Source organism: Streptopelia decaocto (genome assembly GCF_964273445.1).
Source record: "Streptopelia decaocto genome assembly, chromosome: 3".
Lineage (NCBI taxonomy): Eukaryota > Metazoa > Chordata > Aves > Columbiformes > Columbidae > Streptopelia > Streptopelia decaocto.
The window spans coordinates 58,481,386-58,769,743 of NC_138656.1; the positions used below are offsets into that span (position 1 = coordinate 58,481,386).

Here is a 288,358-nt window from a genome sequence, read left to right on the forward strand (position 1 = left end):
TGCTGCCTAACCAGAGCTGGGGTGGGGGTTGAGGGTGGGGAGTGGTTTGCATGACCATTTTAAGGCCTAGTCTACCTAAAACCTATTTTAGCTCTGGTTCCAAATGCATTTTGCTAACTTGCAAGAGGTGTTATCTTGACTGCTTCAAGTCTTGCTTCAGTGTTACCACCACCTCTAGGCTATACCAATGAAATGGTGAAGAAGCCATACATGGGTCAAGGTCCAGCTAGGCTGCTGGAGGTGCATCCTTCTGACCTGCCCTCCCTGGAGAGCTCAGCCTGGGCCTGTCCCACGCTGAGTTGTTGCAAACAAACATGTACAAGGCTCCTCTGAGAGCTCTTTGGGTTGCACTCAGCATGGGAAACCACAGTATTTCAGCCCCTGTCCTCCAGTGCCCCTGTAAAGCTTTGCAAATGCTGGTTTCCCATGCTCAGCCTCCTTTCTTGACTAACCTCACTGTCAAAATCTGTTGATAGCAGCTCAGTGATCTGTGTAGTGTTGTCAGAATCTGCAGAATGCCCATCTCACCCTGTAACTTATGTAATGCTAGAAAATGACCACATCTGAGCAACAAGAGGTTTACAGCCAGACTGCGATGCAAGCTGGCATGTCTGCTTTCCTGGGAAGTGAGCACTAGTTGCAGGGAGCACAGAGACAGGGTGGGGAACTCACCCTGGCTCCTGCCTTGTGCAGAGCTGTGGTTGTGTAAGTTCACCAAGAGGCAATGTTCCAGTAATGCAGCTGTGCGGTGACTGAACTTGTGCAACACCAACACCACAAGTGCTTTGGAGAAGTGATAGTGTAAAGATGTCTGTCATGCTGGTCTTGTGCCCCGCTCTGTACACCAAGTCCTGACTGTTCTTGGGCCTTCCCTCCCACTGCTCCTTCTTCACATGGCCAGGGCAACCATGCCTATGGGCTCTCTCTGAAAACAAGTAGGAGAGGCTAAACCAAGTCTTGTCCTGCCATGCTTTCCCCACCCCATCTGCCTCAGACCACCTCTCTCCCCCTAGCTCAGTGCCAGCTTGGTGCTGGTGCAGGTGTGGGGGAGAGGGACATGCCAGTGAGACTCCTGAGACAAGCACAGATAAGGAGATTCAATCTGTTTCAGAATTTTTTCCTTTGAAGGTCTTGTCAGAGTTTCAGATGAGACATTTTAATTTCAACATGGCACCATTTTCCAATGGAGCATCTTTCTGATCAGTCTTGCCCCATGACAGAGCAGCCTTGGGGGCAGTTGTACACCTGAGTGTGCAGCTGAGTTGTTCTGCACCTTGCTTAAGCTGACCTGGTAATACGTGCCACAGGGAAAGGGCATGTGGAATACAGGACCCAGCTGACAGCAGATCTCTCCCTATGCTTTTGAGGGGAAAAATAGTAGGGCGGTATAAGCCTGCATGCCACTGTCAACAGCAGGCTGCTGTGTTTTGGTTTTCCTTTTTCCCTTCCTGGACAATTATGCATACAGTGAATTTCTGAGTCACAGGATGGCAGCCCAGCAGATCAAATAATTTCCCCAGTACTGGAATAAGCTAGTGTGCAAGCCTGAAATGGTGAGCTGGCCCTGTTTGCTCAGCTGACAGCAGTGTAGCAGTTGCTAATTCCATTGCATCCCCTCAGAGCAAAAAAAGAAGAAAGGTAGCAACCAGCAAGAGAAAATACAGAGAGGCTCTTTCCCCTCAATATGCCCAAATGCAGGCAGACATCTCTCTTCCCTCACTTCCCCGAGCACAGAGTGCTTGCTTTTTTGGATGATGTAACAGATTGCTAAATAATAGACAAACCTGAAATGAACTCTCCTACTTATCTCTGTGCTGGTGCTTACACGTGGAAGAATCTTTCATTTTTCACTTGATTTTACCAGCTCTACAACTAGCAAAATGCCACTGCCCTCTGCTGGAAAAGCACGAGCAGTAGTGCCAGGCAAGTGCAAAAGAAAACCAGAGTGGAATTTTATAAATACATAATATTATTGCATTTACTGCACTTGGAACTGGAGTGTTGTGAAATGCAGCACAACATGGACAGCAGGAGCCCTCTACTTGTCAGCCAGAGCGGGATGGTGGGCTCCTGGGATGGAGAAAACCTGCCAGTGGAAGAAAACATCAGACCAGAGCTATCAGCATTTGCTTTCTCCTGCACTTCACATATGGAATACAGTCATTTTTTTTTTTGAGAACTCTTTTCTATCTAAAACTATGTTTTTTGAGAACTCTTATTAGAATAGTCTGGATACAAAATGCCCAGTTTAAGCTGGGTAAGTTGGTAGATGCTAAAGATTCAAGCTGGCATTTATTTTGTAGGGTGGGTAACTCAACACTCCTAGAAAAGACTGTGTCATTCAAATTGCTGTCAGATGGCTGTGGTTATATAATCCATATGGACAACACCACAATGTACACTTTTCATGAGTACTAAATCCGGGTTTAAACTAGGAGCAATGGCAGCATTGGCTTTGAGTAATGAGATGTATCTGAGGAAGGTCTGTCTTCCCAGAAAAGGTTTCAGTGAGATTTATTTAGCTGTTTCTGGTGTGGCACTTGAATCTTATCAGACTGATTTCTCATCGTGGGAGGCATTAGGTTCTTCCTGAACTACAGAGATATTACTGCTAGGCTAACCTCCAAGAATGGAAATACTGGAATTACTGCTTTGAAGAACCATCTTTAGCTTAAAGCTGGAGGGTCAAAAATATTAGTTTTATTGACAGGTGCACAAATAGCCAGGGCAGTGTGTTCCACCTACTCCAATGGCCTGGCTCCATCACTGCTCAGGGTGATATATCCTGGGGAAGCAGCAAGGAAACACATGGAAAGTGTAAAAGGATGCAGAGCAGGCCTTGCCAACTACCCTTTCCCTTCTTTCCCTTTCAGTTTCCTTTTTTCTTTTTTTTTTCCCTTTTCCCTTTCCCTAGCACTGCAGCAAATGATTGTCCTGGGGATGGGAGTGCTACGGTGGGGTCAGGAGATCTGAAAATTAAATTGACTGAGTGGCAAAAGATCGACTAAGCAGAGGGTGAAGGGGAAAGTGTCCTTTGTGCAGCATCAGATGCAGCAACGCACAGGAAACAGCTACTTCACAGACCAGTTTCCACGACTAGTTTCCCTAACGTTAAGTTCTAAGCCCTTTGCCTAATTTGCTGACCTATATGTGGGTTTAGGTCTTTATATATAGTAACAACTTTTTATAATGGCTCCATGAATGACATCCTGATGCCCTGTAACTCAGTAGCTGTTCTTGTGGTTATATAGATGTGTCTGGTTATAGATCAGCCTTTTGAAAGTAAAAAAAAAAAGTGGCATTTTATGTAACTCAATGGGTTACAGTAGGAAGCTGTTAACAGTACAGGATTAAAATAAAATTGTTCTTGATATTTTAAGAGTGACGAAACAAGGAAAAAAAATAAATCCACCCCCAAAGGCTGCAAATCACGCCTGACAAGTTTGGCATCTGCCAAGATCCTACTTGGAAAAAAAACCTGTGCTCCTTTCCTTAGAGGGTCCTCCCACACCATTCAAGACATAAAGCTCAAGGGTAGTGTTTACTGTCCACAGGCACACTCAGCATCCTCATTAATAAATGCCACTTATAGGGGTTTTTTTATTGCTTTCTAAAAAATATTAACGCTAAATCTTCATACACTGCGCATTTTCTATGATCAGACTTAAATATGGGGGAGGAGATCTGACACATTTCAGCAGGTTCCCATGTTCTTTGAAGGTGAACAGTTAAAGGTAAGCCACTAGTGTTTTACCTTTATTGTTTATACATTAGTGTGTATTAATCAAGTTATTGGCTGACTAAAATATTTCAACATTGATCAGTCAAACTATGATTACAAGTTAAATCAAGTTATTGATAATGAGGGACTACATTCAGCTGAAAAGAAAACATATGAATAGCAATACTTCCTGAGTTTTAGATTATTCATTTGTATTACTTCTAAAAGATCACCTCAGCATATTGTCTGTTGCCTTGATTTTTCCTTTCATTTCTGTGACATGACTGCTACCATAAATAAATGAACTTGTGTAACCTTCAGATCGTTCACTGGATGTGGCACCGAGTAAGTCACAAAAGGGAAAAGAATATTCTGCAAAATGTGTTCCTCTGAGGAGGCAGAGCTAGTCTGGCACATTTATTTCCAACATTTTGGCTAGGCATGTACCTGTCTCACACACTTAATAAACACAAGATTATTTTCCAGAATTCCACTGAGTAATTTTTGCCATTAAACACTAAAAAGGAGAAAAAAAAATCAACCATTCACTATTAAAAGACTTTAATTATTTGGAACACTAACATCAAGACTGTTTACTTGAAAATGTTTCTTTCCACTTTAGTCCATCTTCAAACCTGTTATACTATATTCCACTGACTAGCATTACAAATTACGCTGACATATTTCCTCATACTTGTAAAAGATAGAACTACAGTAAATTGTTTCACAAGGTCTTCGGAAAAAAAGGTATAAGAAACAATTCTTTTCCTCTTCCCTGATTAAGCAGAAGCTTAAAGTAACAAGAACAGTCATTATATAGCTAAGTATACTTGACACATTTAACCTCACAAATAAATAAATATATACAAGGGAGGTTACAGCATGTCAACTACAAAGTAGAAGCTTTACATTGTAGAATTGACAGCATTCAAGAGCATCTAACTGACACAGACAGTTTAAGATTACTACATGGTAGTAAAAAAAGAGAAAAAAAAATCTTAATTCAGCAAAAATTCAGGTAGCTGTCCATTAAACTGATTGGTTACAGCTCAGCTTCAGTCAGGATACTGTGTTTGCTTTTTATTTATATTTTACTAATCTATTATGTTTTATCGATTCCTCATTTTTTCAGGAATGTTTGGTTTTTCTTATCTTCACTTCTGAACATCTTAATCAGGTAGAAATCTCACAGTAAGCTGCTATATGAACACTATTATCTACAGTAGTTAAGCAAGTGGGATGATAAAATGTAAGTTCAGTAAATGCTTGTACATAATCTCTCCCTAAATTATTTCCCTTCTTAAAGATATCTGATAACACTCATCCCTGTTAACAATTACATTTTAAATGAATCAAGTTGACTTTATTCATACCACCATGTAAGTAAGTCTTTGCAGTTACAAGACCGAGGTTTCGTTAAGTTATGTGTAGCGACGGCAGTGTTTCTGGACAGAATACTGTCAGTCCATCCTCCTCCCGCCTGGTGTTTCCAGCCAGGGAAAATATGCCATTTGTGCGGTCACAGCATTAAAGACTCTCTGCATGCAAAAGCATGTGCAAAGAGCAGAGAAAGGCACAAATCCACATCCCTAATCACTGAACATCCACCTGCTTGGCAACTGAAAATCTCACAGCGTGACTTTCTGGTCACCTTCAGAATAAAATTAATTTGGCTAAGACTATTTTGGTAAAAAAAAAAAAAACAAACAAACCCACAACAAAATTTCTGTTAGGAGACATTATCCTCTGAAAACATAATTTGAAAATACTATTGATGTTTTGGTCCATGCTTCAGCAACATATAGAGTTACAATTTTTATAAAACTTGTCATGAGGTGAGAGGTGCATTGTGGGGAGACATGCACTTTTGGCAGTCATGGCCACATGCTAACCTGTCACACATTTGTAAAGACTGAAACAAGTAAGCATTTTATGCTCTTGTCTCTTTGCACACAGACACTCCTCCCCCCAGCCCCCTTAGTGTTGTTATGCATACAGTATAGCAATGCAAAATTCCCTAATGTTGCCTGAACACTGTTTAAACTCTGTGCTTCCAACAACCTCAATCAAGTCACTGAACTGGGGGGCAGGAGAGGGATACTGATAACGTTACGTGACCGGAAAGAATTTATTTGTTTGTTTGTTTATTACTGGTAAAAGTACTCCAGGTTATCCTAATGTTGCAATGCCACCTGATGGAGGTGTCCATACACACAGTATGTCTGAAGTACAAAGCCTGACAAATGAACCCATGTGCTTACAAAGAGTTAATCTTTAGCACAGTTCATTGTTTTTGGATTTTCTGTGGTACACATTGTGGTTTCCTCTGTAATAGTTTACTGTGTGCATTACTATAAAAATGGGTGGAGAGAGATCTACCTATATATTTATATATCTATATATAGTTGAATGTATTTCAATTTATTTAGTGAAAAAGAACATTAAACATAGGATCACATACGTTGGCATAGACATTGTGTAACAAGTGTCGTGATGGGAGATGCCACATTTCATACATACCTATGAATAAATGTTGACAAATGACTTTGTGTAAACTTTGGATTTACCTGTGTACTCACTCTGCACCAATGTGAGTGAATCATATGCACGATGGTACATTTCCATATATAAAATTTGCAGTTACTCACAACTTGCGCACCCTTCTCAGCCAGCACCTCTATGTAGTAAGTGTTTCTCTATGTACTTTGATACAAAATAGCCTGAATTTAGAGCACATAGTGTTTTGGTAAGCAAGATTTGCATGGTTAGGTCTATTTAGTCAAAAATGGTTTAAAATAACCCTTTAACATTGGTTTAGGGTTTTATTCACTTATGAATAAAGAACGGACAGCTCTAGACAGTCAAGAAGCAAGAATCGCACAAGTGTTGTAGTGAAAATCCATATTCTTCAAAAGAAAAAGACCATCAGCAAACTGTTCAATAAGAGCTTGCCTGTATTGGGTGACATGTCTGCTATTTTCTCCAGGAGTCAAGACTTGCTTCTGTTTGGAATGTATAATTTAAGAGTTAGGTGTGTGGCTCTTCAGTCTTAAAAAATATTTACACAGGATTACAATTAGCTGTCCGGACATCATGTTGGCTGGCACACATTTGAAAACAGCTCAATACCATGGTGGAAAATTGTCTTTCTCCACAACAGTAAAAAGACAGAGAATTGGTCCTTGAGTGGAAGCTGTTACCAGGAGAACATTATAAACTGGGAAAAAAAGTAAATAGGTCACATTCTATGATATCCAGTATTCTCAGTTCCAGGCAGACTTTTGTCATCTGTTGGTTCAAAAAATTCAGAAGTCCAGTTAGAACTTTGTGCTGTGACTAAATGTGTCAGACATGATGATATTTTTATAGAAATTTTCGGAGTGAGGATTGCAGTATCCCTTGACTTTGTCAATAACCTGGTGGACAGGGATGATTGATGTCTGTTCTCCATCTTCTTGGGCAAATTTTGAAGATGGCTTGTCAAGAAAAACATTCTCTAGGAAAAGGAAAATCAACAACAAGAAGTTAAGGTTTCTTAAGCAAACTAATATTTTAAGAGGCATGTCACTCCCACATAGATATGCCTTCAATTGCCTCTACTGCTGAATGAAATTGCTGACCTAAAAGCCAACAAACAATTTTTTGGCTTGGCATTGCTGCTTCTAAATTCTTTTCAGACACCTGGTTTTGTGGGCAGACCTCTCAGGTCTCTCTTGAAATTATCCCCCTACTATTTTGCCTAAAGTGTAACTGACTCCTATGAGCCTTTATATATTAATTTACTGTTGATGCTTTGAATCTTACAAATTAAAACCATTTTGACAGCACTGGAAAAAGGGTGACCTCCATAACATCTGGTAAATAACATACCCACATGATAAAGCAGCAGAAAGTGACAGTAAATTGATTTAATTATTTAAACAGTGAAGATTTTAAGCTATGCACAGAAATTATGTATTCTGTGCAGAACGCAGCAGAAGATGACTTGCGTCTTAAATCAGATAACCAGAGCTGAAAGTGGCCTAAACTTTGTGCTTGCCTAGAATCACTTAGTCTTCTCCATCATGCGGAAGGTACAGAACGAACAACTGTGGGGAGGAAAAGATGCACAAAACTCGCATCCCTCCAGAGTTCGTGTATTATAAGCCACGAGTGCAGCTGAAAGGAAAACAGGAGCAAGGCAAATTCCCAGCCGGGCTGGTTCAGCCTGCTTCAGGGGCTGACGGTATTGCTGTTCGGAGAACGGCCAGTAGGTAGAGCTCACAGAGCGAGCTATGAGCAGGAAGGAGCCTGTGCCTCATCTGCTCCAGTACGTTGTCCCAAAGAGCTTTCTTATCTCTTCCACTGCAGTGAATACAGCTGTAATTAATTCTCTTAACCTAAGCAAGGTCTGGGCCATCAGCAGCTGACCATAAAATGGGAGTAACCTGTGAAGCAATGGTTTCTACATGTGACATTTTCGATTGCTGCTTACAAGACCTTGGTGAAATCACCTTAAAAAATTCCTTGGTAAAGGATCATTTAAGAAATTAGCATATTACTGAAACTATTATTTCATGCCTTTTTTTTTCTTACAGAAATAAATTAATTACAAATAAACAGAAAAGTAACCCACCCCTGCAGAAGTCATAATATCAAGCCATAGATGAGTATAAAGTGTTACAAAGGAGAAATGGATTGCAGAGTGAGGAATCAAAACAGTTTTACTCATGAAAAAAAGAAACAAGCATGTTTAGGCATATCAGGATGATTTTTTAAAAGCACGCAAGAATGTCCATGAATTGTAGCAAATAACTCCATGTTCGACAGTAAACTGCTGAGTTATGTGTGCCTTTCAAATGTTTTGACTAGCTAATGGTACTGTCTTTTGAAGTCTTTCTACATACTGAGTATCTTATTACAATGATGAGAAGTTAATTGTCTGTCTTTAGGTAAAGTTTTTGGAATTCCTTTCAGACACGTACACTTTTTTTCACAAGGCATCATTAAATTGTTAAATACCAGTTATTTTACCAGTGATTTTACCAGTTATTTCCTCATGAAATTTGCATGCGCAGGCTTTTGAAATGTAAGGCTTTTGAAAGCAGTGGGGCCTTTTTTTTTTAGCTCAATGGGCTTCACACCCAATTACAGGGTTAAAATCCCATATCAGTGAAGCAAATAGGAGCTGTATGCCTAAATTCTCTGCAGAAATAATCTTAAATTCTAACTCATAGTAGACTATAATATGGTATTTATGTAGTATCTATAAAAAGTTTGTGTCAGTCTCATAGAGACAGCAGTGCCACAAGATGCCAAAGTGATTTATTTTGTCCACCCGGTAGGGTTCACTCAATATTCGTATCCCAGTAGGTGCATTCTGCATTCAACCAGCAGTTGAATTAGGCTTTCAGGCATATATAGTTTGTCATTCACACATATTTTGGGTGTGACTGGATATGAAAAAAACAATGGCTATAAGACTAATTCCATAATGGCCATAGTACACATAGAAATACAATATCTTAAAATTGCTGTAATAACTTTTAAAAATATTTAAAGTTTTTACAAGACTCAATCAGATTGGTTTTACTTTTTGATGTATGTTTTGTGTATGCGTACTTCAACCTATTCTTCTTCCCCCAAACTACTGTAACGCAGGCATTAATGTCAGGACATGGTCTGTTTTCTAAAATGCTATCTTCCAAATGCTCCATGCCCCATGCAGAGTTCAGACACCCAGAGCTGGAAGCACACTTATTTTTGATTTAGTATCAGTGGCACAAGATGTAATAGTGAGAAATAAGCAAAGTTTCTGATTAGCAAAGTTCTTTGTGTCAATGAGGACATCATGCAAGTGGCATCCCTCCACCCTGTACAACCCATGCATTCAGCAAAAGCAATTCTCACTTTACCTGTAATGCTCCACCACTGATGAGGAAAGGGCCTTAGAAGACATTATCTATACCACAAACACATGAATGCTTGTGTCAATTCCAGGGAGCACATTATAATTATATTAACAAGAGCTGCCAAGACATGTAGCTATCACATTATTTGACTGTAATTTAGCTAAAACATCAAACTGAGAAGTTTAGCGGTATTAAATACCAGAATCTTAGTGTTATTTTTTGTTATTTTAACACATGAGATCATACGCCAGTATTAAAAAACCTAACTTTAGTAAAAATTCCTTTGGATTATCACAAGTAACTGTGTTTTTTTCAGATGTCAAAACAAAACTTATTAAAATATTTAAAATATAGAGAAAACTGTGATATTCCCTTAATGTCCAATAAATATCACATGACAAGCTATGATTACATTCCCAACTATAATCCCTTCTAGTAAATAATTTATACATGGGACAGTTCACCACTTTTGAAAAAAGTACATGAGCATGTTCCTAACTGCAAGGTTCTTCTAACTTACTTTTTATCTGGAACTGGTTTATTGTTTTGCTTCAAGACTGCATTACAAAACCTCCAGCACTAAGTCTCTTTAATTGTCAGACTGAGAAAAAGCCCAGAGTCCCACAAAACATCTAAGTATATGTTGATTGTTAATCCCAATGCCAACGGTCTAAAGGTTGATCTGCCACAAGTACAAATGGGAATTTTAATATCTAAACCATTGCTTCTAACTAATATTTTAAAGCAAGAAAATACACCTTTGGGTTAAATATGTCTGCAGATTTTATTTCTGCTATGTTTTGGAAGAAGATTCTGTGATGTTATGTGACTTCATACAGGACAAAAACATGGGTTCACAAAAACCCAGTAACAAAAAAAATCGGAACTATTTAAGTGATTTTCTGAAATATTATCTGAAACATAAGCAAACAGACTTGCAAATCATTCCAGCCCCTCTCTTCTTGAGCTCCTTTAATGTGTTATTAAAAAAAGGACATTTTCATGGCATGAGTGGAATACAGGTGGGCCCTTTTACTACATCACCACTGACATCTAAATAAATAAGCAGTGGATATGGCTTGCTATTCGTAGAAGGGAAGGACAATGCGTATCTGGGGAAGACAGTACCCATTTCCAAGTAGCCTCCACTTGTCACTTTACCCATAAATGTGTTGCAGTGAAATGGAAGCAGTTTGACCAAGTGAATCAACTAGGATTCAGAAGACTTGATGCCTACTTCCAGCTGTTCTGCTAGCCTTTATGTTAACTTGGGTGATGAGTGTCCTACCTCTGTGCTTAGGCTACTCTTGGGTTTACAATGGGCTAATAAGACTTACCTTCTTTTAGCCAAAGAGGTGAAAGTGCTATAGAAAAAGGAAGGTTTGCTTTTGTCACACCTACTTTGTTTAGTGTGGGAACATACTCAGATCAGAACTATATATTGGATGTATTGTATATTAGGTTAAGATTCTTATTAAACAGGAACATATATTTTGAAAAGAGTGAAAATACATGAATTGGTGACATTTTCTCATATTAACTTTTAGGTAGAAATTCCTACTGTACATTTAACATGAAACTACATATTTACAGATGCACTGTGTTACAGGGCAAGAACTCACCTGTATGGCTGTTTCGTTTACAATATGTATTTGTTGTAGATTTTGATTTGGAAGTTAAGTAGGTTGAATTGGAGCCGATGGAACTAGAGGATAAGGATTTTCCAAGATTATCAGAACTCTTCTTTATAATATTGGTTGCTGTTTTGCTCCAATCTAAAAATGATTGAAAAGTTTTACATAAATAATTACCATCAGTAATAAATGCAAAGTTTATTCAATTATTAACATTTCTAGTATCAGATGCATTTCTTAACATTACTTATTGCAGCCTATCATTTTCCTGTCAGGTAGCCACTTTGGTTCTTAAGAAATACAAGAATGATTCCAACTTGATTTACTTTGTTATTAACTACATTAGTTCAAATTGGTAGCTCTAACATGCTAAATATCCTTTTGTTGGATGTTAGAACTGTAAGTAAGAGCCAGCTTTCCAGTATGCAGGAGAGCAGCGAAGATCTGCAGTGGTATAAAGATGCCAAAGTTTCATCACCTGAACAGAGAAATCTGAAGGGATGGACAGGAAAGGGATGAATAGGAGCATTTACAGAGCTTTTATTGTCTGAGCGCATGATCTGATAAGGTAGATACTAAATACTAGTGGATTTGCACTTGATATAGGGATTAACATATTGGTGCACTATTAATAACAATGAATATTAATGGGTATTTAATAGTTTACATTTGAAGAGTTTTGTACGAACCATTAAAACAACAGGATCATATACTGGAATGACTTCCAAAATTAAATAAAATAACTAATGCCAATAAAATTATTGAGGAAAACTGACACTGAAAAACTCATCATGTGTCTCAATGCTAGTAGCATAAATGCATCTTAACTACTTCTGTATCATATACTTGTAGGCTGGTACAGATAGTTTCACACTTTAGTCTCGTTGCCGTATTTCACCATCCTGTAATTAAATTCACAAAAGAGAAGTCCAACCCAAAGACACATGGGCCATGCTAGCCTTGATTTAAGTCAAAGCAAATATTTTATCCTAAATAATTGCTATAGGGTATAGTTTACTATTTATCTGATCTGCAGTGTTGCAAGGCTTTGACTTGCTTGTTACTTTGCTCTATCATAGCATACCCTAAACTACACTTAAATCAGATAGATATGTAAGTTCATATTTGGCATATATTTCACTGTTCTACCTGAAAACTGTATTAGGTTCATGGAGAATAAAACCAGCTGGTGGTGATGGACTGGTTAATGCTAGGCGTAATGACAGCACATTAACTATAACACTGAAGTACTCAAATCCTTCAGGTTTTTATTTCTATCATACCCGCAAGCCGCCCAACAGCAGCATAAAAATCTGGAAATAATTTGAGCCATCTGATTTTTCCAGTTCAGGAGTTACAGCATTGAACCACATGGAAAATGAACATATGAAACGATCTGGATGCCTGATCAGAATGAATACACTTTTCCTAATTTGTATTAACTCTTTGAAATCATGAATCAGGTTTTCTTACTACAAAGTGAAAGCATAAATGTTTCATAGCGTACAGCGAGAATGCATTCCCTAAACAAAACAGAGCAAGACAAAGCAAAATTCTTGATGGCAAAGCAGTTACTTAAAACCTTGAAACAAACCTTAGAGGCCTTGCAGCACTGCTTTTATCTGGCATAGACTGGCCTAACTCACTATGCAATGAGCTGATGCCACCTTACATCAACTTTAGATTTCAACCCTGCTCGTTGAGCAAGAACCATATGAGCAAGAATTATATAGTCCAAAATCATTACGTCATAAAGCAAACCAAGATCTAGTTGCCTAAATGCAGGAATCTAATGCCATCTGAGATGGCCAAAGGTAAAGGCGATTATAAACAAAGTGTCCTCAGTGTTATAACTCAAAGCATCCAAACCAACTGTTCTCCTTCTGAGAGTCACAGGTAAAGATGAACTTCGATACTGTAACCCAATCAGGCTTCAGCTAAAGGAATTTATTATGTTTTGAGTCTCTAATGGTCTCTCTGAATTATATGGTGAAAGACAGAACAGTTTGAAAAGACAAAGATCAAGGCAAAAGTATTTCTACCTGCCTTTTAAGATTTGCTCCTACATCAACCTAACAGTCTACACAATTCAGTCAACATACTGGCCTACATAAAGGGCCTTCCAAAACCATGCTCGTAACACTGCAAAATTTATCAACTGCCTTCAATGGAAGACTGAAAGAGAAGACTTGAGAACTTTTATGAAGTGATATCCGAAAAGTCCCTTGGCAATTTGTTAGTACTGAAGTTAAGCGACAGCGTATGATTAATATATTTTTCCACATCTCTGGCTTACATTGTGTTATATTAAAAATAACATAACAAACTGTTCGCCTGGACTTCTATGGACTACGGTATCTAAGGACAGAAGTTATGAATTGCTTTTACCTGAATTGTCTGCCAGTCGGAATCTGCCACAACAGAGATGTCTTCTCCATTGTTTCTGCACATTTTCTTTCATAGCACAATGGAATACAAATATAAATAAACCTGTGACGAAAGCAAATGAACAACAAATGAAACACGTATTTGTAAATACACAAACAGATTAACTATAATCTGCTAACAAAAGACTATGAAGTACAAGCAAAGGAAAAACATCTTAAAGTTTTCTTATTGTCATCTATGCCTCATTTAAGAAGTATGGACATGAATCAAAGCTTTCGCATCATCTAGCTGCTATATGAGTGTCTGAGATATCAGAAGAGAGAGAACCAGATCCCTTTTATTGATACTGTTGATTTAGATTCAGCTCAGTGTGGATCTTCTAATTATTTTTTTTTCAGTCTTAAAGGAAAACAATTAAGAGGTTTTGTCTTAGAACTAAATGAATATTTTGCACCCAAGAGAACTGCAAGAGCCAGATTGCAAAGTAAATACAGACACAACTATATTAGCAAGAACATATTTTATCTCCTCCTGTTCCACTTCTACAGAACTGTGGGCTATATTCTTTTAAAACCAGATGTCTTGTAATTGGCACTAAAGAGTCCCTTGAAAAAGCAACTTGGATTTATGTGCATCACATGCATGTACTTGAAATGATTATGAAAATGGTAAGAATATGTTCGCAAGTACTAATTAGCTGTCCAGCTACTTATTTCTGAAGAAAATTACCTGGTTTGTGCATACAAATGCAATAAATGTGTTTAAGAATGTTTTTGTAGAGTCCATATTTCTCATGCAATTGTATAATTTTTATTTTCAAGACAAAAGATAAGCATCTATCATGTGGAAAAGAAGGTCTTTATGGGGCATATGGTAGGATTTCATCATTCTACAGAGATACTTTGGAGCTAAATATAGGAACTGGAAATCTCATATGCTCCTGGCACTTCCCAGGCAGGCACCAGCTGTGGAATCTTCCATCATTCTCTGGCTTGGCCTGTTCTTGTTTTACTCTTTTTCACTGGGAGAGAGCCAACCTGGGGCTGAACACCTGATGGCAAAATGTTACTGCCAAATCCCTCATGATTATATCTTAAACATGAATAAACGTTACGTAATGTGGGCAAACAGGGCTAAGTGCCATCCTGTAAGACTGTTCTTTATGATCATAATGAATAGCTCCGTGTACTAATGCCTACTATGTCTCAGCTGGTGAAACACAATGGCAGGGTATAGCTTGGAAAAAAATGCTCTGAAGCATAAAATTATCCTTTCCCCTCCAAAGTGCTGAGGTCAACTCTTGCATGAATGTTTGCCTTTGAATTGGACTTGCATTTGCTTGTAGCCATGAGGCCAGGATAAGACCACTGAGATCAGTTAAATTTAGGTAAAGGTTGTGCCATGGAACACATTTTTTGCAATTTTTTTCAAGAGATCATGGAAAAAAGAAAGAAATAATACACAATTTGAGAAAGGCAAACATACCTTAATGCATCCCATATGCAAGCTCTGTTGTATTATGTTACTGTGTTTGTATTTAGTAAAATATTTGTGTGTTATTTGTTTTAAGCACCAAGTAATTCCAATGCAATCACTGGCAGCTCTTACAGACTTAGAGATATGCAGTTGTTTGTGGCCCAAAGTACTTCTTAAGACTTTTACACTGCTACAAACATCCTAAATTGATACTTAATTAAATTGTGATGAATGTTAGGAACACCCTGAATGGTTAAAAGGAAAATATGTATGTCTATAGTAATACAAACCAAATGTACTGCATTAAGCACTTTGCCTTTGCCCTATCTGGGCTTGGTCTCTGAATTTTTTTCTCTGTATTTCATTATTCATTAAGTTTACAATGTGCTTTAGTAATACAGCTTTGGTTTTGTTTCCCAGAGCCAAATCAGACCCTAGGCTTGGCTCTAGCTTGGCTCTGACTTGAAAGTGTTTGGCTTGCCCAGGCATATATATAAATGAGCAGCCAAAAAAGAGATGTTCCCAGAGTTTTTACTCTGAGCATCAAAGAGAGAAAAATAATTTCCTATGTAGATGAAATAGCGAAGCACAGTAACACTAGTAGTTGCTGCAATTAACTTTTTCACTGCCAGTGCACAGAAAACTAGGTTGATGGAGGCTGCAGGTATAGCTTAAAATACTAGCGCAGTTTTCAAAAACTTGAGAGAATAAACATATTTACTGTGGGCTCAATAATTAAGCTCATGCTAATACTGATGAAAGACTTGCCATGCTGAACTATTTTTTGCCGCTAGGAAATGCTTTCTGATACAAATCCTAAATTTTTTTTCTTTGTTCCATTCCATTCCCTTACTACTTTGTGTGCACTGCACCAGTTATTTGTGATTATAAATATTCTCTTCCTTGTTTATTTAGCTTCATCTGGCTCTTTTGGACACAGCAATAAGCATTTTCAGATATAGGATTGTTATATAACTTCCTGTGCTTGATATGATGTGCCTGAACATATACTGTGTCATCATTGCTACCACAATCGAGGAAAAGTTCATCACTCTTCTTTTTGCATTTACTGCCCAGGTTTTTTAGTTTCGTCTTCTGACTTAAGTGCTTTCCAAATATTCATTTGCCATTGAACACTGCTATTATCCCACAGAGACTTGAGCAGTGGTGGTCAACCTTGTGTGTACTCTGCACATACAAGCTTAATTGATTGTACTGGAAATTCTGGTTACTGAGAACTTGTTGAATTTGATCCTTGGCATGCTTTTCAGAGCTTTAATCCTTTTTCATGTTTTTCCCATACTTCTAATCTCTCTAGGCCCTTCTGATTTTTTAACACAGACACAATGCTGCAAATACTTCATTATGCTGCTAGGGGAGTATCAGAATCTGTCATTTGGAGAAAAAGACTAAATAAGAACACCACATCCAAACATTTTTTGCCATTTTGCCTAGCATTTTAGGTTGAAACTGACCCAAACCAAAATCCACAACATTATTCCCTTTCCACGAAAACTCAATAAATCTTTTAGTGCAGTAAATACCTCTCAACTGTAACAGATAAAATCCACACAGTGTAACATTAAGTACTTTTTCCATAAGGGAAATATACTATGCCGACTCTGGGAAAATTTATTTTTTATCTCAATATTTGTGTGGCATAACACCTGCCCCTCCTGTGTCCTTCTTGGCTTTTTCTTTTTGTTATGTTTTCAGTTGTTCTTTATTAGCGAGTAGAGCAAGCGGAGGTGGAGATTCTTACGTCATTTGGTACACACGCAAATTTTAGCTCTGAGCTGAAATTCTTTTAAATGTTGGCTATGTAATTCTGTAATTTATAACCATTCGATTACAATTTACAGCATTTTTCAGAAGGATGAACTACACTGGAAAAGTAAAAGATTCAAAAACTTCAGTAAAGGAAACAAAAATTAACTATAACAGTCACTGGAATTTCCTTAAAGAACCAAAGAATATCCCATATCTCTCCACAATGCAACAGGACTGAATTTTTTTAATGAGCTTCTCATTCCTTAATAAAACAATTATGAGCTTTACAGATTCCCTACAGGAATAAACTAAGGAAAGAGGCTTCCTAGATTTGTTATAATCAGTGAAAGGAAATACTGAAGGCCATACAGGATCTATCTCAACAGAGATCACTACAGATTGCTAGCTAGGAATAGCACTGTTTATAATACAGCCCATTTTATGGAAAAGACCTTGAAACATTAATTAATTTAACTAAGATATTCAACCCATATGTAGTTGGTATCATTATTCTACATAAGGACAAATTAATGATGGTTTAGTATCAAGTAAATATCCAGAGAGTTTGGATCTGAGTTCCCTAGTCAAATCACTGGACACAATATGTCCCAGAACAGCTACAGCTTGAATATCACAAAACAGAAATTCAGCTTACCTTGCAATGAATTGAAAATTGAGAAGAGGTAAAGGAAAGCAAGAGTTAAGGGACCCCAGGCAAAAAAGGCAAAGCCCCACGTCATGCCCAGGAGGAAGGTCAGGCTGACCACACTACGGAGGTTCCTCAGGATCTCTTCCTTCAGGCTCCGATTAGTTCTTTTCCCATTCCTGCCACAGATCTGCACCATCACCACAATAAACATGGCAACATTCATCAGAAACATGATTCCAAAGTAGCCGGCACAAGTCACATAAAAGACAATATCATTCTTGATCCAGCAGCTGTAAAAAAATACAAAAATATCAAGATTTTTTTGATAGTGCAAATGATACTCCAATTATTTATAAGACTACAAGGAAAATCAGTGTATGTCTGATACAACTGATGCAGAGCTATACTTTAAAATGAAACATTTTCTGTTTGTAAATAGCACAGTGGCAACTTAAGTGACTATGGCCCATAGTATTATGATTTCAGAAATCTAATGGTTGTACCTCATTTTAGGTAAAACTAATTAAAAAGGAAATCTGACCTCCCCAAGCTGTGGGAACTGCAATCCCATCATGGAAAGTTTAGACTCAGTATGAGTAGCTTCACCACTTTCATCTGTGTGAAGCACAGGACACTTTAGTAACAGAATGGGCCAACTTGGATCTCCAGTGCCAAAATCTCAAGTTTCTGTCTCTTGAGCTAAAGAAGAACTCATACATCTGAGGAGAAGCAGCAGGATGGAGAGTTCTTTGAGGTAGCCATTTGACAGTCAGACATGTGAGAGATTTAGCTTATTCCTCTAGCAGCAAATGGCCAGACTGCTTAGCATGTTACTTTAAAAAAAATATAGAATTACATTTTTATTTATCATTATGAAGCTTTGCCAGGAATGGAACAGAAGATGAGGTAACAGTCATATAAAAATTTTGGCATCTGGAGATCAAGAGAAGAACATAGAAAGCTATTGAACAACATTGACAAAAGGCTGTTTTGTTTACAAAGGAGACTATTTTTATACTACTTCTTTCTTTGCTCTTACCTAAAAGCTATTGCTTTCATTTAAGATAAACCAAGACAGATATTTTTATTTTATTTTCATGACAAAACATATCAATTATTTTTTTTTGCTAGAAAAATGTTTGTGCCTGGCATTGCTTAATGCAGATTTCCTTCCCATTTTCTTATAGCCTTTTTCATGCTTCGGATTCATACAATTTAGATTATTTTGCCCACTTTGCTTGTTTAGTGTACCTCTAAGTTTTTCAAAGCAAACTGACTGATGCTAATTTTTCGGATTGTAAATGCTAAATTGTAAGACATTAAAAGAACTACTCACAAGTCGTCTCCTCCTTGCCCGTTAGCATCTTTGCCATATAAATCTTTGCCATAAACATTAATTGCATTTGTATTAGCACTTGCTAAAACAATTGCTATCACCAGAGCTGGCAAACCTGTAACACAGGGAAGCTTGCAGGTTACTTTCAGATCTCCTACACATTCAAAATCACCACGCAAAGCTGGATTATTGATGTCTCCATCCCTATTGCTTTAGTACAGAGTATGTTGAGGTAGTTCGATGTCAGAAGAATTGCACAGAGAATTAGCAGGAAACAATGTTTTAAAAAGTACCAATGTATAAATCTTTCAAAGTACTTAATGGGTATCAATGAATAAGCCTCATAAAGTTCTGTAAGGTAGAAAATGTTATTTTAGCACATAATATGGAAACTAAAGTAAAATAAACTCCCTTAGTACCCAACGTTAAATTTGCAGTTGCACCCAGGCTCTCATAATATAGTGAACAGAAGATTAACAAACTATTACGAAAACGAGATTTAATGGAGGGATGGTATTGGGATGTTTTTCAGGGATTTTTTTTCAGAGATACTAATGTCACTTGATTAGCCTGGGGAACATGAACTTGAACCTGTAATTTCTCAACTGCTTCTCTCAACTGTAAAAGTATTCTCTTTTTCCACAGCATTATATATCCTTAAATTGTGCCCACCCAAAAATAAAGCAAACTTTATATTTTTTAATAACAAGGTAAAGGGAATATTTTGGTAAAATTAACAACTGTGCAGAAGAGAACTCTGTGCAGAGTGGTGCAGCAACACACAAAAGAAACATGTTTCCTGACATGGCTTATTTACATGTCTTATCCTTGCTATGACAAAATAGATTCAAAGGGGAAGAGGTTAATTTGCTTTTCCGACCACTCAGTCCTTGTCCTCTGCTGAGGTTGCCAAAGAGGATGCTAGTTGCCGATGGAAAGACATCAATTATCAGCTGGACTGAGGTCAGTGCTCTAGCCATGAGGTTAATGGTTTTGTATTGTGTTGTATTATTTCAAACACAATATGTGCATTCAGGCAGAAGGCACAGATTCCTGATATAGAAAAAAATGAAGAATAAAAGCCTTGCAGCCTGAGCCTCGCAGTTATTTTTCTATTTTACATTTTTCCATTTCAGTCCTGCACTGTACACTGCTTAAGGCAGGATCTCTCTGTGGTTTAAACACCATGTTGAAGCTCAGGAAATTTTGGTTGTTTCTGATTCTGCCATAGGCTTTGTACTTGTTAGCAAGAAACTTTAAGCTGGATTGAAAGCTTTTTGAAAGTCAATGCAAAGATCCCCATAGGCTTTGTATTAACTTCAAGTTTCTGAATTCACTGTGTGCCACTGTTCTCCATCTCTGCTATGGCACTAACATTTCCCTTCTCCCATTCTGGCCTCTCTGGAAAGTAAGACCAGTTTATCTGGTTACTCTGCTTCTCCTCGGGCTGTGAGCTGCTCCGGACAGAGAGCACCAGTTCTGGTGTGTTTGCACAGAACTGCAGAGGGGAGCCTGGGGGCAGAGAGGGCCGCTGCACGCCAGCACGGCCGCAGGGCGGGGGGAAAGGAATGCCGGACTCGTTTTGATTCTGCTCTGCATTTGTAAAAGAGAGTTTTTATACAGAATAATTTCAAATACATGCTATGTAAACACTGCATCTACTGAACTCACCCCAGCCAATGATGCAAAACTTCAGTATGTATCGCCGTATATAGGTGTTGAACACTTTCACTAGAGCAATGTACATATGAACAGCTTCTAGTCCCATCCACGTAAAGGTGGCCAGAAGAAAAAAGTGCAGAAGTGCAGCTACTGCTATGCAGAGGCCATCTATGTCAAACGATGCAATCCAACCATCAAGCAAGAAGATCAGGTTAAGGAAGAGCAGGGCTGTGCTCAAATTCATCAGGATTTTGGATGGATAATCTCGTCGCAACTTCCTATCAGAAGAAATACAGGTGCACATGATTAATTAGCTTCAATCACCCAAGCTGCATACAGCAACTGGGTTTACTGGTTTACAGAGTAAATAAAAGCACAGGGATCTCCTCCTAGCTGTAAGCTCTTGTGGCAATAAGGCATAGTGACATGTACTTTTGTGCGATATCACTGAACGTTTCCGCTGTATGCAGTGGAGAAAAACTACCACTTATTTGGGTCCTTATTGAGCTAATTAACTGCCACAGTATTTTAGCAATTGATCTATTATTAAAAAACTTTCAAATGAAATATAATACGATGTGGTTTGTAGTTTAAATGGAAATTGAAGATAACAAAAATAAAACTTTCAAAACACAGCCTGCCAGAAACTCATCTCTTAACGTTTTAAATGTTGAACTTTGCTTAATTTTTCAGAATATATTGTCCAGTACATGCTTGTTGTTTTCTGCATTTTTTTGGGGGGGAGGGTGGTTTGTTTGTTGTTGTTGTGGTGCATTGTTTTGTTTGTTTGTTTGTTTTTGTTTGGTTTGGGTTATTTTGGTGGGGTTTTGTTTGGTTGTTTTTTTTAACAAGATCTTAGGAAGACTGAATTTTCTTTTTTAACTGATACCCATATAAATGTATGAACTGAGGAGCAAGTGAACTTTGGCTATCTTTGACCAGAACATTTTACCATAAGTAATACAATAGGAGTGCAATAGTTAGAGATGTTTGGAACTTGAAAATCCTCTTCCTGCCTCACAACAAACTATCCTTCTTGAGCAGCTACTCCGTCCTGTCCTGCTACAGGCAGAATGGTTTCTTTGTGTTGTTATGACTTCATTTTCTCTTTTCACTGTCCACAGAACTGTATCAGTTCAAAATTTTTGCATTCTCTTCTGTCACTTTCACATTTCTGTAGGACTGCTGTTAAAGTTGTTGTAACACTTCACATCAATTTTATTTCTCTTCCCATTTCCTCCTCAAGAGCGTTAGAATGTAATTTTTCTAGTTGGAAATTTCTTTTTACTTTTTTTTCTTTTGTTTATTTAGGACCTGCTCACAGAGGCAAGTTTTGTTTTGTTTTTAAAAAAAGCCTGGTTGTGGATTTTAAAATAATGTATATCTGTTCAGGATCTAGAGGGTACTGTACTCTCAAAGAGACACATTATCCTTGTTAACTGACCTGAGCAGCACAACACAGTGGAAATCGGAGGAAAGCGTCTGAACTTATATCCCCTTGAAAGAAATTTCCACTTACAACATTGTGATGATTTTACAGTTTGTTTTGTTTAGTTTTGTTTTTTGAAACACTATTTCCTTTCCCAGACAAATAAGCCGTGCCAACCATATTACTAATTTATTTTATTCATTACACGAAGGTACTTCCTTTGTGATTTTTTTCATAGAACTAATACTTACTCAAATGCAATATATGTCAGAAGAGTTGCAGCTGAAAATATAGCAGATATTCCACAGCCAATGTAAGTGATAAAGGTGAGGACCCTGGTATTCTGTGGGTCTATTTGTGTAGCTGTTCTCTGAAGGTCCTATGTGAGAGAGGAGGAGGAGGCATCAGTTTTAGCAAACACCTTTTCCAGGAGCACAACACTATTTCTTGGTAATTAGTCAAGTAAAACTCAAAAGCACTTTGGCAATACTACTATAACCCTGACTTCAGGGTTCATGTTTACTGAGTATACTTAGTCTTTAGTTGTTACACCTCTCACTTCCTTCCCATAGCTCTTGAAAACATTGTGCTTAAAGTATTACAACTGCTGGGATCAGCAGAAAGACGGAGCCTGATACTGATCCTTATAACTCATTACCAGCCACTTGAATGTCCTTCTCTGGAAAAATTTCCCCTTTTCTAAATTTTTAGTTTGGTTGCTCATAGAATACTCTCTTTAAGAAGATATTTATGTTGAATGTGCATTGAAAATGTAACTTAGAAGTATTCATAGTGAAATGTGCAACATTCTGGGGACTTTCTGACATCACTTCTCATTATTAAAAGATCATAGAAGTCGATGTAGCAAATCATCTATGGGTGAAACCAAGGGCAAGAGATTGCTTTTTGGTTTTATGGTCTGTTTTGACATGCAAACTACAGTTAAAAATAGAACTGGTCAGAAAAATAGTGACCAAGACAACATTTTAAAAAAATTGGAAACAAAGCAGGAACATTCTGAGGATTTTTTTTCCAGTTTTCTGTCCAACTGTAATTGCCACATAGTATCGTCTGAGAATAAATGCCAGTGTTATTTCCTTTTTTAAGGACAAGAAAAAAACTAGAATGTTTGGATCTATATCACTGTGGAGTAAATGTGAGCAAATACTGACATATAATGGTGTCCATTCTACAGCCAGTGTCACTGTTGTCCCTAGCAAAATTATCCAGCAAAAAGAAACCACAAAAACACTACAAAACACTCTATTCATAGGGAAAAGAGAGCATGGTATGCAGCTTTTTACACCCTGTCCCAACTTTATATGACAATTTGTTAATATATGTATATAAGGAGAGTGTTACTTTAAAAGAATTTAATATATAAATTAAAGTTGCAAAAGATTATTCAAATGGAAAAGCAATTAGAAGGGCCAAAACTGTGTAAAAAATCTATTGGAATGCAGCCCAAACTCAAAGAACTTCTGCCTTATTTCCTACTGTCACAAAAGCATTCGGGGAAGAGAAGGGACTCATTGAATATATCCTAAAGAAAGCCTTTTTTTCCTCCCTTTGACGATGAAAAGTGAAACAAGACCACAATTTAGCTTGCAAAAAGACAAAAAGCTTGTGGCTTTTTCATCTGAGTATGACGTGAAGCCAGCAGCTCTACTAAGAAGGCTCTAGAAGGCCAAAGCTGAAAAAAGTCAGTGCATGTGGCTCCCTTGTGTGGCTACGTCCCATGTGTCACTGCAAGAAGTGAAATCAAACCCCAAATACTTCCTCTAGGAGCATTGTTGGGATCAGGAGCAAATGCCATTTCTGCAAGTATGTTTTAGAGGCCAAAAATGTTAATTTCAGATGGAAAGAAAAGTTTTAGCCCATTACGGTGCATAAAAACTCACTAAACGTTAAGAAAAGATGGCAGTATTCCAACCTTTTCATGTTGGGACTTTTTCTCTCTAAACCACTTCACATGTGGAAATTGCTGGAGGCATCTGAGTGCTAGAGGAGTTATGCTCCTGAGGCTGAAGTGCTCTGTATGGATCCCTCTCATCTCTCTGGTAGGCTCTGCTCTACCTATATCAGCCACCCAGTTTGGAGACTTTGCTTAAGGCTCTAATAGTGTGACATGTTTCATACCAGGCTTCAGTGGGCAGATTTGTTTCCAAGAGAATGCTTTATTGCAAGGCATGCCTGAAGCTGATTAAAGCCATTTATAAGAAAACAGCAAGTATTGGTTTACACCTTCTGCAAAAGAAGGTGTAGCTTTACACTTTTTGACATTAGACAAATATAAATCTTGTCAGATTTGAAACCTAGATTTGCAAGGGGAAATTTAGCCCCTTGAATCTCAGGATGAATGGAAATAATTGTGCTCCTTTCACTTTTCATCCTCATCAGCAGTTTTACTGACTGTAGGACATTTTTCTTTCCCTGACTGTTTTCCCTAACAAAATAAGTCTCTATTTTTTTTTTCCAGAAAATGGCATCTCAACTTTTTCTCCTCTTTTTTTTTTTTTTTCTGCAAACAACTTCCCACTTTCCTGATCTTGAAATTTCAAATCTACCTAGACTTGTTTCTCATTCATTTCTCTCTTGTTACACCCTCCTGTCTCAGCTGCATGTCATTTTTGTCAGATTATATTGTTAAGGGAAATGACAGGGACCCTCTGCACCTTAGGACTCATTAAGATCAATTTTGTCTGTTTTGCTAGTGGAAGTGTTACTGCTGGGCCTTGATTTTACAATCCCTGACCCTCTTTTTGACCGAACTGTGTCCTGGCTTTGAAGTTTGATGTTATAATATGCTATTCGTATTTTGGTATCGCTCAGAAGTCTCAACCCCAGGTGTTCTGCAGTACAATATTTTCAAAATTTAGAATACTCTTAAGGGCATATTTTACTTTTTGTTTTATAATATTAAGCCATTTAAAAATAATAATAATTTTAATAATATACTTTCATTACTAACTGTATTCACTACCTTATTCCTGAATCCTTATCATCACTAACAATTTTGTTATGAAAAGATAACTTTATGACAATAAGGGGGAAAACGATGTATTATTATTAAAAATACTGTGCACAACGAATAACCCAAGTAATAAAAATGAGAGTTGTCTTGACCCAAGACAAAAACTGCATTGGAGTCGCTAGGAAAGATAACTTAGTGAACGGTGACTGTGCCTACCATTAGGACCCCAAAGTGGGTGAGGTGGTTGCACAAGCAAATAGTCTCATTTTCATTGGACTCTGCATCCACTTGGCAGCCCATAGGGTTCCAGCCACCATTGCCACCTGTGGAAATTAAATGAGAGAAACCATAATTTTCAACAAACTCATGTCACCATCTCTTATAACACATTTCTCACTTTGTCTTGTGCAAACGCAGATGTGCTTTCTCAAATTGAATGAGTGACCATAAAATCAATCAGGAAAGATGCAAATGCCAGATTTCCTCATTTCTGCAGACAGTCACACCAGATGAGTGTCCCAGTAATGGCCTACTGAGCAGAAACAATGTATGGAGATCTATAATAAAGCTAGGAATTTTTTTGTGTAAGGAGAGATGAATAAGACCTACTATGTGGATCACGCGTTTAGACACAACTTAGTTTTCCCAAACAATACGATTGTTTTAGACTCCTTTTTACCACACCAGTGTGATGCCTGGACCTGTCTCCCTCCCACCCATATATCCCCAGGCATATGAAAGTGTTTATGGCCCAGGAGCAGAAGGTCCTGCCCTTCCTCTCTACAGCATGTAATGCAGGTGGTCAGATTGGATAATCCCTATTATCCTTTGTGGCCTTAAGAAAAACATGAAGTAAACTGTCCCCTACTCACCCCACCTGAAAAGGTGACTGAAAAATAAGTAGGAACATTTTAATTCTAAAAATTAAATGTTAAAAAGCAAAATTGGTATTTCTGATTACCTCTCTTCTCTTTTTTTCTCCCCTGCTAAAACACGAACTAATTTTGTGAAATAGTTCATATTCTCTGAACTCTTAAAGGCATTTTTGCATGACTCCAGGCCAAGTCCAGCAAATTATCTACAAGCCCTATAACTTTACCTCAAATTCAAAACACAGTCTCTCAGGAGACTCTGAAGATATTGCAAAACCACTTAAAACTCTCCCCTACTCAAGCAGACACTGAGAATATTTTCCTCTCTGTGTGTTTCTCCTTTGATGTGTTTCTTAAGTTTAGCTTCTTAACCAGATTTTTTTCCCACTCTTTTTTTATCCTTCTGCATTGTCCTCAGTTCTTCAGAATTTTCTGCTTTCAAGCACAACTTTGAGTAGCAAATTTTATTTCTTGCAAGACCCTTCATACAAAACTCCTCCACCCCAAATTCTACTGATAAGGGCATATACTTCTTCACTCTGTTTCATCATAAGGAAGAGTAACATCTCAGTAGTGATTTCTAAAATAGAAAGATCTGGAAAGGCATCCCAGAGAATGGCTTTGTCTATGCAAAGGGCAAAGAGCCTGAGCATAACAATGCACACAGGTTAGGCAGTAGCAATGAAGAATGGGCTACAATGCTGCCTTGTTAATGTGTGTCTTCACACAGGACCTCATCGTTTACAAGGTGCATGAGGTTTGTGTAATGTAGTTCCTAACCTGACACAGAAGATAAAACAGCTTAAAATTTGTAACAGGTACAATCTCACAGTTAAATAACCCAACATTTTTAAAATTACCAGTTGAAGTATGGCTAAGAACCATTAATGTATCTGAGTAGCATTACTATGTAATGCGCACATACACACAGATCAGTGAAAAATTGCTATCAGATACAGAAAAGTAGAGAAAATTAATCTACAAATTTCAAATATTAAACAAATTTACTTTTAAAAAGAATACTTAACATCCGTTGTTACAAATAACTGTACTAACCAGCAGAAATTATACTGTCTAAAGACTTCATCTAATTCTGCAAGGATTAAGAAACAAAGAAGTGAAAAGGGTCAAGACTGTGAGTGGTTTTAAAACTTAGACACCTTTATTCCCCACATAAAAGAAATCACCGTATTTTAAAACTTACCATTTTTGTTCATATCCCAGAAGACACAGGTAGGCTTAGGATCTTCCTAAGAACACATGCAAAAGTAGACTTTTTACACCTCTTCAGACATAAATCTCATCAACATATACATTTACAACAGATGTTTTACTACATATATTTTCATTTAATGTGCTGAAGACTAAATATCACTTGGATTGTTGAAATTTTGTCTGGTGTCAAGTTAGAACTTATTTTGCTAGAAACACAGATCTACCCAGATTATAAAATCTAGAGCACTGTTCCTCTTCACTGTTCCTTTTCCACATCCTCAGAATAATGAAATTTTATTGTCTCATTAAAGTTATCAGTGAGTATGATATCTTTAGAGTCTAAATGCTTTTTGCTTTTCGCCTCCTTAGGACTTGTCAGTGAATCCTCTATGTAACTGGCCTTGAAAATGTGCAAGAGCCTGCTGAGGGAGGTTTTTTTGCCTGACCTTAAAATAATAATTATAATGAAATGCAAGGTAAAGTTAATCAAACTGTGGAAATTACAAACCAGGTTCTCATTACCTAAACAACTTACCTAGGTATTGCATTTCAACATCTTCTTTCTTAACTTCTCTAGTGCTATTGTCTCTTTTGGAGTAGCCACTGGACAACACATCTGAGTCAAGCTCACACGTTTTTTAACTGAAACCGTATGTGCCAAAAGGTTGCGTGTGGTCTATATTTCCCTAAATTAATTGTAGCCATCTTTTAACAATGTGGTTCTGTCCCTTCTTCCTTTGCTGAAAACCACATAACAACATAACTTGGGGAACTATGAACAAAGCCATTTACGTTTGATCAAAGAATATAAATCATTCTGAGGTGCAGTGTAATACATTGTGTCACTGGTCATGAACATGGTCATGAACAGAAGTTATGCCTACAGTTATTGGCACAGAAATTGCCTCTGAGTGGCAGAATCAGTAGTCTTTCAGATAAATGTTATTAACAGAACATGAATGGAGTAGGAATGTGAGAGGATGGGAGAGATTATTTGTTATTGCTTTTTGCTTATTTGATTTTGTTATAGAGTTTTTATTTCCATTTGAGTTTACATTCCTACTCAAAATCCATCTAAATCAATCAGGCTATATACTCAGCCTTTACCATATACAGGGTATTTCAAAAAGATGGACCCAGTTTCAAAGCAGTGTGATTTCAAATTGAGTCCATCCTTTTGAAACACCTGTATAGTCTGCATTCCTGTTCCTCTGACTAATCAGTCTTGACTTACCTGAATTTTGGTATGCCTAATTGTAACCTTCACATAATCCTGAAGATCCTGAATGGTTGTGTTTCCAATACTGCATGCCACCACAAAACTGGTCAAATTGGCAGGATTTTCTGGATCCTTTGAAAGATTCAGAAAAATATAATAAATTCTGACACAGCACATAACATAAAAACCAGAGAACACAGTTTCATTTTTTGCAGTGTGCCAGAATAAATAAGTTGTCAGCATTTCTACACTTTTTATCATGCAATATAAGAACATTATGTTTATAAAATCAAATTATGGGTTTGCCTCATTTTTCCTAGAATCATAAACATCTATAGGCACAATTACAGAGAGAGGTTAGAGGGCATAAATTCCCCTTTTAATCATTATGTCTGATGCCAACAAAATTACAACTCAAACAATGTGGCAGATAACAACCCATGATATGATTAGCTCATTTCCCTAAACAAGAACGAACTAGCTAGCTTTCTTATCTTATTGTCAACTCTATCCTTTTTAGTAGATGCAAAGTTTATTGGAGAATAACCTGTTTTCTTTGTGTAGTTGCTAAATTAACCTCTATCTTACAATGAATCACTAAGAAGTAGTAAATTCAAAGCAATGTTACATACTGTAGGAGATAATATTTTTTACAAGGTCTTATTTGATGGGAATTTAAGTAGAAGACTGATGTTATCACTGAGCAATGCCATTTCTAACCTGCAATTAAAAAGTACCAGGTTGAGAATTTTCCAAAGTTTTCCTTGGAAATCAATGATTTATTAAAATACACATGCTTTGGAAATACTACGTTCTTTTGATGAACTTCCAGTGAAACCTGCATAGTTAGATGCCTGGTTGGCCTTATGGGAAGCTTGCTCACTGTCTGCAGTAGATCTTAGGTCAAATGAAGTATATTGCCTCTCACATTCCCTCCAAAAACCTCGGCTGCCAACTCCTAAAACCACCCTAATTCCTCAGTCTAGGGGTTTTGTTAGCCTGACAAGATGTCAGGTATCAGCTCAGCACTGGACTCATGAAATCCCACCAGTCATGACAGACAGAACAGTTTCAGTTATTAAGAACACATTATCCTGAGAAGAATATTTCATTTCTTGAGAAGCACATCCAAGACTTTTCAAACACAATATTTCAGATTAGACTGCAGCTTTGTGACATAATTTCTGAAAAAAAATAAAAATTGCAAAGGAACTAAAATGCAGTTTTCTAGACAGCTCTTGAGCATTCAAACAAGATAAAACTGCTTGGCTACCACCCAAATTTCAACATCTGACAAAGTCTATGAAAGTCTTTGGACAGATTTCTATGGGTTTCAGTGGATTCTGTCTCTAGCAGATAACAAATACTAGAAATAAATATCAGATGGTCTCTTTAGGGAAGGCAATGTAATATATTCTTACTTGTCCTTAGAAAGAAATATAAATAATGTGTGCATTAAAGTAAAATACAGTTAACTGCTTATTTAGCTATGAGGCTCAGCTAAAGTTAGATGTAAGCTTTTAGCCAATAAAATGTACAGAGGTACAAAGTAAAGCAATGCTGAGACAAGAGTCAATGACAGAAATCTGGTCTACTCTAGACAATCATTACATTATCTATCATATTTGCACATTGTTTTCAAGGCCTCAGAACTTCTGAGGATGATCCTTTCAATTTAACTTTAGACACAAAAAATTAAGATGTCTAGAACAGACGTAGCCATTCTAGGGATTCTTAACATGGTCAATGACAGGAAACAGGCACATCCAGGATATAATCCCTCTTACCTATTCTATACATCTAGGCTGAATACAGGTTGCCTAAAAATAAGTGTCCATTTTAGAGGCTTTAAGGTATCCTGCCCAGTCTCCAGCTGCTACTGCATAAGATCTCACATCTCTTACAGGTTCATTGTCACATCTGTCAGCCAGTACTACGTTTCTACCTTGAGGTGTCTCAAATTGCACTATGCTCTTCTGTCTGGGGAAGTGACGCCTACTCCTGCCCTGGGATGAGATGTGTCACATTGCAATGGTGTCTGCTCTTTTCCATAGACTGCCTTCGAAGGCAATTCATGGACAAGAGTTTGGGCATAGGTGTGCACATCGAACACATCTGCCTTTGGTGAAATTAATCTCACACTGAATAGCTTACATCAATTTTTCATAAAGTCTTCTAAGTAATGTCAAGATCAGATCTTAATGAATGACAAGATAAAACTTACCAGCATTCTCTCAGTTGCAATTTAAAAAGTTGCAGTGCAGCAAAGTATGATGCCTCATTGTTATGTTGAATGCTTGTAAGAAATACAGCTAACAGCATTGCAATTTTTTTAACTGCAATTTTTTTAATTGCAATTGGAATAAATGTATGTATGAAATACTTTTATACTAATCAATAAAGTTATTTGGTTTGAGATGACATAAGGACAAATTCATTTTTAGGCTTTATTTATTTTAGAAGTACTTTACTTTTAGACTTACTAAGATGTGAGTTTTACACATTTTTAATTAATTGTGTTGAATATGTCGCCCATGAATAGTTTGAAAAAACACCAAAAAGTGGAAGAAATGTTAGTTGCTAAGTTAGATGGAAATTTTCCTGTTTTTTTGCTTCTCAGTGGCGTAGTAGAAACACATTCTAGCACCATTAAAGGACACATTCTGACTTCATATGATTTTATACAATTACAACAAACCTACATCTGTGTCCTTCTGGTTTCTTTATTAAATATATTCATCCTGTTTTTCTCAAAAGCAGGCTTAAAATTAATACTATTTTAAATAGTTAAAGATACTTTGGGGTGTATTTCAGAAGGCAACTAAGGGTCATGTGTATTTTCTTGTCTAGATTATCTGAAGAATCTGGATACACTGCCAATAAAAACGGTAATATAGGGACAATACAATACCACAGAGCTCTGCGGATGCACAAGAGCCAAAGGTCACCTGAAATACTAATGGGAAAACATACTCAAGTTTTCTGAGGCTTAGTCTACAGTTCACTATGAAACAATATTTCCTTCTTAATGAACTCATTTTTTTTTTCAAAATAGTAATGGTTTTGGTTGTTTTTTCAAGCTGCAAACTCTTCCTAATTTTTTTGGCAAGTCTACATGCATCCCTTTAGTTTTCAGGTACAAGTATTGTTATCCGTATTAATAATTCCATATTAAAATACGGTGTGCTTATAAGAACACATATATGAAAATAAGAATAGTATGCATAAAACCATTTTTTCTCTTGCTCATGACCATCGGCCCAGAGTTTCCAACTGAATATAAGCAGTCAGCTGGATATGAGTGCCAACCAAGTTTTTTAAGGAAAAGAAAAGGAAAGAGTACTTGGCAGTGCTACAGGCCAAATTCCTTTTTGATAGAAGAGCTGGCTGCACTGAAATTCAAGGACCTACATTAATGCATTTTAACAGAAGTTACACCGTTTAAGAGGCCTTGACACTGATTATAAGCAGCTAGGATCCAGCTTTCAATAGATTAGCCTGAGAAAAAAGTTTATCTTCCAGGTGCCAGGAATTTGCAGTCAAATCACTGACTTTAATTCAACTTGGGCACTTCAGCTATTTTGTCACTCTGAATATAACACTGTCTCCAGTGCCTATATCTACTATCACCTTCTTATTCCTATAACTTAGGAGATGCTGTAAAACAAAACTTTTAGCAGCTGCCTTTGAGTCATCCTAACTGAAATGACTTCAAGTACTTTAAAGTTTACCTGAAAAAGACCATTTTTATTGAAGAAAGTAAATTGAGCCCTGGATATAACTTCAAACTCGTCTTGACTCAAATTCTTCAGTAAACTTGGTGGCAGAACAACAGAAGCATAGGCATTTGTCTGATCCTTGTCAAAATCTATCTGTTTAAAAAAAAAATAACAGAAGAAAATGTTCAAACAAAACCCACCCCATCTGTTGTCTACAACTGGTTTCACACCCTTACACAAAAATATCTAAGCATGGAATTAGAACCAATCAACACTAATATGACCTGTACCTATGTAAGAGTTAATGAAATAAATAAATTACAAAAAGGATTGCAAGGTTTTCCCAACCTTCCATCATGAGATCAGCCTTCTCCTTCAAAAAGGTATTAGATAAAACAAACAAACACACAAACTCCACTGCTATAATAACGATTTGGAAATAATGAGATGGCAATAATTTGCAGTCATAATAACTTTCAGTAACCTTCAAGACATTTTTCCTCATACCTAACAATGTTGAGAAATGAAAAATATGCTCTGAATCCTTCTTTCTTGTATTATTCATCTTGATATGCACATCTGGTTTAATTATCTTATGAGCTTTTCTAGCTTCTTTGTTACAGAAGGGAGATTTAAAAATAATGATTAGTGTCAACTTTCTACATTTACCGTGCTATGTTGCACAAAAAAAAGGCACTTTCTACCCTCATTATAAGCTTAATATAGTCTGGCAACATGTCAGACAGCTGAAAGCTCTCTTATAGCACAGGGATGTAACAAGTGAGCAGGAAATAAATGAGGATGCAAAGTTGCATTTCATTAGCTACAGGCAGCAATTCTATGACTGCATGCTCTCCCCGAATAGCATACTCAAGGTGTGCCACCCTGCCAATGAAACCGAGGGGAGCAAGGCATCTTGCAGTGGCTCTATAGTAAAAGTGTCAGAGAATTTTACTGTGAGATAAGGAAACTCACACTCTTGACTTCTCCTGAGGCAACTTGGTCATGTACTTATGCCTCTCATGACCAGTTGTGTGATAATAAAAGCACCATTAGCTAATAGAAAGTTGTTAAAAGCCACAGGCTGCTGATAATTTTATTTAACTTCTAAATTTGGAAACTAGTAAAAAGTGTTTCATAGATATCTCCCGATGGGGCTAAATGCAGTTGAATAAAAGGTTTTCAAAGGATAATCCTGCCATATTAAACAGAAAGTGTGTTTGTTTTAAAGATGTCCCATTAGGTATTGTCAGCAAATAGAGTGGAAGAGGCTTCTATAAAGAAGTATGGATATATTACAGGAACAATTTAATAATATGAATCACCAAAACCTAACTTAGTCAAAGGTTTGGCAAGAAACATAAAGACACAGGGGACTGAAATAGAATCTTTCCAAATTGCCATGGATACATTTGCTTGATTTCTACTTTAATAAAAAAAAAATGAAATAAAATCTGGAAACATTCTGACATACAGCTTGAAGAGTTTAATGCTCCCTGATGAGCCTGGGATAGATCATCACATCACTGGTGAAAAACCTGGGCTTTCACAAGGGAATCTCCCTCCAGCAGGGATAGCAAGTATCATTCCTGATAGGCATGGAAAATATAAAAGGCGACCGCAGCTGCTGCAGACTTTTCTGGTAGGAAGGATGCTAAGAATTCTCATTCAGCCATTGGAAATGTAAGCGTCTGAGAACAAACTCATGTTCCAATAGGAACATTATAATTTGACAAAGTTTGGATTTTATGATTATTTAGACAGTGCTGTAACAAATGATTCCAGAGCAAGAAAATTCCTGGATGTCCTCAAGCCACAGATGGTAATTCTTTTTATACATGCGAACATCCCAAACCTGACTTCAGAATTTTTCCTTTCCTCTTTTCATAAATACGGGATGAAATCTGGCAGAGAAACATTCCTTTGATAACCATCAAAGAACAATCAGCTGTTGAGGTTCATTAAGAAGAGAGCTAAAAGCACTTAGGTGCCATAAGATGCAGAGAGGCATGTAGTGAAATTTTAAAAGTCTAGATACCTTATTGCTACTGATTTCAACAGAACCTTTGAAATATCCCAAAAGGTGCTCATGTGCACCTCAAATGTTATTTCATAGCTTTTAGATGTCTGAGCCTTTCTTTTTATGAAAAAGGAAGAAAAAATATTTTTGAGATGATGACAAATGTCTTAACTATAGCAGCCTGTCTAGATACGGTAGCACTGGAGACCATTCTGTGTTTTGAATTATCTGTGTTTCTTTTAATTTTGATGTCTAGGCTGGTCAAGCTCCACAAGCATGCCTTGAACAGCCTCAAACATCCCAAATGGCACAAGCCTATCAACCTGCGTGTGGAAAACTGTTATCAGCCTTAGGTCACTGTTAGCAATAGGTGAATAAACTCTACTGGAAGGTTGAACACCTATTGTATTGTCAGAAATTTACATGTAGACATGTAGACATGAGGTGTCTTATTTTAAAGCTGAAATGCTTTAACGGATGGTTAGCTAGTGGGTAATGGGTAATAGAGCAGACTGTTACAGATTACTTTCCCTTTTCATTATTAAAAAGAAAAAAACTGAAAAGGATAAAGTCTGTCCTGGATTTGTAAGCAAATTACTTTTCATCCATATGGAACATATGAGTTTATCTGGGTTTCCTGTCACTCAAGGAGATACTACATTACTCTGTTTGGGCGATTGCATTAAAAAAGAAATATAAAGGAGGGGGAGAACTGGGAGTTGGAAGTGGCTTTATAGAAACCAGAGTAAACACACTGGGAACAACAGGCACATTTCATGTATGCTTGCTCCATACCTGGAAATCAGATGCATTATTCTGTGGACTGACACTGAAAGAACCACCTTTGAATGAAGTTGAGTTTACAGAAGACACTCCAAGTGCGAGGTTTCGTGTGGAAATACTCATGGATGGTCCGGTGAACTGGATCTTTAAAGCCAAGGTATCGATAGTTTTTAGAGCTCTAAAAACAGAAATAAGATTATTCTAAAAAATGAATACAGAGAAAAAACCCACTCTGCTCCGAATGCTCTCTACACTTGAGATGATCCTCTTATTTTTTACTATGTTTCTATCACCCATCTGTGTATTCACAAGGAGACGGGCAGGCTGTAAATTTATGTATCTCTGTGGAAAACAGAAGCTCTTGATTGACAGAACTAACTACATATTGCTGCTTTTGAAATAATCTTCCAACAATACTTAAATCTATGCTGTGTCATATATCAGGAGACTTCTTTTCCATCCAAATACTTTGTCATGCACATTAATTTTAGTACAAGAAGGAAAATTTGTATACCTTATTTGGAAAATTCTTTTTGATGGAAATCAGGAAAGTTTGAATTGTTTGTCTATATATGGAAAGACGGATCCTTCCAACCGTGCAGGTTTTCTCTAAAGCTTGTCTGAAATGCAGAAATACTTACTCTGAAGATGATGCTGCCAATACACTGTCTGAACTGGTTAGAATATTGGAAAAAATTGTCACCACAGTAGAACCCAGAGATTCATCAATTTCTTCATCGTTCACAATTTTTTTGAGCTTCTGCACAACATCATTTACTTTGTCTGAGGTTAGCTGCTGACCTTCACCAGTGAGATTCAGAAGCTGATTGGCTATATCAGCTGCATTTTCTGTAAGTGTATACATGAAACGAAGTAAAAAGAGAAAATAATGCATATCAGTTCTGAAGTAACTCAGAAATACAAATATTTATCCTCATTGTTGAAATCTAGAGCACATTCTGTGGTACTCCTTTCTTTTTCACTGGGAAAACCAGTTTCACTATTGAAGTGAAACAAATGCATCCAAAGTCACTATTACAGGCAAAATATTCACTCTTTCAAGTTTTGGGGAGAAAGTCTGACCCCATTGTAAATGTTTTGGTTCCTTCAGAGAATTGCACTGTTAATCAGAGGGTTGGCAAGCACAACAAACAAACAAATTTCATGAGAAAAATCTTCCTGGTAAGTAAAGTTTGATAGTGTGTCTTATGGCAAAACATTAGTGTAAATCTCTTGTTAAAATGTAAGTTTGATACCAGCTGGATAGAAAACTAGTTTAAGTACTAATGTTTTACAGCATCAAAATATTTGAGATTTATTAGAATTCAGAAGTAAGGTTTTGAAAGATCAGCCTTCTTTATTCTGCAATTGGCTGGGTCTTTTTAATGTTGTGTTTTATAGTACAGCTTTTGCCACATTTACAGTAGAATATTCATTTTATATGTAACAATGTTTTCATATAGCCTGGCTGCACATACTCAATCATCTAAGTCAGGTAGTCATGTTCCCTAGGACCCATCTGTCAGTGAAGAAAGAAAAAGAGGCTTCTCCAAGAAAGCAATTCAGAACAGGAGCTTACTGTAGGTGCTTGGAATTACTTATGAGAGTATCATTCTCCTCACTAGCTCTGGCAGTAAAAAACAGGAGCCATAAAACAGTTGTCTATTTATTTTAGCACTCCTTTAAGGCCAGAATGACATCAAGAGGTATTTTGCAAACTGAGAATAAATCTGAAAATGTCTGATCATAACCCAGTGAAGAGAGTGGTAGTCTTTCCACTGGCACCTTATAGGCATTTGCAACATTTAAAAATTTGTCCTAACCTGAATATCATATTGAGGCAAGATACAAACTGCTTCTATTCTTGTTTAAATTACATGAAGAGCTTCATTTATTTCACTAATCTGTATCCAGACCTTTTCTTGGGTAGGCTGAGTTCAACTTGGTCCACTTCCCCAGAATATTAATATTTACTTTGCACTATTTTTTTAGAAAGATTTTAAACAATTTAGCATAAAGGAGGAAGATATTCTTCCTTAGTATAACTTTCTTACAGTAAGCAGCAACCAAAGTCTACAAAACTATTCCTTTAGCCAAAGACCAATATCAATATACTCACCTGTGCAATTTCTAAGATCAGGCTGGCCCCAGTATGATGTATAATTATGCAGAGCCAAATAGCTAAAGAGGAAAAATTACAAAATTTACATGAAATACGATAGCAAAATTATGTAAATTATTCTTTTGTAACTGTTAACAGTGGTCCACTCTTCTCAGTTCCCAACCTTCCTAGCAACATGGGCCCTAGTGAAATGAAATATGTATGCTTGACAGTGGAAATACGTGATCAGTAAAGTAATAGTGCCAAGAGAAACCCCAGTTCTGATTTTATAAACATCAGTGGAAATTCTGGCCTTGTATTTCAGGAGACTCAAATGTTGACACAAACAGTTATGGCCTATCAGATGCTGCTTCTATAATATCCCTTTGATATAAACTGCTTTGATCAAGTCAATAGCTGGCATAATACCCCTCTGAAGAACATGCACAGGAGCTATGTGGATATATAACGTTATGTCACCCATGAAAACTAGGGTAGGTCACCATCAGATCCAGGTACAAGCTGAGGGGCAGATATAAAGATTTTTTTTTTTCAAAATGCTTTTTTTAGGAAGCGTTACTATAGCAAAATACCCAGATACGTGTTCAAAATTAAATACACTTTTTGCCTCAGTTTTCTTCAAACAAAATCATGTTATCATAGTATGACAGAGGCAGGATAGATAACGGGAAAAAATTATCCTTCCACTCAGGACATGATAGAATAAAGTTATTCCTTAGTTGATCAGCTTTATATAACAGTACACTAGCAGGTAACCTTCTGTTGTGCAGTGCACAGGACTAGAAGAGACCATTAGAAGAGCTGCTGCTTCTCTCAAAACACATCCCACCTGTGCTCCATATTGGTAAAGGCTGGTGCAGGCAGACAAGGAAAGCATAGCACAGTGCAGAACACAGTAGCATTTTTTATGAGAAATTCTGTACATGCACAATCAATGACATTGTGTAGACCACAAATGAACAATAAAGATAAGAAACACTGGGGCAGCAAAGGCCAGAAGCCTTAATTTTTAATGATTCTGAGGCTCTGACACTAAAACAATTTGACTTCTGCACTACTCTACAACAAAAGTTGGTCAATCAGAATCCAGCAACTCTTGTACAAGATTAAGAGACTGAGGAAGTGAGCTAGTTAAACATAATGCTGGTTGCTTTCCTGTTTGGCACAGAACCTCAAAGCTGATTCATATCCATGTTGCCATATTGTTTTCAAAAAGTAAGAGATCTGGTCTTCTCAGAACATGTTCCAGATACAATGTGGGCGGATGAGACTACCATATTGTGTTTAATGGTGATCACCCCAAATACTGAAAAATGAATTTATATTCCATCATAGCCGTGTTCAAGGCACTTAAAGGAGATCAAAGCCATATTCTTTAGGTAATATATCAAAGGAAGTAGTAATATTCTCACTTTGAAAAAAAGAAATAGAAATACAATGTATAAATCTTTTGTAGATGTTCACAAAGAAAGGCTACATTAATGAAAATGCATCCTAAACCTTAAAAACACAAGTTCAAATCTTTAAGCAAAAGATTATCCCCACCTTTAATTATGACTAACTAATGGCAAAATACTTGTCTTACAGGATTTCTTTTACTTTCCCTTAACAAGATGAGAGGTTCTGTATTAAATCAAATACACATCTCCAGAAAATTTTGTTGAGAATTTCTTATACAAGTAAGATAGTAGTAGCGGAGTGGTAACAAATGTGAAACTTATGTTTTGGTAACATAAACATCCTGACTTGAAGAAAGTAGTTTCATTCTGTAAGAAGGTGGTATTTTTATAGTCACTTTGAACATATATTAATTGTGGGATTTCATATGTCTTACAGAAGTGGTGAGTTCGGTTTTTTTTCTTACCAATTAAGTACATAATCTTACTGCACACACATAATCTCTCACAGCATAGATATCATCTTCCTGAAACACAATACCAGGCAATGGCAACCATTATGGAGGATGCAGTTTAATTATGTAACCAGAAAGCTGCCACTGAAGCTCTCAGCTTCTCAGCTTCTCAGATTTTTAAACACCCACCAGGTTCTTGATGCAGTCTGAACCGAGCTCCCATGACATAATGTGAAGTTGGTCACAGTTGGTCTGGTATCTGGCCAAAAATAATTTGGAGGGTTTTCTTCAGCTAAACATTTTTCTGTAAAAATAAAAATATATAAGTGTTGACACTAAGTTCCTTCATCTGATCCTCTTCCATTTCTTGTCCTTAGCATACCAACCAGTCTACAGCATAAATCTGTCTTCAGATGAAATGCTTGCTTGTTATCTATAGAGTAGTGCCAATGGAGGGGTGCCCAGCAGGGTACAACACATACTGCTGCTGCTCAGGAGAGAGGATTGACTGCACACGCTGCACCCACTAGCACTGCACCAGCACCCACCTCCTCCCTCCCAAAGGAAGGGCAGTCTCTGGAAGAAGTTGAATGGGAAAAAACGAGAGATAAAAGGAGATTGATTAAGGGTGGCAGTTGGCAGAGGCACAAACAACAGGGTTGAGGAGTGGCCATGAGGGGCCTTGGAGGTCCAAAATGTCTTGTTATAGCTCTGGCTGTAAATCACATTTCTTTATCCTCAAACTACCAGAAGAGCTGTCAGGGTCTGTTCCAGCTTCTTTGAACCAGACAGCACAACACCGACTAAAGCAATCTGGACAACTGTGTTTGTGTTAGAAAAGATATCTTGAGCACAGCTCCCTGGTATTAGTGCAACAATGAGGCTTAATGGGACAATTAAAAATTTGAAACAGTTATACTGTTCAGAAATGTGTGATTATTATTTAACACAGACGATGCTTATTTATGGACAAACAAACAATATCTATTATGTAACAAAGCTGAAAACTACTTACCCACTGGATCAACATCCACACTATGAAGACGATATCCTCCTTCCATGGTCCCATTATTACTTATGAGCTTCTGTCGGATTTCTTCCTCTTCCAAATTGATGTTATTGGTAGCATTATAAACCAGAAGAGCCAAAACCCCAAAACTGCGAGGAAAATTATCCAAGTGTTTGAGTCAGAACAGCAGAGGCCAGATGTGTGGAAATAAAAATATATGACAAACTCTGGTTTTCTGAATATGGAACAGTGTCACCAAGATAATGTTGTCCATTATCTGTAAATTATATATATATAGGACCATGACAAGAAAGTATGGTTGGGAAATTTCATCCTCTAGTTCCAATTGAAGAAGCATCTCATCAAAAGAGCTAAGGAATGTTTTCAGAGGATTTAGATTTTTAAAAAGATATTAAAAGAAGAAAGCAAAAAGTTGTGAGTTCTAAATGGACCCTAATTAAATAAAAAAAATCTGTTTGCTGATGGCTTAGGAACTTAAGAGCTGATTCATCACACCTTACAAAACTTGTCAGGATGGGACAAGTTATCCTCCAGAGGATCTATCTCTCCACTGACTACAGAGGAAAACTAGAAGATTAACAAAGAACAGATGCCTGGCATTTAAATGCCTAAATTTTGATGGAGTGAAAAACACCCTGACACACTTCTGAGACTTCTAGTCCTCATTAGGAAAGTCTAGTTTCTCAGATGAATAATTCAAGTTTGAGAAGTAATAGCTGTTTTGTACTGTAGCCCACTGCTACTTTCTTGGGCATAAAAAGTAGTTCAAAGAGCCCAAGTTTCTTTCCTGCGAGAGAAATAAAACAGTCCCCACCCTTGTCCAAAAACATAGCTTTTCTGGAAGAGAAATAATTAACAGAAAAGCACTTCTAACAGGACACAGCAAAGCAGCCCAGAGTGGAAGGCTCAAAAATTTCCCCCCGGGGCACAGAAAACACATGTTGGAGAAGATAATATGTCGGTACCCAAGAGCATTGCTTGGCTCTGGCTAGTAGGAGCTGATGCCATTGAAGAATGGAACATTGGATCTCTATGGGAGCCAAAATGTGGAAAAAAGGAAAAAGCAAGCCTGCTTTGGGCTGTCTTCATCTTCGCCTTGCCCTTGGATACCCAGTAGCGTGAATAAAGACAGACCTTCCCAGTGTGTGAGCAGTTCCTGGCAGCCTGGGAAGCAGCAGCACACATGGAGGGAACAGGGCGCACACAGAACAAAGCTGCTTTCACCGGCGGCCCCCAGAGCAAGGAAACAGCAGCGAGATCTTGTGGTTCACTTGTAGAAGAGTAGGAGAAAAATATCTTTAGGGCTGCTGTGTAAGGGCTAGTAGGGTTTTCAGGCACCCCTTCCTAGACAGACTAGGGCTTCATTTCCAAAAATCTTCCAGAAAGACATCCCCATGATGACAGCTCAGAGTTGTGCTTTCCAGAGATGCCTACTTTGGTACAATATAAATCTACAGTTTAGTGTACAGATGTTGCTCCTAGATGCTAGATTTAACCCTTTTTCTGTCAGACATCATTCTGAAAACTTAATAACTCCAAACATTAATTCTAATTACTCTTGTTAGTGAAATGTCATTAAAAGTGCTGGCATTACAAAACAACCCCTCAGTCTAGGAAAAAAATAAAAAAAGAAAAGCCCAAACCTCATAAAGAAATCATGAATGTGAACTAAATACTCCACACGTTTCACTGTTGCAGATGTAAAGAAATAAGTAAAAAAATATACACTGTCCCTGGTTGTTCATGGGTTTTTTTTGGTTGTTATTGTGGGGTGGTTGGTTGGTTGGTTGGTTGGTTTTGTTTTGTTTGTGCGTGCATGGTGTTGTGTTTTTTGTTGTTTTGTTTGTTGTGGTGGTTTGTTTGTTTGTTTTTTTTTGTTTTTTTTTGGGGGGGGTGTGTTTGGTTTTTTTGGTTATTGTTTTTGTTAAGCACCAGTATACTTTTATTTTTTCTTTTCATATATGCTGTTTTACTGGTAACATATTGCTGGAAAATAAGATAAAAATGTGACTGTCTGCTGGTTTGGCTTGTTTATTCCCCAATGGATGTATTTTAGTATTTTAGCACAGAAATTGCAGCTCTCCCTGGTCAGGTCACTCCTCCCCTGCTCCCAGAGATACTGAGTTACTCCTAACACTCCTTTGGTCTCCCTGGAGTGTTTAACACATGGCAATAGACTCAGTAGGGTAGATGTGCGTTAGTAGTCTTTTGCTTTATACTGCGGATATATTACGAGGCACAAATTTATTAGAGCATTTATTTTTAGCAGAGGCATGGAAATTGCCTATGAGATTGCCAATTCCTTCAGCCCTCCAGTACTTCAGCCCCAAAGTCTCCTGGCACTTAACCATCTTTCCTAAAAGATCCTGGCTTCACTCATCTATTCCCTTTACTTCAGAGGAGGAAAACTTAATACACTGATGCCACTCCCTACCTCAGCACTTTGGCTGCAAAACAGAAGTCGTAAGTGAACAGTCACCGCTACAACTATGTTGCCTGTTGCAGGACTCCCAACTAACCAAAATTATATTTAGTACCCATAACTGTGCAGAGGGATAATGGCAAGAAAACAGAAGGGATAATGATAGATGAGGTAGAACTGGTTATGGTTATCTCGAACAATTACAGAGAAAATATTGATTATGAAGCACTGATAAAAATAATCTGTTAAACCACTTTGTTACTTGTTTTCTGCGAAACTTGTAGAGCACAAGTTATGTATACTGTGTAATAAGAGCCTGTTCCATATTATGATGAAAACAATTTCTATAAACTTTTCAGGATGACTCATGCTATCTTCCCAAAGTAAATAAATACCTTTTAACTTGACAGGTGACGCAATATGAAGCTGAGTGCTTCCTTCCACTTTTGAACACACACAGATCCCACAAGGAAAACATTTTAACGGTAAAGAACAAAATCCTTGGACTCAGATAAATGGCGACACTGCCATGCACCGCTTCTGTGACTGGATTTGCTACATCCAACCTTACATCTTTTATTGTATGCCATATAAAAGCTGATAGATTCTTGCAGCAGTCATCAATTACAACTGGCACATCACCTAGAATAACCTGTACTGCTAATATCACTGCTGTCAACACAAAATAATGGACTGTGGTATAGATAAACACAGTGGTGACAGCTATGCCTCTCTTTATTTTTGACTGAAATAGTGACACCTGGAGCAAGCAGGAAAGCAGGGAAAGATGGATGTCTATCCCACTTTGTCCTGGTCTGTTAGGCTAAGCTGGCTCAGAGAGAGGAGTTTACAAAGCTGCGTCCTCATCAGAGGCCCAGGCAGCAGTGGGGGTGCCTGCCCTGCCATGGCGCGTCCCACAAAGACGGCTTTCTTCTCCGGCAGTGTGACTCAGAGCTATTCCAGGACAGTGTGCCTACACACGGGCTGTGGTCTCGCTGCTACGCGATGCGAGGAGCCTGAAGGAAGGATTAACAAACCATGTGAACCATGCAGCACAGACTGTCTCATACCTGAAGATATCTGGTTGATAGCAACCAATGCATATTTTTCCTCTTGCTTCAGTTGTACTAGGCAGGCTGAATTAATGCTGAATTATTGTGTTCATCAAACTTTAACAAATTACATTTTTAAAGAATCTAAGCATTCACAGAATCTAAATTTCCACTAAAAGTCACTGGGAATTCCTAACTATCCTGGGATATTTAAATAAGTTCTAAGATGTCAGCATTACATTCTTTACCTATCTTGCTGTTATGTTGGATTTGAAGATAAGCAGCTATCACTCAATACTGGCAGTATGGGTAAGACCACACAGTCACCTGTAAACACTATTAACTTCTTCACGTTAACTGGACAGACAGAAAAAGAGCTGACTATTGCATAAGTCACTCAGCGAAGACATAATACAAACAGCAGACAGGTTAGAAAATATGCAGAGAAAGAAAGAGATACAAATGTAGAAGGAAATTGAAAGCATTCTACAATGGCATCTGAGATGTGGATAAACATTTACTTGAGGTGATTTTGACTGTGATACCATTAAAAAGTTCAGAACAGACAGCAAAAAAATAGGACTGGGCATAATAGACACAGTCAAATCAATACCAAGGATGAAGAGGTTCCTTTCTCAGCAGAAAGTGGTGTTATAGAAACAAAATAAAATCTGATACTTCAGGACACAAAACTAAAAATTGCAGCTACCTTTTTGGACTACTAAAAATAAAAGCATGCTAAGCCTTCCTTGTAAGTTAATGGCCATCGTATTAGAAGAGTGCTGCAGGCAGCATTGTAATGCCTCTGTGTCCCTGGGCCTTGCTTCTTCTTGCAGATCTGGTGTGGGAATACAAACAACTGTGGCTTTTCAACAGAAAGCACTTGTAATATGCAATGACTTGGTATGAAGACTATTCTTTATTAGGGAATGTAGCAGAAAGGCAAAACAGAAAGGGCTGGAATCCCTCTCATTTCAACAGCTGGTCTTTGCTGAAACAAATTTTGGTTATGCTATGTTCCTAACAAGGAAAACCTGACTGCCCAGTTCCTAAAAATGATCTCTGACAATGTTAAACCTAGACTAAATCCAGTTAAAGTCAGTGGCAAGACAGAGGAAGTCATTGGAAGCTGGATCAAGAGCAGGCAGCGTCAGCAGGAGACTAAGAAAGGATCACCCTTCAGTCACTTGGGAAGAATTCCCAAATTCCACCATCTGGGATGAAGGCTTTCTCTACAGGTCATGGACACAAGATGCCACCAGGGCACTGTGGAGAAACCTGTGGATTTCTGCTTGGCCCTTTTTGGTCAGTTTTCCAAGTGGAAATACTACACATAACATATGCGGGGTGGTATTTTAAAATGTTTCTCAGCGCTGGTCAAAGCTGTCCCTTGCTGCCTTTGGTAACATTGAATCTGAAGTTAGGGGGAGTAGAGGCAGACCAGTTCCAAGTTGTTCCTAAAGCCTCACTTCATTTATAACAATGGCATTATTATTTAATAATGAATAGTTTGAAGTAATCTACGAAGAATGCAAAAGCCTAATGCTTTGCCCATTTTTCTTTACTTGGTAAAGATACTTAGGGCTATAAAAGCAAAAAATTATGCTGCTTTGATGTTGCTAACTTCTGTCTGAAACTATTACACAATCTAATTAGTTTAAGTTTTATCCAAGTGCATTAAACTTTCCATTAAGCAGCACAGAATCCAAGAACACAGCATGCAGAAGCCTGAATCTGCCTCACTGATACTGGTGGCAAAACTCCCCCAGACTTCAGAAAAGCAGGATTGGGCATGGGCCTCTCTGATTTCCTGCTTTCCTCTCTATTTTCATTCCTGGAAGAAGGCATTTCTGTTTAAGTTTAGTGGTCTTTAGACAGATTGCTACCACTGTGTTTTTTAACTTGGATGAGTTGTCTAACAGTACTAACATTAATGTTGTTTTACATAGCAGAAGCAACTGAGCACAGGAAATAGGCCAAAATTGTGACAATCAAAGTACTAGGAGCTGGAGTAAGCATAATCTTATTTGTATGTTGAGTGGAGAAAAGGTTACAAATTAATTTGAGCTTGAATTCTCAAAATTGCTTACCAAAAAAAGAAAAAAAAGAAAAAAAAGAAAGACTTAGCAGGGGAGCTAAGCTGTTTAATAAAAACCAGTTCCCTTACTGAGGCAGCCCTACAAGACCTAGGAACAGTAGGACCCTTCTGAGAAAAGCAGCAGTAGTCACAGAAAGTTATGACAACAGTAGTGTCATAAAAAGCAAAGAATAAATGAAAGAAATACACACATTCATGATTTATCTACATAAAGAACACAAGTTGTCTTCACTTTCAAGGGTTTGCACAAAATAATGGAGGACAAAGAAACAGCTATATCCATAGCCCATTCTGAACTACTGTCTACTTTATTTTGAACAGCTGCTCTCATTAAGAGATGGAAACAGCATGACCAGAGGAAAAAATTAAACACAGGCATGAAGTCAAGTATAGCTGTGATAAAATTATGTCTATTAAAACAGTTAATATTCTACCAAAGTATTATCTTGAGATACTGCTGTCATCCAGAGATCTCATGTTATTAAAGGTGCTGATAATAATATGCACTTTTGGACTTGGCACTCTATTTGTCTCTCATCACCATACACATAAACACATAATAAGCACAGTGTATTGAGGATTTCTCCAGCTCATAAGGCACAGCAATGAAAGAATAACAATCCACTTTCATATTTTTGTTTTGCTCTTCTCCAGAATGCAGTACAGTTTAAAATATTTATTTGGAAAACACCTATTTTTACCGTGCCAAAAAAAGCCAGCTTCCTACCTCCCACTTCCAGCTTCTATTTCTTCTCTGAATCATTCTATCTCTAGCGATTCTTCCTCTTTCATTTGCAAGAAGACTAGGTGGGGAGACTGATTACAGAAGTTCCTTGATAAGGTAGCAGGGTGGTAAATAAGGGTTGAAGCAAGGCAAAATGTATAGAAAAAGTGGAGAAAGGTTGTGGGGTTTGTGTTTTGTTTGTCTGTTTGTTTTTTAACTGCTATATAAAATACTAATCCAAAAGGTAGTTAGAAAAGATACAGTCTCAATAAGAATATGAATTCATGCAAAGAGAAGGAAAACTTCTCAAAAAGCATTTTAAAGAATAATGATAGTGTCTTAAAAATAAGAAGGCTATAATCTTGTGGAAAATTCAGAAAATACAGATAAGGTTTAGAGAGTTAGACTGGTAAAAGTTAGACTTCTGTAAAAGATAAAGTTAAGACCATGATACTTATGGATTAGGTCTTCACTGTAGAGTGAAATTCTGTTCAGTTGAACAAGAAGGCAAAAAAACAAGAAGGCAAAAAGAAATACCTAAAAACTATGGGAAATAGTGGAATGTATAAAACTGCAAGAGACTTATTCTTGATTATCCAAAATTGAGAAATAATTATTCACAGAAATAATTTACAGGAATATTTAATTAATAGAAACTGTATGAAATCACACTTTGAGCAAGTTACAAACAAGCACTCAGCCACAACATTTCAGTGAACCACGTGAGTAGGTGAGAAATTAACACTACTTCCATCAGGGATTGAAAACTTCCAACCTGTAACGTGTTAATTTTTTGTACCCCAAAATGTTATTCTCGTATCTTCTAGGATTTCCTTAGAAATCTACCCAGAACAAATCCAAGAAAGTGGAAAACCTAACGAAGTATCTGGAAAGCAACGATCAGGAAGTAGCAGGGGGAAAAAAAAAAAGTTTACTCTCTGGATTTCCAGAAATTCAACAGATTTCTTTCTTTCAAAAATCTGGAAACAGCTGTGTGAACATCAGACAACTGGAAACTGGGTGACTAAACCCACGAACACTGATGACTACTGAGAAGCAAATCCTTCTTTTAGAAGGGAAGCAATGTACGGCGACAGACATATACTAAGAAGACCTAAAGCTGGGAGAACATCAAATTTTCTGAATTTTTTCTACTGTAAGAGGTAAATGATGTGTGAAATATATGCAAGACACAAAAAATACACAAAAACAGCAAAAAAAATCCTGTGTATATATACGTGTACATATACTTCTATATATGTATTTGTGTATAAAAAGAGTAATTTTCATTTGTCAGTCACGTCTCATGTAGCTCAATTAAATTGTTAATTATCCCTATGTTGCCCCAGCTGGGTTTCTAGGTTGGGTAGAATCTTGATTTCTCTTTTTTCTTTTTTTTTCTCCTTTCTAAGAAAACATGCACAGCGCAATAACCGTGATTATTTGGAGAACACTAACATTTTTTGTGACATGATTAGCATTTATCCTAAGTTATTTAGAATCATAACAAAATGCCATTTGGCTTTGACATAAAATCCACTAGAGCCCATGAGAAGACTAGTTTCTCATTAGGCCAGGCCTCCCTTGTAAAACTTCGTGACATATTATAAATATGCAATTCCATTGACTCTGAAATTACATATGATGAACAAAGTAAATAGGAATAGGGTTGCTTCCCCATAACAGTGACACAGTATTAGAAGTAATTTAGTGCTATATTCACTGTATGTCAGAAAGCGAGGAAGGGAAAGGAAAGGGAAAGGAAAGGGAAAGGGAAAGGGAAAGGGAAAGGGAAAGGGGAAGGGGAAGGGGAAGGGGAAGGGGAAGGGGAAGGGGAAGGGGAAGGGGAAGGGGAAGGGGAAGGGGAAGGGGAAGGGAAAGGAAAGGAAAGGAAAGGAAAGGAAAGGAAAGGAAAGGAAAGGAAAGGAAAGGAAAGGAAAGGAAAGGAAAGGAAAGGAAAGGAAAGGAAAGGAAAGGAAAGGAAAGGAAAGGAAAGGAAAGGAAAGGAAAGGAAAGGAAAGGAAAGGAAAGGAAAGGAAAGGAAAGGAAAGGAAAGGAAAGGAAAGGAAAGGAAAGGAGGAGGAATTACTAGAATAATTTCTCCCTCTTCACCTCCTTTTTTATAAAGAAACGAAGTCCAGAGGACAGGATGGTGGGAAAGTGAGATGAGAAGAAATAAGGTGTTCGTTCTAGGGGAGAACAGATGCTGACAAGCTGGGCTACTAGCCTGGTAAAAGATGTAGCAATAAAGATGGGGAAAGTTTTACATTCCTTAGCAGTCTTGTACTGTTAGTAAGACCTGAGGCAAGGTCTCCACTTAAAAGGTTTTGCTGGCGTAAGTGTATCATTTAGAAGTGTGAAAAAAAAATCCCACCCACATCACTACACCCTACTGTAAATGTAGGTCAAGCAGCAAAATAGCCCATTCAGAGACTGGATTTATCCTACACCAGTTAAATGGTTTTGCCAATAAAAGCTGTCTTTCTGCTGTGGGTGTGTGGGAAGGAGATAGAGCCTTTTACAAATCTTTCATGTCTAGGTAAACTCAGTAGAACACTGGAAGCATCAGTAACTACTTCCTCATGGTAAATTGTGAATCCTGGGCTATCTCGGTACTTAAAAAGTCCGTGTGTCATCATTGCAGTTCTCAAGAGTCAGCAGTTAAAGTCCTTTCCTACGAACTCTTGCCTACACTGCAAACGGAAACATCCCATACCCACTTGTTCCCCCTTCCTCACATGACTACTCACATTTTGGTTTCCTCTCCTTAACTTGGTCCTAAGGTTCATTCCCTCCCCATACGTCCACAGAAATCAGGCTGCTGCTTTCAAAGAAATCCTGTGAGACCAGATTTTCAGGGGGTGTAACCCACCCAAATTTCTTTGGCTGCCTTTGAGGCTGTCCCAACTCCAGTGCCTTTGAGCCCAGCAGAAGTCAGGAAATGAGAGCATATGGTAAATAGTTTAACTCACACTAGTTTGGCTCTCAATTCTACCATGAGTTTCCAGTGTTTTGCATCTAGTAAGGTGTTTGTTAAATGAAAAGGCTCTGGTTCAAGAGAATAAATGCAGTGACAGTGGGTAGATGCCAGCGTACCAAAGCTTGTTGTTAACGTAAGCTGGGTGTGACATACCACATACGTATGATACGGCTATTCAGTTTTGTGACAGATGAAACCTTAGCTCTGAAAGAAATGATCTGTTGAGGATTAAGGCTAAGTAGATTTAAACCAAAACAAACATGATAACCAGTATTAGGTTTCTGAGCACATCAGAGCACTCAGCTCGACAGCAGTCATATATTTACAGACTGGCAGCATATGCTCAATAACAAACAATGAATCCAATAACAATAAAGACTGTTGTAAAGCCACTTGTAATAGCAGCCATTGCCTCTATCAAGAAAATGTCTTTAAAAATGTCACCTTTTAATACTTCTTTTTTCTCTTGCTCTTTCTTTTATGGAGCCAGGGTGGACGCTATAAAAGAAATAAACATTAATTAGGGTGGATTGATTCTCAAAAGGAACATACCATAAATTTCTTCTCCCTTCATTTACCTGATATTGACCACATACACAGTGTAATTCCAGTTCTGGAAAGTACGGTTTAGCTGAAAAACAGGAAGACATTGATCATATGAATGGTGAGATGTTAATGGGGCTCTTTGTTGCTTAAAAAAGAGTTAGAATTTCACCCTTCTCTCTCTTGAGAAGTCCCTTTCAGTTTTTCAAAGCAAAGAGAACACTCTGATATCAGTGAGGTGATTGTTATATTAGATGTACAACTGGTAGTGAGAGATGTGGGCTTTTTTACTGATGGAAGGAAATCTCTACAGGGTCATGACACAGTGAATAGGTGAGTGCACAGGATGCTGAACTTTTCCATTTCTCAGAAACGCTTTGATTAGAAAAGATTTACTGATAAAACTACAGGGTCACTTTTCACCTATAAGTCTACAACCTTATGATGATCTTTTTCCAGACCTTTGTACCATTTACTCTGAGTGGGAAATGGCTGCTCAGTTTTCCCCCAGGAGACATTTTTGCATACTCTGCTAGGGCCAAGTGAGACCTTTTGGGATTCTTTGGCTCAGGCACCCGTGTAGTTCTGCTGGTTACTGCTTCTAAGAGAACAGCCTTGGCAGGTGAGAATGGCTGTATTTCTGGTTTGTAGATGACTATAGGTGGCTTCTCTGCCTTAGCTTCTGAAAGCTGAAAGCCTCCAGGTTTACTTAAAGTAAAATACAGAATAATTGCCATATATTTATGGCATCATATTTTCATGTAAGTAGCTGGTATAAAGACTAATTACAGATTGTGTGAGTGTCCCTATATGAACTATCAAACAGGACAGAGAATATATGTATGCAGGCAGAAGCATTCAGAGGCAGGAACTTCAAGAATTCTTCATCCAGAGGGCTCGGGAAGGAGAGCTTATGTCTGCTAAAATCGGCTGAAAAGCCAGGGCTACTAGAAACCCAAACAACTGACCTGTGGCAGAAGACTTCTGAAGTAGAGAATATTAGGGTAAATTGGAAAAGTGTATTGTCTCACACAAATGAACACTGCCTGGGTTTTTTTGTTATTTCTATTACAATATAACTTCAAAACCATGTTAGTGTTTGGGGAGAAAACATTCACTCTGTATAGTGATGTTGGAACTTGGACATGATTCTCTTTCAGTGGACAATTCTGGGTTCTCCACACTTTCCAAAATCTCAGTTAGTATCTCTATTTCTTAAGAAGCTGACTTGTATAGTGGAGACATTTCAAAATTTTACCTACGGTGCCTAATAACCCCAGCTAGATAGGACTCCATTACTGCACAAATCAATAACAGAAAGATCTTCAGAGAACACATATTAATATAAGCATTTATTTGGTATTCTTTCTTTTGGTTCCTTTTCATATTGATATATCAACGGGGCAGATTCATACATGCAATCACGCAGGAAAGAAAACGTAACTTACCCATTCTGCAACCACATCCTGTACTTTCACTTCTGCGTTGGAGTTGGAACTAAAGACAGTTATACTTATCCTGTAGAACAGCCCACCTGTCCATTAAAAACAGCATTACAATGTTAGAAACTGAGCATTTTTACCTTTTTAATACTGAGACTTTAGTTTAATGATGAATATAAAGACTGGGTTGAACCCCAGCTAGAAGAACACTTCAAGCTCTTGCTAGCGTTATACAAGGTTGGAGTGAACAAGCCCTGTGGGCTTGGGCCCATGCTCACTAGTCCTGTTGAATTAGATAATAATTCCCCCCCAATCCATACATTTCAAGTGTAGCACGCAAACTCACAAACAACATATATAAAAATAGTATTTTGCATATACCTTTAATGTGGTATGTAAAAGCAAGATCATGAAAGTGTAATGAATTTAAAAATAATCATGATTCCTGAAGTCGGTAATTATTACTCTCGGTCACATTGTTATAATCCAGAATTCAACCACAGCAGATTAGATTTAAAACTTTGGGAGAGCAGATAAGGCTCATCAGTTGAAAGTAACCAGATAACTGAGGACAGAATTAGCTGGGAGAAGGGATTTCCAGCTCTTCTTTTCACAGCATGGTCTTTACTCTCAGGCCTGGTGATAGCCAGGTAGTAGAAGAACCCACATTAGCTTTACAAAACTGGCAGCTGAACAAACCATCTTTCAGTCACAAAACGTGTAACACTTGGCTTTGAGCAATTTTATATTCAGTAAAATTGTTTGGAAATGGCACTGAGTAAATATAAATTCTCTTAAGCTCATGAGTTGGTAGGCAGCGTTACAAAATTTCACATCTAATAAATAATATCAAATAATCTCAGAGTTACTTTCTGTGTTAAAAGCCCATACTTTTCACAAGTCAAATTATTTTCATTAAGCTACTAAAAATTCTGAATGTCTGGTTGGATAAAAGTTCCCAGGATATTGAGGAGGTTTAAGAATTTCTGGATCAATTCACTTGCATGTATGGCACATGTAGCATTGCTCGGTGCAGGGCTGTTACCAGACAAAGTCATGTGTCTTGATCACAGATACATGTATTTATGTAAATCTTAATGAGACACTACATAGGGCTGAACAGAACATGACAATAATTATACAAAAATCCTTTCCTGTCTCTTGATTGTAAAATAACTGCTCTATCTTCCTGAGCCAAAATAACAGACATTTTTATTGTAGTTATGTATATGTGGAATAAATTTCATCATATAAAGCTTCATTTTACAAGAGCCTGAAACAAAAGTAACTGGAAAAAAAAAGTGAAGTCAGTATTTTCAGATTTAATTGTGCGTATTGGTTACTACCTTGTTCATGAGCTGGCTTGAATATCCTTCTTTCTTTTCATATCATCACTATATCATCACTGAGATTAGTATGAAAATTCCTCTGTGATAAAATACTAAAGAATCAATTCCTTGCAGGAAGATGGTTTACCAGTTACCTTTTTTTGGTAAGCTCTGATTAAATTTTAGCTATGAGAAGAATGAACTTGCTTCCTTTTTGATTTGTCTTTTTTTCCCTTCCGTAGCTCAGCAAACATACAAATTTGGTGCCCGGTTTAATCTGAAAATTTTAGTTTGTAATTACTGTGATGGTTGAAAATAAAAAAGATTAAAAAATAAGTCTTTGGAAGTAGAAAACTGGACTTTCAGCAAGTTGAAAACACTTGCAAGACCTGGATCTCATTTATATGTAGATATCTCTGCATATACATATATTCAATTTTATATGTATAATGTAACGTTTATATGTGCTATACAGATACACACATACAGAAAGTGTGCATTATATATATTCTCACACATTGCTATGTAATAATATGGAAAATTATAACCTTATTTATATAATTATGTATATGGACAAAATCACCTTAATATAGGAATATGCAAAGTATTTCTAAAATCAAACATAATAACTACAAACTAGTCAACAGCTTCAAGATCTCCATCAGATGGTGACCCAAGGCATGCTTTAATGAGGTGAAAAAAGAACAAGAACAAAGAACTAATCTACGTTTTTAAACACTCTCAGGAGACTGCAGTGGCAGATATTGAAAACTAAAAATCATTTCTCACTCTCCAAATTAAACAGTGGAAATCCCACCTCAAAATGCTGAATGAAAAAAAATATTTTTATGGGCAGAATATTGATGAAAAGTAGCCAAAGATAATTTGAAAGAAAGAGGAAAAAAGAACCTGGAAAAACAATTCTCCCCACATTCACCATGAACTACAAAAATATAATGATCGATGAAATACCAGGATTTGTGGTGTGGTGTTTGATTTTTTTTTTCTTTTTTTTTCTTCTGCTAGGAAAGTTTCTTTTGGAAAAACTTTGCTTTTTGGAAGTTAAATCCTCAAAAATATAGGAATACTGTAAGTGAAAAACATTCATACAATCTCAAACAATAAAATGGCATAAAAAAATATAAAATTCATGGCAACCCAATGCAGTATTCTCACAGTCTCATGAGAGCAGTCTTAGAGAAGTACACATAAATTAGAAATCACACGTTAATGACATTTACTACTACTAAAATGTTACAAATTCCCTTCTACTGTAATTAAATGACTATTCCAAACCTTTTCATATGCTAAATGGGTCTATATCTAAAGGGTGAAAGCCAGCTACTTCTATGTTCAGTCTACCAACTGAGTATCTAAATAGATAAAATAATCTGTTTTTTTTCTACATCTAACTTAAGGATTTGACATACTGTAGTTGACCTCAGGTCGACACAGGCAGCCCAGTTCAGTGAAGGAGTAACATAAACAAGATAAAAAGACTGCAGGAGAGCTAGTAAGTTGATGCAGTGGTGGGTAAGGAGTGGTATTTTGTTTTGTCCCAGATGGTAAATTGGCCAAAGAATGAACATGTGCCAAAACGGATGACTGGTGGTGTGTTACAGAAGAAACTGGCATTTGGGACTGCATGAAAGAGTGATGGATTGCTGCTGTAGGTGTCATCAGATTGTGGTTGAAGGTGGTCTCTTTGTGTTGAATAATAACTCCACTGTATGAAGACAGCAAAGATATTGCATCATTCATTATTGCAGTTCTTGATGACTCCAAAATAGAAGAGACATTTGCAAAATGTCTATAGTACGCATTTTCAAAATCCAAGGCATGAGTACTAACAATATTTAGAGGAGACACTCCTTCTTTGTGTTTGCTAAAGGATCGATACACCTCCCCTTCTGAATCCTGTTCAGAAAGCCTCAGTATGTTTGTTGATGTCAGAACAGCAGAGTTCCTTATGTCTTCATTATCACCAATGATTTCTTGTTCTACTGTCCACAGATTGTATCTCAGACTGTCCACTTGATTTTCAATTGAGTTTTGTCCTAAAACTGTTAGATGACTTCTTGGTGTTACTGTTGTTGGCAAGCTTAACTCTGCTACATCCCACTGGGGGATCAGGCTTGGAGAAATTGTATCAAGATGGTTCTGAAGATCTGGTGGGAGTGGAGGTGTTGAGTAGCTGTTTGGAGGTACACTAACACTGAATTTTGAGCTTGAATGAAGAAGGTGCCCTAATTCTAAAGACAATGTCATTGGAAGGAAATCAGAACTCATAAAACTGATGCTTTTTAAAAAAACAGCTGCATCCATTTGAACTTTACTTCCTGCTTTATCAATATTATTTATCACAGCATCATTCCCTGCAAGACCTTGAGACTGCAGTGATCGGTGCGCTCTTGTACTATTTACCACACTCTCAGCTAGTGTGGGGATCGAGAAAGCAGCATGGCTATCCCTTGAACGTGAAGGTTGGGTTCCTGAGTGTGTTGGAAGGACAGAAACAAGCTGCTGCCTACTGTTTAGGAAGGTCATGTTGGTTTGATTTCTTACTCTGTCAGTTCCAATTTGTGTGTACAAACTACCAAATATCATTAATTTTTCTGTGCAGTTTGCAAGTATCTTATCAAAGGGACTTACCTCTACTTGTATAGAGTGTTGACTCAAAGGTACTTCCAGGGAAGGGAAAGGAAAATCAAAATAAAATTCCCTGTTTGAAGATATGTTTAGGTTTGCAAAGTTCACTGTTGATTGTAACTTGGTTATTGTCTTGGCATTACTTTGTGAAATTCTCTCTGAAAGGCCTGGAATAAATGAACTAAAGACTTGTGTTTCCAAAGCCGATGCATGGCTAGAGAAGTTCATTTCTTCAGCCCTGTTACCTAATAATCTAATGGCAGAAGTTTGTTCAGAGATACTGTCAGGCTTAGCATGTGAACTAATGGATGGCAATCTCTCTGTTGGTGAAGAAAGCAGCTTATTGAATAAGAGCCACCAATTTTCTGCTGGCTTCCCAGGAAACACTTGTGACACTTCTTTCAAATGATAGGAAACAGTCCAGAAGCGTGTTGTTAAAGAGGGGAAAATATCTACATATTTTCTTGGAAAATCCAAGTAACCCAAGTCCCAGGAGCTGCCAACTCTATTCGCGTTCTCTGGCTCTAATATGGTAAAAGCTGAGTCTTCATTTTGATTACTATAGTGAAATGTATCTAAATTGTTCTCCAGTAATCCATATTTGAAGGTCTCACTTGGTTTTTGAAAATGCACTGAATGTTTTAAATGTGACCAGTAATTGCTATTAGATATAAATGTGCTGTCACTTCCCAAATATACATCAGTGGACAATTGTTGATAAACAGGCATTGTCATTAAAACATGCTTAAATGATGGGCTTGTCCAGCCTGTTCCTACCAAAAGTGCTGAAAATGTTATTAGTTCTCTACTGTGTCCTAGGGCTGAATTTGTCAATTGGATGTCAGGCATAAATTTTGTGTATGTTTTCTTTAAGTTTTGAAAAAAAGTTGTTTGTTTTGCAGGTGGAGTCTCCACAGAGGTTAAATTTGTTGTGCCTGCTGAAGGATGTTCCTTAATGTGCATAGATTTTCTAAACTGAAATTCACTGTTTGCTGCTAAGACAGAAAAAGGGTTCTTATTAGCATTGCCTTCCATCATTTCCAGGTAAAAATTTTCAGGTGTGAAGTCTAGCAAATCTAGCCTACTTTCTTGGAATGATGATTTCTGCTCTGTAGGTGATATAGGTAAGCTAGAAAGAGAATGATGTCTGTCTTCTTGAATGTCAGAAGTTATACGATTATGAAAGACAGTCCCACTCCACCAACTTGCAGGCTCCAAGACATTGCTCACGTGCATGAAATTGGTTGTGCTGCTGCTGCTGGACGATGAAATCCACAGGGTTTCTTTTTTGGGTTCATTAGCTGTGCTGCTGGTAACGGGAGAGCGGAACGCTGACTCAGAGTCGGAATGAACTGTCCCATCTGCCAAAGCCAGAGCTAGTTCCACATTAGGGCTTCTGTTTTGAAGAAAACGAACTGCTGCACTCACAGAAGGCTCCGTAACAGCGTCTGCTGCATCAGAAGTGCCATGAAATGAACTTTGAGAATAATTCAAAATGTTTTCATTCAGTAACTGATTCATCACTGTATTATCTAGGTCGATTTTTTCTGTAAAAGAAGCCAAGGTACCGTTGCCAGTCTCCTCAGAAGCAGCTGATGTGGACACAGTTGGAAGAAACAAGCTGTACGTGTTTTTTCTCACTGGCTTCTCATCTGCTGAGTTTTTACTGAAACGGAGAGGCTTCTGTTTCACTGGCCAAATAATTGGAGTTGAGATAATTCCTATGTTTCTGACCCCTTCTATCTTAGACTCTTGCTGCCTCTGTGGTAGTGAATGGGAGGATTCAGGTGAATTTCTCTTCATTCTGAAGATAACTGTAGCAGGAAGTCTGAATTCCTGCAGGTCTGTGTGTAGTAAGCCACATAGTTAATGGATTAAAGAAAAATATATGCATCTTAACTGTCTGTTCTTGGCTGCCTGCTCTTCGTCTAAAAATCAGCTTACCAAGAGTGGAAAATGATGCCAGTTAACTGAGTGAAAGTTTAGTTTGCATGTAATGTAAATGAACTTGGCTTATTTTTCTTAGTCTTTTTACTTCTCTTGGGAGTTTCAAAGCCAAAGGACTTAATTGTCCAGGTTTTATTCATACTAACTTTAATAAGGCATTCAGTTCCTTCTGTAGGTACAAAAAAGAGTTAACTGCTTATGGTGAACATGGAGTGAGTGGCTCCACAAAAATAAAACATCACAATTTGGAAGACATTTTCAGTATTTTCTTCTTAATTCTACAGCTTAGTAAATCCAAACAGGCTGAATTGATATAAATTCTTTCACAACAACTACTGTACTGCCTGATTACTAATGTACAAGAAATGATCTGCCAAGAGAAAAAATACTCTAAGAATTTCAATTCCTACAAGAACAACTGATGCATTTAGAGAAAACAAAATAAAACAATACAAAAAAAAACAACCAATCAACCAAAAAACAACACAGAAAGAACCCTAAACAGATTCTATTTTACTTGGAGCACACTGAAAAAAAAATATTTACAACAAATATCTTGAAAATTGCAGAAATCTATCTCTGTGTTGGTAATAATGTTTATAGACTATTTTTAACAAACTAATAAATATTTTAGCAGCACTTCACAAAATTATGCTTAGGCTCTAGGAAACAGTGATATCATAGAAAACCTCAAAAGATATCCCTGCTTTTTTCCTGTGCTAATAATAGGCTCATTTACTACCTTATTTTTCCCTTAATCTTTCTAAACGTAAAGTAAATGATAGCTGATACTGTCAACATTTTCCCTAGTAAAGTCTAATCCAGCTCTTCTTGAAGTCAGTGGAAAGATTCCTGTTGACTCAGTGGAAGTGGCTTAGCTCCATAGGAACAATTTCACTTGGCTCCTGCTCCCAACCAGTGAGGAAAAGACAATCCCAGCTTACTACCACCCTGGCTGCACAGACGGGAGCTACGCAGTGCCTCATCATCTGCAGCTTGAAACATTTCAAAAGCCTGATTCTTTTCAGACCCTTTTTAGAAATACTGGTCCCTTCCCATGTTCTTTGCATGGGTAAATAAAAGGGGTGACACAAAGTGAGTCCCTTGCATACAAAAGCCAGGTAAACAGGATACAAAGAAGCACTGAGTTTGGTTCTCTTCTCATTTACACCATTGTTACATGGCCCAGTGAAGTTACTCCTGATTTATTTCAATGTAAATGAGATCAGAACTGAGACATGACCCTTGACATTATGATAGTATGAAAAACACACCTTAAAATACAACAAATTTGCTCTAGACACAGTACAAGGAAAAATGTAACACAGGATTTCTTACCATTGTTTGGCTTATCGGTTCTATTAGTATCGCGCATGTTAGTGGTGACAGTGGGTGGTGTAGGAGTAGTAGCATTTACAGTAGCTGGTAATAAAGATGAGAAAGAGGTGAACTTGAATGAATGTTAATGAGGTAAGACAAAATGGGAACAACGCATGATAATGTAAAATGAAACCATCTACACACAATGCCATAAATGTTAAATAAACACATATTTTTTTTTCTGCACAAGGTGATGAATGGATATGAACTGAGGTCCCAATCCTGCAATCTTTACTTTCACTGAATCCAGTGGAAATTTCGCCAGTCCGGCCTCATCTAGGTGTTCCTGCTCCGGCAGGGGGATTGGACTTTTGAGGTCCCTTCCAATCCCTAACATTCTGTGATTCTGTGAAAGGTTGTAGGATCAGTCCTATACTGCTTTCATAAATTCAAAATCCTCTTATGAGAACTTCAGATCCAAACAGCTGTGCAAAGACCAGAAAATAGATCTTATAAGTTCTACTATGCGTACACTATGAATATGGCTTATGAAAAGAATAATTGGCCCTACTAAGGGACTGAAGATGATGAACAAATGTGAAAGCAAAACACCTATGTAAAGATCCAATTAACTCCACTGAACTCCATACAATGAAGAGAACTGAAATCGGACTTGGAATAATGGGAGTGGAATATATATTTTGAAAGCTTCATGTAAGAACTCAGCTGTACTGTTCCCACTGATACTAGCAGGATTCATCCCACACAACCCTGGCGAATGTTCCTCAGGAGAACTAGCTAGAACACTTTTCAAATTCAGAGTGAGGAACCAAAACTGCACAGTTCCGCCACAGCGGACTGGAAGAATATACATTCTAGACGAATTAAAAGATCATGCCACTAAATTTTCAAAGAATAGTTCGGAAAATAATTCAATTTCATCTAGTAACTCCCAGGGAATGCAAATCCACTCACTGATAGATTTCTTTTTTCCTGAAAACTCTTTTCCAAATATGAAGGTTTGCGCTGTGTAATCTCACAGTGTTATACACCTTTTGCAGATTCTGAACAAGAACCAACCTGGAAAGGTTAAGCAATTATATTTTAGTCAAGAAATTGCACTTTTGATTTTTTGTGAGGTTGTTTTAGCTAACCTTTTGAGTCTGAAAGTTGTAAACTCAGGTCTCAGCTTAGGGAACAGGTTCATGTTCACGTTTCAGTGAAAAAAGAATCTTGGGGAAAGGAAGAGTTGGGAGACTGCATCAAAAAGGTTCTAACTGGGAAAGTGAATATATAACTCATTCTAACTGGGAAAGTGATACCCTATAACAGAAAATGCTCTTCTTTCATATAACTTCAGAGCTACACTGTCTGCGAGACAAGTTTTAAGGCTTCTTACTGACTGCATCTTCCAGACAACACTTAAAGGAAATATCTTCCAATGAAAGAAAATATTTGCCAAGCATACTGGAGAAAATGGCTCTTTCATCAGGTCTAGCTAATATAATCTGGTACCCACAAATTCTGTTACAGGTGCTATTGCGCAACACACAACAAACAAACAAAAAAGAACCCAAACTGGCCTCTCAATCAAAAATAAGTCTGCAGTGCTTACAGAAACATACAGACAGACTTTTATTTTGTGTGATTTTCATTATTATGACAATAAAGATGATGATGAGGAACAGGATAAATCTGATCTCCCACTTCCAAAGTAGTGAACACGGAACACCAGCGACACTTGACCAAACACTTTCCAGAGAAGGAAATAACACCTTTGTGAAAGTACTCAGTGTTTATTGAAGATGTGATGGTCTAAGAAATTAAGAGAGGCAAATTTGAAAGGTAGCATACTTTATCAGAGGCAATATCTTCTACTAGACAAGTTAATAAAGCTGGAAAAAAGGACGAAGCTTTTAGAAATACAGGCTTGTTTCACTGAAAACATGTCCAATTCTGCTAGCATATTAGCTGACCTAATGAAAGATATTCTCCTTTCACACCATGTTATTTTGACAGAGAAAAATTCTCAAAATTCTTCCAAGAGAAAACACAAAGATCTTTATATGGTGGCTATATTACCCTTTACATATAAAAAGACTAATACTGAGTAATTGTTGCTGTCACTTTTACCTAAGTTATTCGAGTAGTATTTAGATCATATTGTGCTTTGTGAATACGATGCCTGAAAATTACTGTTTGAAATCCGATTATGGACATAACTGGAATTTCACTTTCCTTGTGGAGACCAGTAAAATATGATCCAAGACCTTGAACCAAATTTACCTCAGGAAAATCTGGGAGAAGTAAACTGAAGACTGACATAGATCTCCTACTGGCTTCCCAAGCGGAGTGCATTTTCTTTTTTATTTTTAAGCTAAATCTGATTGCAAATGTCTGTTTTGGAAGAGTTCTGGGACTTCCTCCCTCTTTATACTTTATTGTCTCCTGTTTCCTTCTTCGACCATTCAGCCTGAAAAGAGTTACAGAGACAGACATTCTTTTTGGTGTATCTGCTATTGTGATTGAAGTTTAACATAGCATGCCACCTCACTAGCAGGTGAGTGTTCACAAAGGTATTGTGGAAATGAGATGGTGTTGTCCATGTTGAGCGTATTTATAGAACTTCAGCCTCTAAGCAGGACCTTAAAAATTCCTTTATGTGATGATTTTTACACTATTAAACCAGCACTAAGTGTTGTAACAAGTGTTTCATTAACTAAGAGCGGCTGGATTTTGCAGTTCGATGTTAAATTTTTACCTGCTAATCTCAAAGTACCTAGCCTCAAACTAACTTATTAGAAATAAATGAATAACAGTCAGTTCCTTTATTTACATCTGTTCATCTTTTATTTATAGATATACCTACTTATCCTGGTTAATATTTTACTGTTGAAATGTTCAGGAGGAAAAGGCGGAGAAAGAAATGAAAGCATTTGATTAATTCAGTTTTGATATAATGAAGGCTATTTGGAATATGTATTATCAAGGAAATAATCACATTTTTTTCCATTTTTGTACATACTGGACACCCACACTCTTGAAGATTAATTTTATTTCTATTTTTAATTACAGTTCACTCTTTCAGAAACAAAAACAAAACCAAAAAATTGAATAAAAGACTCAAGGAAAACAGAAATTTCCCAAAGATGAAACTGTGAAAATGACCTGGGTTTCTTACCTTGGCAAAGGTTTCCCAGGTTTGCACAACTGGTCGGTTCAATTGTAGAAGAGGGAATTAGGTATGAGCCTTTAGATAAAGAAAGTAAAATAATTAGAAAGGTTTGGCTATTGGACACAAAACTACCATGTCTTAAAATATATCTGGCAAGTGACGAAGTCCCCTTCCTAATTACTTGCAGTGGCAAAACTGATATTGCCATTTGCCTATTAAGACTTATGTGTTTTCATTTTCTCCTGTGGCTGAGGAATCCATGAGAAACCCGCTGACTTGCAACTTACAGTCACTCACTTATCTTCCCCAGGTTATCTTAGCTTTCACTAAATAACATCCCATTAAATGAATGCAGTTTGCGTGTACTCTGTGGAACGGCTTTAAAGCAGAGGGGTCAGTATGGGCACAGGACTTATGCAATATTCATGGGTAATAACATGCATCTTGGAGAAGCAGCCAAGCTCTACTGGTATAGCACAGGTTACCCACCATACACTTCTGAGTAATCTGCCTGCGACAGATGCCAACCAGATAAAAGGTGATTAAACTTGTTCCTCTGCCCAGGGCGTGGACATGATTAATATTCTGGTATGCATGATTTGTAAGCAGATAATGTTTTAAGTCTGTAGCTCTACTGAATTATTCATAACAACAAGCAGACACTTTGATGATCTGGAGACAAAAACAAGGCATATAAGGATGGCCACAGAAAAAGAACTGATGAAACTGCATTAATTACACTTCATGTATCCCAGCAGTTCGGCTGCAGATACAGCTGCTTTTGCACACTCTGTTGAAAATAATGGGGTCATAGAGCATGGCATAATCTGAACCTACTGGGAGTGTTGCCCTTTTGACTTTTGCTTTACCACTTCAGAATTGTATTGACTCAATGAGGTTCTCTCATGAAACATTGTATCCTTCCATAAAGTTAAGGAGCCACCACCCATCAGCTTGTAAAGATAGCTGGGAAAATATTTCCTGTGATGTAAGAACAGATGAAACACAGGGCCTTGACACAGAAATCATATCACACCACAAATACCATTTACATGTACTGCTGACAAGAACAGGGCAGAATTTAAAACATGTGATCCTCAACAAGTATTAAAACTCAGCATTTCTCTATTTATTTATTTAAAAAGTATTAGGAGATACAGGCAAATTGACTTCCTTGGCACACTTCCTATGAACTCCAGGAAGGATGTTCTAAGTGAACATACTACCTCCTGTGTGAGATTTATTTCCCCAAAATATATTTGCAAACATTAAACAGTCAATATCAAAACATACTCTGAGTTATTTCCTCTTGGTTCTGTGTCACAGAAAGATCACCTGAAAGTCAGCTAGCAAAATCTGTGGACATTCATATTTTCTTCAGCGAGTATTTAAAGAAAAAAAAAATCATTAGTTTATTTGGTGAAACTAAAAAAAGGCTAATCCAACTTTATAAAACACTTAAGTCAGAAGACTATATACTTTAAAGAGCATTATTTTCAGTGAATATATTCAATAAGCTATTTAAGTTGCAATTGGGTTGAATTCTGGCCAGACTAGACTTTCCCTCAGTGTCCAGTAAAGAAAATATAAGGATTTAGATGCAAACAGATACTCGGCAAAAGCTACTTTATGAAGCCAAGTGGTATGGTCAGTAATGTGAATGGCAGATACGGACCTGTATTATGGACACTTTGTGTGATATAGCTCATTCACTTCAAATGTCTAAAACTCCAACATCTGCATCTGCTCATCACGCTAGACTTTCTTTATAGTCAGTGTAGAGGAGTGGGCACTCCTACAGCAAAAAACTTCTCACTTCACTGAGACATCTCCAGTGTGAGATGCACTGACCTCTGAACAGCCCTTTTCATTCCACTATTCATAAAGAGCACTGGAGGCACTTAGCTCAGCCTAAAACATCAATCAGCTGCCTAAAGCAGACAGATCCCACCCTCAGTCAAATCTGCCAGGGAAAATAAGAACTCCTCTGGCCTTTGGGAATGAAGGACTCATACGAAGTGTACATGAAGCAAAAACAATTGCAGGCGTGGACAGATGTGCAGCCGTGTTACCCTTAAACTGCGTAGGTCTTACCCTGCTAGAGGTGTAGCCAGTGCACGCTCCAAGATCAGTACCAGAAACTGAATGAATGCTCCTCAGTTTGCCTGCACTGAGCTCTGAACTGGTGTTGTTACACCACTACTGTTACCTAGGCTACTTGTTTTAAAATTAGTCCGGATACCCAGGCTGTGTACATATACCTTTAAATGCAAGCCGTGTGAAGGTACAGCAATAAAAACAGAATTCCGTCAAGTCTTCCAGAAACACCCCACCATGACTGCACAGCTGTGAAAACATTAGTCTAAGGAATATACTAGGAGAAGGTAAAACTATGAAAAGATTATCTGGAACAATTCATGAGTGTTTTTATGCTTCATAAAACTACTTGTAAAAGCTTTGTTTGAAAAACCAAGAAAATAATACCCCTTGGAAAATGTAAGCACTGTTCAGGCACAGATACATTGATATCACTGCTAAATGCTTGATGGTGTTTTTTTGGTGTTTGTTTTCTTTTTGGTTTGGTTTGGTTGGTTGTTGGTTTTTGGTGGTGTTTTGTTTTGTTGTTTTGTTTGGGTTTGTTTTTGTTTGTTTTTGTTTTTGTTATTGTTGTTGTTAAGTTACATGCCGCTTCCTGGCGAAGCATTACTGGGGCTGTGAGAAAACCTCTTTTCTGCATAAATCCTTCCATTGCTGCTGAATGAAGCCTAATCAGCCAGAGTCATCTCCCCACTGTCAGTGGCTTATTCATGGTTGATAGTCTGACTCATCAACTCGCCTGTTGAAGGCTGGTTTTACAACGAAGGCTTTTATTAAAGAAGGGAAGAACATTCTAACAATTCCATCTCTGGGATTTGTAACCAGTTTTGAAATGGCACTGCATTCAGTGTTTTATTTCAGAAAATACTCTGGTTCAGGGAAGTCTGTATCATAGCGTGTGATTTAACTCCTTCAACATAAAAAGACTGGTGAATTACTTAGTTAGAGGAAATAGCAGTGCTTATATATAGATACATTTTAGGTTGCTTGCATAGACACCTGGGCCTAATATACAAACACTAATAGATGTTATCTAAAATAATGTTCTGCTATATGGAAAACACTGCATAATGACATCCCAAAGAATAAAGCTGTGGAATGAAAATAAGTGTATTGTTCCTATGACCAGAGCTATGACACTACATTTGTGTCACAGGACTGTACAGTCTTTAACAGAAAGAAGGACAAGACCCATACTCCATTCAAAATTAAATGAGACCACAACTTTTACAGAGGTCTTGGTAGGCTGTTTAGTGAAAGTGTTGTGGTATCCTTCATGGTATGATGGTGTAAGAGGAGTAACAGTTTCTAGAAGTTATTTTCTGTCAGATCAGTGAGCAATAATGGAAAAACAACTTTTGTGTCCAGAATGCAGTCTCAGTCAATATTTAGACTAGCCTTTTCTTTGTTCAGGTAGATGGGTGAAGGCACCTAGTTGCTCATGTTTTTATAGAGGTGTTGCTTAAACTTTTTAGCAGAGACATGCTGAGAGCTGTCCCAGTGAGTCTAGCTGTGAATGAGTACCTCACCTTTCTGTTTGAGGAAACTTAAGCAAACAACATGTTTTTTTAAGCCACCTTAATCCGTCATGAGCTGTTAGATACAGAAACTAGCACACCTTAATGATGCCAGCTTCTGTTTTAAGCTAAGAATGCTCAGAGTGTTGACAGATGCTCTATCAGGAGACACTTATATTCATGCTATTTAAACTATGTTTAAACTATTAAGTAGTAAGGTATCAGAGGAGTAGGAAGGTAAAATTGGAAAGGACACCATCACTTATGAAGAGACCCCATGTGGTTCAGAGAAGAACCAAAATTTGTATCAGTTTACTAGACTTTTTTATTTTTTAGGAGGGCTCAAACTCTGTGGACATGAAGTTTGATATCAGTTGACTTTTCACGAGCATCATATATGCATATATAGACTACTGCTGGCCATGATTCAGATTTTCCCCCATGCATTTTATAGCTATCCAAATATCTCTAAAGTTTCCACCAGCCTTTTTTTTTTTTTTTTTAAATAAAATACTGGTCCAAACTCACAGAGATTTCTCAGTAAGTTGTTTTTTTTTTGGTGGTGGTGGTGTGTGTGGGTTTTTTTTTTTGTTCTGTTTTGCTTTGTTTTGTTTGGTTTTTTCCTGGAAAAAAAGTTCCAGGAGAAAATGGTCGACCAGTTGTAATAACGTATACATATATAAAAATTACATGTGGACACTTACGAGAATCAAATGTCTGAGCCATGAAATAAGAAGAGGTTGGACAACGTATTAACATTTATCATCCGGAGTAATCTACAGGAAGACAGACCTTCAGTAATTACCAATTAAAAAAGGACCGACAATATGTTGTCAGGAAGGTAAAACCCAAACATCTAAAACTCTTCCTTCCTGTCTGCCTCCTTTAATTTAATATTTTCGTATACTTTTCTGTCTCATATGCATTGTTGTTTTGCCACGGCTTTTGCTGGCTCTGCACACACAGCACAAGGCTAGGAAGTGCTCCTTTTGGCTAATCAAAGGGCCAAGGGGCAGGTACAAAACCACTTACTAAATGGTTAGTTAACACGCTTTTTATTCTCCAGAGGCCCCTGTATTCTTACTTGAGGCTAGCAGGTACCTGCCTGTTATCGCCATTTTGTATGAGTAGAAGGCCAATAAACAAATTGTTTAGGAAAAACTTTGATCTGCAGATCTTTTCAAGCAACAACTCAATATACTTAGGGGACTTGTTCTTCTCCTTTAGGGAATTAACTCTATACCCTTTCAAAGCCTCTGTGTGTGGTAAGAGCTGAACTGACGTCTAAGACAGGTAAGACCTAGCTGTTTTTCTTTCACGGGAGCTCCTTTTTTTTTCTTCCATGCTGGTATATGATACATTCTGCACAATGCAGAAGTGTAGGGGGAAAATAAGCAAAAAAGATTTGGCAAGGCATACTCACCACAACTCAAATTGTTTTCTGCTTTCAGTGCTGAAGTTGGAATACTCCAGAATTCATTTTCCCAGTCTACAATGTTTCCTTTCACATCGCAGCTGAGGTTGGCCAGTGTTTGCGCATTCATGGTGAAATTCCAGAGGCGGAAGTTGTAAATGTCCCCATTTAGAGAGCTCACTTCATTGCTGTTAGAACCCAGCACCAGCCTCCCGTTTCCAGGGACAGCTTTACCAAAGATACCCGGACAGTACACTGTATGATAGATGCTTTTGGCATAGATACCTATACTGCCTGCGAAGCTATCTGCTATGACACACAGCTGTTGAAAGGTGTCCGTGAAGAACTCTGCATTTCGGGGCAATGCATTCCCAAGGATACACTGTGCGTCTGAGATGAACAGAAAATGGCCTTCTGCAGTCTTCCCGAAGCTTAAGAATTCTGTCGACAAAGAATCGGTGTAGGAGAAAACCTTCCAGTCGTCGTTGTCATCGCTGCTGCTCTTGGTGGCTTCAAAGCACAGTGTAAACTGGCTGAGCTCTGGCACCGAGACAGTCTCTGCCAAGGACACAGTGTCGACATCAGGAACCTGGGGAATGATGACCTTCTGATTCCTCAGAGACACGGCAACTAGAACCAAGAGCAGATAAGTAAATTAACAAAAAAAAAATCATAATATAGAAATAAAGGCAGACTGTCAGCAGTGGTTAAAGTAACATTCATTAAATCAAACATTCATCAGGTGTTTTTTATCACTAGTAGTATACCAATAGTATGCATGAAGGAGAATTTGGCTTGGGAGTGTACTCAGCTGAAAATATGCAGAGTTCCTTTTCAACAGCATGGAGAATGCTGCGCTACACACAGATACCAGCCCCTCAAGTTGCATTAAGAGCAATATTAGGACGTATTACCTACTAACTTCTAACTCTGCTTTAGCTCACTTCATAAAAATTACTACTCATTCATCTAATTGGGATACATTAGGCAATGGAATAAACCAGTTAATTGAAAAACACAGTATGACTTGCTTTTAAGATATATTATTTTAATTACTTGTCTGCACGACTGCATTACACCAACGAAGTTCAGGCCTTGCTTCTTTTAAACATCTCTATAGAAGAAAGCCCCCATTACGTTCCTTGGCAAACTGAAGCCTTTTGTTCCTGAATTGATCTAAAGGGTTTCTGCAAAGCATTAGGCATCTTCTCATTTTGTCCCCAGCAGCCTCCTGGTTAAATACTGCAGTCATGTGTTTATGAATATTTATATCCAGGCTTTTCAGTATTTGTTAATATTTGGGTCAGCAGTTTTGCATTTTGCACAAGTATCTAGAAATTGCTAGTCCTCTTGCAAATAGGCACTGCATGGGCAGAATTACTCTGTCTCTAACCATTATTAAGTATTCTCATTTGCACTGGCAAAATGGTAGTCACCAATGTGAAAAAGAGTATCAGACGACATATGCTTTTTCTCCATGAGTATATTAATGACAGTTCCATTCACTCAGCTTTAGAGAATGTGACTTTTCAAAATAAAGTGTCAATATGCTCAGTTTTATTGGTACATTTATGGCAGCAAAATTCCTCTAGTAGATTTCTCCACAGAAAGAAATTTCATGTTATCCATCATGCAAAGGCATCGAGGTCAACAAGACCATACTGCAGCAGCCATTAGTTTTACTTCTAGCTCTGCAGTTCAGTGGTAGATCACACCTCCACCAATGTCTGCTTCCTCTTTTACACATTTTCACAGTGTATATGTATATGCTAGAAGTGAAATTGGATTTTACTTGACCTGAAGAATAACTGCCACAGTAGTTAATCTCTAGACTCCCCTGGGATTTTTAAGTGATGCTACAGCACATATATTAATTACTATATCTGTTCCCTTCTCAGAATGAAATACAAACCTTTCAATATGAGAAGCTATGGGAATATAATGGAAGACTGGTGAGGAGGAGAATTTTGAATATGCTCAAGCAAGTGCAGCTGGGGTGTAGAAAAACACATACATCACACTAACTGTTAAGCCTTGTGTGCCTCATAAATAGAATTTCTGTGTTTAGATAACATAAGCCTGTAAAACTCTTGAAGGCACCTTATTGGACATCCTTGAAATTCCTGCTCTACAGCAGGCAAAGACCAAAGCAGTGTAGCAAACTGCGCCTGTATGAATCCCTGATACACAGGTGAAAACAGCTGGCTCATGGATGTTCTAGCAAGGACTAAGCTCTGCAGTGCCTGTATTCCCATTTGTGTACCTCTGCCTGGGTGCTTTGGTGCTTTTTCAGAGATCCCCCAGTTAGCGAGGTAGCAAAAATGAATTTACTCTTTGCACTTCATCCGTGGTTTCTGTTGTTCCTGCGTCCTGCCTGTGTTGGCTCACAGAGGGTGAGACATGCACAGGAAGGGTGACTGTCACACCACAGTCAGGAAAAGAGACAGATATACAGGGTATAAAGATTCTGCGTAGTCTGTGGTATTGTATTTTCCTTTTGCCAGCTCTTGCAAAGACTCTGAGTTCCAAAACTACCCTATTTGGATATATATACACAAGTGCATAATTTGACCAATATATTATATAGTAAAAAAAACATAAAGCATTGCACATTAACTGCCAAGGCAGCAGCTGAAGAATGGGAGGGAAGAGAGAGAAATAGTGGGCTGTTATAGTTACTGTATTTACTTCATAGATTTTTTTTTCCAAGGGCAAAAGTATGTTGTAACAATTTTATAGATAGAAAATGTGTTCAACTCTCCATTGAAAATAGAGGCATTTTTTCATGGGTTAATTATACTGTAACGTTCTTTATGTAACATGGAAAGTGTTCCAAAAGAATTATAAGGATTCAAGACTTAAAAAAGAAGAAAGTTCATATGAGCACTGTCCAGCCTGTGTTAAGGTGGTCAGGAGAGTTACAGACCACCTGGCCACATTTAAACAGTATAGGAAGAAAAATAAACAGGGAGGATGTTGCTCCAGTGCTGAACAAGTCTAGTCAACTTTGCTGTACTCATCTGACAGATTTAACCACTGGCACCTTCCCCATACTGTGAAAGGACAAAACTGAGAAGTATTTTGTTCATGAAGAGAAAAAAACAGAATCATGCCATCAACATTAAGCACAGACCTCTCTCCTGAATACTGTTGCACAGCCAGTCATCATACTGATGTTAATACTGGAAAAACTGGTTATTCTCTGAGGAAAAATATACATATATTCTTGGAATATCCATCCAAGTGTTTAGACTATTTTCAGGATGATGTTAAATTGTTTCTGTTAGGAAAACAACTTGACTATAATGAACTGGGGCTTTTTGGACACATTGCTATTTACTCATGAAGAATGTACAAAAGTCCTGGCAGCCCAGACACAGCAGGAATGACCAGCAACAGGCAACTCACTGTTCTGAGATTCACATCTGCTTTTACGGGAGCACTGCGATGATGTGAACCCTGCTTCTGCTTGCTTTTCAGAGCTCCTCACTTACTTGCAGCTCACTGTCTCACATCTCATGCACCCCTTCACACATAAGCAAGCCAGGAGTCCCTAGACTGTAATTTACAATCCCTTGAAGGGAAAACTGTATTCCTGTCTGTTGATGAGCTCTGCAGCATGGTTTGATGTTTGAGTGGTGGCTTCTGCTGTTCCTAGCTTCAATGCTTTCTTCTGCCCTTTCTCTGATGCTGGAAGAAATGCATCAACTTTAATGAGGTCTGCAAGTGTCTACATACCAAATACCTGTGAGGGGTTTTGTTACTGCCACACTGAATTGTGCTTTTAATCTGGGCTACTGCAGTACTACCCAACTATGTGCTAATTTGACATGACGTTGGCTCAAGCATTTCTGTACTAACAGAAGTCTGTTGGCTCGCCTTCATCTCCTTTTGGTGACTGAGCAACTTCTACTCATCATTGGAGTGATTACTTACACAGTTAACTAGAAAATTATTTACATGCCAGCTCCTCAGCTGGTGTAAATTGACATAATACCCTGAAGACTAGCAAAGCTGTGTTCATTTAATGCATCTCAGGACATGGCCCATCCATCTGCCGTTAGTGTGTTGCAGGAGGTGACAACCTGGAAAGCCAACACTGATGTGGGCAGCCAACTTGTTATGGGTAACAGGATGCTCTGTGAAACTGAGTTTCAGACTGCTCTTACATAAATCAGAGCAGTCACACAAAAGCTGTTCTGTTCTCAGCCAGTTCCCTCCCCAAACTCACCTACTCTCTATTTGTCTTTCCCCACATATATTTTGTCTTGTGTACATGTTGTATGTTAGGATGTACCATTAATGTGTTTTTAAATGCCATTTCTAGATAGCAAATTGCTATGTGTCTTTGAACAGCCCTTTACTTTCCAACTTTGCATTACTTTGTGAAAATCAAAACTCAAACTACTTATTATTTACATGTTATAATTTCTGAGAAATTAAAGAAAACATGCATATAACACTGTTCCCCTCACTTTGAGAGAAATTAGTGATTTTGCCCAGGTATCATGTTCATAGTAGTAACAATGGTGTCAGCTCGACAACTGAGCTTTGAACTCCCTTGAGGATGTGAAGCGAGGGGGTGTGCAAACCTCTCTGATGGAGAGCTGCAGGTGTGTGATAATTTCTCTGTGTGTGTGCGTTGACGTCCTATTGTCTACATACTTTTACAACTTGAAAGGAAAACAGTACTTTATCATCCCTTTACCATGTTGCTTTTCTGTATCCATTGCCAGGTTAAACATTGCCCTGATCTTTGTAACTATCTTCTGAACCCAGTATAATTGCACAAGTATGGGTAATAAGCTGAATATAGTTATAATTTGCCCTAGGTACATGCAGCAAGCTCTCTTGGCATCTACAGTCAAAATCAGTCAGATTTCAGGTGATCGGAGTAATGACACAAAATTCAGCAGCCTTAATCTAGATGTTTATGAGCAAGCCTTAACAGAGTTTCTGAACTAATATATTTGTGAAATATCAAAATATAAGTCACTGGTGAAGGTCACTGATATCTTTACTCACACTGGGATGTGGTATTACTATTCAAAATGAAAAGATATCTTCCAAGACTATTTAGTTTTAGTGGTGCTATCCATGAATGCAATGGCCTGGAGGTTTCACAAAAATACATTACTATATGCAAATGGTTCTCTGACTATGTCTGTGGACTTTTCCTCTCCTACTCACTCAACACATTTGAGGGCAATGTTGCATCTTTAAATTCCAACTGTAAGTCATCTTATCCCTTATAATCATACTTAGATATTAAAATATGAAAAAGGAATAAAAAAATAAATATTTTTGCATAATCTGATTGCATATAGTGTTTAATGATCCACTTGATTTCACAACTTCTTGCAATACAGCAAGAGCTGCTGTTTTCAAATACAGAAACCTGTCAGAAAATTTGCTTCCACTTTCAGAAGAGAAAAGGTGCTCCCAGAATTATTACTGCATTCATTTCATAAGCTTCTTCCTCAGTAGGAAGAGGTATTTTTAGTTCCTCTGATATGACACTACCTTTTTTCTTTTCTGCACACAAATTTTTTCTGTTGTAATTAGGACTACTTTTGCCTTCTGGTTCCTGTAGGTTACTACCTTAATTATTTTAAAATATATGAGTGAAAAATCATGAGGAAGATATGCTTGTGACTAAAGAGATAACTGCAAACCTCCCTGCCCTGTGTTTCTACAGCGGCCAGCCAACCAACAGACCACGAGTGTGTTACAATAATATAAATGCTCAATGCAATACTAATGCTCTGTCTAAGCTGTGTGACTTCAGCAAAAAGAAAGCCCACTGAGAGCATACAATTATAAACTATAAGCCTGAAGTGGAATTAATGTTCAGTAGCATATGGGGCCTGTAAGCAATCGTCCTGTTACCTCACTGTCCTTCAGCAAATTCTAATTAATGCTTTAAACAACAAAACAAACATTAATCACATGTTATTTGCACCCTTCTGGAGGAAAAAAACGTGAGTGGTTTTGGTTTTTTTTCTTTCCTTTTTCAGTTGTTGGGCTTCTAAGCATTGTTATGTATTTAAGGAAGGCAAAGAAATGTCAAGGAACTGGAACCAAAGGTAGCTGTTTTGCAGTGCCAGTTCATCCCTGGGAGTTTGTTCTGAGACTGGAAGAACCCCTGAGAACTTCTCCCTTCCGTGCAAACTCCTCCTCGCTGCTGGGCTTTAAACTGGGCCAGAGGTCTGGGCTGGACTTGGTTCTGGCTCAACTAAGTCCCCTCTCATGCTCTCTTTTAGGTTTCTGTGTCCCTCTGCGGGTACCCTGACCTGGAAGACACTTGCCCTCCTTCCAAAGTCCCCAGGATAAAACTCCAGAGAGAGGCAATGTTAGGCCTGAAATCTTCGCATGTGAAAAGTTTTTCTAACTCTTTTGATGTCATGTCCCAGAATAAAACAATTTATTTTCATCCAAAGAAAAATAAATCAGTTAAGAAAACATAAAAGAGAACTCTAGTTTTACCCTGCAGTCTCCGCATCCTTTCCCTTCTCATGGAGGATGCGTTTCCTTTGAGAAGTGTCATTCTAGTCCTCACAGGACATCTCCTTCTAACATCTCTCAGAGACATGAAATGCTTTGGTTTTACTTACTTCGTACATAGGTGGCATTAAAACCTTTCTTTTGGATACTGAAGTCACTTTTGAATGACACAATCATTTCATTTCCGGTAGAGTTATAGGATAATCCTTTGGCAGTGATGCCACAAAGGTTCATTGGGCTTTCTCCATTGTCTAATGTCAATGAATCATAAATGCAGCCCGGAGCTTCTTCAATGTCAAAATCAATAAATGTTAGCTGGATGATGAATCCATGAGGTGCTCGGATGATCCACTTGCACGCTTGGCTGTTGGGATAGTCACTGGGGAAGCATGGAGAAGTGAAAACTCCAGAGGGGTCAGTTAGCACAATCCTACAGTCGTAACATCCATGAGCTGGCAATAAAAACAGAGGAAGGCTGGAGGTCAGGAAGAGAGATAACTTAACAGGCAAGTAATCATCAACACAATAACTAAATGTATTTCTATGCAGAAAAATATGAACAGAGGTGGGAGGAAGAAAGGCAGAAAAAGGCCTAGTTTCTAGTGGACAAAATGCTGGAGGAATAGAACAGCAAAATAATATTTTATATAATAAATCCTACACAAAATAAATATAAATTATACTGCTAAATATTCATTTGTGCACAAAATATTTACCTGCTATGTATATTGACCTGACACAGGCAAAGCAAAAGCAACATTGTTGAATTCAGAAAGGCAAATGAATTCTTAAACTGCAGCTTCTAAAGAGATGACTGGTATCATTTACATTTTTTGGCTGCTGGTCTGATGCTGACTGGTGGCTTTTCCAGCAGCTCTGTGCCATGCCATTGTTTCCAGTGGAATGTCCCTGGAATGCAGCATCACAAGAGAAGGGTCGAGGAGCAGCAGAAGCAGCTGCTCTGCAGAGCTCTCAAAAGTTAACCATCAGCATTTCTGGCAAATGCTCTTCACATCACCCAGAAGTGTAGCAGTGACCAACTGGCTTCTGAATCAACAGCAAATTACTGCACTCTTCCCATGCTGACTCACCACCCATTGACATATTTGTGGCAGTCAGGCTCTAAGAAATTGTTGATCTATTCCTCATACTCACCTGCTGTGCTTATCCATGATAATTTCAGGCCCAGTTACTCCCCAGGGTTGTGTTTCTTCTTTGGTTTACATTTGCTCATTTATCATATATTTACTTGGTGTATTATACAATATAATTACCATGAACTGCCTGCTGCTAAAATCTGTAACAGTTTGCCAAAGCAGCACGGAACAAATGAGGTGGGAACTGAATATCACCAACAAACATCGAAAGAAACTAACTGGCACACTTATGCTGAATTACTTTGTAAACATTTCATTAAGCCACAATCCTGCATCAAGTATTACAGTATGAAAAAACAGGACAATGTGAACATGCGTTATTAGTTGCCCAAGCTAAAAGCAACTCAAAGAGTTGTGATGTGTAAACTACATACGGAGCAGCTATAAAATAAGGATAAATGCAACAAACTTCTCCGAAGTGCCCTTGATGTTTTTTTCCACTGCTTGGGTCCTGATACTCTTCAGCCACATTCAAACGTTGTTTGGTCTGAGCAAATGGACTCTGACTTTGTGAAGTGGCTTGGCAAAAAAAGCTGTTTACGTCTACAGGGAGACTTGCAAGATGTATTTTACAGAGTTTTTATACTTTTTATTCACTAATCATGAATTCATATGGCCCCAACTCAGTAAAGAGATTACTAATTAATTGGGCTCTCATAGCCAAGTACAGGCTAGTTACCTTACAAAAGATCAGTGGGATGTTTATTTGTTCAAATGAGAAAAAAACACTGAAAGATTTGCAGATAGCTTTGGGAAGTAGCAGCACTCGGGACATCAGAAAACTTATCTGTGTATTACAAACAGGAGTCATCCCACTCGTAATTTCTTTGCAAATTTCTACCATCAGAGGACTACATTCACCTGCCCTGAAACCCTCCTGTTCCATTTATTAACCAGAGAGGGAATATTTACTTAGAAATCCTGCAGTTGTACAAAAAGATGATGGTTTCATCCAGTGGATTTTGCACAGGTAGTTATCAGTTTTCAGAGAACCACCCAGGACTGAAAGGAGGAGGAACAGGAAAAGCACACTCTGTGCCACAAGCCACTGCGCTCTCCTAGCCCAGGGCAAGTGAGCCCTTGGTGGGCAGAGGTGGCTCTGGCTGGAGCTGCCTCCAGCTGGAAGGGTCAGTGATTCACCCTCCTGCCTTCGTTATTGCTAGATGAGGGCTACAGGGCCTGAGGATTTGGCAGCACACCACACCCACTCTCCTACTCTTTCCTGCCAGAGAAATAAATGACACGGAGCTATCTGGCCAGTCAGGAGATTTCCCTGTGCACCCAGATGCACCTGAAGCCAGGGACTAAGCTGTTAAGTGATGTAAATACATATAGGAACATGTGTGTTGATGTACACTCATTCAGCCTCGGACTCCTAAAATAAATCTTAAGGGCATTATCAAACATTGCTGAACCAGGAAAAAAAAACACGCCACTTGTCAGTAAAAGTGTATTTCTCAAACTGGTAGAATATTACATTCAACCTGAGACTAGAAAAGTCAAATTTGTCCATCAGAAAGAGCACAGACATTCTCAAGAAAAGCCTGCCTTAATTAATTCTATCGATCACCATCAGTTAAATAGAACTCAGTTCTTCTATTTCTCTCTCTTGAGTATTTATCGTTGTTTCTAAGCTATGTAAAACCCCCCCACATCATCAGTACTTGTCAAAAAATACTTTTATCCCTGCTGTCTATCACTATAAACACTAAAACATAAATGTTATTTACATTTTTTTTACTAATTTAGTATTTTCACATATTTTCATTTTATAATATCCATATTGTTTTGTTGGTTTTACAGAACTAACACAAAAAAACAGCCCCTAAATTTAGGTAGGAAAATAAGTGCTCAAAACTTTACATACACAGAAGAAACAGATTTGGTGAGCAAGATAGTTTACTTTTTTGAAGTGGGTTGGTTCCATTTTGGCATAGTAGCTATTCTGTCCATGACTGCAATTTGAAGGAGAAATATCCTGTTTTCATGCAAATGTCCATGGTAGTAAGCAAAAAGAAAAGAAAACAAACAACAAAACTATATATAAACAGAATGGTCTTGAATGGAACCTTTTGCACAGCTTCTCATGAGACGGTTATTTTTCTATAAACACCACCTATTTTACTCATTAAAGAGAAAAATTGCTGTGGCAACCTTAGGCTGTCAGCCAAAGGTGACAAATATTTTGCAATTTCATTGGCCCAGATCAGTTCTGAACTGTGGATACTGAATACTTGTTGCAATACAGACCACAAACATTTCTGCAAGCAACTTGAGATATTTTATTGATTTTAATGGGAACAAATTTATGTGCGATGTTCTTGGTCAGGAACCCCACATACACAGAATCTCCCTGTCAAGTATTTTTATTACCCTAGACCACAGGAAATTCACTCTTTAAATATATTTTAACGAATAAAAACCTTCACCTTTTCTCCCCCCTCTCTTCTTTCCCAAACCAAAACGATCACCCTCCCCATATAGCAAAATGAGGCACTTAATTTCAGCATTTCCTAAACTGAAAGTTTCTCTAGGCAATTCATTTCTCTCCATGAAGAGTATGGTTTTCATTTCCTTATAACTTATTTTTTCCCTGTAGGATTCATACTTCCTATAATAAAAGAATAATTAAGTATTTAGTAAGACACTTCAACACCATGCTAAAAAGAAAAATTAATAAATTCCACTGGTGTATGTTAGAGCTTTCACTCAAGTTACTTAAGTGATTCGCATATGTTAATTAACTTCAGAAAGCAAAATGACTGTAGGGGAAATGGCTTTTTCCCTCCTATGATTCTATGATATTGGGCAAAAATGGCCAATTTTCCATGGATTTTGGGTTCACAATCTAAGAAAAGAGAGTACTGATTTTCCTTAACTACTTACTATTTGTACAGCTTTTTATATGTCCAAAGCACACTACCAATGACTTTAAACTGCAGCTGGGAGAGCAGCCTGCCAATCTGGCCCACTGAAGAAAATCCAAAAAATAATACTTAGGGACCAATGGAAAATTTTGGTCAAAGTCATTTGGCCGTCTTTAATAGGAATTTATTGGTAAAGGCAGAGATAGAATCCCATTCCATGGTTGCCAATTTTCCTAACCATGAGCCCATTCTGTCTCTTTGATGAGTTTCCTGCCTATTTCACATATATAATTTTTAACTTCTATGAAGAGGAGAGTACCCTGTACTAGCTCTTCCCTATATGATGCTGAACTGTCTGAAGACTGTCCTAAAGCTAAGTGGCTAAGGGAAACAGACCATGACTCATTAAGATTGCACCATTCAAACAGACATGCACTCAGACAAAAACCTTATCCTGTAGAAGAAAATTAATGACCCAACTTTCCCCATCAAGAGATTTTGTTGCTTTAGAGTTCCTAGAACAGAATTCCACCACTTGAACTCATGAAGACACCTATAAGCACTGAGCTAGACAATTTGAAAGTGACTTCCACAAGCCATTTGTGGGCAGCTGAAGCCACAGTCAGACCCAGAGCTACAAAGCAGAAGCACAGATTTGGAAAGAAAAGAGTCTGTGTATAACCACATCCCATACCTTTGTACTTCTCTTTTATTTTAATTTATTTTTAAATTTCTTCTTACATGACTAATACATTCCAGCCCTTGCCTCCAAAATCTGTGCTAAGATTCATATTCTCCTCTAGTTCCTCATACTTCTCTGCTTTTCTTCGTTGTCATCATTTTCCCCCAAAACCTCATCCTTTGCCCTATTGTACTCTGCACTTATTTCTCAGGCATGAGTTTTGACTTCTACCTCTCTACCTGCTTTCATTTCTGCTCTTACCTAACCTTGGAGAATTGCTGGACAAAAAATTATCTTTAGCCAAGAATTTTTTTAAAAGAGCAAAAGCAATCCAGCTTGGGACACTGCCTATTTCAACCCTAAGATCTAAAGTGTGTGAAGGTTAGGATCAAAAGAAAACAGGGTCTCTAGGGAAAAATGTCTGCTCTTGCAATTCATGTGTTACCCAGTTTGTTTTCACACTGAGTTAAACCTCGCATTGGGTTTTTCTTTTTCCAGCTGTAGCATGCAGCTGGCCTTCTGTACAGCATTTTCCACCTGACAGAAGTGTAAATGACTACATAAGCGTAGGCAGTGGCACAGGATATCAATGCTAGCTTGTGTGGGTTGAATTAACACTACTGGTATTTTTACAAAATCCATTAAAAGGCTCACTCATGAAAGTAAGACAGAATAATGCTGAATTCCATTTTGGCATGAAAGCAAGCTCTAGTTCTCCCTGTAGAGCATCCAACTCTCATATGAAAATACCTTGAAATAAATCGAGGCAGCTCTGGCATTGAATTACCAGAAAACAAACCAAAATGGTTTATGTTAACTCTAGTTTTATTCACATGAACAATAAAATCTCCCTTTCCTGACAGAATTAGGCCAACTCTAAACCACAGAAAATCTTAGCTACAGTACCTAGCACTTTAGACCTAAAAAAAGCAGTACAGCATTAATTATAATTTGCTTTCAAGTAAACATCAGAGAACCCTTAAGCACTTCAAATACATTTTAAAAGGTAGCACTTGCAAGGATGGTCATTTTGAAGTAAGAGAGAAGCATAGGGAGGTGACCTGATGTAGGCACTTGCAAGCTTGTGGCAAAGCTCAAAATAGAAGTGAAACCTTACAATTGTCTACTGCGACAGCACAAAAAAAAAATACATCTCTCAATAAATATTAGGCAGGAAAAGTCTTCCTTCGTAACAAGCAATTTTTTTTTTTCTGTTTCAAGGATATCATAACAGAAATATAGCCAAACATTAGGTTAAATGTATTTATGACTCCAAATAGATGAGTGAATGAGGTCAGCAATGAGCACACCTGCAGACAAGCAAGAGGAAGGGCCAAACCACGAAGATGTGGGTGGGCTGGAATGGCTACAGAACAAACAAAACCATGTTATTCTAATGAGACACAAACACTAAACCTAGAACAGCTATCACATGGCAAAGTCTTCAGCAGTAGCTTATCTTCACTTTAAAAAATAATTTCAGCTGTAAAGGGGATCTGGGACCTCCAGAAATACTTGTGTGCAAAATGTGAATATATTAATTGCAGAGAGGTGTCACATCATTCACTCTGGACATAAAGTAAGGCTCCGCTCAGTGACTCGTAAGTCAGTTATGAGATAAGACCTATACAAATTTTTATGCAAAACATTAAGCATAGCACTCTTCTGGAGCCTCTCCACACCAAACCATGTTGTCTGCTCTTCACACAACCCACAATGTGTTAGAGTTCCATCTGAGAAAGTCCAAATGAAGACATGTAACAGGTTTACTTCGCTTCTTTATCTTCTGAATTGTAGAAGCTGTTTGACCTCCCCAAAAGATCCTTATTTTGCTAAAGTATGCTGGCCCTGATGACATATAATTTAATGTTAGCTTGCAATTAATTGTCAAATCAAACAATCCTAAATATAACTATTTAAACATCAAAATGTTTGGGTTTTTGTTGTTGTTTTAAAGGGACAAAATCAAAGGACAAAAACAACAAAAAAGGATTATCTGTGTAAGAAATATTATAGAACAGAAGATTATCATCCTGATGCATATAAAAGCTTGCCCCTGCACATACAACGTTACAGACCTGAGATCTACTGATTGGAAATATGACTGTGTATAAGTGTAAATGTCCTCTGATTTGTAAGGATAATATGGAACCTTCTCTACTTCAGCATATCTACGGTGTGCCCAACCTTAAATTCACAAAAATCTTGTGCAAATGAAAAAAATCTCACAGATATTATCTGGATTTAAGCATAGACTTAAAATTCAGCAACTGTCTGAAGTCCTTTCTTGCACAATGATGCTTCTGAGTCCTGTATTCAAAGCTTTACAAGTCCCATCTTCAGCCTTGCAGCCCCCTCAAGGCAGCAGGGGGGCAGGACTCCCCACCCACTGCCCAATGGCAACAGCAGGGGGGGCACCGCTGGCCCCTGGCAGTGAGAACGGTTGTGGTACACTCTCTAGTTTTGATCACTTTCTTTTTATTTTAAGGAAGGGAGTAGTAACTGGACCAGCACAGGGAAAGGAGAAAGATCCACTCTCAGACACAGAGGATGCATATGAAAAGCTGGTAACAGTGTGATTAAATAATTAACATGAACCATTTTACACTTGGCCTAATGTCCACACAGCAATCCATACTCTTCCTTCCTTTCCTTGCCAGCCCACTGGGCATATTCTAGATTCTCAAGTTGCTGATTGAATTTGGGGGCGAGCAAGAGGTTGATTTTTATATCAAACTCTCACAGAAATAGTTCCCTCCAACCTCTGAATTTATTCCCAAATTACTTTCTGTATAAAAAACAGGAAAGGCAAGTCTTAATTCTAATTCAGTCATGAACTTTCTAAAAATCTTACCATGTTAAAGTATCTTATTCCCTTCCCTCCCCACTTAAAAATAGAAGCATTATTCCTTTTGGTAGGGTTCAAACCCAACTTATCAGCCTTTGTTAGTAGTATGTTATATTAACTTCCAGCTCTACAAAAGCATCAGCAGCAGGCTCTGAAGCTGGACAACTTGTGGGTGGAGAAATATATTTCGGTTCACCTTCTGGGGTTTTAAATTTCTCCAAATGCTGAACAGTTAAACTGTTGGTCGCTAAAATACCTGGCAGTGTAGTGTAGGTCATTAGAAAAGGAAACCCAGTACAAGTGAAAGAATTATCTAAAACCTTCCTAAAATGCTTATTTATACTAACAGGCATAGAAAATACAGAATCCCTAATGGGATGGCACATGAAAACACCTGCATAGACTCATCAGTAATATAACCAACATAGTTCAAAAATAAAAATCTTCTAAATTTCATAAGAGTGAAACTTCACATTATCTTACTTAGAGCTGCAACACATAATTGAATGCATTTTGCACGGCATAAGTATAATAAAGATGTAATTAGGAAGAATCTTTCATCTCTGTGTTATTCTTAGTTTGCAAATGTGACTTTTTTTTTTTTTCCTGATTTGTAAGAAACAGTATTTTAAGCACTACTAAAACCTCAGCCCAGACTTTCATTCTGCATCATTCCCATTGCATCATCTGCATAGCACTCCCTGTACCCAGCAATAATTTAAAGCCTCCATATTCCTGACTGGAAATAGCACATAACCCTGGCAGAGCCTTTTAGAATTCAATGAAAGACAAGATTGTGCTCTCACAAAATAATTTAACAATTGGGTTTTGGTCACTCAAGCCAGGAGACAAAGAGAGTACTATGTCCTGGTCAGTCATATCAGCTTGCCTCGCATCTTCTTTGCTGATGCAGTATGTCCTGCAGCATACACTTTAAATGGCTAAACTGGTTGGTGCACCTAAAAATAATGAAATTATAGAAAAAAAAAAATATCCTCACAGCACAATATATAGACATATATGAAAGCATAACTGTTGCCTGTGAAGTCACTTCTTATTCTGGTTTTCTGTTGCTCTAACCCTTCTAGTTTACCAGATTATTAACAAATTAAATTTTTCGTCACGTAGAATTGGAACTGGTTATTTTCTCTCTTTCGTAAGACAAAAACAAAACACTTAATTAGTGACATTATGTGGCATATTGAAAACTGATAAAAGACAATATTTTTTCCTACATTAAAACATCAGCCTGCGGAACTCTGACCTGAAAACTATTAAGGCAAGGAACATAAAATTCAGAAAGCCAACAGACATTTTTCCAAGTATCTAATAAGAACTCTGAATCCCTTCATATATACAATAATTGATAAGGAGAAACATAATTGTAACGGATTGCAAACCATATGGTTTATGCTTGCAACTGATTAGGAAAAGTATTAATAGCTCCACCTTGATGGTGGGCGCAGCCCCCGTCTCCATGACTCGACTGCCCGTGCAGCTGCAGCACAAGGGTGACTCTGGCACCACTCGGACCGGCCCAGCCAGCTCTTCACACCTCCTGGCAAAGGCCAGGGACCATTCCCAACACACAGTCTGAATACAGTTGCCCATGTTTTTATAACCATATGCATCTCAGACATGGCATGAGCTGGCCTCTGAGGCAGAGAACAGCCCTGGGCATGTCTCATTTACTGGAGTAGGGGTGGCCCAGTGCATGAATGGGGAAGGGAAAGCAGCTGCACGAGGCAGAGCACGAGGCCCTGTCTTGAGTAGCTTACATAGGAGCCAGCACAGCAGCTCTCATTAGTTTTGGAGGTTCAAACAGTACACGTAAATCCGGGAGAAACAGGTGGTAGTACATCCTGTTTCTAACATGATAATCAAAATTATCTTTCAGGATACACTTGAGGTCAGTAATGATAATAATGTAAAAAAAAAAAAAAAAAGTCAGGAAGAGCAACACTTAATTTTCAAATCTGAGGTTAAGATTAGAAAAGCAGAAGTGAGAATAGTAAACTACTGACTCAGGAAGCATTTAGCATGAATGCAGGCAGTACCCAGCTACTACTAAAGCCAGCAGCAGACTTTTCACTAAAAGCAAGAGAGCAGAAACTGATCTGCACTTCCTCATGACACAACTGTATAACATTGTCATTGATCACGAGAGATTTTGTTATTTATTGTCTCATATATATAAGCCAGACCATGATCCTTACTCCTTTTCATAAGTGACACAGATGGACTGGAACTTTACACCGATTTACGGTGTACTGTTCACACGCAGGCTGCTGAAATTTTGGACAGGATACTTCAGGGAACTGACCTCTTGACTTCTCAAGACTAGCATCCTAACCAGCCCTCAAACAGAGTCATCCAAGTATTGACATTACCAGCATTAGTTATATCCCAGATCTCCAAAATGTTTTGACAGCCCTGGAAAGATCAGAGCTGATGTTCTTCATTCCCTTAGACTGGGATGCTAGCACAATACAGAGACCATTAGCAATTCAGTGTGTATTCCATACCACCCCCAGGCCCCATTTTATGATGGAATTCAGCAGGTATTTATTTCTGTTGGGTTATCATTGCCACTAAGAGCTCTGCCGCCCTTGATCGCTTAGCACAAATATCCTACCTCCTGACAGCGAATGACTTTATCACAGCAGTGACTCCAGCAAGTTTTGATTGATCTGGGAAATTGAGGGAACCAGCTACAATAGAAGAAAATATGTTCAGAGCCAGGGTGGGGGCCCTGCACTGCCTGTTTCCCTTAAGTTGTTTGGTTTTGTGCCAATGAAAATGGAAGTGGAAACAAACACACTGACTGGGTAAATCTGTCCTGACCCATAGGAGTGGAGTTCACATTGTAGACAAAGTTATGGATTTCCCCCAGAGGGAGGGGGTAATGTGAAAATCCTGTGTTACACCCATTGTAACTTAAGAATATTTTCATTGGCATTCCTGTGATAATCTTATAAAAATAACAGAATTGACTCGCTAGTTTTGGCCCGAGATTTTTTTTTTTTTTTTTTTTTCCCACAAAGTAGCAGAAGTTTGGGACAAAGAGTGGTATTGATAGCTCAGTTTAGATGTGCTGGTTAAAAAAAGTATTAACCAGTAAGTATACAGGCTAGTACAATAAGCACATAAGCTAACACATGTCAGTAAAGGTAAGATTAAGTGAGGAAAGGAATAGGGTGGTAACAGGTGAGGGTTTTTGTGAGGTTGCTACATGTAATGCAATGGTTTCTAACTGAGATCTACATATCACACTCTGTCAACAAACCCTGCCAAGATTTACAAGAAGAACGGTCGTCAAGAATGTCTCATTGTTGTCCACTCCAGCAAGAAGTTCCGGCTGCTGGCTTCTAGCTGTTCAGTTGCTGTATTGTTACAAAGACAATCACATCCTCAGCTTGAGTAAGTCCATGAGTGCAGTTAGTTCAACACAACTACACCAGACTGTATGGCTAAATAATTTCTTGGGTATCATTCATGCAAGCATCACGCTTACCTGGGAGGCTGTTCAAAAATGAATGGGAAAACAGCTGACAATCTTTTAAAGAGGTGTGGTTTGTAGGAATTTGACATCCCACCAAAATGCACAGACACGAGTTAAGATAACGTATCCGGGCACAGGTCATGTTCTACATAAAACTCAGTCATGCAGATGCATATAAGAAATACATTTCCTCTAAATATAAATTGGAAACAGACTAAAGAATGTGTTAGGATGAAATTTCTGCATAACAGAATATTTTGTGCAGTGAAAGTAGAAAATAGTACCTCTTCACTGGGTGCTTTATCCCATGTATCCCACACACACCCAATATCCAAAGCAGTTTCCATTTAATCCATGATGCATTCAACATCTTTTATCCCTTATAAGAGGTCAGTTCAATTGCAGAATTTTCTTTCCAGGCTGCAATATTCAGAATAAGCATAATTCTTAACTCTTGTGAAGGCTTCTAGAAAACATGAGGTAGGGGGGTTATTGTACTGCTGGTCAGTGATATTCTTCAAGCTTTGTGTGTCTAGAGGCTAAATTTTGGATGTAGAATTTCTTCTAGAATTTTTTATCTATCCCAGAAACTCTGCTATTATATGGATCTCTTGCACTTTGCTAGTGTTTAAAAAGACACATAAATTATGCACAGTTATTTTACGCTGGAATTCATTATTAGGGTTTAATACCAAGGTATTCTGGACATACTGGGAAACACAGATTCAAAGGAAATTTCATACAGAGCCTTTGAACAGTTTTTAGGGGTTTATTACCAGCCCTTTCTATTAGTTTTTAAGCCATTTATTTCAATATGATTTGGGATACTTATATTTCAGTACTTCAGTATTTTCTGTGTCCTTTCAGTAAGCTATCAAAAAATAGATGCTGTCAGGAATATATCTGTTTCATCTAATCTGCAAGAAGGAGCAGTCTAAGTCAAAATACTTGTGATTTTTTACAATCACAAAATAATAAAGTTTTTCTATTACATATAGAAATACTCTCTTCTACCTCATCATAGAAAATTAGTCACATTTTTACCTTCCAAAGACAATAACATATTCAGTGTTAACCCTTATTATTCAATCAGTTGAGCCAGAGCAAGTTAAAAAGATGTTCTGAATAATGATAGCAGTCATTTTCTTGTGTACTATTAATAGATGGCTGAGAAGACTGGAAAGGGGTTAAAGCCTCTTTGCTAATTGAAGCTTTCATGCATCATACTTCATTTAGGGACTTGCTGGAAACAGTGAAGCTATACAAGTAAATGCAAGATCAGAATTTAATTCTCAATAGTTTGCATTGCTAAGAACAGAAAAATGGTACGTATGATACAGCAAACTAATATCTATTGGGGGGTAAGTGTGTGCATTTTTGACATTTAATATTACTTTGACATGTCTAGTGCTGTTTTTTGCTCTATATTCTCAAACAAGCCATTCATTATAATTTGCATAATTTCAGTGATACAGCATCTAGAACTGCTTTCTTATTGTGGTGTTTCTATCAGATGTAAAGATGGAAGGGAATGGCATACCTAGCTCAAAACAGTAATTCCTTTACTGCTGTATTATTAATTTCCACCCCAGGTTTGTTGGTATATTTCTCCTTTACATAACAGCAGGTATATTTCTCCTTTACATAACAGCAGAAAACATTATGAATGCAGACAGCAAAGTCTTGTATTAAACAGTCAAGTGTCTTCCTACAGTTTCCATTAAGCTTACAATGACTGCACTTTGTGTGACTACACCTGAACCTTTTATTTTTGCCAGCTTGGACTACATGATTTATTTTTCTAACCTCTATGTAGTTTTCCAACAGCTCTAGCCACTGAACTCCCACTGCAATCAATCAAGTCTCCCTACACATTCCAGTGCTTTTTCCAACTCTATCAGCTTTCTCTACCAGTTCCTTAGAGGCGAATATTCCATTGATGAATAGACTTCCAAGTTAGACATTAGATTCTGATCAGAGTATATGTATTTAACCTCTTGAGGATGCACAATGATCAAATCAGAAATAAATAACTGATCTGTGTCTTTCTAGTCAACTCTGACTACTTAACACACACAGACACACATGAAAATATTTGGTCTTTAGCAAGGAAACTGTGATAGGTTTGACTAAGAGTGGCTTGAAAGCCTGTTCAGTTTCAAAATGCTTTGTGTCTTATTTTTATTTGTCTACTCTACATCTTAATGAACAGATTTTCAGATACTGATGTCATGTTTTAACATGTCTGCTACAGAGCTACACTGGTTTCTGTGTTCAGAACATGTAAATAAGCAATACTGGACTGTTTTAGCCCCCAGACACCAGGAGAATTCAATTCTCCACTGAAAGAGAAATTCTGCAAATACACTTACAATTTCTTGTTTCCCCAAATCAAAATCAGCAAATTATACTGCTTACTCTAAGAACAAAAAAGCTTTCTTCATCTTAACAGAACTATTCATATGAAGGAACTATTTTCTGCAATGGTTCTGCAGTCATCAGCATTATTTCAAAACAACATCTAAAACACTTGCAACTTAATGGAAACTGCAGAGTTTTACAATCGACTTGGTCTGTAATTTCTGAAACCAGACCAAGCCAATCAACCAAAGGAAACCTCTTTCATGAATCTGTTATTTACATATAAAGCAGACAGGAAAAGTTATTTTGTTAGCTCTGGAGACACAGTCTAATGAGGTTTTAAAAGATTAGGAAGCATAATGACAGGTGCACAGTGTTCCTTGAAATGAGACGGGAAGTGAGTATGAGACAGAACTTCATGGCATCATCCTTCTACAAAACTAAACGGACAAACTGTTCTCACTTAGTAAGAACTATACGTTAATATTTACAACACAGTATTGTATCTTTACTTGACCTTTAACACATTGTACTGCATTAATTGCCTTAACTATTCAATTAATGACAGCCAAGCCCTGGTTTGTTCTCAAATTCCTTCTGTCTTGAGATTATTTTAAAAAATGTTTTCCTGAAGTACGAAACTGTGTAGTTTTTTTGTATCCAACAGAGCTCTGATGTTCAAGCAAGCTAACGTGTCATCAACTCAAAACTTAACATCCTCACCTCGTTAATTTTTCAGCTAATATTTCTAGCAAATCCCACCCTCAAAGAACACCCATGACAGCAGTGCTCTCCCTTCTTAACACTTCATCTGTTCTCAAGGAAAGTCTATTTCAAAGCACAGTTAAAAAGTGTATTCTTGTTTAGAGTTGGAGTCCACTTATCAATTTTCGCTGTCTTTGAATCTGAAATATGAACTAATACAAAAGTATCTGTGTAAGATCTGCCATCATTGTTGAATATCTAGACAGAATATCTGGACTTGTCTCAGAATCAAAACCCATTTTGACTGCAGGTTTACTATTGTTGAATTTTTCAAAGCCTCGAACACCAAATCCTTCAAGATAGCAAGTCCTGGGATTTCCAGTGATGGAGCCTCACTGACATCTAAAGTAAAACAGGCTTAACAAAAAGACCCAATACAGAAAATACACTAATCGAACTCTAATATCAAACACATGGCTGTTCAAAATGCCAAGAGTGCTCACAGTTCTCACTGCTTTCACAGTAGTTACCTTTGACTATAGTTTTTAATCACAATTATTCTGATTCTTTAAATACTCAAAATCTTAAAGTTCACGATACTGTAACTTCTGACCTAGCATTTGAACGAGCAATAGTGCATGCCCAGAGACATAAATATACCAGAGTGTAAAGTATAAGTATACTTCTCAAAAAGAAGGAGATGTATTTTGCCTCCAGAATGTAAATTTACTTTGCAGTAGCAGTCAATAACAAGAGTTAGAAGCACACTGTTAAAACACAGTGTATTTTCACCCATGACTACAACCCATGACTATGCAGAGTTAATTGCAAAGCTTGGAGGGAGAAGGTGAGGGCAATATCTTCTTGTCATGGCATAGAATTATTAAGAGAAAAGCAATTTGTCATGCCTGACAATAAAAAAGCAACAAAATATAAAACATATGCCAATTTCTATGGCACATGTCATTATATTACCAGTATGACCCTTCACAACACACTAAGTAAAGCAGCAAGGTATTTAAACTTGCCTCCTACAATACATAGTTATATCACTGTTCTTGGGGTTCTCTTTTTTGATTCCTAACTTCTTCACATACACCATGTAAACTATTAAATTGCAAACTGTAAACCTGGGTTTGTAAATAAACCCATCAATGACTGTGTCTCAGCTCTTTCAGGACTTAGCTCAATGATCATTTCCCTGCATTGGAAATTCACTTCAGGGGCTAATAAAGCATATCAGGGCTAATGAAGCATATCAGTAAAGTGTTCAAAGCAGCGTAAGAAGACGGGTGTGAATAGCGTCTTTCTTCCACACCTGCATCCTACCATCTTGTCAAGCTTAGAGTGATCTCTATTCACTGTTGTCCACCCAGATGTTCTTGCTATTTTGTTGGAAGTCCACATAAACTCTTAAAAACAGAAATTCAGAGTAATAAATATAGAGCTTTGAAGAAGTTATGTTTAAACATATTAAACAAATAACATATATAAAAATATAGCTGATGATTTTAGTTTGAGATTCTGTGCTTACTAGAAGCTTTTCTCCTTTCATGGTCCTTGGCCAGACCATCTAGTTTTAACCTTCATCCAAAACTCTTAACTCAAAGAAATGTTCTCACTGTTTGCAGTGGAATTATATATAGATTCAAAAATTGAGAACTATAGTTGACATTAACAGAACCTCCAAGGGTGATCTGAGTGCTGGTCATGTACAGTTTCTGAAACAGAAACAAATTACCTACTTCACTATCTTAACGCACAAAGTTCAATGGAAATAAAATGGTTGCTTAAGATGAACACCTTCAGCCTGCCAATTTTTTATATGGAAAGCATACTACCTATGAATGGTTATAATATCTGATCAGAAAATAGCAGGCAACATAGTGCATGAAGTACTTACTACTTCATAAATCTACAGTGTTATTTTTGAATAATTATTGAAGATGCTCCCTAACAGGCATACAGAATGAAAATAAAATCTGCACAAATAAAAAGTAAGGGTAATCTGCCAAATCATTCCAACACTGTCACACTAGGTCCCTGTCAAAATCTATCTGAATGCAGAAAGTAATAAAAACTGTCAGATAATTAAGCAGATCGCAGAACATTTCTAGAGGGAAAGAAAAACACAAGGCCTAATCTGGGCAATATATTTCCTTCACAGAGGTAGTGTCAGAAAAGGCAAAAAGTGGCCTAAAAACATATAACTAACTGTTGCTTGGTGAGTCCCAGCTGTAACACAGAGTCGGGACAGGAAAGCTGCAGACAAGGAAAATAAGGTAAGACACACCATAACACCACTCTGCTTGATAAATGATCATATCATTATGCTCACAGAAGGGCGGAACAGAAAAAGGCAAACAAAGCCTAGTAAAAAAACAGTGAGGGTTCTATCTGACTGTCCTCTCCTAGTAGCATCTCCTTCTGAATATGATATACTGTATCCTGAGAGCAAGGATACCAGGCTACCCTATGGGTAGGAATTAGGAGAAGACATAGTAATGCTGCAATGTATAGGCTGGAATCCACTGTACAGAGTTGGTAAAACACAGCTCAGCATATTTATGTTGGTAAGTGTTCCATGCCATGCCACAGTGAGATATTTTTTGTGGGCATATTTCAGTTATGAAAGAGCAGAATGTGTCATGAATGATTTCATAACAGCCCTGCAGAAACTAGTCCAACACCATGGCTGTGGGAGAACTAAGCTGGACCAGCTGTCAGAGTACTGAAGAACAAGGAGAAAGAGTCTGAAACCATTATTAAGAAGCACAGAGTAAAGAGGATAGAGTCTGTGTAAACAGGAAATAAAGGAAGTCTTGCATTTCACCCCAACCACAGTGTCTAATTACCATGGATAAGAAAAATTAAACAATTCCTTTCACCTAACTATATGCATAACCATGTAATTATTGTATTCTGCATGCTGTCATGTCCAGCTAAATCTACCTTGCTACAGTTCAGTGACAGCATTGTTTCTTCAACACAAGTCAGTAACTGAGCCTAGTAGTAGGACTGCTGTCACAGGAATGACAAAATTTTTAGGTACATCATCTGAGTTTTACTTTGATTCATGACAGATCCACTTTGCTAAGACTAAATCTTTGGTCAAGAGTTCAATCAATAAAACTTAGTGACTTAATGTTTTCTTTGATCTAGATTTTTCTATGAAGGACTCTGAGCTAGTAGCTCAATTAAGACACAGTCATTATCAAGAACTTCTTAGTTAGGAAAAGTATTCCTTCTTGTTCTAAGTACTCCAGCTGACCCCAATGCCAAGGCCTGCAGAAGAGCTGCTGCCCAAGAGTTAAAGAACTATTGTACCTTCCTTCTTAAAAGAGACAGGCTATTCCAGATCTCCTAGTTCTTATGAAATTAAACTTATTAAATCTATTTTAGTTGCTGTATGGCTGGCACTCGCACCAATCATTGCAAGTTTTTCAGTGCAAGTTACTGAGCCGTGTGTGCAAACGAACAGGAAGTCTTCAGTATGGTTCAGGGTAGCCTCAGTATAGTTCAACCAACAGTAGGACAAGGTGTAATGCGTTCAAACTGGAACACAAGAGTTTTCACTTAAATTTGAGAAGAAACTTCTCCTCAGTGAGGGTATCAGAGCACTGGAACAGGCTGCCCAGGGAGGTTGTGGAGTCTCCTACTCTGGAGACATTCAAAACCCACCTGGACACCTTCCTGTGTAACCTCATCTAAGTGTTCCTGCTCCGGCAGAGGGTTGGACTAGATGATCTTCTGAGGTACCTTCCAATCCCTAACATTCTGTGATTCTCAGTTCTCCCTCAGGCCATGAGGAAAAGTCAAGAAATCTTTTAAAACTTGCAGGTATTAAATCTAATATGAACCTAATACCTGGTCAGTTGACCCAGACATGTTAATTAGGTGTAGCAAAGAAGTAACTGCAAGATTAAAAATGTGATAGCTGCTAATTTGAACCTGCTGACAGTAAGTAGCAGACAAGAAATCTTATTTCAAAAAAAAAAAAAAAAAAGAAGATACCTTCTTCAAAAAATATTCTGCAAAATAATATAAAATAAGTCACTTCAAGCGAATCAAAACATTTCATTGTTATTGCCTTTAAAAATTTTAGAAACACTTATTAAAACATTAAAGTCAATTCAAAACAATGACTCAAAAGTCTGCTTTGAATTTTCAAAGTGGCATTTTTTCTCCATCATCAAAATATTTCAGCTAGAATTTTAATCTTGTCACTTTTCTTCAAAACTGATATACTTTTTGTTTTCAGCAAAAACAATGTATTGGGAGGAAAAACAAACTACAAAACACAGTCTGATTTAAAAACAACACCATTCCTCATGTAAATAGCTTTCCAAGAATTCTGATATTTTCTTTCTTCTTCATAGTTTCCTTAAGTGTTACTATGCAGTAAAGTCTGAGGTGAGACAGAGTGCTGGAGATCCATCTGCAATCTGTAAAGCCTTCAGGTGTGCTAGACAGCTCTCCTATGACTCTCATGACTGCAGAGGTTTCTCTATCCAGGCAGTTCCCATCGCCTCCCATATTCAGTCTCAAGACTACTCAGACAGAAAAGCCAAAACAGGCTCTGACAGTATACAGTGCTAACAGCAATTTTAGCATTTTATAATGTGTGATAATGGAGTCATTGTGTTCAGCCTGCAACAACTACAAGACAGAAAACTCTCACAATAGCTCAGATGGTAACTGCTTGCACATTTTCTTTAGTTGAATCTAGACCAGTTATGAAAATAGCAGAACAGTGCTTGATGATCTGCCTAGCACACAGTTGGGCGAAATACCTTTCTTCCAGCTGAGGAAGGCCCACAATGCTGAACTGACCCATTCAGGTACCCACTCATATCTATGCAATGTCATAGAAACAAAAGGTTGATACAATCCTGATCTAAACAGCCATGGACCTGTGACCACCTCTTCCAGCATTAAATCACATGCTGTACTACATGGTAGTAATGGTGGCAGGCTAAACACTTTTTTGGCTCATTTGGTAAATCTGCTACAGCCTGAACTCTAAACTTAACTAAAATGAACTGCCAGCAGCCACTTTAAGCAGTTTTTAGTTATGGAAAAGCAGAGGGTTGTTTGTAAGTCATTAGGCAGCTCCTGGATTCATCACCAGGTACGACTTGTAAATGTTTGCCAGAAGTGTCTTCTTTCATTTACGACTAGACAGACAACTGCACCTTTTCTTTTCAAACTTCTTGGCTGTTCAAAATTCTACCTCTACTGACAAAACAAATGCAAAATGAAAACAGAGACGAAAACATGAATACCATAGCCTAAAACAGTTGATCATACCAACTTTCCAAATGGTACAAATCAACAAAAAAAACCCACCACCATGCTTACATTCAAAACTTCCCAGTAGAGTAAGAATTATCTTATTTTGTCTGTCTGTGGAGAAGGAGCTGTGATGAAGCAGCTCCAGTGAAATATAAGGGACAGAGTGGGTTAAAGTGGCACAGGTATAGTGAAGAGTTGTCATGAGAGGTCTGAAAACCAACCTGGCAGCACCTACTGCTCAGAATGGGGTGTCACTGCTGCTGCTTGCAGGGGTGACCCTACCTCCTCTAATATGTGCTACATGTTCACGTCCCTTCCTGAATGGCAGCGAGGCCACCTTGGGCTATATGTAGCATGACTACAGCTCCTCTGTTGCCTATAGCAGACTTCTACTCAAAGCAACTCTCTGCTCTGCCTGAAGCTGGTCCTGCTCCCAGGACTGTCTCTCTCAGACTAACCAAAGGTCCAGCTGCCTCTAGACAAGATACTAGGCAGGTATAAAGAGATATACTGACTTCTTGCCTGAGACTACCTTTGCACACCAGTAACATCATTAATTTTAAAAGAATTCTAAGAAGTTATAGCTATGAATCCTGCCCACTGTATTTATATATATTATTTTGTAAAGTGGAATGTGCGAAAAGCTACTGTTCTAGTTGTAGTGCTGATTGTCTAAAAGAATTTAAAAGCCTAATAGTTTAATTACATTAAATAATTAGGTTATTCTTTTTCATATTATTTTGTCTTATATTCACTTCAAACCAATTTTGCTACTCCTTGCAAGTGCTAACCTTGCTATTTCATTTACAAGTTACAAGCCTTCCTGTTCTGAGAAAACAGTTACTTTCCAGGAAGTAATAGAGTCAGAAGTTTCTTGGCATTTGGGTTTACTGAAAAAAAACCCCACAGAACTATCACAACAGTGTTATCTTTCTCTTAGAACTGACTTGTGCATGGTCTTTCAAACAGGAGGGTATAAAACCCTCTTGAAGTAGCTGATCTCTGAACTGCCCATCAAAGAGAAGCAATCTATTCTATTTATCTGACCATATATGAGTCAAGATGTGGATATGGAGAAGTGCTCCATTTCTTTAGGGAGAGTTAGGAATGTCAGTCCCATGACTACCAGATCTGCACTGTGCAGAGTAGCAGGTTTGTCTCTGCATTTATGAGAAAGTATAGCACACATGGTGAATTGCACACTATCTCCATTCCTTCTGCATGTTAGTTTATTCCTGTCTCTTCTGCAGTTCGGAAGAAAGCAGAAATTTATGCTTTCTTTTTCCAGTGATGGTTGTTTCCTCCCCTTCACAGTCTGAGAGAGGATTATATGAAAAACAGACATTTGATTCCTTCCTTGAGATGGTCAAACTGTCATCTAGCTATTCACTGCAACTGGAAAGGTTCTTCTGCTTATGTTCACAGTTGTGAGTCACAAGAGCAGCCCTAGGACAAAATTATAATGAGGAACTACCACTCAAGTGAGCTGCTCAAACCTTTCATTATATTTTAATAAAGTACTAGAAGTACCACTCAGTCCTTTCCACTGCTTGTCAACATGATCATACACATCCTATTATTTTCAAGGTCTTTCTGCAAGATGCAGTCTTAGTCTAGAGCACTGGCACAACAGTCTAATTACAAGTCATTCAGCCTGAATATTTGCTAATAACATTAACACCTGCAAAGGTTGCCAGAAACTGGCAGTCAGGTAAAATGGGCATACTCCAATTTTATTTTTCTCACTGAGCAGACCAGTACCTCAGCTACCACAGGGGATTTGTGGTATAAGAAATGCTAGAATTAGTGGACACCTGGATAAATAAAACCTATTTCTAAGAGTCAACAGAACTTCTGTAAAGTGACATTTTGTCTTCAAAACCTCTTGGAGTTCTCTGCAGAGTTCAGTCATGCTATGTGGGTAAATGTGGCCCAGCTGACATATTCACTTGGATATCCAGAAAGTTGCTGGCAAAGACTTTCGCCAAAGGCTTTAAAGGAAACTAAGTAGCCAGTACATAATAAGGAAGATTCTAGCATGGATAGATAACTGGCTAAGAGATAGGGCATAGGAGCAAATGTGAAGTTATAAGAAGGAAAGAAAATCACCAGCAGAGTTCCACAGGGACCTTTGCCTGGATCCACATTACTTAACATATTCAGAATGTATCTGGAAAAGCACTAGAAGAGTACAGACAAAGTTTGCTGAGGATAGAAAGCTACTCCAAATAGTAGATATCTAGAATACAAACTGTAAGGAACTGCAAAAATTAGTCCCTTTATAAGACAGAGCAACTAGGCAATAAAACAGCAAGTTAAATTCAATGTAGATAAGCATGACAGTGCCCTGAGTGCACTAAAAGCCCTTAATTAACTTTTGGTTCTTGCTGAATATATGCTGGAGGCATATCTGTTTCTGGTCTTCTTTCTGGCCTCAACTCTGCCTGCTTCTGACCTGACTCTCTGGGTGGACCCTGGACCTGATTCATTGCCTCACTCTGTCTGCTAACCCAGCTCAGACATGGTGGGATTGCACTCAGTCAGTGAGGGCCCTGTCCGTGCTTGGGTCACCCTGGCTCCCAGATGCTCTCCTCTCATGGGCCACCCTGCTCCTACTGCTCCCAGCTAGGCTGACAGCCCAGGCCACACATGGCTGTCCCAGCCTGGGCTTAAATAAATCTCTTGAGCCACAAGCAGAGGATGCCTGGTGGGGAGGAGGTCCTGCTTGGGATTGGTCAGGGCAAACGAGGAAGTAGTCAAGGTACCTTCATGCTAGGAAAGAGGTGACATAATGGAGAGTTGACAGAGGTCTACAAAAGCTCTGTGGGTAAGAGGGAAAAAGTAGGGAGGGAGAATCTGCTCATTGTCTTCCATAACAATGGGCCACCAAGCAAGCCAGGTTCAAATCAAGAAGAACAAGGTGGTTTTTTGTGCAGCGGGAAGTAGACACATGGCACTCCCTGCCTCATGTCAACTGTGGATGTGCAGGTTCAAAGGGAAAGTGGGCAACTAGCTGGTGGAAATCCATTGCAGACTACTAAACAGGCAAGCCACACCAGCCTCAGTGAGATTTTCATTCCCAAAATGGAAACAGCTGAAGGCTGGGGGAGTGTTGAGGGGAAGCATCATGCACGTAAGGCCTTGTTTTAACTCTTCTGTTCCAGGTGCCCATCTATGAACACAGGGCTACTTGAACCCCTGGCTTAAACCAGTAACAGACCTACCTCTGTTTCACAGACAGATGGACATCAGAACCTTGTCCATAGTTAAAGAAAAATTAATTTATTTCATGGCTTGTTATTTGAAAACTGACACAGTTATTATACATTTCTTATTTCTGGAAGACTCATTTGTCCTACCACTAGCTACATGTCTAGAGGATAAGAAAAACAATCTTAGCCCTAAAGGAAATCCTTTTTCAAATCTGATGTTTTAAGGATTACAATCCTTGTTATTTTTGAGGATGTTGGCACCAAAGGTGCTAAGGAAGTAGGGGGACACTTGGCAACACATGCCAGTTGGAGGCTTTCAGCTAGCAGAAAATCTCCACATCAAAGATATTCTACCCTTGACTAAATATATTTATTTACTTATTTTATTTATTTCTGAAGAAGCAGGCATCTTTCCATAAAGGTCTGGGCATCCTTCCATTTCTTCAGATACACAGAAAGATTTTATGCATTTCAGAGAACCCTACTTCCTAGCAAAATGCTGCCTTGATTCAAACTTCAGTCCACACAGGACCTACTCATCCAGACTCCAACATTCACCAAGTGCTCCTCCAGAGACTAACACTGCAGAAATAGAAGCCTTAAAATCTCTTCTCTAGATGGATATTTTCTTGTCTCTCTTTTGCTAAGTGTAACACTGACTCCCTTGTTCCAAATGCAAAGTGTTTTGTTTTCTTCTTCCAGCAGAGTGACACTAATAAATCACGAATAAACTAAGAACTACAGTGCTGTAAAAAACAAACAAAACAACAAACAAACAAAAAACCCGCAACATACACAGTACTGCCCTGGAAAGATTATTAGGAAAGATGAAGAAAGGATATATTTTAGATGTGTAACCAGAAATCCCCTTGAAGTTATGGATGGAATAACAAAATTGAAAGGGAAAGAAAAACAAACCAAACTTACAAGTGCTAATAACATGTAGAAGTACCACAACAGAATACCTCTCTGTTGCTTTTTTTTTTTTCATAATGAAATAATGTGTTCTGGTGTTACAGAGGTTGTACAGAAACAGCTTGCTGTTGCTGTAACTGCTGGGTCATTCAAAGGCCACAATAAATAACTAAATGAAAAGGAAAGTTCTTCTAAGCAAATTGCTTCACAGTGAAGTGGCTTGATTACTCCAACCACTGTCAATCTCAGCTTCCTTAAACTGTCTAAAAAATGTGGTAGAGAACATCCTGATTAAGTGAAAATGAATGAAACAAGAAAAATAAGTAAATGACATTTTGTTAACAAAACCTTCCATTTTGCGTATGGGTTAAAATAAAATTCTAAGTATCTCTAACAGTAATTATATCTGTATCTGCAAATACACACAGAGATACTAACATTATAAACCACTCTGAGCAACACGCAGACACCATTTGGGTTGCACAATCAAGGACTCTTGAAGTTAGGAAATGCCAGAGTTAACCTCTCTTTGGCATTTGTGCATAGATAAAGTCTTTAATTACATAATCACATACTACTGTTTTTGCAGGACCTTGTTCAGTGCACAGGAAGGACAAATCCCATGCAATAAGCAACTTTTCAGTATCCTGCTTTCCCTTCGTTCTTTAATGTGTGACCTGTAGCTTTGCAGCAATTCCAGTCCTCCCCTGAGACAGAATCACAGATTTCCTCGTGAGCTCTTATGTGGTGTTCATTAGTGTAGCACTTGAATGTTTCCCCAGTAGTTATTAATTAAAAGCTTACAATATGACTATGGGGGCAAAGTATTCTTAATTTCATTTTATAGAATGGGAGTTGCAGAATATCAAGATCGGAAGAATCCTCTGACATTAGGTGTCTGATTTCAGACACACGGGACCTGATTTATTCATGATTTGTAGCACGGCATAGAGGTTAATATAATCATAGTTCTTATTCACTCACTCCAACTGCAATTATAGGAGCAAATCACTCTATAGCTTCAAATTAGCCACAGAAAATGAGACACATGAAAGACAATCATGAAAATAATTTGCTCCGCAACCCCTATCAGACAAGTGTCAGAGACAGCATTTAGTTTTCTAGCACAGTATTCAGCCATCCTGGCCATGAGATCTCCTTGCAGTCCAGTGCCTTGCTTAGTGTATATGTTCTAACTCTGGCCACACATTAAGCAAAGATCTCAAGAATTGTTTTTATTTTCAGTCTCATAGCATGTCCGCTCTGTACAAAGCTGATGGCCCATGACAAAAAGCAGGTGAGTCTGTAATTAGAACCTGCATCATTGCAATGGATGTGAAAACAGAAAACTCCACAGGCACTCTGAATTCTTCAATTCTGTTATTTCCAAATTACTGAATTGCCAGCTCTTCAGCCTTAGTATTTTCTTCATAGTATTTTCTTCCTAAGGCTTTCTTCTGTTATTTAAAATAATTCTAACTTCGAAAAGTGCTATTGTGTGACAATGCCAGCCTATACTGTTGATTTATGGTTTATTTCCACCACACAGGTCTCTGACATTCCAACAGAAGTAACAAGTGCTGATTCTAGATTATCATTCTCTATTTTGGTTCACTAGGTAAATCCCTTCACCTCTTCCTAAGATGGAAAATGGTTAGAAAGTAAAAAACCAAAAAGTCTTATGCTCTATCAGAATTGTTAGGAATGAAGGGTTCTGTTACTTTAAAGCAGTAACAGACAAACGAGAGATACTTAATACCAGGTGAAATTTCAGAAATAAATGTACTCTGTCATAATTAGAAAAGATAAATTATAGGGAAGTGGCAATATCTGTGTGTAATTGGGACCCTGGATGTTCACTCAAACCTCTCATATTGCTGCTGATAAAAAGGTGCTAACAATGAAAACCATTATTGATTCAAGTCTCAAACAGATGTATTTTTCCATGACCAAAGCAGCCCATACTCAAGAACGTAATTTACTTAAAATGTGGACAAAGGTTCTGTGTTATTGGGCTAGACTTATAAATCTGTCAGCGCTCACAAACAGTACAGGAGATCCACCTGCATAATCCAAATATACACATCAATGTGTTTCCATATGGATAATTGTCCTTAAGCTGTTCCAAAAGTTTAGCTCAACATTTTCCTGTATTGAAGTTTAAGTTGCATCATAAATGTATCATGTTTTATAGATATTTTTATCAATAGTTTTTATCACACAGGATTTATATTCATGGTATTTTTAATGTAGTACCAAAGGACAAGCCAAGTAACATTATTTATGGCAGGACACAAGCACAGGGTAATTGTCCATCTTACATGCAGATAATATATCTCCAGTGAGATATGATCATGCTAGCTAGTATTAGTTTATTTATGAAAGATAACACTACATGAAAAAAAAAAAGAATACCACCATTATTACTATTTAACATTTATATTATAACTTTAAGAGGACAACTCCTATGGAGTTGCATTGTAACTTTAAAAACATAGCAGGTGAATTGCTAATCTTAATTAAAACTGTATGTCTAATATACATCATAACCTTAAGAAAAGTCGATATAGGAACATATTCACTAGATCAGAGTTTAGACTGAGCATATTGGTCTTTAGCTTTTTTCATAACTGTTGACAAGTTGATAAATATAGCCCAAAAATGGTACCTAATTGTGCAGATAATCTCCTTGCATTTCAGGTAACTGCTTTGTGAATGTATAGACTACCTTGGCCATATAAAGTCTACTTGCATAGTATTTGATTATCATATTTGTTATTGTCAGTATTGGTACACATATTTCTAACTTTACACTCCAACATTGTAAGTTTTATGAAGAGTTATATAAAAGGACCAATGGGGACTGTTTATGAGAACTATTTCGAGGGTCAATGTAAGAAATTGAACTACAAACATGAAGATGAATTATGACCAACTATAAAGAACAATATGCAAGTTCTACAGAAGAGCTTCTTGGCAAGAAAAAAAATGTTTCTTTTAATTTTCACCAACTGCTATTAAGTGATTTATGTTTATGACTCACAATGTTCATGTTTTGCTGACCAGATTCTAGTTTAAGACCTTCTATTTTGTTTTTAAAATACGCAAGTTTATTCACTGTTCTGCTGTCACATCATTCCTTACAATGAATTCTGCAAAGCAAAGCTAATAGAAATCTAATGTGAAATATCACTAACTGTTAAAGGCTAGGTTCTGTCTTTTTGTTTGTTTGGGATTTCTTTGTGATTTGGGGGGAGGGGGAGGTGGGCAGTATGGCTTGATCCCTGATAATACAAGATATTTCTTCAGATTTTCACGTATTTCAAGTTCATAAACATGGCAGCTGATTAAGATAAAAAGCATTGTAGACCTCACCCTAAAGATTAAACCTCTGGCCAGGATGAACTGTCTGCTCACTAGAAACACACACACTACAGTAAAATTTGAGGAAAGCTCAAAAAATATTTCATGCCACTATATTCAAAATAAATAAATTTAAAGAGGAAAAAGAAAGCTTTCCTCTGTGTGTTAGGATTTAAAACCAGGCAGATTATGGATGGATGGGTAGGTACAAACAAGAGTGGGTGTCTCAATACTTATGATTGTTCAGTTGTTGGCTCTGCCAGTTAAAAATTCCCCAGCAGGATGCAATAAACCTAGATGAAATAAGAGAGAGCAAAAATGCTCTCTTCTCTTCAGCTCAGTTTTTGGGAGTACTGATAATGGTTGTTTCCCATTGAATTACTGGGCATTTTAGGTGCTCATAACTCCTGCAAATGGTATAGAGTCCTGCATAAAGTATGAGCAGTGCTGGAAGAAGCAGACTTTCCATATCACTCCTTCCAGGGGAGTTTGTGCATTTGAGAGTTTTGTTGGAGCTCAAGTTAATTCTTAAGTACCAAGTCGGGATTCACATGACATGGGGATTACACAGACAAAAAGGAGAACACAAAAACCCTCTTCCATCTCAAGCATTACTGGGTGAGATCACACTAATCTGCAGACAAAACCCTCAAATTGCAACATATAATCCCTGCCAAGTGTACACAGCAACTGTTCTTTCATTCTTTAAGCCTTTTTCCTTTCTGAGCACTGAACAGCAAAGCTGCAGCACTGTGCAAGTTAAATCTTTTAAAGGCCTGGAGCAGAACTTTAGCTTCATCTGACATAACATTCATTGACCAAGACACCAACTATCAAGTAGTTTCTATTTGGATATTTGGGGAAGGATTTCCCAAAGTGCGCAACAGTGATGTATTTTTACTCTTTAAGGGGGCAGTAAAACTTTCGGTGGGACCAAATAAAATCAATGTTATGCAATCCAGTTAAAATAGAGGAACCACCAGACTATATGTAGTGGAACATTCACTGAAGAGTTTTCTTTTATCTTATTCTGAAAGCCTACAAAACTATTTCAAGGTTAAAACGAATCTGTTTCAATTTCACTATGCCTAAACGTAAAAAAGCAAATTAATTTATTTTATTATTTTTTCAATCATGCTATTAGTAAGAGTTATTGTTCTTTAATTTATTGAAATGAATATCATTTTAGTTAAGAAAATAAATTTTTAGAAAGGTGAAATTTTTAAATTAACATTATAATTTTTATTCTTCAAATTCAGAATATTTATTACATCAGAAAGCTGATTAAGATGATAAAGCAAAATAAATGCGTTGAAAACAATAGCTTTATAAACAGACTGTTATGGCATCTGATACTTTCTATTGTTGTGATGTGTCATTCAGAAAAGATTTATGCAGCCAAGAACAAGAAAACAGGCAATTTTTTTCTTCACATCTTGAGTTCAACTACTGATAATATAATGCCAGTCACTCAATTCTGAGTTTTTTATATATATATATGTATATATATATATACATATATATATATAAATAAAAATATAGATAGATCGATAGGTAGATAGATAGATAGATCGATAGAGAACAACTTCAGATAATTTGGCTGGGGGGAGTAGCCAAAGAAGTCAGTGAAACAAGTTTTCTCTTTTAGGCAACTCCTGTATCGCATACATCAATGCTACTGACAACAGGGAGAAAAAAACCCACAACAAACAACATAAACAAACAAACAAAAAAAAGAAAGAAACAAACAAAAACACCCCCACAAAACTAAAGACAACTAACTGAGCCAAATGTATGTTATTTGCAGGTAATTTCCAAGTCACTAGTTCTTGCCAAGGGATTTAGAAACCACTCACTTGGTATTACCCACATGTGAAAAATATGTGCAAATTTTAACAGAGGGAAGGAGAGAGGGAGAGATGTTTGCCTTATTATCCTCACTACGAACTTCTAATTGCCATGTGCCACCAGAGAGAGAAATTTATTATTGTACCAGTGCTACTTCTACTATTTTGACTTTCACTGAGACCCTTCTGAGAACACAGAAGGGTTAAATGCAATTCATTCGTAATACAATGAAATAATCACTTAACAGAAGAGTAATTCCCCAGATGCAGAGAGGGAAGTTCCAACTGTGGCATTGCTGCTATATAATATCATTGTCAGTTCTAGAGGCAAGATTTTAGCAGAAGCATACCCAATTCAAGATAAGATCAAAATATAAGACACCATGGAAACAATATACTGCCAAAATCTGACAGGTGAGAGAAGAAAGCCCATCTTTTAGAAACCAGTTACATGACAAACTGTAACCAGAGCAACAGGTGCACACAGCACAGTGGATGCACCAGGCTTACACATGGATGGGAGTGGGCTCTTTGTTTTCGTACTTACACTTCCTTAAATATTTTTATCAGTCAAACAATATTTTGTTTTTCAAAAACCCCACAACTTCTACTCAATGTATGAACAATGCCTTTGTTCAACACCGGTATTTTGCCCTTTTCTTTTTGTAAGTATATTACAGATACCATTTTTGAAATTTAAAATTCTCTAAACCAAAGTTAAAATCCAAGATGAGCTGAACACAGTTTGGGTGATTTGTTGTTCAAAATACTGGATAGGTGAACAGCCACACCCAGCACACAATCTCTTAGTTATTTTAGATTTCAATACAAACCCCAGAATATTGGTGTTCCTTAATGACTCACGAGGCAAGGTGATTTCAGCATTCCCTGTATACTTCTAGTTTCTGGGGCTAATGTACTTTGGAATTGGAAAATATTTAGATGCACAATTAGAAGAAAAAAGAACCACACAGTACAAGATCTAATATTTAAGCTTGCTTATAAGCTTTTCCTGTAAATTCAAGACACTGAGGAACACACTTCTCACTCCTTACACCACAAAACAAAAATCACAGAGGACTGTGTCACTTGTACAAATGCCTCTGTGATAACTTCAACCATGAGGTCTTTTTCTCCACCTAAAAAGCAAGTTCTGATTTAAAAAAATGACTTCAGCTTCATAGTATGGATTTGTCACTGCACAGCTCCTAATGACAAGAGCTGTGAGAAGCCAGAGCATGCATTTGAACAAAACAAACTCTGTTCAAGATAGGGAGTTGCAGTTTTCTGTCTGACACCCATTGAGAAGCATATTCATGAGGGAAAAAGCTGGAACTGGAAAAACTCTGATCCCATTGTATCCTTTCAAAAATTAGGTTAGCTGTGTGACGATCTTTTAATGGATTTCCCCTGTGTTCTGCAAGAGTTAGCTCTTCCAGATATTTAGCCCTGAAAAAAAGCAGTTGTTTTACAATGTACTGGAAGACAGTCAGACAGAAAAAGAAAAAAAGAGAAGTGGTTTCACAAATGGGAACTAACTTGCTGTCATTCTCCATTTGCGGGTGCATCTGTCACATCTACACAGACTTTTTCATTCTGCAAGAACTTCCAAAAAATATGTTTTCTAAAAATATGCCATGTTGACATGTCCATAGAATACTGAGTATCTCTCATCTTAATTGATATACTTGTAGTTTTGGAGTATTAAGCAATATGAGCTACCACTGTGGCGGCCTCTCTTGTCAAAAGGGACTGCTTGCTATGAGGAAATTTGGACAAACCAGTAAATAACTGAAAAGTTGTCCAGAAATTACAGAAGGGGAAATTAACATAAGGGGAATTGGTGAACATGGTTGGGGGCTGAAATCTCAAGGACAATTAGCAAAATAGTTTCCAACTAACAAATTGAAAACAGTCAAGATCCTGCTTAAGCTGCTGTCGTCCCAGTATCACAGACAATAGGGTAAAAACTACAACATGAGAGCTGAGAAAAAAAGGAGTACAAATTCATAGTGGTACCAAAAATTTATTACTGGAAAGGAGTTTAGAGTGGCTTGATTCTGCAAGAAAGGAAAATTACATGAATTAGTGTGAATGATACTGGGAGGTCTGACCACATAAGCAGAACTCTGAATTATGCACTTAATTTTCCTGTACTGTAGCAAGAGTCAGAGCTTAGTCTGTCATTTACAGGAACTAAGCAGACCAGTGAGCACTGAACCCAGACAAAACAAGAGCTTTTCTGGAAGCCCTGCTTTCCCTTGATATGATTGCCTGTATTATCATATTTAAGCTGGGAGAAGTAGTTTTGGTTCAATGAGGGGCAGTAAGGGATGTACTTCTCTGATGTAACGTATCATTATTACATTAATATTTTAGTTAACTCTGTAGAAAATGTTCACAGTCTAGAGCTGAAATGTTTTCTTTTCCTCTAATGTGAGAGAAATTTTTCTCTTCCATGATGACTGGAAGAAATTCTGAAACAGTATGAATGAACTATTTAATCAAAGGTATTGCTAGACATAATCTGAACACGGAATGTGATTTTCTGGAAGGATTTCCTTATTTCTTAGTACCTTACTGTAACTAAAATTCCATAATTTCATTTTTTCAAGTCCTTGTAAAATAAAAGTAATGTAAGTTTTTGTTCATTTTAATATTGTCCATACATAATACATGGGGTAAGTATGTCTTGGACATCTCCGTGTTACGGTTATAATAAAAATGCAAAGGTTAACATTTCAGTTATCACAGTGATAAATGAGGCCTTGATCTATTGAACGTTTACATGTTAGATCTTATGCAAATCACTTAAGCGATCCCATTAAGCAAATAAATCCAATATTCTAGCAAAATTATCATGGACCTAACAATATACATCCAAAATCTGCAAGATCAGCACTTCTTGTTAGTTGGCAAATGCTGACTGTACAGTGGTAATCAGATCCAAAACATCCACTGGTATATGAAAGCAACCGTTTTAATTATTCTGTATTCATTGTAATACATAGTAATATGCTTGTCACAAGATTGCTAAATTTACAGGTATGGAACTTTTATTTGGAAAACTGTTCTATTTCCAGTTAAGACCTTCACTTCATGATGCAATATCTGTTGCATTACTAATCCACAAGCAAAAAAAGACTGAAGTCTTTTAATGAAACAGAAACACATTTGGTTCTAAAATGTTCATTCACTTTATTGACAGCAACAGACAGATACCATAGAGAACTAGTTTCTTTACATAATGACCTCTATCAGAGGCAGCCTTTTGTAAAGCACAGTCCAGTTGGCCACAAGTCATTTTGGGATTGTTGGGGGATATAGCACTGAGCTTGATACTTGTATTGTCCATTTTCATAGGCTACATATTAGAGAAGGGTTAAAAAAAAAAAATAAATCACTGTGCTTTTAAGGCAATATTGTTATGGTTAATGCAAGAAGGTCCAAACTCTTTAAGGAAAAGAATTATCAGCACTGTCAAAAAATTATATCTAAAAAAGTAAACAGAGGTAATGAGAGGCAGCTTCCTGTGAAATTTATTCCAACAGTGATTTACTTTTATATTAACGAACTGTCAACTAAAGGGAATACAAGAAAGCCAACTAGTAACTTTTTCTCCACAAGATTTATACGAACAGAAATTCTAAACACATGCCTCAGGACAGCAGAAATTTAGATATTAAACAGAACATAAAGAATTGCTTTTGATTTGTTTTGCTTTGGCTACAATAAAATATAAAAGAAGACTGACAGAGAAAAGGGGAAGAATAAAAATACTTTGGAGCTATTCATTAAATATCCAGATTCCTCCTGACTAATCTCTCAGTTACACATGACTTACATATGCCTGCTTAAGGAAAGAGACCACCAGACTGAATGCTGTTCTCAAACTTTCCAGGTTTTCTGAGTTTTTCCATAATGTTCAGAAACATGAATTTCCACACCTGAGTCAGGGACACCACTCTCAGTGACATTCACCCTGTTCAGCAACAACATATGCAGGCCTGTCCCCACCCCAGGGATGCCATGGGACACATTTCACAAATTGCCAGTAATAATATTATAAAATCATCCCCCACCTCCCTGTGGTACGTGAGGATTGAGTCCAATGACTGGGTTAACATCTTGGCACTGTGGTTCTTGCTGTGCACATGGTAAGAGAGGAAGATAAGGGAATGTGCTGACAACCACTTCATCATTCACTCAGCGATAGGATCTTTGGCCCATGTCTGGGGTGGGCAGTTTCAGGTCTATGGTGAAAACAGACATTTCCTGACATGGGCTGTGCAAGATAAAACCCAATCCATGTTCACAGACAGCAATGTGACCGACTCTTGCTGTTAGTGTGGGTGGCAACAGCAACACTTCCCACCACACTCCCTTCCCATCCCTCATGAAGCTCCTGGGCCTGCAGGGTCATTGTGAAGCTCTCTCATAAACAAGGGAGGACTTTAATTCCTCCTTTATCCACACAGGCCCTATTAAGGAACATGATGGACAGAGAGGATCCTATATTGGAGACCGCTATGAGCTATGTGGGTGAAGCACTGGCTTTCAGATTTATTCTTTTTTTTCCTCAAATCTCTCTTGATCAATTAAAAATGGCACAAATTTTTGCTTTGAACCACCACAAAACAAAAATAAAAAAAATTTCAAGGCCTGTAATAGAATTGAAACTTACTCTTTGGTGAGCTCCTGGAGATTGATTAAAGCCCTTTGAGGACATAGAAACGTGATTAGAGACACTAACACACTGCACTGGTGGATGAACACAAGTACAAAAGCTCACTTTGGCATTAACTACAGCCATAGTAATTCCGTGATAATAGCAGTATGGGGTAAAATGCTGAAATAGTGTAATAAAAATTTAAGAGGTATTCATGGATTTATTAAAATAAATATTTTTCACATCCTGGATAAAACTAAATACGCTTGCATGGTACTTAAAACATAAACCAGCTATTGACTTTTATGTAATCATGTATACGAAAATATGAGAGAAGGTAAAAACTCTTACAAAGATGTTGCAATCTCCACTGTGCAAGTGTTCAAAACCCTGGAAGTCCAGCACTGACAAGACACTTGAAAACTAGATTGGAAAGTAAATTATGCAAATTGGAATCTGCTTTTAAGATCATAAAAAAAAAAGTCCAGTTCTGCTCCTGAGTTACAACATAGACCACAGTCAAAACCAAGAGATAGCAAAACCCCTTATGTTTAAATGTTGTACTATGAGAGCAGAAACACAAAAAAGCAAGGGGATATTAAACTGAACATGGTTTGTGAGGTTACACACACCGGCAGTAGCTGATTTTTACTTTTGATACTGAACTGCTGCTTTCTTATTTCAAATAAAAATGAGGCCACTGTAACAGGACAAATCATTTTGTAGGCACAAGAAAAGCACCACCATATTTTGAGAAATACCGTTTCCAATGAACCTCCTTATCTCCCAGATTTTGAACAAAAATAGATTCTATAGAGCAAAGATTTAGAAAGCCCTATAAAAATTAGGGAACTTTAGAAATAATCTAATCTATTACTCAGCCCCAAGGAAAGAGGGCTATATTTTTAAACCACTTCTGGCATATATTACTATACATTTTCAAAGACTGAGATTACCCAGTATTCCTTGGCAATCTAGTCCATTGCTATCTATACCTTTTGATGAGATTTCCTCCCTTAATTTATCTTGCTGTAATTTAAACCCATTCTTTTTGCCCTTTCGACTCTCTATAAAGATCACTCTATTCCTTCCCACTGCAGCTTTCTGTTTAAATACTCTACATTATTATACATTCCCCCTTCTGCCTACTCTAGACCAGAAAAATCTTAGTTCTTTCTGTCTGTCCTCATTACTTATGTTTTCCAGGACTCTGCTCAGTCTTTCTGTTCTCTTTTGGACTCTCTGAAACCAACAAAATGTACATACAAACAAGAAGTTAGGAATGTCTGAATCTCAGATAAAACTAGATTTAACAAATGCTGTTTAAAACACCACCATTCTAACATCTTGGCTTCTCTACAGTCCTTTCAATGTAAGACAGACCAGCTATTTACAAGACAGGCAAGACATATAATCATCACTACAGGAAGGGAAACTGAGGCACAGCTAAGTTACTCACTAAAGGCCATCAGGGTTGTCTACCCCAGACAGGAATGGAAACCTGTCAAGCTGCTCACTGAGCTATTCTGTAACTTCACCCCATGTCTCACCCCAAAGCCTGAAACCAGTACACCAAAACAGTTCAGGCTGCTGAGTTTTTAACTGAAGTACATACTGTATTTTTATAATTTCTTTTTTTATTTTTGACATTTCTCTCTGTCTTTCTATTTTACAGAGTCCCTCCACTGGTTCCTCTGAGGTATCAGACCTATATTTTGGGATCACAGTCCACTGCCACACCTGCTTGTCAGTACCTTACAGATCAAATTGTGGTTAAACATCCTTTTCACAGACTATCCTGACCCTGTTCTAAGTTTTCTGCTGTATAGTCCTTCTCCTGTGCTTTGTTTCCAAAAGTAGGCCAAGTCCTGTAGTTTTTCTCAAGTTAAACTGTAAAATTATTATTTTTGCATTTTTCCCATGTCACAGCATGACTGATATTTTTATCCTTATGAATAGCACCTTAAATAATCCATAAAACCTGTATTTGATGATCTTAATCCCTTGCTTGTATGTAACCTCCTCTAGGCAAAGCTTAATAAACCCCAATAGCTTTCTAAGCTTACAGCTCAGTGGTGAAGCTAAATGATTGTTAGTTTTATGATATTTCTACTCTAACTTGAGTAAAGCTTAAGCTGCCAGGGAGATTATGGATACCATAAGAATCTGCAGCCAAAGTGACCAATACCCAACACAAAAAATGCAGAAGCAGCAGTGTTTTCCACCCTGTCTGCCTTGTGCTATTAAAAAGAACAAATGCAAATACTCCATTTTGCAGTATAACCTAGCCTTTCACATCAACATAAAGCAAGTACCACCAAATGACAGGTTGCTGTAAAGGTAAATGTCTCCATTTCAGTCAAGTATTGACAGCAGACTACGTATGATCTCTTTGGCTTCTGAACAGCAAACATTTGTCTGTCGAACCTGGGTGTTGCCAGTGTGCCTTATTTATCTACTCATCATTTAGGCAGATAAGGAAATGCATTTTCCATTTACTGAAAGTTTTAAAGACTTCAGATCTTTTTCCATCAAAACAAAAAAGCCCCCAGCAGCACACACTTAGGACTCAGATTCCGGTCCTGCTATGATTTCCATCAGAGACCTGGTTCTGAGTCTCCTATGTGCTAAACCAGTGCCTGAGAAAGGAGCACAAACAGTAACTAGAATAGAGGAGACCAAATTAACCAGAACACTTTGGCTATTTTTACCTATCCAGTGGCACCAACTACTTTATTGATGAAGTAGCTAGGCAGGGGCATGTATGATTTTGTAGATGTGTATGTTGGAGTTCAGCATAGGGCTTTTGACCCATCTACTTGTTTGGTGCCAGCACAGGTAGCAATGGTGTGCTGCGATTAGCTGAATGCACAGATGAGCTTGTATTTGGCTTTCTCTGTCCTCACAGCACACTGGCTCGGACCTTCTGGCTCAGGGGACCTACTCTTGCTGTGTCATCTGCACTTTCAATAAATAAACTTTTATCAAGAAGAATTATCAAAGACTAATGGTCTATGGGTCTTAATGTTTTAGTCACCAGGTAACAGCCCACAGCACCTGTAAATTAGAGTAGTATTTGCTGATTTACTTTATGCTGAGGATGGCAGCTGCATGGCCCAGGATCATATATGGCCCAGGGACACAAAAGCCATCACTCAACAGAGCCACCGGTGAGATTCGGGTGCTAAGTACATTTCTGGCTACATAATTTAACAGAAATGGAAAACACATGAAGCTGGAAACTGCTACTGTGCAGCTATTGCATTGTTTTTTCTCTAAATAAAAAGTGCAGGTCTAAAAAAACAAAACACACTGCATGTTTTGTTTGGAGAAAAAAAATATATCAAAGAAGCTAGAAACTCTTTCTATGTATAAACCATTATTTTTTCCAGTGGCAAGTCTGTAACAGTAAAACCACCCATCTGATACGGAATTAGCTGAGTTCTTCAAGCTGCTCCAAAATTTTCATATGCTCCAGAATAAACTCCAGAGATTTTTTTCCAGTAAAGCAGCTGGAACTCCTAAAACATTTCGCACTCTAGTGGTTAGGAAAAAACATTTAATAAATTAAATCTCTCATTCATATGTTTAAAGAAAACAGAATGTGTTACATTACTCTGTGCTCAAGTGTTACTACAGACTAAGATGATAAGTTTAAATGGATTGTTCTTTACAGTGTGTTCTCAGGTACATATAGCTTGTTGAGGAACGTTTCCATTATTTGATCATAAAATAGTGTAAAAATAATAACCACACGAGTTATTTTACAGCTTTGAACTAGAGTGGAAAGTTACTGAACACATAATCTACACACACGAACAATACAAAAATGGAAGAGCAACGTGATTACTTGCAGTATTCAACAACCAGAAGAAATTCAAAACACAGGTAGGTGTTAACAAGGTAAAAGCAAAGGAAAAGCAAAATAAATAATTCAAAGTACAAAGTAAAAAAAAAAAAAAGGCACAAAACCAAAACAAAAGAATAACAGCAAAATTATTAAACCCACACAAAACCACAAAATCAAAAAGAAAATTTGGCAGTTGCAGAATATATGACACAATGTATTAAATTACAACTAATAATTGTAACACATCACTTTCATCAAAATACTATGTTGTATATAATTCAATCAAATGTAAGCATATTCAATCCTTAGCTATCAAGACTTTGGCTCCTAGACCATTTATTTGAGATAATTTGCTGACTTACCTGCTTGCTGCATGCACATAATATACGCAGTGAACAAGCAGAGACAGCGCTGCAGCTTCCATTTCCAGTGATAGCACCACATTTCACTTACATGAGACATCCTGTGGGGAAAAAAAAGTTCAGAGAGCTTTACAAATATCCAAGAAAATGCAAAATACTGTGGAACTAGTAACTAGCAGTAAATAAAGTAGCACTTGAAAATTATGGATGGCTGTAGTGTTGCTTAACAGAAACAAAAGCCTCTACACTTGCTTAAAAAGGTCAGAAATAATGTTGTCTGGTCCTTAGCAGACACCAAAGTGCAAGACTGGTCAGTGCTGGGCTTTTAAGCAGATAAGCGTGGGTGGTATTTCAGTGAAAGTAGCTCATACAGTGCCTGAAATAGTTAAAGTGTACTTTTTCTGAGATTGCCAACTTTTAATTTACCTATTTACATATATGGATACATTTATGGTGTTTAAAAATATGTATATAATACATACATATTTGTTCTTAACTATATAAAGATGGGATGGGACAATTTGCCTTGGCCATTAACCAGCCTTTCTGTATATTTCAGTGCTAGTATTTTGGTAGCTACAATATTTTCTGTTGACAACTTTAATGAAAATCCTGGAACTTTCATTACCATAATCTAGGGGTTCATCTGTGCTGCCAGTGAAGTCAGGAACACCTTTATTATTTAACAAAACAAATGCAATTATATAAAAATCTTTATTAGTTATAGCTTGAAGTTAAGATTTCTTTTGCACTGAAGCATACATTAAATTTAATGGCTAAAATAAAATGCACCCATACTGGATAGAAAAGGAAGCAAGGAAGACTTTTAAATATGTATCCAAAATGAATGGTGCTCAATTACATTCAATTACATTTTATTCAACAAGTTAGCAACAAGAAAAAGCAAGCAACAAGTAATGAAACAACACACATTATTTTGACCAACTTCTTCTGGCAAGGTTAACTGGCTTCTGTTCAGTGAGATACTATTATACTAGGAGAAAAATCTCTAGCAGAATCCCTAAAATATTTCACGATTCTATTCCCAGCAGCAGTATGTGAAGAACCACAAATGAATAGACATGAAGAAACTCTGATGAACACAAATGTCTTCCAGGTTAGTGCATATTAAATAGATGGGGGAAAACAAACAAACAAACAAACAAACAAAACCCCATATTTGGAATGGCCACTGGTGTGATTTATCAGGATGGAAATGTGAGAGAGGTAAGTGAAAGAAAGCACAAAGTTCATACTCAGTGGCAAGAAATTTAATTTCTTAAACTTGGAAAACTAGTCTTCCTTCTGCTCCACAGACATTGCTGTGACCCTGCCAGTGAAACTTGTGGGCAAATGTAAATCCTTTCCCAGTATCAGCTTCTGTTTCTTCCCAAAGTGGAGTTCTGTAATGTAGACAAGCCAAACTTAATGCAGCAAGATAAATCATTGTAAAGGAACAACTAATGTTTCAGTTTCAAAAGAAGTAACTCATCAAACCACCCTCCTGGGCCAGATGCCAATGGGCTCAGGTAAATAGCACCTCAATAGGGTACTGCAATCAGTCAGGTTTCCCTTTGGTTCACTGTTACATAGCACAAGTGTCTGATTACAAAAAAGACTCCCGCTCTTTATGGGTAGTTGAATCAAATTAGGAATTTGAGGCTGATTTATTTTTCTGAGATATTGTAAAGTCAAACTTAACAAGTGTTGAAGACAAGCACAGAAAACACTGAGCTCCGAAATAGAAGAATCTCTTTGATGAAGCCAGACATAAATATCCAGATTATCAAACAATAGAATTATTGTCCTTCAACCTAATGACCCAAAAATCCTTATAAAAATTTCAGACAACAGAATGCTGAGGTTTGGGAGCAGTTACTGTTCAATGTATATAATTCATAAATCCACAATGCCCTTCATATTCATTTAGAAAACTGACTTGGAACAGAAGTTCTTTTAAAACATGATAACAGTTACATGCACATGGACACACATACAGCATAGTACACTCATATATACTTACTGAGTGTTGAAATGGAAATTTTGAGGATAACAGTATGGCATACCAGAGATATATAAGAATACTGCTGTTTTTACAGATGAAAAAGCTTGCATCTATAGATGAGATAAATGCCAGGCTGTTGTATGATCTACCAATGCTAACCTGTAGAATGGGTTGCATTACTGGTTTTTGTTTGCTTTGAGCAAGCACAGTAAAGTTATCAGACTAGGAAACAGTCACAAACAATTATTAATTCAGAAGAAAGCTGTGTTGGTTTTCATTGTATTGATACATTTGCTGTGCATTACACCAATTTTCAGTTTTGCTGTCTCTGTGAACTCAGCTGAAGTTTTTACAAAATTGAATAGCTGGAGGATGCAAGACAACTTTTGAGATACTCAAGGAAAAATAACATGACAAGTTTCTGCTGTCTAAGTCTGGCATGACTCTACCCAGTCAACATGCCTTAATGCCTTTCTTAAAGAATCTGAGGTGCTGCATTAGTCTGAGAGAGCTATTTAATTTGGCCATTTTCTATTTGTAAATGTTTACTTGCGCTGTGGTAACGCTTACAAGCCAGGACTCCACAGTGTTAGTTTACAGTCTGTTTCCTTATCCTCACTCTCGTAAAAAGTGCAAGTCAAAAAACATGGATAATCAGCAACAGAGCAGAGCATAAATAAGTGCAAACAACAAGGAGAAAGGGAGCAACTATAAATTTTTCCCCCAGAGAAAAAGGCTGGATAACTATACAATTGCTATAAAAAATATACAACTCTCCACCAAAATAAACAAACAAATATGTAAAAAACGGTGAACCTGTGTCCTCCACTTACATTCTCTACCATTTTCTTTACACCACACCATCTCAGTTAACAAGAAAGAAAGGTTTATCAAACTCAAACAAGAATGACCACAGAAGCAGCACACTACCAGAATACTCCACTAACGCAGGCATCACAAGTCAGATCTGTTTCTGTTGGAGAGGACTTTTGAAGAACTATGTTACAAAGCATGACCTCTAGCCAAGTACTATAAATGAGTGAGGAAATCAGTTATTTACATGTTCTTGAGATCTTGCATTGACAAAAAGCCAAAATTCAGAAACCTGACTGTTCACAGCCTTAACGCTGTGCTGTATGCACAAGCCATGGTCACACAAGAAGTTGCCAAAGATAGAAGTCAGCTAACACTTTGCCAACAAAAAGGCTTCTTCCATACCAAAATACATCTTTGATACTTTAATAATGTGATATCCCAGTTGGCAAACAATTATGGAAAGGGGCCAGAGCAACTAGTAAATACTTCCCAGGCATACTATACTATAGTATAGTATAGTATAGTATAGTATAGTATAGTATAGTATAGTATACTGATTACTGATATACTATACTATACTAATACTGCCCCCGCCTCGCCTCTCCCTCCCTGCCCCCCCAAAAAAAAAGCCAACCAAAAAAGCCCCACAACACACCAGAAACCACAACACCCTTAGTCGCAGATATTCACCTGTTAATACCCACTACGTGTATATTTATTTTAAGGTTCGTTTTCCTGATTATTAGTGTTAATTAACATCTAGAACTGAAGCCAAGAAGCATATAAATAATTCAACAGAAAAATTGTGAAAGAGTTCTGGGCTAGTTTATAGCTTATCAAGGGATGAGATGGTCCCATGCTACAACAGCACTGACTTAACAGCCCAAGAGACCCCTTTGGTCTTGTGTTCCTATTTTAAGTAGTATTTAAAAGATTTATTCTGTCATTTAATGCTCATAAATAGAGAATGGATATCAGCACAGCAACATACTAAAACACACCAAGAGTTTAAGTAAGCAAAGCACTCCATTACAAAGATCTCAGAACATATGCAGATTATTTCAGTCTTTAACCCTGAGTACATTAAAATTGCTCAAGATGGTTCCTAGTGGGTTTATTCTCTGTTTTGTTTCAATTTAAATGAAGGAGCCCTGATGTGTTGCCAGCTGGTAACATGCTAGCAGCCCTGAAGAAATCATTGCAGATTGTCAAACACAAACCAAAACACTTTACCCAATACATTTGGGAACTATTAGTATACCTATGGTAGGAATAGATCCATTACAGTTGGATGTAGTCTCACAACAGCAACCCCTCTTAATTTGATGTTGTTGTTGTTTATTTTTTTCACAAAAAATGTAGAAAATTTAGAAAGTGTCTTTCTATGGAGTCTTATAGAAGAACTATTAATTTTTCTATGGACTGTCATCATTCCACTGTAGACACTGTATGACATGAGCAGCTATGCACTCTAGCTTCCAGTTCAATAGAGTCCACAGCAACTCTCATTTCCTATAATATGGGGAGACAACAAGCTTATTCACAATTCATCCCAGAAGAGCAAAATAGACATGTAATTTATATAAACCATAAATGGATGGTAACTCGACATAGTTCAGGATGAAATTAATGGGAGTTTTGCTACATCTAACTACTAAACAATTTACTCTAGATGTTAACAGACCTAACCCAACATCACCTTTTAGGGAGTATACAGCTCTTCAAGAAAATATACACAAAATGTGAATAATCCTGGAGCATTTAATTTATATACTGTATGGTCTCAAAACACGCAATATGTATTTCAATGCACCATCTTCTTTGTTCAAAGATTCGGCAAAGTTCCCTGGAGTAGGATGTGAATTCTGCCCCAGGCAGACTGACAAGACTGTCTTTGGTCTTTGACATGTCTAAAGCTATTAAGGAAAAATGTTGCTGACGCTTTAAAATTAAAAGAAAGATAACATCAATTTCACAATTTTTTTCTCATATAGGTTGCAAACAAAAAGATTTTAAGCTTACTCACTCTTAAGTAGGACTACAGCAAGTGAAAGGCGATTACAACTCACACTTTACTTCCTACAGATTAACAGAAGAGTTGACTTTAATTTTGAAATGCTTGCTTGGAACTGTAGTACACGAATGTCTTGAAAGTTTAATTACACAAAGCCACTTAAAACTCTCATTCTGTTAAGCATTACTTGTTCCTAATTATTCTTACAGTCAAACTTGAAAACACCCTCGCACTCATCAAAAGAGATGAAAAAAATAAGACATTGCCTTTTAATTCAAACAGCTCCAGCTCTATCAGATCAGCTTCACTCCCTTGGCTTTCCTTTCAAAGTGAACTTTTCCCAGTTTCAGGCAACTAAACTGCCGGCTGTTTGCAACTCCCTAGCACTGCAAAACTAGGTCTTCAGGAGCTACTTCTCATTTCTGCCTTAACTTCACCGTGCACTGGTAGAAAACCCTACCCTTTTCCCCTCACACTGGCTCCCTTCAGGTCCAGCCACAGGCTGGGAGCGCACCGCTGAAACGCCTTAACCCACCCCTTAGTCTCTCGCCTTACCTTCTGTGGGAGCCCGTCAGCAAAGGCAAAACATATCGGTGAAGGCACCCAGAGGCCACGACAGTGGCCCGCCCGGGGCCAGGCGGCGTACGGACGTGAGGGTGACAAGCAGGAGAGCCACCGACCCACCCACCCCTCGCCCCCCGACGGCGGCGGAGCCCCGCGCTGCCTCCTCTCCACCGAGCGCTGCAGGGAGGGGCGGTGGGGCCGGGAAGGTTTTATGGAGCCCGCCCAGCCCTTCTTCTCCTTTTTGCCCCTATTTGTGCTGGCACCGCACCTGGAGGGCTGGGAACGGTGCCTGTGGTAGATGGGGCTCCTCGACGTGAGCGACCACGGCCCCGAGCCGAGAGGCCAGGCGAGTGCCGGGACACCGGCGCCCGCAGCGGGTGGAGCCGAAGGTTTCGCTACTTGCCTCCAAGCACAGGAAAACTCACCAGAGCAGTCCGAAAGACGGGATTACAGTGCTCTGAGAAAGGCAGCGGCCGCCCGGGACCCTGCAGGGCACCCGCCGGCGGACCCGGAGCCCGAAGGGGGCAGAGCCCTGTCTGCCCTGCCCTCTGAGCTCCCAACGTGAAACTTTTTCGTTTCCCCATTCCTTCAGCCCTACCTATCTGCACGGCTCAAACCTGACATTACTCATCACCTGCTACAGGGCGGGTGGGGGGAAAGTGGGTGGTGGGAGAAAAAGCCCTGCCTATCTGGTCCCGGTTTCTTGCTCTATGAAGGCACCCGCGAGGGTTATTCGCGCTTCCCGAGCGCCGCGGACAGCAAGTCGCAGCCCTCGCCCCAGAGTCCGGAGACTTACATGGTGACATTACGGGATGCAGTGTCTGCGGGTCTCAGCAACCATTCTGCCCCGCTGCAGCTCACTCTGGCCCGCTCCTCGCAAAGCTCATCGCTGCTCGCTCACCTCTCTTCCACGCCCGCCCCCGCACACACCGCCCGCGGCGACTGGGACCGCGCCGATCTGCTCCTCCTCCACTGCCGCCGCGATGCGCCCCCGCGCCGGGACTCGCCGCTCTCGGCACAAGCCAGGGAAACCTCGGTGCCGAGGGAAGCCGCCCGTGCCGAAGGCAGGGGCCTTCCCGCCCGTGTCCCCCGGGGCTCAGGTGGAGGCTCCGGCGGGGCCCCGCGGGCTGGGCCGCCCCACCCGCAGCGCGGAGAGGCAGGACGGGACCCGCCGAACCGCCGCCACGGGCGGGCCCCGCGCTCTCCTCCGGGGACCCGCTCCAGGGGACTGAGTCGCCGCGCCGGGGTGAGGAGTGGCCACTGGGACCCTGCTACCTGCGACCCCCAGGAGAGGCACTGCCCAGGAGGCACCACACGCCGCCTTTCACACAGTCACAGCCACCCAGCGCCCCCGCCCACCGGTTAGGGGCTAGCCCAGGGGTGCACAGTCCCCAAACACACTTACACCCCCCAGGAGACGGTAGCCACAGGCCCAAAGTCACCCCCAAATGATAGAGGTCATCTCTGAGGAGATCCCATACCGGGGACAGTACCCTGGGCATGCAGCACCGCACAGCATCCCAGTGGCAGCAGGTTCCCTGGGGGCAAATACACTCCACCCACCCCACACACTGTGCATGGCAGAGATGAGGACACATGTGGCTGCCTGCATACCTATGGGAAACAAACCATGCCACTGTGTCACAGAGTTGATGACACAGACCCGAAGGCACTTCAGTTGTGCCATTTTTCTCTGATGCACACAATGCACTATGCTTGGGATAGAAGATAGGTAAGCGGAGGTGACGCATCTCTGACCCATTTTCAGAAGCATACAAGGCTGTGTGCTGCTCGCATGTACAGTGCTGGCCTACACCTCACTCCTGGGTAGCATTGTTGGAGGAAGGCAGTTTGCACCATTTGCTAATGTTCTTAAGTTGCTTTGTTCAATAAAAATCTGTGCATTGAAGTACAGCTAGGTAGGAAAACACTGAAATGATATAAAGGAAAACACAGAGAAACACAAAGTCACAAAAGAAGTCCAAAATTTTTACAAAATTTTTCTCCATGAATCTGAGCTGGCAGGATTTGGAAGGATGGGGAAGAGAAGACTTGGCATAGTGAATCATTCAATGAAGTGATCAGCATGCAATGGCAGTTAGAAGCAAATTGAGTTTCTATTAAAAAAAAAAACCACAAACAAACCATAAAGACATAGCTAAATGTTTCATGAACTTTATATTGAACATTAATATTCACTCGTTCTGGTCAATATTTACTATCGGCCTTTAAACCCAATAAGCATTAGGCTTGTTTTCATTGTAACCTCCTGGTACTGAAGGCAGGTGCAGAAACTGTTGGGGCTGGGTCAGCCAAATCTGCGTGGCCAACTTCCACTGGAAGGCAGTATGAATGACTTTGTACCCTGTCAGCATTTACTCCGCGTCAAGAGCTCTGTGTTCTGAGTAGGTTTTGCACTGCTTCCCACTCTGCTATCACACGGGGAATCCCCCTAGGGGACCATAGGAGGGACAGGGGGGGTGTACATGCCAACTTTCCTCCAAGACTTGTAGTCAACTGGATAAAGTCTATGTAAATCAAGTTTATATTGCATTTGTGATGAGTCCAATGTATCAATGCACATAAGACTTACTCTATTACATACAGTCAGTTTGTGCTTGGGCAATAAACTTGCAAGTTCTTGCCACCAGGGTTTATTGCATTTACCTCACATGCACAGCAAAGTTTGTGCATCTAGAATACACTGGACTCACTGTACATGTGCAGATCAATTGAAGATTAAGCTCTGTATCTCCTGGGCATATTGGATCCACTGTGTATGTGATTTACACAGTAAATCAAGAGCATCTGGAAGAAGTCAATCTGCTGCTCATGCAGAGATTAGCAATATGTGTGTAGTGTGTATCTACTGGCTATGTTGGAAATGTACATCTTACTTCCCTACTTGGAAGGCATTAGAAGTGACTGCAACTCCAGAACCTGTGAGTCAAGCACGAAAAACAAACAAACAAAAAAGCCCCACAACAGAACAGCAATAAAAAAACCACCACCACCACAAAAAAAAAAACCAAAAACAAACAAAAAAAAAACAACCAAACCAACCCAAACCAAAAAAACAACAAAAAATGAGAAGAAATAATGGGAACTTTCTCCTGTCATGCTTTTGTTGAGCTATTTCTTGGTTAATTCTCCTGTTCTGAATTTGCTGTCATATACTTTCTCAGACTTCAGTGTACTTTCCCCTTCACAGTAGAAGCACTGCTGCTTCTGGATCCCCAAACCGAACACTGCCGGGTGAGAAATGCCTATGCTGTCCAGCAAGGATAATGTGCAGTGCAGATTTTCTGGATGATAAAGCAGCATGTTGCTGCAGACTGTCTCAGAGCTGCAGGGCAGCAAAGAACAGCCTAACTGCTCACAAGAAAATGCCCATCATCATCCGGCAGCAGCTCACTGTGCCACATCTGCCTTTAATCCACTGTCAAACAACTTGGTATGGAGCAGACAGTTGAAGAGGGGATACTTTTCTGAAGAAGGCATTTTTGGGATCAGTTATTTGGCCTAACATTATTAAAACAGAACCACTGAACCACAGAACAGTTCTGTCTTGGGAGGGACTTTCAAAGGTCAGCTAGTCAAATCCCCCTGCAATGAGCAAGGACATCTTAAACTAGATCAGGTTGCTATAATTGTTTAAATAATTCTATGAAGATTTTCATTAATATTCTGAGATGATCAGTGAAATATTTTGTATGAATTTTGTAGGCTCTGGTTTTTATGACTTTGTTCATATATTTTCTTAAACTTAATTGTTATGGTGGTTTCCTTATGTTTTGTGCAACATTGCATGGACCTCTGAAAATATTTTATAAGAATGTTAAAGAATGTTTCATAAAATAATAATATGAAATATCATATTTTATATCTGGATACTTCATTCTAACCTTTGAGAAACATGATTTTTCTCAGAACTTCTGTTTTGAAACTTTTCTCCTTATTATATCATTTACATTTAGGAAAATCTGTGTTTACTTTCCAAAGAAATGCAAATACTGAAACTTTATGGCCTGTAATAGTGTAAAACAAAAAACACTTTAACACACAACAATAAAAAGGAAGCTTAAAATAAATAGTGCAATGCTATAAACTTATGAAGAAAATCCAAGATCATATGCATTCTCATCAAGTCCAAGGGAGGAGGGGGAAAAGGGCTTTGCACTTTACAACCATTCCTGGCTTTCTGCCTGGTCATTCTCCTGTCTTGGAGAAAACATGATAGGTACCCCCAGCTGAGACTAAGAGTTCAAAGGTGAGCTCCCAGAAGCTGGTTTTGAGGATCAAAGCCTGGGCATTGATCTAAATGGCGAAGGAGCAGATTTGATTTGAACTGCTGCTCCCAAGGCTTTTAATTCAGTTATTACTTCAGACTGTTGAGATATAGCAGACAAAGACTCTGGTTCACTATGCTATTACATGAAGTGATCTTCACAGTTCTGCAGCTCTTCCTTTTTAAGAGTCTTCTATCTGTCTGAACTACTTAATCAGCTTCCAGATTTCCCAGCCCCCATCAGCCTTGTTTACCCCTTGCTGGGTCACAGCAGAAGCCACCTTTCACAGTCTAAAGGACAATCAGCCCGAACTTCCTGGCTTTTCTACTGAGCCTGCCAGAAGGTCTCTAAACAGCTCCTCTTTCCTCATTTTCCCTTATTTGAGAGATTAAGAGCCTTACCTTTCTGTTTCGGGTGTAGATGATGAGATAACAGGAACAATCAGGTCTTTTTCTTTATTCAGTTCTTGTTTCCAGGGAGGTGTTTTCCCTTCACATTGGAGATCCCATCCAGACAGGGCTGGTTCCCATTACTAAGAGACTGAAGAGGGAGCAAGTCAGTTTTCGCTGTGATCCTTAATGCAATGGTTTCACATATGAGCTGGGCAAGGATGGCTGAATGCTGGGTGAGTGGATGTTTCTTGGAGGCTGCTGATCCAGCAGGTAAAGGGAGATGGGAAGCAGTTTCTATGCCTGACCAAGTACCAAGCAAGCATGGGCTTCCAGGGACTTGGGAGACAAGGAAGGACAGTATTGACTAAAGCTAGTAAACGGGGGCAGGGAGAGGATGGGAGGGTGGGCTGGGGTTGTTTGTTTTTGTTGGGGTTTTTTTTGTTAATTCATTTTAACTCCTTACTCTTGATCAAGCACTCTGGGAGTCCTAAACCGTAGCCTGCTGGGGCATGCTTCCACTGGTGTTCTCACACATATTTCTGATCTGTGGGAGGATGCTTGTTTTCTTTTCTTGCCCACTTGTAAAGGCTTCCTAAACTTTCATTTTTCTTAAGGGGAAGAGGAACCTCAGGACTTTTTCCCAGCTTCAGATCAATGAACTTGGGAGCAATGCTCATATTACATGGTGGTGCACTCTATTTCTATAAAGAACCTGTAGGATGATGTTGAGATCATCCATGAACAATTAGCAGCAGCCTGATCTGAATTGGTGACTTTGAACAATATGATAAACCTGGTTAGCAAGAGCCTGTTGAATCAGAGGCTATGAAGGGAGAACTAGGCATTCCACAGGCAAAGCAGCACAGTGAACAGAAGATCACGAATAGAGAAAATAGGGGTTTCATCAAAAAGATCATTTACTTCTGTAAAGTATACTTTGAACTTATTAGATACCAGTCATCAGGGTAGAAAGCATTAAGCTATCCAGTTATTTTCGCTAAAAATGTGTCTCTCTGGCTGCAAGTAATTTCAATGCTAAGATCAACAACAGCTGAACTTGCCTGTCTTCTTGAAAGAAGAGCACTGAAATTCAAATTATTTAAAGAAGGTAACACTTCTATCTAGGGTCTCCTCCAAAGTATTAATACTATGAGGAAACACAGATATTTTTTGTAAAAAAAGAGATAACCTTTTCTGACCAGCATCTGTGTACTACCTTTTCATGCACGAATAAATACTTGACAGAAATGAGAATGAATCCCAACCCTGAAAGCTTCTAAAATGTCACCAAATTTGAATTTTGCTCTGAATAGATCTCTCAGCAAATAACCAGATTCTAAGGAGGAAAAGGTTTTACTTGAGGAGGTTATAGTTTCTGGTACCAATTAAGCTGATTCATCTCTAATTCTGGATTCTTGATTTTTTTTTCAGTCATGGAGTAACAAGTTTGCAGAGTTAAAAAAACAGCCGTTCTTCACCTATTTTTAGAACTCAACTTTTCCTATATTACAACTTCTGGGCAGGATTTCTCACTTCCGTTTTCTGTCCAGATGTTAAAGATTTGGAACAACTGGAAGAAAAGCTGACCTCATGGTATTTCCATCAGGTTCCACTAGTGGAACAACTGGAAACCTCATGAGGAAAGCCCTTCTCTGTCTAAGTGTTCAGACTAGTTTTGCAGACTCAAGGGCTTAGGAAACTTTGGATAAGTTTTGAGCAAGCATCCAAATATTTGGATGCTTATCAGAACTGAAACAAAAGTGAACATTATGAAGTTCATTCATCATTCTTTGTAAAAACCACACAAGTGCTAACAAAATCACAGAATTACATAGAAACAAAACTAATTGCACATCAATCATAATCAGTTAGCTTTTTCCCATGTCATAAAAAAATAATATACTTCTGAAGAATGGAAATCAGATGCTAAGTGGAACATTAAAGAAACATTCAAAGGGCAGAGATGCAGTTGTAGTGTGAAAGCAGTAAACATACAGATGTATAAACCCTTTCTGACTTCTAAGAGAATGAAAGAAAACAATGAGATAATGCTGTGTTTGAGATCAACTTGCTATCAATGGCCCTTCTAAAACTTTTCCCTGTATTCCGGCTGAAACTATGGGAGTTACACAGCAGTGTTTTAAGCCAGTGCTCTAAAGTATTGTTTTGAAAGTATGAGAAGAAGTTCTTGCAATTCCACTTTTCAATAAATTATACAAACAAGAACAATATTGGTTCAAAACTACATTACAATTTTACCTGCCTTTATAACTTAAATTCCATCTCCTATGCATATGCATTATTATAAATTACACAAGTGTATACTATCTGTTCCACATGATGAGCGAGAAACATGGCAGTTTCTTGAGTCTGAAGCACATAATGGAGGGATACATGTAACACTTAGTCTGTCAGCCTTAAGCTCCCTGAAGCAAATTATTAGGAATGCTTTAAAAGATGAAGTAAATAGGACAGACTCTGGTGTGAATTTAGAGTAATGGTTAAACTCATGCTTCAGACTACTAGAGCCCAGCCAGTACAAGAACAGTTAACTGAAATAAAAAGGTGCTTTTCATTAAGAGTGTGATCTGAAAAAAAATCCAAAACCTCAGCTTTACAAAGGACATTTTAAATTACTTTCAACATAATATCTGAATGCTTGATAACATAGCATCCCTGAGTGAATACGTGGATTTAGCCTTATTTTCCAAATAGACAACTGACAGATTAAGAGCAAAATTATAGATAAGTGCTCACATACTAAGTGTCCATCTTAGAATTCTTAGGGTATTATTTTCCCTTGTGATTTCTGTGCTATATTTATAACACTTCTATATTTTTAAGATGTATTCCTCTTGAGGTCAGGCTTTCTCATGGTAAAAACTAATAGGGAAGTGGAAATTCAGAAGCTAATAATGATTTTTTCCGTTTAAAATCTCAGTGGCAGTGGCAGCAACAAGATTTTCATAGCTTCCTTTAACTAGTTTTTGTCTGTCTTCAACTCCTTTCCAACATCTGTTCCCCCTTTCTCACTGGTTGCAGGTATTGTGCACAGGGAAGAAGCATCTCCAGTTCTCCAAATAATCCTGCTTCTTGCGGGAATATGTATAGATTCCCAGCAGTGAATAAAGCTGGGACCCTGAAGGTCCCTCAAGGGTGAGAAATGGAAGGTTGTATCACAATATATACGTCTAGTTCACTGAGCTCCTCTTAAAACTAGATCACCTAACTCTAAGAACCTCCGATTTTACTCCAACTTGACCTGACACTGATACAACATCCTTGTTAAGATCTGCAACTAAAGAAGAAAAAGCTGTGAGTGAAAACAGTTTATCTGAAACAGGTTATAATTTATTTATTCAAAGGAATACCACCAGATGAGCCAAAGTGAGTTCAGAATCACTAGATTAATGTGTATTTGCCTCACCCCAACCTGGACTTTGCCAGAAGATGATTTAGGAATCCAGACCTATGAAGACCTCCTGGCTACTTCTTTGGTTCTTCTCTTTTCCTTTCACAGGCAGAAAATAATTAAAAGAAAAAATCTGCAGCAAAAAACCCTGTAAAGCAAAGGCACAGCCCCATTAAGTGAATGATACTAGAACAGGCATACCTCTTTATGATAGGATTGCAAAGGATGAGGAGAGGTATCAGCGGTGACTTTCCACAGACTCGCTACAGAACAGGGGAAGGAAGTCAGCAGCATGGAAACAGACACCAAAGTTTTATAGACAGCTTTAATTCAGAATTGTAATAGAAGACCTAGTCCACCATCTGCACATGCTTAACTTGTTGTGAAAGCTGAGTTAGATGCATATGTTTTCAATTTATTTTATTTTATTTCTTTTAAAATATTGTTGTGACTCTCATAATAGAAGTGAGACTGCACCTACTTCTACTGCAAGATGAATGTGCAGTCCCATGAATTTCCCCTTTAGTGAGGGATAATTAAGACTATGCTTGTAGGATGTGTTTATAACTTATAGCCCAAGTCACATTTAATTTTTAAAAAATATTTCAGATCCTTTGTGAAAGTTTATGTATTTTCTTCTTTTTTTTTTTTTTTTAGATTAAGACATAGTAAAACGTCCTAAAATGTAGCCTCAGGAGTTGAATTCACTTAATCTTTTAGTGTTACTTCTATGGGGCATGTGTTGGCTGTTTAGATCTATGTTTTTTTCCTTAATTTAAGAGAGAGTGCCTAAGAAAAACAGTTGAGGTTGTATTTCTTCATGATGAATAAATAAGACCTGGAAAATTTTGTGGGAGAGGGGAAAGAAACAAGGAATGTCTACTTCTCTAACTTGAAATCAGGGCTTAACAAGTCACAGAAAACTATGCAAAGAGAAAAGAAAACATTTTCCATTTAGCCCTGTGTGAAACTTTGGTGTTTCATTCTTACTATTATAAAATTTTTCCTACCCTTCTTTCCCCCTTCTTTCCTTCCTGCCTTGCTTCCCCTACTTTCCCCACCCCTTCTCCCCTCACCTCTCTCCCTTAGAAATATTTGATGATAAAATAGTTTTAATTAGAGAGTCTTTTTTCAATGTTATTCAACCTAACTCTAAATTAAGACCTACTTAAAATGAAAAATTATTACATATCTTTTAAAGTATTAAAAATCTGTATTTTGCATGTATTTTGAAAAATAGTGAGATTAATATACGTTTGCGGAAAAAAACCCCAAACCATGATTTCCAAGCTTTTATTACCTAGATATATTCAGTCATTTCCCTGCATTGTATTAAAATTTTCAAAACATCATAAAAGAACAAACTGTATTACAGAACAAAGTCAGTCAAAACCTCTTCCTTAAAAAAAAAAAAAAAAAAGAAAAAGGTAAGGAAAAAAACACCTCTGACTTTTTCACACTTTTTAAGCACTATTTTCCATTTTTTGTCTTAGAAATATGGACCAGTCCTGCCTTCAGTAGAGGTGTCTCCTGTACTCTTTTTCTAGGACCTGGAGACTGTTTATTTTACTTCCCTAAACATTACATTATATACGGATATACAAAATAATCCTGCAGACTGTACCCCCGCCTGCCAGGAATCGGGGTGCCAGGAGGAGTTTAAATGCAGATATAGCTGGAAGCATAATATCCCCAGTGAAGAGCCCGTAGCTCACCCACAGCATGTTCCAGCCAGTGAGAAGAAATCACCTGTTACAAACTGAAGTGAGGAGCAAGCTTTGCCCATACATCAGGACACAGGAGGAGAGGACACGGACACCACAGTGCACAGGAATTGTGGCTGTTCCTGTGTTTTCGTGGCTTGTTTCATATTTCAGCCTTAAGGTCTAGCTAATCAGGAGAGCTGCGACTACTTACATGCTCTGTTATATCTTATATTAGGATTATTGTGCTTCTAAGGCAAAAGAAATAAGCAAAATCTGCTCTTATCATTATTAATACTAATTACTACTTAGATACACTCTTAATCTCTGGAGTCTATTGCAAAAAATGGTGACAGAGGAAAACCATTGGAAATAATGTAAATACAGATACAAGCTTAAATATTCAAGATTCCTGAAGTTTAAAGATGTTTGACTATCATTCCCATTTAATGTTCTCATTTTGCTATTTTCATTAGGAAAGGCAATCAAAAGAATGCAGAGGGTTAAAGAACAAATTCCATGTAAATCCCTTGTAAGATCTGAACTTAGTTTAATGATCATTTTTGATAATCCACAAAGATTAATTTAAAAAATACAGTAATGCTTTTGAAGTTCGCCATTTTCATGTTGAAACGTCTTCCTGCAGCTGTTTGTCTAATCTATCCTGAACATACTTATTTATTTTTTCAAATAAAAAAGGAAATTCAGATAGTTGAATGTTAGTGCTGCTTATAAATTTCACAACATTAATATTGTCAGCAATTTATCAAACTAGAGGTATTTGGTGGACCAGTTACAGTTAATGACTCAGCAGCATAATATGTCCCTAAAGCAATGATCTCATATACAGGTTCTTTTATGTCTTAAGTCATTGGAGTCCAGTTCTCAATTACTTGGTTTTACCATCATGATGTCATAACTTTAAACATCTGTCTTGGGATCTTTATGTAAAGTCTCAGGTGGAGAAGTGAAAGGAACCGTGGTTAGAGCCGACCTCTCTCTTACGGTAGCTATATACCATTCAGCTTACGGACGTGTTGCTGATGACTTGGGGAGGCAGCAATATCTTACGTCAAACTCCTCCTATGAAAAAGTAGTCTGCAGCACTAGAGCCCCACTTTCAAATGACTGCCTTAGGGCATTTAAAGTAGTATGCTGGAAATATTAATGTATTCGTAGAGTTATTTTGTCTATCATTAAATGATCCTACTATAAAAGACTGCATTTAAATATTCAGAGTGGGTGTTCCTGTGGGTACTGCCCTTTCTCTCTTCTTGCGAAACATGCTTCCTCACCATCTGCTCTTCGCCCTTATTGCCTCATGCGTTTTGGAGGACGATGAAAGAGGAAACAGCACTGTGTCCACAGACTAGTCATCTTCCTGCACCCCCAGGCAGGCAGCACTCCCCTCCACCTTCTCCTTCCTCAGTAATAGGCAACTGGATCCACCCTGCCCTGGAATTTCGCACATCATCTTAGCAAACAAGGCTATGTAAACAAAGGAGTGCAAATCCCTAAGAACTACTGAGGAAGAGGGGTTAATGTGTGAGGTGGCATAAGGGTGATCAAGGAGATACAGGAAATCTCAGCAGGTGGAAAGTTCAGAAGGAAGACGCTGGGAAAAGGGTAGAAGTGAAGATGGATTGGTGGAAGAAGGCTGGATGGATAAGTCAAAGAGATGCTGAAGAGGTGGAGACAGGACCACATAATGGAGAGAAGAGAAATGGAAATACTGCTACAGAGTGGAAAAATGGCAAGAGTAGTCATGGTAGTGAGAAGAGGAAAGAATGAAAGAAGGTAGAAGGAGGTACAGAAAGAAAACAACACATTAAATTGGAAAACTTGAAAAAATATTAAATAAGCACTAAGTTTATAAAAATTAAAATTATTAGATCAAAAGGAAATGGGTGTGGAAAGGATGATGCAGAAACTTGGAGTTCATACACTGCAAACAAATATTTTTGTAAACATTTTAACAATTTGCACTTTTCAGAGCACAGTTTTCAGGTATCACACATTATGTGAGAATGTGTGTGTAGAGATAATGCTCACTATACTAAATATTACAAGGATGAAAAATATAAATCATTAAAAAACTTGAATTTATAAACATTACATTCTTCCTCTATTTCCCATCCCCTGTTTTTGTGGGTTTTTTTTTGTTGTTGTTGTTGGTTTTGTTTGTTTGTTTGTTTGTTTTTAATGAACTTGAATGCAGACATCCTCATTAATGAGGAAAATGGAGCTGAATTTGCTCTAGTCTTCCTGGAATGGCTCCCAATGCTGCTTGGTTCAATAGTCAGTAGGATTTAAATCTGACTTTTTGTAGAATTTCCATAAATAACCAATTCAGATTCAGAAAGGTCCAAACACCCTAAATTCCTGCTGAATGTCTGTTAAGCTGCTCTCCAAATTTTGTCCCTTTGTCTTGCATCAGAAATTCCTCTACCATTAAAACCAATCTCCAGACAAAACCTAAGCCTTTTTTCCTGGGTTATGATTACTAAAATACCTTGTATTATCGATGTAAACACTTCAAAAGACAAAAGGAATCATTATGATGTCCAGTGATGGTTATTAATGACATGGTCTTCAGAAGCTGTACATTTCTTAATTTCTTTGCTCTCAGTAGAGAAGAAAAAAGTCATTTATCTTCTATTTTTCTGGCAGCTGATACTACTTAAGCTTCTTAAAGCACAACTGAAAAAGTATAATAGTAACTTAAGATGTCATCAGCTTAGCTGCAGTGTTGGATTTCAGGACAGGTTACTGATTTCAACCAGTTCTTATACTGTAATCAGCAGTGGAAATAATTTGAAACTGCTCTGCCTACACAAGCAGAGCTGATTCCCCCTGAGGTCAAGGGAAAGGTTCCCACCGACTTCAACAGGCTTTGGATTAAGTTGTGAGTAAGGAGCTGCACAGGGTAAATACTGGTGACAGAATCTGGGGCTCTGCCAGATAAACACAGAAAAAGAAACGGGGAATTTCAGAATGCTTAATTCCTGGAAGAGATGAGACTTTCTATCCTTTGTGTTTTAGCTCTAGTTATTCCCCATCCAAAAAAGGTCAAGGGGAAAGAAACAGGAGAAAAGACTGAATTCCTTGGTCTCAAATCTTTAGCAGATTACGAGTATATTCATGAGAAATCAGCCTGTTTTACATAGTCTTTACTAACAGGACAAAAACCAAAACATGGGAAGGTATGGTATAGGAAAACAGTCAATGGTACAAGAACCCACGGACAATTCTTCTAGAAAAGGTTTCAGGTTAAATGTCAGAATGCACAATGGAGAATTCCATGTCCTGTCAGCATCCATTTCATGGTTGTTTGGAAACAGCCTGAGGATTATCATTGGGATTTCCTTTTTGACATAATATATAACTACTTCCCTTTTTATTGAATTTGCCAATATTAAGAGCCAAGAAATATCCCTTTTATTGAGTGTTCTTTTTATTGAGATTATAGCAAAATATCCCCCTAAAAGCTGATTTTGTGTGGATATACACATATATTTTGTGCAGACATAGCAAAAATTCTAAACTATATTTAGTTACATTTATCTTGATTTTCCATTTGTTTTCATGTTTGTAAATTAGTTAAGTATTAATACCTTCTGAATTACACTGATTTTAAAAATTGTTATGAAGAGGAGGGACTTGAAAATAAATTATTTATATACTAAACCAGAATTAAATACATTGATACATTTTCATGGCATAGGCTGAAGAGGTATTAAAATTGTCATATTAGGTACTGCACATGGTTAAACATTGTATTCTTTAGATCAGCAATGGATTAATCACTATTTTTGCTTTAAAGTACTTTCTGCTCAAGCAGACATGGACAAAAGCAGCAAATGTGAGCAACGTGTTAAATTTATTGTGGCAAACTGGCATTTTTAAGATATAACAAACAGATAAATTTTATCAGAAAACCATGTTTGAACAGTGACTGGTGTAGGGACCCAAGTTCGTAAAGACTATGAGCTTCCAGGACAGAGGAAAGAATTTGTTCTTTTCTGAGCCAGAAAGCACATTCATCTTTCCCAGTGTCAGCAGTGCAAATACGTGCAAATTACACAAGATTGTCCAAGCTTCTGAAAAAATGTCGCCCTTGAGGCCTTCTTCTTTAGAAAATATGAAGTTAAGCTTCCCACTAGCATTTTTTTTTGCTGGGAATCACGTAAAAGCAGTTGGGAAGTACAACTAAAAAAATCCCTTGACCGTAACCCATTCACCACACCCCTAAGTCCAAACTTAGTAGGAAAATAATAGTGATACAGTAGGTTGCCTTACCATGACATGCCTAAAAAAGTCATCTTAACAATAAGGTTGTTAAGCATGGGGCCTAATTCAGTGCCGTTTTAGTTAATGATGCAAAAGTTGTTGCAGGTAAGTTGGATGCAATATTTTATATTCTGCTTTTGTTAGCTGATGAAACAGGTATGTGAATCAGCCTTGATGAGATTGCAGGTATTCTGTTTGTTTGGGGTTTTTTTTGCTTTTGTTGTGTTTTGTTTTTTCAGCATGGAATTTTTTTATTTTTTTTTATTTTTTTTTTTTACTTTAAATGCACAGCAGATCCAAATGCCTGAGGTTTTTGTTTTATTTTTCCTGGAGGTAAGAGTTCCTTGGCAACTAAGCATGCCTTTTCTACTTGCTTTGCATAAGAAACAGCAGGACAGTGTGAATAGTTAGTACAAAAGACTTCCTCTTCAGAGAAAATGTCATGTGTCATGATCAAGATACATTCATATGTGTCCTATACACACACACACATATATATATGTGTTAGCTCATAGCTAATAATGTATTGTCTGCACGGGGATTTAAGGAAACTAAAAACTTGTAGATGCACGCTGAAAAATAAGTGCTGTATTCAGAAAAAACAATCAGCTTGCTAATATGTATATTGCTCAAGTAAAATATTACCTTAATAAAGGAGCTAAGAACCCACTTGTGTCTATATAGATGTAAATATATTCTAGTTTATTATTTTAGCGCTAGCTTATGCTAGAATTACTCATTTAAATTACTGATGTAACAAAAACAAGTCTTGCACAGCCCAGTGAGTGAAATCACCAAGACAACAGTTAAGATCCTGAATCCAAATGAGGGTAACAAAATTAAAACAAAACAAAAAACAAAACAAAACAAAACAAAATATCAATGTTCCCTCATCTAATGTTTTACCCATATATTTCTATGTCAAGCTGCTTAAGCCATGGCAAATGAAGCCTTTTAGTCATTCCACTCACAGTCATGGTGCACTAAAATTTCAAAATTGCCTTCTGCTTCGTGGGTGCTGAACTGACTCCCCACGGTGTTGATACCCTGACAATAGAAAGCATCCATCTGGGGAAATTTTGGTACTTACTGTACGGTCTTCCCTCCAACCCACATACTCCCCACCTCTTCACAAAAGCCCCTTCCTCTTCTGACCCTCATTGTGCTGCGGAGACCCCTGCCCTGCAGCCTCCATCACATCCCAACTAACCTCAGCACCATTCCCTGTGGTGCTCAGGACAATGCAAGAGGAGAGCAATTTTGAATCCTTTTTCCCAGTCTACTTTCCACCCTCTTGTTTCCATAAAACAAATAATTTCATATACCGTCTTTTTTTCAAATCACAGCCTTTTACCTACATCCCTTTCCTTTCACAGTCCCTCCACCCCAGCCTGACTCACTGCAGCCTCAGACTCTGGAAGCAGATCTGTTGGATGAGAGAGGCAAGCTGGCACGAGCCAGACGAAAGAAGGTAACTGGTAGAATTTAACTGATTTGTGGGCTGTTCTTAGAGAAGAGTGAACCTCTGTGGAAGTGGGAAAGCTGTCTGACCCATTAAGGAAACATCCGTGTATGTAAAACTTTGAGAATAGCTTTGTGGCTTTTCTCAACAGAAACACAGAAGGAAAACAAATAAGCTAACACCAGGAGAAAAGTTTTGAGCCATTAAATTATAAGTTTTCTCACAATGCTAATGGACATTTGGTCTGTGGAAGCAGTGTGGATTTTATAAGTAATTTTATAACTGAAAACATAGAGTGACATTCATTGAGTGGGTAAAAATGAAGCTACCTAGAAGATAGGTGTGTAGTCATATAGGTATCTCTGCTACCTCATTCATTAGGGGAGAGAGGTGTAGAAGAGCCAATCCATGTCTTTTGGAGACCTATAATCAGATGGGACAGCTTACTTGCTGAAGGATGCAATAACCACAGGAGTGAAGACAATCAGCTTACTGTGGATGCCTAACGCACTTGACCCATGTCAAATGAGATGAATCCTATACTTTGCAAATTCTTCATGCTCTCCTTTCCCTTTTATCTCATCAGCTAATTAGAACCACTCAGTCAACTGTCATATAATCTCCTGTATCTTACAGACCAATTAATTATGATATTTCATACTGTTTCTCTATAGAGGAGGTACGGTAATATGGTGATAAAAATTGGAGGAACTGGGACCAGGGAGAGCGAAGGAGAGATATTGCCTGATGATGTGCCTAGGAGAGGGGGAGGAAAGTTGTTTCCCTTGGTGTTTGTTTAATTGTGTATGTTTTCTTTTTCTGAATCAGTAATTAGAAGTTTATGTTAACTAGCAATAAATAAACTAAATTTGACAGTTTTGCCTGCAACAGTTTTGGAGACCCCTTCTGGTACTTATACGCCATTGCAAATAATTTTTTTCCTTCTATCCTGGCTCTGCGCTTATCAATACTATGTCATGACAGGCTGCAGCAACTTCTCACACACAATAATGTTTTTCAACAGTGTTTTTCAAAAAGTTTCAGGTACAGTTGTGACCTTAACTAACACCATTAAATAAAAATTCCAGGAGCAGCTAACTCACTGCTGATCTTCTTAACAGTGTGAATGTCATTGATAAACATATTGAGTTTCACATACTGAGACAACACAGGCAAAATCTTCCTCCCTGTTAACTAAGGCTTATTTTAATGAAAATACATATATGTATGTAAAAACCCCATAGAAATGTATATATACTTTTATATACGTATATATGTAAAAGAACCCCAAATTCCTATTATACAATGGGCAATATCATGTTTATTGGCTGTTGTACAAAATACTGAGAAGCATTTTTAACTGGTATGGTACTTTAAATATAAGACAGTGAGATGAGAACTGAATAATTAAATTCAGTACCAAAGAACTTCATATATAACTCTTGACATACCCTGTTATAAGCTTTAAGACAGGAACCTGCAATTTCCCAGTACAAACAGTTATTTTAGGCTCAATCTAATCAGAATGACTGTAAACCAAACTGAGGGCAGTTTATGCTGTGTGCACCAAAATAAAATGACTAGACTTTCCTTAAATCACCACCAAATGTGCGAAGGAAAACCTTTTTCTAATGGTTGCCATGACCATTTATAATATTTGTTAGTTTGTCATCCACTTCTGCTCTTTCCTTTACAGAATTACTAAAAAAGAGAATAGACCACAACTTAATCCAATCACAGCAAGCAAAGGATGGAAACAGACCCCACACAATTTCCTTTCTCTCTTAAGAATGATGCTGGCATCTAAACAAAGAAAATTTGAAGAGAGGGAAGCTGGCTTTCATTTTTGGAAAGTATAACAATAAGTCAACAACATGTTTATGGAGACAGTCAATAACATATCCATCTCCACAATGGCTTTGGCAGTCTTCCTTTGGTCTCAGTTTCCCATCACACAGTGACAGAACTCAAGGTACAAATACTCCTTCCACCTGGTCCAGTCTTCCTTCCCCTCTGCCCTCCCAAAGCTTACTGCTTATGGTGAATGAAGTCTAAGCCTTCAGGAAGGTTATCGACTAAAAGAAGTAATGTGTAGTACAGACTGGGACATTCTGACTCCTTTCCCCACACTGCTCCCAGGAATCTGAAGAGTTTCATGAGTTGTCCTGTCATGATCATAAAATCATAGAATAATTTTGGTTGGAAAAGATCATCAAGTCCAGCCATTAACCTAACACTGCCAAGTCTACCTCTAAACTCACTTGTTCTAGCCTTAGCACAGCACCACCTCGCTAGATGCCAAGTGAGATCCCATCCCATCCCATCCCATCCCATCCCATCCCATCCCATCCCATCCCATCCCATCCCATCCCATCCCACCCCATCCCATCCCATCCCATCCCATCCCACCCCATCCCATCCCATCCCATCCCATCCCATCCCATCCCATCCCATCCCATCCCATCCCCCATGCGATTTCATTCACCTCCCTGGCTAACATCTGCTGCTGCAATGCCATCAGGCTTGGTAGGGAGAAAGATTAAGTGATATGTATTCCAACTGAAGGAGGAACTCAGGTTCAGTATCAGAAGGAGAGGTTAGGTGGATTCCTCCTGTCACTGTACAAAATTATGCTCCCATTTTCTCTGTTGCAAGATAAGACTATGTCTTCTATCTGGATGCTCTTTGCATGTATTTGTCAGCAGGACCCAAAGCTTACAGCAGAAGCCTTACCTTAGTATGAACTACAGAATACACCCAAATGCTCTATGGATCAGCATTTCTATCTTGTTTTTTACCAGCCACATCAGCAAGAAACCTCCCTCCACCTTTCACTGGAAATACACTAATGATATAGCTGACAAATATCTCTGTTCTCCATTATGCAAAGCAGAAGCCTATCAATAGTCAGGGGTCCAGCTAAAGGATGGTGGGACCAACATGCAAACTCTTTAGAGAGCACGTGTGCACATTTGTCTACTGAGCAGACACACATCTAATGAAATGAGTGGAATATTGCAAGGAGGAGATATGGAGGCTTGTCTTTGTGGCCTTTTTGAAGACTGTGACCTTGTAAAACAAATAGTTCTCTCTGCAGGAAATGTAACTTCCACTGAAGTTGAAAGATGCTGGGAGAATATGCCAGAATAAATGTGATTTTTTTTCTTGATAGGTACTAGACTCTGACCTTGTCAGAGCCAGTCAGGGTGAGAATCACCGATAGTGACACTTGGCATTTATAGCTGACATAGAGCACACATCAATTAAGCTAAGATTTCAGTATGTGAATGGGGTAGCAAACCCTTGTCTGGTTGCATTACAGTCCACAGCTAAAAAGGGCCACCTTTCTAAAAATCTATTTGCTCCTCTGTTCATTAAATGAAAAAATAATTCTTTACCAACACATCAGTGTTCAGAGTCAGAATTTAAGTTTTAATTCTCCCCTAAAATGGCCCCAGGTGATAGGCTGTTTTTCATTCATGACATTACAGAGCCATACAAAACAATTTTTAAAGTGTATTTCAACACTCAAATAACAAGTTCTTAAAGATGACAGCAATTTACTTTTCAATAGATGCTATGCCAAATATAACTTCTGTCCTGTAAGTAGCTATCATTCCCCTTGTCTTTTTTGCTTCCAGTTGCTCCAGGTCAATGCTTCTGACATCTCTGTTCCTTTCCCTGTTGCACAAGAAGATTTCAAAACTGAGGCTTCCAATCCAAAATATTTTTACACATGGTTTACTAGTTTGTGCAGCACATTTTAAGATATGGGAAAGGAATCTAATGATTACTATGTGTAGAAGTAACCATGTTTTTGACAGTAGGTGGAAAGGGGCAGGGAGAGCATACACAGCACTCCTTTTCATTAATTATTCTCTACTCATGCTGTCCCTCTTTTTGCTGGAATGCTTTTTAAGAATTGGCATTTCCTTTGGAAGAGCTTGCAGGTGGCTGTTATACACACTAGTTGAGTATATTATTTTAGACCTTTTTTGTTTACTGCTTGCCAATTTGCAAATGATTTACAGTTTTTTCCACTATTGAGAATGCCTGGTGCAGTCTGTTTCATATGGGCACATACTGCCTGGCTTCCATTAGAAAAATATTTTATAGAGGCTAGCACAATGCTTTAATTATTTTGCTGATTTCACTGCACTGCACTGGACAGATAGGATGCCTGTGCACATCTTATTTTTCATTTACTTTGTTTTGTTGTAAAAGACATCTATTTTGGCTGGATGCAACTATCACTCTATACCTGTTCATTAATTTGGCAGTTTCAAATTCAAAATGCTACAAAGTATTATCCACTAAGATTTGATTTAAAAAAAATAGAGAGATTAAATATAAGGATAATTCCAGAGGTAATGAACACTCCCTATATATACATACATACATATATATATATATGTATGCCTTCTTTGCACAGAGAATTGTTGCACTTCATCAACTGAGACAACTGGTGCAATCATACCCTGGCACTGACCTGCTAATATTGAAATAATTTACATCCATCTGGAGGGAAACTATGGCAGTAAAAAAGTATATTGATGCTCCCGAAAGGCATTATATTGATGTAACTCCCTACATAGTTCTACCAAAACAGATATCATACAGATCCATCCCAAAGGTGTCACTGAAAGCTGTTACTGAATACAATCTAAATTACCCAAATCGGCTACAGGATTACCGGGTTTGATGTAGCAACTGTTCAATAAAAAACAGAGCCAGGACAGAGATACACTGTTCGTCCCAATAATAAAGTCTGGGAAACCATATATTAAATGAGGATACTGAAGGAGAAAACGTTGCTATTGTCTATCATTAACAAGGCTATAATTATTGAGCACTGGAACAGGCTGCCCAGGGAGGTTGTGGAGTCTCCTTCTCTGGAGACATTCAAAACCCGCCTGGACATGTTCCTGTGCGACCTCACCTAGGCGTTCCTGCTCCAGCAGGGGGATTGGACTGGATGATCTTTTGAGGTCCCTTCCAATCCCTAACATACTGTGATACTGTGATTGTAGCCCTCAGCACTAAGATTTAATTAAACAGGCAGTCCCACAATAGGAAGAGACTTAAGGAACAGCAGAGAGTCGATTTTAAGGAAGGACTTATTTTTCATGCCTAATCTACTATTTCCAGTTATTGTTTACAACTCTCTCATGTCAGAACACTGCCCTTAATGAAAACATTTCTGTTTACTGCTTTTTACAGTTCCCTCAAAAGCTGACACGTTATTTAGCTTCTCTAGAATTAATAATTACAATATTAATTTACTAGTTACAAAGTACTGCGGGCCAGACAAAGCCTGTTAAACTCAACTTTAGTTCAAAGGCCAGCAAATAAAGGCTAACAGTGCAACACTGTGCAACTAGGAAAGTCGGGCTCCACTGGGAAGTAAAGCACGTGTTTACAGAGCCTTAAGAGGAGGTGAGCTAAGTACAGCTGAGAACAGTAATGCCTAGCAGAGGTGCAGGCAGTTCCTTCACTTTTTTTTAATGGCAAATCCTCTATCTTCCTCACTTCTTCAGGTAACACTCAAATTACAGTTACAATTCATCTTTTCCTGCTTTAAAAAATATCTTTTGCTCTACAATCAACTACTTTCTGTATCTAACATGTTCAGGTACTGCCTGCAGACTGGATACAGCTTTAGCAGTTTCCAGAATGAAGCTTAACTGCTGATGAGGAGCATATTACCTAGAACTAAAGATTGGAAATGTAGTTTTGGAAAGTTCACCTACCTAGGATAGTTAGCTTTGACAGATAAACTTTTCTACCTGTATACAGAGATGCAAACTAGAGGTCAGTGAGGAACTCATAGAGCAACTTGTCATGCAAATACGTTGCATGAATTTTGCTACAATGGCTCACTTGGCTTCAGGGAATTTGGGTGAAATTTCCACTGCATTGTGTTTGAAAATTACATTAAGCTGTAGTGTATCAATATGATAAATAAATTTTATTTATTATAATTACTTCTTTATCGCAAGTTCTGCATTGATATCAAAGTATGAAAGGTCATAAAGACTCCTCTTCTCCTAAGACACAGTTATTTTAAAAGTACGTTATCAGAAATGTACGCAATCCACATGAAAACTACTTTTAAAATATCTAAATTTAATAAGGAAACACTTTTTTCATTTGGAAAATTAGAAGTTGGACTGGATGACTGTTAAAGGTCTCTTCCAACTGAAATAGTTCTATTCTATTCTATTCTATTCTATTCTATTCTATTCTATTCTATTCTATTCTATTCTATTCTATTCTATTCTATTCTATTCTATTCTATTCTATTCTATTCTATTCTATATTCCTCTTAAAGGGGTATATTACTGAAGTATACCTGATGCCAAATACTTCTCTACACCTTTTAGCATGGCTTTTGCATGTAACCTTTGAAAAACAGGAACCATTTGTGCAAATTAAATTGGATTTGGTACAGCTCTGAAAGTATTTCAGTGCACATCAGTTTTAAAATTGACCAAATATTGTATAAAAGTAAAAAAGTTCTTCAAAGGCATTTTGATCTGAGGGAAACCATGGACTGTAGTTTCTGCACTAGCAGAAAATGCAGATTTAATGCATCAGAAATAATATTTCTAGAGTAAGCCCTTCCCCAGTATAGGGCATCACCAAAATGCTTAATTTGACAGACGAGAGAATAGCTGAGGACACTGTTACATCACCATTCAGAGGAACCTGTTTAACAGTCTAAATTTAATGATTTAAGCATAATCAGACTACTTCAATAGTAACATACAGCGACTAATATTTTAACAATCCACTTATTTTAACCATCCACAGTACTGATGGCAGTAAAGCACCCAAACACAGGCCTCACCTGCTACACTAGCACTCCTGACCTCAGGCCATCTGGGATAACCAGCAACACTGGAATCTAAACTGCCACAATTTTGCTGTTAGCAGTATTTAAGATAATGTTGATAGGGCTACTTTTGCTGCAGTAATGATCCTCACTTGAAGTTGAACAGCCTTCAAAAATATGCCCTTGCTTTTGCGGCTGGAAACAAAGAGCTCCCTTTTGGCTTTATCAGTTGGTCTAAATATTCTGGATTTCAACAGCATGGGGAGGGGGAAAAGGATATTTACACTGCCCAACTTTAAGCACTTAACGTACTTCCTTCCCCCTCCCCTCCTGGTCTCCAGTGTCTGCCAGGTTTACATTTGCCACAGCTATAGCACTTCTGTCTCCTCTGGGAACAAAACACCAGGAACAGCATATCGCTTCTAGCTTTCTGATAAGCAGCAAGGAAACAGGATTTAAATTCACATGACAGGTACTCAGCTAATCATTTTTCAAAAATGATAGGGCTATTATATTAGATATTAAACAGGGAAAATGCGTTTGTGTGTACAGAGCCATCCATCTACTTCAAGTCATCTACAGAGAAATACTCTAAGGATCAGGTTCTCATTTACTTAATTGATCTTTTTTTCTCCACACACTTATGCAAGATTATGATGTAAGACAACTACATCAACAGTTCTGGTGAAATAACCACTTAAGAGAGATGTCAAAGAATATCACTTGGCTTTCAACTACGCAAATAACTTATCTGCAGAAAGCTGTCAGTGTCATCCAAACTATCACTGAGATGAGGAACATTAATATCAAATCAGGAGGCTGCCTTTGGAATGGACAATGTTGGTTTAGTAACTATAAAGACACCAGAGTTCATAAATACATCACTTTCCCAAATTTCCTACACTTAAAACTATAGTTCTTGTAGACCACACATACCTGATGCTTCCTCATCTTGTTCCAGATCGTGGGGGTATATGGAAGCTGCTGCCTGGAACAGCAAATAGTTAATTTAAACAGAACGGGCATCTGTCTGTTTTTTTGAAAACACAGGATTATTAAATAGTACATATCAATGAAATGCAAAGGTTTTGCATCACTATGGGCATTTTAGAATGGGATGTGAAGATTGCACAGTTTTATTCTATACTGTACCATATGGTCCTACATGGAATTATTAATGCTGCCCACCTGGATATAAGAAGAGCTGGAAACAGAAACAGTGACAAAACCGAAACTTTAATTCTTGATCAGTGAAAACATGCTGTAAATTCCATGCAGCCCCATACTGTGCTCCTTCAGCAGAAGAATTCACACCATGTCCTTACAGTTTATCCTCTTCCTGTATATGCAGTAAGTTTAACATGGTCTGACCTGATGAAATGTCAGTAGGTATTTCAGTATAGCTACTTCTCCCCAGTGAAGTCTTTAGTCACGAAAGAGGGAAACTGAAGGGCAATTAAAGCTCCCCCTTATTTGGTACGTTTGAAAGTAACTGTTAACACTATCTGTTGTCTTCTCAGATGATGTTTCTGTGTATCTGTCCAGAATTGGTGTGTTAAAAAGATGCAATTTTAATATTGACATTCTAGAGCATTAAAAAGATATATTCAGATATGCTTTATCTCACTTGGACAATATGACTGTTCCTATTATACTAATTTACTTGTTTACATACCATTTGTCTGTTTTTCATTGTGATAATTTCCACAGTGAATGGTAGTATAAAGCCTTAATTTGTAACACCTTGTTCAGTTGTTCTCAGTCCAGGAGTTGTGATGGCCAGGTCGAAAGCACACCTGAAACTCAAACACCAGCAGAAATGGGAGCATGAAACTGGAAGTATGAGCACTACTGAAAATAAAGGGTTGGTTTAGACTTTCCAGAATCACTACACTTGTTGCATTCCAGGCATGATTTATTTTCTCATTCTAGCATTTGGATAAGTTTTGTGCCACGTGGAACTGTGGGTCTCCTGTGTAGTCCCTTAATGATGCTGAGTGCTTAGATCTTCTTCTGTAAGATTGAGAACCTGTTACAGAAAGTAGAAATTACCCAGATATCCTCCCCTCAAATTACTTGGATGGTTTACATTGTTTCCCAGTTTGTTTCCTTTTTTTTCACCACTGGAGCCATTTATATATAAATTATTGCATTAGCACACTTCAGGATCAAAGGTCCTGCATTTATACAAAATATATATTAGGACATAAATATTCCTGCCCTGCCCCAGCCACCGCCTCTCTCATACCTGCACCAGCGCCCTGCAGCAAGTGTGATGGGGGGATCCTAGGGAAACATAGCTCTAAAGAACAGAACTTCTGCTGAAAATACTGTGTGCAACAGAACATTCTCATTATGCATTTCGGGATTGTTGTTTAAAAAATGTATGAGTAGCTTTTACTTTTACTGCCAGGTATCTTTGCAGAAAAGCAGAGAGATTGGTTGGGGAAGTTAGAACCCCTCCAACACATATATTCCTTATGAATGATCAAGGAACAGCAACACTGGCGAACCCTCTTTTCTGGAGATGGATTAATTTAATATTTTGTACACCAAAAGCAAGTTCCTTTGGGAAGACAGTAAAATATATTAGAACTTTATCATTAACACATTTCATGATTAATAAATTGTATCAAGTGAAGTAAGAAACACTTGATTGTTGAATCTTCTATGGTTCTGGTTCTGACCCCTAATAGCAACTTTTCTTAAAATGTATTGGTTTTATTGAGCTTGTGCTACAGAAAATAGAAAACATGCTTAATAGAAGGGCCACTAGTTGAATGAGACTCATAAGAATTTATTAGTAACATAAAATAAAAACTATAACTCTAAACATTATAATAGAAATTCACCACTGAATCAAAGTAAAAACTGGATTTTTTTGTTTGTCTGGTTATGTGTTTTTTTGTTTTGGTTTGGTTTTATTTTCAATTTGCTGACAGTCCCATGTTAGGGATGATTCATAAAATAATCAAAGTTAAATATAAAAATACACTGCTCTTCCTTTAGAAGTTCAGATCCATTAGGAAGGTGGGAAAGCCAAAGGCCCATCTGATCCTCTTTTCTCTGTATGGCTCCTAGTTTTGCCAAGAAGTGGTACACAATATCTGTTGACTCCAAACTGGCAAGAATAGGAAGTCTAATTAGTCTGCAAAGAGATGGTTATTCCTTTGTCGTCTAATTGACACTGGATATACTTCAACAACTTCATGCACTCCCCTTTTTAAAAGAAGAAGGGTGCTTTGTAAAACTCTGGCATGCTTACATGCCATTTCTTTACTAACGCATCACACTGCGGTCAGAAGTACTGCTCTTGGATACCCATCATAGCAGCTTCTCAGTCAAAATTAATACATACTTAAATGTTATTTTGTTTTCAGAACAGCACTCCTGTTTGAAAGAAATTAGTCAGAACTAAAGGAAATAAAAACAGCACACCTGTTGAGCACATAAATCCCCCATACAGAAAACTGGCAGCTGTTATGCAGGGTGATGACAGTCAGTGATGTGAAGCTGAGGGAAGCTGTTTGACACAGCCATCCAGTTCCCACTCTCCTGCCTGAGTTCCGTCTGGGTTTGTACCCCAAAGCTTTGTTATCAAAGAATCTTCCAAAAGACAAAGCAAAACTTGATCAAAATGAAGTCTGCACTGCAAAATACTGACTCACACCTTTTTTCCCCCTTAAGCTAGTCTTGGTTTACTGGATTCTTATTTTGGCAAATCTACTCAAGCTTCACATCCAAAACTGTAATTAGAGGGAATAAACAGAAGTGTATCCTGTTAAGAAATAGTACATTCAAAATTATAATGGAAAGAACAACTGAAAAAACAATATTTGCCAATGTAGAATAAGGCTATATACAAAAGAATCATAGGAAGTGATGTGATTTTCTCCTTCTACTTTACAAATTGTTTGTCTTGTATAAGATGCTCAAGAAAAATATATTCGATATTATCTGTAAGGAGGAAAAAGTCATCTTGGTTAGTCTGCTGGCTTTTATGAGAGTTGGCAAGATACAGAAATAAGTGAATCCATTCAGAGTTTGGCTGTATCTTGAAAAAAAAAAAAAAAAAGTGAGAATTTTTTGGAAAGCTGTCTCCCAGAAGAAAACGTAGGGAAATCCTATAGCATGCCAACATTGCCATGGCACAGGCAGAAAACTGCACTCGCCAGGAGTGCCCAGATAGGGGTATGTCAGCTGCTAATTGCAACTTCAATTCCCAAGCAAATCTTGGAAAAGGCAAATACCATAAAGGTAGGAAGCAAAATACCTGAACAAACATGACACACAAAAGCCTTCATAATATATGGATAACTTTTTGTAGTATGTGCTCTCCAAATACCAGACCTAGCGTAGCAAAGCAAGCAGACAAAATCACGATAGTCATCGATGAAATTTAGTCTGTGTAGATAGTATAAAATAGTGTTAAGAAAACTTAGAAGCACAGTTCAACAGCTAAAATCCTCAGAAAAAATAAAGCCCAAAACCTCTAAACTGATTCTTAAGAGTTTTTCTGTTTTAATAATCTTTGCTTCCTCTTAGGGCAATCTGGATGTAACTTCTCCAGCATCCTCAAATTATTGCCTCCCCATTCCCCACTTTTCCTTTACATGCTCTACAATCACGTCACCAAAGGATACCAGTCCCTTCTCCAAGAACCTACGATTCCTGTAGCAAGTATACAGATTCATGGAAATCAAGTTTGCAGCAATACAAAATAGCATACATATATATAAGCATGCTCCATCTCAGGAAAACAAAGCAAGCCATTCACCAGCAACTCACGTAATTTTTACAACATAATGTTAATAAAAACAAGCTACTGAGAAGTCTGAAGTACCTGCCATTACTGTGGCACACTGCAGGGGTGGGATTTGGTTTCTTTTAAACTGTTTATGAGATTTGCTCATGAATCATGGCAACTCCAGGACCAACAGCTGGCTGCATGCATGAAACAGTAACTGGAAGCAGTCAGAGAGATGTAGGTAAACAGGGAAAAAAAAAACCCACAAGTTTTCTTGCACAGAAATATGAATATTGCATAATCTGCACAGGTTTGCATATACTTATTGAAAGTTCTAATTTTCTCCCCAGGAAAGTGCTAATTTAATCATTTTAGTGAAAATGGCTCTAGATTCCTCCTCCCATGAGCAGAAAACTTGACATCTAGACACTAAATTAGGTATGACAGACATTACTAAGCTGGAGACCAATGTTCATATACCGAATTTTATCAGTTTTCTTTTCAGGTGCAATCTGACCAGGTCATTTTCTTCTTTCCCTGCCTATGTTGATAACAATAATCAAAACGTGGTGTTGGGAAAAGGAACCACTGAAGAAATATTTATTTGCATTCAACAGCTGAATGCCTGCAACAGCTTCCAGGATTTAGTGTGATCATTAAGTGTGGTGGCTTGTTTGCAAATGCCACAATGCAAGTTATAAACCTCCATTTGGTGGCAAGTGTAGCATTTAAAGAAATACCAGATAAAAATGGGTGTGCCACACTAACTTTTAAAGCCATCCTCCCCAAGTGTGGTGTACGTTTACATGTATAAGAGGCAAAATACAAATTTGCATCATTTCCCAAACTTTTTACTTTGCCTCTATCTGGTCTAAAATACAATTTTAGATTCAATAGTAGTTAGTTGAGGACTTTAACTTAGTAAATACTCTGGATACAAAATATCTGTGCAAATCTCCTTCATTCTGGATAATTAAATGAATCTATGGTGTGATCCACTGAGAAAAATACTTGAAGGATGAGTGAATTTTGCTGGTTAAGTTTCCTCTCCCACTTCTTGCCTCTCTTATATTTCACTGTTTTGAGACTCCAAATACACAAACCCTCTGGTTTGAATTATATCTTGCCAGAGACAAAATTAATTACATTAAAAACTATAATTTCACTCACACTTACAAGAGTTAAGCACGTACTTATCTTTTGATGTCTACATAGAATAAAAATAGAAGCTTACAGTACTGAAAGCAGAAATTAGCATACATGTCCTCAACACCCCCCCACTGCAAGAAAGATGTAGGCAGTTCAATTTTCAACGCTTGTTTTACTTTAGAATCTGAGTCCATTTTTCTTTCTTCCATCCACCTCTGTGTGGAAACTCTGTGTGGAAACTTTTGTGTGGGATGTGCTTTCCAAATAAAGTCCTTTTACCAGGCACTGCCCAGAGCACAACTGGAAAGAAGGATAAACATGAACGTTCACCCTAAAGTTTCAATTATTTTATATTTTGCATGTACATTAACTTTACAATTTATATTGCATCTTCATCAACAGTATCTTCTATGGTCATTTTAGCGATGAAAGGTGTCTTAAAACTTGTATAAAAGAGATTAGTTACCTATAACTAATTCCTTTTATTACCTACAGATACAGCAGCATTAGGCAGTGCATTTCTGTTTTCAACCACCTCCATCCACTCCTTTACAATGGTGCATTTCCAGCAGCATCCACCCCTTTGTCATCCTTCTACATCTTTCCATGTCACCTTGTCACAGTCCACTGAGACGACCTCCACACCAATTGCCATCTGCTTGTAGACGCAGATGTGAGGACAACCTGAATAACCTTTCCTACAAATAGAAAAAGATGAAGCCAAGACAGCATTCACCTAGCCTCAGTTCTGTGAATAGGGTTACAGATTAAGACAGACAATGGTTTCAAGTGAAACTTTGATGCCTGTTTTCAGAAAAAAAACTTGCAGTGAATCTTCAAAGTAGCCTTCTACTCATAGGTTGTAGAACATCAGGTTTGTACTCTAGAAACTGACTCTTTCCTACTCTCCCAAGTAGATGGATAGCTAGTAGAAAAAGCATTTTTTTTCAGGAGACAGAAGAGCTCTTGGTCAAAAGGCTGGTAAATCACAGTAAGGATCTTGGCTCTCAATAAAAGGAAAAACCATCACTGAATGCTTCAAACATAGTAGGAGAGAACACTCAGAAACCTGCAGCTATGATCACCAGCTGCACCTTGGCTTCTGTGTTCAATATGGAGGCAGTTGATCCATTGACTGAATCCCACAAAAATAAAGAGGACCACCCTCTGGGACTATGAAAAGTACTCTAATTTGGAATTGTCCTGATCAGGTCCAATTTAACTGAGAAATATGAACCACTGCAGATGACATCTGTTATATTCTTCACTTAAACTCAAAACTATATTAATGTTTTTGAGATTTAAGACTGGCCTATGATATATTCATTTTTGATGACAAGAAATGATTTTAAATTTCCTTTCTCCTGGGCATATTCTGAGTCCAATTCTATTAGCAAGCCTAATGAGGTAATGGGAGTCACATGGGAGAAGTTCGAGAAATGAAACAAAAGAGTTCAAATGTTGTGAAGAAAAGCTCTTTCATAATTTTGAGTGTGTCTGAGGTTACCCATTGTCAAACACTGGAGATAAGTGGCACCTAAAATAACATTAGGTCAAAGAGGCCACTCATAGTACACAGAGGATGAACAACCTGGATTGCATTCCACAAAAAGATATCCAAACAATTCCTTTATAGCTAGAATGTGTATCATCAGAGTTCATATTAGTACCTAACACAGAGGTTCCTATATGGAGTCTGCAGGAAGCTGCTTGTGTGGGATTTTGGAGATTGAGGGAAAAAGCATAACATATACAATAGACTTACTATTTTTTAGTGAAGGGAAATCCCCTAGAGAAAATAAGTATCAGGTAGATATCCTTATCAAAATGACAACCTCACTGTACAAGTGCTAAAACCAGTTTCCTTCAAATGATGATTTCCCATTGCAGGGTACATTTTCTTCAGGACTTAAGAGACACAGAGCAGACATTAATCCATGTGCTTTGGTATTATCTTGCGAGGCCCAGGGAGTTGTATGACAATAGTTTTGTGCTACTAGCACATCCAAGTCCCAGGTGAAATTACTTAGCGAGTCTTCAAATGTCATCAAATTGTCAAGTGGTTGACCATCTTCTACTATAAACAAAGCCACTCAGTTCTTGTTTGTTCACTTTTTAAAGGCTGCAGTAGACATGGTGGCTACTGCATTTGGCTGCGTGAACAAAACAAGCCCCTTTTGCAGTATTTTGCACTTTTTGTCAATGTTCCCAGATATGAGTATAATGTCAGGTATTTTGAACTTAGCCACCCAGCAAGTGCCAGTCAGCAAGACCCCTGTTTTGTACTGATGGTGGAGGAATCTACAAATATTTAGACAAAGTCAACATATTATCCTTGTAAAGTACTTCTGCCAGTTGCTTGCCAATATCTCAGGAAACTACTTTAAATCACAGTCTTAATAGACAACGAGTTTCAGAAAAATTTCTGATACTCTCAGGTCTTTTCTAAAGTGCCCTACAAAGGGAAAGCCTGTTCAGTATCTAAGAACATTCTGTCTGGAAAACTCAGGGTTCCCACCCTGTGTTTTACATTTCCCTTTTCTAAAGAATGTGGAAGAGCTTTTACATTGGGAGGCATAAACAGATGTTTTCTCTTGGGGGCTCTCAAGTCCTTGTATTTTGCATAGCTGAGGACTAAAAGCACAAGGCAGTTGACTGAAGATCAAGAAACTTCTAGACAGACTAACAGAACACTAGCCATTGAGAGCCAATGCTTGCAGAAAGTGATCTCATTTTTATCTAAGACTGGAGCTGTGAGAAACAAGTGGAAAAGAAAGTGGGTTCTTCTGAGGCTTGTCCTGAAAACTTGCACAGTGCACAGATGTTTGTGGCAGCATCTGTGTCTACAGTGACTGGAAAGACGGATCAAAGCAGTCAAAAGAGGCAAGATGATCATTGAAAAGATGAACTCTGACAGACGAAGGAGTGGAATTTCACTAGACAGTAATCTTGATAGGTATTTCCATGGCCAGAAACTGAAGAAATTGCAGGCACTATAAATGCAGTAGCAAGGTGTTTAGCATACTCCAGTGTGCTGAGGTTCAAAGAGCTTAGCGATTTGATCAAATACACACGGATCTGTAAACCCGACATTTACAGGTAGAAACATTTACAGATTACTTCACAGAAAGCTGACTGAACAGTACCAACAAATATTATAGAGTTACTATGAAAAGTGGCTGTAGAAAGAAATTTTCACATTTTACAGTTTGTATCTCACTTGAGCTTCATCAGGGACAACTGCTAAGTATTCCAAAGAGTCTGTGGGAGAAATACATCCTCTAAAGCTCTGTGGTAAGGGGAAGGAAGCTCCAACAGTGTTCACAATGCTCTCTTTGAAAGAGAGCTGAATGTGCTGATTTAGGTAGGTAGCTGAGAGTGAACATGAATAGAAGTTGCCCATTTTCAGACCACCTGCAGTATACATAGCAGGGCCTGTACTGCGGGGCCTGTGCACATTCATGCAGGTGTTGCTGAGAATAAAAAATTCGTAGCTAAAAGGAGCTGTGTTTAGATATATCTGTACCAAGAAATACAGTGATAGAGCCTTCAAAGGAGTACTGTCCTTTTCTGCAAGTGCAATTAGGTTCAGTAAGAATTATCATTATTATTTCATATATAAAGTAGAAATAAAATCTCTGCATTTTCCAACAGAAAGCATGAAAAAAAAGTCATAATGGAACATCGGAAACAGAAAACATGAAAAAAAATCAAAACTTCTGTCTCAAAATCTGTCAGTACAAAGACAAGAACCCCCACACAGGAGAACTAACAGCGTACCACACTTGGATCCATTAAAGCCACTGCCATTGTTTTAGCTGTATTTTTCTGAACAAGAAGCAAAGCTTTCTACCCGAACACAACAAACGCTTGTGTACATAAGTACTCTTATTGCCTCAATAGGACCATTCACATGGGTGAAGCTCATCAGGCAAGTAAGTGTAGAAAAAAGGACACGTGTGCAAAGCTATTATCAAAGGGTTGCTGAGCTGAAGTGCAGCAGTCGTGAGCACATATATGCCTATTTTACAAATACAGACTTAATATCTATAGTGAATAAAGTATTTTTCCCAAGATTTTGCTGATACACTTGATTACTTCCAGCACAAAACAAAATACTTGCTGTTTTCTACAACTGCTTACAGGGATTTCAGTATGGGCTAGTTCCTGCAAAGCTGTATTCACACCAAAAGATATGGCCTCTATTTTGAGCAGTGCTGTACCTTGATGATATCTATACATCTAAATCTTTGATAAACTTACCATATTACAAGTTTATTGCAGACTGTGGATATTCTTCCATAGTCCCAAGCAAACATACACTATGTATTGAATTAATACAATGCATAAAAATATCTTAATTCTGCCTCACACTATTATTCCTAAAATGCTTACAATGCATCATAACAAACATTAGACCTAATAAAGACAAAATGATGTACCACTGAAAGACATTAGGAGGAATCAGGTTATCACAATGTCTCATGTCCTGCAATATATATATATATTTTTTTTTTACACAGTAACATTTCCAGGTATTTTGGGAGATGGACCATTAATCAAGGTTGAGCAGAGGCCAGAAAAACCTTTCCAAAAGCTCACTGACTCATCAACTGAAATGTTAACTCTAGAACAACTTCAGTCTTGCAATCCAACCCAATACATACATTTATCAAGATGCCTTAAAATACATTAATGCTTTGGCCCTAATGCCTTAAAAAAGTCATTCCAAACCTAGACTTAATCTTTCTTCAATAAGACTTTCAGCATCTCAGTAGCTCTTCTTTACATCTCTTCCTAGTAAATAACTTTCATCAACAATAATCAGAATCAAACCCTGTATTGTAAGTGACAGTGTACTTGCTCCCTGTACTGAAACAATCTCATCCAATGCATCCTAAGTTAGCATTAGCCTGCTCAACTAGGTAAAGCCAATCAGAATTCCTTCAGCTTCCAGTATCCCAAATTTTATTTAAAAATATTCTCTTGTTAGAACCCAAGTGACTTAGTATTTTGTGCTTTCAGTTTCACTCCATTCTAGTCCCTCCATCAAAGTCACAGAATTTTTCCCAGTTCTCTGCAGTACTTGTAATACTTCCCAACTTCATCTCATCCACAAATTACTTGTGACTTGGATGGTGACCTCAACCTAAGTCACTGAAACCCAAAACGGGATGTGTCTCTAGTCTGATCTCTATAGAATTTACTGCAATCTCTTCTTCCACCATCTTTAATCCATCTTTCAATTCTCATGTTAATCTATTTCCACCTAAGTATTTTTAGAGTCCTATGTCATGCATTACTTCATTTTAAATACATTAACTTCATTGCATTAATTTTCTAAAAACTTAGTGTCCCAAACCATCCAGGGTGTGGGGCAGAACGAAAAGGCTAGCAGAAAACATACTACATACCCATGTTAGAACTTTGAGTCTTTTGTTCACAATCTGAAGTAAGCTTTTGCTTAACCTTGTCACTAAACTAAGAGGTCACAATATTTTTTAAATGCAATTGCTTTATTTGCTGTTCTGCTACTGTAAAATACTGTGAACTTACAGATCCATTAACAGTTCTTATTACTGGATTTATATTTATTTCAGTACTGTATAATGGAGGTTATGTTGGTCCTCTGATAAATCCAACATTTTAGGATAAGCATTATATATCACTAACCCATATAAATTGCTGGCTATGACTTACAAATACATTGTATCTCTGATCTCCTCATTCCTCTCCAGTGTCCCCTAAATTATCCTAGGAAGTTTTTTTTCCTTCCGTTCTCATTATACATCTTCTCATTAAATATTAATGCCTTTTCTGCCTCTGTTAAAAACTCTAAAAATTTTTTGTTACCATAATCAATCCTTGTCATTACTTGTCGGGATTACAAAAATCCTGACTATATTAAGAAGCGTTAAATCCAAAGCAGCCCATTTTACAGATGGGTTAATAGAGGCAGAGAAATAGAGAAAAGTTGACAATTTCACCAACTGCTTAGCTGGAGGTCCCAAAACATACAGAGATCTGATTGGAAATATGGCTCTGAGTAGAGTTAATTTTCACATATCCTTCTTTAAATATTGCAGTCATACTGCTGCTAAAGCCTCTGAAGCTCAGAAGGGAAATACAGTTGCTACATTTTTCTCCACAGCCCATACTGGGTAAAACTCAGACCGTTAATCTTCCCAAATTACCCAAGAATGTTTAAACATGTGGGCCATCGCTCATACTTAGCATTGTTTTAAACCTCCCCTCTAGCTACAGGAACACCACAGAATAAATGCAGGCAGTGAAAAAGGAGAGGCAAATCATGATAGGAAGGAAACCCCAAAATCAGGAGACATCATTTTAAGGACAAATGTGGGTCTCTGTAGTTCACTGCAGATGCCATGCAGTTATTCATGTAGTCTCCTAAATTTTCCAAAAGGGCCATATCAAATCAATTTTAATTATTTAATAAATATGACATTTAGTGAGCGCAAAGGTTCCAAGAACGAGAAGTTCTTCTCCTTTCCATTTTCAGGATGCTGTCAACTTGTATTTTTTTTTCCTCCCTTTTGGAGCTATACCTAGACTCGCTATCTTTTCCTCAACTAGGTTAACTTCCTACTGTGCTATAACACGTTTTTCCCAGTTTGCAGTAAAAAAAGTGGGTTTTTTGGTCATTCTAGAGCTCATGCCCAACTCTCCTGCCTTCCTGTAATCTTTTGCCTCGGGCTCAAGTTTCCTTCTCAGCTCTTTCAAGGTTCTAAAGAAATCAGCCAGCAACTCTAACTTCATTCCAGTCACTGCCCTGCTCCCATCCCATGTGGGATTTTAAGTATTTCTTCCACCTTCTTCTGCAATAATTTCTGTGCCCCCTCCCATTCTGTGGAGAGTGTGATTTATTTTTCTTCTCTGGCTTATGTCTCCACTCTCTCTTCCAGTTTGTTTTCAATGCTCTTACTTACAAAGTTCTTATTCTGAGATCATTTAGGGCCTTACATTCAGAACAAACTCTATGATCAGACTGTTCCAATACTCTTGCGAGCCAGTGAGCTCTGCTGGCAACATAAAATTCTCTTGCTGACAGTGAAATATCTAATGCTAATTCATGTTTTCTCCAGTTCTCTTGTTACTACGGCTGTGCACTGAAAGGTGGCGATGCAATAAGAAAAAAGCATTGCTTCTTTTTCCAACAAACTTGGTTAAGATTCCAACATTTAAAAATAGGTACTCTGAGGTGATTGTGAAGAACAGTTGCAGTCAGTATCAGGATGCACTGGTGGTTTAGAAACTTAGCATCAAACTTTGGGTTTTCCCAAAAACATTTTTCCAGACATCCAAGCTCTAATCCATAAACTGCACAATAAAAGACTTTTAAAAGAATGCAAGAATTATAAGCAAGGGCACTTTCTAATCTCAATCAGAACATCACCACAAAGACTTTACAATAAAATAAACTATCTTTGATCTTTTGTAAATCTAACTTTCTGTATATTTGTGTTCTCTTTCTTTTTGTATCAAACTTCTATTTTACTGTTGACCTGAAAAAGGAGAAAATCCAAGATCATTTGCATCTGGAATATTGCACAATTAAATGCTAAATTTTCACACTATATTAGTAGATTTAAAGTTTAGCATTAAGAACAATATTTGTCAGCAGTATCTACATACTTGTATTTGACATTTTCCCAATACTTGTAAACAAGGTACTAATTATGTTTGGTTTTATTTTGAAGGCACTCTTACAGCCCACTATTGAATTTACATACTTTATATTATAAATGCACAGACACATATCTGCACACAAATCACCACCTCTCACCCCTCCCAATTCTACTTCAAACAGTAAGTTTCTCTGTTGTTAATTTCTCATATTACATAGCATGAAATACTACAATTACTATCACATTCTGGAATATGATCATACTTAAGTCTGTGCTTCTGAAACTTGACTTACACAGACCGTTAAAAATTCCACCTGAAATTACTGTGATAACTTGAAATGAACACCTACAGTATTAACAAATCCAATTAGTGCACATTTGAAAAAATCTCCACCATTTCATAAACCTGCTCCAAAAGACACTTTTCAAAGACTTTTTGTAGGAATCCTGAAGTATAACATAGAACTTCCCCTGCAGAGAAGCAAAAAGAACTGCAAAAACATTAGGTTATACCAAAAGCCTTTTAAGTAACAAACATTGAAGAGATTTACTAAAATTCTAGCTTACATAAGTAGCAAAACTGAACATGGAACATCTGACAGAAAACATTTCTTTCTCCTTTGTTAAGCAAGACTGAGAAGGTTGAGAACTCACAATCCAAAGGAGAAAGGCCAACAAGCATGTAGGTGGCAGCCATGCTGAAGAAGAGCGAGTTGTCGGCCGTAGCACACAACAAAAACTGCATTCTCCTGTATTTAATACTGTACTTGTGCGTGCTGGGAATTGGTTTAAGAGAAGCTATGCCTTGATACTTCATCATTCAGAGCGGCTGTAAAATCAATCAGTCAACACTTAAAGCTCACACAATATTTAACAATGGGGCCATAAATTCCAGTGCCTACCACAAATTCCCATTTGGAATAATTACAGGCTATCTACCTACATTCTCCTGCTGTTTTCAAATATGTACACTTCTTGAACTGTTCTGCAACATTTGCTTGTACTTTTGGGCTATCTGCCACATTTAACGCTGTCCCAGAGGCTATATTTAATGGAATGGAAATGTTTCGCTACAATTTACTTCAGGCATTAGTTTGGATGATACTCAAGAGTCTGCTGCATCAAATGCTAGAAGCTTAAAGATGTGGCTGTAACAAAAGTTCTTGACTAAGAAAAAATGATCAGAGCAAAATTTATGCAAAATAAAATTCAATATTCTAATTCAGGTGTTGTGGTCTGAAGGTCAGTATTATGACATCTTTAATTTTACAGAATTGATGAGACTTTTTAATCATAAATCTTCTAAACACTGATATATGTTCTGAAAGAATGTCCTGATAGCTTCTCTAAGAAATTCTTAAACTTTTGTGTTAGTATTTTGATCTCCACTCCCCTCAGGGACACATATTTTTAATTTCTTTCTAGGCAGAAGGTTACACATTTGTAATTGATAACTCAAGAAAATTGCTTATGCCTTTCCATTGCATATCAGTTTTTCCCTGATGATTCCCTGGTTTCCTCAAGGAACTTAGAGGTTCAACATAATCAAGGTCATTTTTTATACACCTTAAGAAATACTTAAATTTTCATTTGCAACTTCCTAGTCATGTACCTCACTTCATATAATTCAATCACCAAAAACATATTATCGTTTTTAATTGAAAAGCCTCAAATGAATACAGTATTATATAATAACTTATTTTCAATGTAATACAAAAACCCCAAAGTTCTTTTAAATATTTTGTAAACTAAAACAGGAAAACTGACTTTCCTCCTTCAAGTGCTGGGGACGGAAGCTGATAATAGTAAATGATGGTATGATCCCCAAATGAAAGCAACTTCTGATTTTTTATAGTAATGCAATATATATATTCCGACATAGATCAATGTTCTGCATCCTTCTTTCAAATGAAAAGCAGCTTCTCCAATCAAGTGTAACAGCACAATAATATACATGGAATAATTTACAGTAACTCAGTTTGATACTGAAGTGAGGGATCTATCTTGCATGAAGCACCATACAAAACACAGGCTTATTACCCAGTTCTGTACTGCATTATTTATTCTGAATATCTCAAAACAATTAAAACCTAATCCAAATCACTGTCAAGATTAGAATGCTATCCCATATTAGAAAGCAATACAATACCAGACATTTTATTTATTAAATCTCAGTCAACTAAAATGCTTAAGCATGTAAGTTTCATCTACCCTTTTCAAACCTGCTGTCAAAGAGACTATACTTTTAAAGGGATACGACCAGCTAAATTTCAATGCATGCTTATACCTGATTTTCTTTTCCTCATCTTTTTGCTTTGAATATCAGACTTATTTTAGGCACTGCAAAACAGTGCAGCTATAAAGAATATGTGGATTCAATCTGGCAGCTTGAAAGGAAACACAGATCACATAATATGTCATTAAAATTATTACATAAATCAGACATGCTTTATGGTGTACTCAGTTATTATGTCATGTCAGTTAAAAGACAACTTGTCCTTTATTTCAAACAGCATGGATGGATTTTTAACATTCAAGAGCTCTATAATTGGAAGGACAGACCTCATAAAGACTCAAAATTCAGTTTCCAAGATATTTTAATTAAATCCCAAGACCAAAAAGTCTCCACAACAAAGCAGACAGGAAGAATATTAGCTGGAAATACAAAGCTCTATGACACTAATACCAGAGATGAACCCATACTGCTTTAATGGCTGAAGAAGAGGACTTTTTTTCAGCCTCTTAAAAATATGGAACGGCTATGAAGTGAAACTCTGCAAAAGTTCATGTTGTTTAGAATCTCTGACTCCAGTTTCAGGATCATCTCTGATAAATATTAGTACTTTCTCTTAATTATCCATACATGTACGAAATTGTAAGTGTTCACACCAAAGGAGCAAGAACCAATAATCAAGAATACATCTAGCAGTCCAAACAGTTGTGGGGGATTGGGTTGGAACAACATCAAAATGACTCTCTCTGAAGTATCAAGAGATGTTTTTTCCAGCATGTTTTAAAATGAAACAGAAATGTCCTCAGGTCTCCCTCAACTTTGACTTATGTCTCAGATAATACCCAAATAAATTACGTGTAGAAAAACATCCTTTGTATTGTGGGTCTGTCAGCCTTCTCACATGCTTTCATTTCAGGAGGAAAGCGCTGATCTTAGTTACCGTTTTAAAGTTATTATACTTATTAAATAATTGTTTGAAATAATAAAATCAGAGTAAGACTTTTAATAGAACATTCTTATACTCAAGTGTTTTACAAATTCCGCATTTTCCCATTCCGATATCTAAATATTGCAAGATGAATTCTAACTTTTCAGCAGTGTTCAGAGTCCTTTCTTCAGTACTCTGCTTACATCAAGCCACTGCATTCTTATGTTTCTAGATCCACTGTTTGTAAAATGAAGAGAGATTCCTACTGTACCATTAAATGCTAACCTGACACTGAAACAGTGATTTCATTGTCATGGGTGACAGGACTGAGAACCTCTGTGTAACTCCAGTCCCCTAACAGGTACAGTAATAAGGTGTTAATTCTGTAGGCAAAAGACAAGAATCTGTTGGATAAAGGCTTCATTCTCTGCCCGTCATCAGTAACTTGAGGGCCTTCTGCAGATTCTGCACAGCAGTGCTCACATCTTCGTATTGCAAAGCACTGCCAGCATATTTGCAATATTTTTGAGCTCTGGCAAAGTCCTCTGGAGTCAAACGGACTTCCCCTGCAAAAACATAAGTATTACAAAGTTACTATAAAATAAATCTGACTGAGGCTTCCTTTCACATGATTTCTGTGTTTTATTTATATTTGTGGTAATATTATGAAAATCAGGCTAATACTTGTGGTAATATTACAAAGACCAAACTAGCATGGTTCTTCTGTTCACTTTTCTTTCCATTCATATAATGCTCAACTTCTTTGCTGTTGGCATTTGAAAACTATAAGAGTACCTTTCTAAACACTGGTAATTTGTACGACCCAGTGCCTTTCAAAAGTAAGTCAATACCTTTGAGAAAGATCTCTTCATCTAAGGCAGCAAAGAAGAGCTTTTTAACCACCATAAGTTAGCTGTAATCATATTACAACCTGCAAGAAACAAGGACAGTGGTTTTTGTGTTTACAGTAGAATTACTCTGCCCTCTTCTACAGGAATAATACACAGTTAGAAACTGTTCCTTCTCAACTGGAATTACTTTTCAAAATGTAGGAGCATTTCTCACTGGCATATTTCTGCACATTTTATATTTCTGGCTTATCCAAGTAATGTTTACATTTCCAATTTTTTTAAGGTGACTGAAAACAAGATTGATCCCATTAAATGTGCCCATATTTGTAATACTGGTGAATGTTAGCAAAAAATACTCTCATGATATAGTATAAAACAATTAATCATTATTTATTTATCAGAATATTTTCTTGACATAAGTTAAAACATTGGAAATTCTGCAATGCTCAAATATTCAGTGTTCTACAAAGTATAGTAGGGACTTATGCCCTCACTGGGTTTTAATGTGTGAACAGTGTCACTGATGTGTGCATATAATAAAGCACAATTATGTTACTGTCCCTTCTTCTAGCCACAAGTTCATTAGGAGTTTTAAAACTAATCCCATGCCACTCCATTAACCTATGGATAAATTGTAAAATCTTCACACATGCTCTTTCAGAACAATGTAACTTGTAAAAGACTGATATTTCTGGACACAAATAATTATATGCAATACTGAATAATTATGTATTTATTTAATAGGCTTCCCACACAGCATCTTATAAGCAATGAACATATTTCCCAAATTAAGAAAAAAATGCATTTAAAAATGCACCACAGATTTTATATAGAAATCACTTAAAGACTTAGCTCTCTAAGTACAGCTTTCTAATTTTAAGCAAGGAAATGAATATACTTAAATGCATTTTTATGGTACAATTTCAGTCAGATGGACCTCTTTCTTTCAAAATAAAGCTGTTGTTAGCAATACTGTGAGAACACTTGCCAAAGAATCTCAGTTCTTATCAGAAAATGTTGATTGTATTTGCTTTTCCTTTCCCCAGTCTTATTATTTAAGAACAGCTTTTGAACAAACGAAATGGAAAACCTGGGAATATTAAAAACTAGACCGGTCTCCTGGTTTTCAGAACAACCCTATCCCAATAAAAAGAAGAAAGGTAAGTGCTCTTAAGATTATCAACTTTTAAAGTATACTCTAGAGTCTATTTATTTTCCCTCCAATAAATAAATATAACCACAAAATAACTGGTGAATATTGAGGCGCATGACAACTTGGTGGGCTCAATATCACTGCAATGAATATTAGTTTACTGCTGAATAAGTGAAGCCACATTAAATCTCTTAAAATGCATATACATGTGGGTAAATACGTGTGAGGGAGTGCATAAACACAGGAACACACATTTAGGTTATTTTGCAATCTAAATAAAGTCACAGACTAAAAGCAGCTGGGGTCAATCTGCGACCACATTACTGAACATCTTTAAGAAATTAAAAAGACCAAGTTCCCTTCAAAGTGGCTTTATGCTACGATGCCAAAAGAAACTACAAAATCATTCTTTAAAAACTGTCCAAGGCATCAGTCCAGTATTCAACTAATTTATTGGAAAGAAGCCTAAGTTCACCAGTCTAATCTTATTTTTACAGTATGAGCTCTATTAATGTTTTGCTGGCATAGAGCCTTATTTATTATGAAATCCACTTCAGATGCTATTATGACATAACTTGAGGAAAAAGAGTTAACAATTTAAAATTTATAAACCAAAGTTTACACAGTAAGGGTGTTGATCTTTTGATGTGCTCAGTGGCCTCAGCTCCTATTGAAGTCAACACCTCACAATGGACAAATAGAATAGAAATAGAACAGCTCTGTGTTCTTAGGTTTTCAAAATAATGTGAAACTTAACTATAACATCTGAACTTACATCAAAGGAATAACCACAAAAGTAACTGACTTCAATTTACATATTCTAACAGTTAAGCAGCTTTGCAGAAAAGGACTGGGGGGTCCTGATGGACACCAAATTGTCCATGCGCCAATAACCTGCTCTTGCGGCAAAGAGGGCGAATAGCATCCTGGGCTGTACTAGGGTGTTGCCAGCGGGTGGAGGGATGTGATCCTCTTTACTCAGAGATAGTCAGGTCACACCTGGAGTGCTGTAGCCAGTTCTGGGCTCCTCAGTACAAGAGAGAGACTGGAGAGAGTTCAGTGAAGAGCCACTAAGATGATGAAAGAACTGGAGCACCTCTCACACGAGGAGAGGCTGAGAGAGCCTGAACTGTTCAGCCTGGAGAAAAGAAGGCTCAGGGCAATCTTGTCAATGTACATAAATACCTGAAGGGAGGGTGCACACAGGACGGAGCCAGGCTCATTTCAGTGGTGCCCACGACAGGACCAGAAGCAATGGGCACAAACCGAAACACAAGAGATTCCTGTCTGAGCTTCAGGAACGACTTTTTACTGTGAGGGTGACTGAGCACTGGCGCAGGTTTCCCAGAGAGGCTGCAGAGTCTCTGTCCCTGAAGAGATTCAAAAGCTGTCTTTTGAATTAACAGTGACACTTTTCTCAAAATTCTGCCTTTGGTGCTGCAAATGAAGCCATAGGGAGAGTGCAGGGGCAGAGAAAGACGCAAAGGACATGGTCCTCAGAAACTCATTTTACAGGACCCTTGCTTGAACAGAGTGTTTGGACTAGATGACCTCCAGAGGTCCATTCCGATCTCAACCATCCCCTGATTCTGAGCTCTAAAAATGCCGAACAACATCAAGACGGGAAAAGTATACTGTATTTATCCTGAAATAAACCTGCCTCTGTGTTAATCTGAAATTACTAGCACAGTAGTTATATTTACTACTGAAATACGACAGGCATATGGAATCCACAACTAATGTCATCAAATCTGATTCTTTTAGTTTAAAAGGAACACAAAGTGAAAACCTAAAGGCGATTTGACTAGAGATGCTGAAAATCATGTTGGGAAAAAAAGCAGTTTTGAAATGAAAACAACATGTATTTTACATGATGTATCTGCTTATCCCTGGCATCCTTTTCTATCCATCAGATGTTTTTCCCTTTTATGAAGTTGCCCAAAGACAAGGCAGCTGATTTAAGAATATTTTAATAATGTGACTTGATGTATAAAACCAGTGATGGCAAAGATAACTGAAACAATTTTTGAAACAAGATGCTCTTTTTTCACATTAAAGCACTGAAGATATTTGAAATACAAATCTTCAAAAATTTCTTCTTAGGATCATGAAAACACATGCAAAGTCAAATTATTATTTCCACTATGTGTGTAGAAAATCAAACATGATTATACACACAACTAGAATGGACAAATGGTTTCTCTATACTATGCCACCTGTGGAAGGCAGCATATGGTAATATAAGAAGACTTATAAAAACTCTGTGCAGCACAACCATGAATGCATATAGTGTTCACAAAATCTAGGGGTAATAAATTTTTTAAGCAAACTACACCAGAGAAGTGCACGCATACATTATACAAAGCTGCTGTGTAGCTCTGCATTCTGTTGTCAGAGACATTAACCAATGCTTAATTGCATAAGCTTTGACACTTTAAAAATTCACTGTTAAACTCTGAAACCTGTTCCTACAGGACACAACAATTATTGAAGGATTCACCTGACTAAAATCAAAGGAATACTGTTGCTTTAACTTAATTTTCTTTTGATAAAATATTCCACTCTTCTCCACCAAAAGTTTCTCTGTCATCATAGCATTAAGCAAATTGCTTCTCCTGTGCTACAGGAAAGAAATAAAATATATAATTTATTTTAAAAATATACATTTGATCTTACTACCAGAAAGAGTCTTGTAGGAATATGTGGAATATCCTGTTTGGTTTTGACTATACTAGTACATTCAACAGTGCCAGGGAATGCATCTCAGCACTCAAACTTGACTGCCTACACTGTCGAACTGCTGGAACAGACTCCAGTATGGTTTTGGCCCACGCAACCTCGCATTTTCCCAAACAATTCCTGGGCACAACTTGTGGTTAGAGCAGGGTAGAGACCAGGCAATATTGGCAGCCTTCACAAACTACCTTCTTCAGAACATTTAAAAGTTTAATAGTATGGATGTGAGTGGTTCTGTGCCAGCTGTTCTCAGTGTCAAATATTTACAAGCATGTTTAATTTAGTAGTATAGACACAGACATTGTGTCTAAATCGTGGAGCAAGTGTACTTTGAACTGTGCCAGCTCTGTGGATCTACTGGAGGGCAACACTGATTCCTCCTTCCTGTCCAAAGGAAACTTCAGTTCCATAGGAATGGTGCACACCAAAGTCTAACCTCAATATGCAGCCAGGATCTAGCCTGAAAATATATATATATATATATATATATTAGATAAATATTGGGGAGGGGTCCTGGGTCGCACAGTGTAATAGGTCCGTTGTGAGATCCAGAATTCATAAATCTACTTGCAGGTTAGGGAACAAGGCTACTGTGGAATAAAGTACTGTTGGCACAAAAAGGACTCCAGAGCAGCATGAAGAGAAGAATGACATCTGCTGTTACATGTACAGCTGAAGGGAAAATGCTTTGGGTAATGACCAAGCATGCATGACAGGATGGTGACAGGCAAGAACAAACACCTACCATTGCTCTCAAGCTTCTCAATTCTATGCATGCAAACAAAAATATTATTGTATCTTTGCTGACTTACACATCCCTTATGCCCTCTCAAACTCCTGCATAACTGACACCATATTTTCTAAACTTTGAGAACTGAGACTCTATATAAGCTGTATCACATCTCAGGGTGCACTTTTGCAAATCTCCCTCATAAAGATGTAACCGTTTAAGTTGTTTCAAGACCCACGTTTGTAGTGACACAACAGGTGTACAGAGGAGGAATGCAGGCATGCAAATACTCAGCTTAGATCAAGTTACAAGTTCATCACTTTGCTTAGTAAGGGTCTTAATCTCTTAATTACAGCACAGTAGTTGCTACGAATTTTCATAAACACAGGGTATCTTAATTAATTCATTTCCTTTTTCTTTGTGTACTTTTAAAACCAAATTATCCCAAGTTATCCCAGGTAAGTGGCTAGAGAGAGCAATGCACTGATACCATCCAGACATTGAATAATAAAACTTGTAATACGTAATGAAGAATTAAAGTTCAAATAAAAATCATGACATTTTTACAACTAAAATTAAACACTGAAACAAGAAACAATGATGACTAAAATTTTCAGAGTAGTTATTAAAAAACCTATTAGAATGACTGTCTAGAGTATCATGATAAGCTGGTTAAATATAAAAGCTTTCCTGCCAAACACAAAATTTGTTTTCCAACTAGCAGTTACTACAGAAAAGCTTAAGTAAAGCCTTCAGCTGTTTAGGTTAAGGAGCTACTGAACCCCAACATCCCCCAAAACTCAAAAACTATCACCAAGTTTAAATGGTTCAGCTATGGGTCTGAGGTATTGTCTTCAATAAAATGAGTTAACCATCACAAGAAATTACAGTAATACACCAGACAAACAAAAGGATGTGTCTTTTGTTCTTCAAGAGAACACTAAAGGTTAATATGTCTCTATCAAAGGTAAATTTCATTATTTTTATCTTTTTAAGACATCATCTACAAAAATGGCTTCCTTATCTACTACAATGGACACATTCTTAAGCATTCTTATGACAGCAGACTAAAATCAAACCAAACACTAAACTCCTATTACAGTGATTGAATAAAAAAAAGCTTTTTCAGCAAAGCTGGTATTTTAACATAGACACCCTCTTCAACAACATAATAAACTAAAATATCTAACACAATTATTTTTAAGTTACAATATACAAGAATATACATATCTAAACTCAGTAGTCATAACAGGCAACATTTGACTGTATCTAGGACTGTATCTGGGACTTAAAACATCAACTATATACACTACCAGCTTTCCCTGGTAAGGATAAACTGTAGGGTAGAATATGAACAGATTTCATACTAGGACTTCTAGACTTCCTTCTCACTCAAAATCCATGTTATATGGTGAACAAAAATCTGATTATTGCAACCAGATGTAACTTATCTTTTTATTATCTCTATTCCACAGAGAGAAGAATTCCTGGAAAAGTTAATACTTTGTCCAATTGCATATCCCTGTTCAACTTCGAATATAGGATGATTCCAGCTTTATTGACAGTCACTGCTATTTCACAGGCCATGGTTTCCCTAAGGTTAGCATTTATGTGTGCACTTTGAAGTATGATATGTACAAGCAGACATGAAATACATGTAAGTTATCAGTGATTTTAACATGAAAGACAGATGGCATTTTAAAAGATAAAAGCCTTGATTAAATGGTACATCAAAATGCAACCGTTAGAAGTACCTTAAAAATTATTTCATTTAATTTAACTGCTTATAATCAACAAGCAAACATAACAATTATGCCACAACAAAAACCACCACTAGAATATTATGATTATTTAATAAAGTGAATAAATAGCTTACATAATGACTCTGTAGAAGAAATTTTAAGTAAGGAAAATGTGTATTAACTACCAAAATACAATTCGGCAAGGCCATCAGGAATGTAGGCTTTGCTAAGTATATCAGAACCTCATCTCAGAAGCGAGATAAATAACAAAAAGGCTAACACAATGCTAGCTCATTGGTTCAAAAAAGTCAGATCAACAACATGAATCATACACTATAGCAAAGCTCTCAGAAACTATCAAACTCTTAGCAACACAATGTTTAGACCACATCCATTCTTTTCAAAGTTTCTGAATTAGTAGCATTCAGATAACGATGACGTTGTTTCTCAAACTTCCTTCTTCAGTGCAGGAGAGACGAGACACACAGGACACAGCACGCCCATGTACAGACAACACAAATGCCACCACCTTACCTGCAGACTGAGCACTGTAAAGGGAAGGATCGACTAGAGGAACATTCTGAGCAGCAGGCTGAATGGTGTTACTTGTCACTCCTGAAAATCAATGCAAAAAAAATTGGACTTGGATTATTTTTACTTATAGACTTAAAAAGTAAGCAGACAAAACAACAAAGCATAATAGGTAAAACAAATAACTAAATTATTTTTAAATTAAGCAGCTGATAGCTTTCGAATTCTGAAAGTTTATAACATTTTAAAACCCTCACTTCAGACTATGAATGTTTTATAAAGTAATACAGAAGAATATACAGGCTGTCATTCATTTTATCAGTACAGTATTTCACAGAAATTTAATTTCAAGCATCAAAAAACAAAAAAAAACAACAAAGCAAACACCTAGTCCAAAAGACACTGATTACCCTAGACATTGAGGAAAACCTGCTCAAGAAGACTAGGAATAAAACTTTTTTATCTGAAGTTTAAATTATACCTTTTAACATCAGTGGGAGTCTCCATTACTGTATTTTTAAAACCCTATGCCTGCCATCTCAAACTTGCAAACCATCTCTTTCCTAATTCCTTTGAAAGCAACTGGCGAGAACAAAAAAACTAACTGGATTTAAAAGGGAAATGGTGATGCTAGAAGAAGAAACAGCACTTTACACTGTGAAGCATTCTTGAATTTGTGTTCACATTTTAGACACTCATTTGCATTATTCCAAAACTACATTTTTTGCAGTATGTCCAGAACATACCAGACTTACAAAGTTATTTCTACAACATCTGCTATGTCGGAAGATGGTATAATCACTTTTCTAAATTATCTGTTATTTCATGGAATGATGGCTGTGGTTAAAACTATGTAATGCAAAGAAAAAAATGTATTCTAACAAGGTACATATTCCATAATTTTCAGATCCAGTAAAAACAAAGAGCTAAATGTTTATCTAGGCTGAATGTAAAAAAACAACAGTGTCCCCCTCCCAAACCCAAAAAAACCCACCTATCTGAAGGATTTCCCTTTGATAAAGCTGAAAAAAGAGCATCCTGAAGTTTTCATGAGGTGAAGCATTTTTAAAATGAGAAAGTAAAAGGAGGGGCTATGTGACAAAAACATCTCATATGTTCTGTGATATTAAAATGTAGCTGAACAATCAAAGGATCAACAGGATTTAAATCAAGAGCTTTAATTTTTCAGTTTTATTAAACATAATTAATTAAAAGGTAATATGAGGTGAAAAAGTTGTGTTCACAAATCATTTAATACAGCCTTTTTTTTTGTAAGGCAACTGGGAAGAACATTGAATTTTTAAGAACTGGGTTTTTAGTCCAAAAATGACACAGAATAAAAAGCATGTAGGAGCCAGTATGTTTAGCCATAGGGACAAAATTTCCATTAACAATATTGTTTGAGGTCAATCACACTAAAGTACTTGTGTGGGTAAAGGAGCATACACCACATGGAAGAAGGGTATGAATGGCACATCAGGCATGACTGTTATAGTGTTCTTGTTAACAGTTTCAACACTATGTTGGATATGTTCCCAGATAAAGAACAGCGGTCGATCTGCACAGGGAAAGCTAAATATGAAATGAAGTCATCTAATTTCATCTATCAAGGGAAAGATTCAAATAAATCGTGCTTTACAGTATAGATGTTGCAACACATGAATCCAGAGAAGAAAAAACACATTCTGTCTGCAGGAACATTCACTCTTTCCATCCGTACACATCTCTCTAGCAAAGTGCTCCAAAATATGAATTATGTATTTTTTAAAAAAAAACATAAAAAATATTTCTGATGGCATTTTTATGACGTTAATTTATGAAATTGCTTCTGCCATAGAATACCTATGTTATTCAGTTTATATGTAATAGAAAGAGGGCTAGAATTCACCTCTCAATAAGGGCATGGATTTCTTGTGTGTGATTGAGCCCTACCTGTGTTATGAGGTACTTCAGCTGGAGTGTTGGCTGGTGCATGGGCACCTGGTGGTATATGTATGCCAGTGTAATTACTAGATGGTATGTTGTTAGCTTCATACGTAGATGATGATGCTGGTTGAGTTGTTCCACTATGGACAGAAGATGACCCTGCTTCTTCCCTTTCAACATCTGCTAAGATAACACAAAATAGGAATTACTGTAACTCTTCTGTACAAATACTTTAAAAAATTAATCTTTCTTTTAAAACCTTCTTTCAAATTTTTCTTTTAAAACCTCTTTTCAAACTTGAATTGCCACCACAGCATGACATAAAACATGCACCCAAACTGCAAACAGTTGATTTGACAAAGTAAAAAGCAACATACAATAGGATAGATCTAGAAACTCACTTTCAAAGATCTCTTCTGTTTAAATTGAAAGATCATCTCATTACTGGTGTGAATATAAGCAATATGTCTCATTACTACAGTCCCTCATACTTCCATGTACTGCATTCACAGTAGTTGAACAAGATACTACAAATATGAAGTAATCTATATTTTAATGTATCCACAAACCAGAATATGGAAAATTGTATCTGCCTTACAAACTCTTCATAAAAATAAAGACAGTGCCAATCTTTCTATCCCGTATCAGTTAAACTAACCACAAATAAATAACAAAAAAGGGGAACTTTGGGAAAGTAATACCAAACAAGAAAATGAAATGCCACTTAGCAGAGTCATAACTGTATCTAGAACATAGTATGTAGTGCACTATAAGAATGACATTTAATATATTCCATAGCATGTACAAAGAGCATAGATACTATTTTTCAACCTAGTCATGTTCTTAACGTTCTGGTCTGGTTTATTCAATGTTGCTTTGAAGGCTGCAAAAGTAATGGTCCAGTTTTATTATGCTAAAGACCCAGTTAATTTAGAATATGGTTGATTTCTGCTCCTTAATTTGAATTCAGTTCAATTTTCTTTTACTATGTGTGTGTTCATCTGTATCAATAATGTCACATGGAATGAGCACAGTTTTGGGAATGGCTTTGTTAACATTTAGTTCTTGAATGGGAGGAAAACAAATACAGGACCACAAAACTTCTGTGTGTCTGGAGCTGGCAAAAGAGAGGCTTTTTCTTTATGAAATCCACATTGGTCTTCAACTACACAAGATTATATGTTATGCAAACACCTCTCCTGCTTAATAATTAAACAGTCTACTATTACAAATATCAGAATTTTTTCCCATGTAAGGTCCTTTTCCTCTCAGAAAAAGTTCAGGTTATTACCTTTACTAAAAATTACTAAACGCCTTCTAATTCACAATAATATTTAATACAATATAAAGCTATAATGCAGAGCAAAATCAACAGTGTTGTTGTTAGGACATTTTTTACTGGACATTAATGAATACACAGGTAAATAATATATTTTAGTTTATATTGAAAAGTGGTAGTAGTTTACTTTCATTCAAAACATCTGAGTATTACTACACAAATTCACAAACCCTTCAAATCCACAGTCTTAATATCAAGAATCTTTATCTAAAAATATCAAAAAGCAAAGAAACCTAGAAGCAGAGTTCTGTTAGGAGTGTCAAGCACTGCTAGCAGAATTTAATATGAAAACACAGAACATGCTAAAATTTTTGTATGTCTCTCTTGTGAAAATTACTTTCACTTGCTGCAACCAGTAATTCAGGCTGTGGTTTTATGAAGCTATTTCTGAAATACGCAAATATATGGCAGACTTCTGGAAGACAAAGGATGTATTTTTTGCTAGTAACTCATCATACTGCAATATCATGTGGCTAAAATGTTTGGAAGTAAAATTAAATGTGTTAAAACTATCAAAACAAAACATGAGATTCAAAAGTAAACACTAGATATGCTACCTTTTAAATAATAACAATGATAGGAACAAGTAATTGGTTGAATGCTGTACTTTTCAGTGGTTTTGGTGTTAAGTAAAAAAAAAATTCTGAAGACTATTTCAGAAAATAAAATTGTACATAAGATTAATGAAACAGTTAACACACAACACTAATCATGCTCTCTGAAGGTAAGGCTGCCCAAGTTTATTTGTAACACAGTTATCAATTATCTATAGCTTGATCAAATTATAGCCATAAAGTTGGATTTTTCATGTTGGGTGCCTCCTTGAAACCAGTACTTTGGAAAAGCTGTTGTAAAAATTACTAAGCCACTTTTGAAAACAAGGCAGTGGGGAAAAAACATGTTTTCATTGTACTTAGTATCTCAATTTAGATAAATTACCTGTAAGTTCTTGTCCAGACTTAAACTGTTAATGCATTTATTCCATTATTTTGCCCCCCTGTGGCTTCCTGTTGCCCTTATCTGTCTCTTCAGTCCCATTCTGATTTATCTTTCCCTGCACAAGGACTTCACATCCCATATCTGCAACCCTTTGCCCCCATACTTGCGTCTGTCCTGCACTACCTCCCAATCTTCTCTTCAAGACACTCCCAGTTTCAGCTTCAAGCTTCCCCACTGGGTAAGCTTGGCCTCTAGTCACTTCAGTAAAAACGCAGTGCTCTAGGCAACACTGGCCATGGAAGGTACAAACTCAAATAGTTAAAGTCCGGCAATATGATAAACAAAAAAAGCAAATGGAAAAAAATGACCACTCTTAATAACAGTGTCAGTAACAGGCAAAAATCACAAAAGGGTGATATACTTTTTAATCAGGCATATGTATCAAGAGATCAAACTGAACTGTTTGATTTGCTCATTATGCACTTGGTAAAGTTACACTGTATTAAACATAAAAGTAGCTTTGTTTAAATTAACTCTTCTTAGGTGTTTAAAGTGCTCAAATGTCATCAAAGCACTGTAACTATTATTTCCACACAGTAAATATTTAAAATATTCTTTATCAAAGATTAAAGTATGAGAACCATTTTGAGATACGTGCTTGCAGTATTTGTGCAGAGTTTCAACAGTAGTGCTGAACAGGATTTCAGGCTGCTGGAAAAGAACGTTTAATTTAAGAAACTGTTTTTAAGTTCTGTAGTTAGAACATCCATGACATTATTGAAAAACAAATCTTTTCCAGGGAACAGGAATGAACCCTAGGAAAAATAGAGAATTAATTTATCATAAAGCAGTATTAACCTGGAATTTAAAGTGCCTTGCAATTTGCTTAAGGATGCTGAAATGAGGCTCTGAAACAGTGAAACAATTGTTTCACATTCAGTTACAGATCCAGCTGCATTTCTTGTCTTGGAACTGCATCAGCCTTTGTGCTTGGTTCCCAGCATAATGAATCCATATGCTCTTTGGATTTTCCTTAGAGCTACAGTATACCCAGACTATCTGTTTGTTTCAGGGTTTTTTTTAATTGTTATTTATTTATTGAAGGCAAGACTTCGTGGAATATGGTTGATGTCCCTGGCCCCATAACCAACAGTCCAAAGATACTTTCATGTAATGGCATTCCCTTGTCTACTACAAGTAAGCACTGATCATGACTTAACTTCAGCAGCCCAGAGCACTAAATTTAAAACTAGCAATTTTTTTTATTCTTAAGGAGTCCAGACTCCTCCAGTTCTATGGATTCCTATTTTATGGAGTCCACAGAATTAAAAAGGCAATACTTTTGGCATTGTCTATTAATTTGAATTTAAAAAACATTCTCCTCATTCTGTTGCACTGGTTTTCTCAAGCTGGAGTTGTTGCTAAAAGATGCACAACGGAAGGTTCTATTGAAACACTGTTTTTGTGTTCTCCTCCCAACTACCAAGATTGAGAAATGGACTCAAAAATCCATCAACTCTTGACACATTGTTCTTTCTACTAGTTGGGACTATACAGGTTTCCTGGAATTCTGCAATATAAATGTAGAATACATATTATGTATTGCAGTGAAAGTGGTGACATTTGCTGCATTTTACTATGGCTATACTGTGACCATTTAGGAACTTTTCCATATTTGAAATTACATCTTTCATTTTTTTCCATTAGTATCAAATCTTCTTGGATGATCTAGGGCTACTGCTAAGTGACCTTTACGTGTACTCTAAGACTCATATTCCAACTGCATTAATAAATCAAGGGTGTTATTTTAAGGTTTTGATGGTGCATCCTGGCAAAACTATCCATAAATCCAACAGCAGAACTGCATAAAGCATGCCTACGTTACTATAAAAACATCTCTAAGAGTTACAGTATGGTTTTCAAGAATCACAAAGGAAATAACACTTTGAAAAAAAAAAGGTAATTTGTCAAGCTACACAGACCTAGTTTCACTCTGTTTAAACAGACTTTTTCCATTTTTAAGGGGAGGAAGAAAATGAGCAAGCAGAAAGGAATGGGGAAGGTCCAGTCATCCATTCAAACAATGCTGCTTTTCTTCTCTTGATGCACAAAGCAAGAATTGACATTTTTCTACTGATTCTTCTAATAAAAATTGATTTGCATAAAATTTTTGCCTTGGTTGTGTAAAGCATTATGGACACCTACACTACCAAGTTTATTTCCAAAAATAAATGTCAAGTAGTATTTTTCATTTCATTGCTCAGAAAAAAAAAGGGTGTGAGAAATTCTCTTATTAAATGAAACACAATTCAACATATAAAAAGTTATTAACAAATTACAGATACTGCAGGCTCACTATGAATAAGGATGTCAAAATTTTGGCTCACTCAGCATTCGTGTCCCTTTAAAGTTGCATGTAGATAGACATAACTTGGTAATGTAAGCAACAGTCTTCACCTATTCACACTACCACTTGTAATGACTTGCAATGAACAGTAAGGATTTGAGTAAAGTCTGAATTCTATTTCCGTTCTACAACAGTTTCTTCTGCAGCCTTCAGCAAATCAGTTACTTTTGCCTCCACATTAATCAAATGAAGAAAGACCCTATTTGTTGCTGCTGAGGAACAGTTATTGTTTCTACACAAGCTGGAGAGATGGTGATGTTGTATTCTATTTTTTATCTGTAATGGTGCCCAGCAGATATAAATGATAACAGCTTACACTGTAGAGAGCCACTTTTCACACTTTTTTGGCTAAATTTGAACCTCAGAAGCACTCTTATCTGGCCCTCTCCTCTTTCCAACCATTGATTCTCTTTTCCGTATAAAACGGAATGATTTAAGAATTGTAAAAAGGCTGAAGGATTCCTTGCAGGTTACCTGGTCCAATTCCTCACTCATAGCAGCACTAACACAGATCATGCTGCTCTAGGCACAGAATGGCTGAGGTTGGAAGTGACCTCTTGAGATTATCTAGCCCAACCCCCCATTCCAGCATGGTCAGCTAGCATCAGTGGCCCAGGACTGTGTCTTATCAGGTTTTGGACATTTCCAAGGACGGAGATTCCCTAAACTCATAACTTTACACAGATTTAAAAGAAGGACTGTTGGTAGCATTTAAGAAATGCACGGTTCTGGCCCAAAGGTGACAATGTCTTCTCAGATAGTAGCTGTACTGAAAATTATAATCTCCACTACAGAAGGAAGAAAAAAAAAAAATTAATAAGTCAATCAAAAAGTAAGGTGCAATAAAAGTCACATCAGGAGAAGCAGAAAAGCAAAAGCAGAAGGTGGTTCATCATGTATGGAATATTAAACAGAGAAGCAACGCCTCCTGTAGGGTGCTCCCTGGAGAACTCTGCCTACCACTGTTTTGGTCTTTTAAAAAGAAAACGGAAACACGTACCGAAGCTCTCCCCTTCCATTCCAATAGGCCCAGGCTGAGGAGTCTCTCCATTCTTCAAGCAGTTGTGAATGTACGCTGCCTTCCACCTGGCATACTTCCTGTGCTGGACGTTCTGGGGAAAGGAAAAAGCCAGACATTTTAACCACTCACTTCTGTGAATTAATGCATTCAAAACAGAAATATAAGCGGGTTTTACTTCCTGAGAAGAGATTATAAAACTAAACTGCTTTCTCTGCTATCATTTGATATTCTTTTAAAGATAACCAACACATGTTAAATTAATCAGTGAATTAAAAAAAAAAAACAGAAAGAACAGCTCTAACAGGATCTCAGCATGAAAGGAAAAGGTAGAGATCTGCAATTAGTGCAGCATGCCAGGAAAAGGAAAAAAAATTATACCAGGACCAACTAGTATGAAAGACAGAGTACTCTATGTATTAATTGCTAATGTGAAATAATAACGAAAACTTCCTATCTCCACTAACTTAGATGATTATTTACTTTAGAGATAAATATCTGAAACCTAAAATGCGACTCCTACTGATCAATATTATAAAAGCTTTTTGAATTACATTATTTTAAATTTTAAAAGTGTACTTAAGAGCATGAATACAGAAATGCTGCTGTAGTTGCAGATTAATGTAGTGTGTGCCTGATATTCTAGGACATACAATATTTTGATTTAATGTCTTCAAAACTTAGCTAAAAATCAGATGAAGGACTTTAGCAATACATGAACTACCTACAGAGTGAGGGGTTATGATGATAACTACTTTATATAAACTGTTAATGACAAGTTTAATAGTTAATTTATTAGAAAAAATATTAATACTTCTCAAAAAATTTCTTACTACATTGACAGTCAATATAATTTTGCCAACTCTCATCTTCTGAAATTTTGTCAATATCAAGCAATGGCAGTGAGAAGTGACTCTGCTGCTTGACTTTCTGGTTCAATTTCCGTGGTAACAGTTTGAAATTGAAAAACTGTGGCAGTAACTTCAGTATTATTAAAAAAGACTCACAACCAGCCAACCAAAAAAACCAACCAACCAACAAAACCCCCATGATTTTTCACTATTTTCAGTTTCAGGGAAAAAAGAATTAAGAAAAACGATTTTACTTGGGTTTTCACAGATTCTTCTCTTCACAAAACATGAGTGATTGAAATAAATGTTAATCTCAATTATTTTGAGATTTTCCATTTCATTTTTAAAAATATACTTTACTGTTCTTAGGTGACTTTAATATGTCAAAACATGAAATGAAGATGGGTCACTTTATATCTCTTAATACTGTTACATCAGTGTTTTTTTAATCCAGGAAGAGCTCTCAAATCTTAAGAGAAATCTTAAACTGATTATGCAAATCAACTACTTCATCAAAAGTTATAAAAGAAATAACCAGATCTGACAGTTATGAGATAATATATTTCAAGGAACAAGGCTGAATATAAACAGAGATGAGAAATGTGGAAGGATGAGTGGAATAATTTGGCTAAGTGAACAATGCAGGTTGGCAGCGTGTTTCACATCAACATCATCAACTGTAAGGGATTGGTGAACCCCAGTTTCCACTGTAATAATCACAGGTAATGTGGCCTGGAAACCAAGGTAGATGGAATGATCTCTCTTTAAAAGTCCTGACTGAAATTACATCAAATATTTCTGAGAATTAATAAACTGAAATTCCAAATTATACTTCACAAAGTCTATTGCACTGTATCTAGAATATGGCAGAGAGCAACAGCATAACAGATACCGCCAGCTTAGTAGCGTAAGCGTGGAAGCCTGTAACACTCAAGCACGTGAGAAAAAAAAAAAAAAAAAATCTTTGTAGATTATCTGTGTGGATTTAGGTGTCCTGAGACATATTCAACACCCACTTGATCAGCACTCACTTGATCAGCACTTCCTGATTTTGTCTCACACTGTTTAGTGTCATTGTTGTATCATATTTATTTTTCCAGGTATTTCAATCTTCCTTTACCAATCTTTCAGACTTATCTTCATGAGTCAGTAGTAGCTTTCTCTACTTTTTTTTTCTTTGCCAGAGGTTATCAACTACACCATTACATTTTTAAAATGAACTCTTCAGTTAATTTAGCAAGGAATCCTCACTTCTAATTTTCAGAACAAAGGATACTTATATTAAGAGTACTTGCTCCTCTATATCTGAGATTAATTCTTCTGTGGGGCATGAATAATAGACAGCAGCTCATCACTCACCTAACAGAAAAGGTTGTTTTAAAACAGACCAAGAGATTATTGTGTGTGCCTTAATAAAAGTAATCATGATCTTGTTCAGCCAATTCTAGAATACTTATTTGATTAAAAAATTACCTTCCAAGAAAAGCACTTTTTTAGTTACTTTAGTAGATTATTTTTTTAATGAAAACATTTATGTCCTAATGGCCAGATAGTAAGCCATTTTTATGAGGTAAATTCATAACTTCCCAACTTAGCACATTGACTTTTAAAAGTGGGGTTTGTTGCAAACCCAAAATTTTTATTCTAACTAAAACTGTACACAATTCCACCTCGATTACTAGCACCAAAGTTCTTGCTTGCAGGGTGAAAAAAGTGAAGGTGGAAAAAGCCAGGAACCTTCCATAGTTTTTCCCCATAATCATTCCTACTTGCTCAATGCAATGCTATGTGTCCCACAGTAATAATCTGACTTTGAATTTCTGATAATATAGTCATGAAGCACGTTCTAACAAAAAAAGTTATCTAACATTTCACACGTAATTGATTTGAAATACTTAACACAATTCATTTTGACTTATTAACGTGTATTTGGCTACACAATTAGAACCTATGTTCTTTGAAGTTCATATTCAACAAATCATAAAAACTTTACAGAACTTGAACAACAACTTCCACCTGTGCTAGGAAAAGCAATCAGATAATACACTGATATCCCTCACACTTACCTCTTCAGAGAGCTCCCCAAATACTGTTAGAACATCTATCAGGAGACTTGCAGTATAAAAGGACTTGATCATGTTTCTGTAAAAAAACATTTCACTAACTTAGTAATGTCAGTCTCTCAGGATATTAGAAGTTGGTGTTTTAGAACACACTGGATTATTTCAAGCCAACCATCACTAATTTTTTTTCTTTCAATCTGGTGTTACAGACCTTACTTCTCAATGTTTAAATTTAGCAATATATTGGCTAGTCTCCTGACAACTATGCAGAAAGTTCTCAGTATTTTTTAAAGCTGGTCAAATGTTCTGCATTTAGTTTCTTGTTTGGAATGTTCAATATAGGACATAGGACACCCTACATTATTTTAGAAAAAGCCTAGCAAAGCCACCAACATGCTGTAGTAATTGCTGTAAATCAAACTACAAAATGTATCATAACAACTATTTTAATATCACTGGACAGTAGAAACTATAACATGCTTTATGTCAAGCTCAATATTAGCCTGGGGTTTTACAAGGCTTCCCAGTGGGTGAGCAACCTCTTAGACAACACAAGGAGGAGGATACCAGTTAATGTATGAAGCTGGAGACATGTAGTAACAACTCAAGTTTTATAAAAGAGAAATGAATGTATTAAAGCCCAATTCTTCTTTCCAGACAAATTAAAGAGAGTTTGGATATTCAAATTTCCTGACCAGTACCTTAATTCAGATAACAAACCCAAAGTTTTTCACCTACTTATGAAATTGCCCAGCTCTGTCTTCATTGTCTGCATACAAAAACATTTTCAAAGCATAATTCTCCACATGAGCAGAACCAACAATTTCCTGAGTAATTGCTTCATTATCACCAAATTGCTTTTTCATCTGAAAAAAGTTGAAAAAAAATACATTAATTACCTATTAGACCCTAGCAATTCTGCAATCTAATTCAAACACAAGGAGAAGCTGCTGATTCAGACAAAGCTAAGCACAATTTTAAAAAGAAACAACATATGCTTTAATTATTTTACAAATCTCCAGCTTCTAACATAACAAACACTAAAAGTAGCATGCTTAAGAGGCAGCGTATTCTTTTTGGAGGGAGAAATATTATGAATAAGCAACCCCGAATGTCATCTTCAATCACAAAACACTTTAAAAAACCCACAAACCAAAACAACTAACCTCTTAAAAATGAACACAACTACAATATTGTGAAGGAATAGTTACAGATATTTTTCACCTTACTACCCAAAAAACCAAACACAGAATGATAGAATCACACAGTATCACAGAATGTTAGGGATTGGAAGGGACCTCAAAAGATCATCTAGTCCAATCCCCCTGCCGGAGCAGGAACACCTAGATGAGGTTACACAGGAAGGTGTCCAGGCAGGTTTTGAATGTCTCCAGAGTAGGAGACTCCACAACCTCCCTGGGCAGCCTGTTCCAGTGTTCTGTTACCCTCACTGAGAAGAAGTTTCTTCTCAAATTTAAGTGGAACCTCTTGTGTTCCAATTTGAACCCATTACCCCTTGTCCTACCGTTGGTTGTCACCGAGAAGAGCCTAGCTCAATCCTCATGACACTCACCCTTTATATATCTGTAAACATTAATAAGGTCACCCCTCAGTCTCCTCTTCTCCAAACTAAAGAGACCCAGCTCCCTCAGCCTTTCCCCGTAAGGGAGATGCTCCACTCCCTTAATCATCTTTGTTGCCCTATGCTGGACTCTCTCCAGCAGTTCCCTGTACTTCTTGAACTGAGGGGCCCAGAACTGGACAAAATATTCCAGATGTGGTCTCACCAGGGCAGAGTAGAGAGGAAGGAGAACCTCTCTTGACCTACTAACCACCCCCCTCCTAATACACTCCAGGATGCCATTGGCCCTCCTGGCCACAAGGGCACAGTGCTGGCTCATGGTCATCCTGCTGTCCACCAGGACCCCCAGCTCCCTTTCCCCTACACTGCTCTCTGATAGGTCATTCCCCAACTTCTACTGGAACCTGGGGCTGTTCTTACCCAGATGCAAGACTCTACACTTTCCCTTGTTATATTTCACTAAATTTTTCCCCACGCAACTCTCCAGCCTGTCCAGGTCTCGCTGGATGGCAGCACAGCCTTCTGGTGTGTCAGCCACTCTTCCCAGCTTGGTGTCATCAGCAAACTTGCTGATAGTACACTATTTTCTCGTCCAAATCGTTGGTGAATATATTGAATAATATAGGCCCCAGTACGGACCCTTGAGGCACTCCACTAGATACAGGCCTCCAACTAGACTCCGCCCCATTGACCACGACTCTCTGGCTTCTTTCTTTCAGCCAGTTCGCAGTCCACCTCACTACTCAATCATCCGGACCACACTCCCTCAGTTTAGCTATAAGGATGCTGTGGGAGACTGTGTCAAATGCCTTACTCCAGTCAAGGTAGACCACATCCACCGCCCTGCCATCATCCATTCACCTCGTTATGTCCTCATAAAAGTCAATGAGGTTGGCCAAGCACGACTTCCCCTTGGTTAAGCCACGTTGACTGCCCCTAATGACCCTCTTATCCTTGATATGCCTTGAGATGGTACCAAGGATAAGTCGTTCCATCAGTTTCCCAGGGATAGAGGTGAGGCTGACCAGTCTATAGTTACCTGGGTCCTCCTTCCTGCCCTTTTTGAAGACTGGAGTGACATTTGCTTTCCTCCAGTCCTCAGGCACCTCTCTCAAGACTTGGCCAAGATGATAGAGAGTGGTCCAGCAATGACTTCAACCAGCTCCCTCAGCATCCCATCTGGACCCATGGATTTATGGATGTCCAGACTGCCTAACTGCTCCCTAAACCAGCTGCCATCAACCGAGGCAAACTCCTCCCTTGTCTTGCCTTTCTCTAGGGCCTCAGTGGTACAAGGCTCCTCAGGACAGCCTCTGGCAGAGCAGACAAAGGAGGCATTCAGTAACTCTGCCTTCTCTGTATCTTCTGTCACCAGGGCACCCACCTCGTTCATCAGTGGGCCTACATTGCCTCTGGTGTTTTATCTGCCACGTATTGGAAAAAGCTCTTCCTGTTGTCCTTGACCCCTCTCGCCAGGTTCAGTTCTAAGGAGGCCTTAGCTTTCCTAGTTGCCTCCCTACACCATCTGACAACAGCCTTATATTCTTCCCAAGTGGCCAGCCCCTCCTTCCATGGTCTATAAACTCTCCTCTTCCACTTGAGCTTACTCAGCAGTTCCCTGTTTAACCAAGCAGGTCTCCTGGCTCCCTTCCTTGACTGCCCACGTGTCCGGATGCTCTGATCTTGAGATTGGTAGAAGCAGTCCCTGAACACTAATCAACTATCTTGGGCCCCTTTACCTTCAAGCAGCCTTGCCCAGGGGATTTCCCATAGCAATTGCTTGAAAAGGCCAAAGTTTGCCCTGCTGAGGTCCAGGGTTGCAATTCTGCTTGCTATTCTGTTCCTGCCACACAAGATCCCAAACTCCACCATTTCATGGTCACTGCAACCAAGGCAGCCCTCGACCTTTACCGCTTCAATCAGACCCTCCTTGTTAGTGAGGATGAGGTCCAGCAGTGCACCTCTCCTAGTCAGCTCCTCCACCCTTTGCATTAGAAAGTTATCGTCAAGGCACTGGAGGAACCTCCTAGACTGTGGCTGGCTGGCTGAGTAGTCCTTCCAGCAAACATCAGGGAAGTTAAAATCCCCCACAACAACCAGGGCCTGTGACTGTAAGGCTGCTCTCAGCTGTCTGAAGAAGGCCTCATCAACTTTCTCACCCTGATCTGGTGGCCTGTAATAGACACCCATGACAGTATCACCCCTGCCAGCCTGTCCTTTAATTTTCACCCATAGACTCTCAACTCGCCCCTCATCCGTGCCTGGACAATACTCAATACATTGTAGTTGCTCTCTCACGTAAAGAGCAACTCCACCACCACACCTGGCTGGCCTGTCTTTCCTGAAAAGGACATAGCTATCCACGACCACATTCCAGTCATGTCAGCTGTCCCACCATGTCTCCGTAGTTGCCACCAGGTCATAGTCTCCTGCCTGAACACAGGTTTCTAACTCCTCCTGCTTACTCCCCATGCTGCATGCATTGGTGTACAGGCATTTCAAAGAGCAAGCTGAGCACACCAATTTCACCCTAGGGGTATGGGAGGCCTCCCAGCCTTCATCAACAGTCTGTAGTCTGTCAGGATTCTACCCAGTTCAATTGATAAAGTAATGCACACTTTATAAAGATACTGTAGGTCAGACTGATCATGTATCTTCTCTTTTGTAAGGTTATTTCACTGCAGTTTATTGCATCTTTCAAAGTGTGTGAGCCCTACCTTGACAGGTTTAGGGACTTACAGATTTACTGGAATTTTCAGTGTAAGCAGTGTACACTAATTCAATGACCTCTTTTCAAAGACATTAGAGTACAAGAATCCTCAGGTTTCCTAATAAAAATCAGTAAAGCAAACAACCCTCTAACTGTTACAACAGGTGGATTTACAACTTCTGAATAGGCTTACTGTTCACACATAAGGAAATCTCAGGTTATCCTTAGAGTACAAAAACAGAAACACTGCATGATACTAACCTGCAGCTTTTATTTTGCCAAAAAATTTTAAAACAATCTCTGAATAGCAGTTATTTTTCATTGTGTGTGTGAAGGAAATTTAATCATGCAGGCTGCATTTCCATATTTTTTAGATCGCTGCCAACTTTTTAATACATAGAATGTTGCCAGGAAAGTTACTTGATTTCAGTAGTGAAATATAAACCTTCCAAATAGAATTTTAAATTTGAAGACTTTTGCCAAACTCATACTCCACACAGTTTTAAAAATGTATTTCTGTTTTAGAAAGTGTAATTGTTTTTCTTGTGAGTATACCACAATTTATAAGTTATATAACTGAAATGAAACACTGAAGCTGAGGAACAAAATTATTTGTTTATACAGGGTGTTTCAAAAAGATAGACCCAATTTCAAAGCAATGTATTTCACGATAGCAACATGTTACAATTACACAATTTTACAAAACGTTTAATGAGTTATCAAGCAGTGATCATTTGAAACTCTATACCCAGCCCTTTCCAGAGGTAAGTTTCATTCATGGGCGGCTGGTGGTTCCAGAGACATAGTGATGTCAAATTGGGTCCATCTTCTTGAAACACCCTGTATGTGTATTTCATCAGGCTATGCATACACACTACACTCAGAAAATAACTTATTACTATACATGATCTGATGTGCAATGGACATGATTTCAAACACACAAATTACACTCAGTCATATATGCTTCTAAAAATATTAAAGTTAACCAAGTCGTTTACTTTTGAAACTACCCTTCACACAGTCTGTGATTCAGTGCAGCCATACTGATGTTTTAAATAATGATTCATGATCTGAACCTAAAATAATGCAAATTTGGTTTAATTTTACTAAAAACTTCTAAATAAACAGTCACCTATTGGAAAACCAAAACAACACAATCATACATAAACATATTTCTGACAGAAACATGCATTTTGGATACAAAATCACTGTGTTTAATTAATCCACATATTTGGAATATTATGAAGTTTCTTGCAAAGAACACATCTGCTAATTTCCAGATATATCTACATAGTTTATTCTTTGCTACCATAAATTTCAGTATTGTTTGTAAGCTTCTGTCTTGATCTCTGAAGTAATAAATTGTGGCAACACACAGAAAGCTGTGAGAAACACTTAGCCCAGACCTGCAACACCTCTTTGTGCCCCCTCCTGGTTAATGGCAGGCTGAAAATGGCTGCTATTGAATTACTGTGGAGGTCCAACTTCTCCACATAAACCAGCTTCTTAGCCCCAAAATGCTGTGTAACAGGAGTGTCAAAGTCATTTTCACCAGGGCCACATCAGCCTCACGGTTGCCTTCAACGGTGATGCCTACATTTGTACAGTCCTAAAATTACATTTGGCCCTGGTGAAAATGAGTTTGACACCCCTGCTGTATAAGATCTGCTTAAAAGTTCTCTCTCCATCCTTCCACCACTCGGCTATGTAGAATGAACTCCAATACCTGAGCATCAGCTGACAACACAGACAATCTTGTCAGTAACTGAAAGATGAGATTTCTGCTGGTTTTCTAGTCTTTCCAAATTTGAAATTAAAGGGGTAACTGAACACTGCAGACAGATTAACTGCTGCAGTACCACAATGGATCAAATACATTTTAACAATTCTTAGGGAATAAAGAGAAATATCTTTCAGAGTTTTAATCACCTCTTCTGCCACCTTGCTTTTGAGCGTGAAAATCAACCAATTATAGATATTAAAATTTGATGAAATAACACACCAAGAAGTCACTGTACACTGGATTTTCCATTGTGTTCTGGTTTTGGCTGAGATAAAGTTAATTTTCTTCATAGCAGCTAAAAAATCAGAGATAAAACATAGCAAGAAGCACAAGGTATGAGTAAGAGACAGTGGTTCATGTTTCATTTTTTTCTGAAGAACTAAAGGCTGTTGCACTAGTTTCACACAAACTCTTCAGGCATTGCTATGGCTTGTTTTTAGATATAATCATTAATGCTGAACACAAAAAGAACCGCTGCTTCATTCTTGAACGCTCCTTTCTGCTCTGAATAAGCACTTAAACCTTAAAATTCACACACTGCTTCCTTTGAGATTATTAAAAACCACACCATATGAACACAAATAGCTCCTGGAACTTAATCTGACCATCTATACAATGACTTTCTTGGTTGTTTGCTCTTTAATACTACCAGGTCTACTCAAAAGAGCGTGGCATAGCTATCTCTTACCCACACAGATAAGACCATGCTTACAAGAATTCATGGTATAAGATCCCCAATCTCTAACAGAGGATATGATCGAAAGTAGCTTTATCTTTCAGAGAATGTTTTAAAAAACTCCCTGGGTACAACAGGTTAGGTAAAAAATTTCAAAAGCACCAAGGACTAGGCTAGCCAGTCTTATAGCAGTGAAAATAACTCTCACAGACTTCAAGGAATCAAAGATAAATCAATTTAAAAACTTTTCTAGAACTGCGTTTATTTAGTAATGAATTATAATTTCTCATGAGAATATGTAAAAATAAAGTATTGCAATTCATGTTGTCTTGGCAAAACATTACGGGAAATGTCTGTTGTATGAAATTTCAATTATGTTTGTGCATGCATATGTAAACATACATACACATATAGCTTCATGTTCTTTCAATCCTTCTGCAAATTTATTACATACAATTTAAATTCATACAGTATGCCTGCATACAGAATCATTGCATCAATGACTGACGACAGAGGAAAGATAGTATTTGCAGACGCTTAAATAAAAATTAAAGTAACAATGAATCATTTTAGAGAAAACCAATAAATTCTACTTACAGCTTCCAACTGATCCATAAGTTTGGATAAAAATTTACGACATTCTGGGGTTTTACTGTCAATCTTCATCCCTGTTTGCATTGCATACAAACGACCTTTAAAGGAGACAAAACACACCAAAAAATTGTGATAGATTATCTAAGGCAAAGCCCATAAGCAAACAAAGCAAAACCCCTGCAACACATCTGAAAGACAAACTCATCTTGTGGTTTAGCAATGTACCACTACAGTACTAGTGATATTAGTTAGGGTGACATAAATTCAGAATACCCTTGGTCAGTACTGGATATAGAGTTATCTTACTTGCTGAAGTATGCCCCTTCATATCTCTTCCCTCTGTTTCCATATAAACAGAAATCTTGCAAATGTCTGTAGTCTTGAGGATCAGTTTAATAATCAAAAGATCTGCTTATTTGTTATTTGCTCAATTGTTACTCTTCTGTTACCTATATGTGGCATTTTTTCCACATTCATTGCAAATACATCCATTTAAATAGTGAAAGCAAGAAATTTTCTTCCTCACTAACACGCAAAAGGGGTATATTTACAGGGCTGTGAGATCTGTATGTTTTGTAGGCAGCCTCAAAAATCCAGCCCTCTCCCTTCTTAGGATTTCAGAGACTGACAAAAACTCAAAGCCTCCTTCAGGCATTCCAATGAACAAACGCAGAAGAGTGAGTCTTAAACACACAGAGAACACAGGTCAAAGAACAACAGTTACAGATAAGAAACATGTTTTTCTTGTCTATATATAAATTTACACTGTGGGTGACATCAAGCAATGTTCCATACCAACACCACTTTCCTGCTAACAAAAGACTCTGGAACTAAGGTGCCTAAGAGTCCTCAGGTCATTCAAGATTGAAGGACCATTATCCAAAGTGTACATTGACTGTTAAGAAAACATGAAGATGCTCTAGCAGCAGCTCGACAGATATTAAGAGCAGAGACATCCTAAAGACTATTAATATCACCTAAACCAAGATATGTGTTGCACCTGTCCAAGCAATTACATCTCTGTACCACACAACTGACTATACCATTTAAAACAAGTAGCCACCAAACCTCAACTTGTATCAACATCTATATGAACTGGAAAGAAGATTTCCTGCACCATCATACTAACTGGTAAAAGGCCAAAGCACACTTAAGTTACCCTAACAAGAGAGTCTACTGCAATTGTTAAGAACTTTCAAAGTTCAGAATTTGTGCACTCACATCTCCACATACAGTAATGTTCAAAAGGAGTACTGTATAACAAAACCTACCCAGAGACAGGCCTCTGACGAGGCAATCATAGAAGGAATAGTTTTTGCCTTTACCTCATTCTCAACTAAGTGGTGATCAAGAAAGAGGATGATGCTTTTGAAAACTACTGTCAACAGAGCATCATTACCTAGTAGCATTCGGTAGTGAAACAGAGCCTTGACTCTGATAAAACAACCTGATTGTAACAAAGAACTAGGCAACCTGCAGGTCAGAAAATGCCAACCACACTCTACCACTCAAAATGCCCTGGAAAATCAGTTGCAGCTGATGAACTGAAGATCCAAAGGGAAGTATACTCTCCAGTGTTTAAACCTCATCAGTAATAAAACATTAAGGCACTTACTGCTTTACTCAATGCTGCTCTAGTCAAGAGTTTTTCCATGTCTGCATGTTTTGTAATCCTTCTCTCTGCTCCTGATAATTTTGGAATGTCCCAAGTATTCTATACGAAGTCTATCGGTAAGACCACGTTGGTTTTGATACTACTACTTTTGCCAATTAAGGTGTCAGAAGTCCCTTACACATCTTTTACTTTTGTGTGTAGTTTATCACACAAATATTACTTATGGTAAGGATACATGACAGTAACTGAAAGATATGCTTTAATCTAGTGAAGGAAATTATTATGTCTTTTTCCTGTTTAACTTGCAGCAAGTGGGCAAACTTAGTTCATTACTGAACTTTCAGCTGCAATGAGCAAAACATAATTTTCCTGCATTAATATCATCAGTGACATTTTAAACTGGCAATTAATGGTCAAAGAACTGTCCTCCATGTTTATGTTGACAGGTAATCTCAGTAGCAAAGAATTCCTAAGCAAGAGGCCAAAAGTCTACTGCCTCCAACATCTCTGCTGAGAAAACCAAATGGAACATGAGTTCAGTTCCCTCCCCCGCCCTGCCCCGAAAGAAAACAGTAATTATTTACATTCCTTTAAATACTGCTGTTCTGGTTTTTATAATATTGCAAAAGCAGTGGAATGTATTATTGCTGTGCTTGCTAAGTCATACAAATTTTGCTTAAGTGCAAGTGGTTCCATTCCTAATAACTGGAAGTTAATCTCCTGAATGGCATGGACACCACAGGAAGAAATCCTCTTAGTGTTCTGTGTTTCAGCTGCATTATTTCACCTTTTAGAAATACCACACTTGAGATGCCATTTTACGTCAAAATGATTTCAGTGTTGTTCTTTTCAGAATTTCTCAATACAGTGACAAATGTTTGAAGTGCATGTCCCTAATGACCACAGTAATATACTGTAAAACTAAACAACTAGACTTACAAGAGCCACTTGCTTGTTAACTTTTGATATAAAATTCCTCTGTAAAAAGCCAAGCTGCTGAAAATTCTGATATAAAAAGACATCTAAAACCATACATTGTAGCTGCAAAAGTTTTCAAGTTTTTAAAGCCAAAATTTGAAGAACACAGACCATCTTGGAAATAGGTGACCTGTAATACTAATCTCTGTTCACAATTTGTGATGAAGATCTAGAGTACCTGGAAACAAATAAATTAATCCAATGATTGGTCCTTTTAAAGCTTGTTTTATGCACTTGGCTTTATAATAGACACAATCTACATTTTTTGTCCCCTTTATCCCAATCAAATCACAAAAAAGATTTTTGTGTGTCCAACAACAGTAGTAACTGCATAAAATAAAGCAATAAGGAGGTAAAGGAGGCTACACAGAGCTAATGTCTAAATATTAATTAATATTATAAGTAGAGCTAAAGTAATTTGTAATCTTTTATGCATGAAGACAGAACTATTTTGCCAATTATTAACTAAAACAGGGTTTGCTCTTGGTTTGCAGACAGGACATTTATCTTCAAATTCATAAAGACTTGGCAAGTAATCATTCTCAGAAAAATGTTTAGCCAAGGCAACTACAAAATTTATGTCTTGATTTGTTGCCCTTAATCTTTGTTCAGCAAATACTAAGTGTGGGTGTGCTGGAAGGAATTATACAGTGAGCTTTACAGAAACTTCTCTGCTTTTATTTATGTCACGTAATACCACGTTATTTTTCCTTTGCTAATACACAGCACAATTTCAGAGAGAGTATTTTGTCTTCAGTATGTGCCAAGCATTCATTCCTAACACACAGTAAGTTATTCCAGATTTATGTTTGGATAACAACTGAAACTCCCCTCACTCCCATTTTAAACTAACTCAGTGCCAAGTAAAAATACAGGAGAACAAAAGTTCCAGCCAGCAAGCATGCACAATAGGTTGATTCTATCTTCTAAATTCTGTCCTAATATCCATTTTTCTTTCTCCTGGCCTAATAGGATCAAAATATTACAGTCGTTTTCACTCACATGTATTTAATTCTCAAGTATAGAAAAAAAAAAGAAAAGACTAGGAACTGGAATATTTTTGACATTTAACAGTAACAAATTGACATTAAACAGTAAGAAAAAGCACTGCCATAAACTTTAGCAATATTTTGATTCTGATTAAGAGATGAAAGCTTTTTCAGGCTATAAATTATTACTCATTCATATTCTACACTTCCCTTTTGCCTTTGTCAAACCACTAACAGAAAAATATTTGTTAACTGCTTGGTACAGGAAGACAACCGTTGGAATACAAATGTGGGAAGCAAGGGACACAAAAGCATTAAATTGGATGTACTCAAATTACTGCAACTGTATTTTCATTAAAAATGGATCTGCAAAGAAAAATAACTAATAACGAATATATAACTAATAAATAACTAATTTTTCTTGCTTCCATGAACATGAATGTATTATACTTCTGCATGTAGGTCATAAATATATGCTATTTCTACATGGCTAAGTCAAAGTTGTCTGAATTCAAATACTTTTAAAAATAAGTTTAACAGCACTGACAAACAAGCTTCAAAGGGTCTGATACCTCCTCTTCATTATATGATGCTGAAAGAAACTGGCAAAACTGGCTGACAGCATCAGTTCAAAATGTAAAACATTCCAGTGAAAACAAATTACTTTTACATGTTTATTTTCAAGTAAAATTAGTTTAAGGAGAAATGCAAGAAAAAAAATCCAAGACAAAAGTGGGAGAGAGGAAGGAAGAAGACACAAATTTAATTAAGAAATTCAAACCACAAAGGATAGTATCATGACCCTCTCTTCCCCCCAGATTCTTTCATAGTATTCTAAATTCTACAGAGGAAAAATGGATTCATAACAGTATACTCCAAGGTTATGTTACATGCTAGACAAACTTTGTCAAGTCAAAACCATATCAAGTAAAATGTCTTTTACTTAAAATTACTGAAAGTGATACTAAATTACACTAGAATTCACTGTTATTTGAAGAATAGCAAGTTGTAAACAAACTAGGTGAAACAGAACTTGCAATTACAAACAAGAGTGGAAATTATTAAGGTCAGATGACAAAACAAGTAATCTAATAATATCGATTATGACTTCTATGAAATCACTCGGAGTTCATTCTTCAGTGTGGTTTAAGGCCCAATTTTGGTCTCTTGAGTAAGAGATCTGTATGTGGAATTTACAGGTTTCTAAGCTTTTACACAATATTTAAATTACCACAATATTTAAATTTAAATTACTCTATAGTCTAATAAAGAAAATGAAATATTTATCATTAAAACAGATAAACTACCTTAACTGTAGGCATAAGGAGAAGGCAGCTACTCTGGATTAGTTATGGTCAAATCATGCAGGTAAAAAAGCCTGTAGTTATTAGAGCACAAACCTGATGCACTCCTGTGGAACACCCTCCAGTTTATTTTAAACTGGAAGAAACCTATTTCATGCTCTCAGACTACTCTATGAGGTGAAACAAAGCACCCTAGATGGGCATTACCATGAGATAAGTTTCTGAACCCAACCTTAATTGCTAACAGTGTCCATGGCTGCATTAGGAGAAGCACTGCCAGCAGGTTGAGGGAGGTGATCTTATCCCTTCTACTCAGCACTGGTGTGACACACCTGGAGTGCTGGGTCTACTTCTGGGCTCCCAGTGCAAGACACAGGAAAAGCCACAAAGATGATGAAGGGCCAGGAACACCTGTCATACCAGGAGAGGCAGAGAGCTGGGACTGTTTAGTCTCAAAAAGTGAAGGCTCAGAGGGTCTTACCAATGTGCATAAATACCTAATGTGAGGAAGACAGAAGTGGGGACAAAACTAGACACTTCTCAGTGGTGCCCAGTGACAGGACAAGAGGCAACGGCCACAAAAACAAATACAGAAAATCCAGTTTAAACATACGAAAAATCTTCAGCTGTGAGGACAATCACCCACTGGAGCAGGTTGGTCCCAGCAGTTGTGGAGTCTCCATCCTTGGGGATATTCAAAACCTGCTTGGACACGGTCCTGACCAATCTTCATGAGTGATCATGCTTTTAGAAAGGGATTGGAATAGGTGATGTACAAAGTCCCTTCAACCTCAATGATTCTGTGATTCTGCAAATTAGAATGTTGATACTGATGTATCCCTTCAGAAGCAACAGAGAACTCAGGCAGCAAAAGCCAGCTCTTAATTCTACTTCCAGAGATTCAAGTTGAATTAAGATCTACCAGAATACTGTGAATTATATGGTGGAAAATGCATGTTAGTATATTTACACCATAGAACTGAACTTTAGGAATTCTTACAAATATACATACCTCAGAAATACAGTTTGAATCTCTGAAGTACACTTGTTCTTTTTTATGTTCTCAATCGTATCTCTGTCAGAGTAGATTATTTTAAAATATTACATATGTAATCAAAGCAAGTGCCAAAAATAAGACACAGTAGTTAACATCATCTTCAATTTTTGTTTCTGCCCACGGTTTGCTTTGAGGGCTATGGGGTTTATTTATTTTTGTTATTCCGATCACTTCTCAATGTTTTTTTCTCCACAGACAAACTCTGAGAGAGTAAAGTTTTAAGGTCACAGTTTTCCCACTTACAGATCTTTCAAACAAATCTGAGCAAACAAGCTAAGGTTGAAGACAGAAAAAATTAGAAAGCACCGGGAAAAAAAAGAAACTGAGAAATATTTTTAGTTCATACTCTTAGCACAATCAAAACAAGTTTCAAAGCACACTATGAAATGGATATCTACTTTTTAAATATTTGGCCATTTCAATTAACTTATCCCGACTAAAGAACAGATTAAGTCTGTTCTTCAGTATGTAATCTGTAATAACAGGCTTTAAATAATTTGCAGTATTAGTAGCACACAAAACTGTTTTCTGCCACCAGCAATGTAAGAATATGGAAAATTTTCTTTTATGAATGGATGATATAAAACCAGTACAAAAAATTGATATTTCAATGGGAAAGCTCAGGAATTTGATCTTATTAGATAAGCAATGTTAAAAGAACATTATTTTATGCATTTCAATTCTAGAATATCCCACTTAAATTAAGTCAGCATGTGCAAAATCACTGCAGTGAAATACAGCAAATAACCAGTTACTTTAATTTCCATTAATACTTCTGAATTACATGCATCTTCTACACTAGTCATTCAAAATGCATCTAGTTAAATAAATTAAAAGCTTAATTAAAATGTCTGTTATTAGTTCTCCGTTTTGAGGAAGGATCAGTAAAAAATTAACAGTATTACAGTTATAAAATTACACAGTAACTGTATTTCCCAAATTCTGAGTTGGGCCATGATTTTTTTTTTTTTTTTTTAATTAAGAGAGTCTTACAATTGATATGCACTGAGAAGCTTGTTTCATGGAAGCCTGACTAAACTTCTAAGTAAAAAGCCAGTCACATTTAACAGATGGGTATTTCCTTTAAAAGCTGATTGACTTGATTAAAGAAGTTGTCAACTAGTTGTGGAAGAAAAAAAATGTCTCTTTTGCTTTTCTCTCCTGCTTAATCCCACAAAACCAGAAATGTCAACACAACAGTAAGATCTTTAGGAAGGACTTCTCTGCTACTTTTCTATCTCAATAATTTGAGAATTGTAGGAGATTTTCTTCACACCTTTTTTTAAACAGATCAGGTCTACTGATCTCACATGAACAGTTTCTGATGTTTAGCAGACTATCACAGCCCTGCTTTTCTGAAGTTAGTAGAACATTTTTTCATTGCATTCACTGGATATCCAAACACTGCTGTGTGTCAGGATGTTATTTATCATGGAACATCAGTGCTTTTCTGGCAACTCACTGGCATTCTCTCAACACTTATGAATTAGAATATCAATAGCCAGTAAGTATAGAAATATAAAATAAACTACCAATCGTCTTTGAAAAGAGCTTAACAACACTACTGAAATGCTGAAACAACTGCTATTAAGGGAAATCTTGCGTTAAACACTAAAATGCAGTTTATAGAAGACAAAACTAGCTCTCACCTTCCAGTTTTTCAAAAAGTAACTTCTGAGTCAAGTTGCCTATGGCACAGTTAGAGATCAAATTTCTTTAGTTATTACACAGGCCAGAGATTATTTTTTAATCAAAGCCTGCCTCCTCGTGTTTGCAGAATAACTTCTCCAAGTAGGCAGTCAGACTCATGTAAGTTTTCAAGATAAGAAAGTTATCTTATTGACCACCGATCATTTTCCTTTTGCTAGGCAAACAATGAAGCATCCTTTACTGGCATTCCCTTATACCTATCCAGTCAGCTGACCTTTACTGAACCTGAAATAGGTACATACTTAATGACAAAAATTAACAAAATAACATGAAATGTGAAAAACAGTATCATATGGGGCAGCAAGCATTTTAAAAGAAGATGGCAAATTACTGCAGTGCTGAACACTTGTGTAAAAGCGTCTAATCTCTTTAAAAGGAGAATTATTTTGTGAGATCATGTCGTGTATAACTTAAAAAAGTAAGCTTGGTTTCTTTATTTCTCTACAGTCATGTTCTAAGTAGAACAAATTTTACAACCATGTAAATTTACAGTGCATACTGTCAGGAAGCAAATATATGTTTTTGCTTTAATCAATTATGTTCATCTACTAACAGTGGCTACAGCTAAAAATTTAACTGTTTACAAACGACGTATAAAGCTACTGATCATATACTGCTTTGAATATGAATACCTAAAATTGGAGTTAAGCATGAAGGCTTTGTAAGGAATACACAGGACTACCAGAAATAAAACAATTTTTTAATTTTTGCAGTGTTTCTAGCAAGTACCACAAAAAAAGTGCATCTGTGATACGTTACAGTGCACAAGAACATCAATGTTGTTCTTTAGTGTTTTACTTCTCATGTGGAAAATTATGTGGCAGTTGAAAAATACAAATCATCCCTGCTGTAGCTATCCATATTGTGTAAAACAGATATTAATGTTCATCAAATTATGATTTATTTAAATCAACACATGCCAGCAATATCAAAAAAGGAGTCTTCTCATTGCCCCAAGCCACTGTGTCTTGTTCCATGTCTTTGTCTCTGTGGGAGCACAGCTGTTTAAGCAGTAGTGAATTGGCCTGGCTGAAAACCACCTTGTCTTTCATCATACATCAATGTTTGCTTCTGAAGCACATTAGGGTCGGGAAGGACTACAGGATCTTCTTCGGGTGGTAGTGCTGGTTTATGCCAGTTTAATGCTTCAAATGAAGTACACTTAAAAAATGTAAGAGAAAAAAAATTAAAATGGTGTAAGTTAATAAAATGTGTAACTGCCATTCAAGTTCCCATGTTTGAGAGCACACCTCTAGCCCCACTAGATGCTGATGAGAGACAAAAATATTAACATGGGCAGTAAGTAGTTCCTCCTGACAATTTTATTGCTAAGCCATAAAAAATAATATTTTAGGTTGCAAACACATCTTACTTGAGTTCACTTACTTCTGATATTCAAATCAGTTTGTGTTGCAGCTCTCATTTTCAGAAATATACAAGTGGAATTTAACTAAAATGCACATAAATCAAAACCTAGCATATGTCCATACTGAAAACTACTGTGCCATGGAAACATAAATATTAGGACCAAAGTTTTTTTCTAGGGATGAACCACTTCAGGCAATATTCCAAATCTATAAGCACCTTACTCTTTTCTTCAGACTGATAGTCACATCCGTCATATAATCAAAATTCAGATGTTTCCCCTCACGTGGTGGCTCTGCAAGCAACCGTGTGATGGAACATGGCAGCACTGTTCCCTCACATGATCTTTTACTGCAGGGTCCCCTTGGCTTCTGGTCCCACAACATGCACAGTGACAGGCCCATACCTGTAGACAAGCCTGGCAGAGAAGCACGAGCACAGAGAACATCACATGTTCCAGCACACATCAAGCTTTCCTCACACTACTCGTCCTACACAATACCTTATAGCAATGGACAGAGCTCCTCTGAAACACATTTCAAAGGCTCAAAAAAGTGATGTTCAGCTTTTTTTCAGTGAAGCATCTAATGAGAAACATTGCTTTAACTCCACATAAAATCTGTTGCTTTCAAAATGTTATCTGAAAATTGTTACTATACTTAGACTTACACTTTAAAAAAGCTACCTTTTTAGGAAAGCTTTTATTATTCATAGTTTGCTAGAAGTATATACATTTTTTTGACAGTAGCAATATTAATAATTAATATTATGGGATTCCATATAATTGTTCCAAACCCACAATGTTCAAAATTAATGGTTCATATACTTTATTTTTGCTTCAAAGCCAGAAATAACAACACCACCACCACCACAAAAACACAACAACAACAACACAGAAAAACCCACAACCACCAAAACACTACAAAACAGAAATTCTGCATTTTAATCAATCCAAACTCATCCACCATGGGAAGAAGTAAGTGTCATCAGTGGACCACTGGTGAAAATTAATGCTTTTCCTTTACGTATTTAAAAGAACAAAGGATCCAATCAAGACCTGGCTTGAAAAAACAGTCACCGATTTTTACTTTGTGTAATAATGTAATGAGAAAGAGATCTCTGGAATATAGTCTTTACTATAGTCAGTAATAAATCAGATGTGCTGAAGTACTCAAATGAAAAAACAAGATGTGCAAATTTTCAGGCTACTTGGGACAGACAATACAAAGGACTTTACAGAAAATGCTAATTATTCGACACAGGGGTTTTTCCCCCCCCCCGCTGTATACTGAGATTTACATTAAGCTTCAGAATGGAAAAGACATTACGAAACACAGACATCAGCCACCAAAACACTTTTAAAAATACAACTAGACCTGTATTTTGTTACCTACAACAAATGCTAGTATTTTTATTGTATAGCCAGACAGGGTCTTACACCTGACAAAAAAGTGCCAAAGAAATAAAGAAAACAAACAAAACCCCAAACAGTGAAACCTGACCTAGCTGGTACTTCCTGCCACACCAAGTATGACTTGTCCTGTGTCTTTCTATTCAAAAAGAGTGGGTACTATCAAGAACATTCAGTGTTCTAATATGCGACTATCTCACTTCTCTGGTGGCATTTTTCCACATCAGCACAGTATTACTGCGTAAGACATAAAAATTAAAATTATTGTTCTGACACTGAGTTGACAGTTTTTTTCAGAGATTTCTGAAGCCTGAATTTCATCAATCCATCCTTCTAAACTTAAGATTGCCTTACAAATTAGACTAAAAGTTCTACCTCTATTTTTATTTAATTCTCTTTGAAGACAAGCTATTGCCAAGTAAACCCACAAATAACCTCCTCACATCTCACGAAAAAAACCAAACATAAACATAACATTTCTGGTGATCTGCTAGTCTCAGAAACTTTCTAACTGTGGTGACTAACTGTGACAGGAATTTAAGACTACTAACAACAGTCTTGCATTCCTTAATTAACTGTGGAAAGGTTTTAGAAAGGCTCACAGACCACCCCGACGACCATTAGCTTAGATGCCAAAAGTTAGCCTGGAAAATATAAATACTAATTTGAAAAATTTACATTAAGATTTTGCTGTGTTCATTTCAATGAAACTAACAACAACAAACAAGCCACCCACTTTCTTCATTACAGAACCCTGAATAAGTGACAAAGCCTAGCAAAAAATAAAATTAACATTACTATAGGGAATTAAAGACTCTCAAAGCCAAATTGCTTACTCAGATACAAGTGGTCTTTTCAGCAGCAGAAAAAAGAAAAGACTCTCGAATGTCAGTTTTTTGCAATACTTTTTAGGACTATCCCAACAGAGGAAACTTGAATTTATACACGTGCGTACAATCATGTATTTAAGCTGCTGGCATATCCACTACGACTGCAAAAAGGCTTAACTCTGCAAAAATAGAGCACACGAAAGACGGGTCGGGGCTTGCAGCTGAAACGGTGGCCAAGAAAGACCATGATCAGCTCGCACCTCCCCAAGAGGTGGGGCCTTCCCCTACCCCACTTTCCGTACATCCCACGGGCACTCCGCACAACCCAACCAGCCAAGCGGAAAGAGGGAGGGGCGCGCTCCGTGCGACTGGTGGCCGGGGGCGGTGGCGGCCCCAACCGCGGGGAGCCGCGGGCGGGGCGGGACGCGATAGGCCGGGGCGGGCCCGGCCCGGGGGCCGGCGCTGCGGCCGCCTCACTCACAGTAGTACGCCACCACCGGCTCGCGCTTGTCCAGCTCCTGCGCGGTTCGCAGATGGTGCTGGATGCTCTTGAACTGCGGCGGCAGCGGGGGAAGCGCCGCGGCCGCCATCGCGCAGACGGCACCGCGCAGCGGCAACCACGGGCAGCCCACAACGCCTCTCGCTCCCGAGCCAGGCGCCGGCCGCTTCCGCTTCCGGCGTGGGCCGTCGGGACACGTACGTGCTGGGCGGGCTGCCGCCGGTGACCGTGCGCCCGGGAAGAGCGCCCCCTGCTGAGCGGACGTCGGGGCGGTTTCCCCGGACCTGGGTCGCCGCAGGCGGGTGGTGTGTCCTGGCCGCGGGGAGGCGCAGCCTCACGCGTCTCCGAAGTGTTTGAAACGTGTCCCATAGCCACCGGGGGCGTGGAGACCTCAGGGGCCGGGGCTTCTGCTAGTGCAGCCGGGGGAACAGCGGCCCGGCCCGGCTCTCTGCGGCTGAGCGGCGAAGCCCTCCCTAGCCCTTCCCTGTCCCAGCCTGCCTGTCCACCCAAAGGGCTGGCACACCTTTCCCGTGGAAGTAGAGCTGCGAGTAAAATCCCTTTAAAGGTTGAAAAACTTCCCCTTGGGCTGCCCTGAGGCCACTAGGGGTTTGGGAGGCCCTTGGCCACTCAAGCGCACCTGTATGGTTGGGCCTCTGCCCTGCATCCTGCTGCCGCTTGCTAGAGAAGCCTTGTGCCACCAGCGCCCTGGTTAATGGTGCTTCACTGGGCTGGGCTGCTTCCCAGCAGCTGTCAGCCCTGGAAAGTGCATCTCACAGTATCACTGGTTCCCAGATGACTTCTTCTCTGAGGAACCTCCAGGGATTTCTCTTTTGCTGAGAGGGGATGAGAACAGGAAAATAAATGGGAACCATTGCAGCAAAATGGTTTCAAATGGATCTCACAAATTGTAGTATTAATTATTTTAGTGTTTGTCATCTTCTCATTCTAACAGCATAGTTAAATCCCCATTGCCAGACTTCCTTGTGGTCTCAAAACGGCCGTCTGCAAGGCAAGAGAACAGTCAGTGCTCCAGGGCACAGAGGCAGTAAGGGTGTCACCCTTCTTCTCAGTGAGGGTGACAGAGCACTGGAACAGGCTGCCCAGGGAGGTTGTGGAGTCTCCTTCTCTGGAGACATTCAAAACCTGCCTGGACATGTTCCTGTGCGACCTCACCTAGGTGTTCCTGCTCCAACAGTGGGATTGGACTAGATGATCTTTTGAGGCCCCTTCCAATCCCAAACATACTGTGTCTGTGTGAGATGTTGGAGGGAGGCATGAGGCAGGAGAGGTGGCTGTCTTGTCTCATTGCTATCATGGGAGAGTGCTGAAAAGAGAACAGAAAGGAAATGACGGCTGAACAGCAGAAAGGTAGTCAAGAAAGGAGCAGAACATAGAGTGGTGATAGGACTGGGATTTTGCAGTGGTGTACTAGAAGCTGTCTGGCCCAGAGCAACTATACCTTTGATGTAAAGGCAATCGCATCACTTACTGAGTGTATTTAGCTTGTTTCATTCAAGATGATGGCGGGAGCAATTATGGATTTTTGTTAAGTGAGAAGTTAAATGGGCATGATGCCTGGCTAGAGACAAAACTGACTGTAACACACAAGCTGGGGATTGCTTTGAGTGCTGTCTGTGGAAAATGAGGCAGCTAGAGTATGGTGGAAAACAGTGAAAAAGTCAAAGCAGTGCTTATAATGTGACCCTGATGTAAGCAAAGAAAATACTTCCTACTGTGTTCTGGGAGACAGAACTTCATGTTCGTTGTGTACAGAAATACAATTGGATCAAATAATCCCCCAGTGTATTACATAATTCCTTTCATAATGACAAAAGAAGGCCTTCAGGATCATCTCAAATATTTGCTAAGCATTCCAGCTAAAATCAGTGAAACACTGAGAAATGCACACAGGCATATTATAAATCTCAGAGGGAGTAAGGGTGGAAGGAAGTTGATAGAGAGCAATGTAAATGAGGATAAAAGAGTTGGGAGTTTGGAAGACTAGGAAAAAGAAAAGTTTAAAGACACTTCAGGATATAATGAATGTCAGGAAAACAAATGGCAAATATAAGAAAGAGAAGTGTTGACAACCGTGGGGAAATGGTTTCTTTATGTGGATGTAATATCTCCATCAACGTGTTTGGGAAACTGATGATGGAATCAGTCACAGAAAAACATTTGTGTTAAGACAACAACACACATTTTGTTTTTAAATGAAAAACAAACTGAGGAATCTGACAATTTTAATTTCACAAGAAATTTAGAAAAAAAATCTGTGTTGTCAATGCTTTGGAAGAATATATTTTGATATGTTCCAGACTTTGACCACCAAGGGAAAGCACCTGTTGGTGGGTAATCCAGCTCCCAGAGCCCCACAGGGGTCCTCAGGCAGTCACAGTTTTGCAGGGCTCTTTCTTGACAGCAATGGGGAAGTCCCCTGAGGGGCTGTGGGTTTTGGCACTCCTCTGACCTTTCTGAAGTGATTTGAAATCTACAGAAGAACAATAACAAGCAATGGAAATATGAAGCACCAGGGAAAATACTGACAAGGTCATGCTTAAGTTATTTTATTATGATACAAACACCTGATTAAGTGTGATTTGAGTATGGTTGGTCACCACTGTACTTAGCACATGGAAGTAAATTCTTTTTAGTAGCAATAGATACTGTATTTGATTTATAAATAAAAATATTTTTGCCTGAGATTACAACTTTATCTTGTAGAGAATAATTCCAGATGGATACCAATGTATATTAAAAAAATTTAACATGTTGACCCAAGCACATGGCATGTTATGCAAACAATAAATTAGCACAGTGATTCTTATTCTATTTTAATGCTTGCAAATATCAAATACCTAGTTTAATATTGCACAAATCTGATAGTGTTAACTGGACATGCATTTAAGTCAACATTAACGTCTATAGGGGAAAAAATAACACAACATTAATACTTTAGTACAGTGAATGTATTGAAATTTATCATATTGTTCTTCATCAGCTCATCAAAAAACCACACATCTAGCTATGACCCACTTTGATTTAAATGGCCCAGAAGCAATCGAATCCAAGACACCTAAATAATGGAATTCTATTTACGTAATAAGGACTAAGTTTGTGGTTGAGATTTACAAGGCTCTTATAACACTACCTCACTTGGGACTGCTTAAGCAACAGTTGATGCTAAAAGATTTTGTAATAATTTTTCAAGACTTTTGCAAATATTCCTAAAAGGACCCAGATGCTGTCACCGGGATCTCAACTTTTTATGCTTTTCTGCTTGATATTTTTTCAATTCAAGAAGCAAATATATTCTTCCCTTCAGTGTTACAGGCCTCAAAATGTGTCCACAGATGCCTGCAGACTCCTTTTAACTTTCTTGTTCCTGGATCATTGCTAATTAGTGATGGGTCTGAGTCTCTTGTTTCACTGTGATTCAGAACAGAAATTGTTCAATTTAGTAGCCATAGAAAATTATGAAAGAGGAAGAAACTTTCATTTTTTTTTTCCTAGAAATTGAAAATATTTTAAAAACAAAAGGAAAATAAATAACTAATTATTTCTATTTGTACATATTTTATACAGGAAACTACCTCCTCCTTTCTTTCCAGTTCTGAAATTTTTTGGTTGTTGTTGGTTGGTTGGTTTGTTTGTTGGTTTCCATTACCTCACTTAAGCACAAGGAATGAAATAACTTCTAAGTTCAAGATGTCTATTAGTCCTTAAGAAGAGACATAAAACCATCTGATACTTATATAATAAGTTCAAGGCCTAACCTATCCAAATACACTTCTTGCATAGAATACTTTTAGTATGCAGACTTCTTTTTAACTGTTATTCTAGCAATTCTAGTCAGAGCAATGTGATGTGACACACACAGCAAAAAGTTCTGTGGGCCCAATTCTGCAGTCATGCACAAGCAACTCTCACTGAAACCAAGGCATAACTGGACCCAGAAAGGGCTTTTCTCCATTATTTTATTTTGAAACTTTTAAGTTTCTTATGCAAAACTAAGTCATAAAGCCCCTTTACTCCTTCAAAATGTGATAATACAAAATTGGTAAAAGTCTTCAACATCTTAAGCTGAAACATAGTGAGGGTAAGGCATTCCAGTCAGTGCAAAGAATATCATGGTATTCTCTCAGTTGTAAAAGGAGATTCACAGCTGGCAGGTGACACCAGCTGGGCTGCTGCAAAGTCAGCTGATACTGGTGGATTTTTTGTCACTGCAGCCTCACCAGGAATCTCTGCCCCTGGAGTGTGAGATGCAGGTTGCAACAGGGACACTGCCTGGGAAAAAGTTTGAATATTTTCTGGTACCCAGAGCTTAACCACCATTAGTGCTTAATTATAAAGCCACAAGAATATGTAAGAACTTTGGAATAGTTTTTCCTGGAAGGTCAATAACCTTATTAGCTCCTTATTAGTACCTGTATTCATAAAAGATGTGAATAAAAATATGATTATAAATAACCTCCTTCTCACACACAGGCACTCCTCTGGAGGCAAAACTGTTGTATGTGGCAGGTCATGAAAACATGCTACTTTTATAAATCTTATTGCTTTTGGTCTTGACACAAAAACAAATATTATTCAGGTAATGCAGTGTTTTTTAGGTGAGGAGTGAGTGTCAGATGACTACTCTGCAGCAGTAATCATCTCTTCTGCAACATTGCATAGAGGACAGGAGTTTGTTTTTTTTTTTTTTTTTGTTATAGCTTGAAATCATTGCTATAAAACTGCAAGTGGACAGGGTGGTAAATGACTAGGAGTGCTTGACTTCACTGAGTTTTTAAGAAACCTAGCCTTCTACATGAGATCTCAAAAATTTCGGCAACACACAAGACCACTGTAATCACAGTAAATGTGTACATTGCAATAAGAAAAATTGTCTTTTCAAAGTGCTCTGGCACCATGCACCGGGTAATGTTAAACTTCTTCTCAAGAGCTCCCACATTACACATGTAAATTGCGTTCACTTTGAAACCAAAGAGCTGAATCTGAAGCCAAAAAGCCACAACTTCAAGGATAATCCTTAAGAAAACAGTGAAGATATAAAAACCAGTGTAGAATGACTTTTGGAGGATTTCTTCCTGTGTGATGCTCTTACATGCAGCACAAAGGTGAAAAAAGGCTCCAGGTATCAGTACAATCGCCAGCTGCAATGCCCAGAATACCTAAAATGTAACGGAAATGTAGTTGTCAGATGATTTACAGCAGTATCAGGACAGTTAAACCACGCACATATTGAAACATTTTGCCAGTCTGTTTTTGATATATCTAAGATGTATAAGTGTAAAAGTCACAGTTATGTTTTAATTTTAAAAGTTCAGTTGGTTTCTGAAATGTGAATATCGTTTTTATGAAGGATAGAAAGCACAACACCATATTTAGTCACAATTTAAAGGTTATTAAAAGGAAAATACTCAAGAAAAGGGTGATAACTATCTCAATCAGTTATTACTTCTTATTATTCTTATGTGGAATAATTAGGTTTATTTTTTTGCAGTTTATTTTCTTAACACAGGATTTATACAATTAAAAAAAAACAAACAAAAAAAAACCAAACCAAAAGATAATTACCTGAGGGGTTATAGGCCTGAACTGGTTGTAACAGAAAAGATTAACCTCTCTCTTGTCTGGGTCACAGCTGAAATGCAAGGCCTCATTTCCATAAACAGCAAAGCCCAGAACACCAAGGAAAAACATACGAACTGAGCCAAAGAAAAGGGTGTGGAATTGGCCGATTACCGTTGGTGGCCTGAGCTGGAGATCACAGGGTTATTCAACATGAAAACAAAAATGGACAGCATTATTCTTGAGGGCCTATTCGCTAATTTTCGTTATCCGAAATATTTATTTTATTCTACTTGTTTTAAAAGGAGAGGGTTTGCCTGTGAAGGCTGCAGTAGCTTTCTAACAAAATAATGGATTAGAACACTTAATTGTTGCTACTAATTTTATATAAACATTCAGTTTTCTCTGTTAATTTGTTTCACTGCCTTTATCTGTATTCTGCTGTTGCAGAATGCGCCAGGCAGAGCTGGACGCTTCGACCAAAAGTCCATTCATTTTGCTATTGTATCGATTCTACATGACGTCAGGTGATGGCAAAAGAAGGACCGCCTGTGCCATCATCAAACCTAAAGGTACTTGTTCTTGCAAATTAAATTCCAGCTTCCCCAAGGGGTCATTTGTAGCGCCCAGACAGGCCCGTTTCCCGCCCAGGCAGCCCTGCTGCTGAGCGGTCCGTGCAGGAGGCAGCCGGCATCGCTGCTCAGTGCTCGGGGGATGGGGTACGCGGCCGCCGCGCGGTTTTGGGGCCGAATCCCTCGCTCCCGGCTCTGGCTTCGCGTTACTCACACATCCCTCCGAGAAGCTCCGCATGTAGTTGGGGGACATGGCTGGGGAAAGCGGCCTGCGCGGGCGGCGGCGGCCGGAGGCAACCCCAACCCCGGCCCCGGCTCCAGCCCCGGCTCGCTCCGCCCTTTGCCCCCCGGGCGGGCCCCGGCTCTCGGGGAGGTGGCGGGCGCAGCGAAAGAGGAGCCCGCCGGCGCCGGGCGGTAATCCCCGGCCAGCACTGTCAGCAGCACCGGCCGCCACCGCCACACTGCTGCCGGGTGCTCCCCTGTTCTTGCCCCGCCGCCTTGCGCCGGCCTTTCACCCCCGCCTCGGGGTACTCACAGCTCCGACCATCGCCCCAGCCCGGCCGCAGCAGCGGGACTCCCCCGCGCTGCCTCTCTCCCGCGCCGGTCGCGGTCGCGGTCCTGGTCCCGGGGGCTCCGCAGTAGGGCAGCTCCGACGCGTTCGTCTCGGGGCTGCCACCGGCGGGACGAACCGGGGCTCCGCGAACCGGGGCGCAGAGGCAGCCTCCTGGGCTGCTGACAGGTTCAGTTTACACCATCTAGAGCTTAATAGCTTGTATTTAACTAAGTCAAATAGAAAGTAAGGATGCAACTGAACTGGGAAGCTGTATGTACAAGATTCTGAATTCAAATCACAATTGAACTAAAACAAATAATATTAACCACTCCAATATTATTACAAATGATTTAATGGCAAGAATTGTGTTTAGTAATTTGACAGCCTGCTCCATATGCACAGTTGAAAGAACTCCAGAAGAGCTGTGCGTGTGCCAGACACTCCTGGTCATGAACATCTGCCCAGTGAAACACGGGGATGTACCTCAGCATGCTAGTTTGAACCTAGTGGGAGTTTTATGAGAAGGTAGAGGGAAGAAGGGTGGAGGTGGGAAACCAGAGGAGGGGAAGGGGTAGCTCGTCATTCAGTTGGTGGTGCGCTGTAGCTTATTCGGTGTTCTGAAAAGGATGCACAGGAAAGTGAAATCCAGCCACCAAATACAGAAGGGGGCATTTATTATTTTATCTCTAAACTCATGAGAAAGCCTCCTTCGTAATTGTTTGCAGTGTGACTTCAAGATGATGTAACAAAAAGTATTGTTCCCTCAGTGATGTATGCTCATAGGCACGGAAGCAGGAGGAGGAGGGAAGAGATGGGAATCATGGTTCATTTTTTGTATGGGTTCGACTGCTGTGACTCTAAAAGACACCACAATGACTATATTAATGGCATGATTAGAATAGCTATTTCAAAACATCGGAACACCCTTTGTAAGGGGAACCTGCCCTGCATCTGCTGAAGTAGGTAGATGATGTCGAAGGTGAAAAGTGCTTCAATAACTATGTGTTATTTACTACAGCTCCTTTTTCAGGCAGTTATTTAAATGTCTGCGTATCTCCTGGAGGGCTGTAAAAGGTGCTGTGTTTGTAGTACTGAGACTGAGTTTCTAAACTTTTTAAAATGCAATCTGCTGCTTCACTGTGTAAAGAGAATGCTGAGGTTTGTATACACTGAATGAACTAAAAGCGATAATCTCCCAGTGGTATGTGACCTGCAATAAAATACTGTGGTTCTCAGGATGTGTGACTAGCCTTCACAAAAATGCAATAATTGTTTACATTAAATTGTTTTTCTTCTGCTCATAATACATATGGAGTTTAATTGTACTCAAAAAGCAATTTTTAATGTTTCCACAGTACTATAAAATTACTACATTAGCTCAGCATGCTGGACAGATGTTTGATATCAATAATATTTTAATCACTTAATTTAAAAAACATGTGAATTGATATTGAAAACCTACTGTTGAATATACTTCAAAGAATACTTGTATTGGTATTTCTTACCATCTCTTTAAGCAGAAATGTTTTAAAAGCAATAATGGGAAAGCTGAAAAGCTCCTACTTCTGCAGTCCTTTTCAATGCAGTCTGCTAAGGCAACTCAAGCAGTTCCTTGGGACTTTCTTGACAGAAAATCATTATTCATTTTGAATCTGCAGGAACAGCTGTCTATTGCTTGTCTGTCATGTACACATGAGATGGAAGATACTGATATCACACTTTTTTCTAAGTGAATCCTAAGTCTGGCTTTCAGCTCAAGGTTGCAACTCAGCAATGTGCTCTTTAACCTTTTAATGAATTGAAATCCTACTGAATAATCACAGTTGAACAGTTGGAAACTGAATGCGTGCATCAAGCTGCACTTGTGCTTAGAGTGATGAACTGTGTGTTTAACATTAAGTATCCAGTTAATTGCTTTATTAGTGTGGTTAAATGTAATGACACCTGTTAACCCTGTGGCATGAAAAAAAGGCACCATAGAAATCACACAAAATGACATGGCCCAAAAAAGTGAACTGGCATCAGTAAGATAAGATTTTGTATACCAAAAGAGAGCTTGCATGCCTAAATCTTGGAGAACAATCTCTTTTCAGCTTTGCTTAGTGCTGGAAGCACCTGAATTTCCCTTTTGGTTTGCAGAGTTCCCCACATTGAAGCTTAGACCCAGTGGAGGCCTCTACTAGCTGCAGACTGGTGCCTCGACTGCAGTTCAGACCTGAGATGGAGGTTGCCTCACCTTCAGCTAGGGCAGGAGTCTTAGGAGGCAGGTGGCTTCCTCAGATCCTCCTGACTGCCTGCTGCTGTGTGTTTAGCACAAAGAGTAGCAGGCAGCGTGCAAAGTCAGGGAGTTGAGGATGGACTAAGGAGAGTTTGGGTTAATTGCACAGGGGTATGGGCTCAGCCATGGTGCTCAGTCTGGGGAGATGTGTGTCGTACCTAAGGCTTCTTCCTCACTGTTTTTTTAATTGAATTAATGCAAAACCTGTTTAGTCTAACAAGCATTTTTTGAAAAATTAAGAAATAGGCATGATGAATCACTCTCTAGCTTTCTTTTCCACCATCACCACGGCCAGTCATGCAGACCTAATGAAGAGGAATTTCCATATTGGTGTTTTTTGCAGCTTTGCCAGGCCTGGGAGGTCACAAACTGTTCGTCCTTGCAGCCCAGTGCTCCGAGGACATAGTACTGCTGATGGACACAGCTCAGCTCTGACCACATAGCATAGCTACTTCTATTATCTGGAATCCTGAAGTTGTAGTTGAACTCGGCATTTCTATTTTGAATATATCAAGTTTGCTAGCTTATGCCAGTTGTGAGACTCTCTACATGAGTCCACAACAATTATTTTTGGAGTAATTCTTCTCATATAGATTTCTCCCAGGGAATGCACTGGCATTGCATATGAGACTATTAATTTTCAGTGCTATTTTCACAGTATCACAGTATCACAGTATGTTTGGGATTGAAGAGGCCTCAAAAGATCATCTAGTCCAATCCCCCTGCTGGAGCAGGAATGCCTAGGTGAGGTCGCACAGGAACGTGTCCAGGCGGGTTTTGAATGTCTCCAGGGAAGGAGACTCCACAACCTCCCTGGGCAGCCTGTTCCAGTGCTCTGTCACCCTTACTGGTAAAAGAGTCACAGAGGTTTGTGGTCTAGCCTTAGAGAGGTAGCCCTAGAAGCCAATCATTTGTCCTCCTTCAAGGCTCCACAGCACAGTGTTTCATATCCAGGTAGAGAGCCCTTGTTTCCCTTCCCTCCTTTCTCTATCTCTGGATACTCTTGCTGTCTGCTTCTTGGGTCCACTTCCAGCTACCCTCATAGTAGCAGTAGCAAACCCTGTTACCTATTTTGAAACCTGGGGATAAGGGAAGTGATCTGATTCTGTATCCTCTTGTCCTTTAAATAGAGCCTCTGACCCAATAAGTTGAAAGGTAATGGAAGTCTATGCCAAAACAAACCTCAACCAAATTAAGAAAGCCTATATTTGAGTAAGAAGAAGACATGACTTACTGGAGGTTATTGTACATCTAGCTGTCTGAGAGAAGTGACTCTGCTACAGTACATGTCCACTTTTTCCAGCTGTATCTGCTGGTCTAATGCATGATACGACAAAAATTTCTCTAAGGTTTGGTTCTTAATGCTCGGTGTTTAAAATGAATACTAATAGTTCCTTGTTTGTTGTCCTGTTTCTTTTTAACACATGACTGATGATCAGGCCTTCAAACATGATCACTTCCAGGGTTGCATTTGGACACGGGTCTCATTTAGTTTGAAGCATGCGTGATTAAAGGCTACTTACTGCAGACAGATATGCTTGGCTCTTCATGGGACTACACAGTTTTTTGTGATATGCAAATTTGGAATTAGCCCCAGAATTATCAAGCACCTTAAGCTGCACAAACATGTGAAAGGAGCCTTTTCCCCTGTTAGAAGCAGTTCTCAGTAGAGGGTGTTTTGAGATGTGTGCAGTTCCTCATTCCTACATGGACCGATTTTGCATCCGTACATTTGGGATTTACTGATGAAGCCGGTTTCCCCCCACGTTTCCAAGTTGTTGCAGTCCCTGCCGTGTGATGTTGAAATCCCAGATACGCTGGATCTGCGCTGTCTGATTTCAGCCTGTGCTCAGTTTCTTTCCCACTAAGGAGACTTACCTGTGGTGCTCTTTCCTTTGCTCTTGTGCTAAGTACTGTGTCACAGCTGTACAATGAGAATTTCTCTAGACTGCAAACTGAACTAACATCCAAAGAGACAAATGGATTCTTTTGTTTGAAAACAGAATGATGGACAGTTTGTCTGTGGGTATCCGAATTCCATCTGGTTTATGTCAGGGTCTGTGGATCTTTTTCCTCTCCTTTTTGCCTCTGCAGGAAATGATATTCATGCTGTTTGAGTATATTCCCTTGCTCTTACACAGACATCTGTTGAATGACATTAGAAGCATAATCTAACTTTCTGTTTCCTTTGAGCTGGAGACACTCACAGTCTCCAAACCTTATTTCCTTGATGTTTGGAGTTCTGAAAAAATAGACTAGAGAAATCAAGTACTGGTAAAAATCAGGAAAATAAATTCCCACTGAGTATGTTCCTAATTTCTTAACCTTAGGAATTCCATCCCATGGACAGGTAAAACTTACTAGGATGGAAGAAATTCTCCCAGAGGGCAGCAGTAAGAGTGGTGTGTTGTGCAACAAAAAGCAAGGGGTCTCACCTCTCTCCATGCAAACTGCAAGAAGTTTATGCCAATAGAAGTTTTTGAAGTGTTCTGTTGATACTAATTCAAAAAGAGTCGGCTTCCTGTTGTCCCAGATAAATCAATATGAAATATGTGTTTACTTTAAACTATTCTCCCAATGGGAATCATATTGATTGTTCACATATAAGCCCATTTTCAAATAAATTAGTGAAGGGGCCATACTCTGGGGTTACAGCGTTAAAGGCACATATTGGATCCAACTAATGGGAATGAAAAAGACTGATTCAGACTGCTTGCGGAGACCTGAATGTTGATGGTCTTAGAAAATTTTGTATATGCTCAGCAAAGTAGAGAGTATCAGCAGCTGTGATAAATATCCAAGACAACAATAAGAGTGCTTTGAAGGGAATGTAGTGGAATTTGATACTATTTTAAGGAAACTTGACCAGTAAAATAATCACTTCCAGAGGATCTCTGTGACCATTCCTATCAGCTGACTAGTGGTAAAGATGAAGTCTCTAGCCTGCTCACTTCTGAGGACTAGCACTGGCTGGGTTTTCTATTATAATAAAGTAATCAGTTTTATATGAAACAGTAATTTGCACAACTGTAACATGTTCATATATTCAGGGAAGCAAGAAGAGTCACAAAGATCAATCAATAGATACAGAGAGGTGTAACTTTTAAGAAGCAATATTACTTTTTGTTTGATAATCTTAGAAAAAGGTTATTTAGGATAAATTGCTAATGTCTGTTAAATTAAATTCCTTCACTGGACAGCATGGCATGAACAGGCTATGTATTAATATATGTATTAATGCTTTTCTTCTGGTATTTCAGTGGTCAAACTCTTTCTCTCACTTCAGCAAGTCCTCCATGCATTTGTTTGCTTTCTCCATACACCTGTCATAAACCCATAGGGCTTCAAAAGAACTATTTTAGTAATATGAACAAGCAAATTCACTGCAAGCTCATACCTTCTCCCTTTTGAGAAGAGGAAGGGAAAGAATCCATCTGCAGAGTATGTCACTGGCAAATGCTGTTATTCATCTGCCTTAGCTCTTTATCTTGAAAACTTCAGTCCAGTAGGTCTGCCCCTCTTCCAGCATATTTGCACTGCTACCTATGTTCATGGATTCTGCTGGAAACAGTTGGAGCTGTTTGGAAAGACTACATGTGCAGACACTAGGAAGTAAAATGTATTATCTCACTGGAAAGCAAGAAACATTAGGAATAAATGCTGCACTTTGAAGAGGTGAACAACGTTCACCACTCTGTTGTACCATTTGAATAGTAAGTCATGGATAAAACATCTCACCTGTCCCCATTTCTATAGTTGACAGTAACATGAAATACAGCTTCGCAAATCAAACCCTGAAACTTTAGAGGCAGCTGATGTCTTCAAGCAGGGTCTATTCAGAACCCATAGCTGGATAACAGAAATAAAATCCCCTCATCTCCAAGTCCCTCGCTCCCTGTCACCCTGCATTTCAAAGCGCCGTGGTTTCACCCGGGTAAGATACTGGACGACGGGCTTCCCGCAGGCGATCCCGCCTTCCGCCCGACGTGGCGGACAGCTCCCCGGTTTGCCGGGCAGTGCCTCTTGGGGCTGCGCTCCGCGTTTCCTCTCCGCGCAAGATCCTCCTCGGCGTCTCGGGGTTTGGGGCGAGAGCACGAGCGCTTGCAGGAGGAGCGGCGGGGCGGCTCCTCCCAGCACCAGGTATAAATCGGGACTGCGGAGCAAGCCGCGGGCTTGTTCTGCGCCTCACCCCCGGGTCCGGCTCCGCCCGCAGCCGCGGGGCGAGCAGCACCAGCGCCGCTGGACAGCGCCGGCGGCTCCACGGCAGCGCGGACCCGGCCCGCGGTTCCCCCGGGTGTCCACTCTGGCCCCCGCGGGCGCGGAGAGACGGCCGGACCGCGGCTCCGCGGCGGCGGCGGCGCCCCGAGCACGCTACCGGGGGCGAGGGCAGGCTGCGGTCCTGATGGCAGTTGCTGCCCAGGAGGCGCAGGATCTTGCCCTCCCTCCCCCCGGGAGCGGGCTTGTCCGAAGAGCTGAAAGGGAGCGGCGCGGGATTTTTTACCCCCCCCACCCTCTGCCACTGCACGGGCGGACAGCGCTTCCTCTGCATTTCTGAGAGGAGAAAACTCGGCAGAGAAAAAGGGGAAGAAAGAAAGGCAGAAGGAAGAAAGTTGGTTGACTTGCAGGGAGGTGAAGCTTTCCAGTGGTTCCCATTGCACTTTGCACGGGACAACCCCGATCTGCCTGAAGCTGGAGGATGGAGGGAGAGCTGGCTCCCGAGCTCACAGCAATGCCCCTCGGAGAGAATGGGAGCGCCCGGCTGGTGCCAGACACAGCCCTGCTGTCCCCAGCACGGGGCACGGCCATGTTCATCATCCGCTGTGTGATTCCTTCACTTTACCTGCTCATCATCGCTGTGGGCTTGCTGGGTAACATCACCCTCATGAAGATCTTCATCTCTAACAGTGCCATGAGGAGTGTGCCAAACATCTTCATCTCCAGCCTGGCTGCCGGTGATCTGCTGTTGCTAGTGACCTGTGTGCCTGTGGATGCCTCACGGTATTTCTCCGAGGAGTGGCTCTTTGGGGAGGTGGGCTGCAAGCTCATCCCTGCTATCCAGCTCACTTCTGTTGGTGTCTCTGTCTTCACTCTCACTGCCCTCAGTGCTGACAGGTAGGAAAGCTGGGCTGCCCCGCCTCAGCTCTCTGCAGCTTGGGCTAAAGCTAGCCAGAGCTGGCATGAAAGGTGGAGCATCCCTCTGGTAAGGCGTCCCTGGTTTGCAGTTCCCTCATTCCAATTTATAAGGTGCTTCTCCTTGCCTCACTGACTGATGGCAAGTCTGGTTGGTACTAACTTAAGTTAAAGGGTTTCTGAAGATGGGTGCACCTGGGCCTCCAACTTCCAGGATACCAGATGCAAGAACTGTCTCCTGCACCTCTGAGATGGTTCTGTAACAGCTCATATATTGAAATCCTATTCATTAGAGGAAGATTTTAAACCCTAAATACAGTCTGTGACAAAACACAGTGATATGTCAACAGGCAGTGAGCAATTTAAACCAAGTCAAGCACAGAGGTATTTTTAATAGATTTGTTTCTTTCTGCTGAGAAACTGTGTGTGTGTGTGTGTGTGTGTGTGCGTGTGTGTTTGCGCCCCAGTAGAAGAGCAGGTTACTAGAGGTGACTGCCAGAACTTGTTCAGCCTCTGGAAATTTGAAGGCACCAAACTCTTCTGCTGTAATTATCAATCTTAAACTTTTTGTTCTAACATTTTGGCTTCTTCTGAACTTATAGAAAAGAAAAAGAAAAGAAGAAAATTACTCAAAACAAACTAGAAAGTAAGACTGCCATCTCTAGCACTTGTCAAATTAGGAAGAAACAAAGACCTGGACCCCAAACTTTTCCTTCCAGATAGCATAAATAGATACTTAAGGGATTTATAGCAACTGAATGGCTATTGGACTATGCTCCAGGCTCTGAAAGACAAAATCTGGCAGTGTAATTGGCAACCTTAAATTAAATGAAATTATCTTTCCTCCATTATCTAAAGATTTTTTTATTTTTCTTTTTCCCAGCGAGAAATGAAAATGTTCAATTGCTTCAATTTTTTCTCCATAGGAAATACCCCATTTTCTTTTGTTTGGATTTGAAGTCGAACAAGTGCATTACATTGGTGCATGATGTAAAAGCTTGAGTTTAGTAATGTGTCTTCACCCTTACAATAATGTTTCTTTAAAACTTTAAATCCAATCCCTTTTTTATAGACTATTACTGTTTTTTGCCTTTTTTTTTTTTTTTTTTTTTTTTTTTTTAACCAGTTCAGTAAATCATTTGACTCCACCTGAGAGCAGTCTTCAGTGGCTATCAATTTCAGTGGTGTTTGAATCAAGACCTAAACTAGTTGTGTGTAAACACTTTATAACATATGCAAATGGATTCTATTTTTGAAGAAAGGCTTAAAAAACATACTTTAAAGCAAACTCCTGTAACCCCCTGGTTAGAAGTGAACACCTCTAACACCCTGATTACCTCAGTTAAAGAGTATGTAAAAAACTGTCCTTGGAGGGCCAAGCAAACCTTGCAGTTTTATTTCTGCTCTATTTCCTGTGTTTAAAAGTATAATTACAGTATCTTATTTGAAAAGGGAAGAAGTTATTTGCAGAGGAGGTAATATCTGTAGTGAAACAGAATGTGAGGGAATGCCGATGATTTAATGTTTAAGGATTCATTTACTTTTTATATAGCTTTGGACCATCCATTGTTTGCTTTTTCCATATAATTTTATGTGCTTCTTTTAACATCCGGAAAGATTAAAGAAGTAATAATGCTGAATCCATTTATATTGAATGCATTAGCTACAGATGGTGTGCTGTGACCATATAAACTCATAACAAACACATTCCTCTAGGATTTTTGAGTCCACAATATAGATGAATATCAGAGAAGGTTATTTTAAAGATTTGACAAGTCTCTTTCTTTATCCTTTATAGTTATATTTTCAGTTACCAAGAACAAAAAGCACTTCTTTTTTTTTTTTTTTTTTCTATCAGAAGAGCAGTTACTGGCTTCAGAGACCCGTGTCTTATCTGCTAGTGGCCAAGTCATCTTTGAGTGAACTTGGCTGGACTCTCAGTGGAGTGTGGGTTGGACTCAGGTCTACGTTTTTGTATGACACTTGTGTTGAAATAAAGGGGTGGCACTGGTGTGGAGACATTTTTGTCACACTAATTCATAGCCAGATCCTAGTATGTGTCATCTTTACTAGATCAGCTAGAGGTAATTATGTCAGAAGATCAGGAGTGGTGGCAGCATCCTGCATCTGAGAGGTGCTGAGGAGGTGAGGCTTGGCTTGGGACAGTGTTAACTCCAGATAGGCAAATCTCACATAGGATGTTAGCAGTCTGGAAGCAGTGACGTTGCTAAAAAGGCTCCATTATAATCTAATGTGTATTTTATCTTTTATACAATGTCTTCTCAGTGACTCCTTCTTTCACAGATAGTGCTGATAGAATGTTTTAGTATACGACCATTAAAGCTTTTCTTGCTTTTTATTCCCTATTACTACAGAGTGTATAGAACTCCAGACACTGATGGCACTAAGGAATGAATCTACAAATATTTAGAATCCTTTACAGTGTGCCTATGTGAATTAGGATAAGGGAGGTTGTCTTGGTTTCCACGGTATAATGAGCACTTATTGTTTATGTGGAAATTCTGCATGGCAAATTACATATATATGGTGCATTTAACAATAACTGCTACAGAAGCAATGAACTCTGAATGATTGTTACTTACAAATTGAAGCTACAGGGAAGAAAATGTAGTATTCATTGCGTATATTTATTTTCTAAATTTGCTTTATTTTGTATGACTTATTGTCACAGAAGTTCAACTCAACATCACTAGTGCTTTCAGTGTGACAAACATGCACCTTCTTTCAGAAGCTTCCTTATCTAGTACTGAGGTGTTTTGTTGTTGTTGTCATTTTTTGTGTGTGTGTGTGTGTGGGGGGGGTGTTGTTTTTTGTTTGGTTGTTGTTTGTGTTTGTTGTGGTTTTTTTTCCCAAACATGATATGCAACTTGTAACAGTGCTTCTCAGACTTTCCTAGAAAATACTTGGAGATTGAAATTGGCAAAATGCAGCAGATCTGCCCAAGGTTGCCCATCAACATCCCAGGAACAGCAGCTGATCCCACCAAACAACCCTTCACACCCTTGAGCTCCTGTGGGTCTTGCTGCTGTGGGTGAGCAGTGGTGCCCTGCTGCAGCCCCACACATTTTGGGGCAGATAGGGGTGGGAGGTCAGCGGCACTGGTGGGGATGGTGTCAGCAGAGATGATGCAGTGGTGGCACTGTTTGTGCAGCATGTTGTCATCGGGAGAGGGTGGGATCTCTGTGTCTTCTGGGGTACAAAAGGCAGCACAGGAACAATGCTGCTGAGCCAGATGTCTCCTCCCATTGCTGCATGGGAGATATGCAGTGACAGAACCCTTGTCCCTCAAGGCCACTACTCCTCTTGCTGCGGGACAAAAATATACAAAATTTACAGGAAACTAAGAGGGCCACAGAGCAGAACAGCCCCAATAGCACTCAGCACACCCTGAAAGTGCCCACAGAGCTGATGCATCACAGCCAGTGGGGCACTTCCTAGAGGTGTAGTGGCACAAGGAATTAAAAATGGGTCCCCTGTTGAGCTTACTTCTCCAGAGGCTGGAGTTTTAGTCAGGGCTAATGGATGTTGATTAGAAAGTTCCAGGACTTGCTGTGGTCTTGGATAAGGAGGGTAAAAATAAAGAGGTGAGAGAAGAAGTGTAGCCAGAGGGACTACAGCATGGCACACATAAAGAAAAGGTGTGCCACCATGTCGTTACTGCAGAAAGGACAGCAACTAGGGATGAACCTGACTTGAACTATGCCTGGCTTGAACCATCTGTGAACTTCTTCACTGCTCCAGGGAGCAGTTTTTCAATTTACATTCATGGTGGGCCATGCATTTTAATCAGAATGCAACCTGGGTCCATGGGGCTCCTCACCTTCTCCTCAGAGTGAGAGATGTTGCTGCTTTGTGCCTGAGTAGGAATCTAGGGTAAGGAAGTGGAGTACAAGAATGGAAACATGTTTTCAAGATGCTTTTCAGAGCTAGGAGTCTGGATGACACATAAACCTTGGTGCAGAGAGGTGGCTGGAAAAGTTCAGGGGCCAGTGGATTAAGAAGGAGTGCTACAGTGTGCACCTCTGGCCATCACTGCGTTATTGTGTATGCTGATGAAAAGCAATTGTACCCACGAAGTGCCAAGAGACCTGGGGTGAATAGACTTTGAGGGAATAAATAGCAGCCCCACAAAACAGCTCTAGATTTGTCCCACATAGTCTTTCCTTTTCTCTTTGACTGTTATTTATGCCTCATTTTTATGTGATCTGTAAAAATAGCATTAAATTTAATTCTGCTACTTTTTCTAGATTGAATTTTCTTTTTAATGAAGAGTTTAAATGTGTTAGCTCAAATACAGTCCTGCTGCACTCTAATGAAGACAGTGAAGCTGAACAGTGGAGCAACTCACCCTACTGCAATTGAAATAAAATCTTCTTTGTGTTCTTCCCAAAAAGTGTGACAGAAAGACACCTTTGATCAGGCAAATACTTGATTAACCAGGTAACTGAGTTATTTTTCATTAGTGCTGTGACTCCTTTCCTGTATATTAATAACAAAGGAGTTTGAAATGTAAATTCATTCTTAAATAACTAAATACAGTGCCTGACACAGATGCTCAAAATGTATTCTATAGATTTGCATAGCTAAACTATTTGACCCTTGTCTGTTTTATTTCTTTATTTATTTGCTTTAAGTTTGGAAGATTTCAGTCTGTATTTTTTAAAGTGTAAAAAGACTCAGAAACATTTTGTGCAATTTTAAATCTATGATGTGCTGACTTCTGACTAAAACTGATAAGAAAACCCATTCTGGCTCAGTTTGCATGTCTACTATCTCTTACTTCTTGGGGGACTCAGGAAATGTTTTGAAGACATTCAGAAGTGTGAAAAGATGCCCTAGTAACTACTTTAGGATTTTGCATTAATAAAATCACCCTTAATAAAGATTTCTTTTTACTCTTCAGAATTTATTTAAAGCTTCTTTTTTTGTTAAGTGCTGATCCAGGCTGAAATATAGTGATTGGAGACCTCTAAAATCCTGATTTCTTCTTACAGGGGCCATTACCAACAGAAGTATAAACTACCTATTTTATTTGGATGTGGTAGTCTTTATTGGGAGATTAGAGAGTTTAATGGAATGGTTATAGGTGTCCTGCCAATCCTGTCTGGCCTCCAGGCTGAAGAATAGGCTCTTGTGCTGTTTAGTTTGCTAATATACATGTAGCAGATGTTTTTGTTAGATTTGGCTCCTCAATGACTTGGAATTATCAAACTTAAATATAAATCTAATGGGGATACTGACGTATATGCACTTTTCTGAATAAAAGCCAGTGAAACCATTCACTATTACTCCTCTCAGGAAGAGACCTGAAGGAATTACTGATGGTACTTTTAACTAGTGCAGTTATAAGTATATGGGCTTAGACAAGTAGATCTAAAAAGCCAGAGTGCAGGCAGTGAGCTAGCATTGCAAGGGTTATATGGGCTTGTAAGACATACAACTAGCTCATGTGAGGGGAATGGCAAGAGAAAGAACTAGCAAGAGAATAAAAAATTAGAAGAAAAGAGAAATCTCTCCTCTGAAACACTGGGTGGACAGGAAAGGTAATATATTTCATGCTAAAACATAAAACAAAACACACACACACACACACAAAAAAAGCAAAAACAAAATAAAAAAGAAACAAACAACCCTACCCAGCCAACTGAAAAATAAAAACCAAACCAAACCAAAAAACTAACAACAACAACAACAAATCCCAAACCACAACAACCAAAAAAACCTACAGAAACAAACCAAAAACATTCTGGAAAACTTATGTTTTAGTTCTCTTCCAGGTGGAGAAATCATCTTCCAAAATACTTAATCAGACTTTTTTGTTGAAGCATTATTGATAGTTTTTGGCTCAACAGAGCATATTTCTATGGAGTAGAAAATTTTTTCCATTTAGGAAAATCTTAGCATTTTCCCCTTGAGAAACAGACCACATGCCATTGACATTCATTTTAGTTGTGCTTACATATGGTCTGCTAGTCTTCATTTCAAATACTGTTTATTAATATTCAGCTATCAGACCTCTGAGATGCTCATTCCTGGTAAATGCAATTCTTGCATAGAACAAAAACATTAGGACTAACTATAAAAACAAAAAATCTACTTTAAATTGCAATAATTTATAAGAATAGAATAGAATAAATTTGAATCTCGGGCTGTGTGGGTGTTGTGAAAGAAGTTCCCACAACAGTGGACATCAAATGATTCCACATTGTTCTCTGCTAGATAAATTGTTCTCCTCTTCATGATGCAGCTGGAGCTGAGTCAAAAGAGCTGCCCATACAAGGAAAAGGGGTTTGACCCCACCCAAAATCTCATTCTACTTTAATGGAGTGAACAACACCTGGACATGGTCATAGTATTTTGGATAAATATTGACCATACAGCCATGTTTCCTATTCTTATATATTTATATCATTTTGTATTGTTAGGCTAAACTCTGTCTTTTTATATTTGAAATCTTCATGTAATGACACAATAAAATGCAAACATATAAATGTTTTTAAACAAATAAATGTTTTTTGTCTAGTTTGCAGGAAACACAGTCCTATGACACAGCAACATCACTAAAAACAGAAGCTTTATGGTAAAGCCAATACTAACTCCTCCAGATCCAGGATTAAAATGCAATTTAAAGTGGTATGGATTGGCCCTGCCTGAATTAGGTCTCTGCTTGGTTTATGACACAGAATCACAGAATCACAGAATGTTAGGGATTGGAAGGGACCTTGAAAGATCATCTAGTCCAATCCCCCTGCTAAGGCAGGAACACCTAGATGAAGTTACACAAGAATGTGTCCAGGTGGGTTTTGAATGTCTCCAGAGTAGGAGACTCCACAACCTCCCTGGGCAGCCTGTTCCACTGTTCTGTCATCCTCACTGTGAAGAAGTTTCCTCTCATATTTAAGTGGAACATCTTTATTATTATATTTATTTATTTATTTATATTGTGATGGCATGTAGGAAACTAGGTGATAAATTAGGGTCCTATTTGTGGTGGGTGGTATATGAACAGGAACAAGAAGAAAGTCTTTGACCCGAAGGGCTTTTAAGTAGAGACAACAGATGACACAGAAACAAAAGAACAAGGAGATATTGAGGTGATTCTGCTTAGAATGGTAGGCTGTAATCATAGTCCAGTGGCTGCCTACGTGTTATCTAGTTGTTTTGTTTTTTTCTTTTTAATTTGTTTTTGAAGGTCATCACAAGAAAGTACTCTAGAAAAAGAGGTAATGCTGCAATGGAGGGATAGCTAAGGACTGATCATGGAGCAGCTTCTTTTGAAGTCAAATGTGTGGGAGGGGAGAAACTTTATGGATGCAGAAAAGACAGGAATAGAGCTTTCCATTCTAATGGGGAGCTGAGAAATACTTTTACGAACGCCTTTGAAAACAAAGGTGTGGAGAAGTAGATAAGCTATACTGGAGTTTAGAAGTCAGGAATATGTTATAACTCGGGAGGAAGAGGATATTCTTTTTTCATCATTTTTTTGAGTTGTGTAGAAGGAGGAGATTGCTTTATAATGAAAATATGCTATACAAACAAAACCAATATCTGCAGAATGGGCAAGTTTGTGATTGTGTCTGTTGGCAGAAGCCACACCTCCAAAGAAAGGAAACGTATTATAAAAGTATTTCCTGATCTGGGGTGCCTTTGTTAGCAGTGATAATGATAGAGGATGTAGAAGACATAATTTACATGAAGACTTTTAATTAAAACCAAATGCATATTTATAATTACTTCCTGAACTTCATGGCAACCTATAATTTTCTTTTTTATTTTCGTCAGTGAAGTAAAGGATGGATTTTGCTTACTAATTTGACTAAATAATTTGCACCCTTACTCTGATGTACCAGTATTGTTTTATTGACAGAAAATATGCACTTTGTAATTTGAATGGTTGGTGGTACGTTTTAGCCTTACACTGGTTTTATACAAAGGAAGAGGCTGGGTGTTCATTTTGGGAACACTTCTGATTTCACTCAGCTTACATTTGGTTTTATCTGTAACCTGTCTCTTTCTACTCTATATCTTTTCAAAGATATAAACAAGATGACAGATTTTGTAAAGCACTTAGTGCCTTTTCCTTCCCATTGACAGTGCAGGGCTGAGTCCTAGGAAGAAGAATGCTATCTTGTAGTCAGCTGAAGTAGCAAGTAGAATTTTGATAGAACTAAATAAGACTTTTTTTTTTGGGCTGAACCCAGCTGTTTTTTTGAAAAAGGACACTCTGCTCCAATGCCTTCCAACTTGGAATCAGTCACAGCTCAGGGGAAAGCATGCCGTTTGCTGAAACAGCAATATATGCCAAGGCACAAATATATGCCACATCTTCTGCTAATATAAAGGCTACTGAAAATGTCTCTCATTTAGATACTAACCAGATCAAATGCTGCTAAAACAATTAATTGTGACGTGGTCGTTGTCTTGGGTCATAAGGCTGTGGTCAAAACAGTTTGAAACAATGCAATGGGAAAAGAGAGGGTGAAAAAATATCTGTAGTACAAAAGACGATTTTTATCCAAAGTCATTCCCCCTCTCCCCACAGAGTACCCAAGCCAGCTCTTTCCCCCACAATGTAGTTTTAAAGAAATGAGTATATGTAAGGACTTGACGTAACTTCAGTTGAATGAAAAGAAATGAAATGAAATGAAATGAAGTAGATGGTCTGTGTTTATGTAATGCAATCAAGGCAGACAGCAATGGGAAGCAAATTATAGAATAATAAGGACACAGTTTGTGCTGGGGAACATTCATGCTTTGTGCAGAAGCTTCTGTCTTTCCTATGACAGTTTAAAGGATTTCTTTACACCTTGGTGTCCAGGGACTTTCTCATTGTGTGTTAGAAGAAATGGTAAACATAAATTAACAGAGACGGTTTACTGAGTTTTGTTTTTTACTCTGTGATACAGGTGAAGACACAGTAAAAAACATCTCTCTGAATTCAGAGAGGATATGAACATAAATAGCCATTATTTTTAATTATTTAATGATAAGACAATTTATCACCATCCTGAGAGAGTCCAAGACACATTTTGACTCAAATATTCTCTGAAGAAAAAGTTTGCTAGGGTACAAAGACAGTGCTGTGCTCCAGACATTTTCATGGCATAGCCCACTTTACTGTTGGTTGCCAGCAAACTCCCAAGCTGCTGCATGAGGGTGTAGCTTTTATCTGCAGTTCCTCAAAGATCTGTTCAAGGTCTTGAGGGGTTATAAAGTACCTGTCAGGATCTGTAAATCGGCCATAAAGGGTATTTGAGATCTCAACTCCATTTCTCAGCATTCCCTTCAGCAACTGCATTATATTTAGCCATAACCTAACCCTTGGCATGTATTTAGACACCTGTTCATACCCATAAATATTTATATTTCTATATGCATGTATATGTATCTACATGCATGGATAAAGAGTTTTATCACCAAGTAGAGATGCCTAAGTTACAGTTCTTCTCACTCTAAGCTCATTGTATCACTAACAGAGAAAAATAAGCACCTCAGAGAGGGTTTCAACACACCTAAAATCTGAACCACTCTGTCAAAGTACACATCCACTAGCTAGAAATGTCTGAAGATGAATAAAGTTACATACACGGACTATGAATCTCTCCTGATTCCCTTCTTCCTGTTAAATTTCCTTCGGATATTAAAGAAAAATAATTTTTCCATTTCTCAAACCTTCTTCAATTTCAGAAAAAAAACCACCCATCCCAAATCAAATCGAAACTAGAAAAAAAAAAAATTGAAGAAAAAAAAAAGAACATCAGAAAAAAACAACCTTCCAAATTACCACAGCTTAGACAAGTGGAAATGTTTTGTTTAATGTTCAGTTTTTAATAAAAACATTAAAAGATAAACTACCTACATAATGAAAAAAAAGCTTTCAAAATATATTAAAAATTAACTCAAAACATTAAGATTTCCTTGAAATATTTTTCTCAAGTTAGGTTTGGCTTTCAAAACTGACCTTTTCTTATAGAAAATTTCACTTTCTGGAACAATTTTTTATTTTTTTTAATGAAAGAAGTCCTGATCAGACTCTACTTCTATCTATTTATTTTCCTTTGCTCTAGTATGGTATCTCCATTCTCTGCAATTCTTCCTCTTTTCATTGTAATGGTTATGAAATTATCAATTCCGTAAAAGTTTATATGTACTCATATATTACGAGACAGTTTCCCAAAACACAGTATAGAGCAGGAGCTCCCAACTATTGTTGTGGAAATGTTTACTTTATTTATAGTAAGAGTTTAATACTTCTGAACAGGCTGTTGGGAGTCATTCCTGCCTGCCTTTATGAAGATATGTGTATTCCAGGTGTTATAGTTGGGACTGCATATCTGTGTGCAGAAAGGTGCTGGGCTGGAAAGCCAAGACCCACCACTGCAGTGCTTGTTGCTGGTCTGACAAGAGGTGGTTAATGCTGATAATTGCCATGTGCTCCTAGAGGGCTGGTGGAGCCCGAGAGTGGGAAAGCCATAGTGGTGGGCACGAGGGGATCCTGAGCTGTGGGAGCTGAGAAAGGAAACAAACTCTAGTGTGCATGTGCTGGTGTGAAAGTGAGGTGGAAGTATGGAGGTAGGATGTGCATTTGTGGATTTGCTGGGAGGACATGGGGAAATAAAGAGCGGAATTATGGCTGCTTCTGCCCTTTCACGAGGATGGCACATAATGGGCACCTACAGACACTGTTTGTATCCAGGACTCCTTTTGCCACTTCTGGTGGATATATATCTGCAGGTGAAGCTGAAGATTTAGAGAATGCAAAATTAACAGAGATTACAAACCCATTGACATGTCAAATAAGAAAAAAATATGACGTTATTTTAATCAAAACTATGAAGTAGCCTCATGAATCACATGTTGAATTTGAAAAGATACCTTTTAATTTGCATCTGATTTTTTTTAATCAATTTTAGGTACAAAGCAATTGTAAATCCCATGGATATCCAGACCTCCAGTGCAGTGCTATGGACCTACGTTAAAGCCATTGCCATCTGGGTAGTCTCCATGCTCCTAGCAGTTCCTGAAGTGGTGTTCTCTGAACTGGCCCACATCAATGACACAAATAATGCTACTTTCACAGCATGCATACCATACCCCATGACAGATGATATGCACCCGAAGATCCATTCTGTGCTGATTTTCCTTGTGTATTTCCTTATTCCTCTTGCCATTATTAGTATCTACTACTATCATATTGCAAAGAGTTTAATAAAAAGTGCTCACAACATCCCTGGAGAATACAGTGAGCATTCCAAAAAGCAGGTAAGAAATTTGCTTTTTACATCCCAATGAAAGATTTGTGTGCTGTATACACTCATAAATGAAAGTGCAGGAACTATAACATCCAAATTGTTGGATTTTGCAGAGGATTATTTCTGTTTCTACATGCATGAACTAAGCCAAGGATTATCTGTAAAATCTTCTTGTTTTCACAATTACTCAGTATTAAGCCCAGTAGGTAAATGATGAGAAGCAAGAAAAAATATAAATTCAATGTCATCACTTCATACTCCCAACAAGAAATAGAATTGGCATATGAGTTTGTAAGAGTTGTTAATGTAACCGTTACTTGTATTCTTACTGAGGAACAATGTTTTTGTAGCTAATGCTGCTGGCTTCACCTATCTCCATAGGCAGCCATTTTGGGAAGAAATCTTACATGGACTTTTTTTTTTTTTTTTTCCTCTCCATGTTTTATTTGTGCTTGGAAATTAAAAAGCTGACATAGGTAGGGAAAATTTTCTTAGGGGGATCTAAGGTTCTTCTCAGACCACAGAGTGCTGTAAATATGAACACAGAGCATGAACTGGTTATTTTTTGACTTTCTCAGTAGTTCTTTCTTGGATACAATCCTGAATTTACACTTTTCTAATATCCTTTCTGTTATAGATGCTATAAAACTTCAGGTATAGGCTGGACAAAGTCAGCTTCCCAGCAAGGCACAGGAAGCAATAAGATTGCAAAAGGCTGCTCCTTAGCAGGACCATTTCTATACACAAACAATAGCTTTTGCAGTGAAAGTGCATCACCACTTTACAAAAGTGTTGTTATTGACAGAGAAAAATACCAATGCCCATTAAAATAGTTTGGAAGGGTTTTCTCTGCTAATATTTTAGAAAATACCTTTACACTCACTGAAATATCTTTGTGTGTATAACATGTATGTAGTCTTTTAAAAAGAAAGACCACATTCCCTCATGTCCTTTTGCTCAGCATTTCATCTCTATTCTAGCCTGTTTCTTGTCAAAAATGCGTACATATTAGCCCTTCATGTATTATTTTATTTTGCTGTGAAATATAGAGAGCCTTTTGGCTGAACCTTCAGGATGGAAAAAGCATTTAATTTATATCACATTTCTAAACCCACATGTTATTTTCAAAGTAAGAATATATTTTTTCATTCTACCTAACTAGAATGTTAATCTATGAGGCTCAGAAGAATAGAAAATTCCAGTGTACTTACATATGTCCCAGCAAGAGAATGTAAATTCAGACTATTGTTATCAATTCATGTTTCTTTAGGCCATAGCACAGAAGTGTAATATTCACCCTATAACTCTGTACCTTTTAGTCTGCCTTTGCAATCTCTCTGAGTACAAATCCTACCAAATTGGAATGGTAGAGTTTTCCCATCTTTTGTGAATTCCCCACTGGTTTTGGTTTAGGTGAAGCCAGGAAAACTACTTTAGATTTATTTCACAGATTTTGAGACTCTGTTAGAATAAATTCCCTTGAATTTTTCAGGTTAAAACTCATAGAAAATTGAGCAAAGCCAGAAAACTTTCCTGCCTCTGCAAAACTTTGGTACCTGATGTGTGTAATTAATCTTTTGGGAGGAATATGTAGGAATTTTCTGCCTCTCTTTGGTACCTTCTACCCGGGCAGCTGCCCTCCCTCTCTCAGTTTGGAACCACTGTGTAGGCTCCTTTCCTGTCAACTTTTCAACGGCTCTCAGTGTCTACATTGTAATCCAATTATGCTTCAGCACTGCACATAAGGTACATTACTTTCATGTCATTATTGAAGATTAACTGAACCTTTCACCTGACCCTGGAATTAAGAAGCTTCAGACTGTGCAATGCAGTTTTGGTGGTTTCCCTAGGACAGAGGTACAAGCTGAGGCTTTTCAGGCAAAACAATGGAATGTAAATATCATTGTATAGCTAACACCCTAGCATATCTCTCCATTTCACTCACAATGTCTCTACATTTCAAAGCCAATGGTTTCTAAATAGCTTTCTAATGAAAGCTACCTTCAAGCCAAGCACTGAGATCTCATTAGAAAAGGTTATGTTTCATGTTACAGTTTGGTTCCTACTTTGAAGCTAAAAGCCAGTGGTTACTTGGGTCATGAATCGCTCTTGCTGTGTATATCATATAGAAAGAGCAACCTTCTGTGACTGCAAACAGCCAGGGTCTGTCACTGAAAGTAAACTGAAAGTGGAAAGTAAATGAGATAGAAAAAGTAATTCAGCCGCTGAAGGAAGTCTTTTTACTGCCCTTATTTATGGTAGTTGTTAAAGTGAATATAAAGTATAAATGTTTTAATTAAGCCTGTTACATGGAATAATTCTATTTGCTATTGTTCATTTGGGTTCTCTTTTTCTTTTTAGATGGAAACTCGGAAACGTCTGGCAAAAATAGTTCTAGTTTTTGTTGCCTTCTTTGCTGTCTGCTGGTTTCCTAACCACGTGCTGTACATGTACCGATCTTTTAATTACAATGAGATTGACCCATCAACAGGACATATGGTTGCTACCTTAGTGGCCCGAGTGCTAAGTTTCTGCAACTCCTGTGTCAACCCATTTGCACTGTATTTTCTCAGTGAGAGTTTTAGAAGGTATTTCAACAACCAGCTTCGTTGCAGGAGGAAAGCTCAGCAAGAGAGATCTGCCAGCTACTTGCGCAACTCTTCTGCCATTCAAATGACTTCCCTGAAAAGCAATACCAGGAACACCGTGACTAGCACAACACAACTGAATGGGCACAACTTGAAACAAGAAATGTCATTATAATTTAATAGGTGTGATTTTTGACTGTGGAACAAATTTGAACTTTTTCTTTGCAGTTTGTACCTCACTTTTGGCTCTCTTATGCTTAGACCATCTGAGTCCTCAGCACAGAGGATCTGTTAAAGACTAGCCAATCCGAGGTTATTTTACACCTAATCTTTTAGATAGAAGTGAAGAGTATGGTTTATTGAGAAAATAAAACTGTTCATATTGTACTTTAAAGGATATGCTAATATATGTTTAACATATAAGAAAAGAAAATAGTGAATATTAGTGTATCTGGTCTAAATTTGCTTTAAAAAGTACAGACTTTATGATATGAAAAATATGTATTTTTAACTGAATATTGATCCAAACTCATGTCTTACTCTAATAGATTTTGCATGTTTTTAACTGTGCTGTGTGTACAAGCATTGCTCATTAAGACTGGTAGGCATTTTTTGAACCAATTAAGGAGCCATTGCAATGCATAGATTCTAGTTTCAGATGAAAAAAAACAATCAAGTATCCAGTGCCAGATCTTTATCTCATTTAAATCTACCTTGCTTTTTCACTTTGGTAGACATACAGACATTCTCAGAATTTACTTTTTGGGGTTCTGTTTGCTGTTGGGATCAGAAGTTTATCTGCTAAAATTATATTCCTTTCATGATTATCGTGTCAAAAGAAAAGTGTTGTGCAACGTGTAGGTTTTCTAGAACTCAGTGTCTGAAAACTCATTTTTCTGATTTGTTAAGTCTGCAACATCACTGGTTTAGAGTGTTTACATGCTTTATATTTGCTACAACTTGCTGATACCAGTACACAGCTAAGAAGGACACTAAGAGTAATGCGATAGCTGAACACTAAAAGAGGTAAAGTTCTGAGTGGCTTTTTCAAAGTGAGTCTGCAGCAAGGCTTCCCACAGCTCTGAGCAGTCTCAGAGTGCAGGACCCAGATGACTAGCAGACAAAACCAAACTGAAGGCTGCCCTGCAGGAACACATTTAACATACTCAGATCACTAATGATCATCCAACCCAACCCAGGGGACCAGACAATCTCCAGTCTGAAATAATCCCCAGGTAATGAAATGTGGTCAGTGCAGATCTGGGACTAAACCAGCAGAGAATGGTGGGTGAAACTGTAGTTACCAATTACAGTCCTGTCTAGAATAAATTTGCTAGGAGGGCTGCTCTCTCTTTTCATTCACATTCCTCTCCTGGGGATACCTTATACAAGGCTTGCAAAGGTGCCCTTCAGACCACAAGAAAGCAAGCAATTAGGCTTTTAAACACCTCTTTTTTGACTCCTTTTTTCTTTTAACTCTTTTTCTTTTTTCAAATCAGCCCACGTGTTAACACAGCTAGTCAAATAGGCATAACAACTCAAGCTTGTTGCTGCAAAAACTCATGTAAGACTACCCACAGGAAAATTTCTAAGCTGTCTCAGGGATGCACCAGCTCTTGCACAAAGAGCTGATGGGGTAGGAGCTGATTCCTCTCTTACACAGCTGTGTGTTGTCAGACTAATAACCGTTCCCCAAGACAGGTGAGAGGTTAGTTGGGGCAGGGTCTATTCTGGGTCTGAGCTCCAAAGAGGAGATTCTCACAATGTCCTTAGGAGGAAGGGCAGTGCTGGCTGACAATGGCATCTTGTGGAAGTAGTTTTTTTATGGCCAGTTCATGAGCCACATGTAATTTTAAATAGATTTTTCTTTTAAATTGGGTGGAACTGCTTCAGCACAGATCTGTCTCTATCACAACAGTGTAACCTGTACTTCTGCAGTGACTTCTCCAAAGTGAACAGTAGAAAGTACACTAGTAATTTAGATTGGATTTCAAAATTAGTTGCAAGTCTTATAATTTCAAAAGCTCAAGTGCTAATACAGTGTAGCAGGTTATAGTTGCTTTTGTCCTTACTAATGCACTTGCTGTTAATTTAGTTCTAGTTGTAATTCTGTGGAACCAGCTGAAGTTCAAAATTTCTTCCTCAATTCACGTATCTTCAAGGCTAGTTATCCTCCTACTCCAACTTTATAGCAACAAGAAGATATATTGATGTAATCTGTATGTTATTTTAGCTGATTACCTGAAAAAAATCCCCAGCTGATAGCACTCAACACAGAAACTGACAGATTGAAGATCTGCATGTCAAATCAGCATGGTCCAGCTGGTGGAACCTACAGTATGTAACGTAGTTAAAGCTGTGTGCAGCATTCAAATGACAAAATTTATGAAGTTCAGAATGGACCAGCTCCATACTACTTGCCCTAGCTGACTTCAGAGGCCCTGTGGCTTCAGTGATTCCTTGGAAGTCTTCATATGAAGGAGCAGATTGACATGGTCTTGTAAATCTACCTGCAATAGTTTAGGAAATTGTCATCTGTAACTGCCTAGCACTGCCTCATTCTCCTCTTGCTCCATTTTGCTCCATTATCTCTTTCCGTGCCTTAATTCTGCATGAGCCCACATGTTCCCAGAACCCCTCTTGAATTTTATTACACTAATTCTTCCAGAATGCCAGTCAGAGTTTTGGGTTCCTCTGCTCTGATCAGTATTGAATAATTTTTACTCATGGATATTTTACACCCACAAAACACGAAAGCTTAAAGCGTTCCTTTCTCAATTCTCAATAATGATCATTGACTGCTATCAGGTTTCACTTTTATTTCTGCATTTTTTTTTTCTGGTTCCCTGACTCATTTTGTTTGGCAATTTCTCTACACATTTTAACATTTCATAGAACTTCTAAATCCATTGTGGTTTTTTACTTCTTGAAAGCATTTGTCTGATGCAGATATTACCAGATGACACAGGTAGCCTACCAGAAAAATAATAATCTAATTTATAATAGATTTGATGCTTGTGTTTGATTTATACTCTTGACTCAGTGTCTTAAATTGCAATGTGTGGTATGGACAGCTTAAATCAGCCTTCTGGAGAACTGCAAGCTATAGCCTGTTATTTTTTTGTTGTGTGCGGAAGGTATTCCCAGATAGACCATAACTTCTTCTTGTCAGGAAATCAGCACAATTTTGGTTCTTTATTTCCCAGGCCTAATATTCAAAGCCTGTTTTGAGTAAGTAGCCTAAATTGTATATGCCTTCTCTCAAATTCTTGTGGTGTGGTGTGGGGGAATTAGTCAATCTGTCTGGAGCTTTACTAAGCATATTGCTAGCCCAGTCTGTACATTTTGGAAGTGTCTGTTACTGTGCTTTTATACACATTGTACATCTGGATGTATGATGCTATTTCCAGGCAACACTGCTTACTAACCATTAAAAAGATGATTGTAGAACACATTATATGAAGTATTTTCTTCTAACTCTAGTCAAAGAAACCAAATGAGATCAATACAACTTTTCATGTACTACCTTGAAGTCTATGCTAAAATGATTGTTAAAATGCCACTTGATTTTTGTTGTTGCTGAGAAACTTTTCATTTCAGAAACATCAGTTCTTTTCTGTCTTCCTCTCCTGAATTTTGAGTTGAAAGAAATTTCAATCATATTTTTGCAACAATTGAGAAAACTACCATGCCTTCTCACAGTATTTAAAAATGAGAATTACTTCCTCTGTGTAAAACTTTTTTTTTTCTAGACTAGACCTAGCACAAAATAAGTCTGATAGCATCTTATCACCATATCCTGCCTGTAATAGAAACATTACAAAGCTGGATCTTGAAGTGTCAGTATGGCTGAATTCTCAGTGTACTTGGGGTACCTCATTTAGCATTACACAGTGCTATTTGTCTTCAACAAAGCCACTTTTGCTACAGTATAGAACAATGTCTTTACTTTTCACAACACACCTGCCCCATAGATATTTGTCTTAACAGTCAAAACAGATTCAAAGAAATAAAAGCACAGGAAGAGTCAATTTGGGAGTAGAAGAGAAAAATGCTTTCTCATAATTTAAACAGATTCTTATTAAGTTGAAGATTTGCAGTGTTGATTTCCAGTATAATTTCTTTCTTCACTTATTTCTAAAATAAAACTCTGTTGCACAATAGCCAGCCTTTCAGTGAAATCACAACATGACCTCATAAAATCACTGAATGCCTTTGAAAATCCACCTGGATGTTTGTAGTACTTGTAACAATATCACAGGGCTTTACAAGGATGCTTGGTGTTGCCTACTGCTGGCTTCTTCCTTTTTTCTGGTACGATGATGGGTCTCCTCATCCTCCTGCCTGTGTAAGGCTAGTGGGGCCCCATCCACTGTGACAGAAAGGGGTATGGGAAGAGGAAGAATGAGAACAAGGATAAACCAAAAAGATATGCCTTCAAATGATCTTTGCTGGCTCAAAGATTGCCAATGTGACTGCAGTTTGGCAAACAGTTTAAAACATAGAAGTTTTAATCCCTTAGTATCTGGATGAGAAAGACATCTGAAAATGTACATGCTGTAGCTCAAGCATTTTAGCTTCCTGAAGAAGTTTTATATTTCAAGCTGTGGAAATATACAGCAAAGCCAGAACAAATTACAATTCACAAGTACATTCAGACACTTTTGGGACTGGTCCTGGTCCAGAGGAGAGAAGAGGCTGACTGAAGAACTTGACTCTATGCCTTATGTTACTGCATATTTTGCAGCCACTAAATTGTCAGGTCAGCACCAAAAGTATATTGCTTAGTCACATCTGCTTTTGATTACTTATTTAATTTAGACAACTGTCTAACTTGGTTTTGAAAAGTTGCCTTGACTTCTGATCGTTTCTGACTTATTTCTGATTCTCAATATTACTGCTATTTTTGTGACTAGCAATAATGTGAAATAATTGTGTTTGCTTTCAACAAACATCCACTGATGAATTTTATGATACAAGTCAACAGGAAAATGGCAATATACTGGAGATTAACATGTTCATTTTTCTTTTAGAGGGTATAGTTGAGGATTGTCAGCATACAAGGTAAATTAAAGAAGTTTGGATTTTGTATTGCAACATGATACAGTTAGTAAATTTCTATAGCATTGATTTTGAACAGAAACATTATAATACATGGCCGTGCTTCATTAATCTGGTAAACTGTTTTTTATTTATCAGGAGAGGGATTTTGTCACTTCGTTCTTTAAACAAGGGGAGTAAGTTGTGACTCAGAAGCTCTGTGTCATTATTGGTTCAGTACACTACAGATTCACCTTGAAGTGTACGTTTGATTCAGAAAATACATTTCTCTTGAGTCAATGCATGAAGATATGAATGTTGTCCCTCTCCCAAGAGTGATGGTACTGCAGCATACCTGCTGTTAACCCTTCCTGATTCTGAGTTGCACCATGAACTGGTCTGTATTACTGCTGCCCAGTGCCCACAGACTGTGTTTCCCACATATGTCCTGAAACCTACCTACAGCACACCCACTGTGTGAGTGTGGGCTGCAGCTTTCTGCCTTAGCTCCCATAAAGCTGGAGGGTCCCATCTACATGGCATCTGAGATAAGATATTCTTATTGACATAAGCAATCTTGCAAGACCTTGCTCTATTGCAGATAGCCCCTCCAGCATTTGTACCATGTAGTACTTACCTGCCTGTCACAAAAGATCCTTCTCATGTCAGTTCTTTCAGCATCTTCTGATTTCATGCCCAAGGCATGTATCAACCAGCTTCTTATAGCAGCTGGCATCTGGAAAGGATGAGAAGGAAGTCTTTCAGGTGTATCCTATATGTGCTTGTCCTCTCCCGCTATATGCACAATGGGAAATCAGCTTCGCCACAGGTGAACACCTTTGGAAAGCTAGCTGTGCTTGATGCAGTTGACTGCAGTCCATCTGAACTTCTGATAAAAATGCCATATATATTTTAGGCATAAAAGGTGAGTGCATTGCAACTGTCACTGTTTCCACTGCAAACCCCAGACTTACATGAAACCTATAAACACAGCCCAAGATTCGCCTCCTGTTGCTGAAACTCTTTGCAGCACCTGGCCTGGACAACTAGCCCCTGCCTGAGTGACATGACTGTTGTTGTCAGAGCACCTCTATGTCCAGTGGCACTTACTGTCTCTTGACTGTTTTCTGCACTGCTCTGCGAAGCTGTGCACAGCCTTTTGCCTGGGCTGAGCCAGGGAGTGCATTCCAGCCTTAAGTTATGCATAGTCCAGGACTGAATATATTTCAAGAGTTGTGAGAGACTGGAGTTATACTTCAAGCAAAGGGTGGGTGATGTCAAGACAATGAAATAAAATCAGTATGATCTAAAAGCATTGTTTTCATGGGTTTAGCTTTTATTGAAACAAAGTGGCTGGGTCACCCTAACAGCTTGTATCACAAGAAGGCAGTCTGCATTTTCCGGAATACTGGCCAATACTAACAACAGGCTCAAGAACACGTTTCAATTAAACATCAAAGCTTCAAATCAGCTTATACCTGGACATGATTTAGTAGCGCCTCACTAGAAAAGCAACTAATAAGGACGTATTTCCAAATAATGTTATTAAAACCTGAGCAGATGCAAATTCACAGTTTGGCTGTTTTGCCCAGAAGTGCATCAGAGAACAAAGAGTATGTGCAGAGGAGAGGAAATGCTCTTTCACATGTTATGTACAGGAGGGCCAGTGTGCTGATGATCACATCCTGTGAGATTCCCAAATGGGCAAGTACATGCTCGGAAGTTAACCAACTTCTCAGCTCCTTTCCAAAGACGTGAAGATGTTTCATGAATATTTTAGAATGAGAGTAGCAGCTTCAGTTGGGTTTAAAAAAAGAGCACAGTGGTATAGAGTTTTCTACCTTCCAACACTGTGTATTCAAGCACTGAAAGCTGCAGATCAATGATTGTTTGTGTGGAGTATCACAGAGTCCTGCCTCCTCTTTAAGAACACCCATTAGCTTTCTGTGGCATGCTTGGATTGTGGATGCAAGTGTGATCTGAGAAGTTACATGGTGATGTACAATATCAGCACTCAGTGACGTTTAGCTGCCAACAAGGACAACTGTTGGAATTCCCATGGCATTGTCAGATCTGCAATCAGACTGTGTAACTGGAGAAAACAGATACAATAAGAGTATTTTTCAGCCTCTTGTGTGTAAGAAAATGAGAGAAAGTGAGAGGAACTTTCCATTAAAAAAAAATAAAAGGACTTAAAAAAATACTTCTTTAGTACACTGACTTGGTATCTTGCTACTGTTTGGCTAGCCTGCAAAAGCTGATCGTCATATTGATTGCACAGAAAATTGTTTTTTTTTTTTTTAAATATAGGTTGCTATCTTACAGAAACAATTTTGAAAATACAAAATGATCTCTGGAGAACATAGCTTGAACTTACCAAGCTAGCCTAAGTCCACATCAAAATTATCTTGTAGGAAATGTTAAGTAACTACTTGCCATTTAGTCATTAACATTTCCCGATAGATATTAAAAGATAAGCAATTGAGGCTACTTCTGACTTGAAATTTGACAAAAAATTTTTTAGAGCATGAGTCAAGAAGGGTTATTTCTGCAGACCAACTGTTTCTTCACTGTTTTTTACCTCGCTGATTCTGCATTGTCTTGTACCTTATGTTGTCTCTTACGTAGAGAGAGCATGAAGATGTCTTCTGCTCTAAGTTCTGGTCTTGTAATTAATTAGTAATCTTGGATACAAGCCCTTAGAAAATGTCAGGAATTCTCTGAGAGAAAAATGATGGAGGGTAAGAAAATAGTCAGGCAAAATATCTTTGGGTGGTTTTTAATTTAATTTAATTTAATTTAATTTAATTTAATTTAATTTAATTTTATTTTATTTTATTTTATTTTATTTTATTTTATTTTATTTTATTTTATTTTATTTTTTAAACCTTTTTTTGTTATGGATCACCATATAGCTTAGAAATGTTTGTTAGATCTCATTTTAAGTACGGAATAACTATAAATATGAGTTCAGAAATATTATTTTGGACTCACATTGCTGTAAGCGGGTACAAAATGGGAAAACTTACTCTGTATTTTTTAGAAAGGGTTTTCAGCACTGAAGAATTGAGGTGACACAGATATTTCTAAAGGATTCACATACTTTCCTCTTTACCTTTCCAACAGAAACTTTAAGGTCCTGAAATTTAACATGAATTTATACATGTTTATTCTTCACAGTGTAAACCCATAGTACATATAGCATGAAATAGAGATTCTTATATTACTTTATTTCAAAATATTCTCAACTATATGCAAAGCAGCCATACAATTCTTATTGATATTAAGAGGAAATGCATGTGAATATAGAGGACAATAATGTAATTCTTCAAAGTGCTTATAGATTATAAATTAGACCATATGGGACCAAGCATTCATTGCACTACCTCAGCAGTTACTTCAATTTCAGTATAATTGGATTCTAATTAAATTTTACTTTTGGAGAAAGGCTGCTCAAAATTAAATCTTAAGAGCTTTATTTTTCAAGCTGAGAACATGTTGGCAAGTGTTCATTGTAATAAGCCTGTTAAAAATCCATTTATTCATCTCATTTAGCCTCTATAATTCCCATGGAAGCACAAAACCAACAAAGAACAACTGAAAACAAAACTCAGGTGTCCTAAGTAACAGTTTTCACAAGGATTGTCTGAAAAATGGAAATACTTTCCAAGAAAATAAACTATACAATAAATCTCAACACTTTTTTTAAAAAACATCACATAGTATGTGAAAGAAGTAATTCTAAATCCATTAAGAAAAATGACAGTTCTGTTTGAATCTAAGCAAAAAGCAGAGGAAAAACCTCAGATTTTATACTTAATGCCAGAAATTTTCTGGTTTTGAAGAGCAGAAGGACCTGAACTTCCCAATTCAAACTCTCTGGCATTACTTTTAAATCTAGGAACTGTTTGACAGTCCTCAGGCAGCAATGACATGTGGAAAGGTCAAGTTATAAAGGATCCGTCCTGTGTACAGAAAATTTGTACCTGAGAATCCCCTTTATATTTAATTAAATTACATGTGACTTTTATTTCATGTGAAAGATATTGATATGAACAAGCACAACATAATAATTTGACTGAAAGGCAGAAAGTAAAAATGGTTAATCCATCAGTCTGTCAGGCGAAAATAAAGATATTTTCTGACAAAGTGCTGTATCAGACACTGCACAAGTGAAGCCATGGCACATCAGAACCTTTCAGCGTGTTTCCAGAGATTGTGCAACAGCAGAACCAAGCAAAAGTTTTAATGCAAAAGCAGTTTCTTTTCTTATTGAAGCAAAAATGTACACAACATATATAGTCCTGAGGTACACCCTGAGTCGTGTAAAATAGATTAAAATCTTTTTTGTAAATTGTCTTTCATGAAATCCTGTTGGATCAATAACTGTGCACAATGCTTGTAAAGGACAAGAGAAAATGTCAAGTCTGCAACTTTTTGATTCTCCTGTGTTTTCAAAAATATGACAAATAAAACGTGACAAGTGAAACATTATGTGTGGTATAAACAATGGGAGAATGCTGATTTTGCAGTGCATCTGTTTTGCGCTTTCTTTGCTAAGAGGCAAATAGGTTTAGAAAGATACAAAGCCCTCACAAGCCATAAATACGTAGCAGAGAACCAGAATAATTCACATAGTTGGTACTGCTGAGTAGACAGTCACATAGGGCTGCTGAGGGCTCTGTACCCTTCAGAGAGTGTGTTGCCTTATGGCATTGCTCAGAAGTGGAGACAGCTAACAGCACAGGACTCATCAGGAAAATGGAGTTGACAAAATCCTGCAAAACCAGACCAGTATCGGTCTTTAGATTAAAAAAAAAAAAAAAAGAAAAAAGAAAAAAGAAAAAAAGGTGCAAATCTTTCCTACTCTTCAGGACTCAGTAATAGAAGAACCCCATAATCTGCAAATAATGGTGCTCTGCCAGGAGAGAAAGGCATAACCTGTGTAAGAACAGTGCTGAAAGCAGAAATGGTTGGGTATCTCAAAGAACATGACCACAGTGCCTGCTTCACTGACTGCCCTACACAAAATAGCCCACTTCTTGGTGTAAAACACAGCTTGGTCAGTCCTGCAGACTCCCCCGCACTGTTCAATGGCTACTTGGTTGAGCATTACATGCAGTCTTAACTGCTCACTACAGGGGCATGTTCACCCAGAAGGAGGAGTTCCTCTGACATGGGATGGGAAAGTAACAAGGAAGAACACAACAGAAAAGTACCAGAGAAGAAGCTCCTAAGGTTTCCCCAAACAGGAGGCATTACTGTGGAAACCTGACTTGGTTTTGTCCTGGGACTTACAGTGCAAGGGGAAAGTGGACCTCATTGCATTTCTCAGAATGGAGGACTAGAACAGGTCAGTGCCATGTAGGTATTTGTACATCTTCCTGGTAAGGGAGCCCTTTCTGTAGGAAGATTCATGGGTACAGTGTGGCATGAACAAAGATGAGGAATCTGGCAATACATCACCAGGGATTTGGGACAGAGATGGATTGTCTCTTGCTCCCTTTCAGTGGGAACTTCTAATTGTTTATTATTATACAATGTCATACACACACAAGTTTCCCATTCTATCAGGTATTCTGATAGCTCACACCATCTGGACAATTTCATATGCTGCAGTTTTTACTATAGCAGTTAAGAGAGATATTTTTTTCTCTTCTTATTCAAATTCAGTGAGTTTTTCAGTTCCACAAGAGAAAGAAAATACCCCAAAGCTAGAAATTAATCTTTCATATAGTAATATCATGATAGAAATGCCTTAAATGAAAAAAGGAGAAATATGATATGCTCAGCCTGTTTTTACACCCCCAGGCTATGGTGATAAATAACATTTTGCTTTTCTTCTTCTCCATTCCTGTGGCAGTGTTAGTGCTGTTCCTTCTGGAAAAACTCCATGGTTCGAATAACAAGGTAAAACCACTTTCTCCATGGTGGAAGTTGAAGATGGAACATTAACTTGAAAGATCAATGGTCCTTATAAGGTTATAATTTTATGGAGTGGGAAAAAGAGACATCTGAGACCAACCTTTAAATCTCAAGAGGTAATATATGAGACTTCACAGACTATGCAGTGATAACTTTACCTACAGAAAGTTTATGGTGCTTAGGACGGCAAATAACTTAAGCTGTCTACGGACCACTGTCTGTGATGTACTGGGAAATGTAGCATGTGCCAGGGTCTTGTGATTATATGAAGCTGGGGTATAGGTAAGGCATTCATCCAGACCTTTAAGTTGAAAAAGTGTATAGCAATACAGACATGTCTTTGTAGCACTGATATGCCTTTTGGGAAGCAAGAATACAGCTTCATTGAGCCTGGTCTCTAAAACAAACACCGTGTATATAGAGTTTTAGTGAAAAAGAAACTTCTCTTTTTCATGATATCTTAAAAAAATGGTAGGTCTTTGTGATAGGACCCTTGCAGTGATTTGAATGAACACTTTATTAGAAGTCCAGCAGAGAGAGAGGAAAGTAGCTGAGAAGGTAGGTAAAAGGACCATATACTATTATTTACTTTAAAAGTAAATTCCAGCACCCTGTATTGGCAGAAGAGGTCTTATATTTTTTTCGAAAGCCTTGCTACCTCACCCCAGGAATAATTCTCAAACTATTGTGGAGAGCAAAAGCTATCTTTTTTTTTTTTTTTTTTTTTGGTCTTTACATTCAAAAACTACCTGTTACTGAGGCCCTACAAAAGACTGATATGTGTCTTGCTCCGGGTGCACAAATGTGACTTTTGTGCTGACCAAGCTAGCCTGACCAATCATGGCCACCAGCTGAGCACTCTGATGCTCAGGGCACTTGGGTACTCACCATTTGCAAGCAGCAACATGCTGGTTTTCTGGGCCCTACAAATATCTCCTATATATTGGCTTGTGCACAGACTGGAGACTGCTGATGCATATGCTACACCTCCCTTAACTCCCTTATATAGGTACATCTGACAGTCACAAGCTTCCTTTCTTATCTCTGGGTACAGCGCAGGAAAACAGAATCATAGTCTATCACAAGAGTCCAAACATGCCCTTAGCACATACATGTACATAAGTATTAATATTAAATGGATTGTCCTAGTGAAAATTATGATCAGCAGTAAATCTAATATGAGATGTTAATTTAAAAATGTATGCTTTGGCTCTAAGTGCTTGTATAACTGCACTTTCCTTGTTATTTATCCAGGCTCATGCAGCTTTAGGTGCCTTACAGTGAAGGTCACTGCTAAGATGTTCCGCTTGTCCCAAATGATGAACACAGACATTACAATCAGTGGTGCAGTCTTTTCCTGGCCATGACGTGTTTTAAGATAATGGTCCTGCATTTAATTTCCTCTTCTTTCACTGGCTCATCTATTTATTCTGTAAATATGTGTACATGCAGTTCCCTTGAAGATGCTCACTCTTTATTGTTGTTTTAAGAATTAGCATAATGAAACCAATGTTAATAAAAATAATGTCTCATCATCTATTTCTGAAGTCCGGGTGTAAAGTTAGACAAATATTTTCAAGACATCCTACTCAAAAATATCTACTTAATAACTCCTATTCTTCTCTGTAAATGCTGATGTATAAAGTCCTTTATTTTTGTATACTCTGTGACCTTCAGTGCTTACCATTTGGGACAATAACACTGTGAGCCTGAAGTTTACTGGTCTTATGGTTTATTTCTAAAAGACCATTTATAAACTCAGACTTATTGTTTCCTGTATGAAGCCAACAAGTAGGCATATCATTAAATTATATAGACATTCATTTACTCTTCTGATGTGAAATATTTTTCTTCTTTTCACTATCTAGGCATGATAAATACAATCTCACTTATAAGTAACAATACTGGTCTGAACTGTGCATCTTAGCTCTTATTTGAAGTATTTTTTATAAAAGTGACAAAAAGTGATTTGCTTGATTCCTTGGTCCCTCTCTCTAAAACTGTTTCATCCAGCTGTTAAAAAATGTGAGAACAATATCCACAAAGGTGGTTATTATGTGAAAAAGAAGGTGAAAAATCAGAAACCTAATCACAAGTCTTAGTCCAGTACTATGCCTCTGCCTTAATAACAATATTCAGTACCTAGAACATATCATAAATAATTTGTCTCAGGTGGACCTCCTGTTTCCAAAAACCGCCAGCAGCTGCTTGATTCCCAGACTTCATGTTCATTCAGCTGTCGGCATATCTGTAATGACTGCCAAGAAGAGAGCTGATTAGTACAAACTATGGTAGCTTTTCTAATTAAGGCTTTTCTCTCCAAGGGTATGAAATTCACATTTTGGTAGTATGCCATAATGGATTAGACTCTTTGTTGACACAGCTGAATGGAATTTGAGGTTACTTAATCATCTAACAACTGGCCCCTAAACTTTTGCCAGTTCACTTCCCCCAGAACATTATTTCATAATATGCAACCTCAAACCTCATTTTTTTCAGAAAAGTTTTCAATGTATTATTTTAAGCAGTGTTGTTACTTTGTACTAGTTATTGGCAGGTATTCTGGTTCTGCAGAAAATATAATGTGTTTTGATGCAGGATTTCCAAAGTATTAGTGTACTCAGAATTGACCAAATAGGTATCCAAATGTATAGATTTATCTCAAGGAACTAATTCTCTAGCTGTTTGCCTAAAACCAACTTTTTTGTTACGCTGATGATATTTTATCAATATAAACATAGAGAACACTTAGGCTTCTTGGGAGGAAAAAATGAAGCTGAAGAATTAACCTTGAAAAAAGATAATATTTCTCTTTCTTGGGTAAAAGGATGTTCTTCTAGTGTGCCTACAGCAATGTGATTGATTGTAAGTAGCGATGGCTCAGTCTACAAGTCATGAAGTGTCTGCAACTCTGCAAGCCATGCACAAAAGGATGGTCTTACTTGAGAGGAAGTATTCCCTGAGTGCCATATTTGGGGTTTTAAAAGTCAGAAAAGCATCAGAACAGGTACTAATGAGGTAAGTAGACAAGAAATTGTAACCTACAAGGTGAGTTTCAACATCTAAATCTTATTCACTAGTATACCCTACCAACCTACCACTCTCTCCAGGGATTCACAATGAATTTAAGTCTGCTAATTCTCCATCTAGATTTCCGATTAACATGCGTAGGATATGTTCCCATCCTACCTTCCATCTGAGTCCTGTTCCGTTTACCTCTGCTATAGCGTGTGTTCCACTAAGGCTGCCAGGGAAGACCGTAGTCCTAATGGAGTGTGGACCACCAGCAGTTTTCATGGATTGTACTGAACTGTGGATCCCAACTCTGAAACAAGGCTTATCTGCTGGAACAAAGGTGACAACCTTCTCATAGCCATCTTGGCCTTGAAGTTATTGGTGACGGTGAATAGGAGGGAAAGGAGAGGGAGAAAGTGATTAATTTGCTTGCCAGCATTACCTAGAGTGGAGTAGGTGTTAGAAGATAGACTAGCTGTTGAGAGTAGGCAGATGCCAAGAGGCTGTCATACAATGGGGATGTGAAAGGACGGACAGGAAATGTTGGGGAAGCCAGATGAGACCAAACAATCACTTAGGATCAGTCAGCTTGGAGATAAGGCACCACAGGGGGAGGTGGCAGCAGGGAACTGGGTGGCAGGGAGCTGGGTTAGGGGAAGCTGAAGCTACTCTATGTATGTCACTAGGCTGCTGTCACATACGCCTTTTGGCCATGCAGAAGCTCTCACAGCTTCAAGAAAGACAACTGCACCAAGATATTATCGCTCAGTGATAAAACTGTGCAGCACCTGTGGGACTTCTTCTGGCAGCTGCTGTAACAGCTTGTTTTGTTTTCAATTTACTATATGTAGTTTTCCGTCAAAAAGGTCTAGCTGGGAAGCAAGGAGGAAGGTTGCTTATTTGTAGGTGATGCTGCCTGGCTCCTGCAGCACTCTCTGGAGGCTTCTTCTGAAAGCAACTGAGTAACAACAGGAAATAGATCTTCTGTACACCTAGATAGGTCAGGCAAGCAGTCAGCAGTTAGACAGTAACTCCTGGAAAGAGTGAGGGGAGCTCTTATAGTAGAAAGGAGGCACATAAGTGCCAAAGAGAAAGAAATTCAAGGAACTGGAGGGAAATGATGGAAATTTCTGGAGGAAAGATCTTGTCCTTTAAGGAAAGTGTGGGAAGGGAGGAAACTTACAGATTGAGCCCAAATTACATGATACCTTAATTACTTTAAGGTAATTAAGAATGTTGATTCTGGGATGCAGGGTATTGGCTTCTATCAGTACATGTCTGATGAAAACTACCCAGGACAAATCCTTCAAGATCCATGCTCCACGGAACATCCAGGTATTTTCGGCGACAGCTTCCATGGTGCAGGCAGAGGTAAGTACACCTGACAATGCCTCTTGGAGAGACAGGTTCAAATAAATAAATGGACAGCAGCCTTGTGTGTCTTTCCTGAAAGGTCCAGATCCTGGCTCACTGGCAGCTGCCAGCAATCACTGTAAGTTACAAAGTCACTAGTTATAATATTTACATAGAACACATTGGTTTGCCCTGTACATTAGGGGCAGTCAACATGGCTTCACCAAGGGGAAGTCGTGCTTGACCAACCTCATAGCCTCCTGCATCTGGGCAGGAACAACCCCAGGTTCCAGTATAAGTTGGGGAATGATCCATTAGAGAGCAGTGTAGGGGATAGGGACCTGGGGGTCCTGGTGGACAGCAGGATGACCATGAGCCAGCGCTGTGCCCTTGTGGCCAAGAAGGCCAATGGCATCCTGGGGTGTATTAGAAGGGGGGTGGTTAGTAGGTCGAGAGAGGTTCTTCTCCCCCTCTACTCTGTCCTGGTGAGACCACACCTAGAATATTGTGTTCAGTTCTGGGCTGTGCAGTTCAAGAAGGACAGAGAACTGCTGGAGAGAGTCCAGCGTAGGGCAACCAAGATGATTAAGGGAGTGGACCACCTTCCTTATGAGGAAAGGCTGAGGGAGCTGTGTCTCTTTAGTTTGGAGAAGAGGAGACTGAGGGGCGACCTTATTAATGTTTACAAATATACAAAGGGTGAGTGTCACAAGGATGGAGCCAGGCTCTTCTTGGTGACAAACAGTGGTAGGACAAGGGATAATGGGTTTAAGTTGGAACATAAGAGGTTCCACTTAAACTTGAGAAGAAACTTCTTCTCAGTGAGGGTAACAGAACACTGGAACAGGCTGCCCAGGGAGGCTGTGGAGTCTCCTACTCTGGAGACATTCAAAACCTGCCTGGACACTTTCCTGTGTAGCCTCATCTAAGTGTTCCTGCTCCGGCAGAGGGATTGGACTAGATGATCTTTCAAGGTCCCTTCCAATCCCTAGCATTCTATGATTCTATGATTCTATACATGTGTCTACCTAAAACACACCTGCTAGGTAGCTAGCTAATTGCTAGCTAACAGTCTTTGTACAGAGTGTGGCAGGATCTCTTTTCCATTTCAGATAAGGTGGTACAAATTAGCGGAAAGCTGCCTCAAATGAAAAACTAGTTTGAAGTTGCTCTAGGTAACACCCCTGTCATTGCCAGTTGCAGTGAGGGAGCGGTCTGGCACAGGCAGGCGGCTTTGTGGTTGTGTCTTGCCAGTTCTTACTTCGTATAGCCTTAAGACTGATTGAGATCAGCACTCAGGAGCAGGAAGCCATAAGTGACATCTTATAGTTTCTAGTCATCCTTCCACTAACAAACATTTTTGTGTGCAAGAGGAAAAACCTGTGCTAAACTTAAGTGTCAGGAAAAGATTATTATTCAAAAACATAGCATATACTGTCAACAACCCAGTGACAGTTGTTTCCTGTTGCTTAAACTAAGAATATGATAAAGAGAACTATTTTTAAGGGTCAGCAAAATTCAGTTGACTAATTAAATAGCAGGTTATACAAATGATGATATAAATACTATGCTAATTAAATTTTCTAGCTACTGAGTTTCTAAGTGTCTGCAGAAGATTATTTTCCATGTGTGCACTGTACTGAAATAATTCACCCCAAAGCTGGTGGCGTCATCTGTGACCATGACAATCTCATAAAAAAAAAGCATGTGGGTACAAAATGATCTAAAAAGTTACTTTAATTGTCAATGCATTGATGCTGATATCTCAGACTTCATTATTTCAGTTTTGAAATTTTAACACTTTAGACAAAGGTTCAACTGAAAAAAAAATCATGGTATCAAACCTTAGAGAACCAATCTGAAGACAGGTATCTGGTTGACAGAACTAAGGCTGCCTATTTACTTATCCCAGAGGTGTATTAAAGATTTTGCAAGGAAGTCTTTCTGTCTTCATGGGAAATGGACTTCATCTTCTAGTAACAGAGAAAATACATTTTTTTTCTCTGTTTCACTCTAGCTATTTCATGTATTTATGTATTTATTCATCTATTTACCATGATGGACACCTAGTTGTGACCTAAGACAAAACCTCCAGTTGTTAATGATGGCCACTGAAAAGCATGGGATTACATAGGTATAACCTGAGTATTTCTTACCAGGATATCAGCTCAGGGTATGTACTTAGTTTTCTACCATTCTTCACTGCAGTCTGCTAACTCATATGACAACTACAAGATCACTTTTCCTTCAGTAAGATTAATTACTGTATTTCACCTGCCACACTGTGAAAGTGCCTTTTCAAGGCTCAAAGAACCAGGAACCCAAACAAGAGAATGTAGGCACTCTTTTCTCACCGAATTACGTGCAAATGATGATAGAAAGATGGGCAAACTCATTTTCAGTAATATGATAAGAAAGCTCTAAGTTAATGGATATGCAATTGCAGAAAAGAGGGGATGATTATAAATGAAGTATCTTTTATTTAGATCTGAATATGGAGATTCGCTTTGATGAGTTAACAAAATGTATTGCCTTTTCAGCATAATATTAGTTCTTAATAGTATTAAAGGCATTTAATTTCTTTTACTGGGAAGAAAGCCAATCCTAATCACAGGCACTGTAAATACTGGTCAAATATCTTTCTCTGTTTTATCTCCCATGTATTAGCACAACAACATTTCTGCTTGTCTAGTCATTTATATGCATTGTTAACACAGCACAGTCTTCCAAAAGGTATGTTATTTAATTCTACAAATGCTCAAAAATGGTTGCTGCAATTACTTAGTAAATTTATTCACCACATGGATACCATGTAGTTTTTGAGAGTGTGAGTTACTATTTCTACAAGTACTGTAGCCAAGAGTGAACAGAAAAAGAAGAAAGAAAGCAGAAGAGTTGCAGGATAAAGATAGAGAATAAAAAAGAGAATCATCATACTGAAAGGAAAAGAAATTAAGTTTTAAAATTCTGTTTTATCTAATTATCATAGCTCCTTCAGAGGTAATGGACTTGTGTGGTTTTAGGGGAATTCAGGGGTAGTTAAACCACAAGGAAGAATGATTTACTTAAATACATGCAATGAACATTGCTGACTTCCGGAATAATTTGTCTTGTCAAGAAATCTCAAATGCAGATTTTTCCCATGTTAAAATAATAGTTCATCTCTCCAGGTGAAAGGGGAAGTATAGAGGAAAAGCCTAACAAAACATGAATTAAAAAGAACTTAAAGGCCTGCACTGTTGGTTGTCTATAACAGCAAGTTTAAACCCTGATATTTTGTCTCTGATAAAAAGATGCGAGGTCAATCTTGAAATCAAAGGATAATCCATAATGTGCCTCTCCAATGAATATCATTGACCTAATGTTTGATACACTGGCTTTATTGAGCTTTCCTCATGACATTTAACCTGACTATTTCTTGTGTATATTAAGAGGGCAGTAACTTATTTTCTCATCTGAAGTAACTAGAATGACTGCTTCATGTCCTAAAGTGCTAATTTAAATGACCTTTGTCAGAATTGTCTCACATTCCCTTTTTCTCTAATAAAGCATTACGTCAGAGAAGTGTCACTAAAAACACCTCTGATCCTTAGGAAATTATTGTTACCCTTCTAAATTATATTCATTAAAATATTGGCTTAGACTCCTATCTTATTAAATTTAACTGAAAAAAGGAAGGCACTTCAGAGGAAATAAAAAAATATGATCTTTGATTTTCATCCTGGAAGGTTCTAAAGAGGTTTTCATTTTTATTTCCTAGAAGTCACCCTTATGCGTAGCTGGAGTGTTGCTAGGAGCACCGTCTAAGCCAATAAACATTTCTACATGCCATGGAAAGAGTGTCACACCATTCCACAGCCTCAGGCAGGTCTCCCAGGAGATACACTTTTGCAAAGGAAAAAAGCTTAAAACTGGAAACACCTTACTGTGCTGACAGAGGAGTGTCCTGTTAAATGTCTTTACATTCCCCAGGGCTTCTTTCACTGTAGTTGCAAATACATCCTGTAAAACTTTATAGCCTCTTGTACAAATCTGCTGCTGGCTATTTGCACAATTAATATAGGATCATGAAACGGGATTTTAAGGAGCGACATGTTCAGGAGAAAAGAATATTAAGGCACAGGAAGTTACCTGAATGAATCATTATTTTCTGCCTCTTGGGCAGTAAAAGGGACTTCATGGACTTAACATACATTTGTCATCTCACATTAACCTAAACAATATCTGTGAGGGTCCAGACAGTAACTATATAGGGAAACACTACATCCCATGGTGTTCATGACCCAGGCCTGCCAGTTTCCAGTTGGTTCCGTAATGGCACACATCTAACGCTGCGTAAGTGAGATGAGAAATGAAGGTCTCTGTATTCATACTTAAATTGTATTAAAATAAATTATAAATATTCCTGCTTGCTTACCATAGGAAAGAGGGACAATGATTTGCTATGTTTTTTTAAGGGATATGGGTTGTATTCTCTTGTTCTCATTTTTTTTTTTATCTTTTAAAAAGTAAGCTTTGCTCATCTGACCATGTTAAATATGAAGACAGGACAGATCATTTGAGTACTCTTTCTGTGTAGCTCTTAAAGCCTGTGACTTTCTGAGACACTGATGTTAGAATATGGTAGGGGCACCAAAGAAAATAGAATTACCCTTAACTTTTCTTAATCCAACAGATTCAGCATTTGTGTTTGTCTCTATAATGAAAACAACTATGCTTTTTGTCTTACTAGGAGTCAGTACCTCCAGCAGCAAAATACCTTCTAATATTTTTTAGAGAATATGTTTGCGTGGAGTTTGAGGAACTGAGCAAGTGGAGTTTCCTACAAAATAAAACTGTGAATAATACCTAATGCCAGCCCAGACTGGAAGCCTGAATGCTGAATTACACTTAATTACATTAATCAATGTGGTTCTATTACTGTTTCCACTAAAGACAAAATCTTGACTTATCTGCTTGAATAATTGCAGGTTGTCATCAGGCACCTGACTAAGCTTTTGAAGAAGAATGTCCTTTTACATGAAGATAAAGTAGATGTTCGCTCTTCTTGATGCTTGTGTAAAGTTCAGCTCATGAACATGTGGTCTCTGATTTGCTTTCTGAGAAGAGAATTAGTCTTAGGCACAAACACTCTAGCAATGCTTTCTAATACTGTAGGGTTTGTAGGTGTTATGAGTCTAAGTCTAGCATTGAAAATTAATTTCAATACCTCACATGGCTGATTTAGTTATCAGCTTTTCTCATTTTGAGTCTGAAGATAGCACTGTCTTCTGATGGCTAGGCCCGGAACAATAAGCAGCTTTGCAAGCTACTCGGCAGATACTATAAAAAATTATTTTAAACATTTTTAACGTTTTGGAACGCATTATTATCTCCAAAATTAGCTTTTGTTCATTTCTCCCTATTGTTAAAAAGCTTTGTTTAGTAATACAGCCCTTCCATTTCTGGAGATGCCTGTGGCATCCTGTCTGCTTTCTTCTGCATGATGGTCTGTAAGAAATAAGTTTTCTCTTGCCTTCTGACAAAAGTTACAGCTCCACATGCTAGCACTAGGACCTTTTAACACCAGAAACAGTGCTAACATTTTACTTTGTGACTACCTGAACCTTACTTCACCTGCTCCTGGGGAGGAAAGAAGACAGTAGGGGCATGCAGTGGAAATGGGCTCCTGCCACTCCAAAGTGCATGCTTCACTAAGGCAAGGAATTTAAACTCTTCCTTTCTACTTTGAAAAGCAAAAGGAAATGGTTATCTCATGTTTTCTTTCCCCTTCTCTTATTCCCACCAGTTTTATGTGCAACTGCAATGTGTGCTAGTGTATTTGAGGGTTTAAAGTGTGAATGGAAACATATGTGGCTTGAAATCTGTAGTTTTGAAAATGTGCCTTATTAATGGGACCACTATTTTGGGCTAATACAGGAATGGATCTGTATATGTGTGAAACAGACTAATAAAATCTTCTCTGTAGTGGGTTTTTTTTTTGGTCAAGTATAATTCCTTCTTTGGAAGCAACTTAATACAATCTTAACCCTGTATTAGATAGAGTGCAGGCATATTAATTCTCACAGTCAAAACATTGAAAAGTGAATGCAACTCCTTAGAGTGTCTCAGTCAATTATTTTACTTCCATATCTGAATATCTCTACCTCTATAGCTGCATCCTGTTTTAGATACTGTAAAAAGAAGAATCTGCCCTTTTATTCAACATGTAGACAAAACCACATTTATTTCCCATTTGTGACTAAGTTCCCATATGCTGTAAAAGAATAATAAAAGCCCTTGAAGTGAAAAAAGAACCACACAATCATTACTATAAATAAATAATAGTACATCAATTGATCAACAGGAATGAAGCCATAACAATGTGAAGTTCATCTCTGGTCCAGCTCAAAGATTTAATCCCATTTGCTTCTCTACCACTACTGGAATTATCAACATGTCAAGATGCCATTTGCCATAGCTTTGTGTCTGTATATTGCCTCAAATTGTGCTAGCAGCAGCACTTCAACATGTGTGGCTGTATGAGCAGAAATCCCAGAGTTTCCTATGGGCTCCAGTTCCAAATTTGGTCATCACTCTGCCTGCTGAGAGGAGGAACAAGTGATACATCCTCAACACATACAGATGCCTTTGCAGCCTCGCCTGGATCCTGGCAGTGAGCATCATTTAGACTCCCGGGGTGCAGCATTTTCATTCTAGGCTGACACAGTGCTCTGTGGCAAAATCATATCTCTGTATTTTCAATAGCATTACAAAGCACTAACTCTTTTTGCAATTACAATGTCTTTTTTATTTATTTATTTTTCCTATAAATGCAATCAGTTCAAGAGGCAGAGTCCTTTTGCAAGTGGTATTCTGTAATCCGTGAATTAAGCACTTTATTTATATCAGTTATATCAGGTTATATCAGTATTAAGTACATCATACAGTAACACAAAATGTTGGCTTCCAAAATTTGTATAGAAACAATAGCCTATTTTTGCTTTTGGGTCAATTTTGGGATGAAAACCTAAAACATTCAAAGGTTTCATTTGATGTCTGACTGAATTTTTTTTTTAATAGTGAAATATGAAAATAAGAACAATTAAAAAATTCCTGTATTTCATTGCACCTATTCCAGTACCTTAGTTCTCTTCCTGTTTCTATTTGTAAAGAAAAAAAAAAGATAAAACTAAGTTTGATGTGTTTTTTTCTAATGCACCTTTATAATAAGTTGTTGTTAAGTAGTGTCCTGAGTTCTGTTTGATTCTTTCGTTTTTTACTAATTTGATGAAAGAATTTTTGTTACATTTCAACACAGCATTTTGATTTTATTTGTTTTAAGCATAACCTAATGTATTTTTTTTGTTATCGTCACCTCATATAAAGCCATAATTGTCTGTGATTTTAGGACAATGTTCTCAGCAAGAGACTGAAATATCACAGAGAATAATCTCCTGGTGAGAAGAAGGAAAAGACAGATTTCTCTCAGCAAAATATAAATTATTTTCATGGGGTATTGCTCAGCATAACAAAAGGAACGATTGCAACATAAGTAAGCATAAGTAAGTAATTGACTGACAGGGCTGGGACAAAATTAGAGTGCAAAATCACTAGTGTTCAAAGTTTGCAAGCGAAGATGCAATAATACTTCAAGTTTTGCATTTGGATTCGGAGTCCATACAAATTCAGGGATAAATGTCACAGATAGGTAAGTTTGAAATCTCTGGGTTGCATTTCTACTGATATAACAAGTTTCAGTAACTAGAAGGGTGTCTTATGAAATGCAAGGCTTTGTGCGGCATGCAGGATGTTTGATGGTAAGTTTCCCAGTTCCTAGAGGTTCAGTGCCTTAGAAAGATAATCTGCCATGCTGGTTATTATTGCTTATATTACACTGATTGACTATCTTCATCTTTTTCCATAGACACCCTGTCAAGACAGCAGCATCAAATGCTGTTTTACTCCTCCTGCAGACCAGACATTATTTTTCTTGGAGAGTCACAGTCTACTTGGGAATAATAACAGAAAAAAATCAGACTGGATTCAATCCATAAAGAAGTGATGAAAGAAAATATGCTTAATGTCAGTCACTGTGGCTCCTGGCGGGAGGGCGCATGGTGGAAACAGCAACAGTAAAAAAACTCCAGAAGACGAAAAATTCCCCGGAGTATATCTGTTTTACAATATATAACATAATTTTGAATTGAGAGAATGACTTTGGGTGATAAAAGCTCTGTAAAACACAAAGCCATTGATAAGCAGTTTGATCTGTAATTTATGACCTTCAGATTGAAAACTGGTGTTTATACACGACATAATTAGATGAGAACTGATCTGGAGCTTTCAAACCTTGTCATTAATAAGAAATAACAGGTGAATGTAATTTCTAGTGCTGGAGTTTCCATTCAGGATTTTCAAGGAACAGTTTTCAGTGTAGCATGACTCAATATATTAAGCAGTAATCAAGAACCAGATTAAAAAAAAATAAATGAATAGCAGTGTAACATTATACAAAGATGACACTGAGTGCAAATAGTAAAATCTAGATAGTCATACTTTCAAGTTTTGTTGAATAATTTCCAAAGAAAAAGTTGTATAAACATTACAAGACCCAAATACAGAAGTTGCTGCTACACATCTGTAAAGGCAAAATGCATTTTCTAAAGAGGTAACTTAGAATAAAATTACAACGTTACATTGTAGCAAAAAGTCTAGTGTTGCCCTTATTTACAGAGGGAGGGAATTACTAATAGCAAAGAAGAACATGGCTTTAGCTCTGTAAATGTCTTTTTTCGTACAGAAAGAACTTACTGAACCCCATGGCTATCCGCATTTTTAGAAGGATGATGAAAAACTGTACACAGGGAGGTGCAAAGACTAGAAGTGATGACAGGTCAGTTGCGGTGATGAGGAACGATGCATCCAGATGCAGACAGAGACTCACAGACACAGAGTTCTTGTTAACAGTGAGGCAGAGCAGAGCAGAGCTGAGCCAGGCTGAGTTGACTAACAGCACTCAATTTATAGGTCTGCAGATACAGGCCTGGATCAAGAGATTAGACAGGATGCTTTTTCAAAAAATATTCCAAACACACCACACTCATGCTGTGACTGTTTTCAGTCATGTTCTCATGCATATCTTGTGGGTGGTGTTCCAACCCACTCATTCACACACCCAGGCTAAACATTCACACATCATACATATGGGAGCGGTTTTCTGACCTGAGATATCATTCTCACTGACCTGGGCTATCACTCCTTACACTCATAAAAACCATACTTCTATATAACCTGTCCAAGGCCCTTTAGCTGGAACTGCGCATCCTGCCATTCCCACAGTCTGCAACATGTCTTTCTTTTAAAGAATAAAAGGGTTCACTTTGTTTAAGATATCAAAAGGAAGCGTGAGAAGTGATGTGATTCAGTTGTAAAAGTATCTTCAGAAGGAGAAAAGACTAGGTTTATTAAAAGTTTTTCAGCTCAATAAAAAATAAAATTTGATGAAAGTCAAAGATCTGGAATTAAAGCTGAATACTTTTGATGAGAAATTCAGTACATTTTTACAAAATTCATAATTACTCAATTATATAAACTGCCAAGATAAGCAGTAAATACTAACAAGAACGGTACTTTTATTATCACAATTATTATTGCTTAAGGTCTTCAAATAAAGCTTCAATTATTTCTGGGAAAACATGTTGGTCAAATTCAAATTATTGAAGTTAATATGGAACTGAGAGAAATTCAAGATACACTAGAATTCAAAGAAATAGCTAATTCTCCCCAGCCTTCAGTTTTTGCATCAACATTTTCAGGTCTACTTTTTAAGTAAATATACTGTGTATGTAGTAGCAATGCATAGAACAGACATATAGGATGTGTATGTGGAAAGGAGTAGTGGTGGAAGGGGAAAACTACTGTACAACTCCTGCAGTACTTTTCTGTCTTTTTTCCTCTCTTTCTCCAAAACTCTCAGCATAATTTCCTAACAGTAAGCTTGCATGCAGAAGGATTTATTTTACAAGGATAAGAAAGCTCTATGGAGATGGCAAAATGCTTTTATGTCTGAACTACCAATAGTACTTGCCAGTTCAACTGATAAATGCATAAAGCATATTGGAGGAGATGGGGTGAGGCTGTTTCACATATCCATTCAAAAACAGCTGCCATAGCTAATATAATCTGGAGAGCAGTAATAAACCCCACTGTTCCTAATTTCTGCTCCAAAATGCAGTAAAATGTAATTCTTAGAACCAAAAACTAGGCAGATGGACAGTCAGAACAACACCCTAGCTGACATCAGAACCTTGCTTATAGCATTGGAATCCTGTGACTGTGGCTTGCTAATCAAAATATTTATGATGCAGCAGTGTTTTGTTTTGTTTTGTTTTGTTTTGTTTTGTTTTGTTTTGTTTTTAAGTAAAATTGCAACAACCTAAGCTGCTCATTTTCAAAACAACAGCCTAGGATTAGAAGAAAATCTTAGTAAAGCACACATTACATAATGCAGAGATTACCTGATTCTTTTAGAATGGAAGGTTTTATACAAGAAGGACAGTCATTTTGCAATGCACAAGTCTCAGGAGACTGGGAGCAGCCAGAGATACCTGCCATGTTTGTGGGGTTGTGATGAATCCTCCTGATTAATTTAACATTTTCAGAATCAGAAGCAGCAGATACAATGGAATATTAATGCTCAGGATGCCTGAGAGCATGCTCACAGTGCGAATAGAGACCAAGGCAGAGAGTCCCTAATTTAATGCTGGACATCAGTACACCCTGTGTGGCCAAATGGCTTGCAGGTATAGCAGGTGAGATACAGGTATGGTCAGGAGGTGCTGTCTCTAGCCAGGACATGCTAGCTTAGAGACGGTTTTAGGTGAACACAGCTTCTGGGATTAGTTTTGGTGGATTGTGTAATGGTAGCAACACTCTGAGCGGTCTGTTGGCATGAAAGTCTTCCGGAAAGTTTTACCTCAGCAATGAAGGTATTGAACCATTAGCTGCAGTAATATACCATCTACAGCCTCAATAATTATACTGAAATTTCCCTCTTAAATGCCCATGCACATAAAATGGATTGTTTATGATGCAGCTTTTATATGAGAACACCTTTTATTTATCACATGCTGTGTAATATATGTGTTTTTCTTCTTAGATCAGTACCAACATTGTTTTTGTAAGCTAATTTTCCTTGCTTGTCTTATTTTTTCCCCCTGTTTATCCATGACAGAGACATTCTCAAGCTGTTTGAAGTCAGCAGAAAGACTGCTACAGACCTAAAAGGAATATGGGTGTGTTTTTAAGAACATTTCAGAATAAGCCTTCTCGTGCTAAGGGATCATTTAACAAAGGGGATATGAAGTGCAGGCAGAGGTAACATCAGGCTCTGTCACACCCTAGAGAAAAGGATAGTTCTTCCAAGCAGAGCAACTCACTTGTGCACATTACCTGTCGTGTTTGGGAAGGTGTGTATAGGATGGTGTTGAGCAGTCTAAGAAGACAGAAACCATTTTCATTTGTGACTGGTGACAAGGCAAGAACAGATTGTAAAATTAAAAATCTGCTGATTGAAATGGTTATACATCTTCTTCTCAAAACATCTTTGCACTGAAAATGTTTCCTGAGTTAAATCTGATTTGATCTGCTTTCATCGAATCTGCTAGTGTTAATTTCCCTATTCCAGAGTCCCACACTTCCCCCCCATACAATCTGATTTATTTCTAAAGCAGACATAATAAATTTCTCTTTACCTCTGACACATTTTGTAAGCCAGCTTGACTTAGTCATAAGATCTCAAACAATGTGAAATTTTTACTAAGAGGTTTTGATTGCTGCATCTGGAATGGAAGGAATACTATACCAAGACTAATGGCTGCTATGTCTATTTGCTTTATGTTTTGCTAGAGTATCCAGATATACCAGCTGTCTGTTTTTTTTTTTTCCTTGTGCAAGGGAAAGCACTCTATCAGTCTGCTCTGCAAAACACATCTAGATTAGTCCTCCCTGCAAGGCTAAAATTAATGAATTTAGTGGTTTTGCTGATTGTCAACAAAACCAACTAAATGTATCCACATTTTTCTGTGCTTACTGTGCTATCAATTATGACTAATAAAATTAGCTTTGCACTTTTGCATCACAACTGCCTTATCACTTGCCATCTATCCTGTTTTATGCAATAGAATACATTTGCTGCTTAGATGTACAAATGGTTTATGAAGGAAGATGCCATTAAATCTGCATACATACTAGTTTCTTCTTTCATTCTTATCATGCCTTCAACTCATGGTAAAAGGGCACACATCCTGCTGAGGGGATGACCATTGCAAATACAGATACCTGAAGATAAATAGAACCTTTTTCTTTATCCATATGGGATAAATCTCCCTCTTTCAAGTATGCATAGGAACTTCTACTGAAAGGAAAGCCTAGGTCAAGTTAGTGATTATTTATGTTTTGAACAGAATTAGGATCTAAATGATATGTACAGAAGCACAACAATTTGCTTGAACAATTAGCCTGAGGCTAATGTGCTTCCCTGACTGATGATGTGACTCCATGAGCTCTGTGTTTTTAATAATATTATCCATATAATTAATATAGATTGAGGAGATGTCCAGAATGATAATGAATATGGTAACTCTTAAGCTAAGCAGATAATTATATCAGGAGGAAAGAATTAGCCAAATTGTGTTGGGTTTTGGCAGACACTAACGTTGGATAACAATATTCAGCTTCATTTGTCCCCAGCTGATACCAGCAATCCAGTCTCCAGAGATGAACAGACGTCCATAGTTCACTCTGTCACCTGGTTCGTCATCTTCTCATGTGTTGTGTTCTCTCTATGACAACAAGCTGGTACTGGTAGAAATTTGGCACAGAGAACTGGGAATGAAGCACATATGCATCAATCTGAACACAAAGAAAACTTTTGTATTACTGCAATATTTTTAAAAGTTAATTTTTTCCCCACTACTTTATGTGAATTTTAGCAAATCAAAGGCCTCTGAAGTCAAAGCGTTAGGGCTCAGTGGAAGTTCTTTATTCTGGATTCAGCTACTATAATTTTAGCCTCTTAGAAACAGTTAAAATTGCTGGAAGTGCTTTTAATTTGGGAACATTTTCATTCCAGTAGTCTGCCTAGTGTGTCTCACCCTGGTCTTGGCAGTTTCAAAGTGCACACCAGTTTAGTCCTTGCTGTGTGCCAAGTAACTAAAGACTATCACCAGTTACACTGATTCATATTATTTTTAAAAACTATGCTAAAAACATTCCTCATTTAGCACAGAAAATGTCCGTACATGCTATGGAAATATAAAGGTCTCTGCCAACATCATAAAATCCCCAGAAATAGGGATTCTATAAAGAGGCAAGTCTTTTCCAAGTAAAAGTCTTTGATCAAATTTTCATAGACACTCAAACCAAAATGAAGGCCAAGATGTCAAATGTCCATATATTACATTATACCATATTATTTATTTGTGGTTTGTTATATATAATGTAATATAATCAAATTATATATGTATGTGTGTATAAATATCTGCATGTTTGTGTATGTTACACCCACACTCTTAATGTACAACAATATATGTATAATATATACAAATACAAATATATGCACATATAATATTATGAACAAAGCATTAGGCTCTGAATATTTTAAAGATTACCTAAGTTTACCGACTGCTTCCTTCTTACTTCTGTTGTTTCTCAACTTTATTCAGGATCATCTATGAAGCTACTTTTTCTGTGAAACCTAATTAAAGTCTACTATGTTCTCGTTACTGCCACCACAGGACCTCTTCAGATTCTTGTGCCTTTCAAAAAAGATGTTGATTGTGGTGTGCAAATATTGTCTTGGAAAAAATATTTGTGTTCTGTTTACCTTAGTCTTCTCTTATTTCTACTTTCATATCTTGTTTGGTAAATTAAAATACAACTTTCACAACGCTAATTTTCCTTTTATGTTTTCCCTTGTAATGACTCATATCTTTGTTCATGTGAGATGAAGTGTCCTCCAACTTCCTCACTCCAGGGAATTCTGTTTTTTTTTTTTTTTTTGTGGATTCATAGCACTCATTCTAGTGGTGCCTAACCAAAGAAGTATAGAGATTCTATGACTGAAAATAAAAAACAATACGAAAATAATTTTGCATTTGCTGTGTGCAAAGAGTCGTTCGTTCATCCTTGGCAGTTGTCAATAGGAACTGCATAACATAGACCTTAACCATGAGCCCCCCTTGTGGTATCATCTGTTATAATCAGGTTTCTACCATAGTGGTGTATTTTTACTTTCTGTAGGAGAAACAGTGTGAGCTTTACTTTCTCTTGAAGAATCTTCATCTCATTAAAGTTATGCAAAGAGAAAAAAAAAGAGACAGTTTTCACATTTTTTATATTCAAGGAATATTAAGGATTATCATTCAGAACAGCAAATACAGCTTCATTAAACTTTGTTTTCCAACTAAAATTATTCCATCAAGTTATCAAACCCTTTTTTCTATTTAATATTGTTATGATAAGTCTCACTTTTATTTTCTGATTTTAATGTTGCAGGAAAGGGGGAGATATGATTTAAACTACTGTGTAGATCAATGAATATTCTCTTTCAGGAAAGTACCACAGGGCTCTTATGAGTATTAATGCTATTGAAAAAATTGTGTCTTGGAGATTTAAATTCTGTGCTTTTGGACAATCTATATGATCCAAGTAACAAGAGGTTAAATTTTGCTTTTTAAATATAAAGTACCTATATATAAATTAATGCTCACAAGTTATAATTCAGTAGTTAGGAATTTTCTGCAAGATGGATGTAGATAATACTGTGAAGACATGGACTGGTCATTTAGTTTTTATTTTCCATTTTATTAATGGTTAAGATATTATACAACATTAACCACATAAAACAGATTTATAAGAATAATTTTTCAAATTTGTAGAATAAAATACTTTTTCTGTTCCTTACTGATCATTAAAAGAATCTTTTTTACATCACAAACTTTAAAGTGAAGTCTTGTAAATTATACTAATCTTTCTCATATGAATAACTTTTCTGTTGGTGAAAAATGATATTATTTTTCTGTTTGCAGTAACCATATAGACAATATAAAGAGTGGATGTAAAGTCTGGACAATATACATTTATGAAAATTTCTAAAGTCGTTGTGTATATCTTCAGATTTAACCCTCTTATTTAGATGATGTAATAGGTCCAGTTTACTTTATACAGAGCAATACTTAATAAGTTACAGTTACAACTTTTTAATGAACAGTTATCAGCAATAGCATGTTCAAGTGCGCCTCTGGAGTCTCACGTACGATACCCATGCAAAAATTTACAGCACAGAAATAATTTTAAAAAATATTGAATTGACCACCATTCTTCAGCAATTCCAAGAATCATGAGCACAGCTTAACTGCATGGCTAAAGTGAGTTTGTATCATTAATAGATCATAATGAACCATGAGTAGGTAGAATTTAATCTTTAGTAAGTCTCTGTCTTTTAAAAAGAACTGAACCTTAATCAACTCACCAAGATTTTGTTTTTTGCAGTCTTTACAAACATACTTAGCATGGCAAGAGGGACAAAATGAAGGTTTCTAAAAAAATCATTTATGCAATAGAGACCATGTCTGCACAGAACTGTAAACTAGCTTGATTGTTTCCAAAACATGCTTTTTCAAATTTGAGAATGGAAGATTGAAAAGTCAGGCATTTAAAACTAAAGGCAGGAATGGGGTTGAACATTGTGATTCAAGTTCTGAATCCTAGGAAAATATTTGATTGAACCCACCAGAGAAATCAGAATTATAGTACTCATATTTCTATTGGAGTGTTTTATGTCTCTAAACCCGAACACATTTGGGACAAAGACTACCTCTAGTCTCTTGCAGCAGCTCGTGACATGGTGGAGTCCGCTACACTAACTCACCCTTTGACTTTCCTCATGGATGGCACTGACTCTCCCTCTGAACAGGGAAGCTGAGAAATTCAAACACTTAAATATAATTGGTGGTTTGGTATCTAAATCCGTTTAACCTTGATGCTGTCACTTGGTCTTAAGACATGACAACCAGGAACATTTTCTAATGATTTTAATGACCTTTGAATCAAACCCCTGGAGTTCTGCTGGGTTGTAATCCCTACACGTTGTTCTGTTTGTATCATCTTTCTATTACATAATTATGTTACATTGAATTATTAGCTTAATGAGCCCCTGAAATATCTTCCAATGGCTTTCACCACTGATGATGTTCACACCCTCAAAGCTGGTAGTTAGATAAATAATGCAAAACCTAGAAACATTTTTCAGTTGCACCAGTAAAAAACTTTAGTGGGTAAGGTATTCTACGGAAAACCACTAATGCTTGAACTCCTTATCTTGTCATCTTTATGAAGTAAACTCAGGCAGCTACTGGGACTGAGTGGCGATCTAGCTTAAAATCCACAATATTTTTTGGGACAGATATCTTGATCCTATTATGAACTTCTTGTAGTAGTACATGCACATTAAGACTGAAGTACTCCAGACAGTGTGAGTTTAGGGCCAACATACCTTTTGAAGATGAGGGCTCAGTGTAATTACAGTGTAATCAGCATGATGGATAGATGATATTCCTTATACCCCCAGCAAACAGAAAACTGTCATCTATATGTTCTTTATTTCTATGTTCTTCACTCCATTTAAACAGAAATTGTTTTCAATTTCTTTTTAAAAAGAAAATCTACAATAGAGAAAAATTCAGTATTATGTTAGACTATGGTTTGTAATTAAGTAGAGGAATTTCAGCCCTTTCCCCTTCTTTTCTTGCATACATATTGCAATCACATCACATCCTTCCCTCATTTTCATAGCAAATAGTAAGGGAAATTAAACAGGAGAAACTAATCCTGTCTTGCTTGTCTAGTATGACTAGTAGGAGGTTCTATAGTCTATGTGAATTATCTGTCATTTTGCTTCAGTCAGGAAATTAATTTGCAACTGCTTTTAAAATTTTTAGTGTTCATCAAAATAAGTTATCTTGCCAAAGTACTGAGGTACAATAAGTAGAAAAAGCAACCCTACACTTCCTATCCTCTTATACAGTAGTTGCAGTCATATCTTTGATACAGTCCTGGCAAGAAGAAGTACTGATTTCAGCTCATACTCAGTGCTTAGTTCTTTAATATCAAGTTAGTAGCATTTTTTGACAATTTTCCAGTGGTGCGAGAGAATGAAATTCTGAAATCTGAACAAATCGTTTGCCTTGAGTCTCTGTCCCATTGACCTGAGTCTCTGTCCATTATGCTGTGCTGGCCATCTACTGTGACCCTAAAATCAAAGCGAAGAACTGTAGGACTTATGTTCTTCATGGGTTCTGCAGAACCTGCCTGGAGGTCCTTTTGGGCATTAAGGCAGTCACTGATATCAGACTCATTAGCCTGTGCTTGGCTCAGCTGCTCCCAAAGCTGAGGATTTGTATTGCTTGGCAATCTTTAGACAACAAAGTCTCATTCCTAATTGTGTGACTTTGCCCTGGAGTGAGAGCTGCTTTAGAGCTGCTGGTAAATTGCAGGAGATTAAAGGGCCGTAGATCAGCTGTCTTGTACCATATCACCCAGTTGCTCTAAATCACATCTAAATCTGCTTTACTTGGTAACTGTTAATGAGAAAAGGCAGGGTTTCATTCCAAGCCCTCACTTGATGTAAATGAGTGTCATCACTGTGTGTAGGGCTGTAGCACTGTATGCTGGCCCATGCTGTGTTCTGCTCCTCAGAATGTATTTTTCTCTACATTAAATTTTAGGGGCTCTAAACCACCAAAAGTGTTGTAATACTCTACATGACAAAAAGCATGTTTTATTCATGTGTTAATAATGTCCTAGATAATTTAATATAATGTACCCTTAACTTGCTATTTAATGAAAATAACATAATGATCATAAAGAAGCATACATAATTTTATGTAAAGAGCATTCTAGCTGTCTATTCTTAGTAACCACATGAAAAGCTGTTAGTATGATATATATTCTGGGCTAGATGTTATACATTCCAGATCCACTTAACTGTATACAAAATGAACCAGGAAATTTCTTTGCTAAATTTAGACCAATCACAAAGCTTTTTCTTGATTTTTTTTTTTTTCTTTTTCAGAACATACAGAGGTTTGTGCTTTTTTGGTATTTCAAGAAGAATGGCCTCTAGAAACTTATTCTCGCTTTTTTTGTTTTCATTTGTAAACCTGTTGTGTATCTTGAAAACATTGTTCTCGTTATACAGGAAATTAATAATTTCCCCTCTGTCTGTTTCCATTTTTTATATGCTTGGTCTGTGATTTTCAAGCTCTGTTGCTTCCTTTTAGTTACTCTATGATTTGCAGGGGAGAGAGGAAAAAGGCTGTCTCATTTTATTATATACTTCTCGTCCATTATCTCTGCCCTGTTACATTTGTGCAACTCCTGTCTCATCTGTTACATGCTATATTCTCTCAGAATTTTAAGAGAGTCTTTCAATATTTTTTTTTCTTAAAACATATTTATTGCATTGTAGTAATTACATTGTAATAATTTTACCAGTGAAGTAACAAATTTAACAAACAGGATCTAATCTTCAAACATGTTTTTTAATTAAAGGATTAGACTGAGGGCAACATTCTCTGGGGAAAGCCATAATGTTGACCTGCACTTGCATCTCATACCAGTATTATTGTAAAAGAATGGGAAGAGGAGGGGTAGTTTAACATAGTTACACTTACCCATTCCCTGTTACTGCCATAAAGGTGCGCACTTTAGAAAAGTAATAGGAATAGGGAATAAATTAAGTCATGAATCATGACTGAAGCTATCAGAGTGCAGAGCTTAGTGACACTGAGTGGGCATGGAAGGACTTGTAACAGACCTCCAGTTGCATTTCAAATGCCTACACATGGGCAACTGTGTCAAGCCATCAAGGATGAGATAAAAGCATCTGTTTTCAGTTTAAGCATGTTAACAATGTTTGATAACGCTGACAATCCTATGTAACTGTTAGTAGTTTGTGTATTGCTCTGCAATACAATTGTGTGAACTAAAAGTATTTATTTATCAAAAAGCTTTTTCAAGAAGGAGAATGAAATTAACTTCACTGAATTTGGCTGATAACGCAAACATTTCACTTTGTATCTGTTAGCAGAAAAAGTACTCTGAGTACAAACGGCAAGTTTTGCTTTGCTGGGTATCACAACACAAGAGACATGTTAGGGATACTGACTCAAAGGAGCCATCTCTGAAAGATCCACATCCTAAGGAAAACTGAGAATCTGTTGTAGTTTCAGAGAAATTCAAAAAGCCATTTAAATATAGATAATTAGAGAAAGTCAACACTGACCCCATATAGAGGAGTAAACAAGGAATAAATAGCATTTGCAAATATTGCACTCTAAAATTTTCAGGAAACGAAAAACCCCTCAAAGGCTGTTCCAGCTCTACTTTCAAATGACAGAAAACACAAATGAAAAGTAATTCCTGCAAGTTTTCTTAATGTGTTGAGTGATATTGCACTCTGGGAGATGGGTAACATCAGAGGTGTGGCTCTTAATCTGGGTATATTGAGGTCCACCCCTACAAAGAACTCTATAGTCCTTAGCCACATCTTTCTGAATATTTCTCTCCTGGCCCTGCCAGCCCTCAGGCAGCTCACTATATATTTAAAAACGGTCCAGTACTGAAATTGTTTCTTATCATGCCTGGCCTGTCTGGCCAAAGACATTTATATTCACCAAAAGCGTAATAAAATTTAGTGGGAATGATGAAAAATTTGTGGCTACAGGAAATAGTCAGTAATGTATCATAAACTATCAGAATACAGCACAAAGGGTCCAAGATAGCCAAATATTAATCCTTCAGGAAAATCTGGTATTTACTTCATGTATGCCTCTTATGAAACATTTCTTAGTTTGTGTGTGAGTGTGTTTGCTTGTTTGTTTTTAATATTTCCTTTACCATTCTCTGTATTGGACCTGAGGGAATGTCTGCATGCTACAGATTTGCCTTTTTTTTGTTGTTTTTGTTTTTTTGGGCAAGACACATTTTTCAGGTATAGCGAGATACAAATGTCTTCATCTGTAGTGATAACAGCTTATATTATAAGGATGTAGGTTCAGGGTCAAGGCTGGTTTGTAACAAAACATAGTTTAAATTACTGCAGTTACCCGAACCATTACAGCTATGTCTCTTTCTCTTAAAACAATCTCTTAGGAGAAAACTGGAGGCTTGGGCAGAAGTTAGGTGGCAAAGTGAAAAAAAAAATCAGAAAATTTCAGTTTACAATTAATTAAAGCAAGTTTAATGCTCATTCTTAAAGACTACAGAACTATTTCTGAAAGTGCTGGTTACTGTGTTTGCTAGAGCCAGTAGCAAGCAGTGGTACCGCACATCAATGTCACACATTTACTGCAGCACTTTGTTGTGACAGCAGAACTATTTGCAACAGGTGCAAATATTGAGTCATCTTGATGTTTCCTAAGACATTTCCAGAACTGTCATCAGACTGGAGAAACCTTTGCATATGCTTACTTTCTTCCAGTGGGTCCCCTGTCGGCTCTTGTCACACCTGTGCTTGCATGACACCAGAGAACTGTAAGTATCAGGAGTGAGATACTTCCATCTTCTTGTACCAAGGATGAAAACTTCTTACCCTGACTAGTATAGGTGGAGCTGGAAGATGCAGTAACATTACAGATCTTCCTGTCTCCTCATCAAAATGCACTCTTTCGTTGTACAACTTGTAGTAAGATTCATACATGTTTGACTACAGGCAAGATTTGTAATATGTATAACCAGTCATTAAACCCACTATGCTTTCTAAATCCATTTGTAACTCTCACATTTATCTTGGCTTCCTTGTAATTGCTATGAAATAGAGTTTCAGATTATTATTTACCTGCTGTGTTACAATTAGCATGTTCCAAATAGCTTCAAAATGGAAAACTAGCGTTGAACATCTGAACCTAATTAGCAGTTCATGTCGCACATTATGGGAACTGATACTTGTTGCTTTTGGCAGAGCTAAGAGCCAATAGAATAGTATGCATAATGGTCATATTAGGGTGCCAAGCTTAAAAATATAATTAGTAAAAAGTACATGTAATTTGATTTCTGAAGAGATTGCTATCCGAGGAAGAAGGGGATGCTACATTATGTTTGAGAGAGTGATGCAAAGGGGAGAAAATGAGCTTTTATTCTTCACAGTGAAAATTCAAAACCAGTAGAAACCTGATTCATTTTCATCAGCATTATTAAGTGTGAAGATAATACAGAACGTATATCAAGGGAGCATGAAAAATCTATGATTTGGATTTCTGTAGCTATAATCTCTCATAGTTTCTCATGACTCACATAGAAAATGATGGTATGGATGTCACCTGCATAAAGTACTTTGGCAATGGGAAGTAGCTTCCACTTAGTGTTGTTGGTCAGGCATGAAACTCCTGATTCTTATTTCCCTCAGGACTTCCTTTAAGGTTAATTAAACAATTTCACTGAAGATCACCTGAATTTCTGTCTGGGAATTGTCAGCCTTGTTTAAATTAAATAGGAGCCTTGGAAGAGCATTTGTCTTGAAATTTATTACAAAGAGTGAATTTTTAATTCCTTTTTAGAAATAGGTGTTCTTGCCCCTGTCTGAAATACTTCCTTCCCGGATTTCCTCTGGTAAGAGACCTATAGTTCTTCACATAAATCTTCCTATTTCTGACGTTTGTATTAACCTTCAGTCCTGCACTTTCTGTTTTTCCTCCTGTATGCATTTTTAATTTTTAAATTTTTATTTTAATTTTTATTTCATGCTTTCCATATGGTATCCTTGGATTCTGGTCTCTGCCTGCTTCACTGACTTTTGCAGGGAGAGGGGGAAAGATGTCAGGGGGCTAACTAGCATTTTCTTTTTTACCTTATTACCACATTTTTTTCCTTTCATTCTAATGAGAAATGTTGTTTCAAGGTTCCTATTTAATCAGATGTATGTTGGCTATTCCCAGGCAGAGACTGAGGTGAGCTTCAGTCATATTCTCTTGTTCCTAAAGACAAAGTAAGTGCTAAAAAATGATTAGGTATCAGGAATATGAAGGGGGTTTTGGTATTTATAAATGAAATGTGTTCACAACAACAGAAATTATCCTAGGCAGATGAACATTGTGAATGCTGGAACAAGAGCCACTTAGCACATATTTGATCTTGGTCTCAAGTCTAGACTCTCCAGTCACTCACACATTTACACATAAGCAATGGTCTGGCACAAACTTCAGAAGAGATATTTTTCTGTGGATATAAGTGATCTTGGCTTGCTACAAACCAGCTATCTGGTACTCAGCTCTTCATAAGCACAGTGTGAACGTTTTAATCCTGACCTACATACATGTCATCAGCATGAAACACAGGGCACTTCAGGAAAAAGGTCTGCCCTTGACCTGACATCTCTAGTCAGCCTCTTTCCATCTAGAGTTATTTTTGACATTCAGCTGCTATACAAGACTCTCTGTCTCCATCTCATACACTTGCCCCTCTGTGCACTCTATCTATCTTTCCAGCTTGGAAAATACAGAAACCCGGATGGCTTATCTCTGACATACCATGCAGATTACTACACTAATTTTCCCATTCATTAGGCTTACTGTTTTAAGGAGCCCTAACTGCTTCATCTCTTGGGCCAAAAGCACAGTCCTGATGTGTTCATTAAGTCTCTAATCCTCATAGACCCAAGCAATTCTTGGATCCCAGTCATTAGCAGCTTTCAGTATAGTGGTATTTGTAGAAAAGTTTCCTTTATCCCAGTTTTCATCCAAGAAGCCAGCTAGTTAAGATTTATTTAAAAAAAAAAAAATCAAAACAAACCCCTCTGAAAACAGTTTAAACAACCATAGTTACTTAATTTGTAAACCTAGTCAGATTGGCAAAATGGAATAAAAGAACACATTTTAGTTCAAATAGCTCCTAGAGAAAATTGAAGCTATTCCAAGCCTCCTGGCTTTCCTGGCACATATGGCACTTCTACCTGACAACTTCCACTAACTTGTTTTTAATTCTCCCATAACTGTTATGACAAACTGTAAAGACTGAATTGCTTCTTCTGGGCTACAGCTGCAAAACTTTTTAGCAGAACTGCTTTGTCAAAAAATAGATATTTAATCTGAGTGCCAATTTCTCTCTATAATAAACAGGTTTTATCCTCTACCAAAACAACCATGTCCATTTTTTGTGAAAGGACTACTAACCAGTAAAAACAACTAAAGGGGAGGTGGTTTGTCAGTAGAATGTAGATGCCATTAAACAGGTCTGTTTTGATCCTGGATGTGAAATAGATAGAGGCAATGGAGAGAGTGGAGGGACTGACCTGCAGTTCAGTTATAAATGACACAGAGATGGTATTTGACCCAGTCATTGCAGAGATCTACCACTGGGAAAGCCACACTGATATTGCAGAAGCACTACTCCAGCTTTTCTTGCTGCACAGATTCAGACCATCACAGTGAGGTGGCTGCTACATACTTCCCTCATCTGTAAACAAGTGTGCCATTTACTGCCTATGCACTTAGTGTGGTGGGTTTGCACGGCTTATGTGATCTCTCCCATGACATTCATTCACTTCTTGGCAGTGCTTTCTAGCTTGGCAATGAGTCCTGAGATCCCTTTGAGTCTGCCCTTTGTTGTAATGCTATGTTGCATAAGAAGTATGCAGCAGTATTCTGAAGCATGAGAATTAAAATCAGTTGTTTCTATACCCTTTTTCAGGATTAAAGGGCTCCTGTTTTCAGTGTGGTTTTTCTAACTGTGCCAAACTGGTTTTAAAACATCAATGACATGACACATTTCCACTGTTTCTGAATCACACCGTTGTAACACATAGCTGTTTCATAGCAAAAACAGGTTATTCTCTAGGTGAAAGGCAGCACTGTACCACTCTTAGAGAAGAGCCTGGGGTAGAGCCAGAACATCCCAGTGCTGTGCCAAGGTGAGGCAGACTTCTCCTCACACCTTTACAGAGTTGAAGGCACACTTGCACTGTTAGTGAGGGGGAAGGATAGGAGGGACAATCTGGTTTTATGAAACATTAAAAAAAGGACTCTGTATTTCTTATTTTCCCCCCAGTTTATTTAGCATTACATTGCTGAATCTCCCTTCTGAGTTATCTCTCTGGGTGAACTTTTTAAGTTCCAGAGGCCTCTCTCATAGCACATGCTGTGTCTGCTAGCCAGATACAGGAATATACCTCTTACTCCTTCTCACTTCAGGATTTAAAAGCTGATGAGAGATCACTGCAAAACTTGTTATGTTTTGCCTTTCAGTATATAGATTAAATTATCACTGTACCTTTTTCCATAATCGAATCAACTGAGGAGATCTCTTTTAGAAGATGACTAGTTATGGAAGCAAAACTGTTTGTATCCTGTCACCCGACAGACTACTACCCGCTGCTGGTCTTCCAGACAGATGGGGAGGAAGCTGCTTCCCGTAGTCTGAGGGGAATGAAGAACGATTTCAAGGTCTTGGGAAGGATGGTGAAAGACTCAGGGGCTCAAGTGATCTTCTCTTCACTCCTTTCATCTTCAAGTGACGATGTGGGATGGAATAGGAAAATTCAGTCTCTAAATGGTTGGCTCCAAGACTGGTGCTACAGGCAGGGCTTCAGATTTTTTGATAATGGTTGGTTTTATAAGACACCAGTCCAGACAGTGTCACGTGGGAAAGGTTTATCTCGCAGGGGCAAAAGGATGCTGGGACAGGAATTAGCTGGGCTCATTTGGAAAGCTTTAAACTAGGCTCGATGGGGGATGGGGTTGTAGCTGGGCTTGTCCCAGTGGGGCAGCATTCTAAAACTGATGAGGACTGGGTGGTCTCCTATGCCCCTAGGGAGAAATCGGTGTGCTCTGCTCGCTCCCTGAAATGCCTGTACACCAATGCGCGCAGCATGGGGAATAAGCAGGAGGAGTTAGAATCCTATGTTCGGTCGGGAGGTTATGATCTGGTGGCAATTACAGAAACATGGTGGGAACAGTTCACAAGACTGGAATAGCCAAGTTTTTTGACACTTTTCTTAAATTTTTCTTAAATTTAAATTTCTGAAAGAAACATTGTATGTAATAGTCCATGAATGCTACAGATCTATTCATTTACATTTTTATTGTCTTCTACAAAATGGACTTGGCTAAATTTTGGGCAGTTAGAATGACTTCACTGCACATGCATCATCATGATTACACAATCTTTCTCCAATCTTTTAATTAACATAGATACAGTTACTGATAGTGCATTTATTTTCCTCTTATTGCAAGTGATGCACATGATTTCCTGAGTGACCCAGACAATTTAATCACACAACTAACTTTTGTAGTTTTAAACTAATGGGATTGTTCTGCAGCTATCTGGTTGGGATTATGTTAAATAGTTTAAAAGCAAATTTTACTTTTGTATAGCAATTTACTGCAAATAAATACATGGTCCAACATTTAATTCCCAACAGATTTTCTGTTTGGCCAGTGTCTGATTAAGAAGTTCCAGTTCTGCTTAAAAATTGTTAACTACCTCTGACGAGTGTCTGCCTCATATGCTGGGAGTATAATCCTTGGCCCTTGTACTTAAAGCAACATCTGCTTAGGTTTTGGCTAATACAGGCACAGTCAGAATATTTGTTAACGTCAAGGAGGGGACTTTAAAGCTTTACAAGGCACAGCAATGCCAATCTTGCAGCAGTTTTCCATTAAATTGCAATTTTTTGAGCTTCACAGTGATCTATGCACTTTTATCTAGACCATGGGCAGAAAATGGAAGTGAAGATGACCTTTCATTGCACTAAGTCATTCTGCAAAGAAGCTTTTGCAGATTGCGATGGTTGCATAAAGTATGGCTCTGATAAACCTAGGAGACAGCATGTTATTATAAAGAATATGCCACTAGACATTGGTGAAGACACTTCCTGTTAGCTTTCAGCTGACTCTGTATTTCTATGTACAGTTTTCTAATGATTTCCTATTTTTTTCTTGAATAAAAACATTGCTGATGTATCAAAGAACTAATTAATTATCTGGCTATAATAGATCTAAATTTGCTTATGCTTTATCCTTGTTTTACACTAATTCAGCTTTGCAGGTTGTTAGTTTTAAAAAGTAATGATAACATTATATTTCTTACTCTGTCAGTTTAGCTATATATATCATAATAATCTGAGAGTCATGAAGTAATAAAGTCATTTGCAGAAAACAATACCGGTATGGATCAGTGCCAAAGATCTTTTAGTCGTTAAGCTACTGAACTCAACCAAAGTTGATAATTGCACATTCCAGTGAGCCAGTATGACCTCATTGTATGTATTGCCGTAGCCAAACAATTCAGGTCTTATGGTGTATTGGTGCACTTTTGTGCCGCACCAAGGTCCTGTTTTTCCTAAGAAAGACAGAAGTGGAGACAAAGAAACAGTCACTGATCTACTAGAGTATCCTGTCTGAACTACAGTTAAATCTAAATGAGTTGAATAAAAGGAGAAAGGTAACTATAAAAATCAAACGCAAGCATCTCATTATTATTTAAAAAAGCATAAAGATGATAAAAATGTACTTTTATACCCTTGAAAAAAGAACCACAAGCTGTGTAACTTTCCATATGTAAATTCATGGAAAGGATATCGACATTGTCCAGGTTTCCATAGTAGCCCTGACACATCAGAATGCCAAAATGTAAATTCAGCTGTAAACTCAGTTTCCAAAATGGATCAGCTAGTACATTCTTTGTGCCTATCTTTGCTCATTTTAAATGTGATTCAAAGAAATTATTTCAATACTGAAGAGAAGAAATTGAAAACAAACTGAAATAAAAATATCTATTACAGCTTCATAAAAAAATCAGACAAATCAAATTGAGCAGTTCTTATATATATGAAGGGCAAAAAGCCTCTAAGATAAAGGCACTTAGGTATTTCATTTTAGAAATAAAAAAAGGAGGATTTATATGATGAAAAACAGGGTTAAATAAATATCCGTTGCATTTAAGCATGTTATTAAAATTTTAAAAGGCCATTTTGTGCTATACTAATTTTCTGTCCTTCGAGTGTCCAAAAAACTTCCCTGTATTTCCATATTTTCTGTTTCACATTCCCCCCTTCATCTTGATTTGCAAGATAGGCAAGAAACATAAACATAAATAAAGATATTCAGCAATTAGAAAAAAAAAATATGCCTTTTTGAATACACATACAATCAAACAACTAGAATTCTCTGATGTATTTTTATACTATAACCACTTAATGGCAGTTTAGTATCGTGGTGGTGAAAATGAAAATGGTTCACAAAATTCCAGTAGAAATATGCAATCTACACATGCAGTTTTAGAAAATGGGCACATTGAAATATTAATAGTGCACACTTATCACTGAATTGCCAGGACTGTTGAATGCAATATTATTCTACTGCTCAATACAGTGAGATGCAGAAATCCCAAGATGCCAGCTTCACTAAACCATGAACCCCAAAACTTGAAGCCATTTAGCCATGACACTGTTCTGAAACTAGTGAATTCCTCTTCCTCAACACTGCAAGTTTGTAAGGCACAACACAACAGTGACACAGCTCTTTGGTTTTCTAGATTCATGCTTGTGCCTTCATGTCTCCTGTGCTCCTCTCCTAACTGTACTGCGTCAACTGTGTCATGTCAGCACACTGGCAGCATGCACAACATTTCCGTCATTGTGGAATGGGTGTTTCACAGCTGCTACAACCAGGTGGAAATGCTTTATGATGGAATGGAGGGAAGTCCATATCCCCAGACATCTCATCTGTGAACATTTAGAAAGGTAAGATAAAATAAACTCCATATTTTGGGTGCTATCTGAAAGACTTGAAAAGCTGTTTGCTCTTTGCAGATCTTTCGGTGACCACAAGAAATTATTTCACTGTACCTACATGTAAGATGGCAAGAAGCCTGTTTAAGGTAAAAAGCCAGCACTGCAGGGTGGTGGCAAAATTTAGCATGCGAATGGTACCTAGCACATCCATCACTTCCTGACTTTAGGAGGAAGCAGTTCCATAACACGACCTGCTTGCACACTGTTGAAGGAAACCTCTCCCGGACCCACAAGCAGTATGCAGAATAAACAGCAGCAGAATAACGGGTAGTATTAAAAACACTAGAGCTGATTAAAATGAGCAACGAGTGCTGGAGCTCGTAACTGTGGATTGCTAACATAATAATGGTTAGGGTAAAAAAGACAACTGATAAGAAAAGGAAAAAAACATTTGTAGGTTGTATCAAGATGCTCATCAGTTTTTAACACACAGTAACAAAACATAACCAGATTTTACTAGGAGGGACAAGTGTTTCACTGCAGGCATTTTCAAGTACCAATTCTCCTTTCAGTCATAAGAGTAATAGCAGATGGAGGCTTCAGCACCAGACCAGGCATTAAAAACTAAACAATATTGAAAGAAAGGTTGCACTATATGCCTTGTACACTGAACAGGAGCTAAGACAAGATCTACCACAAAGAAATGGAAAAATTCCAGAAAGAAACAATGTTGTGCAGAATGACATTAATTAAGATCTTAAGATGCTCATAATTTACTGCAGAAGGGACAACAGACCATCTCGATAACTGTTTTTTCTGAATAAGGTTGATAATTCAAAATGCTGTCCCCATGCTGAGTTCATGACACTATATTTAGCTAGAACTGTACTTCTCAAAAGGACAGGCAATCTCATCTAAGAATAACAAGAGGCAGAAGTGGCAGTATTACCCTTGGTAATTGATTTTCACGTTTTAATCACTGTCACAAGAAATTATGCTTAATTTTTTAGTTTGAATTTGTTTTTTCAGTCATTGGTTTTATTATGCTTTTCTTCAGTGAATTAAAGAGTGATTGGTATGTTCTTCCTGTAAAGAGACATATACCTTGTAAAACAATCATCATCCTCTTTAATTTTAAAGATGTAAGCACTTTCTCCAATCCTTCATTAATTTTTCTATGCTGTTCTCAGGATTGCCAATTTTCTACCACCTTTCTAAAGTATTGGAAGCCAGAAGAAGTATTACCCTATGTCATCTTATTAAAGTTCTCATTTTTGCAGAAATAATGCTACATGCTATCAGTATGTTGCTTTCTAGGATGCAGAATACTGTTACTGTCATAGATCTATTACTTTGCATTTGCTATACTGAAATGTGCTTAAGCAGGTTTCAATTGCCACGCAATTCAGAGCGATCTCTCTGATTGCTCTCTCATCAGTATTTACCACTTTGTCAGCTCTGTGTCATCCGCAAATATTATTGGGTTGCCTTTATTTACTTCTCATCACCGAGGTACTGAGAGCTTTCAGTCTATTATCAAGCTTCGTGAATACTAGAAATACGTCTGTTTTGTGAGGATTCTCCCTCAAGAATGGCATTTTTTTATCAGTTAATTGTATACATTTTAATCCATTAAATTTATGCTTCAGGGTTGCTGTGTCTATTCATTTTTTAATCAGACTGTTGTGCAGCACACAGAAAAATGTCTTGTTTCAGCCTCTAGTGTGCCTCTATTATGTCTTTATCTACTGTAAGTGTAATATCCTCCAAAGATATCATATTTGTTTGACTAGATATTGTTTCATCAGACTGTGCTGTCTGATATTCATTATATGTTTTCTCTCTAATTCTTTAGGAGGTAATTTTAATTCTTTATACTTTTACAGGCTTAATGGCCAGACCAACAGACCAACAGACCAACAGGCCTACAGACTGCCCAACAAACGACTGTTCCAGCTTCAGCTGCTGCAAGAGTTGGATCTGGGTTTTCTCAGTAGAGAGTCCCACAACAGCAGTTGTCACCCTCCAGACCAAGCCACTTTTGGACAGCCGCAGCACATCATGGCACTGTCATAGTTTGTCATACAGCTGTTTGGGGAGCAATGGTTGCTTGGGAGCCAGTTTGGATGCACAGGAACCTGACAAGTGCTTGGGATCCTGATGGATCTCTTTTGGGAACCTGTGATCTCTTTCCTTTCCTGAGGAAAAAAATGCTGGCCCAAGTGGAAGCAACTCACAGGTCAGGCTGGATCAGAACTGCTAAATAAGCTGCTAGTTCTGGCTGGGAGCTCGCCCAATATTCCAGACTTTACTAAAATTAAGCAGCAGCAAACTCGCTGTCTCCTCAGCCAATGCTTTTGCTACTGTGGGTAAATTATCTCATCTTGCTCAGCTTACATTATTTCTCCACCATCCACATAGGTGATTAAAATCTTCCTTAATTATTACTCTAGCGAAAAGTGCTTCAACATTGATATGCAATATAATCTCTCCTTGTTTCTTTCCAAGTAAAGTTCAGAAATATTTATTAAACACCTCACATGTTTACATATAATGATGTTTTGGCTATTCATTCTCTATTCAAGTACTCTGGCTTTCTGCCTTTTTTTTTCTCCTTTCAAGCAATAAATCTGCAGTGCTGTGTACATGTTTAAAAATTAAGTGCTTGCCTGTGTATTCATGGTATTAGTATGAAACAAGTTATTTCTTTCTTCCTTTCTTCCTTTCCCCCTCCCTCCCTCCCTCTCTCTCTCTTTCTTTCTTTCTTTCTTTCTTTCTTTCTTTCTTTCTTTCTTTCTTTCTTTCTTTCTTTCTTCTGTGCTTTACACTAAAGGAATCTTCTACTTTGAAGGATTTGCCTATTGTTATATTTGCCTCATTTTAATTGCTACTTTATTTTCCAAATCTGTAATAAAATATAACTGATAATAAATATCATTTTAATTCTTCCTGAATTTCTTCATTTCAATTCTTCACTTTCATCCTGAAACATTAGGAGTATTAATTTTTAGGGTTCCTTTCTCAAAACACAACATTTGGCTTACATTGCAAGAAAAAGAAGAGTCACGTATGTTATGCCTGTTCTATGTCTTTCCTTCACAGCAAATATCCTGACATGGTAAACTGCATTCCCTGGAAGTTTTACACCTTCCTCTTTCAGGTGGGTGGGTAAAAGATGCATTTGTGGATACTTTTTGGATCTTATTAACAAGCTGAATCTGAAAACATGCATAGTGACCAGTGGCAGTGCCAGACTGGTGTGTCTTTTGTGCAAATCTTCTCATCATAAGTACTCTGGCATGTCATCCCATGTCTGCTGTTGGATCCAGAATGGACTCAGAGCAAACTGTATGAGAACAGTGTTTATTTGCGCAGCTGTATCTCAGTAGCTAGAAAGATGCTTTTTCTGCTTTATGTGTTTATCTTCACTCAGAGTAAAGGACATGATTTTATCTCTTTTTGCATTCCTTTACATACAAATGTCCTTAACAAATGAGAAGTGTGTCTTTGACAGGAAGGAGAGCATGGAACTGAGCACTTCTGAGGTTGGGTCAGCTGGGTCAAAAGAGTTTGACCACAGAGGATTTAATATTGATAGTTTTTGCAACACTGAGGCTACCAGTACTGCAGAAGAATATTACATTTTATTTCTTAATTTTAGATGTATTACTGTTGCAGAAGATGACCAAAAGTTTTCAAAGTAATGAAACAGCGAGGCTTTTCCATAGAAAGCAGGATCTTCCAGCACATCCCTCTGTGTTCTAATCCCTTCAGGAAACTTGTTCCACAGCTGTAGCTTCTTTATTTCTAGCACTTTCCATTTCCTGGGCTTTGTAAGCTGCATTGCCAAAAGCACTAAAATCTAATCTGAAATAAAATGCAATGAGTGAGTGTAAAGAAGAAAAAATGGGGAAAGGAACTTAACACAAATGGCTTTCTTGAGCTTTGATTAAACTGAGGTATTTCAGTCAGCTTCCTTGAAAGTCTGTTCTTTGTATTTAGAACCATATGGACGATAACAGTAATAGTTTAAAAGTACTTAATCTTTTATGCAGACTGTTTTGTATCTGGAAAGGAAAATGTAAAAATAGCTTAAATGGCTGTTTATATTGCATTGCTTATATTACACTGGTAATACACTTCTGGTACTTTACACTCAGCTTTTCTATGTCATTTCAAAATGAACAGAGATGCTGAACTAGATAAAGATAAATATCCTTCAAAGTTTTTGATGTTAATGAACATACCAATGCAGTAGTTCTGAAGAAGTTCAGTGTAAAGTAAATCCTTTTTTTCATATTTATAAGAATACCTGAAAGCGAGCCAAGGTATTCCCAATGCTTATTTTGAGGAAGTTTGTGAGTGGACATTGCATATTGTATTCTACTTCTCAATAACCTTCTGAGGTGCTAGGGGACTGTAGATTTTTTTAAGACCATCAATAAAAATATTTTAGTATATCCCTTGGATGACTACTTTTGGGGAGGGTTGAATGTTTTACTCATAGAACACAATAAATGGACATTGGATTATTTGAGCTTCAGAACACAGAGAAATTGCTATGTGATTTCAAGTATGTTGAAAGTCATGTACTTTAGCGTCACTGGTACTGATAGTAATTTGTTTCTCCTGAAGTAAATTTCATAACACTATACAACCACAAAAATATCCATCTGGTGGTTTAATCCTGTGTAAAGATACAATTGATCCAAGTTACCCCCAGTTAATGTTAATACGTCAGCAAGGATGTTTTTCATCTATGAACTTTAGTGTTCAAGTTGTAACACTGCACATGTTACAACCTAAATATAAAGAGCTGCCTTGTTTCCATGTTGCATGAAGCAGCAGAATACTGATTATTAAACAAAGCTTCTCAAATCTCACAGGACTTGCCTACATTTATGAGTACCCTGAAAAAAAACACTCCCTAATATCCGACCAGAAGCAAAGGAAAGGAGAATGCAAGTACTAAAAAATACAATTCCTTTAAAGTTGTGGAAACCAGGAAAAGAAGTTAAAAAAATTGGCACCCAGATCCTACTGAAATTCAATGGGAACTGAACTTCTCAGACTCAGACAGAAATCTGAAATTTGTGGCCAGATTTGGAAAAGATTTTACTTATTGAATGCAGGTGTGCATATAGTCATGTTCTCGGAAGTGTGCTGGCTGCCTAGCACAGTGACATCTCCATATCAGTGAATACTTTGATTTTTACTTAGTTACATGCTTCTATAGATGGAGCCAAGTAATACCAAAAGTAGGTAAAATGCTTGAAATTCTCTACTATGTTGCTCTTGTATATTGTTGACTGTTGATGACTTTTAATTTTCTGGCCATTTAAGAGTGCTTTGTGGTTATATTTATTCTTAGTCAGGAGATAAAAGTCCCTGATATGATACTGTGGTCCTGAGACTGTTATAGTAATCATGAATAATCTTACTTATCCCAGTTCTTCTGAACACATTTCACATGAGTAGAGGTGAAAATATTTCTTCACAACATTTGCAGAGATTTAATTAAATTTTTATTTATAAATGGTAATGGTAAAAATATATTTCCAATTCTTCACTGATGGATTAAAAGATTGTCTTTTAAAGCTTTTAAGATGTTTATTTTTTAAATCTTCACACAAGTAATTTCAGAGAACATTGACAACAGATTTTTTTCTTTTTTTTTTTTAAATTAAAACAGCTCCTATAGAGGTCAAAATAAAATAATTATTGATATTTTGTAATCCAGTAATGTTAGTTATGTTTGAAAATAATATTTTTCTAAATAGAGTTTGAAATAAAACAGTAGGTGCAGTTCGAGGTTCTATGTACACAAACAGTATACAACAGTATAGGTTGTATGAAGACCTTAACAGAAAAAGAAACTACAACCCTCCCACAAGAACTTTGTGCAGTAAAGAAAAGGTTAATTTACCAACTTCTATCCTTAGCTTAGAGGAAGAACAGAGACACAGTGAATTAAAAATCCTATCAGTTAATATTCCAAAGGCAGAGTTACATACCTGACTAACCCCACAGTTACTAACCCCACAGTTAGTTTTTCCCTCGATATGACTCCAGGTTCTTAATATCTCTTAAAATAAAAGGATTAACTTTAGGCTAAAAGAGTTGCAGTAATATTACATGTAGTTCTGTCACAATCTATAAGATAATTCTTTCCTCCGCACTTGTTGTTTCATGAATTCAGCTGTCCTCTTCATTTCACCCATTGGGAGATGACATCCTTCTGTATGGAGATACCTTGCAAAGCCCACCAACTATGCAAAGGTACATTCAGCTCCCCACATAAAAGGAGCTTGAACTAGGGAAGGAAAACAACTTTCTAAGCTTGGAAACACCTTAACTTTACCATACTGAGCAGAGATCTTTCCCAGGTGCTGGTGAGGATAGGAAGCTGCTCTTGCTGACTGCTGGGCAGAGGTTACAGCAGCAATCTGATAGCAGGCACAGAGGGACAGAAAGAGGGAAAATGGGGGCCAGGGGCTGTTTGGGAGAGCAGGCTCAGTGCTGGTCCTCTCAGGCCTAAGCTGCCCTCAGTACCAACCAACCCAATGTCAGGATTCTGCTGAAAAGGCAGAACTTGAAAGAAATTGAAGTGGTATCTGCTCCTTGAAACAGAAGGGAGAAAAACAAACACCAAAACTCAAACAACTGTGGTGATTCCAGTATGAAGACTCACAGTTAAAACAATTCCCATAATCTACTTTCCAGACTCAAAATTTTCTAGTAATAATCTCTCTGATTAATAAATACATTGAGGTCTTTTCTATACTAGTAAAAAATTTCCTCACTTGGCTCCAATACATGTAGTAAAAGATAGTGATCATGGTTAAAAAAAATGACTTAATAACACTCCTGTCTCTTCCCAGAATCTGTCAAATGGCTGCTTATCACATGATCCCACTGGGGTACCAGCTGCCTAATTAAGATTCTGTGAAGCTCTTTGAAAGTGAAGAATGTTTATCTTAAGATGAAATCTACTCTGTTTTAATGCATTGCCTCACTCTGCCATTTACTAAATGTTACATTTGTTTGATACCTACAGTGCTACATATAATTGCTGATGGTTTCATGACACTTGATGAACATATTCAGTTACCCCTGATCTATACATTTTTCTGGGAAACTGCTAGGAATATATTTCATTGTTGTAGCTACGTTGAGCAATGGTGCTGTGGTATATAATTTCTTTTTTAGATAAACCAGTATGGATACTGCCTTGTCAGAGGCAGTTTTGCACAAAGTACCCTGAGCAATTGCTCAGACATGAGGGAAAATGTTATGATACTGCTATCACAGGAGCTTCTTGCTGCAAAGAAAACGAGACGAGTGTGGCAAACAGATCCATGTTTCCTTGTGCTAGTAATAATGGAAAACATCTGAAAGAAATACATTGTGATTTGCCCATAAGTACGAGCAGGGATCCATGGGGAATTGTGCCTCTATTTAACATGCAATGTCTTCCGATGACAGAGCAATTGATTGTTATCTCTGCCCTCCACACTCAGTCTGTCCTATCCTGAATGAGGTATCCTGGGAGTGGAACTTCAACAATTTATTGTTTTGAGTTTTATCGTCACAGAACAAGATCACTAGCATCTTTCATGTGTCATTCAAGATGTCTAAAACAGGGCTCTTCATTAATCGGTTCCCCACAAACTGTAGTATCTCCAAACTTCAATGCTCCATGGAGATTTTTCTTACAAAATATGTGTTTAAAAAAGCATGCTTCATGGCTTCTCTGCATACCATGTAGCAAGCATATCATTAAATTGCTTTTAGGATATCCATTTCATTGTACAGATCAGTCTTATTTATTTTTTTACTTTTCTTTTTCCTCATCCATTTTGTCATTAATTATGACCATAAAGTAGTCAGTTATCTGAGATTAAAATATTTGGTTACAGTCTAGACCCCTGGCATTATGATTTCACTCAGCTTCAAGTTTATCTTTCTACAATATTTTAAAGCTAAAGCCATTGCTGGATTTGAAGTAGTAACATCATTGCAACTAAACCCCAAAATATTTCAGAGAAGAGGTGAAAATAGAGATTCTGAATCTGGTAGCATGAAGACAGAGTAATTGCTTTACAGATATTGTCTGCTAGCTTAAAAAAAAAAAAAAAAAAAAAAAATCAGAAAAATGTTAACCGAAAAAAAGAAATAACACATTTAGGAAAGATCTAAATCAACTGCACCTAATCTCTTCCAATAGATAACTAGCAGTTAGTTTCTTTCAGTATTGCAGCTTGCCAGGAATAATCACATAATATCGAACAATTCAGAGGTCTATTTAGGCTGTAGACTGTTTGACGCAGAGACTGTTTGTTCTGTGCTTGTGCAGTGCCTGGTCTACTCTATTACTTTCTTTTATTCTATTACTCTCTATTACAAAGTAATAAACACTCTCTCCTCCCCAGTTATGTGACACGTTTAGCTCTATAAACTGGTTGGTTCCTGTAGCAGAAATCAGGAATAAAGAAAAAAACTCTACAGCATTATCGGTCTGCCAGATGTCCACTGCTAGGTTACAATTGAAATGTAATTATTAATTGAATAAGAACTTTGCCTAAACATAAGAACGTTATATAAATATATACAAATATATAAATGTATGTATGATTTACAGAAATGTATTACAAATATAACTTTGCCTTAATATAAACAAACTTGATTTAGAAAGTCAATGTTTTCATTGTACAGTGTGACTCACTATAATTTTTAATGTAGTTTTTATATGAATATATGGCTCAATAGAGAGGGTATGGTGTGGGAGTGAATGACTGGCTAAGGGAGACTAAAAGTCTCAGGCACTATTAAGGAACATTAATGATAGTTCATTGCTATTTCTCATGCAATTATATGGCTAGGGCTATTATCTTCAGAAATTAAAAACATACCAACTAAAGTTAAAGCTGAATTTGGTTTGTACTGAAATGTTGCTCACAGATTTAGTAATTTTAAAATGCAATTCGTGTTACATTTAACAGGCTCATTACAGGGAGACTTGATAGTTTGACATTTAGCTCTATTAATGCTCAAGGAGGAATGAAACACAACCAGTCTTTTCACACGCATGCGATCAACAATTACAAACAAGGCAAATAGGCAATTTTTAGAATAAACTATTCAGTTGTAATCGAATAACATACATTTAGACTACACTACTGTCATCCAGCCTGGGTGCAGGAAGGGAAGTCTTCTGTGCAGGTACTACATTTAGACATTGCTCAGGTCTTGTTTGTATTCTCCAATGGTCAAAATGCTGATTACAGGACCTAGGCATGTGACACTGAATTAAGCATACTGTTGCATTTTTCGGTCAATATTTTTTATTGCCAGCAGAGAACCTCACTCATATGACCTCTTGTTCTTTCAATTGCTTAGTGAGAAAGATAGGAGAGAAAGCATGAAAGGGTGCTACAGATCACAGTATAAGTATCGCTTCATCATTCTGGGGCTGAAAACCTATGTGAAATTATAAAGTGGTTTCCAGAGGATAGAAAAATACCCATTGGAATTCTTGCAATATCTTAAAATCTGTCAGTCATTATGAGGAAATTATCAGTGACAACAGAGCCTCAGTGGATATTTCCAGTCACTGTTTTATCTTTAACTTTCTGTAGTTAACTTTCGGACTTGAAAATAGTCATATTAACAACATCTCTTTGTAATGAAGAGATGACATGCATGCAATTCATAGTGTCGTTTTCCATCATGACTATGCATGAATTATCATGAGAAACTGTCTTCAGGAGACAGATTTAATATAGTTCAGACATTAAAAACCTGCATGAAAAGACAGTGACAGTATTCTACACAAGCTAGTCTCGGAGGCTTTGCTGTGAGATGGTGTCTACCTGTGATGTGACGAATGAGCTTTACAGCAAAATTTGACATGTTGAATTTAGTCATTCCTGAAGCTTTTATTGACATTGTTGGCTCTTGTTCAGCCTCAGATCATTCTTCTTACATTCAGGAATTGCTAAGCTTGTATAACTAGCAGCCAATGTGCTTGACTACATCTGTATCTAATCTGTCTACATGATGTGAACCAGAGTCAAAGCACAGAGTAAGTCTGGGTGTTCCCTTTTAGATATGTAATCCCTAACGTAACTTCTTTGTGTGAGTAGCAGGGTTCACAATATTAGTGGTGCACAAGTCTAGCTTCAGAGGCTGACTATGCTTAATTGATACTTTGGACATAATGCTAATGGCCTTCAGAACAGCTCCTTATCAGAAACATTACAACTCATGAGAACATATACAAGGCTGTGTTTCCAAAAAACACTTTCTGATTCAGATCGAAGAATATGGCATTTTCATAGGTTCACGGGATGGTGTGAAGGGTTGGAAGGGACCAGGAGCAGCCATCTAGTCCATCCTCCTGGTAAATGCAGGTACAATCAGAGCAGGCTGTGCAGTGTCTGTGTGAAGGATAGCCACAGTTTCTCCTATAAACTTCCTTTTCAATTCATGCACATGATAAGTGAAATAAAAACAAACAAACCAACTAACCTTTTTTTCCCATGCAGAGCTTCTCCTCAAGTGAAATTCATCACTGTGGTCTGAACCAGACCAGTCTGAACAACAGGCACAAACCTTGATCTATACCAGCTTCTGAATGTTGAAATATTACTTTATCTTTCAGTGCTGGTTTTCTTTTTCTGCTTTTATCAGGGCTTTCTCTTAACCCTATGAGATATTTGGTATAAGGATTGCACTCTGTTACGCAAATGGAACAAGCTTAGCACATAGGGGTCCTCCTCACCTTGTCCTCCTGAGTCCTAGTTTAGTATGATAGGACTGCAAAGGATTCACAGAGGCACAGTGAAAAGCTGACTCTAATGAGGCATCAGATCGCTGCATGGAACAAAGCACAGGATTATTTTTAAATACTGTGTCTCTGTTCACCTGAATTAAAATGAGAGGCAAATATATCTTTTTAAAGTAAATACTTTTACGCTGATTAGTTGCACGACAAAAGCTAAAAAGCATGAAATAAATGACAGAAAACCTCAAAATTTATTTTAAGAGTGGAATTGTAATAATATATATAATGATAATAATATATAAAAATAGATTAAAGCAGCATAAATGTTCTTCTGTAACATACATTTTGAGATAACTAAGCTGTTAGGGACAGCATGTGACTTTTAGTCTTTGATAAGGATGACAGATTTTTATCTTACTTTTGCAACGTATGAGAAGGGAGAACTGGAGATGGAGAGTTGGAGGTAGGAGGTAGATAGCAAATAAGATAGATGACCTTAGATTTTCCTTGGAACTGAAGGGAGAACCAGTAGGAAGGAAGAGTAATCTAACTGAAAAAAAAAAAAGGAAATAAGTATTAAATTTTTGTTGTTGTTGTGTTTTTTTTTTCCCTTAATCAAAATGTATGAAATATTAAAGAATTTCTTTACTAGCATAAATGAGAAGACCTACTTGATTCCTTGCTATTTATATTGCATTGAAAGCAAAAAATCAACTATGTCTTTTCTGAGTCCAGGTCCAGCAAGACTTCTGTAAGCCAGTGGAGTTTCTCCTTTGGATAAAATAAATAATGTGTTCAAACTTTGGCACTACTGCATTTCTTAAGTAAGCTGTAGGGTGGCAAAACTCTGCAAACAGCTGCAGTTAAGTGTTCATAGAGACAGCAGTGCAAGGACTTTGTCCAGCGTAAATTCAGTTTCAGGGACTGCTGACCCTGAACCTTTTCCCATCCGGAAGTCCACATTGGCAGTTGCACGTGAGTAGTATGAACAATATATATCTGACCATAATATGATTATTTGTACAATACATCCATTCCCAATCCTCCTTCCAAGGGCAAACACTCTCAGTCTGTGATGGGTTGCTGCTTTGGGTATTCTTTGTGGTCTGAGCAAAGATTTGAAAGTCATTCTTGGTTTCCCTCTAGATACAATCCACACATATCAGGGGACTTCTGTGTAGTATTGTCTCCAATCCCAGGAAGAAGGGGAGAAAGTGGCACTGTTATTTACTACATTCAGAATGATTTCCACTCTCATCTTCATGGCTGATAAACATCTTTCCTGGATGCTTTATTTTGGCCACTTTAACCTCTGATACAATCTCTCCGATTAATTTGTTGTCCTTTTGTACAAAGCTCTAATTGAAAGGCTGGTATCAACAGAGAGTAAATAGGAAGGTCCAGGACCGGAAGCTTCAGGAGGGATAGTAGAAAAAGAGTTACATGAATGGGTTGTGTTGTCTACTCCTAGATTACTAGGTCATCAAGGTCACAGCACATGTGCATGCAAACTGTCATGTCACCCAGATCAGGAGGAAAGCAGGCAGACCAATACTAGCTTAAACCAGGGGACAGACTGAAGTTAAGAGCTGCTGCTGTGAATATAAAGAAGAGGCTTGAAGTTCTAAGTGATGCAGGCAGAGAGACAGGAATGGTGGACAGGTAGGAGACTCAGGCAGACAGGTAAAAAATGATGTGACACAAAAAGAACATTTTAAAGATTATCTATCTAAATGCAGCATCTTATCACCAACCTAAGAAGAACCTAAAAGACATACTGAGGACTTGACAGCTGGTGTTCCTTGTCCTCTGTGAAATCTTGACCAAACCACTTGGATATATGTATTTTGGAGCTAGTGAGCATGTTGGTATGAGAGCATGTGTGAGTACAATTCCAACTTCTATTTCCAAGTACTTATACTCTTTACAGTGGAGCCCTTCCATTAATCTTATTGCTTTTTTTCTTTCAAAGGATTCAAAAGCTTCTCCCAGACTGATGGAAGACTTTTTTGTGCTCAAATATAGATGCTCCACTGATTTCATTAAAGGCATAGAAACACAGAATAAGGAAGGTCAGGAGGGGCCACTGCAGGTCACCTCATGATCTACACAAGGCTCAGGTTAGAGCAGGCTGTTCAGGGCTTTCTCCAGTTGTCTTTCTGAAACCAGCTAGGAAGGAAATTCCACAGCGTCCATGGTCCGCCTTTTTCAATGAATGATTATGTTTTTCATATTACTCAGCATCCCATTCCAAATCTACCTTTTTGCTTTCTTAGCCCTGTTGTAGGTTAAACATTAGTCTTTAGTAAGTGGTCTTTTAGAAAATTATAGAAACAGAAGACATGTGAAGAGGCCAGCACTTTTTCCGAAACCCTGTGCAGAAGTTTGCAGTTATCTTTCTGTACTTTCTGACACATCAGCTATTTGGATAAATCATTTAACTCCCTCCAATATTCCTTAGAGTCTTCTTACTTCTCACATTTGGCTGAATTAATCAGCTTTGTGTCTTCTGCAGATTTTGCTACTTAACTACTCGCAGTGAATGTAATTTTGTTGGTATTATATAAAGTTCCAGATACTCCATTCCAGTCTTTTGTTGGGAGAGATTTCCCTCCTACTTCATATCTATACCCTTGCCAGATTTTAGCTGTCTTTGCATCAAAACATGATTGCTTAGCTTCTGTAGAATCTTCTAATGTAGCATATAATGAAAATAATACTGAGTCCTAAACTAAATTTGTCAGTAAGTTTTCTTTTCTCTGACAATGAACACAAGGAAACTTGGCCTGAGAGTCATGAATGAGGTATTTGTGACACTGTTTTTACAAGGATCCTTCAATAAAGAATCACCATTTTAAATGTATACATTTCTAAAAATACTTAACTTGTGTGACACCCAGTAACAGCAAAGAAAAGGAGGAAGACAAGAACAAAGGAGTTAAAATTGAGGAGAAAAAAAACACTCATAAGACATTGATCCAGCACTTATAGCACATAGATCACTGGATCTCCACTTGGGCATCCATGGATTAAATCACTAAAGTTTTTTCCCTATTGTAAAAATGGCACCTGACTCTGATTGAGCTGTCAGTTTGAGATGTATAGACAGCACAGCATATCCCACCTCTCTCGTATTTGGAGCTGCCTCAGGGGAAGTTCAGCTGCAAAAGTGAGGGTGCAGCCGGCCAGGGCAGTTGTCCTTTCTAACTCTGCACTGCTCAGGAGCAAAACAATGTATTTGCAGTTCCACCTTCCCTTAGATTCTTGACAGTCTTAATTTTCTGAAGTAGGACAAGAAGATTAGAAAAGTGGAAACAAAATGAGTAAGAGAAATATGAACAGAAAAAGCAAGAGACTGTTAAATAGAAAATATATTGGGAAAGGAAAAGCAGGAGGACTCAGAAAAACGTGGAAGAAAACAGTAAATGCAATCACTGAATGCCACATGAGGGAATACGGAAAGTAGAGAGCATTGCATCATCAATGCATCACAAGGGGCTCTGATACCTCGCCCAGCTTACGAGATAAATTTGTGTGAATATTCCTGTAGGCAGTTAAAATCTTGCCATTTGAATAAAAACGTTCTTATATATTACTGCTATTGATGACTTTAGGCAATTGACTGATCATTGTAAGGCTAACTGAGGTCAGTGGAAATTTTGCCATCATTACTTTGTAGCCTATTTTTCATCTTTAAAGTGTTACTATGGAAGAGAAAAGTGAAAGACAAAAATTATCTGTAGTGGACTACCTTGGAAGACTTAAGGCTACAGATATGTTTTTGAAAACCCTGATGTAAAGACTATGTTTTGTACTGCTTCTTATAACAGCTAGTGATATTGAACTTAGAATAACTGAGAAGATGGATTTTATTCCAGTGGAAATAAGGGTCAGGATAAAGCAAAATGAGAAGGCTGACAAAAGCAGAAGGGCAGTGAAAAAAACCCTAAGAGGTCAGCTCAGCAGTGCAGATAATGCATAGTCAGTGCTATGGTACATGTACCATAAAGAAACAGCATGTTGTTGTGTGTTACAGCTTCATATCTAAAATAGTACTTGTAGCCAGAAAGTTCCATGGGATGGGAGCTTCATGGCTAAGATGCCTTCTCTCACATGAAAGAATTGGATCACCATCATGTGTTTCACAGCAATTATTATTATCCTATTGAACAAAGAGGATACTCTCTTTAAGTTTTCCGTAACTGCTGAGCTACCTTTTGTGATTTTTTTTTTTTTTAAGTAAGAAATACTAAGTATAGTTTTAAAAAATTGCTAATTCTTATAAACAGTAAAACCCAACTTACAAAATATACATAATTATAATGTCATTTAAAAATAGATAACAATTTTTAAGGTTTTTTCACATTCTTGATCCATAGAGCTTCATTATTTCCTTTTCTATGCATATCATCTAGACTGTGTTATTTATTTGATTGATTTCTATTCAGTATAATTTTAATGAGAATAGCACATTACTAAAATAATTTTAAATCCTGTCAGTTTGTATAACAAACTTTACTCTCTGTGCTACAGTGTCATAAAGGCATTTTTCTTGTTTCTTTCTGAAAATTAGAATATAATAATGTTGTTTATAGGTTAGACAGTAGCATAGTCACATGCATGAACTATATAGATTGAAATTGCAGTTGTGCACTCAGATACATGTCTTCTATCATGGAAAGGAAAGGAAACTGATTTAGACTTTCAGAGGCACCTCCAGTTTAACAAATACTCAGGCTGAACTGTCTGGCTCTTAACTCCTATTGAGTGAATTATTTCTTGGTAGACTTCTGAAACCTTTTCAGTAAGCTTCAAGGGTTTCAAGCACTTCTGTAGGACACATACACAGTAGGTTCACAGTCATAAAAAGAGCCAAAATGAACTGCTGACTCTGTCCCCTCTATTGCATACCAACGTATGTACTTGCAGTGTGTTGTGACTTACACTAATTATTCAGTTTATGCAGTTCCAATGACTGAAGAATAAGTGTTAGTTGAGTCATTTGCAAAACAGCAATCAATAAAACCTGCAGTTCAAAAAAACCAAACAACTCCCAAAACACAACATGCTCTAAGCTGTTTTGAAAATGCTTTCCAAGAATATTATCTGTGAATATATAAGTTGGTGTATCATATTAGAAAAGACAAGTTACAGCAATGAGAAATGTGGTGTCTACTTTTGTAGAATTCTCCTTTTGTAAATGTATTTTAAAAGAAGGGTAGCAATTAAAATTGAAAGACTTTCTTGTTTTCTGAATTATGAAATGCTACATTTAAAACATTTAGTAAGTGCAGTTCATTAATGAAAAAGCATGTAATTATTCCATTCTTAAATAAAACATTCACTAGATTACTTTGAATTAAATAAATGATACAAAGTATCCAGAGATTGCTACCTTAATTGCAAAGTAAGCAGACATTTGATTATATTGCTTTAGAAGTTAAGGGACACGAAATTGCTGATATTTCTCAGTAATTAGACGTCCCATAGGTATTTTCTTCTCCCTAAAAAAGAGGAGTAAACAAATGGTATGAGGCGTTAAATTTCCATAATGACTTGCAAAGTCTAATGCTAAGAAACTTTCAGGAAAAATTGTTGGGTAAATGAATATGAAAGATCAAATACACTGCATGTTTAATGAAAATCCATTCTAGAATATAATTAAGAAATTAAATGATTCATTGAGATTACTTTTTTACCTTTTGGTTCTAAATTGAGAAAATCTTATTACTTGTATTTGTGTTTGTTCAATCCCCAATGGTTTGAATGGTGAGCTCTGCCTTAATAGTGTTTTGGATCCACTCTACATAGTTACAGGGCTACAGTAGAGAATTTAGTATACTGAAATTTTGCGAACAGATGCACTTGGTAGCAGTATTAGTTTTTAGCAGAGAAGGTGATTTTCAAGGAAGACATAACAAAATACCATTGATGACAGTGAAATGTGTTTGCATCATTCAGATGTCATATAAGGAGTTCATTTCTTAGCAATAAAGATTTTCTTCATGTTGCCAAAGCTAGCTAGCCAATTCCTCCACTTTTTGCTCCTCTCTGCCAATGAGGTGCCATACAATGACGGTACGCTCTGTACAACCTTCCACCAGAAGGTTGCACTGGAATTCATCTGAATCTTTGGGTAACTGCGTGTTGCCCAGGTCACTAAAAATCACCTCAGGTACTGGATACATCTCTCCATGGTGGTCCACTTACCTTGGTGACAAATAACCTCTTCCTTGAAGGGATATCTTTCTTTCATGCCTGAAAGGAGCCACTTCTAGAGTCTGAGGGTTTGTGCCCCTTTTCCAATTGCTTTATCAGTGCCCTCCTTCCCTAGAAAGGGATCCTAGATACTTGGCTTCCCTACCCAGAGGTCACCAAGTAGAAACTCTTAAAAACCTCTAAAATCCCTCAAGAATATTTCTAATTTTTCTTGAAGGTGGTGATTACCTGGTATTAGAAGTATTTTAGAACAAACAAACCTTTACTGGGGAGCACAAAATGTAGACCCAGCCTAACCTAATCAGGAAACATTACACAGTAGGATTAGCAGCAAAGTAAAATACAAATTGACTCTATATCCTGGGGATTGCTCACTCATGAAGTATGCAGCATGACATAATCAAAAGACTTTTTCACTGTAAATCACTAAATATTTTTTCTTTGTTTTACATTCTGTGGGTGTCAAATGAATAATGAAACCCGATGAAATGTTGAAACCTGAGAAAGTATCTTGGCAGTCACCAAATCAGTCACTTTTCCAGGACACGTAATAATTTTTACAATTGTTGAAGTGAAGATGGAAAAGGACAGAGGACTTCTAGCTGTGTACCTTCTTCTTCTTTTCAGATGGGAGAAAGGGCTTGGTATGCCTTCATCTGTGTTTCAGAACCAGGCTCATTTCAGATTTTTGCACAGCACAGAAACGATTTCTGGAATCCATTGTCAGTAGATATTCCTGACATCATCTGCTTAGGCTAAATAAAAATGAATCTAACACTTCTATGTGCAATTAAATAGTCTATGTAAAGAGTGTGGAACTAGAAAGTAGTAACACTCTTTAGTTTATGGCAAAAAATATTGAGAGGGGAAAATAAACTTTCAATTTGGGGAGGCTATTCCATGGTGAGGTTTCCTGTATCTATCACATAAATATTTGCTATACTAGATAATCATTCTTATGTCTCCCAGCGTGAAACTTTCATTGCACACCACAGCAGACATAATTTATAAAACACAATCCATATTTACAATTTACACATAATTCATTCAAGGTCACACATATTTACATGTCGGGCCCAGTGCTAGTGAATGAACTCCTCATTTTACAACTGCCACATCTACCTTCCTATCAGTACTCAGGCTGGTTCAAGCCACCCGAGGCACATGTGTCGTTGACGTACCTTTGCCAGAAGGGCAGAGGCTTCTCTGCCCACCCTCACTTATTTACAGGGACTGGAGCAACAGTTTCTCTCATAGCACGTGACAAGATCCACCAATTTGCAGCTCCTGCACCCAAATAGGTGTTAAGTCTGCTTTCAAAATGTGGTGGCAGCATACATTTCTACCAATCTGTCTGGCTTAAAATTATAGTCTTTACAATGAGAAATAGGTGACCAACATTTCCTGAAGGAATTTCTCCTCTCCTATTCATTTATGGGCAAGTAATTGGGCACACAGGGAACGGATCAGTACATCAAAGCAGTCAGTGTCTGAGCCCTTATACCAATGCAGCACATTTTTTTTTTTTTTCACAAGTTTTGCTTCTGAGTAGAATTAGTGTAGTACTCTGGACCAAACATTGCCATCAGTTATGTGGTTTGAAGCCAGTCAGACCACCACCATCAGTCGCCGGAGGCAAAGCTTCTGGTATCTTAAAATTAATTTGAGCTATATTCTAACACTGTTCTTAGTTTTGTGGTTCTTGAATATTTTTCAATGGATGTTCCATGCATAGTTTTACTCAACAGGAAAAAAATTCTCCACTAAATTAGAGATAAATCAGAAACAAGAACAAAAGTAAAGTTACCACCTACTATTAAAATGAAGATTAACTCTGCTTGCTTTGAGTCTGATGCAGAGAAGTAATTAATCTTGTGTGTACATGTGCAAACACTGGATGCAACCATTTTCTCAAGTTATTTACTCCTTCTGCAGCAGTGAGACATCAGGGTCTCTAGCCGGAATTAAATCAGAATGTATGAGCAATCCCAGATCTATGACTGCAAACGTCATTCTTCTGCCAATAAAATATTTCCCAAGCTAATATATTCCAAACTGGGATTATCCTTTAGACCACAAAGTGTCTAACAAAACTCCACTAATGAAAGTGCAGAGACCAGCAGGACATTTTTATGCAGCTTATCATCCGGTTTGCATAAAAGCGAAGGGACTGTTAAATCTGACAAGCCTTTGCTGTGGCACACCGGAGCTGGGCCTGTTGGACCCACCCACACATGGGACCAGTTTGGAAGAGGTAAGCTATGAAATTTGAAAGCATCTACATTGAGGAATCATCTTGTAAAATTCATATGTTTAGCATGCAGATCTTATCCTTTCACTGCTTTTATGTAAAGTGTGGGCACAGCCCTGAGTTCTGGCTGAGGAAGAGCATCCTTGGTGCAGGAAGTGTGTAGGCAAGTACAGCTCTTTTCCAAAGGAGCCTTGCAGGTCGAAATGTGTGGGTATATTGAGTGAAGTATCCAGAAGTTTTGCCTTATCTTGGGCATTATTGTGGAGAGGATTAAGTGCATCCAAATCTCTTGAGCTCTCATTGCAGCCAACCTACCTTGATTTCCAAAAATGACCAACTCCTGCTTTAAGTTTGCATAGTGACATTGATTTTGTAAGAATTACAGACAGTATTGCCTGTCAGTGTCTTGCATGGCTGGGCACACCTAGATTTACAGCATGTAAGTCCCCAGAAATAAGCAGCATTATGACATAAACCTTTGAATACCAGCAATACAGTTGGACACAAATCTGTCTTGACTTGTTGTATGTATAGTCTATTGGGCTATATCAAAAGAGGATATTCACTGTAATTTCTGTCTATGTCAGAACTTTGTAGACACAGTAGGTGATCTGTATTTTGAAAGTAACATAACCCAATGTCCTCAGATCTGCCCCATAATCTTTATTCCAGTGTGAGGGAAGGGGGGGTCCAAGTCTCACTAGAAACAAGAATGGGAACGGAAGAAAAGGCTTTCATGATAAATTTCATACTACACTGGAAGAGCATATAAGGAAGGGACACTGGTCATTACTCTGAAAGGCATGACAAGGCTCACAGAAAACTAACATTTTCTTCATCATCTCTGTGAGATGTTTTCAAATGAAAGAAAACCTATACTGAGTACCCAAATGTACCTGAAACTATACCTGTGAGAAATCTGACTGGCTTCACCCATGGTAGAGTATTTCTGCTATCCATTCAGTGCATCTGTAACAGACCACACACTACTAGCTCACTGCTGGCTCAAACATATTTTATCCAGGGTCTTATTGCTTCCTCATGGGACTTCAGAACAGCAGTGGCAGATACTCACATGCTGACTTCTCAAAATGTGATTATCAGTAAAATAATTTGAATGTCAGCTCAGCTCCACGGTAGGTTTTCTGTCCTGAAAATGCAACAGTCAACTAAAAACCCCAATTTTTAATAAACTGTAGTCTACATATTAGTCAATGAATAAAATGGTTTTATGAATTAAAGAAATAGTCTGGTAATGACTATAGATAAAAAAATGTGTAAAATATTTATTAGTAGTTTACTTTCCTAAAATCTCTCCATGTGTAAACTTATTTTTACAAATATAAATACAGGAAATAGGAAGGTTTTTAATCATTTGTAGATCACTCACATTTGGAAACTGGAAGACACTGCAGGTTGTTTTGTTTTTTTAAGTCTGAAAAGCCTCTCTAGCTGTCGGCTTACTAAGTGCATTTGATATCTTTTGTGCTGTGGGGTGACTCTCAACTTCACAAAATTTGTCTTATTATTATCCATCACTACTCCAGTCAAATTGTTCCAGAGGCAAGAGAACATAAGATGCATCTTAAGTATGATTACACTGAAAAATGAGGCTGTGGATTTCTATACAGTCTTTGTCAACAATTTGTAGGAAATACTCATTTTCAAGGCAAAAAAAGAAAAAACAATCTTTTCTGCTGTCATCTTTCTCTTTACTATTAATGAAGTGGAACAATGAGCTAAGTTGAAAATGAATCACCATGTAAATGATTTGAGAGTAAAATGAAATCACAAGCAAATATTGGTAATGACTTAGTATGCAGATAATCCTTTATGCAGCTATTACAATAAAGCATTTTTTATCAATTCAAACTCTATCATATGATAATAGTACATATATCACATCACTTAAAGAGTAATAAATATCTTGTCCCAAATACATTTTTCCAAAATAAAAACCAATAATCAAGCATGTAATTTACTACCACTACTTGCACATGTATTTTATATAAGGCTTCATCTCTAAATTCTACTCTGGATCCTTTCTCAAATGCAGTAAATTTGTCTACCAGATTTACTGTATCTGTCATAGGTAAAACCAGTTAAAACTCATATAAAAATCTTTGGTTATGAACTTTGTTGTGCATCTCTTATAGGTGAAACAATTATTCTCTTTTCCTTTGTGTTTTAAGGTTTTGATACAGGGTATTGTGAGAAGGCTTTTGCTAGCAAAGCGGGCTGGAACTGCACACTCTTGGGTGTGTGATCTCACTTTAGCTCAGCCTCCAGTTAGGCAGCATGACATTCAACAGAGGATGATCTTTCAACCAGTGCCACACTGTTGCAGACATTTGTCATATTTGGGCTGAAGGTCTGATAACTAGATAGAATACGAGGGAAGTGGAATAGTGAAGGGAGAAGTTATCTCAATCCTCATGCTGAAAACTGGTCACAGTAAATTGTCATGGGGACATTCAGAGAAGGCATACAAGGGGATGTTTGCATTTCAGATGAACAATAGTTACAAGTCTGAGACATAGCCTGTTTAGATGCCAGTGGAAGTTATGGGTATCTCCAGATGTTCGCTGGCCAGTTCGACCTCCTTAATATAGTAAGTTCTATTACTAGAGTGCTTGATGCTGAAGTCAAATGTATGGACCACTAACTTTAATGTAAATGCCTGGCTGTGGGAGACTATTTTAAGCTGGGGAAAAGGTGTAGAGAACTTGCAAAGTCATCTTATTGATGTATGACCACCTATCTTGGATATCCATTGGCGTCTTCCTCTGTGAAAATGTGCTAAGATGGAAGATCCGAGTGACACAAAAGATCCTAGCATGAAGCAGTCCAGTCTGAACCAGTTCTGGTATGAAGCTGATGTTGTTGTATGTATATGTATATCTATACATACATGTATGCATGTACAGATATACAAACATGTACACATGTATTTATGTAAAAGTAAAGAGAACGAGAGAGAGAAAACACACTATGAATGAAACAGACCTCTCACGACTTTGTCGCTGGACAGTTACTAAATGACCAATTGAAATACACCAGATATCAGATATGGCTTCATCTTGTCCTACTTGGGGTGAGACGAATAAAACATTTTTACCAGGATGATTCTTATTTGATCAAAGCTTTTGCTTAGAAAAAGCCGTCTGATGACAACTGTGTCAGAAAGGCTTAAAATTTCTAACTTCAAAAATTTCAAAAGTGAACTTGTTCTTACCTGCTTTAGATACTTATGTCATTCAAGGTGGTTGAAATATTCATTCTTGCAACTTCTTGGCTGTACTTACCAGCCTACATCACCTAGTATTCTCCTGCTTTAAATTTCCTTCTTGACCTTTCACAGAAAAGGAAAGGATTTGTCTCTTTTGAGTTCCCTTGCATATTTTCCATTGCCAAGTAACAGAAACACAACATAATATTTGCATCTATATAAGTCTAGAATGCTAAAACTGATTTCACTTCTACCTTAGATTACTTTTCAAAGGAGGTATCTACTCTGGGTCCATTTTCAGCCTTGCAGAATATTATCCTCTGAATCATGATTGTAGATAGCATTATAGACACAGTGCTTGCTTTCATTTTCATATGTAATTGCTCCATTACTCACTATTTTGTTTGAAAAATCATTCTGTTGTAATCAGCTTTGGCAACCTTACCTTCAACTGGTTGATGCACATGGTTGAGCATGGGTCTGGTTCCAAATACCATTTAATCTGATTACTAAACAGGGGCTGAGTTTCTGATAAAAGTATACCATTCCTCTAAGTCCTAAATTCTCCTTTTGTAATTACTAGCTCAGGTTTCTTCCACAAGACTATTTTTTTCTTTTGTGTGCGCACTTCCTAGCCATAGATTGTTGTCCTTGTGGTTTTGGTAGGTATCTGTGCTGAGCCAGTCTGACAGATTTGATGGGCAGCAATTGGACTCAATCAGATCCTGAAAAAAACCCAGATGTCTACTTGATGCATATGAGCATCTTTTAGGTAACTACTAACCTAGGCTGACCCTGACATCGGTTTAAATTATTTTTAATTTCACATTCTCCACATGTCCCTTTATTTAATGTGCTGTGCTGGTTTGATTGAGGATGGGTTTATTTCCTTCATGCAGTTAGAAACCTTTCTTTTTCACAGCTAGCATGTTCATTATTGGACTTAGTTTGAGAACAAGCAGAAAACACCCCAGCACAGAGTTAATGTTTTTAATTGCTCTGGTCTGAGAGCCAAGGACATTCTGAGCACCTTGCCCACAGGTGTGAGGCATCAAGGAAGGGGGGACAGAGATGGTGCAGAGCTTGGCTGACATCCAGACTGATCAATAAGAGTATTCCATCCCATTAGCGGCATACTCCAGATTTAAGCATGGGGCCTTCCAGTTTCTCACTCTTTTCTTCTCTTCCACTCTCTGTCTGGGGTGTAGCGGGGGGGAGATTTTGGTGTGGGACATTTAGTCTGGCTTTTGCTGTTTTGCAGAGGCCTCTGAGCCTTTTTGACTTTTTTCCTCCTATTTTTGTTGTCAGGGACCGGATGCTGCTTTCCTGGGGCTGGCTGCTCAGTGTGGACAGAGTTCATGAGGAATTGCCTTGAGTATCTTTTATTTCTATTTGTCACGGAATATTACACGGAGGCACCCCGAGGTTAATTTAAGGGACAACAGAGTCCAAAACAACTTTTATTAAACTGGTGAGAAACAGGGTTTTAGCACTCCAAAGTGACTTAAATACAGGTTCGGATATCAGTTGAGGAAAATTATGAAGGGGGCAGCAACTAATACAACAGGCGGTCCACAGTGTGCATGCACGTGGCTTCACTCAAAACAATGCCGGAGCCGGCCCTGAGTCCGGGAGAAGCACACACTTGCCTAAACACGGTGCAGGATTATTTTTTAAAGAGATACACGCACTCGTAGTGAGTACTGGAAGTGTACACTCGCGATTCCACGAGGATAAATTTATAATACATTCGCAATCCTGCAAGGGTTAATTTACTTACACGTGCAAGTGTACATGGAATCCTACACGTGCTTATGTGGAAGCACGGGAGGAAAATACACTCGCGATTGTGCGAGGGGCTCTCGGCAGCCACCCGTGATTGTGCGAGGAAATAATTTAAAGTACATGTGCAAATGTGCACGAAAAGTATAAATATACTCGCAATCCTGCGAGAAGTTTTACTTACACATGTGGCGGCAAGGCAAGCGGAGTCTCCATCCTGGGGAGCGAGGGGGGGCCTGTGGCTCCCGGCGGCAGTGGCCAAGCTCGTGCTCCGAGGGACCTGCGACAATGGGCAGAGTCGCCGACGAGAATCCCGTTTTTATCTGATCAGATATGACTGTGGGCACTCTAGAAGCTTCTCTGCACCCCCACACTGTTTGTGGGATGTCCCTGAAGCCTTACATCATCCCCCACACTGGCTCCTTGGCACTCCTTTCTCATAATGGCCCTGGCCAGGGTGCTCTGGGGCCAAACAAAGTAAGCTGTTAGCCTCAAGTAGCAGAGAAAGAGGGAGATGTGCCCACTCCTTCCA

General features: G+C 37.9%; 4 protein-coding genes and 1 long non-coding RNA gene across 12 annotated transcripts; 1 reads left to right on the forward strand and 4 right to left on the reverse strand.

The window, feature by feature from the left end:
- Nucleotides 1–5,413: 5,413 nt before the first annotated feature.
- ADGRG6 (adhesion G protein-coupled receptor G6) lies at nt 5,414–116,920 on the reverse strand. Of its 5 annotated transcripts, XM_082049934.1 has the most exons (26): nt 116,805–116,920; nt 110,610–110,710; nt 73,085–73,426; nt 66,480–67,100; nt 61,449–61,517; nt 58,286–58,369; nt 51,030–51,115; nt 49,617–49,669; nt 49,483–49,536; nt 39,748–39,890; nt 38,922–39,036; nt 36,878–36,939; nt 35,400–35,607; nt 34,771–34,936; nt 31,968–32,108; nt 28,252–28,368; nt 27,007–27,052; nt 25,147–25,253; nt 22,208–22,335; nt 20,537–20,805; nt 18,866–18,980; nt 17,536–17,819; nt 13,635–13,736; nt 11,235–11,387; nt 9,616–9,662; nt 7,079–7,217 (listed from the first exon to the last, which is right to left on the reverse strand). In XM_082049934.1, coding segments are annotated over exons 1-25 (3,582 nt in total). In that variant the 5' UTR covers nt 116,807–116,920; the 3' UTR covers nt 7,079–7,217; nt 9,616–9,648. The 5 variants fall into 5 exon arrangements, with proteins under 5 accessions (XP_081906056.1, XP_081906058.1, XP_081906057.1 ...); XM_082049930.1 differs by lacking the exon at nt 9,616–9,662 and having other exon boundaries at nt 5,414–7,217; XM_082049932.1 differs by lacking the exons at nt 9,616–9,662; nt 116,805–116,920 and adding an exon at nt 116,434–116,493 and having other exon boundaries at nt 5,414–7,217.
- A 33,048-nt stretch (nt 116,921–149,968) lies between these two features.
- On the reverse strand, nt 149,969–192,664 carry VTA1 (vesicle trafficking 1). 4 transcript variants are annotated; one of them, XM_082049633.1, is made up of 8 exons: nt 191,994–192,118; nt 180,732–180,826; nt 174,122–174,249; nt 173,387–173,462; nt 170,452–170,563; nt 164,773–164,949; nt 162,844–162,924; nt 149,969–155,663 (listed from the first exon to the last, which is right to left on the reverse strand). In XM_082049633.1, exons 2-8 carry the CDS (start codon nt 180,810–180,812, stop codon nt 155,518–155,520), a joined length of 801 nt encoding a protein of 266 aa, XP_081905759.1. In that variant the 5' UTR covers nt 180,813–180,826; nt 191,994–192,118; the 3' UTR covers nt 149,969–155,517. The 4 variants fall into 4 exon arrangements, with proteins under 4 accessions (XP_081905759.1, XP_081905758.1, XP_081905756.1 ...); XM_082049632.1 differs by lacking the exon at nt 191,994–192,118 and adding an exon at nt 186,627–186,682; XM_082049630.1 differs by lacking the exon at nt 191,994–192,118 and adding an exon at nt 192,469–192,664 and having other exon boundaries at nt 149,975–155,663.
- Nucleotides 189,061–190,413, reverse strand: LOC309438362. Its single transcript, XR_014183771.1, has 2 exons — nt 189,966–190,413; nt 189,061–189,542 (listed from the first exon to the last, which is right to left on the reverse strand). It is a non-coding gene; the product is annotated as an uncharacterized lncRNA (long non-coding RNA).
- Nucleotides 192,665–196,949: 4,285 nt separating the features above from the next.
- GJE1 (gap junction protein epsilon 1) lies at nt 196,950–198,888 on the reverse strand (the record flags this gene model as incomplete). The annotated part of the gene is made up of 3 exons (XM_082048490.1): nt 196,950–197,663; nt 198,070–198,252; nt 198,850–198,888. 3 exons carry the CDS (start codon nt 198,886–198,888, stop codon nt 197,268–197,270), a joined length of 618 nt encoding a protein of 205 aa, XP_081904616.1. The 3' UTR covers nt 196,950–197,267.
- A 7,274-nt stretch (nt 198,889–206,162) lies between these two features.
- Nucleotides 206,163–220,632, forward strand: NMBR (neuromedin B receptor; the record flags this gene model as incomplete). The annotated part of the gene is made up of 3 exons (XM_082048712.1): nt 206,163–206,578; nt 217,531–217,879; nt 220,231–220,632. The coding sequence occupies 3 exons, from the start codon at nt 206,163–206,165 to the stop codon at nt 220,630–220,632; spliced, it is 1,167 nt and encodes a 388-aa protein (XP_081904838.1).
- Nucleotides 220,633–288,358: the final 67,726 nt, after the last annotated feature.

Coding starts and splice junctions, on each gene's coding strand:
- ADGRG6 (XM_082049930.1), bottom strand. Junction 67,101..73,084: donor TAATGCCACCTATGTACGAA/GTAAGTAAAACC, acceptor TCTTGGTTCTAG/TTGCCGTGTCTCTGAGGAAT. Junction 7,218..11,234: donor TAAACGAAACAGCCATACAG/GTGAGTTCTTGC, acceptor TCCTTTTCCTAG/AGAATGTTTTTCTTGACAAG.
- VTA1 (XM_082049630.1), bottom strand. CDS start 192,577: ATGGCGGCCGCGGCGCTTCCCCCGCTGCCGCCGCAGTTCAAGAGCATC. Junction 174,250..180,731: donor TTATGGATCAGTTGGAAGCT/GTAAGTAGAATT, acceptor AACTTTTTTCAG/ATGAAAAAGCAATTTGGTGA. Junction 170,564..173,386: donor TTGGGGAGCTCTCTGAAGAG/GTAAGTGTGAGG, acceptor TCCTTTCCCCAG/AACGTCCAGCACAGGAAGTA.